The 288,358-nt window shown below is 38.7% G+C and overlaps 3 protein-coding genes and 1 pseudogene across 39 annotated transcripts in view; 1 reads left to right on the top strand and 3 right to left on the bottom strand.

Moving 5' to 3' along the window:
- MON2 (MON2 homolog, regulator of endosome-to-Golgi trafficking) overlaps positions 1-92,487 on the bottom strand; it is a 127,967-nt gene extending 35,480 nt beyond the window's left edge. For 5 of the 21 annotated variants that reach the window (XM_059683458.1, XM_059683459.1, XM_059683468.1 and 2 more), the window contains exons 1-26: positions 91,975-92,487; positions 78,979-79,042; positions 65,338-65,465; positions 63,510-63,641; positions 59,891-60,020; positions 56,760-56,857; positions 55,857-55,982; positions 49,473-49,670; positions 42,364-42,488; positions 41,825-41,961; positions 40,926-41,079; positions 31,691-31,923; positions 29,944-30,025; positions 28,961-29,145; positions 28,084-28,196; positions 27,649-27,753; positions 27,174-27,254; positions 27,023-27,096; positions 26,847-26,937; positions 24,186-24,287; positions 22,999-23,109; positions 19,064-19,239; positions 14,273-14,435; positions 12,393-12,686; positions 5,619-5,817; positions 1,766-2,394 (exon numbers count right to left, since the gene is read on the bottom strand). In XM_059683458.1, coding sequence (XP_059539441.1) covers positions 1,766-2,394; positions 5,619-5,817; positions 12,393-12,686; positions 14,273-14,435; positions 19,064-19,239; positions 22,999-23,109; positions 24,186-24,287; positions 26,847-26,937; positions 27,023-27,096; positions 27,174-27,254; positions 27,649-27,753; positions 28,084-28,196; positions 28,961-29,145; positions 29,944-30,025; positions 31,691-31,923; positions 40,926-41,079; positions 41,825-41,961; positions 42,364-42,488; positions 49,473-49,670; positions 55,857-55,982; positions 56,760-56,857; positions 59,891-60,020; positions 63,510-63,641; positions 65,338-65,465; positions 78,979-79,042; positions 91,975-92,085 — 4,041 coding nt within the window. In that variant the 5' untranslated portion in view covers positions 92,086-92,487. Of the gene's footprint in view, positions 1-1,765; positions 2,395-5,618; positions 5,818-12,392; positions 12,687-14,272; positions 14,436-19,063; positions 19,240-22,998; positions 23,110-24,185; positions 24,288-26,846; positions 26,938-27,022; positions 27,097-27,173; positions 27,255-27,648; positions 27,754-28,083; positions 28,197-28,960; positions 29,146-29,943; positions 30,026-31,690; positions 31,924-40,925; positions 41,080-41,824; positions 41,962-42,363; positions 42,489-49,472; positions 49,671-55,856; positions 55,983-56,759; positions 56,858-59,890; positions 60,021-63,509; positions 63,644-65,337; positions 65,468-73,615; positions 73,697-78,978; positions 79,045-91,974 lie in introns of those variants that run through there. The other 16 variants (XM_059683464.1, XM_059683466.1, XM_059683461.1 and 13 more) reach the window with 16 other exon arrangements.
- LOC132227855 (ubiquitin-conjugating enzyme E2 N-like) lies at positions 58,312-58,957 on the top strand. Its single transcript, XM_059683483.1, has one exon. It carries the CDS (start codon positions 58,378-58,380, stop codon positions 58,834-58,836), a length of 459 nt encoding a protein of 152 aa, XP_059539466.1. The 5' UTR covers positions 58,312-58,377; the 3' UTR covers positions 58,837-58,957.
- Positions 92,488-125,554: 33,067 nt separating the features above from the next.
- On the bottom strand, positions 125,555-256,856 carry USP15 (ubiquitin specific peptidase 15). 17 transcript variants are annotated; one of them, XM_059683446.1, is made up of 22 exons: positions 256,443-256,854; positions 228,955-229,082; positions 224,209-224,339; positions 204,413-204,539; positions 200,640-200,785; positions 198,631-198,692; positions 181,916-182,002; positions 174,145-174,289; positions 148,073-148,246; positions 146,857-147,015; positions 146,553-146,777; positions 142,266-142,349; positions 142,081-142,175; positions 141,795-141,986; positions 140,815-140,930; positions 140,362-140,634; positions 139,101-139,171; positions 138,641-138,756; positions 137,885-138,034; positions 136,010-136,113; positions 132,987-133,075; positions 125,555-127,499 (listed from the first exon to the last, which is right to left on the bottom strand). In XM_059683446.1, exons 1-22 carry the CDS (start codon positions 256,529-256,531, stop codon positions 127,317-127,319), a joined length of 2,946 nt encoding a protein of 981 aa, XP_059539429.1. In that variant the 5' UTR covers positions 256,532-256,854; the 3' UTR covers positions 125,555-127,316. The 17 variants fall into 17 exon arrangements, 12 of the variants coding, with proteins under 12 accessions (XP_059539429.1, XP_059539430.1, XP_059539431.1 ...); XM_059683447.1 differs by lacking the exon at positions 181,916-182,002 and having other exon boundaries at positions 256,443-256,855; XR_009451246.1 differs by lacking the exon at positions 136,010-136,113 and having other exon boundaries at positions 127,360-127,499; positions 256,443-256,856.
- On the bottom strand, positions 235,067-255,536 carry LOC132225782 (large ribosomal subunit protein eL13-like; annotated as a pseudogene).
- Positions 256,857-288,358: the final 31,502 nt, after the last annotated feature.

Here is a 288,358-nt window from a genome sequence, read left to right as displayed (position 1 = left end):
GAGAGTTTTTTGTTTTTTCTTTATTTTTATTCTCTACACATATATATAAGTTTGAATCAAACATCTGAATGAGAGTTGTAGAGTATAGGCATCCCACAAGGCCTGTGGCTTCTCTTTTCTTTTTTGATAAAATTACTTTTCCATTCTCTCTAGGGCAGTCTATGAGTGATTTATGAGCATGATCAAGCAAGGGGGGGAAAGTAATTATTGAGAACATACATTCCCCCCGCCCCACTACAATTAAAAACAGCTATTTTGATTTTAATTGTGGAAAACCGATATTCCTTCAATAAATTTTTTTAATGCCAGATTCTCTTAAATTTTAAGTTTCTACATCATTTATTTCTCTGTATAATAGGGTTAAACAGATAAAGAATTACTGCTCTGCTAGACTTCTTCCAGAAGCAAATAAGAGGTATTGCCATATAGCAGAAACCACCATTCTTCATATGAAAATGTTCATCATTCCAGTTGGATATGTGCAATCAGTTAAATGGAAAACATGATTTACAGTACATAAATGGTTACGGATCACACATGCATAATTGGGTACTAGTTCCATTCTAATCTACATATATAAAAGGCTAAGCAACCATCTGACTGGTAGCTATGATGCGCAATGACCATTAGAGGCAGGCACGCCAACTGGTAGCTATGACGCTCACTGACCACAAGGAGGCAGATGCTCAACGCAGGAGCTGCCAAGCTGTAGTGACTTGGCAGCAGCGGTACTCTGGTGACGCACCCTGGAACCAGAGAGGAGGGAGCCCGATTCCAGGGTATGTCACCTAAGAACTGCCTTCTTGCAATCTGGGACCCCTTGGGGGATGTCAGAGAGCCAGTTTTGGCCCGATCCCCACAGGCCAGGCCAAGGGACCCACCTGCCAAAGGGACCTCGCTCACTCTGCAGATGCCCTTTGAGCTGCAGTGCTGCCCCAGGTGCAGATGGCCCAGGTGTAGCCTGCCAGGGAGGGACTGCAGGAGGGTGGCTCCAGAGCGTGTCCAGACTGTCTCGCCCAGTCCCGCCCCGCTGGCCACCTTCTAATTAATTTCCTTTCAATGTTCATGAAGCCTTGCACCAGGCACTAGTATGTCATAGCTACTGTACTGGAATTGCTGTCTATTCAGTTGGCATTTTGTTCTTCAGCATTTTGGTTGTTGTGAATTGTTTAAAGAATTATTTGATTTTGATCTGGTGTTACTTGCTAATTGGAATTTATTCAATGATATTTAGGTCTGTTTTGATAAATTTTTTGCAGTAACAAAACACACATAGGTAAAAATATAACTTTCTTAAATTTCTGTAAAATACTTTATAAATTTATCCTTACTTCTTTTTTTAAAATAGGCTTCCAAGAATTCCAGAGCTAGATTTAATTGCAGATAAAAACATATATATATATATATATATATATATATATATATATATATATATAATCCCATTGCTTATTAATTTTCTAATTACATAAGTACCAGACAAAAGCTGTTATTCCAAAAAGTATTAGCCTCTTATACAGAGATGTATGAATAAACCAAAAATGCTGGTGAATAGAAACAATATGCAGGCAGTTTCTTAATGACTCTCAAAACAAACCTGAATTACCAGAAAATGACACGTTTTTAAAATAACTAGATCTTTACAATCCTGAACTTATCCCAAGTATGTATACATAACAATCTTAATGATCCAGAATTACCAAAAAAATACATAGCAAAGAAAAAAAAAACATGCATTTTTGCTTAGATAGCCATTAAATTCTATTACCTTTTGGAGAACATCTAAAGCTGTAAGTACAGCTTCCTGTAAACTTGTCAAAACTGCTTCAGTATAAGATGGAAGAATAAAAGGAGATGCATCTGAACTTATTGGGACAGAAACAGCACTGTGCAATATGACCCCCAATTTTTGCAAGTCATCCATGTTGAAACCAGTTTTTATGTGTTGGTAGAGAGCTGGATATATCTGAATTAAAGCTGTAAGAAAAGGCTGGCTGGGAATAAAAGTCAGTTTATCAAAAGTAATAGGAGGCTTAGTGCTTTCAGATCCAATTCTATACCAGGTATTCCATGCAGCCCACCAGAGATTCAAATCTTCAAGCTCATCAGTAACTACGGGTGGCTCAGAGCTACTATATCTTCCAAGTCTTTCTCCAATGGAATCTGTTCTTACAAATGGCCTGCTCAGGCCGGGGCCTGATATTGACCCTAGAAGGACAGACACAGGTACATTAACTGCAGGCGGTGTCTCAGGCTTATCTGAGTCTCTGACAGGGGACACAATCTGTAAAATTTCCTGGAAGCTTTTCAGTGCAGCCAGAGATACTTCATTGTTTTTGCTGAGTGCTGCTGATTGTATATGGTCAAGAAGAACATCCCATGCTCTTGAAAAGTCTCCTATATTAAGAAGAGAAAAAAAATATATATCACCATAAAAATGAACAAATGTTCTCTATTAGACCCTTTAGAATCTATTTGCTTTATTTTTCTGCTTAAATTCCTATGGAACTAGAAAACACTGCATAGGTACAAGGTTACTAACAATGTGAATTAAAACCATTACAACCTGAAAATCCAGTAAATTATTTTTCAGATACAGGAACAAAGGGCACCAAGAAGAGATTAGATAATGGGTATATCAAACAATGTTTTGGTTTTAAAAACAAAACTCTATAAACGTAAGTATACATGTTTATACTCTATCCTAGTACTTTTGCCAAAGGAGAAAGAAAACAATTTAAGAGGGTAAAAACAAAAGCTTTTTAGTAACATCTTCAGTCTATCTATCTGCCTTTATTAATGATTAAGATGTTATCATTCTTAAATATATTGGAAAAGTTACAAGCTATAACAGTATGAAACTTTATTTTATATGTCTAAATGGTTAAACTGACATTCCATTAAACTTTAGTTTTCATATTTAAATAATTTATAGTTATACAACTTTTTTAAAAAAGATTTTTTTCTTGATTTTGAGAGAGAGAGAAAGGGAGAGTGAAAGAGAAACTTTGATGTAATAGTGAAACATCAATCAGCTGCCTCCTGCATGACCTAACCCCCAACAGGGGTCAAGCCCACAACTGGGGTATGTGCCCTGACTGGGAATCAAACCAGCAACCTTTCAGTGCACAAGATGACACCCAACCAACTGAGCCACATTGGCCAGGGCAGTTGTATAACTTTCTTAAACATTTTTCACCCATAATAGTTACCAGGACAAAATAAATAGACTGTCCTTTAATAATGAGTATAAATTTGTTTCCCTCACATGAAAATGAGTCAGCAAGGCATGAGCTGAATGGTAGTTGCTGGTTTCCACTGATCAATTCAATCTCTTGCTCTACTACTATGACCAACTAAACACATAATGAACCCAGGTGTGATTTGTTTCTATGAAGTCCAGCAGAAATGACCTTATTCCTAACAGCAATCTGGCCCAATGGCTTGTTAACAGATAGTTTTACTTTAAGAGCTGCTTTATTACCTACATACTTGCATTTAAATAATGCAAAAATCAGAGGAATTTACATTTTCAAAAGTAGAATAACATAAGTAGGTTATGGGACATATATAAATCAAGGTTTATAGCCTTAGAAAGGCTATAAATGACTTGATTTTATTTATTTAAAGTTATTTTAAAAAATGTTTTTCAATTACAGTTGACATTCAATATTATTTTAGATTAGTTTCAGATGTACAGCATAGTAGTTAGACACACATAATTTACAAAGAGATCCCCCAATAATTCTAGCACCCACTTGGCACCATACTTGATTTTTTTTTTTTTTTTTTTGAGGAAGCACTCAATTAATAGAAAAAGCTAGAAGCAGATCTGGTATGAAACAATAAATACTACTCTGCTTATATAGGACAAACTATAACACCTTCCCAGTTTTGTGCCTCTTTTCTATTCTCCTTTTTTTAATTAAAAATTAAGGTATAATTTTTTACATACAATAAAAAAGATTTTTTCAGTAAACTATTCAAAGAGCTTTGACAAATTATGTTTAAAAACTATCAAAATAGCTAAACAAAAGCAATTCCTCTATTAATATGCTCTATGTCTAGGAAAAAGTCATTTTTCTAAAAGACTAGGATAATTATACATTACACATTTGTTAAAAATATGAACTTCATTCTAAATAAAAAACATTTGTAGCTTCAAATTGTAAAAAATTATCAACGTAAAACAAACTACGTAATGTCTTCATTTCTAAAAATCTAAATCTCTATCTATTAGTTCTTAGCTTTTAAAATAAAGTAACTATTATGGAGGTATTAAAAATGATGCTTATTTTGTCAAAACTCAGCAAATATACAGTTAAAATTGGTATATTTCATTGTACATAAGATTTAAATGTTAATCCTAAAATGAAAAATGAAGCACTATAAGTTATTTTTTAAAAAAATAATGTACATGAAGATCACTCAAAAAAACCTAGAGAAAAAGTAAATATGCTTATGCTTTAACAAAAACAGAAAAAAGTCAAATATAAAATAATAAACTAAAAAATAAAATATGTATAGTATGCTCAATTATGTACAAAAGTATTTCTGTTCACATTTTCTATCACCCCTATCACTCCCACCAGAATTGAAGGTACTATAATCTACACTGGCGTTTCTCAATCTCAGTAATATGGACAGTTTTGGTTAGATATTTCTTTGTAGTGCATCCGCTGTCTCTACTCCCCAGATTCTAGCAGCACTTGTCCCTCATCAGTTGTGACAATCAAAAATGTCTCCAGACATTGCCAAATGTCCTGGAGGGAAAAGGGGAAGGGCAAAATTGGCCCTGGTTAAGAACCACTGATCTGCACCAACAGCTTCCTAACCAGTCTAATAGTGTCCTCCTGCCTGCCTGCCTTCCTTGCTGCCATTTCATACCATCCACAGTGACCTTTCAGAACTGCATATCTGATCATGTCACAATACGAACTAAACCCGTTAGTAGCTTTTCACTGCTGTTGGATGGAGTTCTAACTTATGAACATGACCTCCAGAGTTTTGCATGGTTTGGCCTCTCTCTACCTCTACAACTTCATCTGGAATCACACTTTTATTCCAAACCTTCAAACATGCTAAGGTCCTCAACATCTCCCACCCAATTTTCTTCTATCTCTTCTATATGTTCTCTCTGCCTATAAGGCCCTTCAACTTTCATTTTACCCTCACCTGATGAAATCTCATATCCTTGAAATCTCAGATAAAATAATACTTTCTTAGGGAAGAATATCTGGACCTCACTGGTCTGGTTAAATACCTATTATAAGCTCATGATGCACCACTCCTTTGTAGCATTTATAATTGTAGCAATTTTGCATTTTTAATGTAGTTATACTTCTTTCAAATGCCCATGACAGCAATGATGGTGTATTTTTTGCTCATCATTATATTCCCTTGATGCTAGCCCAGAGCAGGTAATACTTATTTTTTCAATGAAAACTGCTTATGCACATACCACACATTAACACAAAGACTGGCAGTTAAGATTACTCTTGGGAAGTAGCACTGTATATGAATTTCAAAAAAAATCTTTTGTATTTTCCAAATTTTCTTTATCATGAATTATCTGTATCACCAGAAAAAGAAAAAAAAAGCATATATATGTATATATAGACCTAAAGGTTGCAGTAAATATCTTCTAGTGTTGAAGATTCTTGCTACTCCGGCCAATGTTAAAACCCATGTCTCAGCCCACTGCTTCTCTGCTGTGTCCCTTGAATGATGAATGAGAATATTGCCACCTCCGGATTCAATCTTTTCTTTGTCTGCAGTGGTAGAAGACTCTCGAACTCGGTCCAACAGATGAAAGAGAACCTGAATATTTATAAAAATACATATAAAAAGTATTGATAATATAGACTAGGAATTACTACAAAAATTATATCTGACAATCCCCCTATGTTAGAAGAAATTGAACACTAGAAGTCTTCTTATATAAGTCATGGAATATGAAAAATTAAAATAAATTAGAAAGAACATCATCTAAGACTTTTGGGTTGAAGTGTTAGTGGAGCATCTATGGGATAATGTATTAAAAATGAAAAAAACTGACAGAACCTGGCTAGAGAACCCAACTATGCTGATCAACTGAAAGCTGCCTCTGTGTCATTCCTTCTTTGCCGACTCCGTCCACACCTTTGGGAACCCCTGGACCTGCTGGGGTTGGACCCCAACTTCGAACAACCACTTCAAAAATACAACTAAAAGACGGAACGGACATCATCCAGAACCACAGGAAGGCTGGCTGATTGGAAATTCTACAACTATAAGGAAAGAGAAAAGCATACCGAGACTCAGAGGAGGCGCAATGCGGAAGTAAAATACTAAGGTACAGAGGCACACACGGAGTGGGCTGTCGGCTGAGGGCGCGGTTGTCGTTTTCAATTGGGAAGGAGTCTCAGGCTCTGAGCTCCAGTTCCGGGCGAGTCTCTGGGGACCCAGACTCATACGGGAGAAGCGGGACTGTCTGGAATCGGTTGGAACTCGAGGGCAGCTTTCTCTCGGAGGGGCTTGCAGCGATTGCCGAGACACTGAGAAGCAGTGGGGCCTCTGAGAGCAGCCATAACTGCTAGCCCCACCCTGTTGATCCCATGGGACCCGCCCTGCAGGGAGGTTTTTGCTGGATAGCCTAAGGCAGAGGCTAGATTTGCACCTCCCTAGAGATCCAGGTGCCAGTGTACCCAGAGGTCAGAGTGGGACCATCCAGTTTGCAGCTCCGTGGAATCATAAAGGACACACTCAGGGGGCAGACTCAGTGAGCTCCAAAGCCCCATTGAAGCAACTCTTGCCCTGGAGGGGTGTCTCCAGCACAGAAGTTCTCCCACTGCAGACACAGTTGATTCTCACAGCCAATTGGCCTGGAGGTCAGTTCCTCCCAGTGATACCTACAACAATCAAGGCTTAACTACAACAAGACTGTGCACAAAGACCACAAGGGGGTGCACCAAGAGTGTCCTCCTCAGATAATTGGGGAGGCTGAACCACTGGGAACTAGAGGACACTTAGCACAGAAAACCACTTTATCAACACAGGGAAGCATAAAAAATGCCGAGACAAAGAAACAGGACACAAATGACAGAAATGGAGGAAAGCAAACTACTGGCTATAGAGTTCAAAACCACACTTTTAAGGTTTTTCAAGAATTTTCTAGAAACTGCCGATAAACTTAATGAGACCTACAAGAAATCTAATGAAACCCTTGAGGTTATGATAAAGGACCAACTAGAAATTAAGCATACACTGACTGAAATAAAGAATATTACACAGACTCCCAACAGCAGACTAGAGGATCGCAAGAATCAAGTCAACGATTTGAAATACAAAGAAGCAAAAAACACTCAACAAGAAAAGCAAAATGAAAAAAGAATCCAAAAATACGAAGATAGTGTAAGGAGCCTCTGGGACAGCTTCAAGCGTACCAACATCAGAATTATAGGGGTGCCAGAAGATGAGAGAGAGCAAGATTTTGAAAACCTATTTGAAGAAATAATGACAGAAAACTTCCCCTACCTGGTGAAAGAAATAGACTTACAACTCCAGGAAGCACAGAGAACCCCAAACAAAAGGAATCCAAAGAGGACCACACCAAGACACATAATAATTAAAATGCCAAGAGCAAAAGACAAAGAGAGAATCTTAAAAGCAGCAAGAGAAAGAAACTCAGTTACCTACAAGGGAATACCCATACGACTGTCAGCTGATTTCTCAATAGAAACTTTGCAGGCCAGAAGGGAATGGCAAGAAATATTCAAAGTGATGAACAGCAAGAACCTACAACCAAGATTACTTTATCCAGCAAAGCTATCATTCAGAATTGAAGGTCAGATGAAGAGCTTCACAGATAAGAAAAAGCTAAAGGAGTTCACCACCACTAAACCAGTATTATATGAAACTGGGAGCCCGGTGCACGAAATTCGTGCACTGGGTGTGGGGGCGGGGGCAGGGGGGAGTGTCCCTCAGCCCAGCCTGCCCCCTCTCACATACTGGGAAGCCCTCAGGCGTTGACCCCCATCACCCTCCCATCGCAGGATCGGCCCCTTGCCCAGGCCTGACGCCTCTGGCCTAGGCGTCCGGCCTGGGCAGCGGGGACCTGCAGTGGCAGCGGGGGGGGAGGGGGGGGTGCCGCGATCGCGCGGGCTCCGCCCCTGCCCCTGCAGGAAGCCTCTGGCTGAGGCGTCCGGCCCGGGCAGCGGGGACCCGCAGCTGCAGCGGCCCCGCGATCGTGGGCTTCGCTTTAGGCCCAGGCAAGGGACCCCTAGCTCCTGGGACTGCCAGCTTCGACCCTGCCCAGCTCCCATCGCTGGCTCCACCCCTACTTCCTGCTATCACTGGCCAGCGCGGCAAAGGCACCTGATTCTCCGATCATGGCTGGGGGGCAGGGCAAAGGCGGCCCCAGGGCCGCCTTTGCCCTGCCCCCCAGCTCTTAGCTCCCCCCTGGGTTTCCGATCACTGTCAGTGGCAGGGGGCTTCTTCCTGCTTTCCCTTTCGCCTCCCTGCATTGTGCCTACATATGCAAATTAACCGCCATCTTGTTGGCAGTTAACTGCCAATCTTAGTTGGCAGTTAACTGCCAATCTTAGTGGGCAGTTAATTTGCATATAGCCCTGATTAGCCAATGAAAAGGGTATCGTCGTATGCCAATTACCATTTTTCTCTTTTATTAGTATAGATGCTGAAAGGTATCCTTTAAGAAGAGGAAGAAGAAGAAAAAGGTAAAGATACAAATTATAAACAACAAATACGCATCTATCAACAAGTGAATCTGAAAATCAAGTGGATAAATAATCTGATGAACAGAATGAACTTGTGATTATAACAGAATCAGGGGCATAGAAAGGGAATGGACTGACTATTCTTGGGGGGGAAAGGGGTGAGGGGGATGCAGGAAGAGACTGGACAAAAATCGTGCACCTATGGATGAGGACAGTGGGTGGGGAGGGAGGGAGGAAGGTGGGGTTTGAGCTGGGTGGAGGGGAGTTATGGGGGGAAAAAAGAGGAACAAATGTAATAATCTGAACAATAAAGATTTAATTAATCAAAAAAAAAAAAAGAACAAAACTAATGAGAAGGGTCCAGGCAAAAAATATAATTATGGGAGACATTTATATAGAGCTTCTAACTGATGCTTCAGGATTAGATGAAGATACTTGGAAAAATCAAACAGGAAATGGTTTTAGGACTTGGAAAATGTTTATATTTAAAGGGTAGATTCAGAGGAAGGAATAAGAAAATAAATAAAAATAAAAATTGAATAGAGAACCAGAAGCATGCTGTGAAACAAACCAAAAGAAATTTCATGGAGAAACTAATCAACAAGGTTAAATGCTACAAAGAAATGAGTAGGATAAGGAATGAGCATATGGCAAAAAACTTGGCAGTTAGAAGACTACCTGTAGCCTGTGAACAATTTCTGTAGTTCTCAAATATGGTCTCAAAATCATCAGCATTAGCATCACCCAGGAGCGTTATACATATGCAATTCTCAGGCCCCAGGACAAGGGTAAAAAGTCAAACTCTAGAGCAGCGGTAGGGAAAGCCTGGACCATGGGCAGTATAAGGCCTGAGAAATCATTTGATCTGGCCCTGCCAAGGCAACAGAAGGTAGAAGTAGAAATTCAATAAATCTAGGCACTTTTATCGTAACAACATACCTTTACAGTAAGTGAATTCTATTAAGCAAATGATGTTGTAAGTATCCAAATACCCGTTGGCAGAACAAAGGTTCTGCTCTAGAAGACAGAGTGGTGGCTCAGCAATCTGTGCTTTAAGAAGTCCTCTAGGTGATTCTGTTACTGGCTAAGGTTTAAGAGACTCTGAAGTAGAATGATCTGGAAATCAAATTATAAGGGATAAGGGAGTGCAAGGAAGGTGAGGAAGAAATAAATCCCTGAGAATTAAGCAGCAAGATAAACAATGAAGCTGTTGAAAGGAAAACAGCTATAAGAGAAATTATCAGTTTGCTTTTAAAAACGTTAACAAAAAAGTTAAGCATGTTTCTGATCTGAGGAGCCAGGGGATAAAGTTGAAACAGAACACACAAGGGCTTTTAGTTATTTTTATTAGGAAATGTACATTATTAATTTTTTAAGAAGACATTTTGAGGTCTCTTTATTAAATTGAAAACATTGTTAAATACAATTAAGGTTTACTATGCTGCCTATTGTCAAATTTACTGATCTCAAAAATTCACAAAAGCAGTGAAAAGATTATAAGTAGAATTTTATTAAAATGAAACGGAACAAAAAAGAAGAGCCTAGCTGTTGACTTCGTAAGAAAGTTTTTAAAAGGGGATAAAAAAGAAAAACAAAAAAGAAAACTATATTTAATGAACGTAGAATTTACCAATTGAAGGTTACTTTTGTTTGATGATTCTGCAAGTAAATTTCAGTTGTTGATATTCTTTAATTCATAAAATTCTCATTTGATTATATTATACTTGAATTATGTGTAATGGTTTAGCAATTCCTATTTTTACCACTTGGGAAAATGGAGAAAAAGGGAAGGGCAAAGGCAGAAATCAGAGACAGAGATAAGAGATGAAGACAAAAAAAAAATGAGGTTTTAAATATTTAATCTGTTTTACGTAAAGTGCAATTTAAAATATGACAAAGCTAACATTTTCAGTTTTGTCAAATGCACAGATGCATGGAGTCAAGACAGTCGCCTCAATAAGTGGTGTTGAGAAAATTAGACAGATACAAGCAAAAAAATGAAACTAGACCACCACTTACACCATTCACAAAAATAAACTCAAACTGGATAAAGGACTTAAATGTAAGCTGGGAAACCATAAAAATCTCAGAAGAATCCATAGGCAGCAAAATAGCAGACAGCCTGGCTGGTGTGGCTCAGTGGTTGAGCATCGACCTATAAACTAGGAAGTTCCAGGTTCAATTCCCGGTAAGGGCACAAGCCTGGGTTGCAGGCTCAATCCCCAGTGTGGGGTGTGCAGGAGGTAGCTAATCAAGGATTCTCTCTCATCATTGATGTTTCTATCTCCCTCTCCCTTCCTCTCTGAAATCAATAAAAATATTTTTAAAAATAGCAGACATATGTCGTAGCAATACCTTTACAAATACTGCTCCTAGGACAATGGAAACAAATGGGACTATATCAAAATAAAAAGCTTCTGCATAGCAAAAGAAATCATCAACAAAACAAAAAGAGAGCCCACTGCATGGGAGAAAGTATTTGCCAATGTTATATCCTATAAGAGTTTAATCTCCAAAATTTATAGGGAACTCATACAACTTAACAAAAGGAAGATAAAGAATCCAATCAAAAAATGGACAAAGGACCTAAATAGACCCCTTTCGAAAGAGAACATATAGAAGGCCAAGAGACACATGAAAACTTGCTCAAAGTCACTAATCATCCGAGAAATGCAAATATAAACAACAATGCGGTACCATCTTACACCTGTCAGAATGGCTATCATCAACAAATCAACAAACTGACAAGTGCTGGTGAGGATTCGGAGGAAAAGGAACCCTCGTGAACTGTTGGTGGGAATGCAGACTCGTGCAGCCACTGTGGAAAACAGTATGGAGTTTCCTCAAAAAATTAAAAATGGGACTCCCATTTGACCTGTAATCCCACTTCTAGGACTATATCCCAAGAAACTAGAAACACCAATCAGAAAGGATATATGCACCCCTATGTTCATAGCAGCACAACTTGCAATAGCTAAGATTTAGAAACAGCCTAAGTGCCCATCAGCAGATGAGTGGATTAAAAAACTGTGGTACATCTACACAATGGAATACTACGCTGCTGTAAAAAGAAAGAACTCTTACCATTCACAACAGCATGAATGGACCTGGAGAGCATTATGCTGAGCAAAATAAGCCAGTCAGAGAAAGAAAAATATCACATGATCTCAGTCATTTTCAGAATACAATGAACGACATAAACTGATGAACAAAAACAGATCCAGAGACAGAGAAGCATCAAACAGACCGTCAATCCTCAGAAGTCAGAGGGAAGGCAGGGGTGGGGCGTGGGGGGGACATTAAGTGATCAACCAAAGGACTTGTATGCATGCATATAAGCATAACTAATGGACACAGATACTAGGGGGATGAGGGCATGTGCTGGGAGGTGGGGATGGGCCAGGGAGAGGTCAATGGGAAAAAAAAGAGAAAGATATAATCCTTTAAACAATAAAGAATTAAATAAATAAATAAATAAATAAATAAATAAATAAATAAATAAGAGATGGTACCCAAAGTAGATGAAACAAGGAATAGAAGATTAAATTTAAAGTGAAGGGATCTAATACAAGAACCAGTTTTCCCTCCAGAAAGAAAAAGTAAACAGGAAAAAGTTTAATTGAAAAAATATATGTGTGTTCCAATTAAAAGCTGGTAATTCAAGCTAGTTTACAGTACCTTCCAAATAACAGTGTGCCATGTTGAATGCTGTAATAAGGTCCCATGTGCACCAATTGTTGAAAACAGAGTTTGCCCTGCACTCTTCCTGACAGCAGGTCGGGGGTCCACACATAGTTCACCCAATTTTGCATAAAGACACAACCAAAGGCAATCAAATGGTGGTGCAGGGTGGAATGGCCGATTTAAAACAACCCCTTTCTCTTCTGCCTGCTTTTGCTGTGCTGCCTCTTCTTTATTTAATTCTTTTTCAATAATTTCTCCTCTTTGGAAAAAATAATCTGAAATATTCCACTAAAAAGCAAAGTAGAAAAATATCACTTTATCGATAGATTTTATTTTTAAAGACATATATAAATATGCAACCCACAGTTGTTTTACTTTTTAGAATAAAACTTCTAAAAATTACTTCAGAAATCTAGAAGGGATTTAATGAAAACATCTCTTTCTCTGTCAAGTGTTTCTATCTGATTTCAGGAGAATATGGGGGAGAAATATTTTGCTAACATTAATATTTTTTATAAATTTATTATGAAAAATGTTAAGAACACAGAACAATAGGGAGTATGTCAATATGTTGATATACCCACCACCTAGATAAAATTATTAATATTTTATTTTTACTTTATACCTATTTTATTATCTCTACTAAAAGGCTTTAAAAACATAACCCTGAAACCATTATCATACTAACAAAATTATTAACAATTCCTTAATATCATTCCTTAATATAATATGAAGTTAGTATTTTGTAACTTCATACAAGAGCAATTACTATTTCCAAACATATCTTATAACTTCATTCGCAACCACAGCAAGATATGCAAATCAATGAGAATTATATCAATGGTAAAAATGTAGAGTCCAATATCTGTGAACATAAATATAAAATAAAGGAAGTAATATCTAGCAGAAATCAATATTGAATTAATCAACTACTCTTTAGGAGCAATTATATACATACAGAACATGCCTATGTTTTCCCCCATGATTATATTTTTGACGGAAAGTATAGTGTCAGTCATCAGTGACTGACATGGCACTTAACATGTTAATAGCAAAATACTAAGTTATCTAGCTTGTAAAGGGTATTTAAATTTGACTTGTAAAATTCTGAGTTATAATATACATTTAAGACTCTAAAGAACTGCCTTTAAATAAATTTGTATTGGCAACAGCTCTCTACATGTTTACTTTGTGTAATATTTAACAATATCCTAACTTACATTTTATTATTATTTTTATTTTTTTTTTATTTTTTATTTTTTATTGCTTAAAGTATTACAAAGGGTATTACATATGTATCCATTTTTCCCCCCGCCCTAGACAGTCACATTTTATTATTTTTATATTCAAAATAAGTAAAATGAGGCTCAGAAGATCAATAATTTAACAATTAACAAGGAGCAGACAGAATTAAAATACATGTCTAACAGTCTGGGGTCTTGCACTATCATGTGCAGTCTCCTTACAGCTAACAAAGCAGTGTTGACAAGCTATGGAACTCCATAAATGGTGAAGCCTTTTATGGAAGTTTTATTTACTAAATAAGTAGTATATCAAAATGTTGCTTCCAAAATAATATTGATAATCAATTAACCTTTACATGAGAGTCAACTGACTCTTTCTTTTCTATGTAATATTACCAGTTTATTAAATCCTCCCAAGAAAACCATGTAAAAAACAAATTTCAGCTCCATATGTCAAAATTATTCCAAATAGTCTGCTATTAATGAATTATTTCTTAAATTGTGTCACTTAATCCTTTAAGGAAGATATGTTTGGTATCAGAGTCATTTAAATGACTCCTATAGAGCCAATTATTTGCTTACCATTCATTCACTCTCTAGGTTATATTATTAAGAGGCAATGATACATACCAATAAACCTATTGAAGTTAAACTAATATTAAGTTCTTGATTATGAAGTCCAAAGCTACCTGCAACATCTACAACTATCTGCAGGCAAGTACAAGGCATTGTTGGTAGAAAATCTGTCACAACCAACTGAAGACACTGAAATGCAGTTCGTATCAAGGATTCTCTGAAAACACAAAAGATAAGAAGTTTATACTCATGCATTTAAACAAAATGTAAGGGAAATACATTTTTATGGTAATTTGGACCATGCAAAATTTTATTTTAAAGTTTGAACAAGAAAATCTTCTCTAATATAAATAACCTAGTACTTCAACATTTACAGAGATTTTAAAACAACATGCTTATTTAAAATAATTAATAAAAAAATACACAGGTACAGAAATAAAACAGTACACTAGCAAAAGGAAAGGAAAATATGTATTAATGCCATATTATTTTTTATTTGTATTTTGCACCAACTAGTCCAACAAAACTTAAGACATTAAATGAGAAAGGAAATTGCCTAGAGCTAACCTCTTACCACTATATCCCCAATATCTAACATGATGCCTAGCATGTATAAATACACACAATGAAATACTCACTGAATGAAAATTAGTTCTTTATTCTTTTATATCTATACTATATCTTATTTTTAAATTCTACATCTATAAAAGAAAATACTAATTTTGAATTTCATATAAAGAGAATGCGAAGTATTTGATTTTTTTAAGATAAATTCTGGTGGCGAAAAATAATGATGAAAATGAATTATAATAGCTAGTACATTGAGTGTTTACTATGTCAGGAACTTTGTAAGAGTTTTACTTGCATTAATTCACTTCATTCATATAACAACATCGTATTTTATAACTATACTAGAGGCCCGGTGCACAAAAATTTGTGCACTCGGGGGGGTGAGGGGGGGTCCCTCAGCCCGGCCTGTGCCCTCTCGCAGTCTGGGACCCCTCAGGGGATGCCCACCTGCTGGCTTAGGCCCGCTCCCTGGGGCATTGGGCCTAAGATGGCAATCAGACATCCCTCTGGCAGCCCGGCAGCCCTCGGGGGATGTCCACTTGCCAGCGGGGAGCAGGCTTAAACTGCAGTTGGACATCCTTAGCGCTGCTGAGGAGGCAGGAGAGGCTCCCACCACCACCGCTGTACTGGCAGCCATCAGCCTGGCTTGTGGCTGAGCAGAGCTCCTCCCATGTGAGAGCGCCCTGACCACCAGAGGGCAGCTCCTGCATTTGAGCGTCTGCCCCCTGGTGGTCAGTGTGTGTCACAGTGACCAGTCATTCCCAATCCTTCTGCTGTTAGGGTCAGTTTGCATATTACCCTTTTACTATATAGGAGAGAGGCCTGGTGCACAGGTGGGGGCCGGCTGGTTTGCCCTGAAGGGTGTCCCGGATCAGGGTGGGGGTCCCACTTGGGTGCCTGGCCAGCCTGGATGAGGGGATGATGGCTGTTTGCAGCTGGTCACACCCCTTCAGGGTGGGGTCCCCACCTGGGTGCCTGGCCAGCCTGGATGAGGGGATGATAGCTGTTTGCAGCTGGTCACACCCCCTTCAGGGTGGGGGTCCCCACTGGGGTGCCTGGCTAGTCTGGGTGAGGGGCTGAGGGCCATTTTCAGGCTGGTGGGTGACTGAAGCTCCCAACCTCTCCTTTTTTTCTTTTTTTTTTTATTCTGGGATTTATTTACTTTCTATGGCTGTCACTGGAGCTGAGAGCCGGCTTTAGCTCTGAGGCTCAGCTCCAGCTCTGAGACCTCGGCTGCTGAAAGCAGATATCTGGGCTTTGTTTAGCTTCTATAATTGAAACACTATGGCAACTCCAGCTCTGAGACCCGGCTGGCTGAAAGCAGGTTTCTGGGGATTGTTTAGCTTCTATAATTGCACTATAGCTGCTTAGAGTGCAGCTCAGAGCTGGGCAGCGGCAGGCGGGGAACCTTGGCTTCCTCCATCACTGGAGCAAGCAAGCCTCCTGTTCGCTTCAGCTGCCTGGCTGCCAGCCGCCATCTTGGTTGTCAGTTAATTTGCATATCACCCTGATTAGCCAATGGGAAGCATGTCGGAGCTACGGTTAATTACCATGTTTGTCTATTATTAGATAGGATTATAGGTTGGAAGAAGAAACTTCAGCTTCATTTAAGCTATAGCTGATATCATTTCACTTTAATCATCTCAATATTTTGTAGAATTTAAGGAAATTTATTACTACAAATAAATTTTTAAAATTTTTAAATAAGACTTCCATAATAGTCTCAAGCATCTCAATCATGTAAAACTCCTAAATTAGTCATTAATTAAAACAAGGTATTACAAATCCTGCTGCAGAATTATACACAAATACATTCAAATTTCGGTTCTCTCCATTGCACTGTCCTACCTTAAATTAAACAAATCCATACATTTACTCTAAATGTGCTCTTTCTTCTGAATTCCTTATTTATACTAATAAAAGGGTACAATGCTAATTAGACCAGGTCGAGCGGACATCTTCCAGTCATCCGGTCCTCCTCCTGAACAAAGCCACAGTGGTGGGGGCTAAGGCAGAGGCAGTTAAGGATAATCAGGCCAGCAGGGAAGAGCAGTTAGGGGCGATCAGGCCTGCAGGGGAGGGCAGTTAGGGGCGACCAGGCAGGCAAAAAGAGTGGTTAGGGGAGATCAGGCAGGCAGGCAGGTGAGCTGTTAGGAGCCAGCGGTCCTGGATTGTGAGAGGGATGTCTGACTTCCAGGATGTGCCCTGCGGGATCGGGCCTATACCAGCAGTCAGACATCCCCCAAGGGGTCCCGGATTAGAGAGGGTGCAGACTGGGCTGAGGGACACACAGCCCCATGCACAAATTTTGTGCACCAGGCCTCTAGTCTATATATATAAAAGCATAAGTGACCATTCAACCATTCACTGTGATGTGCACTCACCACCAGGGGTCAGACACTCAATGCAGGAGCTGCCCCCTGGTGGTCAGTGCATTCCCACAACTGCTGTGGCAGCACAAGCCTCTCCCGCAGACACTCCTCCTGTGTGACCCTCCCCGATCCAGACTGGGACCGGAATAGGGGCTGACTGGGTGTGAGCCCGCAGCCGCTTCTCCATCATGGGTACACTGGTATTGCCCTAGGAAGGGCGCACTGAGACCGCAACAGAGTGGCAGCGAGCCTACTGAGCGGCAGCAACAGGCGCTGCGGGGCCAAGATGAGCGGGAGCAGCGTGGCGCCTGGCCTGGGCTCTGACTCCTCCCCGGCCACCTCCTGTTTCATGCACTACTACATCCCTCGGTGATGTTGGATTGCCAGTTTCGGCCCAATCCCTGCAGGCCACACTGAGGGACCCCACCAGTGCATGAATCCATGCACCAGGCCTGTAGTTTAGTTATATACCTTATGGTAATTTGGACTACTATCCACTAAGCAAAGCCAGAAATCTGGGAATTATTCCTGATTCTGTTTCCTAAAACCCTTCCCCCCTAAAAGTTAATCTGTTAATAAGTAGCTCAAACCCATCTCCTCTTTATTTCTAGAGAGCACAGCAGGCTTTCCCATCCACTCCTCCAGGCTGCTTGACACAGTGATACATCTCATATGCATATCAGATACATTTACTCCTCTGATTAAAATCCTAAAATACCTCCCTAATGCATTAAGGATAAGTCCAAATAGTTTATGAAAGCATATAATATCCTTCATAATTTTGGTTCTGTCCTTCCCCAGGGGCATAGGCCCCTCCAACTGGATTATTATACTTCTGTAACATAAAAAACTATTCTCTTACTAGGATATGCTACTTATAGGGTTTGTTCCTTTTCCATAGGATTCTACTTTTAGAGCAGGAGCTATTTATCTGTGTAATCAGAATAACTAGAAAGCATAGTATTTGGAATATACTAGGCACAGAACCAATCCCATATAATAAAAAGAGAAAAACGTAATGGCTTAATGACCAGAACGACTGAATGACCAGTCGCTATGAGGTGCACTGACCACCTCTCGGTCCCTCCCCTGAGCCCGCAGGATCTGATCGCTGGATGGCGAACAGAGAACCACGGGGAACTGGAGTGGGTGGCAGTGGGGCAGGACTGGGGAATGGCGAGCTGGCAGAACGCCGACCTCTTGGTCCCTCCCCCATCCCCACAGGCTCAGATTGATCGCCTGGCCAACAGGGAAATGGGGTAGGTGGAGGCGGCGGGCAGGACTGGGGACTGGCTAATGGGCAGAAAGCAGACCTCTTGGTCCCTTCTCCCAGCCTGCAGGCTTCCAAAGCTGGATGGCGAACGGGGAACCACGGGGAACTGGGGTGGGCGGCAGTGGGGCAGGACTGGCGAGCGGGCGGACGACGGCCCTGATCGCAGGCTAGGCCTAGGGACCCTACTCATGCACCATTTCATGTGCTTGGCCTCTAGTGTTTAATAAATGAACAAATCAATGAAAAAGGGTTACTTAAAAGCAATTTCTTAGACTTCCCAATATATGCAGAGAGGTCAAGCCATAAATGTAAATTTACTTTTTACCAAGTATTTAACAAAAGAAAGCCCAATCTTTGGATGTGCTATAAAGTTTGTTAGATTGATACATTTATCTTATCACAAGAACCTGTATCCTTGTATAAATGTCAATAAACAGCGATTTTCCCATCCTTCCAAAACAAAAGTGAGCCCTAATAATTCGCTGTAGCCACTTGAGGGTAGAGTTAAGAAAAACTGTATAACTTGAACTTAAGCAAAAAGAGTATATACAAAAAATTGCCACTATTACAAGATTTTAGGATGGATTCCCTTTTTCTGTTACTTTTTGAAAGTTAATTTGAAATACTTACCCTTGGTCATTTCTGATTGCTCCCATGACTCCAAGCACTAATGGCCATCCAGGTCCAAGACTATCTCCCTGACTCTGCAAAATTTGCAACACACATTCTAGTTGCTTGAGTCGGATATCTGGATGGTTAATATTGGACATCTCCTTTAATGGGTTCAATAAAAGCAACTGCAGTCTCTGAAAACAGGGCAAGAAAGTAATTAGGACAAGAAGCCCAAAAAGACAGAAAGGCTCTGCTGAGACTTTTTAAGTTCAAAATCATCTCCAATCAGACTGCAATGGTAAATAGAAATTTTATAGTAAAATAAACATTGAATATAATTTTCTAACAGTAATCATTAGGGGTTATTTTGTCATCTATATTGTTTTTTAATTTAAGAGAAAATAAAAATCAATCTTTTAAGATGTTAGAATTCAGGGTAAATGGGGAGTGACCTTATGTTAAAAGATATTAATAATAAATACATATAGAAATAAATCTCACTAAAGGAAATATATCTAGGGAGAACCAAGATGGCGGCATAGGTTAACGCCGGAGTTTGCTGCTTTGAACAACTACTTCAAAAGTGAAACTAAAACATGGAACGGACATCACCCAGAACCACAGGAACGCTGGCTGAGTGGAAGTCCTACAACTAGGAGGAAAGAGAAACGCACACGGACACTCAGAGGAGGCGCAGTGCTGAAGTCAAATTCTGAGGTGCGGAGTGCGCGGAGCCGGCTGGCGGCGGAGGGCGCGGTTGTTGTTTTCAATCGGGAGGGAGTCGCAGACTCTGAGCACCAGATCCGGGCGAGTCTTTAGGGACCCAGACTCAAACGGGAGAAGCGGGACTATCTGGCTTCGGTCAGAGCAAGTGCAGCTTTCTCTCCCAGCTTTGCAGCGGGTGCTGGGACTCAGAGAGGCAGAGCCCCTGGGAACAGGACTGAGAGCCGCCATAACTGCTCTCTCCGGCCCACCCTGTTGATCCTGTGCGACCCGCCCCGCCCAAGCCCTGCACAGAGGCATTTGCCGGATAGCCTCAGGCAAAGGCTAGATTAGCACCTCCCTAGAGGACAGAAGTTCTCTCACTGCTGACACAGCTGATTCTCATAGCCACTTGGCCTGGAGGTCAAACCCTCCCTGGAATTAGCTACAACAATCAAGATTTAACTATAAGACTGCGAACAAAGACCACTAGGGGGTGCACCAAGGAAGCATAACAAAATGCGGAGACAAAGAAACAGGACAAAATTGTCAAAGGAAGATATAGAGTTCAGAACCACACTTTTAAGGTCTCTCAAGAACTGTTTAGAAGCTGCTGATAAACTTAATGAGCTCTACACGAAAACTAATAAGACCCTCGATCTTATATTGGGGAACCAACTAGAAATTAAGCATACACGGACTGAAATAACGAATATTATACAGACGCCCGACAGCAGACCAGAGGAGCGCAAGAATCAAGTCAATGATTTGAAATGCGAGGAAGCAAAAAACATCCAACCGGAAAAGCAAAATGAAAAAAGAATCCAAAAATGCGAGGATAGTGTAAGGAGCCTCTGGGACAGCTTCAAGCGTACCAACATCAGAATTATAGGGGTGCCAGAAGATGAGAGAGAGCAAGATATTGAAAACCTATTTGAAGAAATAATGACAGAAAACTTCCCCCACCTGGTGAAAGAAATGGACTTACAGGTCCAAGAAGCGCGGAGAACCCCAAACAAAAGGAATCCAAAGAGGACCACACCAAGACACATCATAATTAAAATGCCAAGAGCAAAAGATAAAGAGAGAATCTTAAAAACAGCAAGAGAAAGAAACTCAGTTACCTACAAGGGAATACCCATACGACTGTCAGCTGATTTCTCAACAGAAACTTTGCAGGCCAGAAGGGAGTGGCAAGAAATATTCAAAGTGATGAATACCAAGAACCTACAACCAAGATTACTTTATCCAGCAAAGCTATCATTCAGAATTGAAGGTCAGATAAAGAGCTTCACAGATAAGGAAAAGCTAAAGGAGTTCATCACCACCAAACCAGGATTATATGAAATCCTGAAAGGTATCCTTTAAGAAGAGGAAGAGGAAGAAAAAGGTAAAGATACAAATTATGAATAACAAATATGCATCTATCAACAAGTGAATCTAAGAATCAAGTGAATAAATAATCTGATGAACAGAATGAACTGTTGATTATAATAGAATCAGGGACATAGAAAGGGAATGGACTGACTATTCTTGGGGGGGAAAGGGGTGTGGGAGATGTGGGAAGAGACTGGACAAAAATCGTGCACCTATGGATGAGGACAGTGGGTGGGGAGTGAGGGCGGAGGGTGGGGCGGGAACTGGGAGGAGGGGAGTTATGGGGGGGAAAAAAAAGAGGAACAAATGTAATAATCTGAACAATAAAGATTTAATTAAAAGATAGAAAAAAATAAAAATACTTAAAATAAAGAAAATAGTATGACAAAAAAAAAAAAAGGAAATATATCTATATAATACCTAGCTGTATTTGTAAAAAGGAAAACAATTTCCAAATTTTACCTTTCATTTACTCGTTTAATGTATAGCATATGTATTTAAATTAAAAATTCTCAATACTTCTAAAAAATGAATAAGTATGGTAAACAAAGATGACATATAAGCACAAAATCTGCTGGAGAGTTTTTTTAAAAAAAGTAGCACTCCTTTCTATTACTTTCAGCAGCTGAAAGCACTTGCTTCATTTTTAACTTTCTTCTCTCCAAAGATTCATTTATTTGGTTCACTGATTGAACACACATTTGTAAGGTCTCACTATGTGCAAGGTATTAAGCTGGAGATTGAAGATACACATAAACAAGGATTTTCTTTTCAAAAAAATTAAGTTGCAGTAGGAAAAAAATATGAAATCACTAAAATAAAAGCTCTATAAAAATGTAGAGCTTTTCTGTTTTTCCCATCATTTTACTCCAAAAGCTAAAACACTGCCTGCCTTACGTACTTAATAAGTATCCTATATAATAAAAGGCTAATATGCAAATCGACCGAACAGCAAAACTCCTGGTTGCCATGATGCACACTGACCACCAGGGGGAAGATGCTCAATGCAGGAGCTGCCCCCTGGTGGTCAGTGCGCTCCCACAGGGGGAGCACCACTCAGCCAGAAACCCTGAGCCTGCTCACGGCTGGCGAGTGCAGCAGCAGTGGCGGGAGCCTCTCCCACCTCCGCAGCAGTTGGATATCCCCCAAGGGCTCCCAGACTGCAAGAGGGCCCAGGCTGGGCTGAGGGACCCCCCCCCCAAGTGCACAAATTTTGTGCACTGGGCCTCTAGTTTGATGAATAAATTTATAGAATACAATTACAATACAGTAAGATAATGAGAGCAATGGGAATAGTTGCTTCATTAAATGCTTCATTCCTACTCAATCTTCAAACAATAAACCTTTGGTGTACTTTTAAAAAACTGTATAAAATACATATGAATGATTAGGTGAGTCAGGACAAAGGACTCAAGACTAATGTAAACTATGAAAACATAAAATAACTTTGTAAATTTCTGAAAAATAAAAATCTATTTTACTGTGTTCATCCCTTCTGCCACTTGTTTTCTTCCCATGTAAGGGTAATGAGAAGAAAAATGTCAGAGACAGGTAAGGACCAAAGAAAGAAAAAGAGACTAATAAAATAGGGCCCCAAAATGAAGCCCCAACACTGAAAGTTCTGGACTGGGAGACAAATTCCAGGTAGTTTATTAACTTAGTTCAATGTCATGCACAAGAAAGTTGCTACAACATTAGATAACGATAATCCTAAATATCCAGGTACATCAACCTGGAGACCCATGGCCTACATATCATTGATTAAGCAACAAAATCCACTTTTAAAATATCAGCCATTTGATAAATTAAGAAAAAATTACATATGGAAGATGATTTTACATTAAATATTCTTTTTTAAAAAGATTTTTTTCTACCTGGTTTTGTGAAAGTGGAGGATCATGGTTAAATGTTAACCCTGCTTTAATAAGTGAAGTTAAAGCTTCTGCTCCCCATTCTCTCATTCGAGAATTTGGATGCTGGCAGACCTGAAGGTAAATACATTGAACAAAAATTAAATATATAACTTATATACTTAAGCTTACATATCAATTTGAGAAAAGAAAAATAAAAACATTACACTTTTTATTCTTAAACATTTAAAAAATTATATCAAATATTCATCAATAAGGGTTGAAGGAAATATTGTATGCAAAATATAGGTAAGCTTACCTTCTGAATAATGGGTAAGAGGAAGCAATAGAGAGACAGAAGATAAAAGATGAAATCAAACAAGTCACAGAAAAGAGAGGATTTCATAAAAGTAAATGATGTCATCAGAATAAACAAAAGAAGCAGATACTAATGTTTCTAATTAGGTCTACCCACATAAATAATGTGCTACAATTTTAAAAATGGCATTTTTTGCCATTTGAGGAGAATATCCATAATAAAGAAATCTGCATATGTCCTTTAATAGCTCATAAAAGTAATCCAAATAAAATGGGGGGCGGGGGGAGAAAAGCACTAGCACTTTTGTTTTTCTTATTAAAAATAATACCTTTGTCAGGTTACTAAATTAGTATCAAATGATCATGGCATCATAAACCAAAACTGCACATACACATGTATACTGATAGAAGCAGCTATTATTAAGCTAATGATTAAGAATCACCCCAACTTGAATACTAGAGAATACAAATCCAGGTAAAATTCCCTGGTACCATCTACAAGTAATGATACTAAACAGGTTTTTCCCCTTGTAAGAGATCTATCTCATAATCATGGGAAAGGCTGTAAAACAGGAGAGTTTACTACTAAATCTGTCCCAATTGCCTTGAACTAGCTAAAAATAAGGTGACTAAAAGATGGTATCATAAAAGAAAGGGAACCCAAACTAACAGCTGAAGGAGACTTTAGAGATTTTATTGATATAGCACCCATTTTCAGCCCAAAACAAAAAGAATTCTTTCAACAAGGCAATTAACTTTAGTCCCTGATAAAAATATATAGATAAAATTAATACTGATTTTGTGTATGGATATCCAGAATCATTAGTTCATTGTGTTAAGTCTTTATTCTTAACAAAAATAAATAAATATAATAATTTTTAAAAAGAGGTTACCTCAAGTAGATGACCAGTTAGAGGTCTCCATAGAATTTCTATTCGGTGCATGTTAACTAGACCAGTTTCTAACAATTTAGCAACAGCAAAAAGAGAGGGTTCCTAGAGAGAAAACATATTACATCTTGATATTTAAAGAAAAATTTGAGTACTTGAACTATAAATGAAACTGAGAACACTCTGAAGAACATGACTATAACTAATATATGACTAGTTAGTACAAAGTTAGCAATAAAGATAATAAAACCTCAGTCCTCATGAAATAAGCCTTTCTGCCCAACCGCAAGTATCCAGAATAGCTCCTAATTTGAAAATTTAATTATAAAGAGAATGCATTAGTGAGGGAAAAGTGAAATTCAAAAATTTCAGACACAGAAAATGACTAGTTTTCTAACCAGAAGGAAAGAATTCTGCTATGGGCTGAACTGTGTCCCTCTAAAACTCACATGTTGAAACCCTAACCCCTAATGTTACAGTACTTGGAGAGAGAGCCCATGAGATAGATCATTGACATTAAATGAGGTCATAGGATTATACAATCCTGATACAACGGGATTAGTGTCCTTATGAGAAAAGATACCAGAGAGCTTGCAAGCACATACTCCCTCTCCCTTGATCTCATTGAAGAAAATGTATAGATATCCAGGCCTCATACCCAAAGATTCTTACTCAGGAAGCCTAGAATGTGGCCCTGACATTTATATTTTCAAAAAAATCTCATAGCTGACTTTGATGCACACAAAAGTCACTAGTGAAGGTGGTTTAAAATGGAGGTCTGGAATGAGACATATATGGGTTTAAATCCAAGCTTCACCAATTACAAAATAGGTGATCCCAGGCAAATTACTTAAGCTATTTCATATTTCATCTGTAAAATGGGGATAGTGCTATTGAACTTTACAGAGTTGTTTTCAATAATTAAATAACATACTATAGTGTCTGACATTCAGTAAACAAACTATTATTTTGCTTTATTATTCATTATTATGCTTTATTCTGTTTTGTTATTTTTGTTATTGATATGACCATGGTACTATGCCTGCACAAGTATCATTAACATCACCTCCTTCTAAAAAAGAATTTGAAGGCTTTACCATCAGCTACTTCCTTAACACATTAGCACAAATTCCTGCAATGAGGACCAAAATGAGATGACTGGTCACTATAAAGCCACAGCTAAAGAACATTAATATATACATCTTTAATACCTAGAATATTTAACTTACACTGATAACTAATAAACTATAAAAATGTAGAAAATAAGATGTTTCTACTCATTTTAGCATCTGCATATTTAGAATTTTTATAGAAAGCACAGGAGTTTTTTTTGTTTTGCTTTCCACCAGTTTTTGTTTTTTCTTTATTGATTAAGGTATTACATGTGTCCTTATCCCCTCATTGTCCCACCACACCCCACCCCCCACTCATGCCCTCACCCCTCTGGTGTCTGTGTCCATTGATTAGGCTAATATGCATGCATACAAGTCCTTTGGTTGATCTCTTAGAAAGCACAGTTTAATAATACTCTCTTATGCTTAAATCAACAAACATTTTTGGCACTAGCCAGTTTGACTCAGTGGATAGAGCTTTGGCCCATGGGCTAAAGGGTCCCAGGTTCGATTCCAGTCAAGGGCATGTATCTCAGTTGCAGTCTTGATCCTCAGCCCTGGTCAGGGTGGGAGGCAACCAGTCAATGTATCTTTCTCACATCGATGTTTCTCTCTCTGTCTCTTCCCTCCCTTCTACTCTCTCTAAAAATCAATGGGAAAATATCCTTGGGTGAGGATTAACAACAACAAAAGCATTTTTGCACAGCCAGTGTGGGTCAGTGGTTAAGCATCAATCCAGGGTGAGGCAAAAGTAGGTTTACATTGTTTGTATGGAAAGTAATACAATAATTAATAAATAATAATACAAGAATAAACTGTTTTGCATACTCACAACCATAAACCTACTTTTGCCCTACCCTGCATTGTTTTAAATTAATAAATAATAATAATAATTTCTCTATAAGTACATTTTTCTTGTGTACTGAATATTTTTCAAAATATTTTTAAAAAGAATAATACAGCACCACATTTAGAAATAAATTCTATAAAATGTCATAATAATACTTACAATTTATGATTGGGACAATACAAGATTTAAATCAAGGAATATAAGTCTCAGTTTCTCTTGCCTTTGTTGGGACAGAAAATAAGGAGCTTATCATTTCTTTCTGAAGGTAATAAATGACTCTCCCTACCTTGAAAATTAATTTTTTGCTTTGTTCATTGACGACATGAATAGAAAATACTTTTGAGATAATGTCTTTCTATATTCAAAATATCATTCCTATTATAACTGGGAAGCACAGGAATATTTTGATTTATTTATACCTTAAAAATTATTTAAAGTAAAATGCTTTCTACATTTTACAACGAATAAATATAGTTGGAGTATTTATACGTAAGACTCCCAGGAAATGACTGAAAAACATAGAATGCATATTTGTTCAAATCAAAATTTGATTTATGATCCATAAACAGTAAAAACTCAACAGAGTAGGATTAGCCTACAAGATATTGGTCCCATTAGTAAGATACTAACATCATGATGAGTACACACCTTATTTAATTAAGTAATGTACTATATTTAAAACAAAGAGGTAGAATACCACACCTTATTATTTCCATAGGCCATATCCATTGCTTCTACGGATAAGGAGCAAAGCGCATTTATTAAATGGTGCAATGATACGTCATCAAGGTACCTGAAATAAAAAATGAATAAGCCATTCTGATCTAAAATAAATAGCTAATAATAATGTTTCTACCAATTTAAAAACCTGATCTTACTGTGAGCTTTCAAACAATCTTGAAAGTATATTGGAAATCACTGGTAAATCTGTCATCACTGCTGTTGTTAGAACCTAAGAGAAGAATAAAATTAATGTAACATATGAACATTGTGGGAAGCACTAATTGAGTAAGAATGACTAGAACTTACTGTACTGGGTCCTTCTACAGCTCTCCCAGGTTTCAAGGCACCACCACTACTAGGCTTTAATCCCAGAATCCATACAAGATGCTGAAAATGTTTTTAAAAATCAAAACAAATAAATTTATAAGCATAAAAATTCTAATAATGAAAATTAAAACTCAGTAGTAATTTTTAATAACTAAAAGTAAAATCAGTAGTAGGCTTCTAACAACCAAATTTAAATCAGCAATTAACAGTCATATAAAATACTTATTACACCAAGCATAAGCAGAACTTAGTCTAGAACTTAGGCCATTATGAGAAGTATTCCATTATTTCACACAACATAAGCAATGTCTTCTTTACCTTCCAACTTCTCCCTTCTCATATTTACTGTTTATTCCTTCAGCCTGTTCAAAGTACCAATCGACATTGCTTAGTTTAATTGTTAGCACTTAGATATAAAACAAAACCGACCTCTGATCCAGAGACTACAACATACCTGTAGAGTTGCCAAGACAAGTTGCCACGATGTTCCAAGAACAGCCCCATGACAATGTGCCAAGTTAAGTAAAGTCCTCATACACTGGATATTTTTGGATGTTAACTATTTAGAAAAGGATATATTTGCAGAACTGTTATGCATTCTTGAAAATTAAAAGCTTGTACAGCAGCATTATCAAATTCAAATAAAAAAAACACCAAAAATATTAAGAAAATAGGTTTGGATGGTTTTACACAGAATACATTCATTTCCTTAAAAGTTGTGTTATCATAGTTGATTATGATAATGTCAACTGCATATTTATCTAATTTCTTCTAAAGATAACACCCAGGTAAAAGAAAGTAAATAAGTATAAAGATACATTTTGGCAAAAAAGATACAAAAGTTTCCTCGAAAGTTAACTGGCAAACAAGAAAAGAACAAGTACTCTACCATTACTGTTCCTTGAGGCTGGACTGCTAGTGGCTGACCCACTGCCACTACTTGCTGGTGAGATTCACTTGATGGACTTATCATCATAACACTTTGGCCCTGAATGGAATATGCTACAATAGAAATGAATACCTAAGTAATTCAAATATAACTTTTATGTTGCATTCAAAGTAATGTTATATTTTAAGACATTAATTTGACGAAACTAAATTCAATGATGACTTAGTTACCTATATGCAAACACTTTTAAAACTCGGGAAGGGCAAAAACAAAGGCAAGTTAAGCAAATATTAAGTAAGTTAATTTTCTATGTAACTTTAACAAATTATGTAACTTTGGTAGATTTCTTTGTAAGAACTTAGAATTAGGACTCTATTGTAAACATGTATTCCCAGTAAACTTTTCAATTAAAGTTAGAGACCAAAATTCACATTTTCAGTTTAAAAACTGAATATCTTATTGAAATGTATTTACATTGCATGGAAGAAACTTGAATGTTTTGAAAGTATTCAACAAGGAAAAAATTTTTGAATATCTATTTAATATAAGTAGTTGAAAACATTACTGTTCTACTAGTTCCACTGGAAAAAACATACAAACCACCACCATTTCGACAATATATTATAGTTTACAAAGGATTTCCAGATTTATCTTCACCATTATTGCTTAAAATTAATGTCATTTTCCGCTACCCTAATTTCCATTATTTTTTAAAAGATGAAAGAAACTGAGGTTCAGGGACATTAACTTCTCACAGAGGTCACAGAGTCAGTGAATAGAAGAGCAGAGGCTTGAACTAAGGAGTTCTATAATATTTTTCTCTATGCCAATGTCAGCCCACTAGATGAAGAGAACTTTGAATAAACTGAAGTCTTACATTTATTGGAAAGGGTGGCTGCAGTGGTGGTATTCAACACAGTAAGAGCATAATGGGGAGGCAGGGAACCTTTGCATATTGCAGTTATAAAGGCATCTCTTGAAGTTACTAGGCCCAGTCTTCCACAAAGAGCAGCCATAGTCAGTTCAGCTTTTAAAATATTCTCAGTGGCAGCTTCATCTGTGCTGAAAAAATAAAGTATTTCATTAATGTGATTAATATGATTAATTTATTTTTAATTACAGTGCAAACTCTGTGGAATTAGGTATTTAAGGAAGTTTTAAGAAAACTTATTAAAAATTGTCAAAATCAATATACTTGAGGAATGTTAACTAACATATACCTGAAAATTAAAAATATCATTTTAAAATCAGTAAATTCTGCAATTCTTAAGAAAAACAGCCAAGAAATTGAATACTATGATTATAATAATTGTAACAGTAAGGTTTGAAATGAAAAAGGCATTCTGTAATTTTAGGACTTTTTTATCCCAAAACACTAACAACAATTCTGGTGGGGAGCAAGGCAAGGATAGAATAAGGGAGGAGAATCAAAACAAAGAATAATGCCCTGGATGGTATGGCTCAGTTGGTTGGGCATCATCCCCTGCACCAGGAGGTAGACAGTTCAATTCCCAATTAGGGCACATGCCTGGTTATAGGCTCAATTCCTGGTAGGGGTTACGCAGGAGGCAGCCAATCAATGTTGTATCTCACATCAATGTTTCTCCCTCTCCCTTCCTCTCCCTCTCCTCTCCCCTCCTCTCCTCCCCCTCCCCCTCCCTGTCCCTCTCCTTCTCCTTTCCTCTCTCTCTAGGAATCAGTAAACCATTCTAAAAAAACAAACAATAAAACAAAGAATAATATTATACACATATAAAAACTAAAATTAGAAAATAATTCTTAGGACAAATTTAAGTAAACTATTTTAGTGTTGTTTTTTTAATTGTCAAATGCAATATAAAACTTACAAAGACTTAATACCTGGCATCAAGAAGGAGTGAGAGAGCAGCAAGTAGACCACACCAGCAGGCATTCACCATTTCTTCCCAAACAGCTCTATTAACTTAAACAAAACAAAACAAAACAAAAAAAATAAACTACTTGATGATAACTATAGATGTCATAGTACTTGACAACATGTCAAATTCTAAAATGTCCCTGGTCATCTTATAATATATCAAATATTCCACCAACAACTCAACTATTCAATATTAAAGCTATTATATTTAAAATATATCTGAATAAATAAAAACTTAAAAACTACATTATAGTTTCAGAATTTAGCAAGCCTTAAAACTAAGTTATTTTAAAATATCAATGGTAAGATATTTCTATATACAAGTTAACTTATATCTTTAAGTATACATATCAGATCAATTCCTACTCCTTTCCCCTTCATTGGGCCAAACTTTCACCCTATGTGACCAGCTGGCAATGAGTCAATGTATTAAGATTGATTATATACATTGGGGATCAAGCAAAAAAGTAAACATGTTGAGTAAAATGGGATCAACTTTCTCTCTATGGAAGAAGGGAATTACAAATATGGAAATCTAAAAATAGACCTTGTCATATTAAACTGGAATTAGAAAAACTGGTGTGACCTCTTGATATTTCACATAGAGAAATATATTTTTAAATGTAGAGAGATGTGTGCTTGTGTGTGTGTATTTCCTATTCAAGTACCAAGAAGTTTACCTAGTGCCCATGTGTTAGTATCTAAATACTATTCTCCACTAAAAGGAACTAGGACTCCTTGGAAAAATAACTGATTGCTGAACTGGGCAAGATAAAAAACAAGATAAACTTGGAACATTTTGTTGTAACAGATAGTAAGAGTGCTCAGAAAATGACAAAAGGACATGAGGCACATGTGCTATCTTGAAAGGGGTCCCCACTGGCACTGTCGAGGATATCTGAGAGTCAAACCAAATAATGATAATCATAGATTATAATCCTTTGAATAAAATAGGAATCCAAGAATTTATAAATAAAGGGAAAAAAATGAGGGAAATATCTTTTAAAGTAAAGGTCTCAAAATATTTCTCCACAAAAAGTTAATAATTAACTTTACACAGAAGAAACATGGTAGACATCATATTAACCAAATGATAAAAGTTAATATCACCAATTATGAAGCATATTGACATTTGCTGAACACAGTAAGTATAGCACAGCAACATTTCTGTGGTAGCTCTGCCAAAAATGATTAAATTGAATTTAATTATGAGGAACCAAAGGACAAACCCAAATGACTAGCCTGTACTCTTAAAAAATATCAAGGTCATATAAAACATGAAAAGAATTAAGGAACTTTCCCAGATTAAAGGACAGTACAGAGTCATAGAACGAAATTTAATAGGTGATCCAGGAACATAAATGGGCAACTGGCAAAATTTAAATGGGGTCTGGAATTCAATGGTAATATTGGATTGCTGCTAAATTTTTAATGGGAACTGTACAGTAGTTCTGTCCTTAATTCTAGAAAATACACATTAAAATATTAAGGGATAATGGGGCCTCATGTCTGCAACTTATTAAAATGGTCCAGAAAAAAAGTATAGTGACATGTATATAAATAGAAGGAATGATAACACAAATAGGGAGTTGTTAACAATTGGGAAATCAGGGTGAAGAATATATGAGAACTCTATTATTTTTGCAACTTTTCTATAAATTTCAAATTATTTCCAAATAAAATTAAAAATATAGAATCACAATAACACACCTATTTCCTTATCCATTTCGTCTGCTGTTGACTGTAATTCTTGCTGTTCTGATGACTGTGTTGTTGAAGAAGCAGCTTCACTGCTAGTCTGACATTCCATTTCAGTCTCTCCCAACTCTCCTTCAATCATACTAGTGATGCCACGGACAAGGTCTAGCAAACAATGGAATGCCACAGACATGGCATAACCTTCTGGTATAGTTGGGGGCTCAACTTTGTCCAACATCTCTAGGCTGAAATTATGAAAAAACCAGAACACTAATGAGAAGCTACAATGACAAAAATACATGAAACTAGTTCTATAATATGTAAATTCTAGAAATTAAATTTCACAGAATAGTAAAAGTAAGTGGACATTACTATTTGTTTTCTCGTCCTACATCTAAGAAACTGATTAGAAAAATTACAACCTGAGCACTGCCATAACTAATTATTTGAATAATTTACTTTTTGCTTCTCCCCCAATTGTGCCAATATTTTCCCTGAATTGTTGATATTAAAAAAATAAAGACTGGGGTGGGGAGTAAGAGATCAACCAAAACACTTGTATGCATGCATATAAGCATAACCAATGGACACAGACACTAAGGGGGTGAGGGCATGTGCTGGGGGGTGGAGGTGGCCAGGGAGAGGTCAATGGGGGGGAAAAGGACACACATGTCTCTGACCTGGTGCTTTTAAAATAAGGTGTTATCGAACCATATCAAAATTACAGCTAAAATACAGAACAACCATCATTCCGAACTGCCTGAAAGCTAGTTGATTGGAAGTTGTTCAACTAGAGAAATAACGAAGAAAGCACACTGAGACTGGTAGGAGGGCTGGAGGCAGGGAATGGGCTGGTCCAACACCTGTGTGTGCTTAATTTGGTGGAAGATTGTCTCTGCGGAGGCAGCCTGTGAGGAGCACGGATCCCAGCCCCAGACCAGACCCCCAGTCCAGGGTCCCAGAGCTGGGAAGAGAAGTCCCCATAACTTTCAGGCTATAAAAACCAGCAGAGATTGTGGCTGAGTGACAGAGGGGCTGCTGGAGACTCAGGTGTTCCTTTTAAAGGGCCTATGCACTAACTTACAAGGTCCCTCTTCCTCTGAGCTCCAGCACTGGGTAGTGGCTCTGGGGGACTCAAACATAGATGGGAGGAACTGGATTATCTGGCATCAAGGCAGGAACTCAAGGGTGGCTTTCTCCCTGATGGGGATGCTCTCAGGGGTCACTGTTCCTGTGCTGGGACCTCTCCATTGGCAGGGCTGACTAGCAGCCATATCTGAGTTTCCATCAGTATGGCCCACACTGTTTCCTCCACCTTGGTGATTCCCTGAGACCTCACCCCATCTAATTTTCAGTCCCACCCAACCTGTTTGCAGTGGCTTTTCCATATGAATGGCCTGACTTTGCTAAAATCTTTCAAACAAGCTGCAGCTGGTATCAGCATGCCCCAAATTGATCAATAAAGAGCCCAAGACCCTGCACTAGCACCAGCCTGCCTTGCTTCACAGCTGGCCTCACCTGGGCATCTCTAAGCACCATGCAAATAGCTCCTGCAGGGTGGCCCCAGGCAGTGGCTACCTTTGCACCTCTCTGGAGGCCCTAGAGCCAGTGCACCCGGTGGACAGCTTCAGACCATATCAGATTACAACACTACACATCCACAAGCAACATACTCAAGAGGCAGACTCAGTGAGCACCAAAGCCCCACTGAAGCAAGTCCTGCTCCATAAGGCTGTTTCCTGCACAGCAGCTCTCCCACTGTACTTGCAGCCGGTCCTCACAGCCAATTAGCCTAGAGATCAATTCCTCCCAGCGATGCCAACAGCAATCAAGGCTCAAATATTAAACTGTGCACACAGCCCACACAGGGGTGCACCTAGAGTGCCCAGCTCAGGTGACTGAGAGGCTGAGCTACAGGGCCCTACAGGACACCTACTACATAAGGCCACTCTACCAAACCCAGGAGACACAGCAGCTCTACCTATACATAGAAACAAACACAGGGAAGCAGCCAAAATGCGGAGACCAAAAAACACAGAAACAAGCAAACTATTGGATACAGAATTCAAAACCATAGTTGTAAGGTTAATCAAGGATCTTTATAAGACTTTCAAGGATCTAAGTGAGAATGTAAGACATGAAAAAGGACCGGTCAGAAATTAAGCATACATTAACTGAAATAATTTACAGGGATTCAACAGTAGAGTAGAGGATTCCAAGAAGCCAATCAACAAATATGAGGAAGCAAAAAACACCCAAGCAGAAGAGCAGCAAAAAAAGAAAAAGAAAAAAAAGAATCCAAAAAAATGAAGCTAGTGTAAGGAGCCTCTGGGATAACTTCAAGCATACCAATTGCATTACGGGGGTGTCAGAAGGAGAAGAGAGATAAAGATATTTAGAACCTATCTGAAGAAATAATGACAGAAAACTTCCCCCACCTGGTGAAAGAAATAGACTTATGTGTCCAGGAAGTACAGAGTCCCAAACAAGAGGAACCCAAAGAGGTCCACACCAAGACACATCATAATTAAAACTAGAGGCCTGGTGCACAAAATTCATGCACTGGGGGGTGGAAGGGTCCCTCAGCCAGGCCTGAGCCCTCTCACAGTCCGGGGCCCCTCTCGCCTTACCACCCACCTGCTCACTGCTCCTTATGCGCTTGGCTTGCTGCTCCTTAGCGCTGCCACGGAGGCGGGAGAGGCTCCTGCCACCACCACTGCGCTTGCCAGCCATGAGCCCGGCATCTGGCTGAGTGGCGCTCCCCCTGTGGACCGCACTGACCACCAGGGGGTAGCTCCTGTATTGAGCATCTACCCTGTGGTGGTCAGTGCACATCATAGTGACTGGTCATTCTGGTCATTTCTCCATAATGATCGTTTAGGCTTTTATTATATAGATGCCAAGGGTTAAAGACAAAGAGAGAATTTTCTCTTAAAATCAGCAAAAAAAGCATTAGTTAGCTACAAGACAGTGCCCATATATATGACTGTTGGCTAACTTCTCAACAGAAACTTTGCAGGCCAGAAGGGAGTGGCAAGAAATATTCAAACTGATGAATAGCAAGGACCTATAAGCAAGATTACTCTACCCAACAAAACTCTCATTTAGAACTAAGTGTCAGATAAAGGCCTTCACAAAGAAAAAAAAAAGCTAAAGGAGTTTATCACTACCAAAGCAGTATTACATGAAATATTGAAGGGTATTCTGAAAGGAAGGATGGGGGGGGGGGGGGGGGGAGGAGGAAGGAGGAGGAGGAGGAAGGAGGAGGAGGAGGAGGAGGAGGAGGAGGAGGAGGAGGAGGAGGAGGAGGAGGAGGAGGAGGAGGAGGAGGAAGAAAGAAGAAAGAAAGAAAGAAAGAAAGAAAGAAAGAAAGAAAGAAAGAAAGAAAGAAAGAAAGAAAGAAAGAAAGAAAGAAAGGAGGAGGAGGAGGAGGAGGAAATAAAAAAATATGAACAAAAAAAGAAAAAATATGAACAATAAAATGGCAACAAAAACATATCTATCAACAATTGAATCTAAAAATCAAAATAAACAAACAAGAAATCTAATGAACAAGACAAACTAGTGAATAAAAAAGAATCAGAGGCATGTAAGCATGAAACAGACTAAGGAATCTCAGAGGGGAAGGGGGAAGGAGGTTGGAAGAGATTAACCAAAGATTTTACCTGTGGACACAGACAGTAGGGTGGTGAAGGCCTGGGGCAGGGCAGGAACTGGGTGGAGGGGGACAATGGGAAGAAAAATGGGGATCTCTATAGTATTCTCAACAATAAAAACTAAAAAATAATAATGAGTAAATAAAATAGGTATTATCAAATCAAATCAATCCTATAAAAAGGAAGATGCTTGCTCACTGGGGAAAAGTATTGTGAGATACTGAGCTCACCTATCATCTCAGATACAATTTGGTAACCCGATGAGAATAACAGAGCATCAGTGCGTCAACTTCAAACTTCAGAGCAATTTTTACCCATGGTTAGGACAAGGCTTTCAAAAGGCAAGAAAACTTTTGTCATATCATGGCAAATAGGGAATTATGGTTTTAACTTCCTTTATTTTAAGATACTAGAGGCCCGGTGCATGAAATTTGTACACGGGAGGGGGGGGGAGCAGGGAGGGTATGTCCCTCAGCCCAGCCTGCACCCTCTCCAATCTGGGACCCCTCGAGGGATGTCCGACTGCCGTTTAGGCCCAATCCTACATTGGGATCAGACCCAAACAGGCAGTCGGACATCCCTCTCACAATCCGAGACTGCTGGCTCCCAACTGCTCGCCTGCCTGCCTGCCTGATTGCCCCTAACCGCTTCTGCCTGCCAGCCTGATCACCCCCTAACCACTCCCCTGCCAGCCTGATACCTAACTGCTCCCCTGCCGGCCCAATTGCCCCCAACTGCCTTCCCATGCCAGCCCGGTCACCCCCAACTGCCCTCCCCTGCTGGCCCGGTCACCCCAACTGCCCTCCCCTGCTGGCCTGGTCCCCCCCAACTGCCCTCCTCTGCTGGCTGGGTCACCCCCAACTGCCCTCCCCCTGCTGGCCATCTTGTGTGTCAGAGTGATGGTCAATTTGCATATTACTCTTTTATTAGATAGGATGTTGAGATAATTCAATGTAGAGAGAATAATTCAAGAGGGAAAGAATTAATGGTGCTGGAAATGGATGTTCACATGTAAAAGAGTGATACTGGAGCCCTATCTTAAACCATTCACAAAAATGAACTCGAAATGAATCAATGACCTAAATATAAGAGCTGAACCTAAAAACTCTTAGAAGAAAACATGGGCAAAGGTCTTTATGACCTCAAATTAGGTAATGAATTGTTGGATATGTTAACAAAGAAAAAAATAGACAAAATGAATTCATTAAAATGAAAAAACTATAGCCCTGGACAGTGGGCTCAGTGGTTAGAGCATTGGCCTGGGCACTGAAGGATCTTGGGTTTGATTCCCAGTCAAGGACTAATAAAAGGGTGAATTTTATGGTATAAGAATTATATCTCAAAAACAAAATCAAAAATCACTAAGTAAAGCTAATAAAAGTTATTTCCTATCCCAAAGTCTAAATATCCCTGAATCATAATCAAGTCTTGATAAGGCAGCAAATTTATTAAAAAATGTAAAACCTAGAATAAAAATACCATGTATAGCAGGGGTCCTCGAACTACGGCCCGCGGGCCACATGCAAATACAAATATTGTATTTGTTCCCGTTTTGTTTTTTTACTTCAAAATAAGATATGTGCAGTGTGCATAGGAATTTGTTCATAGTTAAACTACAGTCTGGCCCTCCAACGGTCTGAGGGACAGTGAACTGGCCCCGTTTAAAAAGTTTGAGGACCCCTGTTGTATAGCTATTATTTATTGAGAAATTACTCTTAACCTGAGACTCCAGTTTTATATATATATACTAGTAGCCTGGTGCTCGAAATTCGTGCACTGGGGGGGGGGGGGGGTGGGCCTCAGTCTGGCCTTCACCCTCTCCAATCTGAGACCCCTCAGGGAATGTCCAACTACCTGTTTGTGCCCACACTTCTAACAGGTAACAGCTCCATTGTTGTTTCTTCCTTATGCTTAAAACCATTGGAATTAGTAGGTATTCAAAGTGTGTATACATTTTGGGGGACACCCTATATATCTCTAGTCAGCGGTGAAAGAAACCAACAGCAGATTTGGAACCCCCAGACAAGGAACCTCGCTCACTCCCCACGTCTCCCCACTTCACTTTCCACCTTCATGGGCAGCAGGAGAATCAACGTTTTCTCTCATTACTTTGGAAAAGCACGTCCTGTCACCCGCTGCCTGGCAGTAGTGCACTAGGCCCCAAGCAAGCGAGGCTCAGTCAGGGCAGCCTTCGCTCATGGGTGCTGGCACCCAAAGTGCATATTCCTCCTCTACAGTCGCCCCGACTATCCCACTGTTTCACTGAGAGGACGGAATTCCTCTCCGCCTCTGGGTTCTTGATCTTGAACACTGACCGAAGGCACCTCAGCGAGGGCCACCCGCACCCACCAGGTGTGTCTGTCTGCATCTGCTCCCACCTCAGCACCTGCATTAACTCCCTAGAGGTGATCTCGAAGCTGCACTGGCCTCCATGGGAACAGGGCATCACCACTCTGCCCTCTCACTGTCATCTCACAGGTGCCCACCCTCAGCACCCAGAACACCCAGACACTCTCCAAAGGATGTGAGCGCATCAGAGGGGATGTGTGCACATCCTGTGGGGGTGTTAGGCATGCCGGGTTGATGGAAGTGCGGTGGAGAGACGGGGGGGGGGGGGGGACTTGTGCACGCCTTGGTTTGCAACTGTTGCAGGCGCGGGAGGGTGACAGTGTGCTGGGGGATGTTTGCATGCCAGGGGGGGATGTGCACACCGGAGGCCTCCGGCTTTGCAGATCCGCAAACCCCCGTGGTGCTGTCCCTGCGATCCTGCACCTTCTGGGCCAGGAGGTGGATCTTGCGCAGCCACTCCTGGGCACTGATGGCCTGCAGGCGCTACTTCAGCTCAGCCTGCAGGCTCCGCTTGGCGCACTCACAGCTGTCACCACCGCCATGTGGGGAGTACAGGCCGTCCTCCGCCAGCCTGCCTCCCCTGTCTAGAGGCTCTCTGCCCTGCTCACCTGCCCGGAGTGACTGGGGCTGGGTGGAAGCCAGGTGTCCTGCCCTGCCCAACCCCGGCCGATCCGCCCCTGTGCGAGCTGCTGCCCCGCTGGGAAGGGTCATGGATCCGGGTCCCGGGACCGCGGACAGCCTCAAGCACTGCCCCCTGGCCTGCAGGGTCACGGATCCGGGTCCTGGGACCACGGACAGCCTCAAGCACTGGCCCCCGCCCGCCAGGGTCACAGATCTGTGTCTTGGTCCCACGGACAGCCTCAAGCACTGCCCCTCACCAGGCAGGGTCACAGATCCGGGTCCCGGGACAGTAGAGAGCCTCAAGCACTGCCCCCTGCCCGCCAGGTCACAGATCTGGGTCCCGGACCGCGGACAGCCTCAAGTGCTGCCCCCTGCCCGGCAGGGTCACAGATCCGGTCCCAGACCGTGGACAGCCTTGTCCGCTGCCGCCTGCCTTCAGTATGCAAATTAGCCGCCATCTTGTTGCTTCAGGGTGGGGTCCCCACTGGGGCGCATGGCCAGTCTGGGTGAGGGGCTGAGGGCCGTTTTTAGGCTGCCCGCACCCCCTTCAGGGTGGGGGTCCCCACTGGGATGCCTGGCCAGCCTGGGTGAGGTGCTGAGGGCCATTTTCAGGCTGGCGGGCGACTAAAGCTCCCAACTTCTCTTTTTTTTCTTTATTCTGGGTTTTATTTACCTTCTATGGCTGTCACTGGAGCTGAGAGCCGGCTTTAGCTCTGAGCCCCAGCTGCAGCTCTGACACCTCGGCTACTGAAAGCAGGGATCTGGGTTTGTTTGGATTCTATAATTGAAACACTGTTGTGATCCTGCTGGCTGAAGCCCAGCTGGCCGAAAGCAGGTTTCTGGGTTTTGTTTAACTTCTATAATTGCAACATTGTTTCTTAGAGTGCAAGCTCAGAGGCCGGCAGGGGCAGGCAGGGAACCTTGGCTTCCTCCATCACTGGAGCAAGCAATCCTCCTTTTCACTTCAGCTGTCTGGCTGCGGGCTGCCATCTTTGTTGGCAGTTGATTTGCATATCACCCTGAATAGCCTATGGGAAGCAGGTCGGAACTACGGTTAATTACCATGTTTGTCTATTATTATATAGGATTATCTCATTTAACTCCTTACAAAAACCCTGGATGCTGGACTAAGGCAATACAGTTATTAATCAGCAGTTTTTAACCCAAGTCTGATTCTAAAGCCTATCAATTTAACCCCTAAGAAGTGGCAACTCTGAGCATTGTAAAATTCAGGTAATCAATAAAAATATATGTATATTATTGAGCAAGAAATTTACTTAAATGGGTAAAGTTTTTGGGTCTAATCCTTATCAGACTAATTAACCTCATAGAGTCACATACTAAATCAGTGATGGCGAACCTATGACACGTGTGTCAGAGGTGACACGCGAACTCATTTTTTTGGTTGATTTTTCTTTGTTAAATGGCATTTAAATATATAAAATAAATATCAAAAATATAAGTCTTTGTTTTACTATGGTTGCAAATATCAAAAAATTTCTATATGTGACACGGCACCAGAGTTAAGTTAGGGTTTTTCAAAATGCTGAGACGCCGAGCTCAAAAGGTTCGCCATCACTGTACTAAACCAATAAATGTTAAGCATCTTGTTTAATAAATCTCTATTTTTAAAGAACATATAACCTACTGGTAAAATGCAATTAAAACAGATAAAAATAGTCCTAAATATAAAAAACTCTAATTCCCAAATTCTATGGTATAGACTTTAAGTTCTAAAATAGGTAAGAGACAAAGGTAATCTATACTTTGTATTTATATCACAAACCTAAAACAAAGCCCACACTTTCTTACCTAACCATTTCAGTGCTATTTTATTAGAATTACTACATCAATTCTACTTTTAAATAAAACGTAACACATTTATTTAAATATTTTAAACTTAAGGTCATATTGCAAAAAGCGTCACAAGCCCAACTTTGAAGAAAGCCATACTGAAATAAATCTAAAAGAATGTTACCAATACTTATGTCGAAACTACTTCTGTGTATACATCAGTTAACTTTTCAAATTATTACACACTTAAAAGTCTAAAAGAACAGAACACACAATTAAGATTTATATCTGTGCCTTGCCTTCAAAGAAAATAGTGAAAATAATTTTAGACGGAACCTCACAATGAATTAATGAAAGACACCAATTCAACAGGGAAACTCCAATGTGAACATACTAATTAATCCATGTGCAAAAGAATACCCAATAATTTCTGGCTGAAAAGTTAATATATCTCTAGTCTCTTTTCACAGATAAGGAAACTAAATTTTCTAAAAGGTGAACTAATTTGCTAGTATTACAAAACCTAAGTTCACAGGGTATGAAATCAAGCCATATACTTAAAACTCCATACAGATAGCTGAATAGGTCCTTAGGTAAAGAAATCACGTTTTGTTTTATAATGCTGCTAACAACCTACAAATAGTACAAAAAAAAAAAAAAGTCCAGTCTTAAATAATTTCTCAAAATACGGCAAAAAATAATTAGTTCTAAAATGTGTTTAAAATACTAGGTCTGAATTTAAAATATAATGCAGAGAGAAACATTTTAGGATAAAATATCATTCCCAACAATATATTTCCTTACAAAATAATGCTACTACTACTTACTATGTTGCTTTAGCACTGCCTTGTACTGTTATAGTCAGAATAGGTATCCAAGTTCCTCTATATTCAAAAGCTGGTAGTAAAGTAACACCTCCACCAATCCCCAACATTCCCGGGTTAGCTGGTGCTGAGACAGTGGCACCTGCATTATTGTTTCCTTTTGGATTAGGGATGAAAACAAAGATACCATGTTACTACTTAATTACAAATCAATAATATTAAATACCTGATCAATTTTTTAAAATTATGTTAAATAAATGGATATTATACAAATAAATGAAATTTATCAATCCTACTTTGGCTATTAGAGAGTATCCCTTTTTCATCAAAGCACCATTTCCTTTTTTCTAATAAGTAAAAATATAGACAAACTTTATAATATACCTTTCATTAATCACTTTTTATCAGAGGTGAGAATAAAAAATAAAAAGCCACTGATCAGACAGTAAAAAGTGGAAAAGAAGGGAAACAAGAAGACATTGTTTGCCAAACTTAAATCAAGTTCACCTGTTTTGTTAAAAGAGAGATTAAAAGATCTCCTAACATAATAACCAGTCTCTTTAAAGAGAGACACCAAATGAGGTAACTTCTAAAATGAAGATTAGCATCTAAACTTTTGTTATGTGATTAGAGTAACTACACATATATATCAGAAAACATATTCTGGAGAGAAATAAACACAGTTGCCTCTGTGAGCTCAACTTATTCTTTACGTGTCTTTACACTCATATATAAAATATAAAATATTATAAATGAATATAACAAAATGTTATAAAATAGATATAATACATTTAAGTAATTACATTTCTCTAGTCAAGGATATCTATAAAACATCTTCTCAGATTAGTGATAACTGTAAACTGTGACAGAACATAAAAATGAAAATATGAATGAGCCTTTACCAGCTTGGTTTGCGGTAGCAGGATTTCCAGTAGGAGGGACAAGAAACAATGATTGGATAAAAGAGCCCAGTGCATTCACAATATCACGAAAAACCTTGGTAGAATGTTGTTTCATATCATAGGACTGACAAAATGACCTGTAAAATAATTTTAAATGTTTCTGGAGAAAATGTTTGGACATATTAAAATATTTAGACTTTTTTTATACTAAGTAACATTGATAAATCAGTTTCAATACTATACTTAAAACTTCATATTTAAGTGTTTTTACGAACTTGGAATGATGGTTCAGATTGAGGTTAATGTTCTTAAAAAATCACCTTGGCCATGTTAACTCAGTAAATTCGGCTGGTGGCAATTACTAACACACTTTTTGCCACCTCCCAGTTATTTTCCACACCAACACCCCAACTTCTTCATATGCACACAATCCACTTTTTGTGTTTAGAAATCACTAATATTTGGAAATAAATACTTAAACTCTTCCTACTGGCATAAAAACAAGCCTACACATTTAACAAAATACTGCTGAGGTTTACCTTAATAGCTGAGGCTGCACACAGAGTCTGTGTATTGATTCTACTGCAACAGCTCGTAGCCACTGTGGTTTATCTGCATCCAGAAATTTCACCAGAAGTGACAGAAATATCTCACATTCAGTTACCTAAAAAGTGTAAGATTTTTAAATAATATTTCTTTAAATCTAAGAATTATAAATTGCAGTCTTGTTCTTATCTTATTCCTATGGACAAACCAATAAAATCTTTTAATTTTAAATAAATTAAAACTCTTAATCGGGAGTGGAGAAAAGTAGTTATATAAGGAAAAGCTAACAGGAAAAAAATCAGTGTCTAAGTACATCCCTGAAAACTCACAACAGTGATCTGCTAATGTGGTTAATCGTTTATCCTCATTTTTTAGAAAGTACTATGTAGGTATCAAGATTAGTATCTATGGCTTAAGTCCAATTGTTGCTCAAAGATACTTCATTAATTCCATTATACTAGCATGAAGGGTGATGAATGTTTCTGAATTCCTATAGTCCTTTCCTAAGGATAACAGTCAAGAGATAAGTGATACTTAAGATGAAAGCATCCTGGTGGAAATACTAATACATGGATTAGAATATTTAAATGCAAGCATGGGATTATTAGTGATAAGATCCTCTGTTAGAGAAATGTATGTGAAGTAGAAAATTAGGTTAGACAAGCCAATTTATCCCCGTTTATTACTTTTTAAAAGTGGAAAGTCAAAGGCAGGAGAGAGAATTAGCCATTTATAATTAAGTTTCATAAATTCCTTAAAGTTACCTTCCTTAAAAATATATCTGAGCATGGAGCCTAAGTGATTCAAAGGGCAGAGAGGCACCTAGCTCAGATGTTAGAACAGGGGTTCTCAAACTTTTTAAACAGGGGGCCAGTTCACTGTCCCTCAGACCGTTGGAGGGCCGGACTATAGTTTAAAAAAAAAAAAACTATGAACAAATTCCTATGCACACTGCACATATCTTATTTTGAAGTAAAAAAACAAAACGGGAACAAATACAATAATTGTATTTGCATGTGGCCCGCGGGCCGTAGTTTGAGGACCCCTTTGTTAGAAAGTGGAAAAAATATAGTATACTTGACATGTTGTATCTGTCCCAACAAGACTGGGGCATTCTAATTTCCTCTAGTCAGTATAGATACATTAACAGAACTAGCCTTTGAAGATCAGTTACCTTCACCCCTACTTTTCAGAACAAGATACACTGGTGAATTTCGGGGAAGAACACCGAGTCTCTAGTGTAGTGGTTCCCAAACTGTGGTCCCTGGGACTATTTCAGGGGTTCTGCGAGGTGATATTTATTTTCCTAACAATATTAAGGTATTACTTGCCATTTTCAATGTGCTGACATTTGTACTGATGACCAGATAATGAAAACAGAAAAATAAGAGGGTAGCATTCCACATCAATCACATACCTCACCCCACAACAACCATACCTCTAACTTTTGCCCTTGGAGAAACTAGAATGTCTGAATTTTCCCATATGTTAAGTCTAATGTAAAAAATTATAACACCAAGGAAATAATATCTTATATACTTCTGAAGCTTCATCTTTGCAAACACAGTCCTAGAGCTGTCTTATTGTTGTGAAAGGAAGTTTTACCAGTTGGTTATCACCCCCAATTAATGAGGAAAGTACAGAAATAGGCCTTTCTCTTCCTTGAGGCAGTAACATTCAATCTTTCCTGTAGCTGGCTGTAATGTTATTTCCCCATTCTTTTAGCGCCGCCTCCCCCCCGCCCCCACCCCACCCCCCCACCCCCCCCCCCACCCCCACCAAATCAAGGAGACCAAAGTCAAAACATGAAGAATATAGGAGCAGAATAAGAAACTTGCACTGGCAGACTTGGAGCGGGGAAATAATGAGAACTAAGAAACAGTGTAGTAATAAAATGTAGTGGGGTTAAGAGCATGAGTTTGGCGGCTTAAAAGAATTGCTTAATATCCCAGCACTGCAGCTTATAAATGATATAATCTCTGCCCCTAGTTCCTGACACAATTTCCTAAAATCCTTGTATTTAGGAGTGCTAGGAGCATCTTTTGTTCTAAAATCTGGCCTTTGGTCACCCCACCTCAACCCCCAGTTCCTGATACAGATCTCCTAAAACCCTTATGATGTCCTAAGTGATAGGAACATCTGACAGAGCTCCTAAATCCATTGGAATTTTCTGGGTGATAGTAGCATCTTTTGCTCTAATGAGGAAACTTTTAGTGGATGCCAGAAAGGAGATGGTTGCCAGAAAGACCAAACCATAATTAGAAGTGTGGTACTTTCAGACCTACCCCCAATTATCTGGAGAGGGGTGGAAAGTGATTTAATAATCGATGCCTCCATGATAAAACCTGCATAAAAATCCTAAAAGCATGAAGTTGAGGAGTTTCCAGGTTGGCGAACACATCTACATGCCAGGAGGGTGGCACACCCCAACGTCACGGGGACAGAAGCTCCTGCTCTCAGGACCCTTCCAGATTACACCCTATGTATCTCTTCATCTGCCTGGTCATCAGTCTCCTTTAAAATATCCTTTGTAATACATCAGGAATACAGGTTTTCCCTACTATCCCAATAAAGAGTTCCTATGAAATCTTTTGTAAGCCAAAATGGCTTAAAACAAAGGGTACCCCCACTTATCAACAGTTCACATTACGCCACTTTGCTTTTACAAAAGACCGACATTAGTGGGAAAAATCCTTTACAAATGTCTTTTAGTTAATGAAAACAGGTACTAATGTAAGTGAAGAAAAGTGAAGTGGCCTAATGCAAACTTTTAGAAAGCAGGGGATACCTCTAGTAAGTAAAATGTTTTCCTGGGTTTTGTGAGCCACTCTAGCAAATTATTTTTACTAAGTAGGATATTTTTACTTCATGAGAACCTCCAACTTATAGCTAAGTATGACAGAAGTTGTGGGTTACCTTGTGACCCACTACTTACGGATAAAATGTAAGCTACTGGCTGTCAGACAATTGATCAGTGTGGGGGGAAAAGTCCCCACTTGTGGTGTCAGAGGTATTTTGAGTATGAGGTAAAACACAGTTCTTCATTCCTAGACGTCTGTACGTTGGTCAGTTTGACAGTGTCCCATAAGTCCCTTAGGGTCTCTTAATTCTTTTTTCTTTTGTTCCTCTGACTTGACAATTTCAAATAGCTTGTCTTTAAGTCTGCCAGTTCTTTCTTCTGCGTGATCCAGCCTGCTGTTGATCCCTTCTAGTGAATTTTTCACGACTATTATTATATTCTTCAGCTTCTGAATTTCTGTTGGGTTCTTTTATAGTTTCTTTGACTTTGTTCATACATTATTTTCCTGATTTCATTTAATTGTCTGTATTCTCTTTTAGCTCACTGAGCATCTATAGGATCGTTATTTTAAATTCTTTGACAAATAACTAATCATCTCCCTTTCTTTAGGGTCAGTTTCTGGAGATTTATTTTGTTCCTTTGATCAGGGCAATGTCTTCCCATTTATTTGTACGCCTTATTATTTTCTGTTTAAATTTGGGCTTTTGAAAATATAGCTAACACTGTTACTCTTTATAAATTAGTTTTGTACAGAAAAGATCTTCAGCCCTAACCAGTTTGGCTGTGGACAGAGCGTCGGCCTGCGGACTGAAAGGTCCCAGGTTCGATTGTGGTCAAGGGCATGTACCTGGGTTGCGGGCACATCCCCAGTAGGGGGTGTGCAGGAGGCAGCTGACCGACGTTTCTCTCTCATCAATGTTTCTAGCTCTCTATCCCTCTCCCTTCCTCTCTGTAAAAAGTCAATAAAATGTATTTTAAAAAAGAAAAGATATTCACCAATCAATCTAGCTAGAAATTTTGGGGTCCCCCAAACCTTTTTTGTTGATGTGTCTCTTCTGGGTTTGTATGTGTAAACAGTAATTTCAGAGCTGAAGAGGTTTGCCTGTTTTGATTCAGGAGTCCCCCTGGTGTATGCCTGGAGTACTGCAGTCTCTGGTGCTGCAGCAAGCCACAGCCCTTGCCTTTGTTTTCAGCAGGGCCACAGGCATCCATGGGTGCTATCAGTGCTTCAAGAATTAGGTGAGACAAAAAAACAGTCCCTTGGGCAGAATGCTGGTTACACATTTTATCCTACTTTCCCACCTGAAGGAGAAGCCATAAGTTGGAAATTTTCTCTTGATCAGGCCTTTGCTGTGCTGTGTCAGGAATGGGATGAGGTATAGCAGGTAAGTCAATGAGCTTTCCTACCCACTATAATGAAACTCTTCTTGGCCTTGCACTTGCCTGGAGTGCTGTAATCTCTCAAATGGTTTCTGAAGTTCTCAGAAATGCAATCTGGTCTATATATTGTTGTTCAGTCAGTGTTCTCCAGGGGGATGTCATTCTGGCTTACATTTTTTCAAAGTTTCTTTGTGGATTGAAATAGACTATAAATATTAATACAGAAAATAGCTGACATGTAAAAACTTTCCATCTTTGGAGAAACTAAGCTACATTTCACTTATTTTCAGCAAATTCCAACTGAACTTACAAAATTTCTGAATTAATGTAAAGCCTCACAGAATTTCCCCTCAATTAAATTTTTACTTTTCAACTGCAGTTTATATTCATTATCATTTTATATTAGTTTCAGGTATATAGCATAGTGGTTAGATAATCATATACTTTATAAAGAGGTCCCCTGGCATTTTAAGTACCCACTTGTCACCGTACAGCAGCGGTTCTCAACCTGTGGGTCGCGACCCTTTGGGGGTCGAACGACCCTTTCACAGGGGTCGCCTAAATACATCCTGCATATCAGATATTTACATTACAATTCATAACAGTAGCAAAATTACAGTTATGAAGTAGTAATGAAAATAATTTTATGGTTGGGGGTCACCACAACATGGGGAACTGTATTAAAGGGTCGCAGCATTAGGAAGGTTGAGAACCACTGCCATACAGTTATTACAATGTTACTGACTATACTCCCTATGCTGTACTTTTACATCCCTGTCACTATTTCGTGACTACCAATTTGTAGGGTTTTTTTTTTAATTTTAAAAAAGTTATTGATTTTAGAGAGAAAGAGAAATTGAAAGAGGAAGAGTGAGAGAAGGAGAAACATCAATTTGTTGTTCCACTTATATACGCATTCATTGGTTGATTCTTGCATGTGCCCTGACTGGGAATCAAACCCGTAATACTGCTGTATTGTGACAACAGTCTAACCAACTGAGCTACTTGGCTAGGGCCAATCTGTAGTTCTTAGTCTCTGCACCTTTTTCATCTAGCCCTTCCAATACCTCCTTCCCTCTGGCAACCATCAGTCTGTTCCCTATATCTATGAGTCTGTTTCTATTTTGTTTGTTCATTTATTTTACTCTCTTTAGATTGCATGTATAAGTAAAATCATATGTCTTATTCACTTAGGTCCATCCATGCTGTCACAAATGGTAAGCTTTGATTCTTTTTTATGGCCGAATAATATTCCATTGTATATATGTACCACCGCTTTTTTATCCACTTGTCTATTCATGGGCATTTGGGTTGCTTCCGGATTTTAGCTAGTGTAAATAACACTGCAATGAACAATGTGCATATATTCTTTCTAATTAGTGTTTTGGGTTTCTTGTCCCCCTCCATTTTAATTGAATATAATTAGACAACAAAGTTTTGGCTTTACAATTTAATATTATTATAGGAGATTACATCAAATACCTTACATGTTGCAGGAAATACTGACTGTAATTTTTAAAAAGTTAATCCTTACAGAGAAAAAGGGACTATGGAATAATTAAGTTCATAAACTTAGGTACCCAAAGTATAATAATTTATATATTAGTTTTTGTAACCAACCCAACAATTATGAATATACCAAAGGAGTCTTAAACTCTTGGACCCAAACTCTGATAAATTATAGCATCCCTAAATAGCAACACATTCTTAAATGATATGATTTTCAATAGATAGTTCTAAACAATGCATTACATATATCAGTGTGCATTATAGATGTATCCTCTGTCACCAGAAATATTAAATAACTACAAATGCTTATAAAGATTATTTCTGAATTTATTTTGCATAAATGGATTTGGAATATGAAAAGAAAACCTATAATGAGTATATCATAAATACAGGAAAAAAAACTTTATTTAAAAAGCTTTCCTTAGAATTTAATATAAAAACTATCTATACTATCCATTAGCTTGTAATGTGGTTGCTAACATTTGGTACATTGACTGCTCACTGTAGGTGATAAACCAATCATTTTTGTTAATTAAGACTAAGATTATAAATGCTAAAAAATTATACAATGCTGAATTTGACTTAATCTAAAATTTACAAGAAATATAATACACCATTTTCTCTGACAAATATTTGAATGTTTAAGAGTAAGCCACCACATTGATAAAATTATGATCAGAACTATCACCCATAAATTTATGCAAAATAGATACAATATTAAACTGGAAGTTGAAATTGATTTCTAATCATAAGAGTTCACTAAATTTTTAACTTCTTAATTTGTATGTGTGTGTATATATATATATATATATATATATATATATATATATATATATAATAGTAAAAATGAAAACAATAAATTGAAGATACTATAATTTTAATTTTCATCAAGCTATAGATAATTAGCTAAGAAACTAAATTCCAAAGTCACAAATCCTATATTGCCTTCAGATAATACACCATGACTCTCCTTAACATTCATTAAAAATACTATTTAAACATGGAAAGATTCAAGAAAGAATGGAATGAGCCTTATAGTATCTAGGAGAATATTTATAGGTACTCATAAGAAAAAGTCTGCTTAGCTGAAGTGAAAAAGCTAAATACACTGTAACAGATCATCTTCTAAAAAGAGCACCGCCGCCCCGCCAGGATGGCTCAGTGGTTGAGCATCGACCTATGAACCAGGAGTCGCAGTTCGATTCCAGTTCAGGGCACATGCCTGGGTTGTGGGCTTAATCCCCAGTGTAGGGCATGCAGGAGGCCCTGAACAATGATTCTCTCTCATCAATGATATTTCTATCTCTCCCTCTTTCTTCCTCTCTAAAATCAATAAACATATATTTTAAAAAATAAATAAAAAGAGCACTGCCTATAAAACACACAAAAATATATATGAAAATTAGTACTTACCAAAAGACTATAAAATTGCTTAATCAGAACAGATACAACTCTCAGCAAACGCATGCAGATAGGAAAATATGGTTTTTCAACTGGTGCTGGCGAAGAAGATGAAGTATTGGAACCTTGTCTGAACTTTATATTTGGAGAAAAGAGCTTTATCACAAGAGGACATACTCTTTCTTTTAGGAGGAAACTAAATTCCTGGTGCTAGTTGCAAAAAAAAAAAAAAAAATGGAAAAGAAAAGAAAAGCAATTAACTTAGTTTGTACTAAACAGTCTCAGTAGTAAATAAAGTTCTTAATAATCTCTATGAATAAATTAGCTTTATTATAAGTTTATGTAGTTTATTATTTTGTTTACAAACAATTCTGAAATTAGCACTGCTGACAATGTGAAATTAAAATGATAATATGTAAGTTTTTTTAAAAGACTCTAAATATAAAGAAGAAAGAAAATAGATTGCACAAATTCAAATGGATAAAGTATTTAAAATAGGCAGCTGAGGAGAGAAACCTTGATTAATAAAGAAAGTATAGTAAGTTACACAATTTATTGATTCTTCTGTGTAAAGATAATTCCATTCATGTGCTGATGTATTAATGAACACAATATTCTGTTATACGTAGATTGCTTAAACAAAACACAAGCTGATGAAAAAATACAATGACAAATAAGCACTTTTTTAAATCTAGAAAATCTTGCAAAGAATTCTTAAATTTACTTACAGGCATAGTATATTATGCAGAAAACATTCCCATATCTGTTAATTCCTTGTGAAACTAGTCCCATTTTACTGAAAATGTAAGGCCCAGTCAACATTTAATATCTAACCTCAAATATACATTATTTTGTTGTTTTAATTATTCAAATATCATTTAGGCTAAGAATAATGACACAAACATAAATTTCATCCTCTAACCCTTTAATCTTACCAAAAAAGAAAGAAAGAAAGAAAGAAAGAAAGAAAGAAAGAAAGAAAGAAAGAAAGAAAGAAAGAAAGAAAGAAAGAAGGAAATAAAGAAGGAAAGAAAGAAAGAAGAAAGAAAGGAAGAATAAGGCACAGTGTAATTCATTTGTTCAGAATCACAAGTTTTTTAAATGTATTTTTAAAACTCAGGTTCATTCAAGAAAAACAATTAGAGGGAAATATCAGATTCATTAGAGAGAAAAATATAGATAAAAAGATAAAAATAAATGCTCAACTGGTATGGCACAGTGGTTGAGTATCAACTCATACACCAAGAGATCACTGGTTCGATTCCTGGTCAGGGCATATGTCCTCGTTGCTGGCTTGATCCCCAGTAGGGGGAGTGCAAGAGGCAACCAAATAATGTCAATGTTTCTCTCTCACCGATGTTTCTATCTCTCCCTCCCTCTTCCTCTAAAATCAATAAAAAACGTATTTTTAAAAGCCTCTTATAATCTCAACTCCTAGAGATAAGTCACTGTTAGTTCCAAATTAATTCCTTCCAAATTTTTATATTCATTTCAATGTACTTTTAAAAACTTTATTGAGAGTATTACAGATGTTCCCCTATTTTTCCCCCACTGCCCCTCTCCCCTAGGTTCCCACCCTGTCCCAGGCCTTCACCACCCTATTGTCTGTGTCTAGGGGCAATGCACATATGCATATAATTCTTTGGTTAATGTCTTCCTGCCCCACCCCCCTCTTCCCTCCAAGATTTCTCAGTCTTCCATGTTTCCATGCCTCTGGTTCTATTTTATTCATCAGTTTATTTTGTTCATTAGATTCCACATATAAGTGAGATCATGTGATATTTGTATTTTGCTGATTGGCTTATTTCACTTAGCATAATAATCTCCAGGTCACTCCATATTATCTCAAAGGGTCATAGATCTTTCTTAAAAAAAAAAATCTTTATTGTTAAAAGTATTACATATGCTCCCTTTTTCCCCCAATTAACCCCATCTAGCCCACTCCAGCCCCTTGCCCCAGGCTTTATCACCCTATTGTCTGTGTCCATTGGTTATGCATAAATGCAAACAAGTTCTTTGGTTGATCTCTTCCCACACACACCCTCCCCTGCCTTCCCTCTGAGATTCCACAGTCTGTTCTATGCTTCTGTCTCTGGATCTATTTTGTTCATCTATTTACTTTGTTCATTAGATTCAACATATGAGTGAGATCATGTGACACTTGTCTTTCTCTGACTTATTTTGCTTAGCATAATAGTCTCCAGGTCCCTCCATGCTGTCTTAAAGGTTACGAGATCCTTCCTTTTTATTGCTGCACAGTATTTCATGGTGTATATGTACCATAACTTTGTTATCCACTCATTTACTCATGGACACTTGGGATGTTTCCAGATGTTAGCTATTGTAAATAACACTGCTATGAATATAAGGGTACATATATTCTTTCTGGTGGGTGCTTTGGGATTCTTAGGATATATTCCTAGAAGTGGGATCACTGGGTCAAATGGCAGTTCCATTTTCTTCCCTCCCAAAATGGGATCTTAACAGTTTAGTGATTTGAAAGTCTACTCTCATGTCTACAGTTAGTTTCTTTGACTGACAAAATTAAAGACATAATTAAGGTTATTGTCATACTTTACTAAATAATTTTCTATATTGGTTAATTTATGACTATAACAGACAAGACTTAAAAGTTATATCTATTTATTTCCCCCCTCACTACTCAACTGATTACAACTGCATTTCTTCCGAAATCACCATGAAATACCCTAACTCTATAGAAAGTAATCTTATTATATTCATCATGATCTCTGTGGACAAAGCGAACACTGCCTTTTCAGTCTTCATCTTACCATATCTTTCTGAAGCACTTGACTTAACTGATTACTTGGTTCATCTTGAAGCTTTCTTTGCTTTTGTCCTTTATATGTCTCACTCTATCACATTTGCTTTTGTCTTCTATATGTCTCACTGTATCACATGCACTCCTGCCTTTCTGGCCTCTTTTATATTCTTACCCTTTTATGCTTAACCATTTAATGTTGAGATTCCTCAGAGCTCCATAGTACCAGGACCTGGCTTCCTCGTCTGTGCTATCACCAGAGGTGATCTTTTTCACTCCCAATTACAAGCCAGTGATGTTTACATTTATAACCTCAGCCCAAAACCTTACTTCCAAGCTCAAAATGCATAAATTCAACTAATATTTTGCAGTATCTCATTTTGAGGTACTTGAGTGTGTTTAAAACTGAATAATCTATCCCTTGTAATAAAAAGTTTACCATAGAGTATATTCCATCTTAGCAAGCAGTTCACTGTTCAAGCCTTTTCCCTTACGTACAACATTTCATTGATTTATTTAGCAATTACTGGCTTACTGCTTAATATGTGCTAGGAACTGTGGTATGGAAAGGGGTTCAGGGTTAAGTTCAATTTTGTCCGCCCTTATAGAGCTTATTTTCTAGATACAGATCCCTTTTCAGGTTCACTGTTCTGGAGTATCCTTTTCTTATTCTGCCTGTTTCTCCCAACTCACTACTTTCCCCCCTTCAGGTAAAAGCTTCATGTGTTTGATTCATCACCAACTCTCCACCAGTTTGGTGCCTATGTTATTCACTCCCACATACTTTTTACACTTTTCCTTCACAGCATTCATCAAATCCATTATTCAGTTAATATTTTTCTCCAAATTAGACTTGTAAGTGCCACAGGGCCAGACTTCTATCTGTCTCATTTCACATCTGCATCCTTGGCACAAAACACATAGACGAGCACATTCTAAATGACTGGTAATTTTGGTTAAATTAGGTAAATAATTAGTGAAAGAAAACAAATATTTATCTCTTAATGAAAACTTTACAGGAGCAAATTCTAGTATATTACAAAGAATAATTCTTCCCCCCCCCCCCCCGCATTATAGCAGGAAGAATAAAGTAGAATAAGTCATTTGTATACACAATAAATCTGAAATTAGAAACATTTTTTTTCAAGTATTTTCCTACAAAATCAGAAAACACAATCCAAAGTACAGAAATTTCTAATTAAATTCATGTACCAATTCATTCATTCATTCACACATTTATCAAACACCTGCCATATGTCAGGCACTATTATAGACTCAACAGTGAACTAAGTCCCTGCCTCATAGAGCTTACTCTCCTATAAGAAAAGATAGAAAATAAACTAATATACAAATACACATATGTCAGGAGGTAATAAGATAAGGGTATTAGCATGAAAAGTTGCCATTTTATATAAAGTGTTAAGGAAGGTTTGTCTGAAAAGTTGACCATTGAGCAAAGACCTCAAAAGAGTAAGAGACAAGCTATTTGAGAGAAAAGCATTCCAGACCCAGAAAACAGTTAAGTTACAGAGGCCTGAAGCAGGAGTCCACTTGGGTCATTTAAGGAACAGCAAGAATCACAGCCTGGCTAAAAAGTAATGGTAAAGGGAAGAGTGAAAAGAGGTAAGGTAAAGGAATCCCGGGGACTAGATCATGAAAAGTTCCATAGATCATAATTAGGACTTCTTCTTTTATTCTGGGCAAAAAGGACATCTACAGGAACACTTTTACAAAAGACTGAAAAAATCTGACCTGTTTTAAAGACTATTTTGGATGTGGTGTAATAAGCAACTATAATAGAATGAGGTAAGTATGGATGCAAAGATACCAATTAGGAAGCTAATGCAATAATTTAGGTAAGAGGTGATGGTGGCTTGGAGTAGGATGATTGTGATAAAAGTCGTATGAAGTGACTAGATCCTGTACGCATTTTGAAGGTAATGGTTTGGATGTGAAGTGTGACTGAAAAGAGAGGCTAAGAAGAAAAACTAATTTGGAATCTGGATCAACATGGGTTCAAATCCTAACTCTGTCACTTACAAACCATTAAACCTTAGACAGATTACTTAACCCTCTGAAAGTCTTAGTTTCCTCCTGTGAAAAGTAGGAATAACTGTTACTTCTCAGGCATTTGTGAAGATTACGGTGAATGTAATATGTAAGGAATTTGGCATAGTTATAGCATGTAAGCAGTCAAAAAATGGTAGCTGTTGTAACTATCATTTTATATAAGACTGTTAGACAAGTTATATCTAAACACTATTTATTCTATAATAACACAAAAAAGGGAATCATCAGTGAATATTGTTCATTATTCCCCAAAGCACTGAACACTTGACTAATATATACTAAAAACTGTGAACCATGTAATAAAAATTTCAGTCCCAACTCCAGGCCTAAAGAATCATCTACTATTGTGGCACTGATTCACACATTTTGTAGGTAAGAGCAAAGGATAAAATAGATGACTTAGGCAGACAGAATGGTAGGAAAACAAGGTAGATAAGTAGTTAAAAGATCTAAATTTTAGTTCAAGATCTGCTATTAACTAAGGAACCCTATGTAAATCACTGAATCAATTTTGGGCTTTAATTTTTAACGAGTAAAATAAAAAGTCTGAATTCTTTCTTACTGTTTCCCCTATTATCTTTTTGTATTAAAATACTTTTATTACACAACAAATTTATTAAGCATTGACTACCTTATTCTGTTAAAAAATATTTTTTTATTGACTTTAGAGAAAGAGAGGAAGGGAGAGGGAGAGAAACTTCAATCAGTTGCCTCCCGCACACACCCTGACCAGGGATGAACTAGCAACCTGGGTCTGTACCATGACCAGGAATCAAATCGACAACCTTTTGGTACATAGGACAATGCTCAACCAACTGAGCCACACCAGCCAGGGCAACTACCTCTTTTTTTCCATTTAAATTATCGAAAAGTAGCCCTCGCCAGGTTGCTCAGTTGGTCAGAGCATCATCCCTTACATCAAAAGGTTATGGGTTCAAGTCCCAGTAGGGACACATATAGAAGGCAACCAATCGATATTTCTCTCTCACAACAATGTTCTCTTTTTCTTTTTCTTCCTCCCTCCCTCCCTCCCTCCCTCCCTTTCTTCCTTCCTCCCTCCCTGCCTCTCCTTTCCCTTTCTCTCCTTTCTTTCCTTCCCCTCTCTTGCTTCCTCCCTTCCTTCCTTTCTCTCTCTGTCTCTGTCTCCCTTCCTCTTTCTGAAATCAATAAAAACATATCCTTGTGTGTGTATTTTTTAAAAATTATCTAAAAGCATATAGCTACATAAAAATGAATAAAAATCAGTAACAATTTCTTTCTATTTTACATATTATAAATATAGCTCACATACCACCTTCCCTCATATATTCACTGACTGAGAATGCCTGAATAGACAGTATTCTGGGATTCCTTCTAATGTTAAAATTTCAAGGTGCTAGGGCATTTCAAGAATGTAAGATAACATTCAATTGTTATAAGTCTAAAGTCTAAGGCTATAATTCTTCACATCTTTTAATGTGGGAAAAAATACATGTTGCTTTCTTGAAAAATATCTGTAAAAATTTTAAGAATAATTTTGTTTCAAGATACTACAAATGGCTTACTTGTAAAAAGACTTGTGGAAAATCATTCAGGACTGACTCAAGTAATTCAAGGCCAAATGTTCGAGTCATTTCTGTCATGCCTACTAGCCAGTAAGGAGCATCAGCATTAACCAATTGACAAAGATCCTAGAAAAATAAGTCAAACAATAAATAAAAAATAAATAAAACAATCATATGCTAGAATAAAAGGTGTGGTTTTTTTTTCAAAACTCAGTGTTCATAAAATTTTTAAGAATTTCTTCTTATAGTGTAGTTGTTTTCACTCCTTAGAAACCAAACATTGGTAATTCAAATTTTGACAAATTGTATACGATTATATAGGTAAACTTTTAAAGAATCATATAACTATTGACAATAAAATACACAGATAAATGAGTCATACAACTATCGACTATATAGAGTATACAGATTAATGAATCATAACTATTAACACTATACAGAGTACACAGATAAATTATTAATCTAACATTCTTTTAACGAAAATCCACCTAAAATAACCATTTGATCACAAACTTAATAAAATTTTCAGTACAAATAAATTGTATTTTACTTAAAAGATTTAGTCACAACAAATAATGTAAAAATCAGGTATTTTTATACAAATTATAGTAAGTATACCAATTATTATTTAAATTTTCCTGTTAAAGAAATTATTTTATATGACTAGTCATCCTTAAGTTGCCTCTTTTATAGTTGTGCATTTAACTCATTTTATTTCCTTAAAACATAACATTTTATCATATTAATTAGCTTCATAATGTTTTAGAACTTTTTTGAAACACTATAAAATTTGACAATCTTAAAAATGGACACTTAAAAAAATAAATCACATAAAATTCAAAACTATATATGATAATAAAAATTATTTTTATAAAAAAAAATTATTTTTATAAACTGAAATACCTGGAAAAGCATATATGCATCTTTAGCACAAGGCTTGAGAGTACTGACAGATCTTCTGTTACTATTGGCTTGAACCAGTGCTGGTTGTTCTATAATATCTGCAATCAAAATAAGGTAAGTTTTAGGAGTTCATAATGACCTTTATATAAATCAAACACTGCATACCATTTAAAAGGCATGCTTAAAATAAATGCTTGTTTATAGAATTATAAATTTTAATTATAAGTTCAGAATATGCCTCAAAAATGAAAAAAAAATGGTAATCTATTTTATACAAAATGTCATATCACTGTTCACTGACTTATATTCATTTTAACAAGTTTAGTATCTTTACCCACACATTTGATTTTCCACGTCTCCCATTATCTAGCCCTTTTATTTCATGAATCTGAAATCCACATGATCTTTAAATGTGCCTTTAAATATTAAATAAACATATAAAAGTTTACCACCATAGTTAATGCCTTTATCATCTTAGCATCTTTAAGAGAAGTAACTGCTTGATCTGCCACAATTACTATGTCAGTTGTAGGTACAGTATCAACTTGCTAAGAGTCAGCTAGATTGGTGCTTCCCAACTCAGCACTTCTTTGAATACTAATAAAACATTATTCACTGTAAATTGACAGTCTGTTTTGAATAAATGTTGACTTAATGGCTACTTGAAAAGAAAGAGGTTCTAAGTATGTTCTACCTTATTAGAAAAGTATTAAATGAGAGAGCAGTCTTTAGTGATGCACAGCAAAAATTCCCAATCTAGGAATTATATTGAGGTTATGAATATATAAAACATTCAAACTGGAGAACTGCCCTGTTTTATCCTCTAAGTTTAATGTCCTAATATTTCAAACTGCTAGAATTCCAACTGCATTTCCCATAGGAAAAATGCAGAAAAATCAATACTAAAGTCAGTGGAAGTATTCTAATAAAACAACAGATTCAGAATGCCTAAAACTAAATGTGAAAAATCTGACCAATGGTTAATTTCAGGTTAAGTGAAATAATTATTGGAGTAGGCAGTACTCCAATAATTTTTACCAGTATTAACAAAAGAATATCAAATAAAATGAAAGATGCATATCAAAAGTTTAAGAAAAAAACTATATAAAGGAAAAAGTAGTTTAATCTTTTGCTTCCTGACTATATAAAGCAAAAAGATTGCTCATGATGGTAGCACCTTATAATCTTTTCAGCTCACCATGAAAAAAAATTTGTTTTATATCTACTAAGGATAATAAATGGGGAAAAAAACATAATTTCTACAGTTAAAAGTTTTCAAATTATAAAACTGTAAACAAACAGATTATCTGCCAGCTCTCTGAAAAGACATGTTTTTAAGTTTTTAGGAAACTTTTTAAATTAAAAAAAAAAGAAGTCAAAAATTACAATATATTTGATAAAAATAGAGGAAGATTCATCTTTACATTATATAAATATTCCTTATCTTTACATTATATAAATATTCCTTAACACATATTAATAGGCAAGGGCAAAAATTCACATGAGGGAAGCACACTCTTGGGAACTGACACTAAAGAAATAATTCAGGACTTCCACTCGTGCGTGAGGCGAGCGGAGCCGGAGACTAGACCGGAGGCCGAACTTGGGATCTGACAAGATGGCCGGGCTGCCCCGCAGGATTATCAAGGAAACCCAGCGTTTGCTGGCAGAACCAGTACCCGGCATTAAAGCAGAACCAGATGAGAGCAACGCCCGTTATTTTCATGTGGTCACTGCTGGCCCCCAGGATTCCCCCTTTGAGGGAGGGGCTTTTAAACTTGAACTATTCCTTCCAGAAGAATACCCAATGGCAGCACCTAAAGTACGTTTCATGACCAAAATTTATGATCCTAATGTAGACAAGTTGGGAAGAATATGTTTAGATATTTTGAAAGATAAGTGGTCCCCAACACTGCAGATTCGCACAGTTCTGCTATCGATCCAGGCTTTGTTAAGTGCTCCTAATCCAGATGACCCATTAGCAAATGATGTAGCGGAGCAATGGAAGACCAACGAAGCCCAAGCCATAAAAACAGCTAGAGCATGGACTAGGCTATATGTCATGAATAATATTTAAATCGATCTCATCATCAGGTGTGGATCACTTCTCCTGTTCTGCCAAGACTTCTTCCTTTTTTGTTTGCATTTAATGGACACAGTCTTAGAAACATTACAGAATAAAAGCCCAGACATCTTCAGTCCTTCGGTGATTAAATGCACATTAGCAAATCTATGTCTTGTCCTGATTCACTGTTATAAAGCATGAGCAGAGGCTAGAAGTACCATCTGGACTGTTGTGAAACGTTTAAAAGCAGTGACCCCTCTCTGCTTTTACTCATTTCTCCCCATCATGGTTTAAGTATAAAGCACTGTGAATGAAGGTAGTTGTCAGGGTTAGCTGCCGGGGTGTGGGTGTTTTCTTTTTTTTGAGGGGGTAAGTAGTTTAATTTTAATTTTATGGGCTCCTTTCCCCCTTTTTATGGTGATCTAATTGCATTGGTTAAATGCAGCTAACCAGTTCTTTAGAATATGCTCTCTAGCCAAGTCTAACTTCATTTAGACGCTGTAGGTGGACAAGCTTGATTGTTTGAACCAAAATGGAAACATTAAACAAACACCATGGCCCTCACAAATAACATTGTGACTTTGTTGTCAGATATAGAATTCCCCCTTCAAGAAAAGCTTGTGACCATTTGTATGGCTTGTCTGGAAACTTCTGTAAATCTTATGTTTTAGTAAAATATTTTTTGTTATTCTAAAAAAAAAAAAAGAAAAAGAAATAATTCAAATGGAAAAAATTTATGTATAAAGACACTCAAAACAATACCAACATTTAGAACACAATGTTAAGTGTATAATAGGAGACTAGTTCATTAAATTATAAAATAACAACAAAGTATAATTACAAATATAAATGAAAATAGTTGACTTCTAGGATGATAAAATTATGGGAGATTTATTTTTTGAATTTCTATTATCAATATAATAATATTGCTAAGATAAATATATTTTTTAAAGTATTCTCGTTTTTAGGTAGCCTACATTTACAGGAAAAAGGCTGAAAATCAATAAATGAGAAATCATGGATTTAAGCATCATCCACTGTCAAAAGTAAACTTTTGTCACTTTACCTCTGTGTCGTTCATCTTCAGCAACCATCCTCTCAAAAACAACAGTAACAACTTGTCGCACTGTAGCAGCAGCTGTATTATTGGTAATATTATCTTTTGTGAAATGTAGTCGAAAACAAAGAACAATTGCCTAAAAAAAAACAATTTTCATTTAGTGTGAAATAAGACTGAAAAACGTGACTACTATACTTTATCTGATGTAACCCAAAATTAAATAATTTATGTCTGGCTGTCTCAATCACAGATACTAAAAGCTCTACCCTTTCATACAATAAATCTACAGAAATCCTTATATTTTGAAAAAAATTCAGTCTCTTAGTAAATATATAGTCACATAAACTTAGCTTAAGGCTATGTGAAATACATCTTTTACAATTTGGTTCTTTTAACATGTACATAATAAGGTGCTGTGCTTTATTACCCCAGAATGACTTGTTTTACAAATAACATGTACTCAAAGTTTGTTATATCATTAAATCATCTGTAGAAATGTTAAATAAACTTGTTAATCATATAAAAAAATAAAATTATAATTTTTAAAAGTAGTCCTTTAAAATCAACTTCATTAAATTGTAATTTATATGTAAAAAACTGTATCCCTTCTAAAACTTATATTTGATGAGTTCTGAATCTTTGTTCACTCATGAAACTACTGTCACCATTGAGATACAAGAAATTTCCATCACCCTAAAAGTTTCCTTGTGCTCTTTTACAATCCATTTTTCCCTCTGCCCTTGGCCCCAGGCAACTCCCCATCTGCTTTTTTAGTTACTGATCAGCTGGCATTTTTTACAAATATACTTATTTATGTCTGGTTTCTTTCACTTGTAATACTTCAAGTGATATTCATTCATGTTGTTTTTTGTATCAATAGTTTATACTTTTTTTATTCTTTTTTTTATCCTCACCCTAGGACATTTCTCACTGATTTTTAGTGAGAGCAGAAGAAAGGCAGAAGGAGAGGGGGAAGGGAAGGGGAGAGAAGAGATCAATCAGTTGCCTTCCGCAAACTCCACTACTGAGGATCGAACCTGTAACCAAGGTATGTGGTATATGCCCTGCAACCTTTCAGTGTACAAGACAACGTTCCTACCAACTGAGCCACATGGGCTAGAGATTTACTTTTTTATTCTTGAGTAGCATTCCATGGCATGGGTTTATCCATTCTTTTTTATTTTTTCTTTTAGTATGTTTCTACTGATTTTTTAGAGAGAGAAAAAGAGGGGGATAGAGAGAGAGAAGCACTGATTGGCTGTCTCCTGCACGACCCCAATGGGGCTTGACCCCACAACCCAGACCTGGAATTGAACCAGCGACCTCCTGGTTGATAGGCTGATGCTCAGCCACTGAGCCACACTAGCCTGGCTGGGTTTATCCATTCATATTTATCCATTCACCTGCTGATGGACACTTGAGATGTTTTCAGTTTTTTGGCTATGTGAATAAAGCTGCTATGAAAATTCATATATGAGGACACATGTTTATATTTACCTTGGTTAAATAAATACCTAGAAGTGAAATGGCTGGATCATATGGTAAGTATAGGTTAAACCTTTTAAGAAACTGCTAGTTTTCCAAAGTAGTTTTATAATTTCTTATTCCCTTCAGCAGTATATGTGAGTTCAGAACTATTCCACATCCTCAACACCTGATCTGGTCAGTTTTTTTAAACTTTAGCTATTCTAATGGGTGTGTAATGATATCTATCCTTATAGTTTTAATTTGCTTTCCCTGATACCTGTTGAGGCTGAGCCAATTTCCATGTACTCAATAGCCATTTGAATATCTTATACTGTGAAGTTTCTGCTGAAATCATCTGTCCATTTTGGGCAGTAGTCTTTCAAATGAGTTGTAAGAATTTTTCATAAATTCTAAATAAAACTCCTATCAGATATTTTTTAAATATTTTCCCCATTCTGTGGCCCTTTTTATGATTTATGGATTTTTTGCCCTACCTAAGAAATGTCTGTCTACCCATGGTAGATTTTCTCCTATGTGTTCTTTTATAAGTTTCAGTTTTAAAAGACACATTTTTGGCCCTGGTTGGTGTGGCTCAGTTGGTTGAGCATCATCCCATGCACAGAAAGGTTGCCAGTTCAATTCCTGATCAGGGCACATGCCCAGGTTGTGGGTGCAGTCCCAGTTAGGGGTGCATGCAGAAGGCAACCAATGTTTCTCTCATCAATGTCTCTCTCTCTCTCTGCCCCCCCTTCCTCTCTCTCTAAAATCAATAAAAACATATTTAGAGAGACAAGCAAAAAAAGAAACATTTTTGAAGACATGATCATTTAAATTCTATATATTATCATATTAATTATATTAAATGTTTTAAGGAAATAATTAAGCCTTTATACCACTATTACTCTTTACATTTCAAATGTATAGAATTTTTTTCACTTCATTTTTATCACAAAGTATTACATTCCCAAAGTAACCATATTAAAATTAATCTAATATTTATTTATAAAACTATAATCAGTTCTTATTGTTTTGGTAGGTCAAATAATCTTTTATAAAATTTTTAAAATTATATATATATATATACACATACACACACAATAATTTGATAGCTAGAAACCAAGAAGAATTACATACAACAAAAGTACATACAAGATGGGGTAAAAGTAGGTTTATAGTTGTTCATGTGGACAATGACACAATAATTAATAAATGACAATATAAGAATGAACTCTGTTTTGCATTCTCACAACTATAAACCTACTTTTGCCCATCCCTTTATAAAAATACATAAAATATTTTATAAAGCAGGTATGAGACTAAAAGAATAAGCTATTTGCAATTAAGTAAAATTTCATTATAACCTAAGAACATCGAAAGTAACGAGAAAAGATACTCTCAATAGACAGTATACTTTTCTACTTTATAAGCTGTCCATGCTTAAAGGCATGCTAATTATAATAGAACTATTAATAAAAGTCCAACAAATTTCTTAAACAATAAGCCATTAATTAATGACTGTTCTTTATATTACTCTCTGTTCTTAAGAAATATTTCATAATTTCTTTTAATATTTCATAATTAAAAGGAAACTTTTTGGAGAGTGAAATAAATAATAGAGTAACTATTATATATTCCAAAGAGGGTGGGAGTTGTAAGAAATGAGAAATACTTATCGTACATGCAACCTTATCTAATTTAAATGCCAAAAGGACGCCTTTTCAGCTATTTAATGGACAGGCTTAAACTATCTGGCTTACATATCACATACAGGTGAAATTATTTTTAAAAGGGGATAAGGGAGAGCTATCAGAGGAATACTCAAGGAAGTTGTGGAGGAACACTGATACCTCAAAATACATTTTTTTTCTCTTACTTTCCTCTTCCTCTATTAGTATTCCTCTGCTACTTTTCTTTTTCCATTTCCTATTCATAACTAACCCTGTCACCTATACCCAAAGGGATTTGCTTCATAACCCTAAACTGATTTCAATTTAACTCTGAGGAAAATATGGCACCAGTGGTTTTTAACCTACAATATCCATTATCACAATATCTATAGGGAAGTCACCTTTGGTTCAAATCAGGCTTTTCTCTTTCCAACAGCTTATTCAAATACTGTCTCAAGCACTTATGAACTTTGTCAAAACAGGTTTCCTACCTTAGAGAGTGCCTCGTCATGAACTACTGTATTTGTTGTTAAAAGAACAAGAACTGTTTGAAGTAGCTTAAGTTCTTCAAGACTATTTTCCATTAGCTGCCAAAGCATGTTAATTATATTTCCAGCTGCAGTCTGTAAAATAATTATTTTAATTATTGTCAACAATAAAATATAAGTGCTTAAGTCCCTAAATAAAAAAGGTATATAAATATTACCTCACTTGGAGAAAATTCCTTGATCACAATAACAAAACCTGTGTTTTAGATATATAGATACAAACACGTCTCTCAACTAATTTGAGACTTACATCCAATTAAATTTCTTCTAAAAAATGAATTTTTTTAAAATATAGTGGGGCCTTGACTTACGAGTTTAATTCATTTCGAGACCGAGCTTGTTAAGGAGCTCATTAACTCAAATTACTCTATCAACTCAATGCAAAAAATCAGCCGAGAGACAGCTGGTATCTCAAAAAACTCGTTAGTCGAGACACTCCTAAGTCAAGGCCCCAATGTACCCCATTTCAATATTTGCAACTAACAACATGCAGTTCTGAAATACGTAGTCAAAATCAAAGCTTATGTCTACAATAATATTTCATTTGGACATTGATGAATATGGACATATGCAAATCCCTTACGTGTCTGTTGTCTCTTATCTATATATGTAAAAGCCTAAGCAACCATTCGACCAGTAGCTGACGTGCACTGACCACCAGGGGGCAGATGCTCAACGCACAGGCATGGAAACATGGAACAGACTGATGAACCTCAGAGGAAAGGGGGGAGGGGGGAGGGTGGGAGGAGATTAACCAAAGATCTTATATGCATACTAGAGGCCCGGTGCATGGATTCTTGCACCAATGGGGTCCCTCGGCCTGGCCTACTGGGATCAGGCCAAAACCAGCAGTCCGACATCCCCCGAGGGGTCCCAGATTGTGAGAGGGTGCAGGCCAGGCCGAGGGACTCCACTGGTGCATGAATCTGTGCACTGGGCCTCTAGTGTTACCTATAGTATGTTATAGAAAAAATTAAAATTCAACTTCAATTAACATCTTTATAATCTCAATTTTTTTTATTCTGACAGTTTGAATGCTATACTAAAGGCAAAAGAATTTACCACTTCTATTAAAATGCTTTAAATAGTACAAAGTTAAGGTTAATAGCATTATATTTAAACGAGGATGTAGATTCATAATGATGAAATGTTGTTCCTTATTTTACCATCATAAGATTAGATACAGACATTTAATTAATGAACAACAAATTTCACTTCAGATAATTTAGGAAACAGTCATGATTCTCCTTCCTACCTTAAAAAAATTTTTATGACTTACTAGAGGCCCAGTGCATGAAATTCACTCATGGGCAGGGTCCCTAGGCCTGGCTGGTGGTCAGGGCTGATCAGGGCCTTCCTTCCCCCAGCTGGCAGCTGCAGGCTGGGGCCTTCCTTCATCCCACGCCACCCCCTGGTGGTCACCGCACGTCATAGTGAACAGTCAAACTCCCAGTCAATCGAACTCCCAAGGGACAATTTGCATATTAGCATTTTATTATACAGGATATTCTCTTCAGTAATATGAAAATATGTGTGGTTCTCTGGGGCTACTTACACTATAAATGACTTGAGAAATGCACTTACATTTTTATTATTTATGAGTACTTAATAATAAAATAATTTGCTAATCTTTTAAAATTTAGCCATGTCCTTCAAGCACATTGGTAGTCATAAAACTGTTTTGCATTAAATATCAGGTATGTTTCATTCTCCCCTTGTGAAAACTGCTTTGATTCTTAGGTGCATAGTTCAGATAAAATCTTCACATTACCTCAGATACAACTTCATGTGACATGAGTCTCTGAATGGCGGCCAAACATAGCTGAGTGATCTTCGGTTCCTTGGTTCCACAACCCATTAGAAAAGGTTGAACAACCTCTGAGCTGTTCTCTTTTAATGCTTTATTTAGAACACATATAAAATAAATTATTAAGTCTAATTCATAAATAGCAATACATTTTACATAATTACAACCAGTAATGACAATTTAAAAACTATGTAAAATTAACACCAAAATAAAAACCAAGTATAAGAGTTAAAACACTTCAAATAGATGTTATAAATTCATATCTAAACTACACCCCTTAACTATAGCTTTGCCATGCCTTTATCCTGACACTCTATCGCTAGTCCTTCTTATGGTACTATACTCTTTAAGGTCAACTTCTCAGAAGTTTATCCTGCCTAAGAGAAGCATACCATTTCTTCAATAGTGCAGAAGGGAAAACATGAATAAAAATTCATATCACAGAGCAGAAAAAGTAATTTAAAATAGTATATATATCATTCTACCATACTTCTCAATGTTCAGAAACTCTCTGTAATTATATTATACTAGAGGCCCAGTGCACAAAATTCATGCATGGGGAGGGGGGAGTTCCTCAGCCTGGCCTGCACCATCTCACAATCCAGGACCCCTTGGGGGAGTCAGACATCCCTTTAGCAATCTGGAACCGCTGGCTCCTAACCACTCACCTGCCTGCCTGCCTGCCTGATCACTCTTAACTACTCGCCTGCCTGCCTGCCTGATTGCCCCTAACCACTCTGCCTGCCTGTCTGATCCTCCCTAACCACTCGCCTGCCTGCCTGATCGCCCCTAACTACCCGTCTGCTTGCCTGATCACCCCTAACCACCTCTGCCTACCTGACTGCCCCAACCTCTCACCTGCTTACCTGATTGCCCCTAACCGCTCACCTGCCTGCCTCATCACCCCTACCACTCTGCCTGCCTGCCTGTCTGATTGCCCCTAACTGCTTGCCCGCCTGCTTGATCACCCCTAACTGCTCACCTGCCTGCCTGATAGCCCCTAACCACTCACCTGCCTGCCTGATCGTCCCTAACCCCTCTGCCTGCCTGCCTGATCCTCCCTAACTGCTCGCCTGCCTGCCTGACCGCCCCTATCCGCCTCTGCCTCGGCCATGGCTTTGTCTGGAAAGATGTCCAGAATGATGTCCAGAAGGTTGTTCAGCTGTCTGGTCTAATTAGCATATTACACTTTTCTTATTATAGGTGCCTTGCATTTACATAGCCTAATTTTTCTTTAATAAGCTCATTAAAAACAATAACATTACTCCTCTTATTAATGAAACATTACTTTAAATTGGATGCACATGCTATAATTCCAAATCTTAATTTAAGTCTTTCTACCAAGCCAATTCCTTCAGAAATTTTAAAGTGGCAGCAAAAATGTAAAAGGTTAGAATATGTGTAAACTGAATTATATATAATTAAATTTATAAAATGAAATTAAATCAATACACATTGAATGGCTACACAAATATAAGACAGGTTTGTCATCCTCCAGGAATTTGAATAAATAACATGGAATTATGAATCAAGAACATATTAAACTTATGTGTTTGGTATATGCTTTCAAAGGTACTATACACATCAATTATGTTAGACGTTAAAACATAATAAAGACATACCAATCTGAATTTTAACAAGTTTTGCCAAAGAAATTATGGGAAAGTCACCCAGAAAAACCACTATAAGAATAAAACCAATGTTAACATGAATTTTATTTAAATCTCTACCTTTATGCTCCCAAAACTCACTTTATGGTATGGTAAATAAAGACTACAATTTCTTACACCATGATCTGTAAAGCCCCTCCGTATGCCAGATTAAATTGGCGAGTTAGAACAGCTAAGAGATGGCAAAAATGACTTGCGAAGAACAGTTTCCAAAAGGGTTCCCTTGCCTTATTTCCTTGCTTTCTTGTGCATAAAGATTTTGATTCAAATCCAGAGACATAAATTTTCCATAACAATGTCTAAAAACATTTATATGAATTCTTAAAAGATGACAATAAAGCACTCATGCAGTAAATATTCTGCCATATAAGAGGCTATCCCGAACTCATATGAACATTTCTAATTATTAAATACTAGAGGCCTGTTGCACGAAAAGATTCGTGCAATAGGCCTTCCCCTACCCTGGCTGCCGGCACCAGTTTTCCTCCGGCAACCGGGACCCAGGCCTTCACTCCAGCCAAAGCCACCTTCAGTCTTCACTCTGCCACTTCGCGCCTATGTATGCAAATTAACCGCCATATTTGTTTGGTGGTTAATTTGCATATCTCACTGATTAGCCAATGGGAGGCGTAACAGAGGTATGGTCAATTACCATGTTTGTCTATTATTAGATAGGATTGTTCCAGCAAATAAGTTTCAATAGTAACAAGCTGCATTTATAATTTTTAGAATGTTAGCATGTGTTTCTCATTTGGTATCACAATAATCAAATAGAGTTTATATGGCATGACTTGGCCCAAGCAACAAATATGTGCTACAGCCAGAATTGGAAAATGTCTTCTAACTCCTGGTTCCACTATTTTTTCCACATTATGTTGCCCGTATTTATTTATTTATTTATTTAATAATAATTTTTATTTCTTAAAGTATTACAAAGAGTATTACATATGTCTCCTTCCCCCCACCTTGACATTCCCCCAGCTCCTACCCCCCACCCCCGTGTCTGGTGTCCATTGGTTAATCTTATTTGCATGAATATAAGTCCTTCGGTTGATCTAATTCCCCCCCCCCCCAAACCCTCCCCAGGCTTCCCACTGTAGTTTGACAGTCTGTACAATGTTGCTCTGCCTCTGCAAAGACCCCTGTTAATCAGTCTATACTGGTCCCCATTATCTGTCCCAACCTCACTGGAGCAGTCCCAACCTCACCGGGGCCGTCTCAGCCTCACCCGGGCCGTTTCAACCTCACCGGGTCCATCCCTACCTCACCGGGTGTTGCCCGTATTTAAAGTAAACAGGACTTGATACAAATAGAAGGAAGAGAGTTAAAAGTATCTAAGAAGAACCAATGATCTGCACTTTAAAGTTGTCTGCCTTAAGCCTTCAGATAAATGTAGGAAAGGAATCCTGTCTTCATAGAAGGAAAAACAATGTATTTTTATAGAATGGCTAATGACAATGGTTTCAAGACATATCCATAATCTCTCAAGAGTGTAAATCAATTATAAACTACTAGAGGCCCGGTGCACAAAAATTTGTGCACCCAGGGGGTCGAGGGGGGCTGGTCCCTAAGCCCCGCCTGTGCCCTCTCCCAGTTTGGGACCCTCGGGAGATAACGACCTGCTGGCTTAGGCCCACTCCCGGGTGGCAGAGAGCAAGCCCAATCCCTAGGTGCCTGCCCTGCAGATCCTGGTCAGGCTCAGAGCAGGGCCGATTGGGGAGTTGGGGCGTCGCCCCATCATGCACAGAGCAGGGCGGATCAGGAGGTTGCGATGCCACCCTCAGTCACGCTCAGGATAGGGCCGATTGGGGGGTTGGGGCGCCGCCCCCTGTCACACTCAAGCCAGGGTTGATGGGGAGGTTGCGGCGCCACCCCTTGTCATGCACAGAGCAGGGCGGATCAGGGGGTTGTGGTGCCAACCCTGTCACATACAGAGCCGGCTGATCAGGGGGTTGGAGCACTACCCCCTGTCACGCACAGAGCAGGGCCCAAAAGGGGGGTTGGGGCTCCGCACCCTGTCACACACAGAGCAGGGCCCATGGGGAGGTTGGGGGGCCGCACCCTGTCACACACAGAGCAGGGCCGATCAGGGGGTTGGGGAGCTCCCCCCAATCAGGCACAGAGCAGGGCCGATCAGGGGGTTTGGGCGCTGCCCCCTGTCACGCTGATCCCGGTGCCGGGAGGCCTCACGGCTCCGCTGATCCCGGTGCTGGGAAGCATATTACCCTTTACTATATAGAATAGAGGCCTGGTGCACGGGTGGGGGCCAGCTGGTTTGCCCTGAAGGGTGTCCTGGATCAGGGTGGGGGTCCCGTTTGGGTGCCTGGCCAGCCTGGGTGAGGGGATGATGGCTATTTGCAGCTGGTCACACACCCTTCAGGGTGGGGGTCCCCACTGGGGTGCCTGGCCAGTCTGGGTGAGGGGCTGAGGGCCGTTTTCAGGCTGGCGGGTGACTGAAGCTCCCAACCGCTCCTTTTTTTCTTTTTTTTTTTTTTTACTCTTGGATTTATGGCTGTCACTGGAGCTGAGAGCCGGCTTTAGCTGTGAGACCTCGCTGCTGAAAGCAGGTTTCTGGCTTTGTTTACTTTCTGTATTTGAAACTTTGTTGCGACTCCAGCTCTGAGATCCCGGCTGACTGAAAACAGGTTTCTGGGGTTTTGTTTAGCTCTATATTTGTAACAATGTTTCTTAGCAGCTCAGAGCCCAGGAGCGGCAGGCGGGGAATGTTGGTTTCCTCCATCACTGAAGCAAGCAAGCCTCATGTTAGTTTCAAGCTGCCTGGCTGCCGGCTGCCATCTTGGCTGGCAGTTAATTTGCATATCTCGTCTCATCATTCAAGAAGGAATCATGGAGAAAAACCAAGATGGCGGCATAGGTTAACGCCGGAGATTGCTGCCTGGAACAACCACTTCAAAAAACAACTAAAAGACGGAACGGACATCATCCAGAACCACAGGAAGGCTGGCTGAGTGGAAATTCTACAACTAGGAGGAAAGAGAATATCATACCCAGACTCAGAGGAGGCACAGTGCTGAAGTGAAATACTCAGGTGCGGAGTGCGCGCGGAGCGGGCTGGCGGCGGAGGGCGCGGTTGTTGTTTTCAATCGGGAGGGAGTTTCAGACTCTGAGCTCCAGATCCGGGCGAGTCTCTAGGGACCCAGACTCAAACGGGAGAAGCAGGACTGTCTGGCTTCGGTCATAAATCTAAGGCAGCTTTCTCTCCGAGGTTTGCAGCGGTTGCTGGGACTCTGTGAGGCAGAGACCCTAGGGACGGAACTGAGAGCAGCCATAACTGCTCGCTCTGGCCCGCCCTGTAGATCCCCGGGGACCCGCCCCGCCCAAGCCCTGCCCAGAGCCATTTGCCGGATAGCCTCAGGCAAATGCTAGATTAGCACCGCCCTAGAGATCCAGCACAGAAGCTCTCCCACTGCAGACACGGCTGACTCTCATAGCCAGTTAGCCTGGAGGTCAAATCACCCCCAGTATTGCCGACAACAATCAAGGCTTAACTACAACAAGACTGCGCACAAAGACCACTAGGGGGGTGCACCAAGAAAGCATAAAAAATGCGGAGACAAAGAAACAGGACAAAATTGTCCATGGAGGATATAGAGTTCAGAACCACACTTTTAAGGTCTCTCAAGAACTGTCTAGAAGCCGCCGATAAATGTAGTGAGATCCTCAAGAAATCTAATCAGACCCTCGATGTTATGATAAAGAACCAACTAGAAATTAAGCATACACTGACTGAAATAAAGAATATTATACAGACACCCAACAGCAGACCAGAGGAGTGCAAGAATCAAGTCAAAGATTTGAAATGCGAAGAAGCAAAAAACACCCAACAGGAAAAGCAAAATGAAAAAAGAATCCGAAAATAAGAAGATAGTGTAAGGAGCCTCTGGGACAGCTTCAAGCGTACCAACATCAGAATTATAGGGGTGCCAGAAGAAGAGAGAGAGCAAGATATTGAAAACCTATTTGAAGAAATAATGACAGAAAACTTCCCCCACCTGGTGAGAGAAATAGACTTACAGGTCCAGGAAGCGCAGAGAACCCCATACAAAAGGAATCCAAAGAGGACCACACCAAGATACATCATAATTAAAATGCCAAGAGCAAAAGACAAAGAGAGAATCTTAAAAGCAGCAAGAGAAAGAAACCGAGTTACCTACAAGGGAATACCCATACGACTGTCAGCTGATTTCTCAACAGAAACTTTGCAGGCCAGAAGGGAATGGCAAGAAATATTCAAAGTGATGAATACCAAGAACCTACAACCAAGATTACTTTATCCAGCAAAGCTATCATTCAGAACTGAAGGTCAGATAAAGAGCTTCACAGATAAGGAAAAGCTAAAGGAGTTCATCACCACCAAACCAGGATTATATGAAATGCTGAAAGGTATCCTTTAAGAAGAGGAAGAAGAAAAAGGTAAAGATACAAATTATGAACAACAAACAGGCATCTATCAACAAGTGAATCTAAGAATCAAGTGAATAAATAATCTGGTGATCATAATAGAATCAGGGACATAGAAAGGGAATGGACTGACTATTCTTGGGGGGGAAAGGGGTGTGGGAGATGTGGGAAGAGACTGGACAAAATGGTGCACCTATGGATGAGGACAGTGGGTGGGGAGTGAGGGCGGAGGGTGGGGGGGGGAACTGGGAGGAGGGGAAATATGGGGGGGGAAAAAGAGGAACAAATGTAATAATCTGAACAATAAAGATTTAATTTTAAAAAAAAAATTTGCATATCTCGCTGATTAGCCAATGGGAAGGGTAGCGGTTGTACGCTAATTACCATGTTTCTCTTTTATTAGATAGGATGATACAGTGCTAACTAATCACTTAAATTTTTCCTTACAATTTCATCCTCTAGCGCAGTGGTACTCAACCTTCTTAATGCCGAGACCCTTTAATACAGTTCCTCATGTTGTGGTGATCCCCAATTTCATTTTTACAAATTGAACATAATTAAAGCATAGTGATTAATCACAAAAACAATATGTAATTATATATGTGTTTTCCAATGGTCTTAGGCGACCCCTGTGAAAGGGTCATTTGACCCCCAAAGGGGTTGCAACCCACAGGTTGAGAATCACTGCTCTAGTGTCTAGGCCCGTGGTCGGCAAACCGCGGCTCACGAGCCACATGCGGCTCTTTGGCCCCTTCAATGTGGCTCTTCCACAAAATACCACTGGCGGGCACGCACGTACAGTGTGACTCAAACTTCATGGCCCATGCGGAGAAGTCGGTCTAGGCCAGTGGTCGGCAAACTGCGGCCCCTTGAGTATGGCTCTTCCACAAAATACCACGTGCGGGCATGCACGTACAGTGCGATTGAAACTTCGTGGCCACACTGAAGGGGCCAAAGAGCCGCATGTGGCTCACGAGCCATGGTTTGCCGACCACGGGTCTAGGCCATCAAGAGTATTGGAGATGCCTCAGAGTACTTCACTATTGTCAGATCTTAATCACACCCATGTTTTGATGCTAGCGCTTACTTACCATAAGACATTAACAGAAAGTTTTTGTACAATAACTAAGGTGACATTTTACAAGGCAATTAAACTTAATGTGATAACAATGCACATAACAGATGTGCTAATAAGAACAATTACAAATATGTTCACATAGGCACTGAAAATAAACAACTATAATACCACCTGGCCTACAGTGATTCTTAGATGCCATCAATTGTATGATGCATACCAATTTGGGGAATATTAAACTGTGAAAAAACTGCATCTTCGAATGAATAAGGTGAATTATAATGAAATGGTGTATCCATGTCAGTCACAGTTATCCAGGTCTATCAAACTGAGATAAACTTAAGATAGTAATAAAAATAATTTTTAAAAACTTCCTTTTAATATAACTCAAAGTAATCAAATATCTCGTCTCCTTCCCACTTTTTTTCCCCTCCCACTTTATATGACAATATAATGGTCAAAAGGGAAGTCTCTGTAATATACAGAACAGATGATCAACAAAAAAATAAATAAATCTATTGATCTTTTCTATCTCTTGAAGCATAATGTGAAAAACAAAAACATATTCCTCATATGCAGATCGCAATGCAGTAAGATACTGATCAGGGGGGAAAAAGCTACTGGTGTTTTTCTTTTCAAAGGGATAGCTGACCTAAGAAGCAGAAATTAATCTTACTCTTCTATATGAGAGAATAGTTGCTCTCCTTTTGTATTTAATAATTTTAATGACATACTATTTAAGCATAGTTTTATATAAAAACCTTATGGGTATAAACTCTGAAAATCACATGGAAAAAAACACTGCCCAGCAATTTAAAGAACATCTAACTTGATTTAACCATTTTTTTTATCAGCCCAGGAAAAAAGGAAAAGGTCAACTCTTTTTAATCAAAATTCTCTATTTCAATTTCCATTAAAATTTAAAGATAGCTTTTGGGGGCTAAAAAAAGATTATTTTCTACCTAAGTCCATTAATAGGCATAACTCCTCTGATTGAATAACACTGTGTGTTTAATAAATATATTTTATGTCCAAATTTTATAACTATGAGTTCAAATTATGTACTTTCACACACCTGAAAGAGGTCCAGCAGGTCCCCATATCCTAGGGGTTTCCTTGCTCTGAGGAGTCTCACTGCATAATTGCAGTTTTTATCCTGGAAAAAAAGAATTAAACTAGGATACCCCACTATGAATAACACTAATAGGGACTAATAAAAGTTTTATTATGATGAATTTTAATGGCCATTAAATAACAAATTGTAATTCTTATGAAAGAAATAAAATGTGATGTGAAAACAATTGCTATCCTCAAAACCCTTAAAATCTACTTAGGGAAAAGACTGATATTACTAACATTTAAAAAAAAATTTAATGGTTCAAAAGGTCTGAAAATGTTTTAAATAACTCAAGAATTGGAAGACAAATAAAAGCATGGAGAGTCTCATATTAAAAGTACATTATTAAAAAAAGGAAGGATTATTCAACAAATGATGTAGATACAATTAGTAATTTTGCAAAAGAAAATAAAATCTAGGTCCTTATGTCATCCCGTATATTATTAAGAAAAAAATCAAACTGCAGAAAAACTAGAAAAAAATAAAAACTATGTGGTAGGAGAAGAGCTTCCTAAGCAGAGAGCAACAAATCAGAAAATTAGATTATGTAAAAATAAAAAGGATCTAATTAAAAAAATTAAAAGGTAAATGACTTGCAGAAAATATACACATGATGGGAATTTAATATTTTTGCTATATAAATACCTCAAAAATTTGATAAGGAAGATACAAAAACTCAAAATAAATGTAAAATAAAATAGAATATATTCAGAGAATAATGTGTAATATTAAAGAGAAATGTCATTTAAATTAGAAGTTATCTGCCTATTCAATTACCAAAAAGATTTTTTAAAAATAATAATCTGGCAAGGATGTTTTAAAGATACTCACATATATTTGGTAAATGCACCAAGTTTTATCTTTGTAGAAAGCAGTGTAGTAACAAATTCCAAGAACATGTTCATACCCTTTAGTTTATTAATTTCATTTCTAGAAATTAATCTTTAGAAAGTTCTAAATACTAAAACATGCCTACCATAGAGGAATGGTTAAATATGCTATAATTACTAAATTATAGAGCAACTTAAAAAAAATGACAAAAGATGGCATCAAAGAAAAGTATTTATAATATAATAAAAAGCAGGATAAAAATTAAAATTTTTCAAAGAAAAAAAAACCCAAACCCAAGGAAATATAATAAATAAGAACACATTGTATTGTAAAGAAACTCTGGCCCATTAGCTCAAATTGTGAGCATGACATTAGTTCCAGCCCCCTGTGTCTTCTAGCCTGGATTATAGGAATAGCCTACCAACAGACCTCTGCCTTACTGATGGTACAATGAAGTATATCTTCCGAATTGCTGTCAGAGTAATTTACATAAAAATATTAATGTGTCACTTCCCTGATTCAAACTCTTTCCATCAATCTGCTCAGGATATCACACACAATGGTAATACCTGAATAGTGTAACTAAATAGACCAAGATGTTTTATACCTCATGTATACAAGTAATCTCCTTTACTTTCCTCTTCTATAACTTATTTGCCTAGCTATCTCTTTTTCAGGCTTCAAGACTCACCTTCAGATTCCCAAGATGGATTAGGTGCCTTCCCTATGTTTCCATAACAAGCCTATCTATACTTCCATCTTGGCATTTACCACATAGTATTAGAATTCTCTACTTAGGGTCGGACTCCTTCATTACTCTGTTATCTGGCTGACATGAATTAAATAAGACAAAATGTACTCAAATCATCATAATGGAAAATTAAAGAAAAGTAGAAAAACATACTAGACACATATCTGCATTTAATGAGGGCTTACTACTTCACAAATAATGTACTACCTACTAGCAATATAAGGAAGAGTAAGATATTGATCCTGACCTCACAGGAAGTATGTCATCTAGAAGGGAAAATTTCTGGCAAAGGACTTCAAAAGGCAAGTAAGCTAAACAGTATGGCTCAAATATATTCAAATATATTTCTTATATTTCCATATAGATTATAGGCAAATTATATTAACTGTCTTTGTATCACACCTGGTGCTTCTTACATAATTATTCCTACTAATAATATGTTGTCTGATACAGTCTATAAATGTTTATGAAATATCACAAGTATATGTATTGATAAGACAATATACTAAATAAAATCAGAAGATAATTTACTTTTTAATGTTGGGGAAAAATTATAAAGTATATTTACTCAAATTACTTAAATTAGAGACCTTTTAGTAATAAGATCATGTAGAAATGAAAAAGGTGAGGGAATCTATGTGAGGAAAAGAACACAAATCATACATAATAATTATCTGTGTAAAATTCTACATGTATCTGACAGTAGCTGAAAGCAGCTATGGGTAGATGTAATTGTCTAGTTTTGGGTAGGCGTTAAATATACAGTTTTAAAAGACATCACAACTTCATTGATTTCTTGTTAAAATATTTATTCAAAAAGTAGATTCTCTGTTATGTACTTTTTGAATAGCATAAGCTTTCTCATTCAATTTCAAGTATATTTTAAGATGGTATAATAAAAACAATTTGTAACATATGGTAATCAAATATAAGATTAAGGCATTTGGCCTTGTAAATGAAAAATTTTATGTTGCTATCTCTCATTAACAGTTTTGTTTTTAAAAGAAAAAGGAAATTTTGAGAAAATGATCTGTATATCTGAATCAATGCTGACATTACCTGGCAAAGCATTCCCACTTATGTCAGCATTCATGACAGCAGTGAAAACAAAGAAAAATAAACATTAAAGGAGGATGCTTAAAAGAAGGGGAGATGTAAAACAAAGATTTATTCTGCAATGTAAATAACCTTCCCTTGGAAAATAAATCTAAGAAAACTAAATTTGGCTAGAAATTTATGCTGGATATCATTAATCAGACTGATCCTAAGTCAAGGTTCTGATTTTTATAGCAACCCATTATGTTTTCTGAATATGCAAAGATCTCTGAGAATTCAGTATCTCACCTCATTTAAGATGCCTCCATTATGTATCTTTAACATCCGTTACAGCACAAACATAGTAACCTATAGTCCCTAGCACTGTAGAGAAGCAAACATTCCTCAGGAAATTAAAAAAATATATCAACTAAATTTTTTTCTCAGTATTAACTGTACTCTGAACTAAGTAGTTTAGAAACTACATATTGACGAATTTAAACTCTTTTGTTCTTAAGAGCCTTTGATTTTTTTCAAGATGACAGTGATCTAAAAAATCTATAAAATTTAAAGTATCAATTGTTATAAATACTTGGTAAAAAACAAACAAAATAAAACAAAACACCAGGAAAAATTTTAAATAGCTCCTCAGGTACGTGGCTTTAGATACTATGAAATTAAAGCATGACTGATTAGTTGTATGTGCATAAAGATTTGTTCTACCTTGATTTAGATAAAGCTAAGTGCTTTAGAATGAAATTAATAGCTTACCTATATACTAAACTCATACTGACTGAGAAAATTTTTATTGCTCATCCTTAAGGATTAACTAATTAGATATTTTACTTGGTATACAACTCTATAACAGGTAATGATCCTCTAAAGAAATCAGTCTTTTTAAAATATCTTCCATCAACTACAGACCCAATGTAAACTTTTATTATTGGAGAATAATTAAGAACTTACCATAATATCAGCAATGACAGTAGCAAAAGTAAATATGTATAATGATATTCTAATATGATTGGTCTATCATGTCTCCAACTTAAAAATATCCAGATTATAATTTATCTTTAATCATTACTTTTCTCACAACATGCATCTCCTAAAATCCACTTGCCCACCCTCTGAATCCAACAATACATACCTTTGCCTTTTCCCTTCACTTCACCCCTTCTCAACATGCACACTGAGCATTATTCAATGCTGTGAATAATGTAAAACTATTTGATGTTTTGACAGAATGTTCAAAATCAGAGAAGAGGCTGTGAGAAACACATGTAACTTAGGAGAGCTAACCCTAAGGGCAAATTTGCAGCAAAGCTGGCAAGCCTATGTGAAACCCACTCTCACTTCCCATTCTTAAACTGCCCCCAAAAGTCTTCATTTCATTTTGTAATACTCTGAAATTCCACCAATTAGAGCTGTATTTGGTATCCTTTTTTAAAAAATGTAGAGATTTGGCCCTGACCGGTTTGGCTCAGTGGATAGAGCGTCGGCCTGTAGACTGAAGGGTTCCAGGTTCGATTCCAGTCAAGGGCATGTACCTTGGCTGCGGGCACATCCCCAGTAGGGGGTCTGCAGGAGGCAGCTGATAGATGTTTCTCTCTCATCGATGTTTCTAACTCACTCTCCTGCTCCCTCCTCTCTGTAAAAAATCAATAAAATATATTTTTAAAAAAAGTAGAGATTTATGAGAGTTAGAGACTCTTACTAGTATTTAGACTTTGTGTAAATTAACTTAATAGGACTGCTTTTCTCCTATAACTAGCTGAGACCAAAAGCATTATTGAACTGGAAAAGCAGATTGAAGGAAGGGTCACTGAAGTAAGCAATGATTAAGTAGAAACATGGGGGAGGAGTAGCTGGTATGGAAACCTCGCAACACCATGGCACTGCAGCAGAAAGAATGTGGTGGCTCTAAATAACCCTGGGTTTGAATCTGTTTCCATCACTTATCATGTGATCATAGGCAAGTAACTTACTCTCTTTACATCTCAACTTGCTCTACTATAAAATAAAAATATTTCCCCATAAGACTGTCTTGTATAAGACAGAGTGGCACAAAAAGTTGACATGTAACAAATTTTCAAAAATACCAGTTTCCTTCCTTTTCCATGTTCATTACTGATGTAAGAATAGAAAGGCACCAAAGAAAAAGAAGTAGACTATATCAAAATGGTGCCCCCCCAAAAACCTCTTCAAAGCTCTTCTTGAACACCAGGTTCAATCATGAGAATGTAAGCAAATACTTGTTTTCTTTCCTCCACCCCACTCCCATTCTTTCTTCATGACTATAATGCCTTAGTCGCAGGACTGAGAACTCATTTAGTATTACTAGGTTTATAATAACACTACATTATGACTTGTTTATATTAAAGATAAAATAGACTTTAGAAGGTGGACTGAGAGCCAATCTAAATTCAATTCAATACAACAAATAATAATTGGATAGGTAAAGTGTGTCTTAGGTTATTGACAAAAGGTAGAGGAGAATGAAAAGATGAGTAAGAAAAATTTTGCCTTTAAGGAGTTAATAATTTTATATATTTTACTTCAGAGGATTTTATAGCATTCATCTCTGAGAAACCCAGTTAGTTAATAAGTTAGGAACTTTGTGTTACAAAAACTGTTGTTTTTTTAAGATTCTACTTCTATTAGTCAATTTTTCATTGATTATTGAATTTTTAATACAAAAAATTACCTGCCAAAATTTCGGTGTTTCGTGCAGCTATTGTTTTAACTTTTATTATTCCTGATTCAGCAGCCTGCAAGAATAAAAATAATTAGAACACAAGACTTACTTTTAACATAAATTATCTAGGGGAAAAAATCATATATGATAAACTTTTGAGTACAGACTCAGTCACTATTATATTTTTATTTTTAAAACTTCGATAAAATGTAATAAAATATGATTAATTTAATTATTCACATGCAAGCTCTGCACTACAGCATGTTGCTTTCTCTGCCTTAAGGCACATCTGGAATACCCTAAATACTTACAAATTTCAATGTTCAGAAAATAAAAAATAATAAAAACAAAATTAGGTTTCTTTTCCCCATTTCACACTTCCCTCCCCACCATAAAAATAGCAAAACACTGCAATATCAAGTAAAACTGTTTTGAATTAGAAGAGAATGGATAACCAAGCACTTATTACTTTTAGGTTACATTTTTTTAAACACCCATTCAGTTTTCACAAAATGTCTAAAACACTACATCATAAGTATGTTTAGTACTTGAAGATCAGATGGCATTTTATGCAATGCCACAGAACTGTGATGTCCAATATGGTAGCCATTGATTACATGTGACTATTAAGCACATTGTATGTGGCTAGTCTGAAATAAGCTGTGCTCTAAGTTTAAAACACACTAGGTTTCTGAAGACTTAGCGTGATAAAAAATGTAAACTATCCCTTAAATATTTATATTGAACGTTGAAGTGAAATTATTTTGAACACACTGGGTTAAATAATATATATTATTAAAATGAATGGTGTTTTTACTTTTTAAGTTCAATTTAAAATTGTATCTATGGATTATACTTGTGGTCCACATTATATTTCTATTGGACAATGTTAACATAAATATTGATATACAGCTTCCATCATAGAAACTCAGGATATTTTAACTACCAAGAAACATGCCATGCGGGAAAAAGGAGGACCTATGTTCTACTTTCAACAATAAAGATTAAAAGAAAAAATGAAATAAAATAAAACAAAAAGAAGCATGTCTATTTTCTACTTATTCTGGTCTCCACACCTCTAAAAATAATACACAAATACTTATATGTCCAAGTTTCCCTATTAATTTGCTTGCTACTTGCTCATCTATTTTGTTACCTCTTACTACTTGCTAAAGAACAAGTGGGACCATGCTCTAAATGTATAAAAACAATTATGGGAGAACACCATGTCTTATGGGTTCTTAGTTTGAGAACCAGTGAATTAATGCATAAAATAAATAACACATTGTTGACTACACTATGTGTAGACCTTTGCTATTTGTTGGCTTCCAACCACGTAAAACCCTTGCTTTTATTTGAAAAATTCACAACTTCACAAGTTTTGATGCAAGATAGAGGCTATGTTCCACTATTAAAAAAGGAAAATGCCAGATATGTGCTTGCTTTTCCACATGTCCTGGCAGTCCACAATTATCTCACTCACACACTATCATACGGGAACTAGTGGCAGAGAAAAGCAAAGAGACAAGAGACAATTCTTTCTGACAATGGCCACAGTGGAGATGACATGTACTTTCCAAGAGCAGTGATGGCAGCAGAACCAGTGGTTGCATGAAGGGGCCAGTGCAACCAGGAGTGCAATCTGAGGCACCCAGTCACTGTTCAGCAGAGACAGCAGTAATGATCTCGCTGGCATGTTGTGCTGTGACTCTAGCTGCTTAGCCTCTCTTTGTTCCTGTACTTTTTCTAAGGCTGGCTCCATCCAGCCTTCTACAAATGCTGTGAACCGCTCGATTTCATTTCTATTTATATCTGCCAGAGTCAGATTGCATTGCTCACAACTAAGAGCCCTAATGGTTACACTTAGGACTTAATAATTTTAAGAAGTAGAAATGTCCCAAATTAAAAGACCATCGCTACTTGCAGAAAAATATAGTAAAAATAAAGGGACTATTTAAAATAAATAAAAATAAAGGGACTACTTCAGGAAAAGAGTATTGATTTTCTGATTATTTGGAGCCGTGCATATTAGAAGCTTAAAAAAATCCTGATGCCCATTCCTTAAATCAGAATGAATGCCAGTAAGATCCAGGCATAAGAAGTTTTAAAATCTTCAGGTGATTTCAACAGGCAGCAATATTTAGGAGGCTATTGCAATAACATAAGCAAGATATGTGGTGGATACGCGAGAGGTGACACTGATTAAGATAGTAAAAAGTGGTCAAATTCTGGATATACTTTAAAGATGTACAAAACAGCAAATTTACTACTGTAAAAATTAAAGAACACTAAAATTATTATTCATACTTTGTTATACCCACACACCTCAACTCAAACTATCTTGGGTACATTTCTTATTGGGCCAACTGAAATTAATCTGTGGTCACTGAGATTTCTTCTACCATAATTTTCGAATATTCAACCTCTCCCCCTTCTCACTATGGCCCTATGTACCCTGCATATGCTTAAATTCAACATTTTATTCTGCTTCAGTCAAAAGAGCTTGATCAAAGTAATCCTATATAAGAGAGGAATATGCTAATTAGCCTAGATACGCTAATTAGCCATGACTAGTATGCAAATTGACCATCACTCCAACACACAAGATGGCCGCCCCCATGTGGCCACAAGATGGCCACCACAAGATGGCCTGCAGGGGAGGCCAGTTGTGGGCAACCAGGCCTGAAGGGGAGGATAGTTAGGGGTGACTGGGCCGGAAGGGGAGGGCAGTTGGGGGCGACCCTCAGTTGGGGGCAACCAGGCCTGCAGGGGAGGGAAGTTGGGGGCGACCAGGCCTGCAGGGCAGGGCAGCTGGGGGTGATCAGGCCGGCAGGGGAGGGCTGTTGGGGGAGATCGGGCTGGCAGGGGAGCAGTTAGGCGTCAATTAGGCTGGCAGGGGAGTGGTTAGGTGGTAATCAGGCTGGCAGGCAGAAGCAGTTAGGGGCAATCAGGCAAGCAGGCAGGCGAGCAATTGGGAGCCAGCAGTTCGGGATTGCGAGAGGGATCCCAGATTGGAGAGGGTGCAGGCTAAGCTGAGGTGCGCGTGCACACACACACACACACACACACAGTGCACGAATTTCATGCACTGGGCCTCTAGTCCATCATAAAAGCCAATGTAATTTTTCCTGGCTTTCTGAATTCTAGTCAGTATGACCTTTCCCAAATCCTGTTTCTAAAAATCAGTCCTGTAGCATGTGAGGTATCAGTAAACGATGTCAAATTTGCCATATACTATTTTAATTTCCTAAGATAAATAAGAGTGGACTCATGTATATATCATACATAAGTATAAATAAATCAACTTATAAATAAGTATACAATACGTTAAAAAAATATTTTTACACATAAGGAAGAAGACAATGGGGTGTTGTCATTTTTTTAAGTAGTTCCAAAGAAGTGTTTTAAAATATATATAACTGATATTTTCATTCCTAAACTCAAGAAATCACCCAAGAACTATTTGCAGCCTTAGATATAATTAGACCTATTTCATGGCTCCTCATTTGAAACTGTAACATCTTATTCTCATAGGCACCCTGTGTTGCTGGGAAGTTTCACTATCAATGTTTATTGACAACACATATATCAGGGTCCCCCTAACCACTGCAGCCTTACTTCATACATAGACCTCGCCCACATCTTCAATAGTAACCTGTATAAATGGAAGTATTCAGACTCAGATTTCCTTCTATTTGTCAAGAATTATCTGTGTGAAGAAGAGTCTTTATCTTCTTGCTTTAAAAATATCCCCTACTCTGATCAGATACCTTGATACCTACATGGGAACTACACAATTGTAAACATAGTTATTTTTTCTGAATTGACCCCATGGGGGGAAAAAGTGTTAGATTGTGCGGACTTGGATAGAGATGATATAAGTTAAGATGGACAATTTAATATCTCTATTCCTGAAGGCAATCTGTGAGTTGGGTAAGAGAGCCAAAAGTCTTCAATACACTGAATACACTGCAGCACTTAATACTTGTTACTTTTAAAATTAATCTCTCGACAAATATTTTTTTCCCTTTCTCAATAGCCTTTACTTACCAAAATAAACACCAGTCCTTGAATACAAAGCCTAGCAGTGATGGCGAACCTTTTGAGCTCGGCGTGTCAGCATTTTAAAAACCCTAACTTAACTCTGGTGCCGTGTCACATATAGAAATTTTTTGATATTTGCAACCATAGTAAAACAAAGACTTATATTTTTGATATTTATTTTATATATTTCAATGCCATTTAACGAAGAAAAATCAACCAAAAAAATGAGTTCGTGTGTCACCTCTGACACGCGTGTCATAGGTTCGCCATCACTGGCCTAGTGCATAGAAAAGCAGAGACAGGAGAGAATGCTGATTCTTCTTCCAAGACCTCCTAGAATATCCCTTGACCTCACTTCTCAATAAAATCTTCCTGGGCAGTCTCTCAATTCCATGGTTTCAACTTTCTAAACTATGAAGACTCCTAAATTATATTCCTGCTCTTTACCTATATCCTAAACTATAGAACTTTTTAACCTAGATATTCAAAAGACACCTTAAATTCAAGACATTAAAAATAGATGTCTCTCTCTCTTTTTTTGAAAATATATTTTATTGATTTTTTACAGAGAGAAAGGAGAGGGATAGAGAGTTAGAAACATCGATGAGAGAAAAACATCGATCAGCTGCCTCCTGCACACCTCCTACTGGGGATGTGCCCGCAACCAAGGTACATGCCCTTGACCGGAATCGAACCTGGGACCCTTCAGTCCACAGGCCGACACTCTATCCACTGAGCCAAACTGGTTAGGGCTAGATGTCTCTCTTAAAGCCCCTGCTCCAACTTCCACCTCAGCACCTGAAAAAAACTGTTTCTTCTTCCCATAAATTCTATCTTTCTGAGCAGCAACAGCATCCATCCAGATGTCACCGACCAGATATCTGGTGTTTCTCCCTCATCCCACAAATCTAACCAGTTACAAAGATTATGTAGTGAACTTATCTTATATTCATTTTCGTCTCAGATTCCACTTCTAAACCTTCAACCTTCTCATTATCAACCTAAACTAAGAGACTTCTCTATTTACAGTCTTGTCCTCCATCCATCCACTGTCTCAATTCAATGGTTCCCAACACCCACCCCTACTAGTGAATCTCAAAATTGAGTAGTATAAGGACATCTTTTAAAAATAAAAATTCTTATGGACCTACCAAGTCATTGACAAATTTAAGTTAGTATAAATAAAATTTAAAATAAACTCATTTTTATAGCTATTAAATTACAAAGCCAACAAGTCCACAAATTAAATACGAACCCAAAATAACACTAATTTAATGTGGAAAATAATGTTTTACTGAAATTAAACCACTGCTAAAAGCATGAGGATACCTGTAAATTTATGGTTCAAGTTCTTCTGATTTTGGTACTCTTACAGAACCATAAGCAGTGACAGAAACCACTTCTTCCATCACTTTTTTTAGTGGCAACTTTTTAATAGTGGGCTCTCTATAGTTTGTACCTGTACATTTTATCCCATTCATTTCATTATATAACTCCTTCTCCATTCCAGCTGCAAGCCCCATGAGGATAAAAAACAAATGTCTTTCATCTCTCACTATTACTAATGCCTATCACAGTGCCTAGCATATGGTAGCTATATAATTGTTTCTAAACAAACAAATGAAAATTTCTAAATAGAGGGAGAGACTTTAGTGCCCACTAATAGAAAAATCCAGAGAAAATGTTATCCAGAGATTCACAATGCCATCAGAGCTACAGTTTCACTTCTCTGCCATTCTCTTGGTTCTCTGCTCTTCCTGGGTAGGTTCATCCTTAGGCTGCTTCCAATCTTGACAATAAAAATATTTGTAGCCACCATTTTATTCTACACCTCACCATTTTATATGACACTAGCAGCCCGGTGCACGAATTTCATGCACTCGGGGGCAGGGGGTGTCCCTCAGCCCAGCCTGCGCCCTCTCGCAGTCTGGGAGCCCTCGGGGGATGTCCGACTGATGGCTTAGGCCTGCACCCCACAGGAAGCGGGCCTAAGCCAGCAGTCAGACATCCTTAGCTGCGCTTGCCAGCTGGGAGTCCGGCTTCTGGCTGAGTGGTGCTCCCTCTGTGGGAGCACCTGACCACCAGGGGGCAGCTCCTGGTTGAGCATCTGCCTCCTGGTGGTCAGTGCACATCATAGCGACTGGTCATTCCACCGTTCAATTTGCATAGTAGCTTTTTATTATATAGGACTATAGGGTCTCTTGCTTTAGCTCTTGAGAAGAAAAAAGAAACTCTCCTTTTCCAAAAGCACTCACTGGCACTATGTGACCTGGGCAGAAATGAAGATAAGAAATGAAGGACAAAAATGAAGGGTTTAAACTAGATCAAACCAATTGAGGGACCCTGGAGCAAAAAAATTAGATTAACTTAAATCCAAATGGGTTGAAAATGAAGAAAGAGTACAGCCTACCATGGAAGGTAATAAGAGGGAATGAAGGCTATGAAGGGACTTAACAAATGTCCACTACTAGAACTATGTACAAACTTACGTAGATATAAAAATTAACTGCTACTTCCCTTGGCCTGGCCTGCGGGATTGGGCTGAAACTGGCTCTCTGACATCCCGAGGGGTCCCGGATTGCGAAAGGGCACAGGCCAGGCCAAGGGACCCCACCGGTGCACGATCAGAGCTGGGGAGGGACGCAGGAAGGTGGCCAGCCGGGGAGGGACCACAGAAGGGCTCCAGGGTGTGTCCGGCCTGTCTTGCCCATCATGATTGGCTGGACCCCAGCAGCAAGCTAACCTACCAGTCAACTGCCTGCCTCCTGGTGGTCAGTGCACATCATAGCGAGCAGCTGAGTGGCCTTAGCATCTCATTAGCATATTACACTTTGACTAGTTGAACGGATAACTGGACGACTGGACATTTAGCATATTAAGCTTTTATTATATAAGGTAGAACACAATTGGTTTTAACATGAGCAAATTTCTCTGACCAAAGTCAACAAAAAAAGCCATAGTGCATTACAAAATACTAAGCCAAAATAGCTCCCAATTACCGTATTTTTCCATGTATAAGACACCCCCATGTATAAGACACCCCACACTTTTCCAACCCAAAATTAAAAAATCAATATTTTAAACATTTTGCTGACTTTCCTCTTAAGGCCTTCTTTTTTGGCATCTTAAGGTGTTGTTCTTCCTGTTTCTCCACTGTCTGATCATACTTAGTGGGGAGAGGTCCAAATTGTCTCTGCAGCTCTATTTCCACGCTCTTTTGCATAGCTGATTACATTCAGTTTGAATTTTGCAAAGTAAGATAATCGCTTACCGGTATTTATCTTTTTATTTTTTGACAACTTTATGGGCTCATAACACTCAAGTCTCTGTTGCACCTGCACACTCTCCGCCTCCAATTACGGGATCAACTGAGGTCAATAACATTAAGGCTCATAATTGGAGAAAGCCTGTTTGACAAGGTATGGGCAGCTATGCACTCTCACAACTCCCTCCTTGGCTGACTTCCGTGTATAAGATGCCCCTCGATTTTCAGTCTAACGATTTTAGAAAAAAAAATAGCATCTTACATATGGAAAAATATGGTAAGCACTATATGTAATATAGTGTAAACACTATCTAGCCCTCACTTGAAACCTGTATGGTTTTGTTAACCAATGCCTCCCCAATAAATTCAATTAAAAAAAAATGTTTCTAAGTGTGGTTGAAATTATTCATAGCCCTTTCTGTTTTGGAGTGTCATATTTGCTGTGTCTGATATACTGCACTTAAACAGAAATGGCTCTCTCTTTGCTTTGGGATTGCATTTTAAATTGAATGGGTAGCCGGAGCTCCAGTGGCGCAATCGGTTAGCGCGCGGTACTTATAAATTGAATGGGTAGTTATTCAAACGGTACTGTTATATATGAAAACACTGACTTTTAAGAGACTGATGTGGGGTGGGAGGAGGGTCACTCTGTCTTGCCTCCTGGATTTCGCATTAAGGAGCCCTAATTATCTACGTAATAGTGAACCACTTTGCTTTCTAGCTCCTATAACATAATATTTAAAAGAAGAAAAGAAAAAAGAGGAACAATAAATTAAATGGACTTGACAGTCCAAATGCCACTGAACAGTTTTCACAGGTCTCTACAAAAGAGAGCGGTGATAAAATCTGTGTCTCAAACCTTCCTCTCTTGCTGGCAACAAGGGGGAATTTTGCAGCTTATCCACAGCCATTTTTCAAAGATGTAAATACTGCTTCACGGATTTCAGTAGTTACTTTCAAAATACACAAGGGATTTTATTCCCTTTATGAGTCAGTAACCCATAAGGAAAAAAAAAAAGCTGTGCGTGAAGATGTTAATTACCAACATTACCAATACCAGCAGAGAGAAACTGAAAGCAAGTATCCTGAAGTTGTTAAGTGAATTATGGTGAATGGACTATGGTGAAAGATAATGCGTTCATTGAAATAACAATAAGAAAGACTTGTACATATAGAAAATGTTTAGCCCTAACCGGTTTGGCTCAGTGGATTGAGCACTGGTCTGCAGGCTGAAGGGTCCCAGGTTTGATTCCCGTCAAGGGCATGTACCTTGGTTGCGGGCACATCTCCAGTAGGGGGAGTGCAGGAGGCAGCTGATCGATGTTTCTCTCTCATCAATATTTCTAACTCTTTATCCCTCTCCCTTCTTCGCTTAAAAAAATCAATAAAATATATTTAAAAAAGAAAAGAAAATGTTTATGCTAAAATATCAAGTGAGAGAAAAATTACCAATGTATGGACACAGTGATAGCAGGTCTATCAGTATAACTGTATGGATGGATGCCAACTGCAAGAGGCGGCAAAAATGAAGTTGTGAAGATATCAACTGGATTAAAGCAGGACCCATGAGAAGACCATCTTGGAATACACCTCATGGGAACAGATCAGAGAGTCTTTTTGAACTGATAGCCTGGGAGCAAGCAGGACATCAAAAGTTGGCTAAAATGAACCAATAACTCGTAACTGGAACCACATAATTTGACTATGAGACTTTTTTTCCCCTTTGCTCAACATAATTTCAACCTGAAGAGGCAGCATGGAGGAACAGAAATTGGGCAAGGAGTCTGGGTTGAATCTCTGGGTTTAAACTCTGGTTTAATCCCTGCTCTGTCATTTATAAACTGAGCGAACTTCATCAGAGGTAAAACGGGTTTATCTTGGGATTTGAACAGTTCAATAACTAATGCTTTTCTTCCTCCAATAAGAATCTGAATAAAATTAAAACCTACGTGGGGAAAAAACAACATTATCCAACCCTCATTCTTCACTGTCATAAGGTCCTGAAAATGAGATCTCCCTACCAGAAGAGCAAACTGACTTGGGCCTCAGTACCCAAAAAGTTGGCTAAGGGGAGAATCCTGTTATGGTAAGTTGCAACTTTTATCAGGCCTGAATGGGCAAGAGGAAAAAAAGACCAGCCAAGGAAGACTATTTGTACTTTATTATTTATACCCTTACCAAATCCACTTCAATAAAAAAGAAAAAAAACCCACTAAAAAACATAATTCTGACCACCTCAACTCAAATGACCTTCATTCCCTTTGCTCTTCTACCACCCACTCCCTGAACCTCATCATCCTCTACCGTAACAATACTTGGTATTCTAAAATCCAATGTCCCACTATTGTCCCAACTCCTATCCTTCTAACTCTCTCACTCCCCAAATCCTTTGCTCTTTGATTAAATTGCTACCGCTATACCCTTAACCCATCCATCTTCTTCCAATCAATCAAAGTTTTATTGAATTTCCTTCTTTGGGAATACAATCTAGATCTTATGATCTATCATCATTCAACCATTCTCCCTGCCAAGACATATTCCAATGAATTTCTCCTCCACTTTGCCAATGTGATCCAAAGCTCCTCTCAAACTTCCTACCAGTCACTTCTTTCATCACTAATTAATCACAGCAACAAGCTTGTTTCCCTATCTTACCAATAAAATAGAGGTCATAGGTCAAACTGTCCACAACTTCCTCTCTCTACTATGCCCCTCATACAAATTTATCAGATTTGAACCCATGTTTTCCTTTTCCCTTCCTCTGGCAGAAGAGAATGTTCTATCTCAGACTGAAAGCTAGTAAATGCCGGGGTCCAACCGCAGCAGGTCCAGGGGTTCCCAAAGGCGAAGACGGAGTCAGCGAAGAAGGAAGGACACAGAGACAGTGTTCAGTTGATCAGCAGCCTAGCCAGGATCTCTAGCCAGGATCTCCAGCCAAGTTCTGGTCTGGATCTCCAGAGAAGTTCTGCTCAGGTTCTCCAGTCAGGTTCAGTCACCAGGTTCTAGTCAGGCTCTCCTGCCAATTTCCACAGTTAGGTTCAGTCCAGGATCTATTGCCATGTTCTCTCCAGCGAAGTTCTTCTGTCTCCAGGCTCCGTGTAGGTTCTGTCTTCTCAATTCTGTCTCATGAGTTCTGTGTTCTAAGTTCTGTCTCCTAAGTTCTGTGTCTTGCTGTCTTCTGAATTCTGTCTCTTGCTCTCTTGTTACAACTGTATTTATACCAGTTCATTTTAATCCTGTCAATCTCTATTACAAAGGTTAGGGCGTTTCTTATCTCCATTCCAGGGAGTAAAGATTATGTAGCTTAAGCATGATTGTTTGTAGTTAAATTGATTAACTACCCGCCTGGCACTTAGTTAAGGAGTTTCATCCCCTCCCTAACTTCAGGGGAAAATCCCTACCTGGGGATTCAACCTTTCTCGGAGAGGTGACCTTGGTTAAAACACAGCACCAAGAAGGTGAGCAAACATATTAAGAACCGTATGCTATATATGCCAGGTCCCTTGAAACAGCAAGGATGGACCGGCTCCCGGCAAGTAAATACACTTATGGCCCTAAAACTCCAGCTATCTAAGGGACCTTGCTCTAGCAAGTATTCCCTTTCTCTCCCAAATCCTTAACCTTAGTCTGCCCAGATGCCTCTTTCCCTTTAATGCTTTTGTTTCCCAAAGTTCCTTCTTTACTCTTAATGCTCTCACTTACACACTCTTCCTGGCCCATCTTATCTACTCTTATGGCTTCTACTATCATGTATAAACTGATACTCCTAAATCTGAAATTCTAGGCCTCCTTCTTAAGTACCAAACCATCATTTTCAAATACCTACTGGTCAGTTCCACATGAATGTCACACATAAATCTTAAACTTAATTAATATATTCGTGACTACTCATTTTCCACCAAAACATTTCCTCCTATATTCCTTCTTTTAGTTACTCACTCTGTTTCCCAAGCTAGAAATCTGAGAGGCATCATAGATTTCTCTCTCCACATAAGCAAAGGTCACTATGCCCTGGTAATTATATCTGTTAAATCTCTTTTTAATCCATACTCTCTCATGTACCCATGTTTACCACAATGCAAGCAACTTCCTGTCTACCTCCACTGTTACCTCAGTGCAAGCAATCATCACTTTTTAAAATCTGCTCTCTGCCTCACTCTCAATCCTCTCTAATTCTTCCCACTAATACTGTTACAGTAATGTTACTAAATGAATTTGATCATACACTCCCTCTATTTTAATAGCTTTAAAAGTTTTAATGGCTCCCATGAAATTTATTTTACATGGAACACAAACATTTTCTGTTTCCTCTTCCCAGAATGACCCCCACAATCACCACCACCTTCTTCTGCTGACTACCTTTTCATCATATAAAGAAGCATTCAACTCAAGAATTACAAACTCTATGCCCTAGCTGGTTTGACTCAGTGAATAGAACATCAACATGAGGACTGAAGGGTCCCGAGTTCGATACTGTGGTTAAGGGCACATGCCCAGGTTACGGGCTTCATCCCCAGTAGGGGGCGTGCAGGTGGCAGCCAACCAATGATTCTCATCATTGATGTTTTAGTCTCTCCCTCTCTCCCTTCCTCTCTGAAATCAATAAAAATATGTTAAAAAAAAGAATTACAAACTTTGATCACATTTCCATGTCCAGTTAGATCCCCTCATCTGTGTCTACAGAGTGGTGCCTGCAAATAGGAAATGACTAAAAAGGTTTTAGTCATTAAATATATAAACAAAGTTTCTGAGGTTACTGACTCTGAAGGTCACTAAATATCAATTACATGGTAGTAATTTTATAAAGCTTTAAATGTTTTAAACAAAAAAATTTTTTCGTACAAATATTCCAAATCAATAAAGATATATTTAAAAAACAACAAAATAAAATAATTGCTTTGACAAAAATAGCACTGAAATATCTTATTCCAGAAATGAGGAAATAAATTAAGCAGCGTTTTAAAAAGGTTTAAGAGAAATTAAATGGCACCTTAAGAGAAAGAGCCAATAATGAATAAATGTTAAAAATTTCAATTAAGTATTTAGAGAATTTAATTTGCACAGACGTATTTAATTATATGAGCCTCTTTAATAATACCCTTTTCTGCTCTGACAACTTTCCCATCGTAATCTAATAAATGCACCCTTTAACCCTTCCTTACATCTGAAGTAAAACAGAAGTTCAGAGAGGTCAGGCTGTACTCCTAGCACAAACTTCCCACTTTCCTCTTGCTCATAACAAGGTTGAACATGGTTACTGTGTGTCGTCAATACACGTCCTAAGTTAGGTGGATCTGGGCAGCTTCATAATACTTCACGGGTTGACAGAGTTCAGCGGCATGACAACATGACAAGAAAAGCTACTTCCAACGGAGTGACCTATACTATAAAGGTGAGGAGCACGGATTTCACCACACGATGAATGCGAGCTTTTAGAAGCAACACACAAAAATTTTTTTCAACCCTGGCTTGGCTTTTCCGAGCGTGGAAAAGGCCAGAAACGGCGAGGCCAGAAAGGGCTGACTCGGCTCACACGGCGAACTTCATTCCTCGCTCCCGAGCACAGGAGCGCAGAGGAAATCAGAGCGCCGCAGACCTCTCCCCGGGAAACGATCAGACGCGTCAGTGGAACCGGACGGGGCAAGGCCAAGGGAAAACTGGACCGGGTCTGAGAGGACGGCGCCGCCGAGGCTTACCTCCTTGACAGGTGGGAATTTCTTCTTGCACTCCAGGGACAGGGCCCTCAGGTCGCCCTGCATGTTCTCCAGCAGCTTCTTGACCGCTTCGGGGCTGTTGGTGCTGGACATGATCCACCAAGTTCCGAGCCAATTTCCGAGCGGCGCAAACGAACTCCGGCACTGTCAGCTCCCGGGGGCGACAGGCAACTGCCCCCAGCCACCTCCGGCCCCCCCGCAGCCCGCCTCTGGGGCTCCGCGGGGACTCCACGGGGCCTGGACTGCCCACCGGAGCGAGCCCGAGTGCCTCCGGCAGCCTCCTCGCAACTCCCCCGGCTCCTCTCCGCGTTGCCCCTGCAGTCGCCCTCCCCGCTAGGCCCCGCCGGCTCCGGCCGAGGAGCCCACTGAGCGGGCAGGTCCCTCCCGCTGCCGCGGGGCCCAGACACACCGGTCGTCACAAGCCTCAGCGCCGGCTCCCCGAACCCCACAGATTCGCCGACGCCATTAGCCAAGTGGCCCACAATTCCGAGCGCGGCGGGGACACGTCAGCGGCACTTCCGGGCACCGTGGCCACCGCCCCCGCCGTAGCCAACCCGGGCGGGGAGCAGCGGGCAGGGCGTGGTCAGGGGCGTGGCCAGGGGCGTGGCCACGCTAAGGGCCGACTCGGTTCCGGGCAGGGGCGCCAGCATCCGAGTAGGTTTAGCGCTCCCCTTGCCTCACCTACATTTGCTTCCTTTTCGGTTACAAGAGTCTGAACGGAGCACCAGCTATTCCTTGGCGTATCTTTTTGCGTATTGCGTTGTAAACAAATTTGCTTCCTTTTGGATTCATCTTCATTTGTCTTCATTTCTGCTCTCTCGAATCTCTGGGCTAGTGTCCCCAAATCAACGCCTACCTCCTTTTAGTTTTCTACCCCCTTGAGCACCTAAATTGCAGTTCCTCCATAGGGGTGCACTTACTGCGAAGTAGCCACTACTTCTGCCATTTGTAAAATGAAAGATAAAACTGCCAGACCCTCCGCCGTCTTTCCATTGCAACCCAAGTAAAAGCCAAAATCCCTGGGTTCACCGACCTGGCGCTACACGACCTCCCCTCCCCTTTCACCTCATGTCCATCTCCCCTATAAAATGAAAGTTTCAGAAGCGCTGGAATGCCCTCTCCCCCTCCGTTTTGTTCCCTGCTGTATTTCGAGTGCCTAGGACAGTGCTTGGCACAAAGCAGATGATCCATAAATAGTTGTTGAATGAATGAGTATTCTACTAAAAGCAGAGTTCTGACGCTCAGATAAGGAACCGATGTAAAAGCCTTCATTAGGTCTGCAGTGCCAAATACACGTGAGGCAAAATAAAGATAAAAATCATCTGAGCTTCTCCGAAGATTCAGGTCAGCATGCTTTTGCCCCAGACACTTTACAGCTACTGAGTAGGAAGCAGAGAGAGGTAGAGTGAAAACCTGAACCAAGGTAGAGGTAGGAGATGAAGAAATAGACACCTTCAGACAACTGAAGGTTTACAGAACTATGATATTGTCAGTGGGTGGCAGGTGGCAATGCTTGACTGTAAAATAAAGACTTGTACCACAATTACTTTGTAAACTAAATAATTTCTTCTTTTATTCTGAGAAGCAAACAAGGATGCATGAAGGTGGCAGATGAGGATGAGTAAGATGAGGTACTGTTCTAACTTCTAGAACTGTAATTTGGATCATTTATGGGTATTACACAACTTTTGGGAACTTTGACAGCTCCTATGGTATAAGGTTTATGTATTAAAAGCTGTGAACTTAACAAAAAAAAATTAGCGTAGGTGAAATATGTGGCAGACATTATTCTTTTTTTTATTATTGTTTACAGTTTTACATATGTCTCCTTTTCCTCAATTGATTCCACCCCCCTGCCGCCCCGCAAACATTATTCTTAAGGCCCCAAGGAGCTTTTAAAAATGATCTTCTAATAATTGGCCCAGTATTCTAGGATCAAGTTCCTGCCCTAATTTTCCTTTTGAAATTTAGTTTTTTTAAAATATATATGTATTGATCTCAGAGAGGAAGGGAGACAGAGAGAGAGGTAGAAACATCAATGTTGACAGAGAATCATTGATCAGCTACCTCCTGCAGGGACTGGGGATGGAGCCTGCAACCCAGGCATGTGCCCTGATAGGGAATCGAACCGCGACCTCCTGGTTCACAGGTCAACACTCAATTGGGCTATTTTTTTTATTATTAATAACTTGGGTATGATTGACTCAAAATCAACTTTCTTTTTTTTTTAATTAAATCTTTATTGTTCAGATTATTACATTTGTACCTCTTTTTTCCCCCCCCCCCATAACTCCCCTCCTCCCAGTTCCCGCCCCACCCTCCGCCCTCACTCCCCACCCACTGTCCTCATCCATAGGTGCATGATTTTTGTCCAGTCTCTTCCCACATCTCCCACACCCCTTTCCCCCCCAAGAATAGTCAGTCCATTTCCTTTCTATGTCCCTGATTCTATTATAATCAACAGTTCATTCTGTTCATCAGATTATTTATTCACTTGATTCTTAGATTCACTTGTTGATAGATGCATATTTGTTGTTCATAATTTGTATCTTTACCTTTTTCTTCCTCTTCCTCTTCCTCTTCTTAAAGGATACCTTTCAGGATTTCATATAATCCTGGTTTGGTGGTGATGAACTCCTTTAGCTTTTCCTTATCTGTGAAGCTCTTTATCTGACCTTCAATTCTGAATGATAGCTTTGCTGGATAAAGTAATCTTGGTTGTAGGTTCTTGGTATTCATCACTTTGAATATTTCTTGCCACTCCCTTCTGGCCTGCAAAGTTTCTGTTGAGAAATCAGCTGACAGTTGTATGGGTATTCCCTTGTAGGTAACTGAGTTTCTTTCTCTTGCTGTTTTTAAGATTCTCTCTTTATCTTTTGCTCTTGGCATTTTAATTATGATGTGTCTTGGTGTGGTCCTCTTTGGATTCCTTTTGTTTGGGGTTCTCCGCGCTTCTTGGACCTGTAAGTCCATTTCTTTCACCAGGTGGGGGAAGTTTTCTGTCATTATTTCTTCAAATAGGTTTTCAATATCTTGCTCTCTCTCATCTTCTGGCACCCCTATAATTCTGATGTTGGTACGCTTGAAGCTGTCCCAGAGGCTCCTTACACTATCCTCGCATTTTTGGATTCTTTTTTCATTTTGCTTTTCCGGTTGGATGTTTTTTGCTTCCTCGCATTTCAAATCATTGACTTGATTCTTGCGCTCCTCTGGTCTGCTGTCGGGCGTCTATATAATATTCGTTATTTCAGTCCGTGTATGCTTAATTTCTAGTTGGTTCCCCAATATAAGATCGAGGGTCTTATTAGTTTTCGTGTAGATCTCATTAAGTTTATCGGCAGCTTCTAAACAGTTCTTGAGAGACCTTAAAAGTGTGGTTCTGAACTCTATATCTTCCTTTGACAATTTTGTCCTGTTTCTTTGTCTCCGCATTTTGTTATGCTTCCTTGGTGCACCCCCTAGTGGTCTTTGTTCGCAGTCTTATAGTTAAATCTTGATTGTTGTAGCTAATTCCAGGGAGGGTTTGACCTCCAGGCCAAGTGGCTATGAGAATCAGCTGTGTCAGCAGTGAGAGAACTTCTGTCCTCTAGGGAGGTGCTAATCCAGCCTTTGCCTGAGGCTACCCGGCAAATGCCTCTGTGCAGGGCTTGGGCGGGGCGGGTCGAACAGGATCAACAGGGTGGGCCGGAGAGAGCAGTTATGGCGGCTCTCAGTCCTGTCCCCAGGGGCTCTGCCTGTCTGAGTCCCAGCACCCGCTGCAAAGCTCGGAGAGAAAGCTGCACTCGCTCTGACCGAAGCCAGACAGTCCCGCTTCTTCCGTTTGAGCCTGGGTCCCTAAAGACTCACCCGGATCTGGAGCTCAGAGTCTGCGACTCCCTCCCGATTGAAAACGCCAACCACGCACTCCGCACCTCAGAATTTGACTTCAGCACTGCACCTCCTCTGAGTGTCCGTGTGCGTTTCTCATTCCTCCTAGTTGTAGGACTTCCACTCAGCCAGCGTTCCTGTGGTTCTGCGTGATGTCCCTTCCGTTTTTTGGTTTCACTTTTGAAGTAGTTGTTCAAAGCAGCAAACTCCGGCGTTAACCTATGCCGCCATCTTGGTTCCCAAAATCAAGTTTCTTAGAGTCTTTTATATCTCTGTTATATAAAGTTGAGGAAATGCAATTGGAATTCATTAATTAAAAACAATACTTATAAGGATTTGAAAAGACAATCTTTTCTTAAGGTGCAACTATTACCCATGCCTAGTATTCTACAAATTTCTTTTAAAAAACCCAAATAGTTTTCTACATACCTATGCCTAGAGAGATGGTCTTGCCCCAATATATAATTTTATGCCAAAATCTAGCAAGTTAGCAGAGGTAAAACAATTTTTGGTTCTATAAGCTAAGATATAAACTAAATTCAGGAGCTAGCATTCTGAAAAACAGAATCATTTCTCTTTTAATGGAAAAACCACAATTCAAATACATATTGTTCTTAAGTACTTCAAGATGTACTTTCAAAATCCTAGCACACCTGTAAGTGTTGGTATGAGTGTGAAATGGTTTTCTGTGACTACAAAATCTATCTTCATTGAAAATTACATTAAAAATGCCTGATAAACTTAATCTTTTATTATCATAAGTAATGCTTTCATAGTATTATCAAGCAGTAGTCAACCCTTCGACTCTGAAGTAAAAAACCCTCAGTTTGCATCTTAGTCTTCACAGGACTTAGTCCCTTCCTCTCTCTAATCTTCAGTTGTTTTTACATCAGGAAAAGAAGAAAATACAAGTGCTTTCCTCATGAGGTCTTTCTAATATCTAAAGGAGATATTGCTGATAAAGCACAATGCCTGGCAAATAGTAAGTCTAGAGTAAGTGTTTTAAATAGGCAGTAGAAAAAGACAACTCTTTGCAATCATTACTCACTCTGCTTTTTATTACTTTCTAGGTAGACTTAATTATCAGCAAATTTTAGTTGAAAATTAGGAAACCCATCTTTTTCTGAACCTTTGTTATAAATCTTGTAGAAAATTCACCTATTTAACCATGAGCATATATTCATGTGTAACAAGAAAACTTATATCATTGTGAAATATCTATCTCAGTTTAATGATGAAATACAAATACTAGTATTGTGCAATCTACCTTTCTAGTTATTCAATCCCCCAGTTTTTACCATCATTCATTTATTCTCTTGGACTTTTCTCTTGTCCACCTACTCCTTAAATCAGGGGTGGGAAATATCTGGCCCTGCCAAGGCATTAGGGGTGAGTTAATTAAATGTTTGACCAAATGTAGCAGGCTAATTTTTAAGTTGATAATTTTGTATGGCTGAGAATGATGTTATGAATAGCCACATGGCCCATGGCAGAAAACAGGTTCCCCACCCCTGTCTTGGATATTAGTATTTCCTAGAATTCTATAGTTTCTTCTCTTAATTTATTCTCCCAGAGTGATTTTATGCACACCAGTGGCTCGATTACTACCAATCTATTGATACCACCCTGTATAACCTCCAGATTGACAAATGCCAATAGAATGTTCAGATTAACCAAAATACAACAGAGACACCACTTAGATGCAATATCAGCCAAGAGGCAAGGTACCTCATTAATCTCATGTCATACGATGCACAACATGGAATCTAAGTTGCAGTACAGAGGATATTCAGATATGAATAAATTATTTATTCTCAGCTTCCCTATGCTAACATAGCCTAGTTCAAGTATGTTCCTGAATTTAGGGCTGTGGGAATAAAACAAGAAACTGCTGCCCAGATATCTCTGAAAATCATGATATCAAGTCCTTATACACAGTTATAGCTCCAGCGCTCTTATGTGAGATCCAGACATTGCCTACTGTACATCTTTACCTGGAAGTCTCATTGGTACCTAACACTCTTCCTCAAAAAGGAGTTGGTCCTCTTTATACATCATCTTTCCCAATGAAAGGCACCACCATCCACTGGTTGCCCAGACCAGGAAACTAAGAATCAAAGTTGACTTTTCCGGCTCCCTCATCCACTGCATCTGAGGGAAATAAAATTCTTTTCATTCATCCACTTTTCTCCATTCTCACTAGCATGGTTCAAGCCATCATCATCATCTCTCACTGGTTTCAAAAAACAGTTTTCAAAGTATAATCCCTACCTCTAAGTCCATTTTCAATTTATTTTCCACAGTTATTTTTCACACTGGTCCCAGAGTCCTCTTTCTAAAATGAAAATATGAATGTCTTTCATGATTTTCTATTATTTTCATATTCAAGTTCAAACTCCTTAATGGTACGAGAGTCTCTTAGTAATAGGGGTTCAAAGAAATAATCTATGAGAAAATAGAGGGAAAGGAATTTCACAAAGCCACACCCTATGGGACTATAGGAAAAGCTTAGCTTCACAGAGCCTAGACTCGAGTGTAGTCTGGGAACTAAAAAGCCCTTTGGCATTCGTAACTGCTCAAATATTCTCAGCAACAGATGTATTTGCTTGTTTCCTTCTCCCTTCTCTAGTACTTAAGTATTACCAAGACACCTCTGCTCTTTGTCTCTGCTAAATTTTCTCCTGCTTCTGCTAACCAATCGCCTCACCCCTAATTCTATATGTATAGAGATTCTGCTTTCTCATAGCTTCTGCTTCCTCATATCTTCGGCTACCTCATGGTCTCGGCTGTTTTTCTTCTTTCTCTGTGTCTATTTAGCTTCTATCTCACTACCCTACCAACTACATACTTTCTCATTATGTATCACATTCAACTTTCTAAAGAAAATGAATCTAAGTAATTCAGGAAATCGAATATAGATGGTGTACTTTGTTTTGCTATGCTTTTTGCCAGACCACTTCCTAAGTCACTTAAAAGAATACAGATCAACTTGGAGGATGGAACACCCTGGTTCAAACAGCTGTGGTGAAGGGTAATTGATTCATGTGGCCAGGGTAAGGGGTTCACATAGAACAGAACAGAAGCACCTGTAGTGAAGAAAATGTATCAGAGATGTTAGTTGAATGAATTAATAAAGAAATTGCAAATGTGTTTGTAAATGCTTTCCTACCCACTTTTTATGAGTAATTTTAAGTGTTTAGAATTTAAAGTTTTTGTGATTGGAGATTAAAACTGTTAAACTCATAATTAATAGTTACTATGAATTTAATTTTAGATTTAATTTAGTCTCACTCTATTATTTTTTCCTTTGTCACCCTTAATTCTTTCTCTGAATTAGCTTTCCTAAAATCAATTCATTTTTACAGTTTTCTTTGTCAAAGATTTCCACTTAGTCTAGAAATTATTAGTCTTTAATGCCTCTTGGTATATGCTGTCTATATATTTCTTAAACCATGTTCTCCAAGAATCTCTAAAGCTTTGCTATTCAGAATTAAAACTTATAACTTACTGACTGGTCTAAATTACATACTGACTGAATATTTCTTCATGAAATAAAGAAATAATTACACAGATAAATTAGGAGTAGAGAACCTATAATTTACTATTTCAAACACTATGTTCCTAGATGTAATAATAGGTTGGTTATAAGTTTCACATAGCTATTCTCCAAAATTATCTTGTAAACCTTTTATTCTCTGCCTTTATTGTAACTGCTTTGAGAACAGTTTTGATTCTTGTGTGTGGTACATCAAAGTTTGGTTTGTGTTGTGTGAAATTGCAGTAACAGTGAAGTAACAAAGAAGGAACAGGTTTTTCTCAAGATCTTTACTACAAAGCTTCTGGTCCTTCCCGAACTCATTGTTTCAATCAGCTACTGGAATACAAATGGTACAGAAATAGTTCTGCTATGAAGCCTGGCTGGTGTGGTTCAGTGGTTGAGCGTCAACTCATGCACCAAAAGGTCACAGGTTTGATTCCCAGTGAGGGCACATGCCTGGGTTTCCACCTTTATCCCCAGCAGGGGACGTGCAGGCAGCAGCCAATCAATGTTGGTGTTTCTCTCTCATTGATGTTTCTCTCTTCTCTCCCTTCCCCTTCCTCTCTCTCTGAAATCAATAAAAACCTATTGGAAAAAGAAAGAAAGAAACAAGCAACAGTCACCCCTGACAGATGTCCTCCACTCCCAGCAGCTCACAGAGTGTTCGAACCAGCAAAGGGAGGAGGGGGCAGTGTACAGATCTGCCAGGTTCCTTCCACATTACAGAGGTAGAGATTGAAATTCTGCAACCAGAGGATTATAGACGGCTTCATTCTGTGGTTGTGATGAATTCATTGGACATTTTTAATATTAACAACAAATTATTTTAGAGGTGTTTCTTCTAATAGTTGTGCTATTTTTATGCTACCTTAAGACTTTGTGCCTTATTCTTCCAACCTTGGTTCCTGAGCCCAAGATCACACCAGGTGACTACACAGCTAAAATCAGGAACAGCTGCGATGACTAATGACCCCCTACTTTAGCAGAGACCAGTAGGTGGAGACCATGACCCTGTGCCTAGTCATCCCAGCTCCTTGAAATGACCTCTCTCATTGCCATGTCTCACAGTGGAAACCACACTGATGGGGTCTTCGGGGCAGACTTATCATTCATAGTCTTCATTCTGAACTGTTCTCCTGGACTTGCTTCTTTGTCCTTTGACTCCAGCCTTAGTGGCGGTATAAATTGGCTTCCCTGGGAGCAGGCTCTAAGGCAGTGGTTCTCAACCTTCCTAATGCCATGACCCTTTAATACAGTTCCTCATGCTGTGGTGACCCCCAATTTCATTGTTACAAATTGAACATAATTAAAGCATAGTGATTACTCACAAAAACAATATGTAATTATATATGTGTTTTCTGATGGTCTTAGGCGACCCCTTTGAAAGGGTCGTTTGACCCCCAAAGGGGTCGCGACCCACAGGTTGAGAACTGCTGCTTTAAGGAGAGATTTGCTTGCAAGTAATTTATTTATTTATTTATTTTAATTAAATCTTTATTGTTCAGATTATTACATTTGTTCCTCTTTTTTCCCCCCCCATAACTCCCCTGCTCCCAGTTCCCGCCCCACCCTCCGCCCTCACTCCCCACCCACTGTCCTCATCCATAGGTGCACGATTTTTGTCCAGTCTCTTCCCACATCTCCCACACCCCTTTTCCCCCCAAGAATAGTCAGTCCATTCCCTTTCTATGTCCCTGATTCTATTATGATCACCAGATTAGTTATTCACTTGATTCTTAGATTCACTTGTTGATAGATGCATGTTTGGTGTTCATAATTTGTATCTTTACCTTTTTCTTCTTCTTCCTCTTCTTAAAGGATACCTTTCAGCATTTCATATAATACTTGTTTGGTGGTGATGAACTCCTTTAGCTTTTCCTGATCTGTGAAGCTCTTTATCTGACCTTCAGTTCTGAATGATAGCTTTGCTGGATAAAATAATCTTGGTTGTAGGTTCTTGGCATTCATCACTTTGAATATTTCTTGCCATTCCCTTCAGGCCTGCAAAGTTTCTGTTGAGAAATCAGCTGACAGTCGTATGGGTATTCCCTTGTAGGTAACTGAGTTTCTCTCTCTTGCTGCTTTTAAGATTCTCTCTTTGTATTTTGCTCTTAGCATTTTAATTATGATGTGTCTTGGTGTGGTCCTCTTTGGATTCCTTTTGTTTGGGGTTCTCTGCGCTTCCTGGACCTGTAAGTCTATTTCTTTCACCAGGTGGGGGAAGTTTTCTGTCATTATTTCTTCAAATAGGTTCTCAATATCTTGCTCTCTCTCATCTTCTGGCACCCCTATAATTCTGATGTTGGTACGCTTGAAGCTGTCCCAGAGGCTCCTTACACTATCTTCTTATTATCGGATTCTTTTTTCATTTTGCTTTTCTGGTTGGGTGTTTTTTGCTTCTTCGCATTTCAAATCTTTGCCTTGATTCTTGCACTCCTCTGGTCTGCTGTTGGGTGTCTGTATAATATTCTTTATTTCAGTCAGTGTATGCTTAATTTCTAGTTGGTTCTTTATCATAACATCGAGGGTCTGATTAGATTTCTTGAGGATCTCACTACATTTATCGGTGGCTTCTAGACAGTTCTTAAGAGACCTTAAAAGTGTGGTTCTGAACTCAATATCCTCCATTGACAGTTTTGTCCTGTTTCTTTGTCTCCGCATTTTTTATGCTTTCTTGGTGCACCCCCTAGTGGTCTTTGTGCGCAGTCTTGTTGTAGTTAATCCTTGATTGTTGTCGGCAATACCGGGGGTGATTTGACCTCCAGGCTAACTGGCTATGAGAGTCTTCTGTGTCTGCAGTGGGAGAGCTTCTGTGCTGGATGTCTCTAGGGCGGTGCTAATCTAGCCTTTGCCTGAGGCTATCCGGCAAATGGCTCTGCGCAGGGCTTGGGCGGGGCGGGTCCCCGGGGATCTACAGGGCGGGCCAGAGCGAGCAGTTATGGCTGCTCTCAGTTCCGTCCCTAGGGGCTCTGCCTCACAGAGTCCCAGCAACTGCTGCAAACCTCAGAGAGAAAGCTGCCTTCGAGTTCCGACCGAAGCCAGACAGTCCCGCTTCTCCCATTTGAGTCTGGGTCCCTAGAGACTCGCCCGGATCTGGAGCTCAGAATCTGAAACTCCCTCCCGATTGAAAACAACAACCGTGCCCTCCGCTGCCAGCCCGCTCCGCGCGCACTCTGCACCTTAGTATTTGACTTCAGCACTGCGCCTCCTCTGAGTCTGGGTATGATATCCTCTTTCCTCCTAGTTGTAGAATTTCCACTCAGCCAGGCTTCCTGTGGTTCTGGATGATGTCCGTTCCGTCTTTTAGTTGTTTTTTGAAGTGGTTGTTCGAGGCAGCAATCTCCGGCGTTAACCTATGCCGCCATCTTGGTTTTCGCAAGTAATTTATTAAGAATGAGTTTCCAGGAGAAGCCAGCTTTCAGGAAGCAGGGAAAAACCCAATCAGGCAAAGCCCCAGGGAGGTCAGGGGAACATTAGGCAATGGACTATCTCACACATCAGCCATTGGCTAAGGTCCTTTTGGCTCTCTGGGTATGTAGGACAAAGAAAGCACAGAACCCAAAGGCGGTCCTTTGGAGGAAGAAGCACGCTGAAAGAAGGGGAGCAGAGAAGGCAGGACAGGCTCCACAGAAGTGATGAAAGGGATACTGATCTGTACAGAATGCTCACTGCCCTGTGTTCCTGGGCCACTGTCGTTCATTACCTCCTCTAGATCAGCTCATTCCTGAGACCCTTTATCCCGGCCTCCACTTTGAAACAGTGCTCTCTCGCCAGGGCATACTCTAGCCCAGTAATTTTAAACTGGGGCAATGTTCCTCTCCTATCTTCCCTAATCTTCCTGTACTGGGACATTTGACAATGTCTGAAGATATTTTAGATTGTAACAACTTGGGGAGGGGATACTAATGGCATTTAGTGGGTAGCGGCCAGGGCTAAAGCTAAACAGTTTACAATCCACAAGGCAGCCCCCCTAAAAAAGAAATATCCAATCCAATCCAAAATGTCAATAGTGCTGAGGTTGAGAAACCCTGCATCTAGCTTTAGTTTCAGTATTTTACTGCTTTGATCTGTGTTTGAAACCCTGGCTCACAACCCGAGTGGTACCCCAATTCTCTAGGATTATTCTTATGAATCCCCAGACCCTACCTCAGACTGAATTAGTCCCTGCAGCCCAGTCTCATGTCATGCCCACCTGCCTGGATCTCAGAATATTGCCTGCTCCTAAGTCCCTGTATCTAGGAGCTTTCTCTGCCCAGGTGGCTGAACAACCAGTTCCTCTGACTGGCTCTTGTTGAAGTCAGTGACATCATCTGTTGTTCATCTGTTCTTAGATAGCAAATGCCACCGCCTGGTCTAAACTTCTTCTGATAGCCTCCATTTAATCTGTTCTCCTCTGGACGGTTCTTCCCACTTCTCAACCGATTGCTCTTTCACCAAATGGGCACCTTCAGTTCCATATTCCCGTCCTTCCATGTTAGCTCCATCTTCATGCAGTGAACACTCCTATGTCTAGCTGCTTTACTAGACACCTCAAAATGTGCTTTAGAGTTAAAAGACATGCCCCATAAAGCCAGTTATAGAGGTGGGCAGTCATGTTGTTTTAGCTCAATATTTCCTAACTGGAAAAAATCAGGAGAGAGGTGGTCCATGCAAAGCAGCCTAAGTTCTCCTCTAAGTCTCAGGAGAGGTAATCATTGCTCTTTATGGAGCTACTGTGTAAGAAGTTCTCTACTAAATGCATTTACTATGTCATTTAACCTTTGCAAAAAGTCCCGTGAGTGGAGAATCACTGTTTCTAGTTTACAGATGAGGAAACTCAGACTCAAAGAGATTAATGCCCTTACTAAAGGTGCTAGAGCTAGGAAGTGTGAGTCAGAATTCCATCTCAGGCTTTTTGTCTCTGAAACTTGTGCTACTACTTCTTTTGTATTTCAGAAGTGACAAGTTGTCCCATGAAACATCTGGTGAAGTTTGAGGCCTGCCTCCTCCCTTAATCTATTTCCCAAACATCTTACTGATTGGAACTTATCTTTTAGATGACTTATTTAAGAAGGAAGAATTTTAGGTTTGTCATAACATTCAATATATTTTCCTATGCGGAATAACATATATCCCATTTAACTGTAAGCTTATTTTTCTGTCTCCGTGCTATACTATAAGTTCTTCAGTCGAAAGGCCCCTGTTATTTATAGCTATATTCTTGGCAACATCCAGTAAACATCTGTTTTAACTACACTGAGTGGCCAGATTATTATGACCACCTGATGTTTGTAGGCAAATTAGCCATACACTGCATCGTATGGGATATGGAAGCGGAAGACCTGTTCGAACACCTTTGCTGTCTGCAGTTACCAAGGTAAAACGTCTCCAATTCGCACAGGAACACAAGGATTGGACAGTCAAGCATTGGAAAAAAGTCATGTGGTCCAATGAATCACGTTTCCAGTTGCATCATGCAGATGGCAGAGTGAGAATTTGGCGGAAACAGCATGAAAGCATGCACCCCACATGCATGAGTACAACCCTTCAAGCTGGTGGGGGCAGTGTTATGGTTTGGGGCATGTTTTCCTGGCATGATTTGGGCCCTTTAATTCGTGTGGAACAATGTCTGAATAGCACAACATACCTAAGTATCATTGCTGATCAAGTTCATCCTATCATGTTGATGGCGTATCCCAATGGAGATGGCTTCTTCCAATAAGACAATGCGCCATGACACGGTGCTTATATTGTGCAGGAGTGGTTTCAAGAACATGAGGGAGACTTTACCTTGCTTAGGTGGCCCCCACAATCACAGATCTCAATCCATTTGAGCATTTGTGGGACGAAGTTAAAAGAGCCATCAAGCAGCTGGTTCCACAACCATCAAATCTCACAGAACTGGACAGTGCTATTCATCAGGCATGATGTCAGATTCCTCGCATCACCTTTCAACATCTTGTGGAGTCAATGCCAAGAAGAATCACCGCAGTATTGAAGGCAAAAGGTGGCCCAACAAGGTACTGATGGGGTGGTCATAATAATCTGGCCACTCATAATAATATATCTCCCACGTTCAAAGGCTGTTAAATTGCATTGTTTACCCATATCTTCGGAAAAAATCACTTCTACTGTTGTGGTAAACAGCCTGCTTCCCTATTTATAATGGTCTGGCCCTCTAGCAACTTCAGCGTGAAATTATAGCTAATTTGCCTACAAACGTCAGGTGGTCATAATCATCTGGCCACTCAGTGTATATACTAGTAGATTCTTGTCTTAAAGAGGAACAAAGGTACTGAGAAAGTTATCAAGACAAGAATTCATGTAAAGGAAAGCAAAATAAGGGACTGGATTATACACATTGGGCAACCTACTCCCACAAAGAGGACTGGGATAAATCTGGTAGGTCCTGTATCTGCCACCATACATCTTTTCCAAAATAGCTGCTTCCTCCCCTCAAAAAACATTTGGTGAGTGAGTGAATGAGTAAATGAATACTACTACTATGATGAGATTTCTTTATTTAAATTTTCAGACCTCAACTGTATAAATACCTGGCCATTGTAAAAACAACTGTATGTAATAGTATATGGTGTGTGCCAGAAATAAATGTCTTCTGTCTTTGAAATAAAACCTGAGTAACAACCTATAATTCTTCTCGAGATCAATGAAAGCAATGTAGATTCTTAATAGGTGACTTTGGTATCTAAATCCCCTCTCCCTCCAACTTCTCCCCATTCTGCCACCTCCAGTCCTCAATACCCCAGGACATGTTATCTGTTCTGCAAAGCAAAAGGAAAAAAAAAGGTTTTAAAAGCAGAAATTTAACAGTTGTTTTTTCTTTTTTGCTCCCTCCTCCCCAGTCCCATTTCCCAGTTGCCTGCGTTGTAAGCCTACCTCGACCACTAAGCAGATCTACATCTTCAGATTCATCAGTATTGCAACAGGTACAGCGCTGCATGTATTTCTCAGCAACTGATCTTTCTGTTTGTTTGTTTGTTAATCCTCACCCAAGGATATTTTTTCCCCATTACTTTTTAGAAAGAGTAGAAGGGAGGGAGGAAGGAGGGGAAAGGGAGAGAGAAAAATCGATATGAGAGAGACACATTGACTGGTTGCCTCCCTGAACTCTCCTGGACCGGGTCTGAATGAACCCACAACCCAGGCATGTTCCCTTGACCGCAATCAAACCTGAAATCCCTACCCACGCAGGCTGATGCTCTAATCATTTAGCAACACCGGCCAGGACTCAGGGATTGATCTTCTCTTTTTTCCTTTTTAATGGTAAGTGTACTTTGGTTCTTTAAAAGACACAAGGCAGGATCTTTTTTGAGTTACAGGGGATTAGAGGTAGAAAGAATGTTAGAGATGATTTAACCTGTTTATTTTACAGACATGCCCAAGGTGGCAGATGACCCAAGCTAGTCAATGATGATGCAATAAATGTAAAATTCCTAGCACACTGCTTACAATATGACTGGTGTTCAAAAAGCCCGAGCTCCGTGTCCTTTTAACACAGAGCCAAGAATAGCCAGTGACTATATTTCCTCATGATGACTATGCACTGACTGAGTTTTGCACATTTTTATGATAAGACGTTTGTGGGCAGCTGATTTTATGTTAAAAATTATTGGCAAGGCCAGCCTTTAGTCAAAATGGTGGAATGTGGAGCTTCCAGGGCCCATGCCTTCACAAAAACACCAACCAACCAACCAATTAATTCATTTAAAAAAACTTTCAGAATCAACTTTGCCAGACTCTGGCAAATAGTCAAAGGTTTGTAGCAATCAAAAGAACACCGAATCAAGAAAAAAAGTGACTTAAACCAGTAGGAGAGGTTTGTGGTCTTTTACCTTGGCCTGCCCCACCCACTTCCCCGGCATAGCTGTGGGGCTCTTCTAGACCATAGTTAATGTGTCTGGTCTGAGTACCTGGTACCAGAAAGAACAGGGTGTACTTTGTACCCAAGGAATTGTGTTTGTCTGGGAGCCTGGGTTGCCCGGGGCATGGCCAGCCGGCAAACAGCCATCAGCCCCTCACCCAGGCTTGCCAAGCACCCTAGTGGGACATCCCATCCTGAATGGGGTGTGGCCAGCCTGAACACGGCACTCAGCCCCTCACCCAGGCTGGCCACGCCCCCCCCAGTGGGGACCCTCACACCGTGGGTGCATGGCCAGCCTGCAAACCACCAAGGCCCCTTGCCTAGGCTGCCCATGCCCCAAGGGAACCCCCACCCTGATCCGGGATACCCTTGAGGGCAAACCAGCCAGCCCCCACCCATGCACCAGGCCTCTATACTAATAAAAGGGTAATATGCTAATTAGACTGGGAGACCTTCCAGGAGACCTTCTGGATGTTCTTCTGGACAAAGCCATGGTGGTGGGGCCGTGGTAGAGGCGGTTAGAGGCCAAGAGGGGAGGGCTGTTGTGGGTGATCAGGCTGGTGGGGGGGTGGGGCCGTTGGGGGTAAGCAGACCAGCGGGGGGGGCAGTTAGGGGGGTAAGCAGGCTATCAGTGGGGGGTCAGTTGGAGGTGATCAGAACAGCAGGGGGGGCAGTTTGGAGTGAGCAGGCTAGCAGGGGGGCAGTAGGGGGCAAGCAGGCCAGTGGGGAAGGGAGGGAAGGTAGGGGTGAGCAGGCCAGCAGGGGGTGCAGTTGGGGGTGAGCAGGCTGGCAGGCAGAGTGGTTAGAGGCAATCAGGCAGGCAGGCAGGCAGGTGAGCAGTTAGGAGCCAGCAGTCCTGGATTGTGAGAGGGATGTCCAACTGCTGGTTTAGGCCCGATCCCTGTAAACCAGCAGTAGGACATCCTTCGAGGTGTCCCAGATTGGAAAGGGTGCAGGCCGGGCTGAGTAACAACCCCTCCCCTGTGCACAAATTTCATGCACTGGGCCACTAGTATTTTTATATTCATGCTAGAAGCCCAGCTAGCGAAATTGCACGGCCCCACCCTCCTGCCTGCTGCCATGCCGTGCTCGAAGCACCGCCCACAGTGCAGGCTTCACGGTGCCCACCTGCCACTGCCCAGCCCGCCTGCCGACTGCCAGCCTTGCTGGGATTGGAGACTGTGGGCTGCACCGTGTGAGCTGTGAGCCCAACCCTGCCGCCACGAGTGGCTCTCGGGCCTGGGGAGGGACTGAGAGGTGCTCCATGCACCTCTTGGTGAGTCCAGTTTTGGGTCATTACAGTGTGATGGCATTACAGCCGCAGGCCTTTTATAATTATACTAGAGGCCCGGTGCACAAAAATTTGTGCACTCGGGGGGGGGAGGGGGGGTCCCTCAGCCTGGCCTGTGCCCTCTAGCAGTCTGGGACCCCTCGGGAGATAACGACCTGCTGGCTTAGGCCTGCTCCCGGGTGGCAGAGGGCAGGCCCAATCCCTAGGTGCAGCCCCTGGTCGGGCTCAGAGCAGGGCTGATTGGGGAGTTGGGGCGCCGGCCCCTGTCACACTCAAGGCAGGGTCGATGGGGAGGTTGTGGAGCAACCCCCTGTCACACACAGAGCAGGGCCAATCAGGGGGGTTGGGGCTCTGTACCCTGTCACGCACAGAGCAGGGCCCATCAGGGGGTTGGGGTGCTGCCCTCTATCACCCACAGAGCAGGGCGGATCAGGGGGTTGGGGCGCCGCCACTCTCACACTCAGGGCAGGGCCGAGGGGGAGGTTATGGCTCTACCCCGTCACACACAGAGCAGGGCCCGTGGCGGGGGGGGAGCTCCCCCCTATCAGGCACAGAGCAGGGTGGATAGGGAGGTTGTGGCCCCGCCCCCTGTCACACACAGAGCCGCAGGGCGATCAGGGGGTTTGGGTGCTGCCCCCGTCACGCTGATTCCAGTGCCGGGAGGCCTCACGGCTCCGCTGATCCCGGTGCCGGGAGGCATATTACCCTTTTACTATATAGGGAAGAGGCCTGGTGCACGGGTGGGGCCAGCTGGTTTGCCCTGAAGGGTGTCCTGGATCAGGGTGGGGGTCCCCACTGGGGTGCCTGGCCAGTCTGGGTGAGGGGCTGAGGGCTGTTTTCAGGCTGGGGGTGAGTGAACTCCCAAACGCTCCTTTTTCCTTTTTTTTTTTTTTTTTTTTTTTTTATTCTGGGCCAGCTTTAGCTTGAGGCTTGGCTCCAGCTCTTAGGCCTAGGCTGAAAGTAGGTTTCTGGCCTTTGCTTACAATGTTGTGAATCTGCTGGCTGAAGTTGGGCATATTTGTTACAGAGTTTCTTAAACTGCCAGCTCAGAGGCAGCGGCAGGCGGGGAACGTTGGTTTCCTCCGTCACTGAGGCAACCAAGCCTCATGTTAGTTTCAAGCTGCCTGGCTGCCGGCAGCCATCTTGGCTGACAGTTAATTTGCATATCTCGCTGATTAGCCAATGAAAAGGGTAGCGGTCGTACGCCAATTACCATGTTTCTCTTTTATTAGATAGGATATATATATATATCAGGAAATGTCAGATTGCCTTACAGAATGGGTGAATGAATCTGATCTTTCACCAGCAGCACATGAGGGTTCCTGTATCTCTACCTTCCCACTAACACTTCACATTATTAAACTTTTTACTTTTTGGCAGACTGATGGATTAAAGTCTTGTCTCACTGTTTTAATTTGTATTTATCTACTTTGTAATAATTTTGTACATCTCTTTGTGCACTTATTGAATTTTTCCATCTTTCTATTGGTTTCCTCATTGTTGGCTTGGAGACATTTCTCATATATTTTAGATACCAGCATCTCATCAGTATTAGACAGGCTCTCAGCTCACAGGCTCACCCTAGAGTGCTATGGTTAAATAGTCGTGGGTTGATTGATTACTCGCGGGGTGTGATTAAGTAATTAAGCTGAGGAGCCACTCGGAGCTGCCAGGTGCCCACCCTTGAGGTTTTCGGAGAACCAGCTGGGCCAGAGCCTCCGCTCCTCCCCAGGGATGAAGCTGGCAGCCTGTGCTCCTCACAGGCCCCCCACGGCCAGCCCCCAGCCGTCACCCCCCCCCCCCCCCCCCCCCCCCCCGCTTCCGCCAGGCCTCTGTGGCTTCCATGACCCGGGCACAACACTCGCCCTGCCTCACCTGAGCTCCATCCCTGATGGCCGTGACTCCGTTGCCCCATTTAAAATGTCTGTGCATTTCCAACCCTCAGCCACTGGCTTCCGCCAGCGGAGGCAGTCTGCGCCCTGGGCGAGGTCACCCCGAGGAGACCAGGGGCCTGTGGCTGCGACAAAGGTGGTTGTGAGCACAGGGGCTGAGGTTGGGGCCACACGAAGGCTCCAGGGTCCTCACAGCCTGGCAGGCCGCCCACGGGACCCCGCTCAGAGGAGAGGGACGCCGGCCAGGCGGGGAGGGGCCGGTGCTGAGACGGTGCCCCTAGGATCGCCCTGGCTCAGCCTGCCTCACTCACGCTGGCATCGGTCAAGCCCCCTGGGCCACCGCTCAGCCCCCGAACAGGAGCAGATGAGCCGCCCCAGCGGGTCTCCCCGTGCCCTGCGCTTCCTGCTCCTCCCGAGGGAGCCACCCAGGCGGCGGGGAGAGGAGGGCGGTGCGCGAGGCGGTCTCGGTAGGCGCCTCCCAAAGCCGGTGATGGGTGTTCGGGTGGATGTTGGACGAGAGGTCCTGCTCGTTCTTCCAAGAACACACAGTCCAGTGGCTCTTCGTTCCCAACAACAGCAATGCAACTGAGACGAACAGACTCCATTTCTCACCCCGCAGATGGGCGCACCGTCCGCAGGCCAGAGGCACTGTGCCGGGCCTGGGAGCAGGTGCCGCACCTCCAGGTGGGTGTGGAAGAGGCAGCATCGGGGAGGGGTCTGTCTTGTCCCCACAGGTGGGGAGACACAGGGATCTGGCCCGCAGCCCCAGCTCGGTAACTCGGTCACACCAGCCACCTGCACAGCGACCTACATATATATAGGGTGTCCCAAAATTCACGCAAGATTTGCAATTGAATTGAATTGCAAATCTTGCGTGAATTTTGGGACACCCTATACCAGTGATGGCGAACCTATGACACGCGTGTCAGAGGTGACACGCGAACTCATTTTTGTTGGTTGATTTTTCTTTGTTAAATGGCATTTAAATATATAAAATAAATATCAAAAATATGTCTTTGTTTTACTATGGTTGCAAATATCGAAAAATTTCTGTATGTGACACAGCACCAGAGTTAAGTTAGGGTTTTTCAAAATGCTGACATGCTGAGCTCAAAAGGTTCGCCATCACTGCCCTATACCATGGCCCCCGGGCAGAGCCCGCAGGGCAGAGGGTGGGAGGGCCTGGGTTATTGCGGCTGGGCTGCTGTGGTCTTCAGAGCATGAGGCCAAGTGAGAAGCAAAATACAGACCTGCAGGGGTTGGGGGAGGAATGTGTCAGCATGTGCTGTTATTTACATAAACAAACAAAAAATGATACAGCTGATGAGGGAACTGGGTGTGGCAGACATCTTTAAGATCATGCTGAGCTTTGAACTTCAAGCTATCACCTGGCCAGCTGGTGTCGCTCAGTGGATTGAGCATGGATCTGTGAACCAAGAGGTCCCGGGTTTGATTCCCAGTCAGAGCACATGCCTGGGTTGTGGGCTCGATCCCCAGTAGGGGGCGTGCAGGAGGCAGCCAATCAATGAGTCTCTCTCATCATTGCTCTTTCTTTCTCTCTCTCCCTCTCCCTTCCTCTCTGAAGTCAATAATATATATATTTATATATATTTAATTTTTATATATATTTATATATATAAATTAAAAAAAGGAAGAAAGTACTGACACATGCTACAACATAGATGAACCTCGTAAACAATGCGTAGGCATTTAAGCAAGGGGGGGTAATTGTCCATACAGAGACTTGCATATGAATGTTCACAGCTGCTATATTGTAAATGCAAATATCTGTCAAGAGGTGAGTGAATAAACAAATTGTGGGATAAAAATGAAAAAAAAATTGAATTACCATATAACCCAGCAATTTCACTCCTGGGCATATATCCAAAAGAACTGAAAGCATGTTTTCAAAGAGATATTTGTACATCCAAATTCATAGCAACTTTATTTATAGTAGCCCAAAAGGTGAAAGAAACCCAAATATTTATTTACAAATAAACAAAATGTGGTATGCACACACAATGGAAGCTTATTAGCCTTAAGAAGGAAATTCTGACACAACATGGATGAACCTTGAGGACATTATGCTAAGTAAAATAAGCCAGTCATAAAAGACGAATACCACAATACTCCACTTACATGAGGTATCTAGAGTAGTCAAAGTCATAGAAACATAAGTAGAATGGTAGTTGCCAGAGGCTGGCTGGGGAGAGAGTATGGGGAGTTATTGTTTAATTGGTACTAAGCTTCAGTTTTTCAAGATTGAAAAGTTCTGAAGATTGGATGTACAAAAATGTAAATATAATTAATACTACTGAACTATACACTTACAATGGTTAAATGGTAAATTTTATGTGATGTATATTTTACTACAATTATATTTCTTTTTAAATTTTTAAAAGGAGCCAACATAACTTATGTCCAGGAAGATTCTTAACACGTTAAGCGCCAAGCCTGTTTTGTCTTCCTTTCTGTTTAGCCCAAGATATCCGGTTTCACCGATATGCTGGCGGTCAGAGACTGATGAGGTCCAAACAGAAAGTATAGTGTCAGTCACCGGTGACTGACATGGTGCTTAATCAAACAAAAAAGAGTCAGAAGAGCCCCATTCAGTAGAATCAAAGTAATTCATTACTGTGTTACAAGAGACAAATATCTGGGTGACCAAATTAGTTGTGACTTATCCTGTGTGTCATTGGGCTGAATAGGGACCCCTCAGAATTCATATGTTGAAATCCTAACCCTTAGTATCTCAGAATGTAATGATATGAAGATAGGGCCTTTTATAAGAGGTAATTAAGGTAAAATAAAGTCACATTGGTGTGCCATAATCCAATATGACAGGCATCCTTATAAAAAGAGGAGATTAAGACACTAACACAACAGAGGGACAACCATTTCAGGACACAGTGAGGAGGCAACCATCTGTAGGCCTAGGATAGAGACCTCAGAAGACACCAAACCTGTGGATACCTTGATCTTGACCTTCCCAGCCTCCAGAACTGTGAGAAAAGAAATTTCTCTTGTGTTAGCACCCAGTTTGTGTTATTTTGTATGGCAGCCCTAGCTGACTGTGGATCTCAAGTTCCCCAACCAGAAAGGACACAAGGATTTGAGAAGCCAGCATGAATACCTGGCAAGAATAATTCTTCAGAGTCTTTCATTCATAGTATCATACTTTTTTTTTTTTTTTTTTTTTTTACTTGTTGATCCATCTTCTCGTTTGGCATTGCACTTTTTTTCTTGTTTGCTATAATTCCTTTTTTCATTAAGAGAGGCAACAGTTTCCAACTAAAATAACCTATAATTCATGTTCTGGATGAATGTTGCAAGTTAGTAGCTGCCTCTTTTATATTTCCCATAACTTGGTGACCTTTTGGTTTTGAGGGGTTGGAGGGATGACTATGCTCCCTGAAGAATTTGCAAACTGACATGACATGTGATACTTTTCTAGTATAGAATGCAATCTGGCTTTACATGTAGTTTTGCAAACTGGGTTTATATGTAGTTGTTACCATTCATTACTTTAAAACCACCATGTCTACTTGTAACTGGACAAACCCTTCTGAAGTCTAAGGTTTATATAATATAAAATTAGGAGTACTGCGAGAGCTTTGTCAGTGGAGAAATAAAACTAAACTGACAAAATACATCATCTGCCAGATGTAAATCAGTTATTTTATCTTTCATGCATAATTTGCCTTACAGCCAATTTTGTGCAGCAAAGATGTTTAATGTGAAATTATCTAGAAACCAGTCAACAACTCCTTTGTGTGTGCCCCCTAACACTATTCTATTTGACAATCTCTTGACAAGAGGTGTCATCATCACCCATTGCTCTGTCCTTTTCTTCCTCATTTTATTCTGTTCTCGTTCCACCCTTATTTCACAGTGTCCTCTGCCCTTACATCTTGGTTTTCATATTCAGCCTTAATCCTACCACCCCTCTGACCCTGGCCCCACATTCATACTCCCATTCTTCCTACTCACATCCATAGTCTTTTAAAATGTACATATATATTTTATTGATTTTTTTTAGAGAGGAAGGGAGAGGGATAGAGAGTTAGAAACATCAATGAGAGAGAAACATCGATCAGCTGCCTCTTGCACACCCCCTACTGGGGACATGCCCACAACCAAGGCACATGCCCTTGACCTGAATCGAACCTGGGACCCTTCAGTCCACAGGCTGATATTTTATCCACTGAGCCAAACCAGTTAGGGCTCACATCCATAGTCTTATCTTCTCTTTTTCAGAGGTATCCCTTGCCTTGTAGCTCTGTTCATTTTCTACTTTTAAAAAAATATTAATTTCAGGGAGAAACGGAGAGGGAGAGAGAGATAGAAACATCAATGATGAGAGAGAATCACTGATCGGCTGCCTCCTGCACGCCCCACAGGGGATGGAGCCCACACCCATGCATGTGCCCTGACCGGGAATTGAACCGTGACCTAGTTCATAGGTCCACACTCAACCACTGAACCAAGCCTGCTGGGCTCTACTTTTTATTATCTTCTCTATCAGTTGTCTGATCTTTGCCACCAGAGTCCTTTCTGTCATTAGAGCCTGACTTTCCCCATCTCTCTTTCTCTTTCTCAAACCTATGCTCCTCTCCATTGCCAGAGCATTTGTTGCCTCTGGGCGTGACCATGCCCTCACTTTCCTTGTTTTTGTTCTTACTTCTGAGAACCTCTCTTACAGCAAAGTGCTTTCTCCACTGATTCCACTTTTTTAATGGACTTTCACTTACTTTCACAGCCTGCCTCTTCTCCTCTCCCATGAAGGCACACAGATTCTTGGCCCCTTCCCTTACTAAACCTGTTTGTCTGTGAACTACATCTCACCTGATGACATCCTCTCTCAGAACATAAACACCTACCAATCATGGCCCAACCTGCGAATCCCATTGATTCATTGGTCTTTTCTTTCCCAATTACTGATCCACTCTACACCATCACAAGCAGCCTCTACTTCTTTACCGTGACTCAATCTGAGTTAATCCTCCATGTTAAATGGAGGTCAGTTACACGCAACTTTCCTGACTGGCCTCTTCTCTCCCAGCCATCTCAGACATTGAGGGCTCAAGCCTGCCCATTTCAGTCCCATGAACAAGGGAAGCATTTCTGTTGAGCTCAGTTTTCATGTCTGGAAGAAGTTGGTGGAGATGGTCAAAGCATCCAGGAAAATGGCTTCTTAGCCACAATCATAAGGCATCCAAGTAACAACATAGACGGATGAAAAGGGACAGATCCAAAGACTGAGAAAGAGCAATCAGGCTATCAATCCCCAGAAGGAAAGTAGGGGAGGGAGGGGGTAAGGGGAAGAGATCAACCAAAGGACTTGTATACACACATATAAGCCAAACCAATGGACATGGACAACAGGGGGATGGGAGCATGAGTGTGCGGGGGTAGGGGGGAGGAGGGGAGCTAATGGGGGGGGGGATGAGGACACATTTGTAATACCTTAGCTAATAAAAAAAAATAAGGCATCCAAGAGTTAATGAATGGGAAAACTCAGAGGAGGAGGAGGAGGAGGAGGAGGAGAAGAGAAAGAAGGAGACGAGACGTGTTCTGAGTATATATATAGGGTGCAGGAAGCTAAACTTAACCTCAAAGACTGTGGGCTTACTTCCATCCAAGAGAGCTATTTCCATAAACATCTGAGTGTTTTCTTTAGAAAAAAATATGTTAGCAAGAAATTGAGGGATTTCAGGGGTCAAAGAGACCCAAGAAATAGTCAGGTCCAAATAGACCCTTGCTTCTCAACAACTCTCAGGAGACTTTGTAAGAACTAGTGACCTGGAAAATTATTGAATGGCAGATAGGCATCTATGTGGTTTAGGGGCTTCAGTAAGCAAGGAATTCCCCACACCACTAAGCAGGTTGATTGTCCAAGATCTAGATTCAGGATAGGCATGCTTTAAAGAGCAGCTTCCTGGCAACACTGGACACTCAGCCCAAGAACCAACCCAGGCCTATTTGATTGCATTGTCCATAGTTTCAGACAGTTTGATTTCTGGGTCTCTGACGGTCATTGTAAAGTGGGGCCAGTAGAGACCCAGCAGCTTCCCAGGTACTTGCCATTGATGAGGAGGCCAGAGAGAGCAATCTGTGCCTGTGGGAGCATGCTCAACTTTCGGCTACAAGAAAGAGCCAGAAAAAGAATGCAACCCCAATGACGGAGGGGAAACTAGGTGTCCCAAAGCAGGAGAGCATTTTGGGGCGTGGGATGAGACAGAAAGAAATGAAGGATTCCCAAAGTCAGAGAGAACCAACCTGCCCAAGCCAGTGAATTACCTGAGATTTGGTGAGTAAGACTCAGCCAGTTCTGCCACAGAACACACAGGGTTCTTCCAAAGGAAAATGGGGAAAAAAACATAAGGAGCTATTTTCAGTGACATTGGTTCCAGAAAACAGGCAAGGGGCAGGAAGTCACAGTGCCAATAGCCAAGTCAGTACCAGCTTCTGTGCGAAGCCCCAGTTCAGATCAAAATAGAGCTGACCTTCTGGGCTTTCAAGATCCTGAAGCTCAAGAGGCACATGCAAGTCTTGGGGTTAAGTCATGGAAAGAAACAGAGTATTAGGCAGAGCTTTCCAGCATTTGAGAAACGTCAGAACAAGGAGGAACTCCAGGTCTAGGCTTAGTTTTTTCATGGGAAATCGCGTGTCTACAAGGCCCTTATCTGTCCAGGTAAAAGGAAAGAGACAAGGCCTGTATCATGCAACCGTCAAGCAGGCCCTGAGGAGGGGAGTAGTCCTAGCAGACACAGGGGTGATGAGAACCCTGAGTCATTGACAAAAATGTCAGATTTCAATGATAAAAGAGATAAAAATTTCCCTGGAAACAATCAAGAAACACAACTTTTTATCACAGTTGAGTTGGGTCTGTCTTCTGGGAATGCATGGCCTGTTATAACAGTTGTGAATGCAGGAAGCCAAGAAATCAGAGAGCAAGGTTATAGATACCCTTTGCTTAGGCCTTCAGTATCAACTGGACATGTTCCCATAATGTCCACAGCCCCTGAGGGTGTGGTTCCCTTGGTAGCCCAGTATGACCTTTCCTAGTCTTTTCAAACTTAAGCAAAAAATCAGGGATGTTAAATAATAAGCCCAAGGTTGCCCATTGGTGAGGCCTGATGTCCTGAGAGTATATGGCTTTCATTCCTATTCCTAGTTGTGATTGTATGCTGAATGTAATGCTAGACAATTTTGTTATTTGCAGTTCCAGGAAGCCAAATCTTTGTGGGAAAACAAAATGGAGTCATATCAGTAGAAACTTATTCCAATTTACCTGTTGTTTTTATTTTAAATATTTTTCTTTATTGATTTTTAGAGAGGGGAATGAAGAGGGAGAAAGAGAAACACTGATTGGCTGCCTCTTGCATATCCCCTACCAGGGATCAAGCCTGCAACCTGGGCATATGCTCTCACCTGGAATCATCAACCTTTTGGTGCAGAGGATGACGCCCAACCAACTGAGCCACACCAGCTAGGGCCCAATCTACCTGTTTTAACCTGGCAGTATAAATATTCATTTTTATTGTGTATCAGTTATGCAGCTTAAAAATTAAAAAGACTTCACACATCAAAATAGAAGCACTTCTTTAATGTAGGTCTTGGGAAAATCAAAAGAAATGCAGCATACAGTTGGGCAATCCTGTCCCCTGCTGGCGAGAACTGACAGCAACCAGACTGTCTCAGATTAACTGTACTAACAAAATAATTCTTAAAGCAATTTTTTTAAAAAAATTTATTTCAGAGTGGAAGGGCGAGAAATAGAAACATCAATGATGAGAATCATTGATTGGCAGCCTCCTGCACAACCCCCACTGGGAACCAAGCCCACAACCCGGGCATATGCCCTGACCAGGAATCAATCAAACCATGACCTCCTGGTTCATAGGTCAAGGCTCAACCACTGAGCCACACCAATCGGGCAGACTCAGGTAATTTTAGATAATGATTTATGAAATTGGAGAAAAAAAAGACAACATAATCCATATCTGCTGAAGACAGAGAAAAGGCTTTAAGTGTAAGGCTGTGAAGTTATGCTCATAAATACCTGTAAAAATCCAATTTGTTAGTATATAACTGGGTTCTAGTATCCAGTATGAAATTTTAATTTTCAAGCTTACCATCACACCAAGACTTCTGCTCCAAGTCTTTCATAAGAGCTAGGGGGAAAATGTACACAAATCAGCAAGTATTAATTTGACTTGTACTACTCATTATTCTTTTACTAAAAATACGTAAATATATACTTTACATTAACTTCAAAAGCTGAATTTGAGCCTTTCATTGAAGAAACCTTTCATGGGCTTATAGAGGACTCTAGTTGTCCATACTAGAAAACACTGCCTTATTTTGCAAAACCTGAAAGTTTATACCTCCACATCCATTAACTCACTGAATCCTTGCAAGAAAATATCATTTTATGGTTGAGAAAACTGAAATTCAGAAGCAAATGTCTTGTTTAGAGCTAAATGTGGTGACATGGTTGTAAATATGCTTCCTACCATATTTCATTGTCTCCCAACATACTACCCAAATATCTATGATTATTGATGTTCACTGTTTGAATCTGCAGTTATTACTTCAACTTATACAATAGATACTTGGCACATAATTGAAGGTAAATCTGAGTTTTATAAACAGAAGTTTTATCTTATTAAAGCTGCTTAATATTTAGAAGTCCTATGAGAATTCCATTTCAAATTAAAGAGAATTGTAATTTCTCCATATTTACAAAAAAAATTTTCTCCCCCTAAATGAGAGCAATTCTAAACTAATTCATATTGGCAGGTGGCTTCGTCTTAAGTAATTTTCAGGACATGGATAATTCACCACAGGAATGAAGGAATTTAGGGGATGAACAAAATACCTGGTACCTTGAGCTTCCTGTGGGAAATGAGTTAAAAGGACATGATGGGATTAATGCTGATGAACTCAGAAAATTAAAAAAATACCCACTTGATATAATAGGAAGATGGTTCTCACTATAAAGAATTAAATACTTTCACTACTTATAGGGAGAACTCAAGGTCCGAAGAAAGCAGGCCCAGGTGAAAGAGTGAAGGCACACAAGCAGAACACAATACATGTCTAAATTATTTAAAACCTAGTGTACCTAAGAATCAATACACAGAGGAGGAATAATTACAATGTCTGTTAATTTATAATGTTCCTTTATGTCTTAAAAACAAATAAATATTATAAAAAAGTTTTAAGGAGAAACCAAGATGGTGGCATAGGTAAACACCGGAGATTGCTGCCTCACACAACCACTTCAAAAATACAACTAAAAGACGGAACGGACATCATCCAGAACCACAGGAAGGCTGGCTGAGTGGGAATTCTACAACTAGAAGGAAAGAGAAAAGCATACTGAGACTCAGAGGAGGTGTGGTGCAGAAGTAAAATACAAAGGTGCGGAGGTGCATGCGGAGCGGGCTGGCAGCTGAGGACACGATTGTCTTTTTCAATCGGGAGGGAGTCTCAGGCTCTGAGCTCCAGTTCCGGGCGAGTCTCTGGGGACCCAGACTCATACAGGAGAAACGGGACTGTCTGGCATGGGTCGGAACTCGAGGGCAGCTTTCTCTCACTCGCAGCCATTGCCAGGACCTCTGAAGGCAGGACTGAGAGCAGCCATACTGCTTGCTCTGCCTGCCTGTTGATCCCCTGGTACCCCGCCCCGCCCAAGCCCTGCATGGAGACTTTTGCATCGTTTTATAGCTGGCTTCTGCTCCGTAGCCTCAAGCAGAGGCTAGATTAGCACCTCCTTAGATCCAAGAGCCAGTGTACCCAGTGGTCAGAGTGGGACCATCTAATTACAACTCCACAGATCTATAAGGGACACACTCAGGGGGCAGACTCAGTGAGCACCAAAGCCCCACTGAAGCAAGTCTTGCCCCATAAGGGTGTCTTCAGCACAGAAGTTCTCCCACCATAGACACAGCTGATTCTCAGCCAATTGGCCTGGAGGTCAAATCCTCCCAGTGTTACCTGCAACAATCAAGGCTTAACTACAACAAGACTGTGCACAAAGCCCACAAGGGGGTGCACCAAGAGTGTCTACCTCAGGTAATTGGGGAGGCTGAGCCACTGGGCCCTATAGGACACTTAGCACTGAAAGCCACTCTATTGACACAGCGAAGCATAAAAAATGCCAAGACAAAGAAACAGGACAAAAATGACAGAAATGGAGGAAAGCAAACTACTGGATATAGAGTTCCAAGCCATACTTTTAAGGTTTTTCAAGAATTTTCTAGAAACTGCCGATAAACTTTATGAGACCCTCAAGAAATCTAATGAGACCCTTGATGTTGTGATAAAGGACCAACTAGAAATTAAGCATACACTGACTGAAATAAAGAATATTATACAGACTCCCAACAGCAGACCAGATGATCGCAAGAATCAAGTCAAAGATTTGAAATACGAAGAAGCAAAAAACACCCAATCGGAATAGCAAAATGAAAAAAGAATCCAAAAATATGAAGATAGTGTAAGGAGCCTCTGGGACAGCTTCAAGCATACCAACATCCGAATTATAGGGGTGCCAGAAGAAGAGAGAGAGGAAGATATTGAAAACCTATTTGAAGAAATAATGACAGAAAACTTCCCCTACCTGGTGAAAGAAATAGACTTACAAGTCCAGGAAGTGCAGAGAACCCCAAACAAAAGGAATCCAAAGAGGATCACACCAAGACACATCATAATTAAAATGCCAAGAGCAAAAGACAAAGAGAGAATCCTAAAAGCAGCAAGAGAAAGAAACTCAGTTACCTACAAGGGAGTACCCATACGACTGTCAGCTGATTTCTCAACAGAAACTTTGCAGGTCAGAAGGGAGTGGCAAGAAATATTCAAAGTGATGAATACCAAGAACCTACAACCAAGATTACTTTATCCAGCAAAGCTATCATTCAGAATAGAAGGTCAGATAAAGAGCTTCACAGATAAGAAAAAGCTAAAGGAGTTCATCACCACCAAACCAGTATTATATGAAATGCTGAAAGGTATCCTTTAAAAGGAAGAAAAAGGTAAAGATACAAATTATGAACACCAAATACGCATCTATCAACAAGCGAATCTAAAAATCAAGTGAATAAATAATCTGATGAACAGAATGAACTATTGATTATAATAGAATCAGGGACACAGAAAGGGAGTGGACTGATTATTCTTGGGGGAGAAAGGGGTGTGGGGGGTGCGGGAAGAGATTGGACAATAATCGTGCACCTATGGATGAGGACAGTGGGTGGGGAGTGAGGGCGGAGGGTGGGGTGGGAACTGGGTGGAGGGGAGTTATGGGGGGAAAAAAGAGGAACCAATGTAATAATCTGAACAATAAAGATTTAATTTAAAAAAAAAAGAAATTGAGAACACCAAAAAAAAAAAAAAAAGTTTTAAGGAGAGACTTCTGTTCTGTTACAAAGTTTAAGAATCCTGAAAGATTTTAACTAAGAATTAAAAAGCAAGAAATATACAAGGTTTAAAACAACAGTTTGGGAAATGTTAAGTATTTTCATTATTTAGAAAAATGTAAGCATAAACATGATGGGAAAAGGCTGATGGGATGTGTCCATATTTATTATTTTCTTTTATTTGTGTAGACTTAATTCCATTGCTTCACCAAACTATATAGAACAAGCCAAAAGTTCCTGATACGAAGGAAAATTCTGAGCAAAATGAGCACCAACTTCAACCATGATTTTCTACAGTAAACATACTTAGCAATACAATTTAAACATTCAAAATATTTGATTTTGTGCATGTTAAAAATATGCAGTCTTATATTTGACAGCATTTCCATTTAAAAGAACAATTTCCAGAGATAACTGTATTCTTAGCTGCTTGTATGATCACCATTTAATAGACATTTCTAGAAAAAAATGACATTAAAACCCACTTGACTGATTTTCCCCTTTGACAGTCTAGTCCGAAATATGTCGTTTTACTTTTAACAACTTATACATTTTCTGGATTCCCTTTAATAACCTTTTTTTTTTTTTTCTCACAACACTGGCAATTTCAAGGCTCCCAAAGGCAGAGCTGGGATATAATTATACCATGGTAGAATGTGGGATGAGAATGCATACATTTGTTAAAAATAATTTTTGTACTGTCTGTTTTAAAATTCGTTACCCCATCATTAGTGCAAATAAAGCTTGATCAATATTTTAATTTTGCCATGTACATTTTATCTTCTCAATTCTGATATTTAAAAACCTATTCTATGTAACTTATAAAATTTGAATATTCTAATTCAGTTTTAAAGTTTTGTTGCCTGAGCTTTTTGGAAATTCCTTTCTTAATACATAGTAAATATTAAGCACATGAAAAATATACAGATTGAATTGAAATCCCACCCCCAACCTAGAATAATGCTCATAAAAAATCCTATGTATTTCTCATTAGAAAAGCCTGATGAAACAATCTAGTATAGTTCTGCAACTTAATATACGTCAGTATGATGCAAACAAACTCTTTTTACTTTATCCTCTGGTATCTACACTAATAAAAGAGAAAAATGGTAATTGGTGTACGACGATACCCTTTTCATTGGCTAATCAGGGCTATATGCAAATTAACTGCCAACTAAGATTGGCAGTTAACTGCCAACAAGATGGCGGTTAATTTGCATATGTAGGCACAATGCAGGGAGGCGAAAGGGAAAGCAGGAAGAAGCCCCCTGCCACTGACAGTGTTCGGAAACCCAGGGGGGAGCTAAGAGCTGGGGGGCAGGGAAAAGGCGGCCCCAGGCCATGATCGGAGAATCAGGTGCCTTTTCCGCCCTGGCCAGTGATAGCAGGAAGTAGGGGTGGAGCCAGCGATGGGAGTTGGGCACGGTCGAAGCTGACAGTCCCAGGAGCTAGGGGCCCCTTGCCTGGGCCTAAAGTGAAGCCCACGATCGCGGGGCTGCTGCAGCTGTGGGTCCCCTCTGCCCAGGCCGGACGCCTAGGCCAGAGGCGTCAGGCCTGGGCAAGGGGCCGATCCTGCGATTGGAGGGTGATGGGGGTCAACGCCTGAGGGCTCCCAGTATGTGAGAGGGGGCAGGCTGGGCTGAGGGACACTCCCCCCCGCCCCACACCCAGTGCACGAATTTCGTGCACCGGGCCCCTAGTTTGAAATAATTCGGGAATTACCAACAAAATTACATTTTGAAGACAAGCTGTTTAAAAAAAACAATTTTATTGTAGAGTAAAAAAATATTTTAAAAAAATTTCCAGTTCACTTCTTTGGCTCCAAAAATGGAATTTTCCTTTCCTCCTCACTCTTCTGAGATTTTAGCAAACTTATTATTCCTTCCCCTAACGTACAAGAATTCTTCACATTTCTACCTTAAAAAATAAATTGGGAGACATGTATTCATCTACACTATACAAGTAGGGAGGGTGGGAAACATGCAGTAATGAAACGCACTGTCTGTGAAGGACTTTATAAAACAGACTCAAAGTTAGCCTGTTTTTGATTATCACGATGCACTAGTGACAGTACATTCCTCCTCTCTCGGTAGAAGGCTCCTACTGGTATGCTTCCCTCACCCTCTTTGGTAAGCCACTGAACGAGACACCTCCCAATTTCTCTTCTGGCTTCTTATGTCTTCATCTCAATGAAATTACATACTTGATGAAAAAGCACTATCTTCATACTGTATCAATGGCATTAGTGCTTACTGATTTTCTTTATGCCCAAATCAAGGGTTTTCATATCTAGTTGCTAGGAAAGCAAGAATAAAAGTAGGACTACTGAAACCACACAGATTATAAGAGAAAGTGAGACATTTAAATAAAAGACCAGGCGACTGCTTTTTCATAGTTTAATTAAAGCTTAAGTATAGGTGAAGGAAAAGTCCTGAAAATAAGGGTTGCATTTGGGAAAATATAAAGGGTACACTTAAGTTAGATGAACAAGATAAGGGAAAAACTGCTATATAACATTTAAATTTAGTAAAAATGGTAATAAATGTACATAAACTGAATTTCAAAAGGGAAAGGTTAATCAATATTCCAGCTGGTATCTTTCTTATTCAAAACTCAAATGCTGAGCTGTAGGTACTTTGGAAGCAGTTATTAGACTCAAGTTATTGAGACTGAAGAAATCAGTAATGAGTATACCACATAGTTCACAAAGTACCGTCCCAACAAATACATGAGCTCATGTGAGCGCTCAACAATCCTGTGAGGCTCTAACAGTGGGAGGTAGTACCTACATCTGAGGATAAATTACTGACTGCACCACATCATAATCAGGTGATCTTGGGAGTATTATTTAACTGCTTTGTACCTTGGTTTCTCCATATGAAAAATGGGATGACTGTCCCTACCTCATTGCTGTTGTGGTAAATGAGAAAATAGATATAACACTTTAATATAACAGCCAGTCCTTGGTGAGTGCTCAATAAATGCTGCTGTTATTGTTATCATTATTTTTACGGGTAAAGAAACATACTTGGAGAGATCTAAGTCATATGAATAGTAAATAGCAAAGCTAGAAGTAGAATTCTAGAATGGACATATCCCTACTACCCTATATTACCAATGAAGATATACTTTTAGAGTATAGATGAGCCTTTTGCACAATTTTTACAGTTTATTTTTTGCAGTTGATAATGTCATTTGAATTTGACAAATTCCACTGAATTAACATCATCATTTCCAATGAAAAAACATACTGCTTTTAGTGGTAACAGAAGTTAATTACAGGCATTAAAAAGAAATGGTCCCTATGGACAATTAGGGTAGAAACTGGAATCTAGGGTTAGAAAAAGTTAATTTTAGTTTTTTTTCAACCTCAGAAAAATGGAAATATAGTCTATTAGTAGAGAGCAGAAAGACTGCAAGCTTTGTAACTGCAGGAATATTTGTTTACACTCAAGACTCTTGAAATGATTAGTAGGTACACAAACACTGGTTTAATGAATGTTTAAATTTAAAAAATCAACTTAAAACATGCCCTTAAACAGTAGGATTCACTTTACTCTGACATGCTTTCCTTTCCAGTTTTAACTATATGGTAACTATAAAGTTTGGCATATAATCAGTCAACTACCCATAAAATAGGGAACTTTTTATCAAAAGATTCAAAGTAAGAAATAAAAGACTAAATAAGGCCTTGAATAGCTTTATTGAAATCTGTATAAATAAACATGCACATTTCAAATGTAAACTCAAGTGAACTCAAGTGCAGATAAAATTTTAACCTCTGTCATGCAGGAGGTTAGTTTACATTTTAAAAAAGTAAAGAAAAAAGAAAAAAAAGAAAACAACAACCCCCCCTCCCAAAACAAACAAACAAACAAAAAAAACAAAGCAGCTTTTAAAATACCAGGATGTAAAACCAGCTTTAATATCGACGTATAAAGCAAAGCCATGATCAACATACCTCATTTATTTATCCTGGTCAAATGCATTTCTTAAAACTTTTAAATGCTAACATAAATAAATAATTTACCAAAATGTGCACTCACAGAGTGAACTTTTATTTACAATACACAATTTATAATCTATTGTATTTGATTAGTTCAAGTGAAGAACATTATACTTTTTGCTTTAATAACAGTAGGACACAAAGCAATTTCTCAGGTAGTCGATATGTGAAATGTGCCCCAGCATTTAGATTTTCTATTAAAGGCAGTATTGTATGCCAATTTACAATACATTCTTTTCAACTAGATCAAAGGGAAAGCAGCAAATGAAAAATGTTTCAAATGTTCACATATATTTTTGGCATCCTGGATCCTTAAATGTGGTGAACTAAAATCAAATTCAAGGTTTGTATGCTTTATATACTGTACAGGTTCTCACGCTGGAACATGCAAATGCCAATTCTCTTATACCAAGTTACCTTCTGAGAAAAGCTGTAAGGCTATGGTGAATTCCATCAGGAACACACAAAGAAAGTTAACAGACCTACCTTTAAAGCCAATTGTCCAATAATGATTTAAAGGCCAGTATATGAAAAAAATTTCTCATCCTAAGCTTGATGTAATTATTACTATGGATACAGAATACTATCAAGTCTGTTCTTATATTACAATAATTGGGAGAGCTAAAAGTTGACAAATTACCAAAAAATGGGGTAGAGAAAAACAGACAGCAAAAATTTTAATTTGGGACCAACACCAGATTAAAAATATGCATTTTAATACGAAGAAAGTAAAAAAGAATTTGAATGTCTAAGGAATAGATCCCAATAGCTGTAAAAAACACATTTAACTGAACAATGACTTCAGATGGAGGATGAAATTTAGAACCTGTTTCCACAGTAGCAATAAGATGATTTTAATGACACTACAAAAGGAAGTAACTTTTTCAAGTTTGTTTCTTTTATCATGATTTGGTTTTTTAATAGGCCCACACTGATTACCAGGGATAGTTTGAAAATTTGGTTTTCCAAGGATACTACTGCAGTATTTATGCCACATTGATACTGCAGCTAAATGACTAATGCACATGAACTAGATTATTCAAAAACTAAGTTCAGCCATAGTTTTCTCGCAGTATTATTAGAGCAAAAAATGACCAACATCCACAAATTTAACATTTGTCATCAATTAACTCACATCCAAAAAAATTAAAGAAAACATATTCATCAAAACAGCAGCAAACTTAAAAGGGATTTATTTGTGATTTCCTATATATATTTAGCTTGTAAATACAAGACTGTAAATGTATTAAGAGACAATTTCTGTTAAAGTTTTCATTGTGTTTCACTTCAAGTACTGCACAAGTTAAAATCTGATAAAGGATTTACATTCAGTTATCTGAAACTCCCCATCTCAGACGTTTGTTTAATGTGGTGGATAACTTCATTTCAATCGCTACCACCAGCAGGAAAGTCTCTCTTTTATGGCTTCTAGGACTTTCATTAGTTAGTATGCATACAATTTTCGTTTTCTATATCATTGTCATTATCATTGCTATCTTCATCACTTTCTAATGGGATGCCTGCGGCAGCTGAAGCACCTTTAGTTTCTCGGTCAAGAGGGAAAAAGCCAGTTCCACTGAAAGTGTCTTGTCTCTGGTAGAAGAGTACATATGCTGCTTTGGACTGTTAAAACAAGCAGAGGATGTTAAAAAGGTCATGATTCTCAAAGGTCACATTAAATATAGTATGAATTTTTACCTGGCAACCAATTTTGGTGATAGGGCACACATCAAATATAAAAAATCCACACAGTCAGATGGAAGTTACAAAAATTGATTAAATATAAGATTACGTCTACTTATAAAAGTGGAATGGTCACTGGAATTTTAACCTTTTTATTCTTTTCTAAGTTAGTTGGACAGGTGAATAAATGCAACAATATAACAGATTAACCTAGGTACTCTAACATGAGCTAGAGTTCTATGCCTTCTTCCCTCTTGTCTCTAAGAACCTTCTTTGTAATTCTAATCACATCATTCATTGTTTGCTGTAGAGTCCAACCTCTGTCTTAAGGTTATTGTTCCATCAACCAACACTGTGTATCTTGAAGGAGTCCTTATTTATTGGACTTCTTGACATCAAAAGTCTTCCTCAGCCAGAATGGTAATCTAATATTTATCATTTACTCTCCTGCACACTCCTCAATTCACTATGACCTAATTGCTGCCCCAACCATTTTAATGAAATAGTTTTCACTAGGGTCAATAGCCTCCTATAAACAAATTAAATAAATGCTTTTTTTAGTTCTTTCAGTCAATCTCTCTGTAGCAATTTATGCTCTACTACTCTTCCCTGAATCCAACCATTTTTAGCTTCTGTGATACAACTTAGATTTTCTATCTCTATGGTTTCTTTTGGCTCATTAAATTCTATCCTTTAAAAGAAATCACGTTCTGTCTGAAGCCCATAACTCTTTCTCAATCTGTATCTTCTCAGTAGGTGACTCATTCAACCTAAGGCTTCAACTCCTACCTAGGACCCACAACTCAAGCCAATTCTTACCCCTGAACTCTAATCCTATTAGTCCAAATACATAAAGAGACTTTCCACTTAGCTATCATACAGGCACTGCAAACTTCAATGCAAATTTTCTTTCTTTAGTTCCTATTTTAGTAAATTGTAATTTTTTCCTCTTTGCATGTCTATTCTATATCTGTATCTTCATTTATATCTAATCTTAATCAAGTTCTTTTAATTCTATCTAGTATATCTCATAAATCCATTCTCCCCTTGTCTATACACTTACTACCACTAAAGTTGACATCCTATCTAATAAAAGAGAAACATGGTAATTGGCGTACGACCGCTACCCTTCCCATTGGCTAATCAGCAAGATATGCAAATTAACTGCCAGCCAAGATGGCGGCCAGCAGCCAGGCAGCTTGACACTAACATGAGGCTTGCTTGCTTCAGTGACGGAGGAAACCAACACTCCCCGCCTGCTTTGCCGGCCTCTGAGCCTGCAGTTTAAGAAACATTGTAACGAATATAGAAGCTAAACAAAACCCCAAAAACCTGTTTTCAGCGAGGCCGGATCTTAGAGCTGGAGTTATACATTGTTTCGATTATAGAACCGAAACAAACGAGATACCTTCTTTCAGCAGAAGCCTCAGAGCTGGAGCCAGAGCTAAAGCTGGCCCAGAATAAAAAAAAAAAGAAAAAAAGGAGAAGTTGGGAGCTTCAGTCCCAGCCTGAAAACAGCCCTCAGCCCCTCACCCAGACTGGCCAGGCACCCCAATGGGGACCCCCACCCTGAAGGGTGTGTGACCAGCTGCAAACAGCCATCATCCCCTCACCCAGGCTAGCCAGGCACCCCAGTGGGGACCCCCACCCTGATCCAGGACACCATTCAGGGCAAACCAGCCAGCCCCCACCCATGCACCAGGCCCCTATCCTATATAGTAAAAGGGTAATATGACTCCCAGCACTGGGATCAGCGGAGCCGAGAGGCCTCCCGGCACCGGGATCAGCGTGACAGGGAGCGGGGCCACAACCTCCCTATCCACATTGCTCTGTTCGTGACAGGGGAAGGCGCCCCAACCCCCTGATCGGCCCTGCTCTGTGCCTAATAGGGGGGGGCTCCCCAACCCCCTGATGGCCTTGCGGCTCTGTGTGTGACAGGGTGTGGCGCCCCACCCCCCCCACCCCCCCACGGGCCCTGCTCTGTGTGTGACAGGGTAGAGCCATAACCTCCCCCCCTGAGTGTGAGAGTGGCGGCACCCCAACCACCTGATCGGCCCTGCTCTGTGGGTGATAGAGGGCGGCGCCCCAACCCCACCCCCCCATGGGCCCTGCTCTGTGTGTGATGGGGTAGAGCCATAACCCCCCCATCGGCCCTGCCCTGAGTGTGAGAGTGGCGGCGCCTCAACCACCTGATTGGCCCTGCTCTGTGGGTGATAGAGGGTGGCGCCGCCCCCCCCCACGGGCCCTGCTCTGTGTGTGATGGGGTAGAGCCATAACCCCCCCATCGGCCCTGCCCTGAGTGTGAGAGTGGCGGCGCCCCAACCACCTGATCGGCCCTGCTCTGTGGGTGATAGAGGGTGGCGCCCTAACCCCCCCCCCCACACACGGGCCCTGCTCTGTGTGTGATGGGGTAGAGCCATAACCCCCCCATCGGCCCTGCCCTGAGTGTGAGAGTGGCGGCGCCCCAACCACCTGATCGGCCCTGCTCTGTGGGTGATAGAGGGTGGCGCCCTAACCCCCCCCCCCACACACGGGCCCTGCTCTGTGTGTGATGGGGTAGAGCCATAACCCCCCCATCGGCCCTGCCCTGAGTGTGAGAGTGGCGGCGCCCCAACCACCTGATCGGCCCTGCTCTGTGGGTGATAGAGGGTGGCCCCCCCCCCCCACAGGCCCTGCTCTGTGTGTGATGGGTTAGAGCCATAACCTCCCCATAGGCCCTGCCCTGAGTGTGATAGTGGCGGTACCCCAACCCCCTGATTGACCCTGCTCTGTGGATGATAGAGGGCGGCGCCCCAACCCCCTGATCCGCCCTGCCCTGAGTGTGACAGGGGGTGGTGCCCCAACTCCCCTATCGGCCCTACTCTGTGAGTGACAGGGGGGAGCTCCTCAACCCCCTGATCGGCCCTGCTCTGTGCATGACAGGGGGGAGCTCCCCAACCCCTTGATTGACCCCGCTCTGTGCATGACAGGGTACGGAGCCCCAACCCCCCTGATGGGCCCTGCTCTGTGCGTGACAGGGGGGGTTGCTGCAACCTCCCCATCGACCCTGCCTTGAGTGTGACAGGGGGCGGTGCCCTAACACCCCAATCGGCCCTACCCTGAGTGTGACTGAGGGTGGCATCGCAACCTCCCAATCCGCCCTGCTCTGTGCATGACAGGGGAAGGCGCCCCAACTCCCCAATCGGCCCTGCTGTGAGCCCGACCAGGGCCTGCACCTAGGGATTGGGCCTGCCCTCTGCCACCCAGGAGCAGGCCTAAGCCAGCAGGTCGTTATCTCCCGAGGGGTCCCAGACTGCGAGAGGGCACAGGCCGGGCTGAGGGACCCCGCCTCTCCCCCGAGTGCACAAATTTTTATGCACCGGGCCTCTAGTACAATATTATATTAGTTTCAGGTGGACAATATAGTAGATTTAGAAGCTTTTACTGCTTAAATTACGTGACAGCCTCCCTTCTGCTGGTGGCAGAACATGGCCTTTCTGCTTTTCTCAGTGCCCTTCAATCTATCTTCTATAGTGTTCTCAGGCAGATGTTAAGATGCAGATTTAATAATGTCCTATTACTTAACAATCACCCAATGCTTATCACAGCCTTTAAAAAAAAAAAGATCTAAATAAAGAAGTCACTTGTCTTAATCTGAGTCCCAAATTTAGCTAATTTCTGCCCCATATCCTTAGCAAGAATCTTTCTTTCAGTAATACTGAATTATTTGCTGTTTCCCTAAATGTCATGTTCTGTCATGCTTCCTTACTTTTGTAGGTACTGTTCTTTTTGCATAGAATATTTTGTTTCTTTTGTCTAATTTACTCTTATTTGTACTTGCAGACTTAGGTTAAACACTACGTTCTTTATGAAAACTTCCCTGCAGTGGTCCTGTCTCCTTTAACCCCAAATCACATAAGACAGCTGCCTCCTTTCAATGTAGCCAAAATATTTAATAGCACTTATCATATATAATCGTTAATTTGCTTATCTGTCATCTTTAGATTGTAAACCTCTTGAAATGATATTTGTCTTTTAACCTAGCTTACAATAGTTTTAAATATAGACTCAAGTACTTGTTGACTAAATGAAGAACCATTATTAAGATGCAAGGAAACATCTAATTCATATATTATATATAAACAAGATATTTATTTGAAGGCAAGATTAGAGTAGTGTTGTCAAAAAGACTTTGAAAAAGGATGTAAGCTATTTCAGGATTGAAAAGTGAGAGATATGACTTGACATTAGAAGTCTAAATATGAACCGGAAGTGTAGTCAATTTAGGCCTATACACATTTTAAAAAATATTAAAGTTCAAGTCTGTTCTCTGTTATAGCTATAAGGAGATAAGCAACAGTACAAAATTTATATGTATATACATATACTACATATACATAAAGAATAAAATATTTGTAGGGAAACAACTCAAAATTATGTTTCACCTGTTCATCCAATGACAGGTCAAAACCATGTCAAATAAATGGGCCTAGAAGTTTATTAATTTACAAAGTTGAACAATTTAGGTTGAAGAATTTTAAAGTATTATAAACTAGAGCAAATGCTAGACTCTGCCCTCAGGAATACATAATTTAAACTTAGAAAAATGGTAAAGCAGTCAGCACTTTACACATCAACAGAAAACTTCTGTATAGAAAATATCACATGAGTAAATACTATATTTCTTAATCTTTATAATTCTTAATATTTATAATATGATCAATAAATAAAACTTATAGAAAGGCAAAATTCATAGAAATATAAGCTTTTATCAGGCAAATCTTAACTTTCTTTTTAGAATATACAAGTCATCTTTTTGTCAATCAATATCTTATAATAAAAATCTGCTCTGATGGGAAGCAAAACAAATGCCAATATTTTGGCTCTGGCTGTAACTGATAAACTGATGCAAGTGTGACTAGATGTAGCTTCCTAATTTTTCTGCTATTTAGAAAATATTAAAGTAACAATACAAAGGGTTAATTAAAAAAAATATATATATGATTTCTTTTACCTAATTATGTAATTTTGAGTTTAACTGTCATAAAGGATAAGACTTTACTTTTAAAATCATATGTATAGTAAGGCCCTTAAAGGACTTCTTTTTCTACTTTAACATTCTGACTTTAAGTAGTCTAGAAATGACTGAGCCTATTTTCTAGAGAAAAAATTTTTTTATAAAAAGAAGTTATTATTTTCCTTAGAAAACTCCAATTTTCATGTTGAAAACTACCAGGAAAATTTTCACGTTGCAATTTGTACTTTTAAATTTGTTAGTGGGCAAATTTAGAAAACAAATTTTCACTTAGGGGACAATTTTACATTTCTTTAAATCAGAGCAAGTTTCTCTTAGCTATTAGAATTGCTAGAGGACAGACTACAGTATACTATGGTCCTTTTTTAAAACAGTGGTTTTCTTGATTTTCAGAAAATAAAAGACACACTTACCACAATCTGGTCTTCAGATGCAGTTGAGACACTACTGTCATCAAAGTAGTACCATTTTCCATCATCTTTATTTTTTGCAAAAGCAGTATCTAATGAAAAAATATAACCACCTCTATAACTGAAATAATTTATGGTTTCCATTAAAACCTTAAAATCATATGTGTGAGGAACACCTATTAAAATTATATGATAATCATCTATATAAGGCCTATCTGTTATACATTCAACTGATTCATTGATTAAAAGTTTTTAGAATAATTTCCTAAAATCTACATGCCTATGATACTTTTCATAAGATGAATTTGTAACTTTTTTTCATCTCAGGGACAAACAGAACAGATTTGTTATTTATTTATTTTAGATTTGTTATTATTTTTTTAATTCACAGAGTAACAATACTAATGACAACAAATGGTAATTAACATTTATCATGTACCAGGCACAGTGGTATGCACTTTCTGTGCATTATTCATAAAGAAAGTATCATTATTATCCTTCCAATTTCAGAGATGGAGAAAGTGAGGCATCTTGCCCAACAGTGTAGCTGTTAGGTAGCAGAGTTAGGATTCAAAGCCAGGTCTGCCTCTGACTCAAAGTTTGAAACTTTACCTATAATTTAATTTTTCTATGACAAAATTTTCCAACAATACTAGCCCACTAATTTATCGTGGTTTTCACACTATAATAATTTTCATTCTTTAATAAAAGTACAAAGCAAGAGAAAGGTAAAAAGTGATTAATTTGCACAAGTTTTAAAGTTTTGCTTCATCTTGAAGTTAAAAAAAATTGCCCCCTTTCCCATCCCATGTTTTGTATAAACTACTTAATAACTGAGGAAACAAAGTTGCAAAATGTCCTGAAAACAGTTATCTGCTGTCATAGCTTCTAAAAAGTGACACTTTATAGGCCACGACTTCTAAATAATTCTACCCATCACAAAACAAATGCATTGTTCTTCTGAGTGGAGCCTATTGTGGGCCATAAATTTGTCAATATGGCCTATTGTGGGCCATAAAGTTGTCAACTCACAACTGCTACCCTCAGAAATGAAGAGAAACATTGTTAGGCTGAATAAAAAGACAAAAATCTAACAATATGGTTTATAAGAGAGACAAATCCTATAAAAAGGCATACAGAGTTTGCAAATTAAATGTTATTAAAAGAAAGCTAGATTAACATTTATAATTCTGAGAAAAATAAAAGAACATCAAATCCTGGTAAAAGAAACAAAAGAGAAAGAAGAGCTACCCATTATAAACATAAATACAATTAATAATGTAAAACAAGATCAGTAGAAGTCCTGACAAATTCCTCTCAAAAAAAGAATAAACATAAAAAATGACCAGAAATAGTAATAATTTGAATACATTTGGTAAGCAGAAATTATTAGAGAACTCTATGTTTGAATAGAAAAATACCTATTTTTCAAGCACACAAACATTAAGGAACAGACCATTTATTAAGCCACATGGAAGCCTGAATAAACCCTCCTATGGATTAATATAATACAGACAGTGCCTGTAACAAAATAAAATTCAGAATAAAAGAAGAGTTTTATAAAAACCATGTATTTAGAAAAGTATATAGCTGAAAATATGACATTCCAAACTTGATGGGATACAGATAAAAGCAGTAAAGGAAATTTTAGAACTTTTATTATAGCCTTCAACTTGGGATGAGGGTGAGGAAGTCGGGGGGGGGGGGGGGGGTGAGGGGGGGTTGGAAAGCCAAAAGCATTCAACTCAAAAAGCTGGGAAAGAACAACAGAGCAAACCCAAAGTAACAAGAAGAAAAATATACCAAAGGGAAGAGAAGAAATCAATAAGATAGAACACATACATGTAATAGATAAGAAAATTTAATAAAATGTAAAGCTAATTCTTTGGACAGAGTAGTAAGACAGATTTGAGAAGACCAATTAAAAAAAGAGAGAAAAGACAAAGGAAAAAATAGCATAAGAGTATTATAAACAATTCTTCTCAAATAAATTGGAAAACAGATATATTTTTTGAAAAATAGAAAATGCCACAATGTGCACATTTTGGAAAAAGAAAACTGAATAGACTTCACAAAGCATGACATAAATAAAAAGTTTAAGGCTGTAAAGCCCAGGTAAGAGAATTTTTACAGGTTAATTCTACTAGACTTCATGAATAGTTAATTCCTATACAATGCTAGCTGCTTCAGGAAACAGATAAAGTATCCCAGCCTGTTTTATTAGAGTAGACATTTCATTTACACATTAATTGTTACAGCATGCAGTTCCACAGTGTAGCGGTTAGCACAAATTAAATGTAACAATCCTAAATAAAATTAGTTAACCAAATCCAACAGGGTATATAAAAAATACTAAAAGATAAGTTGGATTTTCCAGGAATGCAAAGATGGTTCAATGAAAAATCTATCAACTAAAGTGTGTAGACTGGTATAACCATCCTGGAGAACCATCTGGAAGTACCTGAACACTCATGACCCAACAATCTCACTTCTGGGTATGCAGCTCAAAAAAATTCTCACAAAGGGGAACATAAACAATAATGTTTATCAGTCTTACGGTGGTAGAATGTTAAAGGCAATTTGGATATCCATCATGAAATAAGTAGAGATAAAATATGGTACCTGTAAGTTATGAGTGTTTAGAAGCAATGGACTACATGGACATTTCTTATGCTAAGAGAAAAAGATGAGATTTATAGCACAGTACCAATCATGTAATTTAACAATGATGCATGACCTATAAGAGCACATACATTAAACACATTAGAAGGGAAAGGGAAGGAGAATGGAGAAGGACAGTAGCCCTGAATAGACAAGTATGAACTGAGTATGAATAATTCAATCCTCTATGCCTTTTTGAAAACATTCAAAAGCACATTTGTTCATTAATCAATATTTATTGAACAACTACCACATGTAAGACACACCTCATATTTTCCCCTTAAGGAATAATAAATATCTTAAGGAAAAAAGTCTGGAGTTATCAAACATCATGATTTTAGCAGAAAAGTAAACTGTCAACTTACAGTGTCCTCCTCCCATCCCTCCATAGTGGTTGGAAACAGCAATCAAATTATAGCGGCAAGGACCTGCATTTGGATTAATTAGGAATTCCGACATATCCAAGTCACTGTTTTAAAGACAGATCAAATTAGTCTTATGTTCTACCTACATGTAATGAATTCTATTCCCCTCTATCAGTGCTGTTTGACATTAATATCTCTAAAGAAATTACTAAGCGACAAATAACTCTATAAAGCAAATCATGTATATACTCCTGAGATTTGAATGTTTTGTCAAAAATTTTCTTAGGGGTGGAGAATTTAAAAATTATCCAGTGATTGTTGTTATTTAGATTAATGTTTTGATGCTAATACATTTAATTTTCGGCACTAGGAAAAGTATTCATCACTATTTACCTAACATCTAGGTCCTTTTTGTTTTTGTATTTTTAAAGTCATTTTAAGAAATGAATTATTTAAAGAAAAATAAAGGGATAACGAAAAACAACTTTCTTGGAAATATTATAATAATTTAAATATATCTAACCCCCAAAATTTTTTCTAAATTTCCTGATTCTGATAATCTGTATATCCCAAATGGTCAACATTCTGTGACATGTAATCAGCTGTTTATAATCTGCCTCTCATGAAACTGGAACATGACCATGTTATAGCTTACCATTACTTCTGGTTACACTTTTTGTACTTGCCTCACTGAAAAACAATAATGATTCTAAACTACTTTCTCTAATAGGTTCCAGAGATTATCATTACTTCTGGTTATCCTTGTACTTATATAGTCAAAATGTCATATTCTTTAAACTCTGATGGCTCATAATTTTGTAAAAGAGAAAATTACCATTTTTTGGTTCCATAATTGCAAAACATTTTCAATTTTATTTATTGTTATTATTTTTAATCGTCACCCGAGAATATGTATCCATTGATTTTTGAGAAAGAGGAAGAGAGAAGGGGAAGGAGGGAGGGAGGGAGAGATGAGAGGGGAAGGGAGAGAAGGAGAGAGGGAAAGAGGGTGAGAGGGAGAGAAAGAGAGAAAGAGAAAAACATCGATGTGAGAAACATTGATTGGTTGCTTCCCGTGCACCCCGACTGTGTTTGAACCTGCAAACTGGGTATGTGCCTTGACAAGGAATCAAACCTGAGACCTTTCAGTGTATGGAATGATGCTCCAACCAACTGAACCACATCAGCTAGGGCAACATTTTAAATTTATAATCACCAATTAGAATAAGCAATCCACAGAATGTTTTTAATACTATATCATTTATTTCCTTCCAATCACCTTTATATACCTGCCTTAAGCATTTGTCTAGTTATTAACTATAGCAAGTAGATTTGGTGCAGAAATATCATGAAATGTATAAAAATGCTATCAATGTTCTTTAGCAAAATTGGAAAGTATGAAGTTCTTGTTGCATAATTTTGTTCCATAAAGTCCTTCCTGGACTACATGAATGAGATACAATATTCCCTTTTTGTCCTTCTGAATTCTCAATTATATTCAGTGAAAGCTTAAAAAGAGAGGAATACAAAGATGCTACATCTCCAGACCACTTCATACCTTTCTACGAATATGATATCATACTCTGGACAATGCAATAAGAAAACTGAAGGAGTCCTAACCAGTTTGGCTCAGTGGATAGAGCGTCGGCCTGCGGACTGAAGGGTCCCAGGTTCGATTCTGGTCAAGGGCATGTACCTTGGTTGCGGGCACATCCCCAGTGGGGGGTGTGCAGGAGGCAGCTGATCGATGTTTCTCTCTCATTGATGTTTCTGGCTCTCTATCTCTCTCCCTTCCTCTCTGTAAAAAATCAATAAAATATATTAAAAAAAAAAGTTAGAGCTGTCTGATGTTTATGAAGCATAATTAAAACTTACATGATAGGAAAATCAACTAAAGTATCCAACTTGTCTCTCATGTATCGACTATAGGAAAATCGCTTGAGATGTACCACAAGTACTGGAGGCAGGGACCATAAATCCAATTTCTTTGTGGCTTGCTGATGTTCTTTACAATTTGGGCAATACCTAAAAATGAAGGGAAACACTTAAAGCTTGATAGAGGCAATTAAAACAATGTGTATTTAAAAAGTTTGAAAAGTTCTACATTATTTTAGTGAGCAGTTATTGTATGTCAAATATACACCAAATAGATTTAATAGGAATTCCCATTATTTTTATATTCAATACATATTCCAAATAGTTTAACTATTATGAATATGTAAATAAATATTCAAATAAATGACAAAGGCTAGATTATTTACATTTCAGTATGCTAATTCTGCCAAGATGCAGGTATTAGAAAAATCTCAAAATTTCTGGGCTCTAATGAAATTAATAATACCACAAAACATATTACAATTTCCCTAAAACAGTTTCTCTCAAAATGGCAGCACTGCTAAAAATTCTCAAGAAAAAGTAATTATTATGAAAAATATAATAGTGGAATTAAAGCTTAACATTTTAATACTTTTAAAGACATTTTCATCCCTCTTAATAAAATAATATAAATAAATGTTTATTATTTAAAATATCAAAGGGAATTTAGCTATCACCTTTCTAACTTGATGGACCACATACCTCCGTATAAACCTTAAAAAAAATTAGAAACAACTATTTAACTTTGTTTCTTACCAGGGATCTTCAGCACCTAGCTTTTCTTTTGTTGTAAAAAGCTCAATACAATCTTTTAATTTCACAAAGGGTTTTTTAGGCGGTTTATATTCCACACTTTCATGTTTTTCAAAATCCTAAAGAGAAGTATTTCTTGAGTTAAGAGAACAAATGAGACAAAACTCATTTTAGTGATACCATATTACTATGAATAGTAATGAAAAACTCGCAAACTTCCTCAAAAGAATCACAAAGCTTATTTCAGCTGAGATTTACACCACACTTCTAAATAAGTTCTATATACACACTTAAAAACAACTAAAAAGTATAAACAGAAAGCATGTTTAAAACAAATAAATATTTTCTAGTACATAATCAACCAATTTTTTACTGGCAAAATAAATACATTTGGTAGGAGCAAAAGAATGCAACAAAACAGTGTGATCAAGATGGAAAATATAAAAAAAGAGTGATGACTTACCTCAGCAGCATTTTCATCAAAATATCTTTTTTTCAAATCAGGATCCCAATCCAAAGCAAGAAAAGATCTTTCTAAGGTGGAAAACATATTTTTCTTTAAAATTTAATATGCCTTAGTGTTAAGATCAGTGTATTTTAATGTTAAGACATATGTAAGAATAAACATACAACAATCTCTTTTACTTTGATTAGGTCTGTGGTCGGCAAACTGCGGCTCTTTGGCCCCTTGAGTGTGGCTCTTCCTAAGTCTTAGGAGTACCCTAATTAAGTTAATAACAATGTACCTACCTATATAGTGTAAGTTTTAAAAATTTGGCTCTCAAAAGAAATTTCAATCGTTGTACTGTTGATATTTGGCTCTGCTAATGAGTTTGCCGACCACTGTATTAGGTGATCAGGGCAAATCATTGTTTCTAAACCATTATAGTATTTTAGGAATTAAAAAACCAAAACAAAACTTAAGCATAAGTCCAACCTCTATTTAATAAACATTAACATTTATTTTAGTACTAGAAGCCTGGTGCACGAAATTTGAGTAGGATGGGGGGGCCTTCAGCCCAGCCTGCGCCCTCGGACATCCCTCTTGCAATCTGGGAGGCTGCACGCACCAGTGACCATACTTTTCATACAGGTGAAAGACATCTTGCTGTTGTATAGCAGCTACATTTTTTTGCCCTGATTATAAAAAGTAGTACATAACATGATCCTTCTGAGGAGGTAGTACCATTTTCCCCATCTTACAGGTGGAAAAACTGAAGCAGAGAGAAGTTAAGTAATAGGCTTTGTCACACAGTATTAAGTGTCAGAATCAGGGCTGACCACAAAATGTGCAAGCCTGAGTCCATGCATGTCATTGTTGTAACATCCGTTTTTTCAGTGTTAGTGTAGCCTTGCCAGGTTTTAATTTTGAAATCTAAGAGACTGTTCCCCATATATAGGGTAGGGTCCCTAGGTCTGGCCGGCGATCAGGACCAATCTGTGGGGCAACCGGCAGGGCGATTGTGGGGGGGCCCTAGCTGGCACCTGCTTTGGCTGGTGGCTTGGCTCCACCCACTCACCCTGCCTGCCATCACCTCCCTCTGCGGCCAATTTGCATATTAGGATTTTATTATATAGGATATTTAGAAATTAAGGCTTTTAACTTAAGATTTTAGATAGATAAGTACTAAAATTAATGTGTTGAATTTTATAGTTTCCATCTAAAAAAATAACATGCTTTTTGCTAAAGTTTAGTGTTCAAGCCATTTTTCACAAATACTTACCATCTAGCCTAAGCTGCCTATCATCAAATCTTATATGCCTGGTATCGTCTTTGATGTAGTTGGTATCAGTATTGCCTAAGTTGTTAAACTGGAATGTAAACAATCGTTTTTTGTGTCCCGTGAGTTGACCTTTGCAAGTTTCTTCGGTACATAATCCATTTTCAGAATCATTATCTCCTCCAACTGAATCTTCCGACTGACTATTTTCATTCTCAGAGGGAAGTTCTTGATCTTGGCTTGATTCATCATCTGGCTCATCCGTTTCCATTTCACCTAATTTTAGATATTAGAAATCTTTAAGTAAACTCAATGTTGCATTTAAAAATTATTAATATTAACATTACGTTTCCTAAGCTTGCTGATATCTTTTAGTTCCTTAATCCCCATCCTCTTGACTTTTCTGAGGCAAAAATGCAAGTGAAGAGTTTTCACAATTTAGTAGGAAAGTCTTACTTGGTGAGCCTTCTTCATGTATGCCATTTGGGCCATTCCCATTAATATTTTGGTCCTTACAGCAATGTAGGGATCCTTCAGTGTCTTCAGTTTCAGTAGATATTTTGACATATCGGCTTAAATAAAATCAGAAATCAAACAAGTTCAGTGCTATAAAGGTAAAAACTTAAAGTTTTCTATTCTTTCAATAAAATAAAACTTTTAAAGGCAATAACTGGTCATTTGCTAGATTCAAGGATAAATTCAACTCAAGATAAAGTTCCTTATGTGGAACTGACTAATCATTTGTTTTGGTTGTCTTCATAAAAAGTTGATTTGTTGTTCTTGAGTTTTAACATATTTTTATATGTTAAAAGTGTGTGGTAAATAATTTCACCACTTAAAAATTCTCAGGTTAAATATATGTTATTGCTAAGATCATTTATAGGTGTGTAACATGATCTTTATGTATGGGTTATGAGACTACAGTAATTAAAATAAGTAAGAATACAAATATGTCAGTGATAAAGAACAAAAGAAAGGGATCAAATGACATTCTTGATTACTTTAAAATTCAATTCAAGGTTTCGGGAAGACAAAGAGCGTTTGCCTTACAATACTACCAACCATGAAAGTTTATCCTTTTAAATAAAACTGTTTATTTGTATGAGTTCTTGAAGTAGCAGTGTGTACAAAGAGATAAAACATCTGACATTGTTATGATTTTAGAGTGTATATGCATGATACATTTTTATTATTTTCTTCCAACTATTAACATTTGGTGAAAATGGCTAAAAGGATTCATGCTTCCTGGGTGTGAAATTAACTCACTAATGTTTTACATGATCAAGAAACTGGATTAGACTATACTTTGATTTTTAAATTGCTACCTATCTAAACAAACTAGAGATAATACAGACTTATCTAATGTACGATGCACCTTTACTTTCTCTAGCTATTTTATATTTTATCTTGCTAATGCAGAATTATCTGACACTTACCACATTCTCAAAAGTAGGAGATTATAGAGTTTATCTTCAGTATTGTTTCGTGGTACAGCCATAAGAAAAGGCTGACCAAAAAGTGAAGAACCAGTATGGTGGGTATAACTTGAGTGTCTAAACTTTTCTCGTAGGCAAACAGGAATAATCACATGCTCTGTATCTTCTGTCCTATTGATGTTAATTTCAAACCTATAAAGACAAAGCTGAAAATAAATTCTGAAAACTTTTGTTATTCTTTTGAATATTTTCTCGTGATATTTTTCAAAATGAATTTTGTACTTACACATAAATATCATCCCGCTCCATAATACTACTAAGATTTTCATCCATTGTGAATATTCTGTGAAATCTATGATTGTATATATCAGTAACTATCATCTAAAAAAAAATAAATTTCTATTGAGCTGGTTTTACAACACTGCAAAAATAAACTCCAACTTACATTCTTCTAACCCAGAACCATCTTACCTTATCTGCAGGTACTCCTGATAAAGCAGACAATGCTGTGCAAAGATCAAGTATGTTTCCAATTTTGGGGACAATCACTTTGTACTAAGAAACAAAAATTTTTTTAATGAATTTATTACTTTGCAAAAAATATTCAATAGATGAGACCAATGTCATGTTTGCTTCCTCAAAGTCACTTGGCATTTGGCTCACAGTGTCTCCAATCTTAACATCATCCCGGTGACAATGTCCATATGGATAATTTATCTGTACCTTATTGTCCTTTGGCTACTCAATTCAAAGACTCACATTTGCATTCAACTGTAGTTAACTTCTTAGAATTTGTTATAACCTGTTCTACCCCTGATATCTTAAAACTCTTTAACAGGATACTGTCTAACTATACTTACTGGTCAAACTGGAAACTCATTATTATTTCCTATTCTTGGCCTATTCTGAATTTTTCCCCAGTTTACTAGCTCCCTGTCTTCATACCCTTCCATTCAGATTGCACATGATTCCTCACTTCAACTACTCCATTGCAAAACCTTTAGTTATTTGTTATTCAGTTTTATTCTTGCTACACTTTCTTAGAGAGCTGTTCACATAGACTGGAGAAAACTGCCCAACTTTAAAGATTAGTGCACTACAAATTCAATGCCCTATCTCAACTGGTTCCTTAGCGCTAGCCAGAAGTCTGTGTATCCCTTATTTACTTATTCTCTCAGTAACTACTTAAAATCTTCAGCATTCCTTTGGCTTCCTATTTCACCACTTCTCCCTTCATTATCTGGAGAAAATTAGATGCTACTGGAGAAGAAATCTCCAACTTGCTTTCCCCCTACAAACTTGAGTCCTTTTCTGTGCAAAGAGAATCAGGTGTCCTTCCAACTCAAGGCTAACCCTAGCATCTATGCTCTGAATCCCATGCCCTGCTGCTTCCTCTGGAACCTAAGCTCAGTAATTTCCTTTATTTCATTTTATTTTGAGTAGTACATGAACACTGGAATATATACACATTTCTAAAAAAATCAGAACGAAATAGTCCCTCATTGTTTTCCCTGATTAAAACCCCCCCCCCCACAAAACCTTGTTAAAAGCAGTGTCTACACTGACTATCATAACATCCTCACCTCCCATTCACTTATCAACGAATCCACTGTGGCTTCTGTCTTCACTTTTTATCCTGTTACAAATGTTGTCAATACTATCATACAACCAAGTCTTTTTCAGTCCATATATTACTGACCTCCCTAGCATGACGGCTGAACATGCCCTCCTTTAAAATTTTCCTTTCCCTACACTACTACTTTTTAAAAAAATTATTATTGTTGAGATTGTTATAGATGTCCCTCTTTTTTTCTCCCACTGCCCCCTCCACTCGGTTCCAGCCCCGTCTCAGGCCTTTGCCACTCTATTGTCTGTGTCCACAGGTAATGCATACATGCATAAAAGATGTTTAATCTCTTCCCGCCCCCACACCCCCTTTCCTCTGAGAATCGTCAGTCGGTTTCATTTTCATGCCTCTGTTTCTGTTTTATTCACCAGTTTATTCTGTTCATCAGATTTCTTATTCATTTATTTTGATTTTTAGATTCAATTGTAATTGTTAATAGGTATGTATTTGTTGCCATTTTGTTGTTCAACTTTTTGATCTTTTTCTTTTTCTTCCTCTTCTTACAGAATATCCTTCAGCATTTCATATACTACTGGTTTGGTAGTAATGAACTCCTTTAGCTTTTTCTTGTCTGTGAAGCGCTCTATCTGACCTTCTGTTTTAAATGATAGCTTTGCTGGATAGAGTAATCTTGGTTGTAGGTCCTTGCTATTCATCACTTTGAATATTTCTTGCCACTCCCTTCTGGCCTGCATAGTTTCTAGTTAAGAAATCAGCTGACAGTTATATGGGTATTCCCTTGTAGGTAATTAATTGCTTTTCTCTTGCTGTTTTTAAGATTCTCTCTTTGTCTTGAGCCCTTGGCATTTTAATTATGATGTTTTTGGTGTGGTCCTCTTTGGGTTCCCCTTGTTCGGGACTCTGTGCTTCCTGAACTTATAAGTCTATTTCTTTCACCAGGTAGGGGAAATTTTCTGTCATTATTTCTTCAAATAGGTTTTCAGTATCTTGCTCTCTCTCTTCTTCTGGCACCCCCGAAATGCAGATGTTGGTACGCTTGAAGTTGCTCCAGAGGCTCCTTACCCTATCTTCATATCTTTGGATATTTTTTTCTTTTTGCTCTTCTGGTTGGGTTTTTTTGCTTCCTCATATTTTAAATCGTTTACTTGATTATCAGAATCCTCTACTGTTGAATCCCTGTATATTATTCTTTATTTCAGTCAGTGTATGCTTAATTTCTGACTGGTTCTTTTCCTTTTTTTTTTTTTTTTTTGGAGGTTTCTAGAAGATTTTTGAGTAATCTTATAACCGTGGTTTTGAACTCTATATTCAGTAGTTTGCTTTCTTCCATTTGTGACGTTTGTCTCCGCATTTTGGCTGCTTCCCTGTGTTTGTTTCTATGTACTGGATATAGCTGCTATGTTTCCTAGAATTGGTAGAGTGGCCTTGTGTATGTGTTCTATAGCTCCCAGCTCCCCCTTTGTGGGCTGTGAGCAAAGTCTTATTGTAGTTGAGACTTCATTGCTGTTGGTGTCACTGGGAGGAATTAACCTCCAGGCCAATTGGCTATGAGGACCAGCTGCAACTACAATGGGAGAGCTGCTGTACAGGAGACACCCATATAGAGCGGGACTTGCTTCAGTGGGGCTTTGGTGCTCACTTGAGTGTGTCACTTATGGATGTGTAGAGTTGTAATCTGGTATAGACTGACACTGAACACTGGCTCTTGGGTCTCCAGGAAGGTATAAAGTCAGCCATTGTCTGGGTCCACCCAGCAGGAGTTACAGAGAGATCTGTAGATTCCTCCTCTTTGTATTGGGTTTGGAAGTACACAGATGAGGCCCAGATATGAAGCAAGGCAGGCTGGTGTTGGTGCTGGATCTTGGGCATTTTATTGATAGGTTTGGGGCTGCTGGACCCAGCTGCAGCTTGTTTGAGAGATTTTATTTTAATTTTTTAAAAAATATATATTTTATTGATTTTTTACAGAGAGGGATAGAGTTAGAAACATCGATGGGAGAGGAACATCGATCAGCCGCCTCCTGCACACCTCCCATTGGGGATGTGCCCGCAACCAAGGTACATGCCCTTGACCGGAATCGAACCTGGGACCTTCTAGTCTGCAGGCCGATGCTCTATCCACTGAGCCAAACCAGCCAGGGCTGTTTGAGAGATTTTAGCTTTAGTAAGGACAGGCCATTCATATGCAAAAGCTTCTGCACACAGCTTGGGTGGGGTTGTAAATTGGATGAGGCGGGTCTTAGAGAAACACCAGGGTGGAGCAAACAGAAATGGCTGCGACCAGGGAGGTCCCAGCATAGGAACAATGAACCCTGGGAGCACCTCCGTCTGGAAGAAAGCTGCCCTCGAGTGCCTGCCCCATTGCTGGATAATCCAGTTCCTCCTCGTCCTGGTACTGGAGCTCAGGGGAAGTGGGACCTTGTAAGTTCAGTTCATGCTGCCAGCCTTTTAAGAGGAACAGCTGAGTCAGTAGCCTCTGTGTCACTGAGCCCCAATCTGCAATGGTTTTTACAGTCCGTAGTTCTTATTGCCCGTAGGAACTTCTTTTCCCAGCTCTGGGTCCCTGGGGTAGGGGTCAGGTGTGGGGCTGGGATCCCTTGCTCCTTCAGGCAGCATCCTCAGAGATGATCTCCCTTCTGATTAAAAAAGCAGCACATGTGGGTGCTGGACCAGCCCGTTCCTCGCTTCTGCACCTCCTATCAGTCTCAGTGTACTTTCTTTTTTACTTCTCTAGTTATAGGTCTTCCATTCAGCCAACTTTCCAGCAGTTCTGAACAATGGTTGTTCTGTATTTTAGTTGGAATTTTGATGTGGGGGGTGGCGAGTACAGAAGTTTACCTATGCCGCCATCTTCCCCCTCTCCTATACTACTACTTCTTTATTCTTTTGTATTTCCCTGGTTACACCTTCTTTTGAGGCTCTCCTCTAATGTCCTTTGGCAAGAAAAAGCCTTTTGAGAATTATTTTACTCAAAATAATGATACTTTGCACATCCCTCATGCTTTCAAGTTTCTAAAAAGTTGTACTAACTTTTAAAGTATTTAGTTTATAAAAATCTTACATAAACAAACATATATTATTATTAGATTGTTCTTGAGCCATAAGGACTCAATACTAATTTTTAATAAAAATAGCAAATGCAAAAAAAAACCCACAAAAACATTACTTACCTGCATAGGTTTGGTAAGTGGATCCATTCTAACTAAATAAACTTCCAAGGTACGTTCTTTTTTCATGGGCAATGGAAGTGTCAAGTAACAAAAAGGATCAAATGTTACTGAAATCTTATCACATTTAGGACAAACTAGAGTTGATTTGAAAAGGCCATGAAATATATCTACTATGATAGAATCATTTCTTTTTAAATGGTTTTCCCAGGCTTCTTCAGCAACTACCTATAAGGAAAACAGACACATATTACACAGTGATATTACATTATTAAAACAATGGTGACATTAACATAATTAAATTTACCTTATCTGCCCTTCCATCAGCATCTTTTAATTGTATATATGGTTTTTTCCTAATTCTATTCAAATCCTCATGTAGTCCATCTAACAGGAAAGCTAATAGTTCTTGACAGTCCTGCTGCTGGTATCCAGAGAACTGTGGTGCAAAACGTCCTACCTGTGTCTGTAAGAAAAGCAAAACTATAAAATCAGTTCTAGGGACAGGTTGATTAAAAAATTACATAGTTAATTCTCATTATTCATGGATTTCTATTTGTGAATTCATCTACTTGCAAAAATTTATTTAAACCCCAAATCACCTATGGACACTTTTATAGTCATTTGCAAATATGATAATTACACATATAAATACATATAATTACACATTTAAAAATGTTTTAAAATAACTAGTCTGTAAAACAGAAATGTTGACCTGAAGAAAGAACAAGGAGAAAATATCGTAAAGTTTTATAAAAAGAATTATTAAAATTTAGGATTTCTGGGTCACTAGAAAAAATTACATAGTTCTCATTTTGTTTTTTTGTGTAAAAAGGATGAATCTCATAGAGATAACAGGAATATGCATGCTCACATATAATGTCCCTAGTCTTTGCAGTACTAAGTATCTCTTTGATGAGACTAAAAAGAAATGTGAAAAAAGAGTCAGATATCAAAAGCATATTTACACAGCAATATTTAATAAAATGAAACTCATGAAACTAAACATGGGGAAGGATTGAGAACTGGTTTTTCCAAGGTTTAGAAAGTTAAATGCCAGAGACTTTGTTGGTTTTTAGTTTTAAAGAACTATTATACAGATAATAAAATGTTGCCTACATGTCCTATATATTTAAATGTCATTTAAAATGTTTGTATAAAAATGGCTGAAAACTGCTTAATTAAAAAAAATTCAATAACAAACTAAACTACTTTAGATTTTATTGATTCTAAGAAGTCACTACTTTATAAATTAAACTTTAAAAAGTTTAAGAATTACACATAAAATTTCATTCTATCATTACTTTCCTACCCACCCCTCAGAGCCTTTAAAGACATTTTTAAATTAATCATTTGTCTCATCCCCCAGCTGGAAAATTTAAGACCAGAAATAATACTCTTTATCTATTTATGGTGCTGTGTCCCTTTGCAAGGCTACAAACCATAGTAATAGCTATGAGAACCAATTTTTGTCCTCTAGGAGTGGAGATAGCCCTCATTAAAAATATATCTACTATACTAACCTTAAAAGCTCTTGGTGTGACATAGCTAAATTTTCCAGACCACATTTGCTTGATCAATTCAGCATAAGATTTAGCTATTTCACCTCTCATTCCTAAGGGATTGTCAAAATTCAGTTCTTCTTGATACTTGTCATTGAGGAAATATTCAGTAAGCGGTGGTGTGTTGCTCAAACACTGCAAAGAATAAAATATATTTTCAAGTCAAAGTAACCACACATGTTAAGCATGTTAAATATGAAGAAAGAAACAAATTGATTTGCCACAACATATAGAGAAAAATTTAAATGATGGCCTCTTGCACCGATAAATAACTGGTTAAATAAACACTCAAAATATGCACTCAAATATTCATTTCCCAAATTTTAAATCGATTACGTATAATAAATGATAATGCTAATATTTGTTGCTGTAAAATCTGCATTAATTTTAACCACAGCAAACTACCTTGTTAACTGGGAGGGTAGCTCAGAGTTTTCTTTCCTTCTTTTACTTGATTGGTAGATATTATGGCTTGTCTACTCATCCCAGGCACCTGCAAATTAGCCTGAGTAGGTAAAAACTGAGATAGAGTGCAAGCACAAAATTAACTTAAAAGAGTATTTACTGCTTTCACTGTCAATTCCTTATCATGAAAGAGCAGGCTTTAAATTTTTCATTTGGTCAGACATTTTTAGCTGGAATAGTACTGATTAAATGAGTCTGAAAAAACAAGCTTTAGTTATGTGAACTCTGGCTAAGTATGTTTTTACTTCTTCAAGCTCTTCTTCAATATCATAACAATCAAATTTTCCTTTATGGCAAGATTAAAATAAAAGTATGAATAAGTTATTTCTCCAACTATTTTCTGATTTGAATTAAATAATTCAGGATTTAAAATAAAAAGCAGAAGTACATTTTTTCCACAATATTTTATCTCAAGATGGAATAATTTTAAGCTGATAATACCATATAATATGAATCCACTATAACTTTATTGATTAGAGGCCTAGAGTCATTAAGAATATATAATGAATGATATAGACATATAGTCATATAGGTAACTCTTTAAATTTTTTCTGAAGGAAGATATTTGTCTTGGAGGAAAGTGGCTAAGTGCTTTAAGTGAAGCTGTAAAGAAGTGCAAGTCCACTCTTATGAGAACTTAGATTTATATGAATAGAAATCAGAGTTTTTCAAAGCTTGCTCACCACTCATTTGGGTTAACTTAAATAGTCTTGATAGCTATGAAAGGTCCAGACTACTGGATGTTATAATCTATGATTATATACATGTACTGTTCGGCTAAAACCCCCAAATTAGGCATATTCAATTAAAAAAAATAAGTTATGGTATTCTACTTCTTGGTTTCAATTATAAATCAAATTATGTTTACTTAAGTAGCCATAATATCTATTTGGGAAGTTTTTTATATAATAAAGATAATACTGTCCAAATTGGTAGTCTAGCCCCCAAGTCAAGGCAAAAGGAGTGATTGCCTATACCATCATGGAATTTGTTATATTAATTCTTAGGCAATGAAAACCATATAAACAGTTAAAAATATTTGGGGTTGGCTATATAAGCTTTGGAATCATTAATACGCCATTTTCAGCAGAAATTCTTTTTTATCTGAGCAAAAAGATAGAGGTAGGTTAAAATACAAGAGGCAATTAGGGAAAGGATCCCTTTCTATCTTTCTGCTTAACTCCTTTTAAATCTCAACCTTTCATAATGTTACACGCCTTCTGAGTTTCATATTCTCTTTTCCTTTTGATTGTTCTCTTAATTATAAACCAAGCACTGAAGTTAGGGCCAGGCAACCAAGACTATACCATGGCTATACAGAGCAAAGCCATCAATCACTTAGTTGTATCATCTGAGTTAGTATAAATAGAACCAACACTAGTCATTGAGGCAAAGGGGAAGTCAGACAACATTTCTAGCCATTATCAATTCCTTATATCTAATCACAACTAAGGGTTGTAATAAGAATATTCCACTACTGTCTGTAGTACAGTTATACAAAGAACCTAATTTATGGCTTTATGAAACACCTCAAACATAAATTTTTGAATATTGTTTGTACTTAATTATTCACATATATCCTTATCTTCCAAATATAACCGAAAATTTCTGTTTACTAATTGTATCAGAGTGATCTTCTATAAATGTTCCTTGCTATAAATTCTTTAATAGCAATTTCAGATTAAAATCTTAGATCTCTAAAAGAGTTTATCTTTTGCCCACCCATGTAGCCTCATCCCTTGCCAATACCCTTTTTAAAAAAACTCCATCCCAGCCTTACTTGATTACTTGTGGTTCCTCGACTTCCTTTCATTCTCTCTCTGTAAGTTTGCAGCATTACTCCAGCTATGTAAAATGTTCCTTTTTTGCCTTACTTCTACTAAACCATTAAGATGAAAAAATCCTGCCTAACTGGGTGGCTCAATGATTGAGCATCGACCTATGAACCAGGAGGTAACGGTTCAATTCCCAGTCAGGGCACATGTCTGGGTTGTGGGCTCGATGCCCAGTGTGAGGCATGCAGGAGGCAAGCAATCAATGATTGTCTCTCATCATTAATGTTTCTATCTATCTCCCTCTCCTTTCCTCTCTGAAATCAATAAAAGTATATTAAAAAAAAAAAAGATTCAGGATTCCTGTCTGGGAAGCCTTCCCTGACTCCCTTACATTGTTTCCTCATACATGTTTCCACAGTGCTTAGCGCTCACTTTTATTACTTCACTATGTATTTTATAACATATTGTAACTTTAATTTTTAGTTTGTCTGTCTTGCCAAATGGAATGAGACCTCCATGATAGGAGGAATCATGATACATTTGGTATCTCCAGCACTGAGCACCCATTTCACTTGGCACTTAGCACGGATACAATAAACGTATGCTTAATAAAAATGCTTTTGCCTACCCCAGTCAGAGTGGCTCAATGGTTGAACTTTGACCCATGAACCAGGAGGTCACAGTTTGATTCCCAGTCAGGGTACAGGCCCAGGCTGCAGGCTTGATCCCCAGTAGGGGGTGTTCAGGAGGCAGCCGATCAATGATTCTCTCTCATCACTGATGTCTCTATCTCTCTCTCCCTCTCTTCTCCTTTCTCTGAAATCAATAAAAACACTTAAAAAAAAGTTTTTGCCTATGTTTACTAATGTATTTATGCCTTTTTTTTTTTTTAAAGCTCTTTTCTTTCACTGTTTGGCACAGTACTCAAATTTTTGTTGAAAAAAATTACTAAGTGAGGCAAAAAAATATTTGCTTATAATAAATAATACTAAATTTCTCCAAGCACTTGTACTTGAATACTAAAATCAAAAGAAGAACCACCATCTATTACATCCCTTTGTCTGACTTTCATTCAGTCCACTATCTGCAGTGTCTCTGAATGGATTTTTAAAAAGTCCCTGACACAGAGATCAGTGCTCATTTTCATAGTGACACATGCCAGTTTGTAACTGAATATAATTCAATGTCAACAAACAAAACAAACATAAACAGTTTTAAAGATAAATAACTGCCTGTCAAGATATCATAACCAATATATTTTGAGATAAACTTTATATTTAAACCACTAAGTCCTAAATGGCCCCCCAAAACATACTATTCGTTGAACATGTTTTAAGAAACTAACAAGCTATATTTTCTAAATTTGTATAAACACATAAATACAGAAATTCAATAGCCAGTTTAATTGTTCTACGAATGCACATATCATAATAGTTTAAAAAACTAAACTGACGTCAGACTTTTCTATCTCATCCTGAAAATACCATGCTTTTCTACTAGAAAATAACATTATTCTAGGAGTCACTATATTCTTGACATAGTATAAAAACCAATCAAAATATTAAAAGTTCTTATAACTTCTGATATAAATTTCAAGGAATAACTGGAATAGAGGTAAAACTACTAAAATATTTTCACGCTCCAGGTGATATCAGTATGAAATGCCATCACTCTGATTGAAGAAAAAAGAGTTACTTAAAGTTGGTCAGGCAGCTTGATTTATGATGTATGCAACTCATTATTCAATATTTTAACATGAGGCTATTTTAGAAAAATAAAAATCTTTGACAAATATAAGAAAATTTGATACATGGACTGGCACCAGTAAATATATTTTAAAAATAATTTTCATTAGTTCAATAATAAAAATCAAAACCAGAGTTCTGAAGTATCTCTCTCAAAAGTTCTACTACAAAAATGATAACTTCCCTATCTGGTTAGGACTGTACCTAAAACAATTCCTTTCTTAAGACACACATGTATTAAAAGTCATACAAGTGTTGACATAGGAAATTTCCTTCTTAACTTGTAAGATACTTTACTGAGTAATATAATATGGACTAGAAGTCACACACAACATATGTTGTGCCTATGTAGATATATATCTTACTTTTAAGGATTCTTAAACTGTAAAAGAGAACAAACTCATCCTTCCATAATATACATGGTTTTTCTTAGCAAAAACAGTATATGAATGTTTCATAAGAACAAAATAAAATATATAGACAGTATTAATATGCTATTTTTATGGTTACTCAGGAGTTTTATGACACTCTACCAGTCACTTGCCATTTTGAACTTTACCTCTCTTAATTTGATTTCAACTGTCTGACATTGACATATGCTAACACTTCAGTATTTCAGGGAGAACTATCTCTTACAATTAATCACCAAAAAATGAGGTCCATATATGAGGTAATGTGCCTGATTATTCAATTCATTACCTTAAGTCACATTTTGTTTACATTGTAAGTGTGCCTAGAGTTGGTCCTAAAATTGGAACTTTTGTCAAATACCATGTTAAAAAATAAAGCAATAATGAGAATAAAGAAAAGTATTATGTACCAGTGGTTACAATTCTTAATGCAAAAGAAAAAAAGTGAAAGATTCACATTAACGAAGAGTCAAATGCACTCATCAACTAGGCTAAATATTTCTATATTTAAATATATTTTATGATCCTTGGGCAAGTTAAAGTGTGTAAAATTGACAAGAGCATTTAAAGACCTAAGGATTAAAAAACTACATTTCATATTATTTGGTAGGCTTTGGGCATTCATTAATTTAGCCTTTGTGATATAATGACTAGCTGCCTAAATGGAAAGTTTTCAGACATAAGCTGTTACGAAATGTTGATGCATAAGGGATGATGAAAATGGCTGGTGTATGTGCAAGCCAATCATTTTGTGAGGAGACAGGACTGCTAAGTATTTATTCCTCAAAGTGGCTTTGTGGTTCTCTATTTATGTTTACATATGCATTTAAAATGGAAACCATGCGTAATAAGAGTATTCTTGAATGTAAATCTGAATTAGGATCTTAAGACATATTCTTAGGTTTAATGATTTAAATTGAGCCTTAGCATGTACTACTTCTTAGAATATTCTTCCCCTGTAAGATTACTACTTATTCTTTAACACTCAGCACCTCTTACAAATGATACATCTTCCTTAGCACCTCAATGAAGAACTAATAATACTCTTTCCTCTGGGCTAACTCTATACCTTGAACTCACTTATATTAAACTTGAGAGCAGAGTCCATGTCTTATTCTCCTTTGTACCTCAGGGTCTACCACAATGCCTGGCACATACCTCAATAAAGTGTATTGAATGAATGAAAACCTGTATGGTAGAAAGATTAGAAGCAGTCCCTACAGAGATTGAGAGAAGGAAAACACTTGACTAAAGAAATTGAATTGCACCCTGTTATATAATATAACCTGTCTAAAAGTCCTACAACTCAAAAATAAAGTCCAAATCCTGTAATGCCTAAAGAGGCTTGCCTAATAAAGAAAGTAACTATTTTGAATGCCCCCAATAACTATCAAGCTAAATACATATAAGTAAAAGATAAATGAAGGAAAAATAGTTAGATATATATTTTTATGAAGACTCTTTCTCCCAAATCTTCAACCTGTAACAAGATATAAAAATTCTAGAGAATTCTTCTAAATAATCAAATGTCTCATCACATAGACATTCTGCTATATGGTTCAATGTATATAGACCTTAACCATTGCCACAATGAAAAACTATTTTAAAAAAGAATGCATAAAGTTTTAATTCTCTATGAGAAACTCTCATAAATTTTCATCCTTAACCCAAATTCTTAAAAATGGAATACTATATAAAATACTTTATTTTTTTATTATTTGGAAAGACTACAATGCTTTGCAAATAACTTTTTCTTATATCCACATGCACAAATTCTATTGCTTACATTATTTTCAAAAAGTGCTCCTATTAAATATGTTTTCATTAATAAGGCTGATGTTTCTAGAGCTCTCTGAAAAAATGACTCATAGGAGTCTAAATTTGTATTTCACTATGAAGTTCTACAGTTTAAAAAAAATTGATGAAGTGAAATAAAGTTCTACTATATTACCAAATCTCAAGTCGGTAATCAACATGTTTTAGGAAATGAATAATTAGCAGCAATCCCAATAATTTGTAATGAATCTGGAATTTCCCCAGTACCTGGAAAATAGCCAAAGTAATCCCCTTCAAAAAGAGAAAGTTGTCTTTTGTAATGCTGATTATGAACCACTCCCTTTCTGTTCAGGTGCTCCAGAAGCCCAATTTTCAAGTGATCATGTATGCTCACTATTTTAGTAAACCGGTAACTAGAACAGGAAAGAAAACAAACTTAATTTTTGATTACCTAAAGCCTCTGAGTTGTATAACTCATTCTGTAACTGATTGAAATGTAAAGCCTCTCATAGTCCTTTAATAAAAAGTAGCTACACCTTCAAACCAATAAATACTAAAAAAAACAAACAAAAAAAACCCTCAACCTAAAACGAGAAAACCATTTTATTATGATTTAAAAAATATGAAGTAATCCATGGTTAAAATAACCTTAGAATACCTCCCCCCAATTTTTTTTTGACTTTAAGATTAGATGGATAAAGAATTTTCTTATTTGCCATGTTACTGTTTTTCAATTAGTCATGAAAATAGTGAAAATATTCTAAAAAGGTACTGTAAAAATCCTGAAGCATTCTGTTAATACTGGAATATTGACTATAGTTCAGTAATTAAATAGATGAGACAGGAAACTGTAATAAGTACTTTTATAATGAAGAACTACAAATATAAGCCTGCCCCTTCATCAAGGTTTTAAAAATGAGGTATTTTTAAGAAACCTGATATCTTATCTTTTGTGACTTTCTTCCCTCGGAAAGGCAAATCTCATTACATTTGAGAGATCAATTCTGAAGCTTTGCCACCCATTTTGGGAAAGCAAATACAACTATATAGCTTTTCCATTTGTATTGCCATTCTCTCTTCAAGCTTTCTTTAAAAAACACATTTAAGTAAATGAGATGTAAGGGGATGTAACTTCCCTTTTATTTTTTTTAGTTTAAGAAACTTATTGAACTAGGTTTCCCCCCATTCCCAACTAGTCAGTTAAGAGAACTAGCATATACTCTACTTAAAATATTGAAATTTTACGGCAGCATTTTTGAACTGGACAGTAATGTTCTAGTATTTTAATATATATCATTATTATGTTATATATTAATAATATTATTATTAATATGGTCAATATTTTTAAAGCATGAATAAAATTAAACTTTACTTAAAGTCCGTGCTGTCACCCTTTCCTTCAAAATCTATGGAATTTCTTCTTTACACACAACCCGAATTCAAAAAAATGTCCCAATAAGTATGAGAACTAATGGAAAACATTTTGTTGGCTAGCAAAGAAATGTTAATGATTCCCTCCCCTCCTCATCTACAGAATTGTGTAAAAAGAATTCTAAGATTGTCAAAAAGACTGTTACTTGCCACGAGTAAATCTGTAACTAGAGCTATGGGTGCTAAAAAAGCCTTAATTATGTAAACACCATCGATTTTTATCTTAAAAGCTAAACGTAGAAATTGGATAGAATCACTTGCAATATAAATTTGAAAGCTTCTAGGATATTGACAATGATCACACAAAGAAAAATGCTATAACGTTTCTGGTATGTGTATTTAAATGAGGTTTTAAAACCACTAGACTATAATAGCAAATGTCTAATTTTTTAAAGTAACAGGGTATTTAGTGAGGGATTTTATGTTTACACTAGAGGCCTGGTGCATGAAATTTGTGCGGGGGGGGGGGGGGGGAGGAAGGTCCCTCAGCCTGGCCTGTGCCCTCTTGTAGTCTGGGAGCCATGGAGGCAGGAGAGGCTCCCACCACCAACGTTGCACTCGCCAGCTGTAAACCTGGCTCAGGGCTTCTGGCTGTGTGGCGCTCCCCCTTTGGGAGCGCACTGACCACTAGGGGGCAGCTCCTGTGTTGAGTATCTGCCCCCTGGTGGTCAGTGTGTATCATAGCGACCAGTCGCTCTGCCGTTTGGTCGATTTGCATACTAGCCTTTTATTATATAGGATATTCACTTTATGGGAAGAATGCTAAAACCAGATAGTTCTAATAACATTAATAAACAGTATGTTATTTTTATTTTTTAAAAAATATATATTTTATTGATTTTTTTTACAGAGAGGAAGGGAGAGGGGTAGAGAGAAACATTGATGAGAAACATCGATCAGCTGCCTCCTGCACACCCCCTACCGGGGATATGCCTACAACCAAGGTACATGCCCTTGACCACAATCAATCAAACCCGGGACCTTTTAGTCCGCAGGCCGACATTCTATCCACTGAACCAAACTGGTTAGGGCAGTTATATTTATTTTTAAAAACTAAAGCTTATGAATTGAATTTTAATATTTAGTGTCTCATCTACTACCCAATTAATAATTCAAAACTGGCCCTAACCGGTTTGGCTCAATGGATAGAGCGTTGGCCTGCGGACTGAAGGGTCCTGGGTTCGAATCCGGTCAAGGGCATGTACCTTGGTTGAGGGCACATCCCCAGCGGGGGGTGTGCAGGAGGCAGCTGATCGATGTTTCTTTCTCATCAATGTTTCTGACTCTCTATCCCTCTCCCTTCCTCTCTGCAAAAAATCAATAAAATATATTTTAAAAAAATAATTCAAAATTGGTTCACATAGTGAAATAAATGCCAACATTTTAGCCAAGCAAGATAGTTAAAGGTGAACTTCAGAAAAACAATAATTCCTTATAATTTTGTATGTGATCAATCCCTTGCACTTAATATTCAGTAAAGAAACAATTTTTAGTAAATAAGTATTAAGAACTGTGTGGTTTGTTGATCTTTTAGTTCTTCTGCAAAGGCATACAGAAAAAAACAACAGAAAAAAATTATTTAAAAATTAACTGGTTTAACTACCAAGTCACATACTACTCTGTATCATTTCATTATCATAGGCCCATATCCATTAAATACTTAAGGTGAGTTGAAACAGAAATTTAAAGACTGTATGTGATAGTATGAACCATGAAAGTTTCTGATTATCTCTATCTCTATATATAAAAGCCTAAGCGACCATTACGACAGAACTACTGGTCGACTAGTCACTATGATGTGCACTGACCACCAGAGGATAGACCAGGGGTGGGCAAACTTTTTGACTCGAGGGCCACAATGGGTCCTTAAACTGGACCGGAGGGCCGGAACAAAAGCATGGATGGAGTGTTTGTGTGAACTAATACATGTTAACACTGCTGCTGGTGAAGGAGCGGAGGGGAGAGCAAGAGAACCCTCCGCTCTTTCGGCTCCGCGGGCCGGATAGAACAGCCGAATGGGCCGGATCCGGCCCGCGGGCCGTAGTTTGCCCACAGCTGGGGTAGGCACTCAACACAGGAGTTGTCCCCTGGTGGTCAGTGCGCTCCCACAGGGGGAGTACTGATGAGCCAGAAGCTGGGTTCAGGGCTGGCGAATGCAGCTGTGGCAGCGGAAGCCTCACCTGACTCCACGGCAGCACTACCGAGCAGTGGCAGCAGGCACAGTGGGCCAGGATGAGTGCGAGTGGCATGGCGCCCGGCCCTGGTTCTGGCTCCGTCCTGGCCACTTGCCGCACTGCTACATCCCTTGGGGGATGTCAGACTGCTGGTTTAGGCCTGCTCCTGGCAGTCGGATATCCCCTTAGGGGTCCCAGATTGTGAGAGGGTGCAGGCCAGGCTGAGGGACATCCCCCTAGTGCATGAATTTCTGCATCGGGCCTCTAGCCTTCATAATAAAAATTTTAAATTTACCTAATAATCATTCAACAAGTATTTATTAAGAACAGATTATTTTAAGAGTCTCCAGAAGTATAGAAATAATGTTCTTAAAAAATTTTTTTTTCATATCATTCACAGAAGTCATTCAAGGAACTATTTGCATAGTGGTGGGGGTATACTCTGCCAAGCTGTGATTAACATGGCAGCCTAATCTAAATGCTACAGATCAGTTACATTGGAGGGACATAAACTGTAGTATTTTTTGGACTTTATATATATACTAGAGGCCTGTGCACAAAAATTTGTGCACTCGGGGGGGAGGGGGGGATCCCTCAGCCCAGCCTGTGCCCTCTTGCAGTCTGGGGCCCCTTGGGAGATAACGACCTGCTGGCTTAGGCCTGCTCCCGGGTGGCAGAGGGCAGGCCCAATCCCTAGGTGCAGCCCCTGGTCGGGCTCAGAGCAGGGCTGATTGGGGAGTTGGGGCACCGCCCCCTGTCATGTACAGAGCAGGGAGGATCGGGAGGTTGCCATGCCACCCTCAGTCACGCTCAGAGTAGGGCCGATTGGGGGGTTGGGGCACCGCCCCGTCACACTCAACGCAGGGTCGATGGGGAGGTTGCGGTGCCACCCCGTCACGCACAGAGCAGGGACAATCAGGGGATTGGGGCCCGGCCCCCTGTCACTCACAGAGCAGGGCCCATCAGGGGGGTTGGGGCTCCGTACCCTGTCACACACAGAGCAGGGCGGATCAGGGGGTTGAGGAGCTCCCCCCTGTCACTCACAGAGTAGGGCCGATAGGGGAGTTGGGGCACTGCCCCCTGTCACACACAGAGCAGGGCCTGTGGGGGGTGGTTGGGGCGCCGCCCTCTATCACCCACAGAGCAGGACCAATCAGGGGGTTGGGGCACTGCACCCTGTCACACACAGAGCCACAGGGCGATCAGGGGGGTTGGGGAGCTCCCCCCTATCGGGCACAGAGCAGGGATGATCAGGGGGTTGTGGCCCCACCCCCTGTCACACACAGAGCCGCAGGGTGATCAGGGGGTTTGGGCGCTGCCCCCTGTCATGCTGATCCCAGTGTTGGGAGGCATATTACCCTTTTACTATATAGGATAGAGACCTGGTGCATGGGTGGGGGCCAGCTGGTTTGCCCTGAAGGGTGTCCTGGATCAGGGTAGGGGTCCCCACTGGGGTGCTTGGCCAGCCTGGATGAGGGGATGATGGCTGTTTGCAGCTGGTCACACACCCTTCAGGGTTGGGGTCCCCACTGGGGTGTCTGGCCAGTCTGGGTGAGGGGCTGAGGGCTGTTTTCAGGCTGGCGGGTGACTGAAGCTCCCAAGTGCTCCATTTTTTCTTTTATATTCTGGGCCAGCTTTAGCTCTGAGGCTTGGCTCCAGCTCTGAGGCCTCCGCTGCTGAAAGCAGGTATCTGGTTTGTTTGGGTTCTATAATCGAAACACTGTTTCAACTCCAGCTCTGAGATCCCGGCTGGCTGAAAGCAGGTTTCTGGGGTTTTGTTTAGCTTCTATATTTGTAACAATGTTTCAAACTGCAAGCTCAGAGGCCGGCAGCGGCAGGCGGGGAACGTTGGAGTCCTCCGTCACTGAAGCAAGCAAGCCTCATGTTCGCTTCCAGCTGCCTGGCTGCCGGCCGCCATCTTGGCTGGCAGTTAATTTGCATATCGCCCTGATTAGCCAATGGGAAGGGTAGCGGATGTACGGCTAATTACCATATTTCTCTTTTATTAGATAGGAGGATTGTTAGGTCTCTGATCCTTTGGTTGCAAGGAATAAATCCTATATAATAAGAGCCTAATATGCTAAGTGGTTGGCCATTCAACCAATCAAAGTGTAATATGCTAATGATATAAGGCCGCTCAACCGCTCGCTATGACGAGCACTGACCACCAGGGGGCAGACGCTCCAACCAGTATGTTAGCTTGCTGCTGGGGTCCAGCCGATCGGGACTGAATGAGACAGGCTGGACATGCCCTGGAGCCCTCTTGCATCCCTCCCCAGCCACAATCGTGCACGGGTGGGTTCCCTCGACCTGGTCTGCGCCCTCTTGCAATCTGAGACCCCTCAGGGGATGTCGGAGAGTTGGTTTTGGCCCGATCCCACAGGCCAGGCCAAGGGACCCCCACTGGAGCATAAATTCATGCACCAGGCCTCTACTATATATATAATTCTTTTTAAAACTATTATGCTTCTTTGGAGTTTAGAAAGCTCCAGAAATATCATTAATCTGGTATAGGTCAAGTTCTAACATGTCTGGTAGGTTTTCCTTTTTTTAATTGAATTTATTAGAGTGCCACTGGTTAATCAAATTATATAGGTTTTACGTGTACAATTCTATAATACATAATCTGTATATTGTAGTGTGTGTTTACCATCCCAAATCAAGTCTCCTCCCATGGTAAGTTTTCTAATGTAGTACATTCTCAAACCATCTATGTGAAGAAGTACTTTAAAAAATGTTTCCCAAATCGTCACAGACAGATGAATCACTAGGAAAATGAAAAAAAAAACCATTGCTCCATTTTTATTAGATTTAGTAGACGTAAACTTTTCCTGTAAAAGTTTTGGACCACTTACTTATTTTATTGCCGACCAGTACTGTCTCATTCATTGACACATTGTGAGAAACACTGTTCTAATGTACTTACTGAGAGTGTGCCAAGCATTGGGGATATAAAAGAAACATTGGGGATATAAAAGAAAACCAAAGATATCTCTATTTTCATGATTCTCACTATATAATAAGTATTTGCCAGCATAAAACAAGAGGGATCAGGAGATGTAGGAAAGACAACTAGTGAAAAGGTGACAGTGTACACAAAGAGGTTTGAAAAGTAAGAAATTTCAAGGACCTTCAGTTTTGGCTAAAGAGGTAGGTAGGATTGAGTTTGGATTTTATCCTTTAGATGATGGGACATGGGTTTTAAGCAAGGAGGTAACATAATCATACTTGCATTTTAAAACAATGACTCAAAGCAGTCTACTTAAATGGACTGGAAGAGGATAAACCATGGAACAAAGAGGAGAGTTCTAGGTATAGTAGTATTTTAACACATTGTGGACAGATCACGAGAATTCTTGCTTCATATTACACAGTGTTTTACAAAGTATCATATTTTAAAAAGATATTAGCTTGTAAGAATATGTAATAAATAACTTCAAAATGCAATGGGTATTTAATTTTAAAGCATGCCTTTAACATTTACGTAAATTTTTTTAATACTCATTCAATAGAGACTTATCTGGCCACTGGGTAAAGCTAGCAATAAAACTACTGGTCCACAATGTGTTAGTAGTTCACATAAAAGATGTTCAAGTACTGAGACAGTGTACTGACAGGGGAGTGATATTTAAGAGGCAGTAGAATGATCAGGACTTGGGCTAATAAGTCTCAGGTTTTTTACTTGAGTTACTAGATGGATGGTTTACTTACAGGAGAATGTAAGAAAAGGATGAGGAATCTGGGAATATACTTTTAGTCTTGTTGAGTTTGAGTTATCTATAATATATAAGCTAGGCACAATGTCTATCTAATCTATAGATATAAAAGCCTAAGTGACCATTATGATGTGCACTGACCACCAGGGGGCAGACGCTCAATGCAGGAGCTGCCTCCTGGTGGTCAGTGCACTCCCATAGTCAACCTCCTGCAGCTGGCCAACCTCCCGCAGTCCCTCCTCCTGGCTGGCCGACCCTGATCGGGACTGGGTAAGACGACCCCAATTGGCCCCCATCACCAGCCAGCCCAAGGGACGCCACCACTGCATGAATTCATGCACTGGGCCCCTAGTAGTTATATTTTGGAGGGACAGTCAAGAGAGAAAATTATGGTTGAGACAGATTTGAGATTTGTCAGTGATAAGAAGATGTTAACTTCTCAAAGATAAAGAATGCAGCAAAGAGGAGGTCAAGAGTAACCTTATAAAAAGCAATTTCTATGGTATGGTATGATAGTGAAGATAACAACATAACAGCAGTTGATACTTAAATGCTGCTTATTATGTGCCAAACACTTTGTAAGAACTTTACTTTCATTTAACAGATGAAAAAATTAAAAAGTTCTTTAAAAAAATGTTTAAAAAGTATTTTCATTACTGATATCAGAGAGGAAGGAAGATGGAGAGAGAGACAGAAACATCAATGATGAGAGAGAATCACTGATCAGCTGCCTCCTGCACACCCCCTACTGGGGATCAAGCCCACAACCAAAGCATGGGCCCTGACCAGAATCAAACCGTGACCTCCAGGATCATCGGTAGACATTCAACCACTGAGCCACACTGACCCAGCAAGAAGCTTCTTATTCTTATCCAAGGTCACATAATTTATAAGTGGCAGAACTAGAATTTGAATACAAGTTGTCAGTCTCCAAAAATTCAAGCTTTTTAAAGAAGATTATCTTTACTGTTTAAAGTATTATAGACTAGAGGCCCAGTGCACAAAAATTGGTGCATTGGGGGGTGGGAATCCCTCAGCCTGGCTAGAGCCCTCTTGCAGTCCAGGACCCCTCGGGGGATGTCCACCTGTCAGCGTAGGCCCCCTCCCTGGGGAATCGGGCCTAAGCTGGCAGTCAGACATCCCTTTGGCAGCCGGGGAGCCACAGTCGAACATCCTTAATGCTGCCAAGGAGGCTGGAGAGGCTCCCGCCACTGTTGCTGTGCTTACAGCCATCAGCCTGTCAGCCCGGCTTGTGACTGAGTAGAGATCCCCTGTGGGAGCACACTGACCACCAGGGGGCAGCTCCTGCATTGAGCATCTGCCCCCTGGTGGTTAGCACATGTCATAGCCACCTATTGTTCCCATTTGTTCTGCCTTTAGGGTCAATTTGCATATTACCCTTTTATTATATAGGATATTCCCACTCACCCCCTCGCCCCCCATTGACCCATTCTTGCTCACACTGTCCCTCTTCCCCACCCCAGGCCTTCAACACACTACTAGGTATACTGGTTAACAAAGTGGATTTTGTAATCAAAGAAAACATGATAATTTCAAGAGAAACATCAAAAGTGCTTTATTCAAAGTAATGTCCATCGCTAGCTACACATTTCCCCCATCTTTCAGATAATTAGTGGATACCGTCCCAATAGAACTTTTCTTGTTTTGAGGCAAACCATTCAGAGACCCAATTTTCCACTTCTTCGTATGTTTTGAAGTGCTGCTCATCAATCAGAAAAAGTGATAATCTGAAGGAGCAAGGTCTGGTGAATATACTGGGTAGGTTAATAGTTCCCAGGCAAGATCTTTTAATGTGTCTTTAACTGGTTTTGAAGTGTGTGATGGTGTTCTACATGAAGCAAAATTACTTTGCTGTGTCTTCTGGCACATTCTGGTTATTTCACAATCAAAGTGTGGTTCAAATTGATTATTTGTTGTTGGTAGTGATCAGTATTAATGGTTTCACCTGGTTTTAGAAGCTCATAATACACCGCACCTTCCTGATCCCACCGAATGCAGAGCACTGTCTTCTTTCTGAAGCGATTTGGCCTTGCAGTCAATGTTGATGGTTGACCTGGGTCAACCTATGATTTTGTTTGTTTGGGATTCTCAAAATAAATCCACTTTTCATCACCAGTCACCAATCGATGCAAAAAAGACTTTCTTTTGTGCCGTTGAAGCAACACTTTACTGATGACTTTTCGGTTTTCCATTTGTCTTTCGTTCAGTTGATGTGGCACCTATTTTCCTTCCTTTAAAATCTTTCCCATTGCTTGTAAATGATCGGAAATTGTTTGCTGAGCAATGTTTAATCTTTCTGCAAGTTGTTTTTGAGATTGACATGCATCTTCATCCAATAATGCTTGTAATTGTTGGTCTTCAACAAACTTTTTCGATTGACCTGGATGTTCTTTGTCTTTCACATTGAAATCATTACTTTTAAAGCGTTTAAACCAGCGTTCACAAGTGTCTTGAGATGGAGCATGTTCACCATAAGCTTCCCTAAGTATTCAGCAGCACTTCAAAATAATGAATTAAAACGTCCTGCAAATGCTATTTTTTGGGCACGAAATTCAACATTTTTAAGTGTAAAAATATCTATGATGTTAACACCTTCAGAAAATTTGACATATGAAATTTTGAAGCTTGTTGTCAATACAAAAAAATAGCATACATATCAAATCGCATATATATCAACGTATGTGTAACTCCATCTATTGAAAAAAATCCGCATTATTAACTGGTACACCTAGTACAGTGTGTGTCTATTGGTTATGTAGTATATATGCATGTAAGTTCTGTGGTTAATCTCTTCCCACCCATCCACAACTATGCTGCAGAGATAAGAACTACTGAATGAGAGATGAGAAAGACCACCCTTTTCAAGGTCAATGCTCCTCTTCACTCCACCCCTCCTATCCAGTTTAAAAAGGCCTTAACCGCCCAGCTGGTGTGGCTAACTAGTTGAATGCTGACCCATGAACCAAGACGTCACCAGTTGTATTGCCACTCAGAGCAAATGCCTGGGTTATGGGTTCAATCCCAGTTAGGGGACATGCAGAAGGCAGCCAATCAATGATATTTCTCTCTCATCGATGTTTCTATCTCTCTATCCCTCTCCCTATCTCTATAAAAACCAATAAAAACATATTAAAAAATAGAAAAATAAAAAAGACTTAATCATGTATGTATGCTGAAAGAAAGACAGTGATCAGGTGAGGCTAAAGGTATAGAAAAAGAAGAGTTGATTAATGGAACAAGTCTTAGGAAGATGACAGAGATACTTTTGGTATGGTAGTTAATGAGTTTAAGAGGAATCTTAAAGTATACCTATCTTAGTATCAATAATTTTCTTATAAATAACTAGAGGCCCGGTGCACAAAACTTTGTGCACTCGGGGTAGGGGAATCCCTCAGCCCGGCCTATGCCCTCTAGCACTCTGTGACCCCTAGGGGGTGACCACCTGCTGGCTTAGGCCTGCTCCCCAGGGGATTGGGCCTAAGATGGCAATCAGACATCCCTCTTGCAGCCTGGCAGCCCTCGGGAGATGTCCACTTGCCAGCGCGGAGCAGGCCTAAACTGCAGTCGGACATCCTTAGCACTGCTGAGGAGGCAGGAGAGGCTCCACCACCACTGCTGTACTGGCAGCCATCAGCCTGGCTTGTGGCTGAGCAGAGCTCCCCCATGTGAGAGCGCACTGACCACCAGAGGGCAGCTCCTGCATTGAGCGTCTGCCCCCTGGTGGTCAGTGTGTGTCATAGTGACCACTCATTCCCAGTCTTTCTACTGTTAGGGTCAGTTTGCATATTACCCTGTTACTATATAGGATAGAGGCCTGGTGCACGGGTGGGGGCTGGCTGGTTTGCCCTGAAGGGTGTCCCGGATCAGGGTGGGGGTCCCGCTTGGGTGCCTGGCCAGCCTGGATGAGGCGCTGAGGGCCGTTTTCAGGCTGGTGAGTGACTGCAGCTCCCAACCTCTCCTTTTTTTCTTTTTAATTCTGGGATTTATTTATCTTCTATGGCTGTCACTGGAGCCGAGAGCCGGCTTTAGCTCTGAGGCTCGGCTCCAGGTCTGAGACCTCGGCTGCTGAAAGCAGGTATCTGGGTTTGTTTAGCTTCTATAATTGAAACACTGTTGCAATTCCAGCTCTGAGGCCCGGCTGGCTGAAAGCAGGTTTCTGGGGATTGTTTAGCTTCTATAATTGAACATAGTTGCTTAGTGTGCAGCTCAGAGCTGGTCGGCAGCAGGCGGGGAACCTTGGCTTCCTCCTTCACTGGAGCAAGCAAGCCTCCTGTTCGCTTCAGCTGCCTGGCTGCCGGCTGCCATCTTGGTTGTCAGTTAATTTGCATATCACCATGATTAGCCGATGGGAAGCGTGTCGGAGGTACGGTTAATTACCATGTTTGTCTATTATTAGATAGGATATATACTAATCTGCCTATGATATATCTGTGTCAGGAGTGGGGAACGTCTGGCCCATGAAATCATTTGGTCTGGCCCTGCCAAGGCATTAGCGGTGAGTTAAATGTTTGACCAAATATAGCAGTCTAATTTTTAAGTTGATAATTTTGTATGGCCCTTGAATGATGGTATAAATATGCAAATGGCCCTTGGCAGAAAATAGTTTCCCCACCCTGATCTATGTGGATGTTTCACGGGTGTCACAAATTGTATAATCCTAAAATTAAATTATCTTCTCCCCACTACGAACCTACTCTTCTAATTTTGTCCCTCCTCCTACCACTCCAATTTCATTAAATGGTTATCATTTTGATGTATAACTCAGAAACTAGAGACACACTTGTGATTTCCTTTGCTTTTCATTAATTTGAGTGCCTTCTACATAATGGGGACACTGTTCTAGATAATGGGGCTATAGTAATGACTAAAACAAAGCCCTTGAGTTCATGGAGAGTGCGTGTGCATTGGAAGTAGCGGGTAAGCAGACAGGCAAACAAAACCCAAATACATATAGGTCATGATTGATGTACATAATGTAGGGAGGGTAGTTACTATTGCATAGAGTGAGCTGGGAAGAATCTGATAATAGAGACCTGAAGGAAGTGAGAGAGCAAGGATATAAATATTTGGAGAAAAAACATTCCAGGTATAGGAAATTTAAAGTTCGGAGACACTCAGTCTGGAATATTCTTGGCTAGTGAAGATGGAGAAAAGTGAACACAGAGAAAAGTGGGAGAAAATAAGATAGTAGGGGGCCAGATTGTATACAGCTTTATGGTCTCTTTTAAGGACTTTAGCTTTTGTTGAGTGAAATGAAAAGGCATTTAGTGTTATAGACAAAGAGTAACAGGAAATGCCTTTGGTTGGAAAGAATCACTCCGACTACTCTTTTTAAAACAGACCATAGGGATTATGGGTATAAGCAGAGAAATCAGCGAGGAGAGAATTACAATAAACCAAATGAAATGATGATAACCTGGAACCTTCAATGCTTTTGTAATACATTAAAATTCAAATTCCCCTTATATGACCTGGCTTTTGTCTACTTTTTCTAATTCATTTTATATCACTCCCCTTCAAATATTATTCCATAGGTCACTCTCCTTTTTGTCCTCAAACTTGCCCATGTTAGGGTCTTTGCACAGTTTGTTGCTCTAGCTAACATCACCTCTCCCCTGTCTAACTCATACCTATTCTTTGGTCATAGTTTAGGATGATAACAATTCTAAAAGGAGATCTTGAATTATTTTGAACTTCTTACCATCAAATGAACAAAGGTGTATATAATTCCTAGGTAAACTGTTTTGAACTATACAACAATTATATTACTTTATGGAAGCATCTTGCATTATGGGGGCCATATATTTGGCATACACTTAAAAAAATATTTTAAAAGTTTGCAAAACATGTTATACTTAATCCCACTAAACTGTAGACTTAAAAAATGGTTAAAATGGTAAATTTTGTTATGTCCATTTGACCAAAATAAAACATTTTAAAGGGATTTCTTCTAAGTTGTTTAGTATAATTTTGAAGATAGATGACCTCAGAATATTCTGAATAACCACCCAGTTTTAATTTATTAACTTGTTTAAGTAGGTAACATGTTACTTAAACTTCTCTTGCCTCAATTTCATTACCAGTAAAATAAAGACACCTTATTCAAACACCTCTGTGAAGAGAAATTAAGAGAGAGACAATGATGAAAAACAACCCACACTATGCAAAGAAGGGTACTATTATTATCAGAGGCTGTGGGTTTGTTACTGGGCTGTTAATATATTAATGAGTTTATGAGAATTACTAACTTATTTTAAATATTATTAATTAAAGCAATGATTTAATTAATTGCTTGATCACTGACCTGCCTGGTATAGTTTACAATTTATTGTAAAGAGATTATTGATAACACTGAGCAATTGATTTCCATACATATAGTACTAAAATAATATTGAACTAAGCATCCATTATTGGCAAAGTAACAATACTAATAAAGTTAGTCATGGATAATGAGCATCACCATAAGTATTTCTACTCACAAACTAAAATAGAAAGAAGATAATCTGAAGATTAAAAAAAATCCACTAAGTGAGGGCCTTTTGGTAATATATACAGCTTGGCTTCAACAGATTGGAATTTAAATGTATACATTGAATACAACAAAACAAGTCCTTAGTAGGGATTTAACCTGGCTTTCTACTTTTAAAGGCTCTATTAGTACAATATATTGTATTTTCTAGTGACACTATTTAATAATACCAATTTATAATTTAGAGGATAAGCCTGACACACTTTAGAAATGTTCATCCATAAAATATTAATGATGTAAGTATACATTTTAATAAAGGAGAAAAATATGTGTTAGAAAGATTTCGACATCAAGAAAATAAACTGTTTGATTTTTAGGTAATAAAAGTAAATCTAGAACCATTTTTTCTTTCACTTTGGTTTTCTGGAGGGGGGCATATTTGTAGTTACCATTATAAATTACAGATTTTCCTTTCAATTACAAATAAAAAATCAACACAAGATACTTCAGTCTAATCATATTAAGATGTGATCTCTGTAAGTAATCCTAATGAACATATTTATATTAAATTGGTGTTATCTTTTATAGCCAGAGTAATGTAAAACCATTCTTTATTAGAACCAGATGTACTTATTTACAACTCCTTCAAATAACCTCTCTATTTCCCTATATTCTATATTCATCCTATTATAGAACTAGGGACAAACAATATTTAAGTCATTAAGCAAATTATTTAAGTTATCAGAAATAGAAGTATTAATCCTAAAGAAACTTGTATATATTGATTTGGAAGAATGTGAAAGCAGAAAAATAAGATCGTCCCACCCTGTATCTGAGGTTAAGAAAGGATGTTTTCATGACGAAAAAATCATTATTAACCAAGTTACACAGGTACAAGGCATTCTTTTAGAGATACCATTTCTCCCCCAGCTATAAAAACTAAATTCTTACAGAACTATGTTATATATACTCTTCCCCAAAATAATTTGTCTGAGAATTCAAGGTCTCTTTTCCCAGTCCTCCCTCTCTTTTAAAAGGAATACTTCTCCCGTACCCTAGTTTTAACAATGAGAAAAGTAAAAACACTAGTATCTGTGTTGAGAAAGTGAATGGATCTAATACAAGTAAGGGAGTTTCCATTTCTTTATTGTTATCAAAACAGAACACCTGACGGAGTTGTCATTTGATAGATGATTTAACACATTTTTGATGATAGCATGCCATGAAATTTTCGGCACATAATATGGAAGGAACTCAAATGATTGAGTTTAATTTCCTGAATTAGATAAAAATTTGCCCTAGGAAGAACTCTGAATTTTTAGTCAGTCACATTCTCAGTTTATCAGAAGAAGTAATTTTCTTTAACATCATAAGTATTTTTAAAAATTCTTATGTCTCGGGGTTTAAGTGTTTCTTTTTTTGATGGAAACCACACTCATTTATTTAACTATAACTTTGGTTAATTTGAATAAAATTAGAAAGCTTCATGTTAAACTGTGCTTCCAAGAATTTGTGTTTTAATAAAAGGAAAAAGAATGTCTAAGGTGAGAGAATAGCATTATATTAAATAATACCAATTATATTTTCTAGTGACACTATTTGAATCATATTCAAAGCTATGAAGTACAGGAACATAGAAGTAATAGCTTCAGTAATCATTTTCCTCTGTTTTTGTAATATAATGAGAATCTAATTTCCTAAAAGAATGTTATCTCTGTATAGTACTGCTCATTCTCTTTAAGTCTTAAAAAACACACAACACCAAATCCTAAACTTTCTATTAAACATTCTTTTGAATTTACTGAATAACTTTTTTTCCCAACCCGAGATCACAAAGTGACCTTAAAAAGGTTGGAATTCACAACTGATTTTACATTGTATGACAGGAATAATGGACAGGTCCTTGATTACTATAAAAATTTTCAATGACTTCCCAGAGTCTATTTAAAGAGCCCTACTACTTCCAAGTAAAAAGTTTGAAAACAACCATCTTACGCCATGCTGCTTTCCAGTGGAAAAGACCATATCACTCCCCTGCTTCAAATCCATCTGAAGAGTTGCTTCTTCCAGGAAGCCAATCATGAGCCTCCTAGGCCTTGACAATGAAAAAGACAAGGTTGGAGTGCTCCTGAATCTACTCAACTAATGCTAATTAAAATAACCTCCAATAAAAAAACTAGACATTCTCTCACCGGAGTAATATACATTTAAGGCACTAGAAAGGTATTTTGTTAACTTAGTTATACACTACCAGGACATGGTAGTATATGCCTATGATCATAACTACTCAGGGATAAACTGAACTCAAGAATTTTTAGTTCCCTGTAGACTGAATACTCATACATAGTTCCACGTTATTATACCCGTTGGTTATCAATTTGCTTAAGGAGAACTAAACTGACACAGTTCAGAAAAGGGAGATGATAAATTCCATTATTGAATAATACAGTGAAAAATAAAAGTACATTCAATTCTTTCTTCATTCACTAAGTCCAGCCAAAGTGGAATAAGACTTGTAGGAAAGAACAAAAATATAGGCTATGGAATTTGGAGTTTTTCTAAAGTCACTATGCTTGACTCCTTGAATTTAAAAACAGACAAAATAATATCGACCTAATACGTACCTAATTCTTTTATGATGTGCCAGTCACTGTCCTAAGACCTTTATATTCATCAACTCACTTATCCCCACAAAACTCCTATGACATAGGTATTACTTTCCTCATCTGATAAAAAATGCTAATTGGAAATTACTTGTATAGGATAACACAGCTAATAAGTAGCAGAGATGTGTTTAATCCAGGCAGTGTAACTTCATAGTGTGCTCCTAACCTATATTATTAATTTTTGATGTGTTCTTTTCTTTTCTTTCTGGCCACAATGTGGTTTTTAAACTATTCTTGGTATCCCATAAGAATGCTTCTGGGGCCATTAAGTAAAGTAAAAGAAAGCAGATGGGACTCTGGACACTTCACCCAGTCAAAGCAATTTCACTACATCTGTTTAAATACTGATTTAAACAGTATTTTTACAGTAATAATACAATTAAAATTTTCACAGTAATAATTTACAATCTTTTCATGCTAAAAAGCAAAAGAGTTTGCAAATCACAATATCTAGTTTATAATCTCCATAAGGTCAAGATTTATGACCAAAAGTATCTCACATTAAATAAAAATGACTTAATAAATTGAAACTATATGACAGTACTATACTCATCAGAAAAATCTAATGCTCACAAATACTGTCACATCAGAGAAAACATTAAACACCAATATAATTAAATTGAATAACAATAATGTTAAATCACACAGACTGGTGTTTAATCTTTAATAATGAGCGACCAAAAAGATTTCACTATTTCAGGGCTACTGATGGGTTAAGCATAAATCATGATCACATACTGTAAAATGCCCACTCATATTTTTAGGATTACTGAATATAAGAAACTGTATTAAAACTTAAATGATCAGTTTAAGTGTTATTTCATAATATTTTCTGATGTTCATGAATTGTCTTCTATTTCACAGAAGTTATAAGGAAATTTGAAAACAAAAAAACAAAAACTACTCTATTAGTTATCTTTTATCATTTCCATCTGTGGACCTAAGAACTTATATGTGTGTTTATAAAACAGAGGAAAAAGGTTACTGCTACCATTTTGTATTCCCTATTAGTGTGACTATTGCGACTTTAGGTTGAGGGTTTACATCTAAATCAATTGAAAACCACTGAAGATTTAAGAAAATAAAACTGAAGTACCAGTTTTTCTAATTCTGTATTTGGATTAAAAGTCAAAAGTAGCAAAAATATAAACTCATATTTTCTACTCTACAATTTGCTTGGAGAGTTTTATTTTGGAGAAAATACAGTTTCCAACCATGAAATGTATCTACTGCTTAAAATACTTTATTGAAATTTACGTCAGCAATTTTTCATACTTTATGATTACCAGAAAATAACATACTATCACCCTAACAAACCTCACCCTCATGACTGTATCTCAGTTGAAATAGAATATGTGAAGGTGAAACATATTAAGAACGAGTGTCAGCATTACATCTACCAAATTTTTTTTGTAATAAAATTGTTTAAACAGTAGTAAAAACTAATAAAATGAAATTTCTGACACCTTAAAACATATACAAGAAAGTTAAACAAATGCCAAACCTAGCTCAATATAGCTGATTAGAAGATTAAATTTTAATACTCATTTTTGAGAAATTACATTTAACCATGTGGAGACAAACAGTAAATAGACTACATCAAAGGCACAGGAAACTAGAATATAATATTGCCTTAAAAGGAATGCAAGACAGAGCCTCCCATGAATGACAGCATGAATAATCTTGCTTTCTTCTGAAAGACCCAAATATTTATTGCCTACGCTGTTAAAATATCTTCATAATCTTTATGAAAAAGCACCAACATTGTTTTTCTATACTAGAATATTTAAAAAAACCTCAAACTATATCAAACTTTGACTGTTTATATAAAACATTTTTCAGAGATGGTATTAAGGATAATTTTCAGTGATCAGTAGGGTAGTCCAACATAATACAAACAAAATTGCAACTTGTCTGCCCAATCCCTATCTCTGAATGCTCACAACGAACGCACTGTACTTTGTTACCTAAGTAAAGATAAGGGCAATATGTTTATTGTCCTTCTCAGACGAGTTTTATTTTTCCTTTCCCAGAAATAAAAATGTAATTGTTTAATTAGTGCTAACATCCTAGAAAAGCAATTTTGAATAAAGTAATTCACATTAAAATTGAATAAATATTATTCATCAAATAAGGTTTAGTGGAAGAGTTTATTAATCGACATAGTATCTGCAACAGACACTGAGTGGCTCAACTCTAAACCAAGAAATCAGAAACTAACCAATTATGACCCCTTGTACATTTTTAAAAGATTGCCAACTCCTGATCTACAGAGTGATGACAGTTTAAATCTAATTTTTCCAAGAATGCTATAAAGACAATTACAAAAGGATTTATTTATAATTTTGGATGGTGAACAGTCCTACACTTTTCTCAGATAGTAAAAAAAGACATGCAATAATGTCCTTATCAAGCCATATTCTGTATTTAATCTTTATCTTTGGAGGCTGCCTCCTAGGCAAAGGAGATTCAGCATTAAATATGAATCGAGAACAGAAAATTGCAAATTTAAAAGTAAAATTCAGAATTTGCACACACAAAAAAATAAATTAAAATTTAAGTATAAAAAATAGTATGTGCCATTATTTCAGGTATTTGAAAAAAATTCTTATTTGTGAAAGGGGTAGTAAATAACCAGTTCTAATTTTATACACAGTGACAGTGATATTAAGATATATATAGATCTTGTTACTTCAAAATCAAGAAAAGACATAAATATTTAACAAGTTAAGTTGGAAGAGGGTATAGAAAGAGTAGGACAAAAAGGGAAGCTCCATGGAGAGACAGGGGAAAAAGGCAGTGATCTCTTATATCCCCAAATTAAAGATCTTTAATGAAAAGTGATGTGTTAGAATATGTATACAAAAGGAGGTTCATAAAATTTTTTTTAATCTTAACTTCACATTAAGGTAAAAAAAAAAAAGATTTAAATATAATTTTATTTAGAGTTAGAAGATTGGTGACCATAAAATATTTATTCTCTAACATTCCCATCAATGTCAAAACAAAACAAAACAAAACAAAACAGAAACAACCAACCAAGAGACTTCTATTGAATATTGTAGAGATCTCACTAGCTTTTTCTTCTTCTCAGAGAGCCTAGGTTTTCTGTTTGGAATTATATTTTTGCATGAAGTGATATTTAATCTTCCACTATGTGGTAATCAATTATATGCCACCCAATTGAGGAACATTGATAAAGATATTCTATTACCAGCACTAGAATGAATGAGTCAAATGCGTATGTGTAAATATTCCACAAAAATAGAAAATTCTCAAAACATATATAATACTCATGTTCTGACATACAAAACCCAAGTCTACTCTTCTTGTATTACTGACTCTCACAAAACACATGAGTTTCACATTGTTTGGAAATACCTACCTGAATAGCTGAATTCATGAAACACGTATTTCCCAAGTTACTTAGGCCACAGAGGCCTGGCTGTTCATTGTTTCTTCCAGGTTCTGAATAATCATAGTTCTTATAAGCAGTATATGATGGGAGACAATAATTTGAGTTTTTCACACTGGAAGAAAACAAAATATATTTTTCACAATGCAATCAATGATCACAATGTAGTTATAATGAACAGAGTACTTTCAACTTATTTGAATTAGGTGGTCAGTCATTGACTTTTTTATAAAGCACTTAATTCAGGATCTTTTTAATATTCCCTTAATTAAGACACTCCTCATCCAATCAACAAATCACTGCATCTTATATCACACCAACAAAAACAAACCATTGTATCTTTCTACCCTTGATTAACTGGAGCAGCTTCACAGCTTGCTCCATCCTCCATTGCTCCATCAAATTTAAAACATTTAGATTTTAAACACCACCCGCAGCAATAAATCATCTCATTTATGTCCCTTTTACATCCTGCTACTGTAAGAGAATAGTAGAAACATGAACGGTTGTACCTTAGTTACAAATCAGACCAGAATTTAGAAGGCCTCTGTGACATCACTGTACTGATGCACTGAAAGTTCTATTTATAGTTTCTAGGCTAGACCAGCAAAATCTGGTATTCAAATGTGAAAAAAGCCAGGGGTGATCAGGAATGCAAAAATGAAATGATTCTAACCAAGTACATTCCAGAATTATTTGGCTTTTCTTTCTTCTAGGTTGTTAGAATAATGCAGTTTATTTAACTAGATGAATATAACCTCAGGAAAATTTGTACTACCATAATAAATACTAAACTTGAAAAGATATCAATCTTTGAGAATATCAAGGTAATTTTAGAAAGAACTAAGAAAAGTCAATCAATAAATTAGTGCCTTTCTTTTTATATGAAATAATTTTTTTTTGAAAAAATATGGATTCTCCCTTAAATTGTAATTGGTTACTTTATAATTATATCCAAAGTATCCAATATAATGGATACTTTGGACATAATTTAAAAGCATTTTTTCAATCGTTAAAAAAATTCATTAGTACAAACCTGAACAAGAATCAAATTTTTTAAATGTAATAATGTAATTTTTTTAAAAAAAAAAACCTGCTACAAATAAACATGACAACTTCAACGGACTTACAATTTGTTGTTGATATTTTTTAAAAGTAGATTTTACTTATAATTTCAAATACATTATATTGCAGCTTCTATACTTCCACTTTATTATTTTAACAGTTTAAGTGGTTTTTTTGCCACAGCCTGTTCTAATAAAGCCTTTAGTAAACACACACACACACACACACACACACCCCAACAAGCTAAATAGGTAAAACACACAAACCCACATCAACCAAAATTATATACACAACACTAGCCTAATATTTTTGCATTTTAAGAAATGCAATATTTTTGCATTTTTAAGAAAACACCCACCTTCATCACAAAAAGACCAACTCCCAGACTAAAAAAAAACAACCTAACAACAACCCACCCCAAGACTGAACAAAAACAGCAGTGCCCAAAGAAATACAATCTAGATCAATTCAAATTCAGAATTGCTAGTCTTGTAGCTGTATGCTTATTTTAAACTTTTTTAAAAGTATGAAACAATAGAATTCAAGCATTTTGTTTTTTGCAAATCAATAGCTTTATACTTCATATTTTATTTTATACTAGAGGCCCAGTGCACGAAATTTGTGCACGGCAGGGAGGTGGGGAATCCCTCAGCGCCGCTCTCCAATCCGGGACCACTCAGGGGATGTCCGACCTCCCTGCAGGATCAGGCCTAAACCGGCAGTTGGACATCCCTTTTGTAATCTGGGACCACTGGCTCCTAACTGCTCACCTGCCTGCCTGTCATCCCTAACCACTCTGCCTGCCTGCCTGATCACCCCTAATTGCTCTCCCCTGCCGGCCTGATCCCCCTAACTGCTCTCCCGTGCCGGCCTGATCCCCCTGACTGCTCTCCCCTGCCGGCCTGATCCCCCTAACTGCTCTCTCCTGCCAGCTTGATTCCCTTAACTGCTCTCCACTGCTGCCCTGACCTCCCCTAACCGCCTCTGCCTCGACCCCGCCACCACAGCTTTTTCCAGAAGGACGTCTGGAAGATGTCCGATCTAATTAGTATATTACCCTTTTATTGTATAGATTCCTGGTAACTAATAAAGTACTACGCACCTATAAGCAATTCAATATAGGTTCACTCAATGACTGATGACTAGATTCTTGAATCTAATTTGAAGACATGCAACAAAAAACTTAATCCCGTGTTTATTATTTCTATTAAGAAGTGCTATATATGAAAAAAAGCAAGGTCTATATTTTCCACACATTCTACACATTAAAAAAATCATAATTCTGGCTATAAAGACATAAAATTTTAAGCAATCTATGAGTGCACAGGGAAGGTATGCCCAAATGCAAGCTCATGCCTATACTTACACACACACACACACACAAACACAGGCATAAGCTAAAAGACTAAAAGCATATTTACATACTTATTCCATAAGTATATATTCAGATATATTGGTCTCCCCTACACATAACACAAATGGATGTTGGAAGCTCTATTCTTCTCTGTGGCAATAGGACACGATTTGCTGAAATAATTTTTCTTATTTACTGAGAAATGAGTAAAAACTTATTTGGAAATTCAGTTTTATATTTTGTCTTTATTTAAAATTTTGTTTTAAAATATATTTTTATTGAGTTCAGAGGGGAAGGGAGAAGGACAGAGAGATAGAAATATCAATGATGAGAGAGAATCATCAATCAGCTAGCTGCCTCCTGCAGGCCCCATACTGGGAATTGAACCGTGACTCCTGGTTCATAGGTTGATGCTCAACCACTGAGCCATGCAAGAAGGGCTATTTTGTCTTTTAAAATCTGAATCCTTAGGCTGGGCTATTCTGTCTTTTAAAGTCTGAATCCTTAAAGGACTTCTACATTTTAAGTGTCAGGGTAAATATAAGCCTTTCCCCAAAGATTGAGGTAGTCTAGATGCACAATGACAATCGAAAGTGATCAATTTAAGAAATACTTTAAAACTATCATGATTAGTCACTTATAATCCACATTTTATGTGCTTTCTAAATCAAGTATTAAAGTCTGCAATGGGAAATACTAAAACCAGCAGTTCTTTAAATGCTTTGACAAAGTACATGGAAACCTATTTTCTCATGACTATTTCTGCTTTTTTTATTCTAAAGAGAGTAAGCTAGCCTGCCATTAATCTTAATGGGAATTTAAGTACTTCACTAGGTTAATTCTGTATTATAATTCTATCTCCTTAAATATACATTAAAAATCTAACATTTTTTGTAAAATTGAGCCCTTATCTTTTTATAAAAACTTCAGTCTTTTTAATTAGTACTTACATTTGACATTATAAAATTTATACATCTATTATTTAATCCTCATAACTATAATTATGCTCACTTTGCAGTTAATGAAATGATGCTTTCAGCAAGTAACTTGTTAAGAAGCAGTGGCTAGCTAGCTCTGGCAGTCTCCAAAACCCAGGTCCTTTTCCTAGCTTAATGTTTTACAGGGAGTCATTTACATTTCAAATAAGAGCTTTAAATGAATCAACAGAAAAACAGAAATATATTCTGAGGTGGAATGGCAAGAGTTGAGACAATAAATACATTAAAAAATTGTTTTAAGGCAGTATTTTATCAAGACAAATGTAGTGAGAGAAAAATGCAGAAAATAAAAAGAGAATAAATTTGGTTCATATTAAAAACGTACTTAAATTATAATTAGGGCAAGAACAAATGCTGTATGGACTAATAGGTATAATAATTACATATGGTAAAGAAACAATATTCCAGCTTCAGGTTCTTCATAATATTAGTCCTCAATAAAAACTTTATTAAACTTAAATAATTGAAAGTATACTTTGTATTACCTTATAACTATTATTTTTTATTCCTGAAGATAAATAAAAATGGTCTATCTTAGTAATGTAACAGTTTAATTCAAGTCTTGAATTTGTAATAAATTTCATATAAACCTGTGGTTCATAACTACTGATTTTAATATATACTTTATACTTATAAAGTATCTCCACATATATCAAGTTTCAAAAATGCACATTAATTCAAAAAGGTCATTACTCATCCTATAATAAAAGGGTGATATGCAAATTGACCAAACGGCGGAACAACCCGGTAGCTATGACCCGCACTGACCACCAGGGGGCAGACACTCAATGCAGGAGCTACCCCCTGGTGGTCAGTGGGCTCCCACAAGCCGGGCTCACAGCTGACAAGCGCAGCGGCAGTGGCAGGAGCCTCTCTTGCCTCTGCAGCAGCGCTAAGGATGTCCGACTGCTGGACATTCCCTGAGGGCTCCCGGAATGTGAGAGGGGGCAGGCCATGCTGAGGGACCCCCACAAGTGCACAAATTTTATGCACTAGGCCTCTAGTTTTATATAAAATGGGTAATGATGCTATTTCCATCTGGTCTGAAGCTGCTACTTATTTCCACAAGTTGAAGGGAAAATTAAGAAATAAATTTTATGTAAAATAATCCTATATAATAAAGAGGTAATATGCAAATTGACCATCATGCCCTTGCACAAGATGGCCACCCCCATGTGGTCAAAGATGGCCACCACAAGATGGCCGCCAGGGGAGGGCAGTTGTGGGCAACCAGGCCAGCAGGGGAGGGCAGTTAGGGGTGACCGGGCCGCAAGGGAGGACGGTTGGGGGCGACTGGGCCGGCAGGGGAGCAGTTAGGTGTCGATCAGGCTGGCAGGGGAGCAGTTAGAGGGTGATCTGACTGGCAGGCAGAAGTGGTTAGGGGCAACAGGCAGGCAGGCGAGAGGTTGGGAGCCAGCAGCCCCGGGTTGTGAGAGGGATGTCCAACTGCTGTTTTAGGCCTGATTCCACAGGGTCGGGGTCACAGATTGGAGGGGGTGCAGGTTGGGCTTAGGGAGCCCCCTTCAGTGTATGAATTTTGTGCACCGGGCCTCTAGTTGTTTAGATAACTATGATCATATTAAAGTTTTTAAAAATGAAAAAAAAAACAACTTTCTGTTGTTTAAATTTGTTGTTTACTAAGAAAGGTAAGCTTTACTAATCGCGGTGATAACCTCCATAGCTATTTGCTTAAAGTTTCCTAATATGAAAGGACTATTTTAGTGCCTAAAAAAGATAAATATAAATAGTTAAATATATAATCTAGTATAGGAGTAAAGTCATTAGTTAATCATGTTTTAAAAATAAAACACACCAGTTTCTCCCAATATTTTCTGCAGTCAGAGGTTTTGAGATCAGATTTTACTGTCATATTTTTACCGTAACAGGGAAATAAGACAAAAAGAGAAACATGACAGATCACATACACTAACATAGTGACTCTAGTCAAAATATAGTCCATATTTAACACATTCTATATACAATGTTAAAAATATCTTCAAAGAATAACTATAAATACATGTTACACCTGGAACTGAATTATTTTATAGTAAATAGGGGAGCCATCTGCAATTGCAGAAACACAAGTAATATTTTATCTCCTATGAAAAAATTACTTTTGATGAATTTAATAATAAAAAACAAAACATAAACCAGATTAAAGGGGAGTATTTCCTTTTACTCTTTTACCAATGGACATTTTAAAACAGAAAAGTACATAAAACACTGCCATTTTGGATACTCATAGTGCCTTTGATATTTCACTGTTTCACTATAATGTGATGCTATTAGACTATGGTGCACATATTTTTATTAATACTGAAGTAAGGGAATGAGTGTTTTAAATCTTTTTAATACACACAACAAACTATTTTCTAGAAAAGTTGTACTAATACTTCAATCACTCAAACAGAATCCTCATAAGAATAGATATTCATCACTTAATTTTTCCCATTGATATTGAGGTGAGAGAAAGTAGGTGGAGATTTTTATGGTTTTAAATTTACACATCTCTAGTTAGTGGTGAATTTGAACATTTAAAATATTAATATATTTTAATCCTTTTATTTTTATTTCCCATCTACATCATTTGCACATTTTCATAATAGAATATTTCTCACATATTTTTATGAACGTTATATATTAAGAATATTAACCCTTAATTTGCCATTTATAGCAAGTCATTTTTCCATTTATTTACCTTTTAATTCTTATGTACCTAACAAAAAGTAATTAATTTAAAGTTTTAAAGAAAAATTCTCAATAGCTATCCAATTTTCCCTACATTTCCTGGATAACCTGCTCCATTCTCCATTGGTCTAGCATTCTTTGTGTTCACATTAAACTCTTTTATACATAAATTTCTATTTCTGGGCTGCCTTACCCAGTCTGCTGATCTGTAGGTATATTTCTGGGTCAGCACTATGCTGTACGAATTCTTGTATCTTTATAAGAGGTTGTGATAGTTGATTAATACTTTCTCATGATTTTTTCTTTCCAAATTATTTTGGCTATTCTTATACATTTATAATTCAGATGCATGTTAAACAAATTTTGTCAATTAACCCAAATATGAATTTTAAGGGAAAACTAATTAAACCTATATATTCAATTAATGGTATTATTTTAAAGATTATTTCATACACAGCTTTAGTCTTTTTGAATCTATTCTTTGGGATAATCAGATGCCATTTATGAACTGGACAAGTAGTACAAATATTTAACTACATAAAAACTGTTAACCTAATATATAAACCATAATGTATATAGCCAAGAAATAAAAAAGGATAATCATGTCTGGATTAAAGTTCTTCCTATAATTTGACTGGACTAATTAAAATAAAAGCCTTCTTTTTATCCTTTTCTATAAAATAAAAACCATGCTAATTTCCAGGTAATACACCCATGTCAGATGATCTGGTGAAGTCCAAGTTATTTTTGATAAAGCACACAATTTCACTAACTTTTACAAATTCCAAGATTCTAAATATGATTCAGGATGGGGCAAGGGAACTGTTTCTCTGAACTTTTTAAAGAAACACTGATTGCCGTTTTATAATAAACATAAAAATGTGTAAGCTTTACAGTTGAGAATCACTGGTATACACTTTTCAAAAATACTATCTATATACTAGAGGCCCAGTGCACAAAAGTTGTGCATTCGCGGGGGCGGGGAGGCGGGTCCCTCAGCCTGGACTGTGTCCTCTTGCAGTCCGGGAGCCCTCGGGGGATCCTTAGTGCTGCTGTGGAGGTGGGAGAGGCTCCCACCACCGCCACTGCACTCGCCAGCTGTGAGCCCGGCTTCTGGCTTGGCAGCACTCCCCCCGTGGGAGTGCACTGACCACCAGGGGGCAGCTCCTGCATTAAGCGTCTGCCTCCTGGTGGTCAGCGAGCGTCACAGCAACCGGTTGTTCTGCCGTTTGGTCGATTTGCATATTAGCCTTTTATTATATAAAAGAATTGTAGGTGATTACATATCTAGTTCTAAAATGACATCTGAAATTTATGTTCTTTCTAAAAATTTGAATTCTAACAGATTTCTATGTATTGGAATGTAAATCTAACAGATTTGTGTTTAGAATGTAAAATTCTAAAAGTACTGTATTTTATTTTAAGTAAAGTACTGTAGTATATGTATTATATCAAGGGAAAGTTTGTAACTGTGTGTTCTTTCCTGTGAAGTTACTCCTAGAAAATCCGACCATTAATTTTTAAAAATTCAATTAGTGCATTAAGACTTTTATCCTAAATTTTGGATACAAGAGATTTTTTGCAACCATAATAGGGCGATCAATTAGACAAAGAGTTTTTAAGATTCAGTGCTTACTTTCTGTTGTTGATGTTGTTATAATTATTTGATAGAGATGAAGGAGAGATCTTTGGTAAAGTTGAAAAATTGGATGCACCTGGGGACCTTTAAAAATATGAAAATGTTAAATTAGATAAAAAATGCTGAATTTTGAAATTAATTATGAAATAAAGAAAAGAACCAACAGATGACAATGTATGTAGTAAATGAATGCTGGAAAACAAATTCATGAGCAAAATCACTATAGATGTTTTTGGCTTTCAATTTCCAATGTATTCTTTTATATAAAAAATAATGGTACAAAGGAAACTACTTTCAAAAGAAATTTATGAAATAAATATGCAACTTGCTATTACTCTTACAGATATACTAACCCAATAACACTAATTTCTACTTCAGGTAATCACTATGAATCTTTTATAATCAACAATTTGCTTAAATCCATGTAACTAAAGTATTATTTTTTAAGGAAGTATGTAAATAAAACCAGTTGTGTCTCAAGTTAGAATGCCACCATGGATTGGATAGCATGAAAATTCAAAACATAATCCCCAAAAGTAATTTTTGGGCAGCTTTCTCTGCAAAAACAGAAAAGACATAAATCTGACTGTATGTTACATACCTCACTAATTCAGAATCTTTTTGGAGAAGTCTCAGTTATTAGCTTTTAATTAATTACTAGCTCTTAATCAAATAAAATGCTTTAAAAGCATGATTTATAATCAACAAATCCATTATAAAGTACTTAAAGGTCTATGAAAGATTTAATTTGTTTTAATTTTATAAACAATTTTAATTTACTAGGCATCATCTAGCCTATAGTCTGTAAAAAGATAACTTTCAGTCTAGTATCTCAATCATAAATTCTAAATTAGTGAGGCACACGTGATTATTTTTAAAAATTATTTTATTTCCTCTACTCAGGTGCTAATGAACAATGAAATGGTCAATATGCAGGAAAGTGAAAGTACAATCTATAAACTACATAACTGCAGAATAAATGGTGGATAATAAAATTTCTTTCATACAGACATTTTAATTTAACTTTTGAAGTTTCATATATTATAAAATTTTGGTAAATTTTTTTCTTCATTTTAAAGGAGGTTCTTTTTGTTTAAACAGGCTGTTCATAGGTAGGTTACATTAAGTGAGACTTAATTAGGTACCTTTCTAACAGAAGATTCTTACAAGATTTTATTTTACTATATTAAGCTCAAGATACAAAATATGACGAACCAAATTCTAATATAAAACACAGTAGAGAACCTACTTAAAAGGTGCTTTTGTAGTTCTAGTATTCTAAGGCAAATAAAATACATTTTATTTGACCCTTACTAGTTTTAAAATATTAATAAAAATATAGGAATATCATGGCATTCCCCCCTTCATGTTAAGAATGCTAAATTAGAAAATAACTAAATTAGACATTGAGGCATAATAAATTAAAGGAGGTTAATTTTTGAAAATGACACCCATTTGGCCATAATTTAATTCATTACAACTTTTCAGAGATATAAACTGCAATGTTCCCTTGAATTTAACTTATAGCAAAAATTATGGAAATAAAGATATATTATGTCATCCAATAAAGTGGCTGAGACACATACATAGGGCAGGGAAAAGCAGTAAAAAGGCCCCAGGTGGGCAGAAAAAGAAAATAATATACAGAGTGGGGCAAAAGTAGGCTTACAGTTGTATGAAAAATAATATAATAATTAATGAATAAAAATATAAGAATAAACTGTTTTGTGTATTCACAACTATAAAATAATATATGGAGACTGCCCCACTCCGTACATTATTTTCTTTTTCTGCCCATCTGGGGACTTTTTACTGTTCATCAGCAACTCTACCTAAGGACAGTATTGTAAGTTTTTATGAAATTCATTAAAACATTCAAGTATTGATTAAATGATTACTAAAACTTCACCCCTGGCAAGTATTAGGAGTTTAAAGACAGAACTCTTCCTGACCTCAAACAGCTCACAAATTAATGGGAGAAAATGATACATAAGCAAAATAAATTCTGTGACAAAATTTAAAATTGTAACAAACTATAAAATTTTTGTGGATCGTAATATGCAGCAATTTTTAAATGATGCACACAGATGGAGGTGTAGGTAGGAACTGAAAGTGAGAATATTCCAGGTAAAAGAACAGCACATGCAAATGCATGAACTGTAGATATTATGATGTTTATAGGGAATAAATTCAGATTGGATGAAAGAGTAAGAAGTATGTAGTGATAGGAGTAGAAGTTAGTAACGTAGGTATGATAACATAGGACCTTTTATGTTCTATAAAGGAATTTGGATTTTATCCAGTTGTGCTAGTATAGTCCATGGTCCCTTAGGGGACTCTAAGAACCTTTCAGGGTGCCCATCTATGAGGTCAAAACTATTTCTGTAATAAGACCAAAGTGTTATTCAAGTGTTATTTGATCCCTTTCACTGGGTGGATATTTGCACTGACAGCTTAAAAACAATGATGGGTAAAACTGCTAATACATTAGCATGAATTAAAGCAGTAGCACCAAACCATGTACTAGAATCATTGTATTCTTCACCACACCCCCAAACCTACACTAGAAAATACAGTTTCACTTAAGAATATCTATGTTGAAAAATAAAAATTACTGATTTGATTAAACCATGACCCTTAATTAAACTTCTTTTAATATTGAGTAATAAATCAGAAAGTTATCATAAAGCACACCTGCTACATACTGAACATGGTTGTCATGAGAAAAAAGACATTTATCTGAATTTCAAGTGAACTATCCTCTTTTCACTCTTTTACATAAAAGGCTATCTGGCAGACATTTTCTCAAAAATACATGAAGGGAGCCTGTTACTTTAGGAAAATAAAACTTGAGCTTGATAGCTTCCCACTACTTAAAGTTTTCTCATTAAAACTGGTGATGTTTTAACAAGAGTAATTTAAAAAAATTATATAATGATTTATGTCAACATTTGGAATACCTGTAAAATTCAGTGAATCAAAATTTTCCACTGCATGAAGTTACACATGACAGATTTCAATGTAATAAAATAAAAAGTTCATCAACATGATATCAGATTCCACATCGCAATTAACCTTTCATCATTAAACCACCATGGGCTGAGTTCTGTCTGACGTGGTATCAACTATCAAAAACAAAACAAAACTCCTCCCTGTTCTAACTATATATTTGTGCAATGCTGAATTTATAACCCAAATATATCACAAAAAATTCAATGCAGAAGCACCTAAGAGAATTTAGCAAAAATTTAGAAATGTATTCTCAGTACATTTTTTGTTTTAGAAAGTAGTTATTTTCACATATATGTAGTTATGTCAATATGTAATATAGTGTAGTATTACTTATAAATAAATAAACATTTATTTTTAATTTCTAAAATACAGGCATCAATAGATATAACACATATGACAAAAGTTCTTTGGATCCTTAATAACTTTTGAAAACTTTGGATTAGGAGGTAGAATCTGTAAGACAAGTTGACTAATTAAATAAAAGAAATAAGATTAAAGGAAGAACTTAAGATGGCTCTCAGATGGTACCTGAAATAAAGAATAATAGGATATGGATATAGTTTAGGTTGAAAGGATGGAAGAACATGGATTAAAAAGATTTTAAGTTCAATCTGACATTGTGAACTCTACCTGACATTTAGGAAAAAATATGAAATTCAGCAGAGAGCTCTAGGTTAAAAATATGGAAAGGAATATTGGTGTCAGTTTGAGCTAAAAAACAGGATTAGCATAGAGTCCATCCACTGATTTTGAGAGCCTATTATTATGGTATGAAAAGAGAGGTGCTCAGATGGAAATTTGTGGAATATTAACGCATTTAAAGTGTGAGAAGTGCTACTGCATATATTCAGTGAAGTTGTATAATGCACAGTGCCAAGGAGGGCCTTTTACATATATTACAATGTGAACAACATCCTCAAGAACTGTGTAGTATACAACCTGCACAACCAAACATAGCAGCCCAGGAGAGGAAGAGAGCCAGCCAACCAGAGGATTGGTCAGAGAGGTAAAAATAGTGCTTGAAAAACTGGGGTGTAATAGTTTCAAATTAAGATAAATTTTTTAGAAGATAGTTACCAAAATTAAGTCTTAAAGAGAGGTAAAATAAACTAAGTTACAAAAAAAGTCAAATAAAGAGACTTTAAATTCTGAATGGGTAGTAAGAAATTTTACTGTTTAAATAAATTAGCTGTAAAATAAAAAAAGTAAAAAATCATATTTGGGGGAAGTTTATGTCTTTATAAAAAAGATGGGAGAGGTTTATTTACATTTATAGGCTTGGGGAAGATGATTCCGGACAAGAAACAAAGAATGGATGAGTATTATTTGAGTGCCTACTGTATTGTGGCAGTATGCTAGGCATTTGTATAGTTAGGAGAGAAAAGACAACAGAAGAAAAAACAAAGTCTAGGAAGCACTGGAATAAACAACTTTACTGAAGAGATTGCCCTTAAATAGCACGGAGATTAGAGAGGGAAGAATGGATGTGGTCCACAGGTAATTTTAAAATATGATAACACTTCTTAAATGCTGTTACAGACATTATTGATCACTTATCGATTCTGATTTCCAACTTCTGACCTAGATTGCACATAGCCCAATCTAGCTAACATTGTGGAGTGTGTTTTTTTTTTTTTAAGGGTTGGCTAGTCAGTCTGTGCATTATAACCTGAGCCCTTTAGCTTTCTTCCATTGATGTAATTTGGATATTACACTGTCCATTAGCAACTTTGCTCTAGTGGCTTTCTAAAAAGAGAAGAGAGAAAAACGTTTAGAATATTACATGTAGATATTAAGCCATAGATACTAAATTTAACTAACCTAGGGTTAAACTAATTTTTGCTAGATTGAGGTAGATGTAACATAAGGCAGTGACTTATCTCTTAAACAAGACAGAAAAAGGTAAAACATCAACGTAACATAATTTTATAAAGAGAGAAAATTAAACTTTATCCCTTACAAGTGAATGCAATATTTGAATTTCCCTATTCTAATGTTATAATGAAAATCATGCAATTAAGACTAAGTTAAACTTGACTTTAACAGAAAAACACAGCTCATTCTTGATAAATCAACTAGAAAATCTAATACCATACTGAGCAACCAAAATATAGAAAAGTCAACCCTGAAAGTTGACATTGCGAAACAAAGATTTTAATAGTTACTTTCAAATCTGACATAAACAACCCAACTTTGTAAAATCTAACATTATAAAATAAAAATTACCTTTAAAAAAAAACAAGAGCAACCTTAAACTTTGCCCAACTGAGGATATTTTTTCCATTGACTCTTTAGAGTAGAGGGGCAGAGGGAGAGAGGGAGGGAGGGAGGGAAGGAGGGAAGGAGAAAGAGAGGGAGGGAGGGAGAAATGGGGGAGGGAGGGAGAGGATGAGGGAGAGGGAGGGAGGGGGGGGGAGAGAGAGAGAGAGAGAGAGAGAGAGGTGAGAGAACATCAATTCGTTTCCTTCTGTATGCTCCAACCAGGGTTCAAATCGCAACTTAGGTATGTGCCATGACAGGGAACTGAACAAACAACCTTTTGGTATACAGGATGACGCTTCAAACAACTCTAACTGAACCACACTGGCAAGAGCATAACTTTATTTCTTGTTCCTTAGTTTGACTGCTAATTATGGCATTTATAACATAAAATATTCTACCATAAAAATTAAAATTACTTTTCTTTAGCCATTATGAATCTCAGAACCAAAACTACCATCCACTTTTATTTTCAACTTCAATTTCCAATCGTACACAAGCTCTCATGTACTTAGTCACTCAGCTTCAAGAATTAACATTCTGTCATTCTTGTTTTATCTATCATCTCCTCAGCGCCCCTTTCCCCATGTTTTTGCTGGACTATTTTAAAGCAAATCTCAGACATTCATGATTTCACCTGTGAATACTACAGTACGCATCCCTAATAGATATGAGATTAAAAAAAAATTTTATATTGATTTCAGACAGGAAGGGAGAGAGAGAAATGCCGGGAGCTGGTCCATCCTTACGGTTTCAAGGGACCTGGCATATATGGCATACTGTTCTCAATATGTTTGCTCACCTTCTTGGCACTATGTGTTTTAACCAAGGTCTCCTCTGAGAAAGGTTGTTTCCCCAGGCAGGGATTTTCCCCTGAAGTTAGGGAGGGAATAAAACCCCTTAACTAAGTGCCAGGCAGGTAATTAATCACTTTAACTACAAACAATCATGCTTAAGCTACATAATCTTTACTCCCTGGAATGGAGATAAGAAACGCCCTAACCTTTGGAATAGAGATTGATAGGATTCAATCAACTGGTATAAATACAGATGTAACAAGACAACAGGACACAGAACCTAGACACAGAACCTAGAGACAGAAGAACTTCGCTGGAGAGAACATGGCAAAAGATCCTGGACAGAAACTGGCCACACAACCTAGAGACAGAACCTGGCTGAAGAACCTAGAGACAGAACATGGCTACAGAACCTGGATAGAACATAGCAAGAGAACCTAACTAGAACCTGGTGACTGAACCTGGCTGGAGAACCTAGCAAGAGAACATGGACACAGAACCTGGCTGGAGATCCTAAGCAGAACCTCTCTGGAGATCCAGACCAGAACTTGGCTGGAGATCCTGGCTAGGCTGCTGATCAACTGAACACTGTCTCCGTGTCATTCCTTCTTCGCCGACTCCGTCCACACCTTTGGGGACCCCTGGACCTGCTGGGGTTGGATCCCAGCAGAGAAAGAGTTAGAAACATTAATGATGAGAATCAATGATTGGCTGCCTCCTGCATGGCCCCCCACCAGGGACCAAGCCCACAACCGAGAATTGATCAGTGAACTCCTGGTTCATGGGTCGACACTTAACCATGGAACCACACTGGCTGGGTGGTAAGATATTTTTTATTTTATACTACCGTTGGTCCCAATCTAATACTCAGTTCATGTTCAATTTTATACCAATTTTCTCAAAAGTATCTTTTCTCCTCCAATTGGTTTGAATCAGGATCTAACAAAAAAGCCCATACATTTGCAGATTAATTTTAATAGCTTCAAAAGCCCTTACTGTTCTTATTAACTAACTTCTTCTCTGGCTTCAATATGTAAATATGCTTATTTTCCACTTAACCTGATTTCTTTATCTATTCCTATAGTTAACTTTGACTTACATGTGTTACTGTAACTTGCTCAATTCCTTTTTGGAACAAACCAGAAGAGAAAGGAAGAAATAAAATACTCAATAATTATTTATGAGAACCTGTGAATATCAAGGATTTATCTGAGAACTACACACTTAAATTACATTCATTTATGATGAAATAGACTGTCTAAATTTTCTAACTTCAATTAAATTTGGAAATGGCCTTTATATATTTTAAGCAAATAGTTAATGAACTTGACTGTTACCATGCTCTCTTTGGTAAAACTTGGAGACATGGTACTGTATTATACATTATCTTTCCACAACAGAAAGTAGGTACAATGTTTAGATGAAGGAAAGATATACTCAATCAATGTGCACTTTCAGCATTTCAAAGGAAAATATGCGTATCCACTCAAGATCTAGATGAATGTTAAATTGAGAAATCTCAAAGTATAGAGTTATAGGGAGTTTATTTATGTACAAACACAAGCATTTCCAAAAATGATATGGAGTTTGGACAACTAAAAATAACCGGAAAAAAGCAGTTTATGGTAAATAGCAGTATATAGGAACTTCATTCTAACATTATGATGATGCCTTTATGTTTACATATCAAATACCTAGGAAAGGATGTGTATATTTAATTAACAAAATAATTTATATGTACTTTCCCTCTCCAGGAATCCTGCCTTTTCAACCAAGTACCACCTTGATTATCTTTCTTCTTTCAGTACCTTTCATGATGAATGATTTATGCGAGTTGTTCCATTCTCTGACTACAGTACTCATCCCCTCCTTCGCAATAATCTACTTCTCATTCCCATTATGCTGTCTCCACTTGTCAAATACATTGCATCTCTTCTGTTCTTCCCCCAATCTCTGCAACATGCAGTATTGCTGACCATTCCCTTTCTTAAGCTCTTTTTCCCTTGGCCTCTGTGACAAAATAAAACCCAAATTTTCCTTAACCTTCAAGATTATCCAACTTGATCTTTTTGTCTTATATCATTATTTAGAGACATCCTTTAAGGTTTAACATATACTTTATTACATGGTTTTTTTTTTAATATTTTATTGATTTATTTACAGAGATGACAGGAGAGGTATAGAGAGTTAGAAACATCAATGAGAGAGAAACATCCATCAGCTGCCTCCTGCACACTCCCTGCAACCTAGGTACATGCCCTTAACCGGAATTGAACCTGGGACCCTTCAGTCTGCAGGCTGACGCTCTATCCACTGAGTTAAACCAGGTAGGGCTTTATTACATGTTTTATCAGGTAATTCATACATGCTTATGTTTCTCACTTCTTAGAATATAACTCCATGCCTACAGTTCTCACTACTCTCCTAGTTTTGGTTCCTTATCTTTAACTGCATCCAAGGCAGTTTTGTTGGACTGTACCATTACTTCAAACTTTACATTCTCAGAAAAAGTCACAAATGTCTTTTTCTTAATGAGAATAATAATGACAAGATTAAAGGAGATAATGTGTGGGAAAATTTATAAAAATTCAAAATGTCTTTAAAAATGACAAAACATTGAAGGTTTGGGGATATTACCCTAGATTTATAGGGTAATAGGTTATATTTCAAATTAAAGATATTAATTAAAAATATGTAAGTATAAATGGATGAAAATGAGTGAAAAGCTGGCTCTAGAGCCATCCTCTCAACAACCACAAATCAAAATCATTCAATTCCCTCCCTCCAGTATTTGAACAAGGTTAAAATTGGTAACAAATTTGTATACTTTCATAGAAAATTTTAAGAGTGCATTTTCTGTGATCTATACCTCTTCAGTACCAAAACAAAACTGTTATAACTAAACCTACTAATGTTTAAGTAAGCAGAGACTATTATGTTTATAAATACTTAAAAAGTTTCAGTCTAATTTTTGTTAAAATGAAATACATGATGTTTCCTAATATATATTTTAATAATTTTCAATTAAATACTTTTATTTACCATTTCTAAATCTGCTTATATGGTTAATTTACAGCAATTATATATACAAACTAGAGGCCCAATGCATGAAATTCGTGGACTGTTAGGGTCCCTAGCACCTGCCAGCTGGGGCCTCCCTCCTTTCCCCTGGCCGGCCCCACCTCCTGCTCAAACTCCCAGTCAAGAGGACAATTTGCATGCTACGCTTTTATTATATAGGATTGTACATAATTATTCTCTAAAAATTTAAATAAGTATATGGTAAGTTTTTCTACTTGCATTTAAATAGGTACAATATTGAAACAGATAGTGTAAAAACACAGAAACAGAATATTTCAGTAACCTAGATGTATATTATTTATCCCAACCAAAAGTAGTATGCAATGGTTTAATTTATAAAGTGCTCCCTCTCTCTAGGCAGAGCACTCAGGGATAGAGTCCTGCAAAAATATTAATGTGGCACTAGATTAAGTTTATACTTAGTGTTTCAGTCACCAAATAGGAATTCTGTTAATCAGAACACAGGTGATAGAGGGACAATGAAAGAACTACTGGCTTAGTTTTCCATTTGATTTTTTTCAGTCTCTCATGCCTTATCTGGTTAATTTTGGTTTCTTCTCGGGTTGTTTTCTAGCCCATGAAAACTACCAAGACACAATCATCAATGACCCTTGCCTTTCTTACCACCAAATACTTAAGTGCATGCCTTTTGTGAATATTTTTAATCGATTAGTGAAAATGTTTGAATTAAATCAAGTTTTCATGCTATTCTCACAAGAGGAATTTTTACTTATTGCAGCAAAATTTAGAACTTATTTCTAGGTTAGTAATGCCAAAGGCATTCTTTGAAATAACTATACCTAAATGAAACCATAAAGAAAAAAATTAATAATGCAATTTAATCAAAATTTAATAAAGTTGTACCGTAGAAGCTATAGCAAAGGAAAGTGTTAACATTAAATATGTTTACTATAGACTTTGAGCATTTAGGCTTTATCAAATTAGCAAAATTTCCCTTTATTCTTAGTTTCTGAGAGTCTTTTTATATGCAGGTGATAATTTTAAAAATGTTGTATTCCAATAAACTCTCAATTGATAATTCATGACATATTGTTATATGTAATTTGTCATATTGTATAATGAATACATACTTACTTCTTCAGGCTTTAATATATGGGTTCCCTATTAAACTGTTTGATTCAGTGAAAAATGAGACTTGTACTTCCATGCATCTCTAGTGCAGTTCCTTTTTTCACCAATATTTATTGCATGTGTATTGTGTTAGATATTATGTAAGAAATTGTGTTTTTTTCTTACAAGCAATTACTACAATTGTTTAAGTAAATAAAAATGGTATTGTATTAGCACATAGAGATGATAAAAGAAAAGTATGTAATTAGTTCAATCTTTCAGGTGAAATTTCGTAATTTTAAGTTGAAAAGCTCTCTCAAATCTTTGGAACTCATGGTACTTTTATATTAACCAACAAGCAATTTTGTAATATCAAGAATTATTTAAAACTATCTATCTATCTATCTATCTATCTATCTATCTATCTATCTATCTATCTATCTATCTATCTATCTATCTATCTATCTAAAAGCCTAAGCGACCATTCGCTGTGACACGCACTGACCATCAGGGGGCACAGGCATGAAAACATGGACCAGACTGATGAATCTCAGAGGGAAAGGGGAGGGGCACGAAGAGACTAACCAAAGATCTTATATGCATAGTAGAAGCCCGGTGCACAGATTTGTGCACTGGTGGGGTCCCTTGGCCTGGCCTGCGGGAAGCAAGCTGAAACCGGCAGTCTGACATCCCCTGAGGGGTTCCGGAATGCGAGAGGGCACAGGCCAGGCTAAGAGGCCCCACCGGCATGAATCCGTGCACCAGGCCTCTAGTAATCCTATTTAAAAATAGACAAACATGGTAATTAACCGCACCTCCGACACGCTTCCCATTGGCTAATCAGGGCGATATGCAAATTAACTGACAACCAAGATGGCGGCCGGCAGCCAGGCAGCTGAAGCGAACAGGAGGCTTGCTTGCTCCAGTGAAGGAGGAAGCCAAGGTTCCCCGCCTGCTGCTGCTGGGCTCTGAGCCTGCACTCTAAGAAACAATGTTGCAATTATAGAAGCTAAACAAACCCCATGCTTTCAGCCAGCCGGCTGAGCTGGAGTTGCAACAGTGTTTCCATTACAGAAACCAAACAAACCAGATCCCTGCTTTCAGCAGCCGAGGTCTCAGAGTTGGAGCCGAGTCTCACAGCTAAAGCCAGCTCTCAGTTCCAGTGACAGCCATAGAAGGTAAATAAATCCCAGAATAAAAAAGAAAAAAAAAAAAAGGAGAGGTTGGGAGCTTAAGTCACCGGGCAGCCTGAAAACAGCCCTCAGCCCCTCACCCAGACTGGCCGGCACCCCAGTGGGCACCCCCACCTTGAAGGGGGTGTGACCAGCTACAAACAGCCATCATCCCCTCACCCAGGCAGGCCAGGCACCCAAGCGGGACCCCAACCCTGATCCGGGACACCGTTCAGGGCAAACCAGCCGGCCCCCACCCGTGCATCAGGCCTCTATCCTATATAGTAAAAGGGTAATATGCCTCCCAGCACCGGGATCAGCAGAGCCGCGAGGCCTCCTGAACCCGGGATCAGCGGAGCCGTGAGGCCTACTGGCACTAGGATCAGTGGAGCAGCGAGGCCTCCCAGCACCGGGATCAGCAGAGCAGTGAGGCCTCCCAGCACCGGGATCAGCAGAGCAGCGAGGCCTCACTGCCCCTGTGTCAAGCAGAGCCCATGCTGGGAGGCCCCCTAGCACCGGGATCAGCTGAGCAGTGAGGCCTCCCTGCCCCGTTGTCAAGCGGAGCCGTGAGGCCTCCCAGCACTGGGATCAGCGGAGCCTCAAGGCCTCCTGGCCCCTGGAGCAGTGTGACAGGGGGCAGTGCCCAAACCCCCTGATCGCCCTGCAGCTCTGTGTATGACAGAGGGCGGGGCCACAACCTCCCTATCCACCCTGCTCTTTTCGTGACAGGGGAAGGCGCCCCAACTCCCTGATCGGCTCTGCTCTGTGCCTGATAGGGGGGAGCTCCCCAACCCCCTGATCGGCCCTGCTCTGTGTGTGACAGGGTGCGGCGTCCCAACCCCCCCATGGGCCCTGCTCTGTGTGTGACGGGTTGGAGCTGCAACCTCCCCATTGGCCCTGCCCTGAGTGTGACAGGGGGGAGTGCCCCAACCCCCTGATCCACCCTGCTCTGTGCAATGACAGGGGGTAGCGCCCCAACCCCCTGATCGGCCCTGCTCTGTGCATGACAGGGGGTGGCGCTGCAACCTCCCCATCGACCCTGCCTTGAGTGTGACAGGGGGCAGCGCCCCAACCCCTCAATCGGCCCTACACTGAGCGTGACTGGGGATGGCATCACAACCTCCGGATCCGCCCTGCTCTGTGCATGACAGGGGGCGGCACCCCAACTCTCCAATCGGCCCTGCTCTGAGCCCGACCAGGGGCTGCACCTAGGGATTGGGCCTGCCCTCTGCCACCTGAGAGCGGGCCTAAGCCAGCAGGTCGTTATCTCCCGAGGGGTCCCAGTTTGTGAGAGGGCACAAGTGGGGCTGAGGGACACCCCGCCCCCCCCCGCCAATGCACAAATTTTTGTGTGCCGGGCCTCTAGTACATATATAACAATCTAAAGATAAACTAGCAAAGAACAGTACTAGTTCTAATCTAGAGACTAAATGTGAAAATTCACAAAGAAATTATTCCTAACTTCTAAAACTTCATCAATCAAGAAATCTACACAATTCTACTATGTACTTTTATAATTTTACTAGGGGCCCGGTGCACGAAATTCATGCACTGGGTGGCGGGGGGGGGGGGAGTGTCCCTCAGCCCAGCCTGCCCCCTCTCACATACTGGGAGCCCTCAGGCGTTGACCCCCATCACCCTCCAATCGCAGGATTGGCCCCTTGCCCAGGCCTGATACCTCGGCCAGAGGCGTAGACCCCCATCACCCTCCGATCGCCTGATCGGCCCCTTGCCCAGGCCTGACGCCTCCGCCAGAGGTGTCAGGCTTGGACAGGGGACCCCCATCTCCCCCTGATCACTGGCTCTGGCCCCCGCCCAGGCCTGAGGCCTCTGACCCAGGAATCATGCCTGGGCAGGGGACCCCCATCTCCCTCTGATCACTTGCTCCACACCCGCCCAAGCCTGACCCCTCTACCCAGGCTTCAGGCCTGGGCAAGGGGACCATCATATCCCCCCAATCCCCGGCTCCACCCCCCACCCAGGCCTGATGCCTCAGCCAGAGGAGTTGACCCTCATCACCCTCTGATCACCAATCACCGGATCGGCCCCTTGACCAGGCCTGAGGCCTCTGGCAGAGGTGTCAGGCCTGGGCAGGGGACCCCCAGCTCCCCGTGGTTGCAGGCTCCGCCCCTGCCCAGGCCTAACGCCTCTGGCTGAGGCATCCGGCTCCGGCAGCGGGGACCCGCAGCTGCAGCGGCCCCACGATCGTGGGCTCCGCTTTAGGCCCAGGCAAGGGACCCCTAGCTCCCGGGACTGCCAGCTTTGACCGTGCCCAGCTCCCATCGCTGGCTCCACCCCTACTTCCTGCTATCACTGGCCAGGGCGGAAAAGGCACCTGATTCTCCGATCATGGCTGGGGGGCAGGGCCAAGGCGGCCCCAGGGCCGCCTTGGCCCTGCCCCCCAGCTCTTAGCTCCCCCCTGGGTTTCCAATCACTGTCAGTGGCAGGGGGCTTCTTCCTGCTTTCCCTTTCGTCTCCCTGCATTGTGCCTACATATGCAAATTAACTGCCATCTTGTTGGCAGTTAACTGCCAATCATAGTTGGCAGTTAATTTGCATATAGCCCTGATTAGCCAATGAAAAGGGTATCGTCGTACGCCAATTACCATTTTTCTCTTTTATTAGATAAGATATTAAGTTCTACCCTTGTATTATAAGCAATTAAGTGTAGTAAAAATAAACTGTAATATACTTAGGCACATTCTCATGAAATTTAAATAGAACTTTACACAAGATAAAAAAGGTAGAGAACCATTCATTAAAGGTGCATTTTATTAAGTATCAGGTCATTCTTCTCTTTTATTTACTAGGTTAACAAATAGAATCATTATTGTAAGCATTTTAAAATATAGGTCCACAATCCCTTATTAAAAAACCTGGAATTCCTACATCTCTGAAAACTTAAACAAATTTTTTTTCACAATTCATTTGAGGGTACTCTAACCAATATGAGGATATTTATAGTCCTTATTTATCCTATCCAGTGTAAATATTTGCTGAAATTTAATGTGTTTGATTATGACAGATATCCCTGGACTCTACTGAAATGTAAAATAATAGGGGCATATGCGACATATTTTCTTCTCAAAGGCATAAGAAATATGAATATTAAAATACAACTAGCCCTGAGCTGGCTGGTATAGCTCAGTTGGTTGAGCCTCCTCCCATGTATCAATTCCTGGTCAGGGCACATGTTTGAGTTGCAGGCTCCATCCCCAATAGGGGGCATGCAGGAGGCACCAATAGACATTTTTCTCATATCAGTGTTTCTCTCAAATAAATAAAAACCTTGACAAAAATATAACTAGCCCTAAGTGTGTGTGTGTGTGTGTGTGTGTGTGTGTGTGTGTGTGTGTTTTAATATATCTTTACTGATTTCAGAGAGGAAGGGAGAGAGAGAGACAGAAACACCAATGTGTTTCGAACTACAACCGCTTGGTTCATAGGTTGATGCGTAACCACTGAGCCACATCAGCCATGTCCTAAGTGTTTTTGATAATGGAGTGAGGAACTGATGATTCTAAAACCATTCAAAATATTTTTCCTATTCTATATGTTACCTTTTCACTATGTTGTTTCTTTCTTTAAATTTTTTTTTTTTAATTTTAGAGAGAGAGGAATGGAAAGGGAAAAACATCAATATGAGAGAGAAACATCAATTGGATGCCACTTGTACGTGCCCCGATTAGGGATTGAATCTGCAACCTTGGCATTGTGCCCTGATTGGGAATGGAACCAGCGACCCTTTGGTGCACCCAATGATGCTCCAACCAACTGAGCCACATCATCCAGGGCACTTGGATTGTTTCTTTTACTGTTTCTTTTCAGTTTGATATAGTCCCATCTATTATTGCTTTTGTGCCTGTGCTTTTGGTGTCATAACCAAGAAATCACCTCTTAGACTAATGTCATGAAGCATTTGCCTTAAGGTTTCTTCTAGAAGTTTTATGGATTCAGGCTTTATTTTTAAATCTTTACACCACATATCTGATAAAGAGATAATGTACAAAAAAATAAGGAACCCCTACAATTCAATAGCTAAAAACCAAATAACAGATCAAAAAATGGGCCTATGACTCAAGTAGACATTTCTCCAAAGAAGGCATACAATGAAAATGCTCAATATCTGTAATCATAGTAGAAATGCAAATCAAAACCACAAGATTATCTCCTCATACCATTATCAAGAGACCAAAGGTAAGTGCTAACAAGAATGTGGAGAAATTAGAATCCTTGCATGCTATTGGTGAAAATGTAAAATAATGCAGCTGCTATAGAAAACTGTATGAAGGTTCCTTAAGAAATTAAAAACAGAAATACAATATGATCCAGAAATCTCACTTCTGAGTATATATCCAGAAGAACCAAAATAAGTATATTGAAGAAATATCTGCACTCCCTTGTTCATTGCAGTATAATTCACAGTAGCTAAAATATGGAAACAACCTAAATTTCCATTAGCAAATGAATGGATAAAGAAAATGTGATAAACACAGAGAATGAAATATTATTCAATCTTAAAAAGGAAAGAAAATCCTGCCCTGTGAGATAACATGGATAAGCCTGGGGGATATTATGCTAGGTAAAATTAACTTCACAGAAGGACAAATACTGCATAATTCTAATTATATGATGTATCTAAACTAGTATAACCCATGGGAACAAAGTAAAATGGTAGTTGCTGGGGAAAGGAAGAAATGGAAAGTTAGTGTTCAACAGGAATAAAGTTTCAGTTGTACAAAATGAATAAATTCTAAAGATCTGCTGTACAACAATGTGCCTATAGTTAACACTGTATTGTGAACTTAAAAAATTGTTTAGAGGATAGATCTTACCACAGTTTAAAAAATGTTTAAAAATATTTCTAATATTTTTCAGTCCTCATTTACTATTAAAAGCAATTCTTATACTCATGTATCTCTACTTGTGCTTTCATATTCTAACACGTTTTAATAAACAAAAATATTATTTTCACATCAAAATCATTGTGATAAAGAACATTTTTAAACAGACACTTGAGAAATATCAAAAGCCTGAAACAAAATATTAAAGAAAATGTTTAATAGTGATTTAACTGTATTAGACAATATAACATAACATTAATACTACACCTTATTCTATAAGAGATTTGAATTGGAAGCCTTTTTAGTAATAGCACATTACATGCAAATTTACATAATTTCTATACTGAGGAAAAATATTAAATATAAAGAAGGTACGTACAACACACAATGAGATTCTTCTATCATTCTGGATTTCATTATCTCAAATCAAAGGCTTCTAAATCATGTAATATACCATAAAAAGTGGGAGCACTTACTTAGGAGTAGAAGGACCCCTTGGCCATGTTCCGTCTTCATTTTTCTGTTCTATCACTAACACCTACAAATATGACACAGTAAGAGTGTTTGTCTTAACCCCAATGTTAAAAATAGTTTTAAAAGATTAGCTGAACTCACTAAGAAACTAAAGTAACCCTGTGATTAATTAAAGCACACAGTATATAAGGTAAAAAGATATTTGTATTTTGATTCCAAAGCTAGGTAAAGGAGACAAAAATTTAAGAAGCAAAATATAAAAACTAAGCAACTGAACACACACACAAACACACACACACATACACACACACACACATACACACACACGAGAAAGATAAGGACCACTCATTTTGGAGAGCAAACTCTTCAAATATATATTTGTTTCACTTCCTAACAAGGGTACTTTCAATTTTAGTAAAAAAAATTAATTAATTAAAAGTTCAGGATAGTGTTTAGTTTATCAGTAGTCAGAAAAGAACTTATAAAATCTGGAAAACATTTAAAAAAAAAATATTTTTATTGCCCTAACCGGTTTGGCTCAGTGGATAGAGCGTCGGCCTGTGGACTGCAGGGTCCCTGGTTTGATTCCGGTCAAGGGCATGTACCTTGGTTGCGGGCATATCCCCAGTAGGGGGTGTACAGGAGGCAGCTGATGGATGTTTCTCTCTCATCGATGTTTTTAACTCTCTACCCCCTCTCCCCTCCTCTCTGGAAGGGAGAGAGAGAGAGAGAGAGATACAAACATCAATGATGAGAGGGAATCACTGATTGGCTGCCTCCAGAACATTCCCTACTGGGGATTGAGCCTGCATCCTGGGCATGTGCCCTTGACCAGAACTGAACCTGTGAACCTTCAGTCCACAGGCCAACACTCTACCCACTGAGCCAAACCGGCTAGGGCTAAAATCTGGAAAATTTAATGCACATTTTGGGAAACATTCCTATTTCAAAATCTGATAAATGCATTCCTAGCAGTAAGATCAAATTATTTAAATTCTTGAAGCCTCAGTTTTTTCTAACGTACATAATTAAAAAAATAATAGTCATTACACAGGACCAATCACTGAAAAGAGTTAACGAAATAAAACTATATATTTAAAATTGTCCCCCAGAGCTACCACAAGGCCTGCTGAATGGTAACTAAGGAGAGAGGTGGAGGTCTATTGGTAGACAAGAAAGAGAGTTGGCTGGTTCGGGAGGGGAATATTGACGAACTAGTAGAGTTCCAAGTTCCTTACTCCAGCTTCAATCAGGTAACTCTACCTTTAATTGCAATACATATTAAAAATTTAAGATTTCACTAAGAACACAATGGCTAAAGTATCAAATAACTGTTTTTATAGTCTATTTACAGAAATATGCAAGATTGAAAGTGGACATGCCAAATACTGGAGGCAGAGAGATCTGTTAAATAAGGGCTGGGAAGGACACAGAGATTAATGAAATATTTAGAAGGCAGAATCAGTAGGACTTGCTGATTGCGTTTAAATGTCTTCATTTTTCAACATATTCATTCCTCTGGATTATATCATAAAGAAAGAACAAATTGGAGCTTGATACCTTCTAGCAGGAGCTGGCAAATTATAGTTCACTTAGTTTACTGACTGCTTTTGTAAATAGCTTGTTGGAACATAGCCATTTCCATTTGTTTACATATCCTCTCTATGGTTACTTTCATTATACTAACAACGGCAGAGTTGTAGTTGTGACAGAGACCATAGAGATGGCTGAACCAAAAATATTCACTATTTAATCCTTTATAGAAGTTGGCTGACCCACCTTATTTACCTGTTATTTTTTAATGGAAACTTATTTCTTTTTATATTCAAGTTCAAAGAGGGAAACAGAAAGTTATAGTTAAGTGTCCAGCAAGGATAAGGAAGAAATGAGTTAGAAAAAGGAAGTGAGAGCCAACAGGACCCACTATAGATGTCAGATGTCCAAAAAGTTTGTGACTTAAGAAAGCTCCGTGTATGGTATGCTTAAAATAAACAGTACTACTAAACAATACCTGTCCTTGGTATAAACCAGCATCCTGAATGGTGCTGTCTGGTTTATTCAGTGGTTCAAATGTATTGCTCATGTATTTGTTCCACAATCTCGTCTCCTTTTCATCTGGAATATTGAAGATTTTTCTTATTTCCTTTTCAATTGTATCTAAATTTAAGGAGAAAAGATATGTAAATATAGCATTTAAATATATACCACGTAGACCTAAGTGCTCACCAGCATAAAAGTCCCAAATTTAAAATACTGATATGATAGTAAGAATAGGTGAATGAGTATGTAAAAAAATATGTAAAAAAACAACAATAAACAAGATTTTTAAGACCAGGTGTGCTTTTTAAGAAAATGGTAATTATAACTCTGACAGATGATTACTTAGGGAAATTGAGATCTCAAAAGGTAAAGGAGTTCAATCATATTAACACCAAGTATAATTTATGTCATATAGCTTTAATTTATTTTTATATATAAAATCAACATAATTTTTTGATGATATATAGGAGTTAGAAAATAAAGTATGACTCAGAGATATTACAAATGGAAATTTTTAATTATGACATAACTAATTTCAGAACGATTAATATTAAATTAAGTATAATTTACAATTTAAATAGTTTGTTTTAAAATATATTTTTATTGATTTCAGAGAGGTAGAGATAGAAACATCAATGATGAGAATCATCAATCAGCTGCCTTCTGCACACCCCCTACTGGGGATCGAGCCCGCAAATGAGGCATGTGCCTTTGACTGGAATCAAACCCAGGACCCTTCAGTCTGCAGGCTGACACTCTACCCACTAAGCCAAACCAGCTAAGGCTGAATTAATTTTAATAGACTATACTCTTTGGATAGATTTATAGATTCTTATTGTACAGATTTTAATGTCATGATTAATGTAATATTATAGACAGTAATCTCCCTCACCCCCGTATCTGCGGTTTTGCTTCCTGAAGTTTAAGTTACCTGTGGTCAACTGCGGTCTAATAGTATTAAATGGAAAATTCCAGAAAAATGCAATTCATAAATTTTAAATTGCATGTGTTCTGAGGAGCAGGATGAAATCACAGCTCTCTGCTCTGTCCTACCATTGACGTGAGTCATTCCTTTGTATGGCACATCCATGCTGTATATGCTACCTGCTGCCAGTCACTCATAATGGCCCCATAGTGCAAGAATAATGATGCTGGCAATTTGGATACGTCAGAGATGTAAAAAGCTTCTTTTAAGTAAAAAGGTGACTATCTATCTATATATATATGAAAGGCTCATATGCAAAGTGTCCCCTCGGGAGTTCAGCCAGGAGTTCGACCACTGGCTGACCACTAGGGCATGGTGTGGAACATGGTGGGCAACCAGGGGCGGCAGTGAGATGCTAAGGGAGCAAGGAATAGAGGAGGCGGGGAACCTGCTCGACCCTGATCGCTGGCCAAGCCGAGGGACCCTACCCATGCACGAATTTCATGTACCGGGCCTCTAGTAGTACAATAAAATATTGAGACAACATTCACATAACTTTTATTACAGTATATTCTTATATCTGTTCTATTAGTTATCAGTAGTTACTGTTGTTAACTAGAGGTCCGGTGCACAAAATTTTGCACGGGTAGGGTCCCTAGGCCTGGCAGGCGATCAGGGCAGATTAGGACCTTCCTTCGTTCTGCGCCACCCTCTGGTGGTCAGCGAGCAGTCGAACTCCTGGTTGGTAGAACTCCTGAGGGGAAAATTTGCATATTAGCCTTTTATTATATAGGATAATCTCTGTGCCTAATTTATAAATTAAACTTTATCATAGGTATGTTTGTATATGAAGAAACAGAGTACAGATATATATCGAGTTTGTTACTATCCCTGGTTTTAGGCATCTACTAGGGGTCTTGGAACATAAGCTCCATTAATAAGGGCACACTACTGTATTATATTGAAAACTTTCAGTATTTAGTATGTAGCATTGTTTTCTTTTCCTAATGATATTCCACAAATCTTGAAATTCAAAAGTTAAGTAATTTTTTCATAATATGATAGTTATATCTGGAATTCCTAATATTTTAAGCATTCATTTTAGAAAGGTGACTGTGAGTTTATTGAAGTGTCCTGGCAAAATAAAGAGGGCGAGAAAAAAAAAATCACACACAATATTTTATTGGTGAAAACATTAGTATTAAAAAGCACAGGATACTGAAAGATATCCTGTGAAAAATATAGATTTAAAGTATTTTCCTGCTGTGAAATGGGTGACTGGTAAAAGTCAAATGACATATAAAATTCAGAAATACTTTTATTTACTTGTAAGCTAAGTGTACTTAATGATTGCTTCCAACAAGGAAAACTATACAGTGCCATAATTTATAACCTCTCTTCCTCGTTGAGGAGTTCTGCATTAAGTGTTATCTCCAATGTCTATTTACATTTTCCAAAAAGATCAAATTATTATGATTAAGCTTGTTTTCTAGTAACTTTATTTGAAAATAACTACTGTTTCTGATTTTTATTTTAAGCTGTTTTTATCAAAAGTACTAAAATTTGTGATTCAATTACTAATCGTTGATTTAAAAAAACTTTTCACTCAATATATTCTTGATATTATATTACAACTAGAGGCCTGGTGCATGAAATTCATGCACAGGGGAGTGTCCCTCAGCTGGGCCTGCACCCTTTCCAATCTGGGACCCCTCAGGGGATGTCTGACTGCTGGTTTAGGCCCGATCCCTCTCGCAATCCAGGACCACTGGCTCCTAACCACTCACCTGCCTGCCTGTCTAATGCCTCCAACTGCCCTCCCCTGCTGGCCTGGTCGCGCCCCCAACTGCCCTCCCCTGCCGGCCTACTCACCCCCATCTGCCCTCCCCTGCTGGCCTGGTTGCACCCCCAACAGCCTTCCCCTGCAGGACTGGTTGCCCCAACTGTCCTCCCCTGCAGGCCAGTTCACCCCCAACTGCTCTCCCGTGCCAGCTTGGGCTCTCCCCCAACTGTCCTCCCCTGCCGGCCTGATCTTGCCACCAACTGCCCTCCCCTGCTGGCCTGATCGCCCCAAATTGCCCTCCCCTGCCAGCCTGATCGCCCTGAATTGCCCTCCCCAGCCGGCCTGATCGCCCCTAGCCCCCTGCCAGCCTGAACTCGCCCCTAACTGCCTCTGCCTTGGCCCCCACCACCATGGCTTTGTGTGGAAGGAAGTCAAATGTCTGGAAGATGGCCGGTTGACCTGGTCTAATTAGCATATTACCCTTTTATTAGTATAGATAGATATGGCCTTCAAATAGAATGAAAAATTTTACATAAATTTCAATGTACATTTATATATATATATATATATATATATATACACACACACACACACACACACACACACACACACACACATACACACACACACATACATACACACACATACATACAGATATGTAGGCATATAAATATATAAAGGGAGTTAGGTACACTTTTATTTGAAACTTTAATTCCCTAATCTACTCATCATAAAAGTTCTTTAATTTATAATCCTGTTATAAACAAAATACACATTTTCAAATGCTAAAGTAAAACATAAATAATTTGATGCTTTTAAAAAAGTAAAATGGCACAAATATTAACTTCATTTAATAATGTAAAGTGAATTTAGAAACCATAAATAATTCAACATTAAGCTAAGACATAGTGCATCAAGCTTGGGAATCTATAATGTTAAATACAGACCCTTAACATCGTTATCATCCTAGTAACATTTAACAAATAGAATTATAGTTAAATTTCTAATAGCAATGATTTAACAGATCTTGCATTACCTATTGTGTCAGCCTTGCTAAATCTTCTAGTTACAACATTGTTCATGTTTCCATTTTCACAGAGCTTCAATTCTGTGAGGTATACTTCTACTTTGCAGTGCTTTACAAACATACCCTGTTCAACCACCTGAAAAAGCAAAACAAAACAGTGTCAGCTATGGCTCAATATATTTCACTGTCTCTAACAGAATACATTTTCTAAAGAGGCTTAGAAAAAGCCACAGATCTTCAATGGAAAACAATAACTAGTAGAATCTATCAATATAAAAAATATTAACTATTTGAAAAGGCAAGAAACATTTTTAGAAAATTTAATATTTAACAGAATATAAATAATCATATTAAACACTAATAGTATGGAAAGGTATTCTACTGATCTATGAAGATACTTAAATACACAATGAATACATTCAGTACTTATAACAAAAAAGTTTACTCAAAATGTAAATACAACTCTGACTAAAGATACAGACATACTTATAGTTTTTAGTACTGATCTCAAGCTGAAAACTTTTTAAAATAAGTTTTATACAATTTCAGCTAGCAATAGCTGTCTCACTCTGTACGTTAAAACAAATATTTTAAAATTACTGCTGCCAAATTATTTAGCTATGCGCTATACCTGATATGTTAGTTTACCATCCTCAGATGACTTTGATCTTTAAAACGCACACTTAGTAATTCTACGCAACAAATGAAAATTAAAAAAGCTGCTTAAACATGCAAGCAATAAAGCAAAAAGATAGAAAATGTGTGTACATTAGGGTCACCTTTTTAATAAGTATATTTCCTTTTGCTCTTCTAAAGGTTAACTGTAGGGTTTCAGTCATGAATACTGTTTCTGAAAATAGTAATCAGCCTGATATGTGATACATTAGACAAATATGGAGAAAGGGAGGCTCCAAATGACTCTTGCACTCACACGCTTAGCATCACTTTAGTAAGGGATTTAAAAATTTCTCTTTCACTTGTAGGGAAACAGTTTTAGCTCAAAAACTTCAAATGTAGTTTATCTAGCACTTAATGTCCAACCCAACATAATTTTTATGATACTTTGTCATATATATTCTCCTACTACATTTATTTATTATTTTATGGGGGTGGGCACTGGTTAACAAAATTATACAGGTTTCAGGTGCACAATTCTACAGGACATCATCTGTACACTGCTTTGTGTGTTCACCACACCAACTCAGGTCCCCGTCCATCCCCATGTATGTCCTCTATACCCTCCTCCAGCCTCTAAACCCACTATCACCTCACTGTAGTCCTCCTATTGCATTTCTAAAACAGGTTAACAGCCTATGCCTCTCCTTCTATTAATTAACTTAATTCATTTTACAAACCAATATGTAAATTGTCTAACTCTTAAGTTAGACAATGTTTTATCTCTTTATGCTTATTTTGAGGTAAAGAATGTAGCAAAAGATACCACATCATTTTATTTTATAAGATTGCTTATAGCAATATTTAAGTAGAAAAACTAGGAATCAAATATCACTATCAATAAAAAATTTGTTCTAGGACTCAATATCAGAAAAGAATCTAAAATATATTAAGGTAGCTACTAATCATTGATAAGTTGCTATAAAAACTACAGGCCTCATTCTTATGGGGGAGAAAATGGAATGACCAACAACAGATCAGGTAATGGAATACAGAAACAGGATAAAATAATAAAAAATATGAACATTCCTCATGATTTACATGGAAGTATATATATTTTAAATAATCATAGTTCTTTTTTTAAAAGCAATTAATTTTAATAACACTAACATATTTTTCTGAAAAAACCCCTGGTGATTTAACTGTTAGAAAGTTATTATAAACAGTGAAAAAAATACCATCAGGATAATTTCAAAATCCACACTTCACTGGGATTCAGAATTTTTCTCATTTTTTTCTTCTCTCTGACAATATCATACATTACTAAAACACTCTATCACTACTTGGAATACTATGAATATATTTATAAGATATTACAGTACTTCTAAAAGTAGTGTATTAAAAAGCTATTCTTGTTTGGGATGATGAAAAATTTTGGAAATAGTGGTGATGGTTGCACAACATCCTGATTGTAATTACTGCCACTGACTTTTGCACTTAAAATGGCAAGTTTTAGATTTTACATACTTTATAATAAAAAAAAACTTAAAGGAAACAAAAAAAGCTGTTCTTTTAAAAAAATATTTCTGTCTTACAACTATTTCTGATTTCAAAGAACCATACTATATGAATGATTATAGCACTTCAGCACAGAAAATTAATTATCATATTTATGTATTCATGTTATGATCATATGTAAATTATTTGTTTATATAACATAGCTTTCATTTTTATTTATATAAAGTTTCCTACGTTCATTAAGAATGTCTGCACTGAAAATAATCATTTAAAATGGTGGCTATGAAGACTAACAGAAAGAAACAGGCTTACAAAAACAGGTTATAAAGTTATATTTATCTATTATTATAACCATTAAAACATACATTTGAAATTCAAGCCTGGAAGGTTACTATTCAAAAATAATAGTTATGTTTCAGAATTAGAGGTGACAATTAAAATAGTTTGTTTTCTAAGTAAATTATCCTATATAATAAAAGGCTAATATGCAAATTGACTGAAAGGTGGAATGACCGGTTGCTATGATGTGCACTGACCACCAAGGGGCATAAGCTCAATGTAGGAGCTGACCCATGGTGGTCAGTGCGCTCCCACAAGGGGAATGCCACTCAGCTAGAAGCCCTGAGCCAGGCTCATGGCTGGTGAAAGCAGCAGCGGTGGCGGGAACCTCTCCCACCTCCACGGCAGCACTACGGATGCCTGACTGCCAGCTTAAGCCATCAGTTGGACATACCCCGAGGGTTCCCAGACTGCAAAAGGGTGCAGATCGGGCTGAGGGAGCCCCCGCCCCCCCCCCCCGAGTGCACAAATTTCATGCACCGGACCTCTAGTGCTGTTATAAATAAGGAGCAAGCACAAGGTAAAATCTGGCTCCTTGTCCAAAATATAAGACTTATGATGGCTATATAAAAGTATTTCTGCCCTGGCCAGGTGCTCAGTTGTTGGTGTATCATCCCATACACTAAAAGTTTGCAGGTTCCTTCCCCAGTAGCAGTGAGTACATGAGGCAACTGATTAATGTTTCTCTTTCACATCAATGTTTCTTTTTCCTCCTCTTTTCCTCCCCCGTGCTTCCTCTCGCTTTAAAATCAATCAAAACATCTTTGGGTGAGGATTAAAAACTACATATTTCCATTAATTCAAGGCCACATAGAAGGTAAAGCCTCTTTACTGAGTTTGTGAAGGAAATACAAGTTTATGCTGAATTAAATAAATATAAATTCCATTTGTTCATCTTGCTGTGAATATTAGAAAACATTTTGTATAAAGCCATGAAATATATTTAATAAACTTAATGTATGAAAGTTTACAGAAACTTTATTTCATTCCAAATAATGCCTTCTTACCCCCTCTGGAAACAGAAAGTAATTTCTAAAGAAATCCATTACTCAACAACAATTTGGTAACACTAGGCCTAATGGACACATTTACTATTTTTGAGGAGTGAGCTACCTTCATTTTTGTAGCATCCTATCTAATAAAAGAGAAACATGGTAATTGGCGTACGACCGATACCCTTTTCATTGGCTAATCAGCGAGTTATGCAAATTAACTGTCAGCCAAGATGGCGGCCAGCAGCCAGGCAGCTTGAAACTAACATGAGGCTTGGTTGCCTCAGTGACGGAGGAAACCAACATTCCCCGCCTGCCTCTGCCTCTGAGCTGGCAGTTTAAGAAACATTGTAACAAATACGCCCAACTTCAGCCAGCAGATTTGCAACATTGTAAGCAAAGGCCAGAAACCTACTTTCAGCCGGAGGCCTAAGAGCTGGAGCCAAGCCTCAAGGTAAAGCTGGCCCAGAATAAAAAAAAAAAAAAAAAAAAAAAAAAGGAAAAAAGGAGCGTTTGGGAGTTCACTCACCCCCAGCCTGAAAACAGCCCTCAGCCCCTCACCCAGACTGGCCAGGCACCCCAGTGGGGACCCCCACCCTGATCCAGAACACCCTTCAGGGCAAACCAGCCGGCCCCACCCATGCACCAGGCCTCTACCCTATATAGTAAAAGGGTAATATGCCTCCCAGAACCGGGATCAGCGGAGCCGTGAGGCCTCCCGGCACTGGAATCAGCATGACAGGGGGCAGCACCCAAACCCCCTGATCGCCCTGCGGCTCTGTGTGTGACAAGGGGGCGGGGCCACAACCTCCCTATCCACCCTGCTCTGTGCCTGATATGGGGGAGCTCCCCCCCCCCACGGGCCCTGCTCTGTGTGTGACGGGGTAGAGCCATAACCTCCCCATCAGCCCTGCCCTGAGTGTGAGAGTGGCGGCGCCCCAACCCCCTGATCCGCCCTGCTTTGTGGGTGATAGAGGGCAGCACCCCAACCCCCTGATGGACCCTGCTCTGTGCGTGACAGGGTACAGAGCCCCAACCCCCCTGATGGGCCCTGCTCTGTGTGTGACAGGGGGTTGCTCCAGAACCTCCCCATCGACCCTGCCTTGAGTGTGACAGGGGGCGGCGCCCCAACTCCCCAATTGGCCCTGCTCTGAGCCCGACCAGGGGCTGCACCTAGGGATTGGGCCTGCCCTCTGCCACCCGGGAGCAGGCCTAAGCCAGCAGGTCGTTATCTCCCAAGGGGTCCCAGACTGCTAGAGGGCACAGGCCAGGCTGAGGGACCCCCCCTCCCCCCCCCCGAGTGCACAAATTTTTGTGCACCGGGCCTCTAGTTTACTAATAAGCACCTATACTTAGTGCTAGGTGTCACAGGTGAATTAGACTTAGGCTCTGGAGTCAGAGTGAGAATACCTAGTGGTAAAGACAGACAAGTAGAGCAGTATAACACAAAGATGAAATCATCCTAGTAGTTGTTAATACTAACAAATGCTACATGTTACTTTCTATCTACAAATATTTAAGGATGCGTCTTTTCAAAAATGTAATACCATTATCACAACTAACATAATTTAAATGAATCCCTTAATACCAATTATCTAGTCAATGTTCAAATTGTCTCAAAATTTCTTATTTTTAATACATTGTTTGAATCAGATCCCAAATAAAATTGACATATTACAATTAATAAAGTCTCTTCAATATATTTTAACTGAAACTTTGTCTATTTTTTCATTTTTGCAATATTTATTGACTACTTCATAAATGTTGAGATGTATTCTAAATAAGATGCAAATAATATTTAACTACCCCCTTTCTTGGGATGTTGGTAAGCATAAATTAATCAGTGCCTCGATTGAAGTGGGAAAACTATGGCCTACAAGCTAAATCTGACTCACCATCTATTTTTAACATTTTACTGGAACACAGCCATACTCATTCATTCATGTATCATCTATGGCTGTTTTTGCACCCAAAACAGCAGAGATGAGTAGGTTCCACAGAGACCATTTTGGCTCGCAAAGCTAAAAATATTTACTATCTAGCCCTTTACAGAAAATGGTGACTCCTATGGCCATTAATTCATTAGGTCTTTTAAAAATTTGCTCAGTAATGTTTTGTATTTTTCAGTAGAAAATCAGTTTTTGTTGGTTTATTTCTATGAAGTCTGATGCTACAAGCATTATTTTAAAATTCAACTTTATTTGCTACTGATATGTAACTGACTTTTACATATTGACCTTATATCCAGCTATCTTGCTAAACTTAATTAATTCTAATTATCAGTATAATTTTTTTGAAATTTTCAACATATAAAATGTCTTACATTTTTATTTTTTTATGTTTTAACCTTTATTCTTTCAGTTCTTTTCCTTTGATCACCAAACTGGCTAAAACCTCTAATATAGTTATCCTTGTCTTGTCCCTGATCTGAGAGAGCTTTGAATATTTTACCAATAGGTATATTTGCATATAGCTTCTGCTCCTAGCTTTCTATTTCTATGAGCTAAAAAAAAATCATACATGAATATTGAATTTTATCAAATGCTTTTTCTGTATCTATTGAGATTATTTTTCTTCTTTATTCAGCTGATACCAAAATTGTAAGTGATTTTCAAAGTTAAATCAAAATTGCATTTAAAAATCCAGCTTATCCATTTTTATTTGCCCTTTTTACTAATTGCTGGATTTGCTTTGCTAATATAGTGTTTAGAAATTATCCATGTACATGAGTAAGACTAGCCTGTAATTATTTTTTTATAATGCCCTTCAAGGTTTTGTGTCAAATTTATGCTAGCCACAAAATAAGTTAGGAAGTATGCCTTCTATTTTTGGAAAAGTTTGAATTAGATTGGTATATTTCTTCCTTAAATATTTGATAGAATATATTGATAAAACCTTCTAGACCTGCATTTTACTTTGTGGAAAGGTTTTCATTTAATGATTCTATTTCTTTAATCACAAAGTGCAATGCAGACTTTTTATTTCTCACTGTTTCAACATTAAGTTGTACTTTTGTAAAAATTTGTCCATTTCAGCTAAATTTTCAAGTTATTGCATGAAGCTGTTCAGAAACATAATCTTTTTAAAAAGTCTTTAGGCTCTGCTATGATGTCCCCTTTTCATTCCTAAAAAGGTTATTTTTGCCTATTCTCTTTTTATTCTTAACCAGTCTTGCCAGGACTCATCTTTATTTTACTGGCCTAAGTTTACTGTTTTTGCAATGAGTAAACTTTGTTCATTTAGTGTTTTTTTTTTTTTCCTTTTTTATTAATGTCTGCTATACATTATTATTTCTTGATTAGGCTTAATTTCCTTTTCTTCTCTTAACTTCTTGAGACAACAGATTTTCAGTATTTCTTCTTTCCAATATATGCATTTAACTATAAAATTCCTTCTAAGGATGGCTTTAGTCACCCTTTTATGTTGTATTATTTTATTATTCAGTTGAAAATATTAGACAGTTTTAGAATACAAAATAAACTTGTCTTCTGCACTAAGTGCTATGCATGTTATTAGGTGGTTAATCACGTTGCTCAAATCTGCTTCCAAGCTCACTCATGTGATTGTTGGCAGGCCTCAGTTCCTCTACAGCTGTTGACAGAGACTTCAGTTCCTCATCATGTGAGTCTCTGTAGGCTGCCTGCATGGCATGCTGTTTCACTCAGAGTGACTGATCCAAGAGAAAGAGAGCACCCCAAGTTAAACCTACCCGTATATTTGTTTTGTTTGTTTTTTTTTCTACCCGTGTATTTGTAAACTAACTCTGAATTGACATACTACCACTTCTGCCATATTTTAACAGTCACATAAACCAACCGTGATCCAATGTGGGAGGTTACACACCCATGTGAATACCCTGTGGTGGTGATCACTGGGAAGCATCTTTGGAGCTGGCTACCACAGTCCGTTCTCTAGCCCCCAATGTCATAGTCTCTCCCTGCAAAATGCAAAATACACCCAACCCCTGCAAAGGCTCCCACTAGTCTCATTCCATTATAACATCAACTCAAAGTTCAGAAACCTGTCATCTATATCTAATCCAGGTATAGATGAGGACCCTTGGATATAGCTCCTTAAGCATCTTGAGTATAGTTCCCCTTGATCTATAGGCCTGTGAACAAAGTTGTAAGTCATCTGTCCCACATACACCCAGAATAAAATAATGGGGCATGCAGAAGGTAATGTTTTAGATATTCCTGTAAAAAAGGGGGGGAAAGAGGAGGCCCATAGAAATTCTGAAATCCACCTAGGCAAATACTGGACAATCTTTGAATAGGACTCATTTCTGCCCTTTCCTGAAAATGACTCTTCATAACATTTGGTTGTGTTTTCTGAGTCATGCTTTTTTCGTGAAAGTTAGCATGTGTTTACTGTTGAGTAAACTCTTTGTCTGATTCCTGCTTGTCTGGGAAGTAAAAGGCCTTTCGTTTTATACCGTCTTTTCAGTTCAAGATGGCAGTGGTTCTTGAAAACACTGTAGGTCTCAAGTGGATTTCACTGGAGTTCATTCCATTAGACAAGTCACACACACAAATGTCCCCTAGGTAAGTCCTCTCTACCTTGGGTTTAAGCTGAGGGGCAATGACCTTAAGCTTCTCTTAAGCCTTATTTTTCTTAGAAGCCCAAATGTTAAAAGGAGGTATGACGTATATTCCAAAATTTGTTTTCCTGCATATCAAGCAACCCAATTTATTCAATAAATAAAAATACCAGGTGAGAGAAGAGGTGGGGAACTATAGATTAAAACAGACTTAAAAGATATAAATATATTTACCAATACTTAGTACCTTTATTATTAGCAATTGTTTTCAAATTAAATGTATTGGGGTGACATGGCTAATAACACTATGTAAGTTTCAAGTCAACAATTCTTTATTATATAATTGGTATACTGCATAGTGTGCTTATCACTCATAGTCTAGTCTCCCTCTGTCACTATATATTTCACCTCCTTTACCCTCCTCATCCTTCCTCTCTGGTAATCTCATATTGTTGTATGTGTCTATAAGTTTGTTTTGTTCATTTGTTGCTTTCTTTTTTTAAAACAAGTAATAAAGATTTGTTCAAGGGTCTTAAGAGTTTACAAACTGGGAAAACAGCTAGGCAAAAACCCAGAAGTGTTCTAAAGAAGAAAAAAAGTTAAGAGTTCTTATAGTAAAAAAGTACACTCTAAAGAAATATTAGACTTGCAGTCTTAGCCCTAAGATTGGTCCAGGCTGGTTATCAGTCAGATGACAGGTAGTTTCAGCGGTTACCAAACGGTGGTCCGCGGATCACTAGTGGTCTGTGAGGTCTGAAAGGTTGGCAACCGCTGGTCTAAATGATGGATGTCAGGAGGTCTGGTTATGTCCAGTGATCTGGATAACAATGCCAGGTGGGTGTCAGGTGGCATAGATACCTGAGTCCTTCAGGGGATAATCAGAAGGTTATTTGGAGGTTTGATGCACCCAGATGTATAGCTATCTAGGCCAGTGGTTCTCAACCTGTGGGTCGCGAACCCTTTGGCGGTCGAACGACCCTTTCACAGGGGTCGCCTAAGACCATCCTGCATATCAGATATTTACATGACGATTCATAACAGTAGCAACATTACAGTTATGAAGTAGCAACGAAAATAATTCTATGGTTGGGTCACAACATGAGGGACTGTATTTAAAGGGCGAGAAGGTTGAGAACCACTGACTAGGCAGTGGCGCAGGACAGCTGTGCGCACTGGGACAGATGAGGCATTGTCTCTGTTGCTTTCAGTTTTATATTTATTCCACATGAATGAAATCATATGGCTCTTATCCTTTTCCGTTTGACTTACTTCATTTAGCATGATATTCTCAAGATCCATCCATATCGTCACAAATGGCAATATTTCACCCTTTCTTATGGCTAAGGAGTAATTCCAATTGTATATCTTTACCACGACTTCTTTATCCAATCATCTATCAATGATTTAGGTTGTTTCCATGTCTTAGCTACTGTGAATAATATATATTTACAGTATATGTTTTCAAATATTTCAGATACCCTGAAGAATTGCTGGGTCATATGGGAGCTCTATTCTTAAATTTTTGAGGAATTGCCATACTGTTTTCCATAGTGGCTATTATCAGTTTACATTCCAACCAGCAGTGTCTGAGAGTTCCTTTTTCTCTACATTCTCTCCACCTCTTGTTATTTCTTGTCTTATTGATAACAGCTGTGAGGTGTTATCATATTGTGGTTTTGATTTGCATTTCCCTTATACTAGTAGCTAATGAAGGTGAGCATCTTTTCATAAATTCTTTAAAGACCTTTTGTGTGAACAGAGCTGTGAGGTACCACCATTAACTTTTCTGAGGTCTTAATAATGAATTTTATAATCACATCCTAGGCTTCAACTTCAGATCATACTTTATTGAGAGTGCCCTAAGTTTGATCTTTGCTCAACCATTTAAGTTTTAGCACTGTCATCTGGAGAATCTAGAAATCTTCAAAACTAGGAAGTCTTGCCTCCTTTTTATGTAACACTAGTGGCCCGGTGCATGAAATTTGTGCAGGGGGGAGGGGGGGAGGGAGTGTCCCTCAGCCTGGCCTGCACCCTCTCCAATCTGGGACCCCTCAGGGGATGTCAGACTGTCGGTTTAGGCCCGATCCCACAGAAGTGAGGAAACTGGCAGTCTGACATCCCTCTTGCAATCCAGGACTGCTGGCTCCTAATCACTCACCTGCCTGACTGCCTGATCACCCCTAACCACTCTGCCTGCCAGCCTGATCATCCCCAACTGCCCTCCCTGCCAGCCTGCTTGCCCCCAACTGCCCTACCCACCGGCATGATCACCCCCAACTGCCCTCCCCTCCTGGCCTGATCGCCCCTAATTGCCTCTGCCTTGGCCCCACCACCATGGCTTTGTCCAGAAGGACGTCCAGAAGGTCTCCTGGTCTAATTAGCATATTACCCTTTTATTAGTATAGATAGAGGCCTGGTGCATGGGTGGGGGCCGTTTGGTCTGCCCTGAAGGGGGTCCCAGATCAGGGTCGGGGTCCCCTTGGGGGGAGGGACTGGCCTGGGGTGGTTTGCAGGCTGGCCATGCCCCCATCGGGGTTAGGGTCCCCACTGAGGGATGTGGCTGGCCTGGGCAAGGGGCTGATGGTTTGTAGGCTGGCCACACCCCCATCGGGGTGGGGGTCCCTGAGGGGGGCGTGGCCAGCCTGGCCACACCCCCATTGGGGTGACAGTCCCCGCTGGGGGAGGGGTGGGCCTGAGCAAGGGGCTGAGGGCCGTTTGCAGGCTGGCCACACCACCATCAGGGTGAGGGTCCCTGCGGGGGGCGTGGCCAGCCTGGGAGAGGGACTGAGGGCTGTTTGCATGCTGCCACGACCCCATTGGGGTGAGGGTCCCCGCTGGGGGTGTGGCTGGCCTGGGCGAGGGGCTGAGGGCCTTTTGGGGGTGGTATGTAGGCTGGCCAAGCCCCCAGCTTTTGTCCAGAAGGACATCCAGAAGGTCTCCCGGTCTAATTAGCATATTACTCTTTTATTAGTATAGATTCCTTTCTTTACCTTCCCTTTCTCTTCTCGCATCTGACTATATAGTCCTTTCAACATTTTGGCTTATTGTTCAGTTCATTAGATAGATATATATTTTTTAACCTTTCAATTTACTGCAATTGATGTATTGCTAACCTTTCCAGCACCTTACAACAAAGACCACTTTCTTCAAGGTTTCCTCACTTTCTTTTAGGTCCTCACTGGCAGCATACTCAATTTCTGAAATCCTACTACCAATTTATTCAAGGCTCTTTAGACTTTCATTAATATTCTTAAAAGACCTTACAGCTTTTACCCACTGCCCAGTTCCAAAAACACTATCACATTCCACGTTTTTTTAGGCAGCACACTCCTTCAGATATCAAAGTCAGTATTAGCTATCTACTGCTGCATAATAAATTACCCCCAAACTTAGCAGCTTCACAAAGTTTCTTGGGTTAAGAATCTGGAGCAGCTTAGCTGGGTTGTTCTGGCTTGGGGTTTATATGAGATTGTTGTCAAGCTGGGGTTTCAACTATTTGGAAGCTCAAATGAGACTGGAGGATTCACTTCCAAGCTTATTCATGATTGTTGTTAGGCCTCTGTTCCTCTCTTGTCCAGTGATCTCAGTTTCTTACTGTATGAGGCCCTCCAAAGGCTGTCTGAGTATGCAGTTGAATTTCCCAGACTAAGAAATGAGAAAGCACAAGGGCATGCACACCCAGGGTGTAAGCCAAGGTGTCTTTTACAACCCAAGCTTTTCTTTTTAAATAAGGTATGACTGACATAAAAGACTGTTTCAAGTGTACAACATAATGATTCGATATATGTATATATTGCAAAATGAGTGCCACAATAAGTCTAGTTAACATCTGTCACCATGCATAGTTACAAAATTTTTCTTGTGATGAGAACTTTTAAGATCGCTCTTAGCGGCTTTCAAATAGGCAATACAATGTTATTAAGTATAATCCCCACACATTATATCCCCATGACTTATTTTGTAACTGGAAGTTTGTTCCTTTTTACTCATTCACCTAATTTTGAAAGTGGCATGCCACTATACATTATATTCCCATGACTTAATTTTTTTTTAAATATATTTTATTGATTTTTTACAGAGAGGAAAGGAGAGAGATAGAGAGTTAGAAACATCGATGAGAGAGAAACATCGATCAGCTGCCTCTTGCACACCTCCTACTGGGGATGTGCCCGCAACCCAGGTACATGCCCTTGACCGGAATCGAACCCGGGACCCTTCAGTCCGCAAGCTGACGCTCTATCCACTGAGCCAAACTGGTTTCGGCTGACTTAATTTTATAACTAGAAATTTGTTCCCTTTTACCCCCTTCACCTAATCTTGAAAGTGGCATGTCATGACATCCTACATAATAAAAGGGTAATATGCAAATCAACTGAACAGCAGAATGACCAGTCACTATGACGAGCACTGACCACCAGGGGGCAAATGCTCAATGCAGGAGCTGCCCCCTGGTGGTCAGTGCGCTACCAAAGGGGAGCGCTGCTCAGCCAGAAGCCCTGAGTTGTGCTCATGGCTGGCAAGCGCAGTGGCAGTGATGGTAGCCTTTCCCACCTCTGTGGCAGCGCTAAGGATGTCCTACTGCCGGCTTGGAATGGCAGCACTAAGAATGTCCTAAGCCCAGCAATTGGAAAGGACATCCCTCGAGGGCTCCTGGACTGCGAGAGGAAGCAGGCTGGGCTGAGGGACCCCTTTTCCCCCAGTGCACGAATGTTGTGCACCAGCTTCTAGTCTGCTATATGTTACTAGCTACCCAGACTAATACAATAACAAGACTTTGGTACAGTATGGATGGGGACTACCCAAGGATGTGGGTATGAGGAGGAGGAGATCCTTGGGGGTCATCTTGGAGGCTACTATCTTAATTTATATGTTAATATTGTTATGCACTAAAAATTTAATACATATTTTCATCCCTGTAAGAAACTGTTGCTATTTTAAACAGTGTGTCTTAAGATTTATCCACAATATTTACTTTTGTCAGTCTACATTTTTTTCTGTGTCTCCAAGTTTCCATATGGAGTAATTTTCCTTCCATTCTGCAGACTGTTTTGCATTTCCTTTAATTCAGATCTTCTGGTAAAATTCTATCAACTTATTTATCTAAAAATAGCATTTTCTGAAAGATTTTTTCTTTGGTCATAGAATTCTAGGGTAGCAGTTATTTTTTCTCAGCACATTAAAAGTATTTTCTTCCATTTTCTTTTGAGAAAGCATTTCTTTGTTATAGCCTTACTTTGAAGGTATCATATCTTTTTTTTTTCTGGCTACAATAAGGAATATCTTTTTACCTTTGCTTTTCAACAGATTTACCGAGTATGGTTTTGTTTATATATTTTTTTCAGCATGGGATTCACAAAATTTCTTGAGTCTGTAGCATGATACCTTTCACTGGTTTTAGGAAATTCTCAGCTATTATTACCTCCAGAATTACTTTCACCCCATTCTTTATTCTCTTTTTAAGAGTTCATGTATATGTATGATAAACTTATTCACTGTATTCCATGTGTCCCTTTGCTTTTTTCTATATTTTCCATTCTTTAATATGTATATTTTACACATATTATCACTTACTTTACAAATTGTCTTTTTCTGGAGTGGAAGTCCTACAACTAGGAGGAAAGAGAAACGCATACGGACACTCAGAGGAGGCGCAGTGCTGAAGTCAAATTCTGAGGTGCGGAGTGCGCGGAGCGGGCTGGCGGCGGAGGGCGCGGTTGGCGTTTTCAATCGGGAGGGAGTCGCAGACTCTGAGCACCAGATCCGGGCGAGTCTTTAGGGACCCAGACTCAAACGGGAGAAGCAGGACTGTCTGGCTTCGGTCAGAGCGAGTGCAGCTTTCTCTCCCAGCTTTGCAGCAGGTGCTGGGACTCAGAGAGGCAGAGCCCCTGGGGACAGGACTGAGAGCCGCCATAACTGCTCTCTCCGGCCCACCCTGTTGATCCTGTTCTACCCGCCCTGCCCAAGCCCTGCACAGAGGCATTTGCCAGATAGCCTCAGGCTAAGGCTAGATTGGCACCTCCCTAGAGGACAGAAGTTCTCTCACTGCTGACACAGCTGATTCTCATAGCCACTTGGCCTGGAGGTCAAACCCTCCCTGGTACAATCAAGGTTTAACTATAAGACTGCGAACAAAGAGCACTAGGGGGTGCACCAAGGAAGCATAACAAAATGCGGAGACAAAGAAACAGGACAAAATTGTCAATGGAAGATATAGAGTTCAGAACCACACTTTTAAGGTCTCTCAAGAACTGTTTAGAAGCCGCCGATAAACTTAATGAGATCTACAAGAAAACTAATGAGACCCTCGATGTTATATTGGGGAACCAACTAGAAATTAAGCATACACGGACTGAAATAACGAATATTATACAGATGCCCGACAGCAGACCAGAGGAGTGCAAGAATCAAGTCAATGATTTGAAATGCGAGGAAGCAAAAAACACCCAACCGGAAAAGCAAAATGAAAAAAGAATCTAAAAATGCGAGGATAGTGTAAGGAGCCTCTGGGACAGCTTCAAGCGTACCAACATCAGAATTATAGGGGTGCCAGAAGATGAGAGAGACCAAGATATTGAAAACCTATTTGAAGAAATCATGACAGAAAACTTCCCCCACCTGGTGAAAGAAATGGACTTACAGGTCCAAGAAGCGCGGAGAACCCCAAACAAAAGGAATCCAAAGAGGACCACACCAAGACACATCATAATTAAAATGCCAAGAGCAAAAGATAAAGAGAGAATCTTAAAAACAGCAAGAGAAAGAAACTCAGTTACCTACAAGGGAATACCCATACGACTGTCAGCTGATTTCTCAACAGAAACTCTGCAGGCCAGAAGGGAATGGCAAGAAATATTCAAAGTGATGAATACCAAGAACCTACAACCAAGATTACTTTATCCAGCAAAGCTATCATTCAGAATTGAAGGTCAGATAAAGAGCTTCACAGATAAGGAAAAGCTAAAGGAGTTCATCACCACCAAACCAGGATTATATGAAATGCTGAAAGGTATCCTTTAAGAAGAGGAAGAGGAAGAAAAAGGTAAAGATACAAATTATGAACAACAAATATGCATCTATCAACAAGTGAATCTAAGAATCAAGTGAATAAATAATCTGATGAACAGAATGAACTGTTGATTATAATAGAATCAGGGACATAGAAAGGGAATGGACTGACTATTCTTGGGGGGGAAAGGGGTGTGGGAGATTCGGGAAGAGACTGGACAAAAATCGTGCACCTATGGATGAGGACAGTGGGTGGGGAGTGAGGGCGGAGGGTGGGGCGGGAACTGGGAGGAGGGGAGTTATGGGGGGGAAAAAAGAGGAACAAATGTAATAATCTGAACAATAAAGATTTAATTAAAAAATAAATAAATAAATTAAAAACAAACAAACAAAAAACAAATTGTCTTTTTCTTTTTTTAATCTAGTATTTTATCTAAACATTAAGTCCTTAATTGTTAATTTTTTCATATTATTCAGTTTTAGAATTTAATTTGGTTCTTAACAGTTCTGTCCTCCTTTTCAACTCTGTCTTTTATATTTTTTAAAAAATAATATGAACAATATTTTAAAGTTTATGTCTGATAACTCCATTATCTGGACTCCTCATGGGTCTGTCTGTTTACGTTGTCTACTAGAGGCCCGGGGCACGAAATTCGTACACTGGGGGAGGAGGGAAAGGAGGGTGTCCCTCAGCCCAGCCTGCACCCTCTCTAATCTGGGACTCCTTGGGTGATGATGTCTGACAGCCAGTTTAGGGATCGGGCCTAAACCGGCAGTTGGACATTCCTCTGGCTGTCAACCACTTGCCTGCCTGCCTGCCTGCCTGCCTGCCCTTAACCGCTTCTACCTGCCAGCCTGACCACCCCCTAACCACTCCCCTGCCAGCCCAATCAAGACCTAACTGCTGTCCTGCTGGCCCAATCGCCCCCAACTGCCTACCCCGCCGGCCTGATCACTCCCAAATGCCCTGCCTTGCTGGCTTGGTCCCTCCTCAACTGCCCTCCCCTGATGGCCTGATCACCCACAACTGCCCTCCCCTGCCGGCCATCTTGTGGTGGCCATCTAGTGACCACATGAAGGCGGCTATCTTGTGCGAGGGTGTGACAGTCGATTTGCTTATTATCTCTTTATTATATAGGATAGTTTCTCTTGGATTTTGGTTTCATTGTATTTCCTGCTCAATTGTCTGGTTGTTTTGTTGTTTTTAATTGAATGTCTAGAAATAAAACATTTTAGAGATAATCTGTGGTCCAGGAAGATGATTAACTTGTTTCTGGATAACAGCTAGGGGTATTACCAACCCTAGATTTCAATCAGAGACTAGTAAAAGTCAAAGATGGGCTTCAGACCCTAAAAGACCAGTCAATTCCTCAACTGAGATCCACTAGCATCAGAGTCATGTGGGGCATAGCATAATTGGAAATTCCCAGGCTTATTGATTTAATTTTGGAAGAAGACACATTTTAATAAAAACTCCAGGTAATTTTATGCATACTAAAGTTTAAAAATTACTTCATAAATAAATTCCAACTACCTTAATAAAAAAATAAATGTGTGATCTCCTAGCAGACTTGTTAAGCTTGTTTTCTTTCTACTTGTGTAAAGTTTGTGATTTTCTTTTTTGTTTTACTTTGCTTATCACACACCAATTTCAAAAAACTCCAACAAAACCTCTTTGAAAAAGTAATGACATGAAGTTGTTGGCTGATCCATTTATCATTAATAATAACATTTTGTCTGTATAATATGCCACATTTATTAAGGAAGAAAAGTGTACCATAAAGGTTAAAGTAATACTACAATTTTAACACATTTTAATATATTTCAGACACAGATTTTCCTTTACACCAGAAATAAAGTTCTTCTTCAGGACAGTTTTATAGCTAGTCTATCCTTTAAATGGTCAAAATACTCAATTCTCCAGCAATATAAGTAACACGATAGACCTTTTTATACATATAAGGCTAACATTCCTAAAAGAGAAGAATCCTAATTTTGAAATGACTATAAGAAAAAGCTGTGTGAAATTAAGGAACTATACTTAAAGTAAATTAAACCAAAGGTACATTCACATTCTATTTAGGAAAGAAGATTCAATTCTAACCTAAGCCATAAATATACAAATACAAATAAAAATAGTGAATACAGCAATTTCGTAGCATCTGTTCCAAATAAATTCAAATATGGTTTGGTTACTAGAGGTTTATACCCTGTGTTACATAAGTCACCTTTTTAATTCTTTCCATGTAGGAAAAAGAATCCCCAAATAATTATGTTCAGAGATCCTGGTTCTCCCCACAACTTTTCCCCCATGCTCCTCTTTATCCAAATACACCATCAAAAAATTGTGCAATTTTGCGAGATCTACTTTAAGTATTGGATATTCTTCTACTATGGGATGACTTTTTAGTTCCATAAAGTAAAGAAAATTGGTCATTTTTAATTCTTCTAGATTATAATTGTAAAATTTAAAAATGAGGAATAAGAAAGATATCTGCTTATCATCAAGAAGTCAACAAACAACAAGTGCTGACGAGGATGTGAAAAAAAAGGAACCCTTCATGCACTGCTGGTGGGAATGCTGACTCGTGTAGCCACTGTGGAAAACAGTATGGAGTTTCCTCAAAAAATTAAAAATGAAACTCCCATTTGATCCAGTAATCCCACTTCTAGGAATATATCCTAAGAAATCAGAAACACCATTCAGAAAGGATATATGCACCCCTATGTTCACAGCAGCACAATTTACAACACCTAAGATTTAGAAACAGCCTAAGTGCCCATCAGCAGATGAGTGAATTAAAAAACTGTGATACATCTACACAATGGAATACTATGCTGCTGTAAAAAAGCAAGAACTCTTAACATTTGCAACAGCACAGATGGACTTGGAGAGCATTATGCTAAGCGAAATAAGCCAGTCAGAGAAAGATAAATATCACATGATCTCACTCATTTGTGGAATATAATGAACAAAAATAAGTAGATCCAGAGACAGAGAAGCATCAAACAGACCATCAAACCTCAGAGGGAAGGCAAGGAAGGATTGGGGGGGGGCTGGGGGGGGGGGAGGAGGTGACAAGAGATCAACCAAAAAACTTGTATGTATGCATATAAGCATAACCAATGGACACAGACAGTAGGGGAGTGAGGGCATGTGCTGGGGGATGGGAGTGGCTGGGGAGAGGTCAATGGGGAAAGAAGGAGACATATATAATACTTTAAACAAGAAAAAATTTAAATTAAAAAAAATTTCTTAATTGGAATGGACTCTAAAGACATGCCACTCTCAATTTGGGGGCTGGATAAGCCATTAGTGGTGGTGGTCTGTCTGTCTGTTTTTATTTTCTCTCTCTGTATAGTTAAGAAGCTTTTTGAATGGTTCCTAGAAATCAGAGTCTTCATTCAGATGGAACTTGCCAGAAGGCTCCAAAGTACAAAGATCCTTACCCATATGATCTAATGTTTTGGGCCTTTGAATTTGTTTGGGATGAAACTGGTTCGGTCGGAAATGTAAAATGTGATGAAAATGTAAAAAAATGATTTTGCTTATTCGTAAAAAGCTCTATGCATATACTAAAAACAACTGAATTTTTTACTTTAAAGGGGTGATTTTTATAGTAAAAAAAGATGTGCATTTTCAGGTTTAAAAAAAATTAGATTGCAATGTATTTTTTCAAGTTTTATTTTCTTTCTTATTTTCTAATTGTTTTGCCAAAAAAGCAGTGCTGCACATTAAGAAAATAGGCTGCCTTAGTTTGTAAACTGATGTATCTCTAAAAGGCCCTGAATCTTTCTTACTTCTGTTCTCATTTCCTCATTTAAAAAATGGAGATAATATTCCTCATAAGGTTTTCTGTGAAGATTAATTTAGTTAATAATGTATAGTAACACCCTCTTATCCATGGTGGATACATTCCAGGACCCTCAGTGTATGCCTGAAACCATGAATACAGTGGGGCCTTAACTTACGAGTTTAATTCATTCTGAGACGGAGCTCGTTAACTCAAATTACTCTATCAATTCAATGCAAAAAATCGGCTGAGAGACAGCTGGTATCTCAAAAAACTCGTTAGTCAGGACACTCGTAAGTCAAGGCCCCACTGTAGTACTGAACCGATATATACTATGTTTTTTCCTTTACATACATACCTATAATAAAATTTATTTGTAAATCAGGCATAGTAAGAGATTAACAATAACCAATATAACCTGGGTAAGTGCCAGCAAAATGGAGCAAGAAGGTATGAGCCCTAGCTGGTTTGGTTCAGTGGATAGAGTGCCGGCCCGTGGACTGAAGAGTTCCGGGTTTGATTCTAGCCAAGGGCACGTGCCCAGGTTTCCCTGTGGGGGGTGTGCAGGAGGCAGATGATTGGTGATTCTCTCTAATCATTGATGTTTCTCTCTCTCTCTCCCTTCCTCTCTGAAATCAATAAAAATAAAATTACAAAAAAGGTGTGAGATTTCAACATGCTACGTAGAATGGCATGCAACTGAAAACTTATGAATTGTTTAATTCTTGAATTTTTCTATTTAATATTTTTCGATTATGGTTAACTATGGGTAACTGAAACCATGTAAAGCAAAACTGTGAGTAAAGAGGGATTACTTTTATGTGCTTGTAACAGTGGCTGGTATATAGTATATGATAGTTGTTGTTGTTGCACAGTATTCAGTAACATTTTGCTGGTCTTTATCTCAAAGATAATTGACAAGGCTTCACAAGTCACTGAATTAACAATAAAATGTGAATTGTTCAAGAAAAACATTTCTAATCAGTTATTTTTAATATGTACCTTTCGTGCTATTGGTTCCTGACCTTCCATCAATGTATACCAGCTGACAAGTTTATTCCAGCCCTCAGTTGGCAACAGTATGTAATCCAATTCATCAATAAGATGCTCCTTAAGTGATTGGGCATCACCATCTGTAAAAGGAAAAACAAATTCAATACATAAAAAGAAACAACAGTACATACCTCTAAACACTCTGGTTGTATACATCACAAATTACTTAAACTCATAAAAACTAATTAAAATATTTAAATAAGTTCTAAAGGAAGCTCTGAAGAGGCTCACATCTAAATCTATATATTTCAAAATAAACTGTTGCTTTAAAAAGTTCCAATGTTTAACATTAGTCAAGCAACAATGTTTGAAAACATAATTTTTTTTATTAGTCTCTAAAAAATATAGTAAGGTATAATTGTTAGCCAAGGGGCCTCAAAAAAAGTGTTTTCCAAATATTTTCAGTATCAGAAATCTGTCACACGGTAATAGTTGTCATTCTAGCATTAGCTGATAAAGGAAACTCAAAAAACAAATCAATAACCTTTCACAATGACTCCAAAGTACATGGGGCTGGAAACCATGATGGAAATCACAAGAGGACATCCTGTGAATCAGATCATTATTCCAAAGGGCCCATAATCTAGAGTCTTTCCTAGAGAAGAGTGGAAGCAGTTTTTCAGATGTGATTCTAATTCTATGATCCACTTTCAAAATTCTGTTTAAACTAAAAATTTATTATAGAGCAGGCCAGAAATCTTGAATTATACCTATATCACACAGTCCTACTTAGAGATTAACTTATTATTATCTGGTCCTTTACATCAATTTTCAAAGTACAGACACAGAAATAGTTTATTAAGTTACAACATAAAGGGGATTCTCTCATTCTGAGCCAGTCTTACATGATCAAGCATGGAAAACCAAATTGCTCTTGGTAGAATTTCAATAATAAGAACATACTAACTATTCTTATCCTATCTAATAAAAGAGAAAAATGGTAATTGGCGTACGACGATACCCTTTTCATTGGCTAATCAGGGCTATATGCAAATTAACTGCCAACTATGATTGGCAGTTAACTGCCAACAAGATGGCAGTTAATTTGCATATGTAGGAACAATGCAGGGAGGCGAAAGGGAAAGCAGGAAGAAGCCCCCTGCCACTGACAGTGATTGGAAACCCAGGGGGGAGCTAAGAGCTGGGGGGGCCCCCAGGCATGATCGGAGAATCAGGTGCCTTTGCCGCCCTGGCCAGTGATAGCAGGAAGTAGGGGTGGAGCCAGTGATGGGAGCTGGGCACGGTCGAAGCTGGCAGTCCCGGGAGCTAGGGGCCCCTTGCCTGGGCCTAAAGCGGAGCCCACAATCGCGGGGCCGCTGCAGCTGCGGCTCCCCGCTGCCCGGGCCGGACGCCTAGGCCAGAGGCGTTAGGCCTGGGCAGGGGCAGAGCCTGCGACCGCAGGGAGCTGCGGGTCCCCTGCCCAGGCCTGACACCTCTGCCAGAGGCCTCAGGCCTGGTCAAGGGGCCGATCCGGTGATTGGTGATCGGAGGGTGATGAGGGTCAACTCCTCTGGCCGAGGCATCAGGCCTGGGTGGGGGGTGGAGCCGGGGATTGGGGGGATATGATGGTCCCCTTGCCCAGGCCTGAAGCCTGGGTCAGCGGCGTCAGGCTTGGGCGGGGGGTGGAGCCAGCGATCAGAGGGAGATGGGGGTCCCCTGCCCAGGCATGATTCCTGGGCCAGAGGCCTCAGGCCTGGGCGGGGGCCAGAGCCAGTGATCAGGGGGAGATGGGGGTCCCCTGTCCAAGCCTGACACCTCTGGCGGAGGCATCAGGCCTGGGCAAGGGGCCGATCAGGCAATCGGAGGGTGATGGGCCTCTATGCCTCTGGCGTTGGCGTCAGGCCTGGGCAAGGGGCCAATCAGGCGATCGGAGGGTGATGGGGGTCTACGCCTCTGGCCGAGGCATCAGGCCTGGGCAAGGGGCCGATCCTGCGATTGGAGGGTGATGGGGGTCAACGCCTGAGGGCTCCCAGTATGTGAGAGGGGGCAGGCTGGGCTGAGGGACACTGCCCTCCCCACACACACCCAGTGCACGAATTTCGTGCACCGGGCCCCTAGTTAGATATAAAAATATAAATTAAGCAAGAAGCAGGAAAAATGCTGAAGGGAATAAGAGAAGGTTATTTATTCTATCTAGGATCACCTCATGGTCGCCACAGAATCATACCAAATTTGAGAAAATATGTTTCATATAGAGCAGAAATGGAAAATCTCTGGTTTTTATAATATGAACCTGAACAGCAGATGTAAATGAAGTATTACTTTTTAAACTCAGTTTTTTTACACCTTACTTGTCATTTTTAAATTCTTGATGAAAATTGAAATTTGCAACACATTTTCGGAACATTCTGAAGATGATGGGTAATCATCTATGGGTAATGTACTATGATATATAACGCAGCAGATAACCATGTTATCTCAGTCATTCGTCAAAGCAATCCTATAAAATAGGTATTTTCCTTTTAGATTCGAAAATATATTCAGGGAAATTGAGTAACTTGCCCAAGATCATATATCCAGAAAATTGCAGGTATAGTAAAAAATGTTATTATAGAAAGTCCTTTTATTTCAATTAATTGTCCACTATTATGAAATATCTCCATTTTTATTAGTAAACAGATTTAGGTATTTTTAATTTGCCCAAGGTCACACAGACAGAAAATTAGTGAGACTGGATTCAAATCCTTTTACTCTATCATCCATTTTCTTTCACTATAACAAAATGTTTCAAAGAAAACTTAGGAAAAAATAATTTAAAATTAAGACTTCAATGCTGTTTTCCAATTTGAGAGTTGGAGTAAATGATTTTATTATATACCAGAATGTAAACAGTTATTTGTATCTAGTAGTCAAAATGAAATAATCATTTTTAAAGGGAGAAAACACCCCTAAAAACAGAATAGCTGATATCTGTTACTTCTGTGTTTACTGGTATATAATGGATATACAATAAACTGCATATATTTAAAATGTACAGTTTGGTAAGTTTTGACATATCAATAACAGTGTGAAACCATCACCACTACCAAAATGAACATATCCATCACCTGCAAAGTTTTCCTTGTAGCCTTTTGTAATCTCTCTTTTCTGGCCATCCAAGTCAACCTTCCTATTGTCAGAAAACCACTTGTTTGTGCTTTGTATATGAAAATTGTGTCTGCGTTCTGCTAACATAGGTAAGTCTGCATATTCTAGAAACTTAGCTAAAAATACTATGTACTGTTTTATACAGCTTCGTTTATGCTGCATAATTATCTTGAGATCCATTCATGATTTTATGTATCAACAAGAGGCCCAGTGCACAGATTTGTGCACCAATGGGGTTCCTCAGCTTGGCCTGCGCCCTCTTGCAATGTGGGACCCCTTGGGGGATGTTGGACTGCCAGTTTCCACCTGATCCCTACAGGCCAGGACGAGGGACCCCACAGGTGCATGAATCCGTGCACCGGGCCTCTAGTATGCATATAAGATCTTTGGTGAATCTCTTCCCACCCTCCCCTCTCTCCTTCCCTTGGAAATTCATCAGAATGTTCCATGTTTCCATGCCTGTGCGTTGAGCGCCTGCCCCCTGGTGGTCAGTGTGAGTCATAGCGACCAGTCATATATATATTTTTCATTCCTTTTAATTGCTCAATAGGATTTCATTATTTATATATATAAAAGCCTGATATGCAAACTGTCCCCACGGGAGTTCTACCGGGAGACCAGGAATTTGATCACTCGCTATGGCGTGCGCTGAACACCAGGGGGTGGCGCAGAACAAAGGAAGCCCCTGGCCGGCAGCTGAGGAAGGAAAGCCTTGGTCAGCAGCTGGAAGGCCCCAATAGGCCCTGATGGCCAGCGAAGCCTAGGGACCCTACCCGTGCACGAATTTTGTGCACTGGGCCTCTAGTATAGATATATTTGTTTATCCATTCAGCTGTTGATGGGCATTTTGGGTTGTTTCCAGTTTTTTCTATTACAAATAACACTGCTATAAACATTTGTGTACAAGTTTCCATATAAATAAATACTTTCACTTTTCTTGGGTGAATGCCTAAGAATGGAACGGTTGGTTCCTATGGTAAATATACTTAGTGTTTTAGAAAATTGCCAGACTATATCACTCCCAGAAAGTGTATTAAAGTTCTACTTGCTCCACATCCATGTCAACACTTGGTATGGGGTCAGTCTTTTAAATTTTAATGATTTTAATACATGTATTGTGGTTTTACTCTTCATTTCTTTAATAACTAATAATGTTGAATATCTTTGCATATGCTTTTTGAAAACTTCTCTGGTGAAGCATCTGTTGAAATCTTTGCCCATATTTTCCACTGGGCTTTATTAATGCAAAGATCCAAGAATGTAAACATATGTCAGTGCTCCCCAACTTAAAAATGTCTGTGTCCATTAGGAAAAACAATATACAACACAACATTCCTCCCCAAATAATAAGGTAGCACTTTCTAACTTACATTCTTCATTTAAAGGTTTAAATAATAAACCTATATTACATCATAAATGAAAAACAAAATTTGTCACGATACAAACTAATTTTAACAGAATAGTCTGAGTTCATTATATCAAATCTACAATACAAAGAAAGTTCTAGTTTATCAATATATGTACATTAACATTTTTTGTGTTCCCTACATTGACTATAACATATTTGAAAGAAACATTTACAATTTGACTGAAAGAAGAAAATAATACCTTTGAGAAGTCCAGAGTTATCAATGGGTCCAGGATATACATTTTGATCTCCCATCTGGTATTTGTCCCAACTGTCAAAGCCAACATATTTTTTCCACTGTTTGAACCAGCGACTATCAACTAGGTACCTAAAAAAGAAAAATTGGTAAAGGAAAACCTGGAACTATAGGAACAGCACGGAAGCTATTTTTGATACAGTAAACCTTCATTTTGCGGACCTCAATTTAACGAACTTTGGATTTTAATGGACAAAATTTCTGATGTATATGTCATATGTGAAAATTAACACTTTGTTAATTTTAAAATGCTTTTAACCAAGATTTGCTTATAATTAAATTAACAGGTTATTTTTATTATTAATTCGCTGTTCTTTTTAATAAATTTTAGCGAACAGGCCATATGTTGGAAAAAAAACACTGTAGCAATTTCGCTGACATAAATATTACATACCTACAACTATAGTCTACATATTTAAATCCAAAAGTCACCGCTTATAAATAATGTTCGGTTAATTACTAGCACATAATCACATTGCATTGCCCTCAGTAACTGGTTCTGTTGTCACCTAGCCTGACTTTCTGCAGCACTTTGAACACATGCTGGGTGCGCTAGCCCCAGCCCTGTGCATTTGTTTACTGGGGTGACTGGTGAAAGCATGTACTTACTAGATCTATTTATAGAAATTTAAAATTACTGTAATACATATAGAAAAGTTTTCTGTGAAATTAAGCTTTTCTTACATACTTAATTTTAATTACACACAAGTCTACATAAGCAAAAATAGATAAACTAACTGGTAAATTTTTTAGCATACACATTCGGAAAACCTACTTTATTATATAATGGATTTTTGGCTTTTACAAACCCTTACCTGCATTAGTTCGCTATATAGAGGTTTTACTGCATTTTATTATATACATATTAAAGTACGTACCTACTTCAAAGATTATTGAGAATAATTTTAATGTCACAGTATTTTAAAGAAAAATATTTCACTTGTATAAAGTATTATTTCTATTATTCTATATATCTACTATTAGATAAGTGTTAACTATACATTTTAAAAATTCCTTATAGCACTTATTGAAAAATGCAAGTAATATCTCTTCATTAAAATATTTGCCAGCTGAAAATTCTAATGGTAATCATAAAAATCAAAACAAATTTTAAAATGTAATATGATAAAATACAACAAGAAAAATGGTTCTTTTGCAAAAAACTTACAAATACCATCTGCTAATTACATACATTTTAGTGTATCTTTTTGGGAGTAAGAACAGCAAGTATTAAAGGTTTGCAAGATTGCTTATAATCATTATTATACAAGTTTTTTTATTTTTTTTAAATTATTTTATTGACTTTTTACAGAGAGGAAGGGAGAGGGATAGAGAGTTAGAAACATCGATGAGAGAGAAACATCGATCAGCTGCCTCCTGCACACCCCCTGGGGATGTGCCTGCAACCCAGGTACATGCCCTTGCCTTCAGTCCGCAGGCCGACGCTCTATCCACTGAGCCAAACTGGTCAGGGCCCAAGTTTTTTTTTTTAAAAAGCCCACAAATAATTATTTTTATAAATGTGACACACTAACTATTTAACTATATTCATCTTATTTTCAAAAATTAAAAAAATTAATCCTCATTAGATAACCAGTGACAGAAAAAAGTAAAATAATGGTTCTCTAGTAAAGAGAGCATAAAAAAATCATAAGCCTTAAGAACTTTACAAATTTATTCTGAGTATATTATACCTACTATGAAATATTGCTTTTGTCACTGGTTCATAATTATTTTAATTCTCTTCCAAAAACATTTTCCCCACATTTAACCAGATTCAATCACAAACAAAATCAAAAGTAAAGGTTAACAAGACATGTAAACAAGTTTTTAGATCATCATTCTGATGTTTTTGTGCTTACTATATATAGCACTATCAGAATGTCTGAAAATCTCTCAAGCAAATACATCATCCTAACAAAACACCACTATTCTTAATTACTTAAAAGTAAATATGGAAAAAAAAAGTGGATATGGCAGAATTTCTATACATCAATACCCCAAACCCACTATTAGGGCTATGCAAGTAAGAGCCTCCAAATCATAAAATTTGAGATTTATGAGGAAAACATATTATAAGACTAACTCATAAAAGAATACTATTTCTAAAATAAAATAGTTTAGATTAGCAATGAGTTTATATGTTAAATTGATAGTAAAATTACACTATATTTTATTTCACCCATCAAAAAATTTTTACTTTCTCCTTTGCAATTTAAACAAGTGTTTCAGACATTTTATTTGCTTTCTTTGCAAAAAAGTCACACTAAATGATCTTTCCTTTATTCCATTCATCTTCATTTCTATCATTTCAATTTCACAGTGTCTTAATTATTTTAATCCTGATATATTTGAAGGCAAGTTCCCCCAACTTGTTTGAGTTGCAAATTGTCTTAACTATCTTTGGCCATCTGCTCTTCCATATGAATTCTAGAAACAGCTTATCAGGTTACACACACACATACACACACACACACACACACACACACACAAAACCACCATCAAAAAACAGTTTAAGATTTTTATTGGAATTGTATTAAAATTTATAGATTAACAATCTATCTATCTATATAAAAGCCTAAGCGACCGAATGACCAGTTGCTATGACATGCACTGACCACCAGGGGGCAGACGCTCAATGCAGGAGCTCCCACAGACAACTTCCTGTGGCTGGCAAACCTCCCGCGGTCCTTCCCTGGCCAGCTTCCCACAGCCGCTTTTCTCAGTCAGCCACCCCCGGCCACCCGATTGGCCCTGATCACCTGTGAGGCCAAGGGACCCACCTGTGCATGAATTCATGCACTGGGCCTCTAGTAATATAATTTAAAATGCAATTTATAAAACTTACTTTAAAAATTATTAGTGGAATAGTATCAAAATTATATTTATTTAAAAGGTATTTCTAAAGGGGCTTTATCTCCCCAAGTATCAACACTAATAAAAGAGAAAAATGGTAATTGGCGTACGACGATACCCTTTTCATTGGCTAATCAGGGCTATATGCAAATTAACTGCCAAGATTGGCAGCTAACTGCCAACAAGATGGCGGTTAATTTGCATATGTAGGCACAATGCAGGGAGGCGAAAGGGAAGGCAGGAAGAAGCCCCCTGCCACTGACAGTGATCGGAAACCCTTGCCCTGCCCCCCCAGCCATGATGGGAGAATCAGGCGCCTTTGCCGCCCTGGCCAGTGATAGCAGGAAGTAGGGGTGGAGCCAGCGATGGGAGCTGGGCACGGTCGAAGCTGGCAGTCCCAGGAGCTAGGGGCCCCTTGCCTGGGCCTAAAGCGAAGCCCACGATCGCGGGGCCGCTGCAGCTGCGGGTCCCCGCTGCCCGGGCCGGACGCCTCAGCCAGAGGCATCCTGCAGGGGCAGGGGCGAGCCCACACGATCGCGGCGCCCCCCGCTGCCACTGCAGGTCCCCGCTGCCCGGGCCAGACGCCTAGGCCAGAGGCGTCAGGCCTGGGCAAGGGGCCGATGATCCTGCGATTGGAGGTTGATGGGGGTCAACGCCTGAGGGCTCCCAGTATGTGAGAGGGGGCAGGCTGGGCTGAGGGACACTCCCCCCCCCCCACCCAGTGCACGAATTTCGTGCACCGGGCCCCTAGTCTATATAATAAAAGCCTAAGTGACTGTTATGGTGGAACAACCAGAACAACCAGTTGCTATGGTGGTGCACTGACCACCAGGGGGCAGACACTCAACACAGGAGCTGCTCCCTGGTGGTCAGTGAGCTCACACAGGGGGAGTACCACTCAGCCAGAAGCCAGGCTCACAGCTAGCAAGCGCAGCGGCAGTGGTGGGAGCCTCCCCCACCTCCGTGGCAGCGCTAAGGAGCAGCAAGCCAAGCAGCAAGCAGGCGGGCGGTAAGGAGTGAGGGGTCCTGGACTGAGAGAGGGCACAAGCCGGGCGGAGGGACCCCCCCCACTCCCACACGAATTTCGTGCACTGGGCCTCTAGTTTAATATATTCTTCACAGTTATAGTGGAGTTTTGCACTGAGCAGTGTTCATCTGCTGCCATAACATGGTATTATTATGAGAGGAGACTCTCCCATTTGATGACTATTTGGCTGCTTTCAACACTATCTTCAATTGCAAAGGGGCATCATACTTGTATTACAGACCATCTATATCTTACTTACTGTAGTAAAGAAATACAAGAAGTAAAAAAATGGGGAGCATCTGTTACAGAAACAATGTGTAGTCTTCCTAGGTTTACTCACCAAAGACAATATTAGATAAGTAATCAAATCAAAATTTATTTTAAGACATTTACATAGATTTGTTGTACTGTAAAACTCTACTCGTAATCTATGAATCTGCCAAAATCCCAATTCCTCAACTTGACCTGACAAAAGCCTAGAACAGAACCAATAGCTCACCAACATTACAAATGAACGAACAAAGACCTGAATTTATACATTCTAAACAGCACTTTAATCCTTGGTATACTCTTAGGGTCCAGATAAGCCCAATTTTAGCTTCTGAGTTTCTTTTTTGAATAGTTATAACTATTTGCAAAGATTGCTATTTCGTGACTTTTATTCTTCACAAATAGTCATAACTATTATTTTAGGATGAAAGCTAAATTCTTAACATTGCCTAACAGGTCTTTTTTTAAATAATAATTTAATAAAGCCATAATAATTAAAATTATGCTATTTTAATAAAATAATCAACATATAAACGAAGAAGACAAAACCGAGTCCATTAGCAGGGCCAAAGGACACATAAGAATTGAGTATATGATAAAGGAGGTATTATAAATTAAGGTGTTGGAGAAACTGGCTATAAGAGTTAATTTCAGTTGGATAAACTAGTTTATTAAAGTTAATATGTTAATAATCATATTTCTATGAATAACCATTAAGCACTTAAGCTGTGTGTCAGCACTGAGCCAAAGAATTTACTTTCATTACCTCATTTAATTCTGATAATTTTCTACAAAGTACTACTACTTTTTTTAAATATATGTGAGTATTTTTTATTTGATCTGCTCCTCCCTACCTTTCTTTTTTAAAAAATATATTTTATTGATTTTTTACAGAGAGGAAGGGAGAGGGATAGAGAGTTAGAAACATGGATGAGAGAGAAACATCGATCAGCTGCCACCTGCACACTCCTTACTGGGGATGTGCCCGCAACCAAGGTACATGCCCTTGGCCGGAATCAAACCTGGGACCATTCAGTCCGCAGGCCGACATTCTATCCACTGAATCAAACCGGTTAGGGCCCTTATTTATCTCTGTGCTGAGATCTAGCTACAAGAGCCTTCTTTCTGTTTCTGGACACACAATTTTCTGCTTCATGGCTCCTTCTGCCTAGAATATTCTATCGCTCTCAACACCTAGTCTACTATCACCTTACTGAGAGCCTAAACGTCACTTTTTTTGTAGAATCTTTCCATAAGCTTCTATTTCCTCTCAATTTGGGAAAATCTCAGATTATTATATATTGAAACTCTTTCTTAATTATAGAAATTACTTAATAATAAAATACCTAACATTTGATCTTACTCTTGTGCCAGGCACATACTTTAATACAGTGGTCGGCAAACCGCAGCTCGCGAGCCACATGCGGCTCTTTGGCCCCTTGAGTGTGGCTCTTACACAAAATACCATGTGCGGGTGCACACGTACAGTGCGATTGAAACTTTGTGGCCCATGCGCAGAAGTCGGTTTTCGGAAAGGAGATAGAAGAAACAAGTATACAAGACGAGTGTGGACGGGAGAGTTGGAAGGGGTCGACCTCAGTGAACGTACCTCAATCAGACTGAGGATGTTTTTAGCAAAGGTCAGCTTAGGAGCACCCTAATTAAGTTAATAACAATGTACCTACCTATATAGTTTAAGTTTAAAAAATGTGGCTCTCAAAAGAAATTTCAATCATTGTACTGTTGATATTTGGCTTTGTTGACTAATGAGTTTGCTGACCACTGCTGTAATATATTGGCTCATTTACTCTATCGAAGGAGGTAGGTGTTATTAAAATTTCATAGGCACATAGAAATTAACACCCAAGGTTACAAAGCAAGTGCCAGGCCTGTGATTAAGAAAATGTGATATTGCCACTGGGAGAAGCAAGAAAGACCAATGAAAACAGCACAAAGAAACAAAAATCAGAATCATATATGTGAAACTATGACGTATGCCAAAAGCATCATTACTAACTAGTGGGGAAAGATCTGGCTATGTATTTGAGAAAAAATTAGAGCTCTACCTCCCAGAATCTTTTCTTTTTTTTTGTTTCTCACCAGCATATAAAAGGACCATTTATTTCCTCCTTTCTTCCCAAAACACTTCCCATCTCCCATACTTATTTCTTTATCTACTCCCATTTTCTGACTTATCCTTGCAGTCAAGCTTATCCTTCTCCAACCTTCACTTTTTATTTCTTTAAAAATATTTTTTGAGATTATAGATGCCTCCTCTTTAACCCCCTCATTGCCTCCCTCTTCCTCCCCCACTGACCTGGATTTTGCCTACCCCAGGCCTTCACCACCTTATTGTTTTTGTCCATGGGTCATGCATACTAGTATATGCATATAAGTTCTTTGGTTAACTCTTCCTGTCCCCACTCTCTTCCCTCTGTGATTCTTCGGTCTGTTCCATGTTTCTTGCCTCTGGTTCTATTTTATTCATCAGTTTATTTTGTTCATTAGGTTCCTTGTTCATTTATTTTAATTTTTAGATTCAACTGTTGATATGTGTTTACTGCCATTTTATTATTCATATTTTTACCTTTCTCCTCCTCCTCCTCCTCCTTCTTAAAGAAGACCCTACAACATTTTATGTAATATTGGTTTGGTGAATCCTTTTAGTTTTTTCTTGTCTGGGAAGCTCTTTACATGTCCTTCAATTCTAAATGATAGCTTTGCTCGGCAGAGTAACCTTGGTGTAGGTCCTTGCTTTTAATCACTTTGAATATTTCTTGCCAATCCCTTCTGGCCTGAAAAGTTTCTGTTGAGAAATCAGCTGACAATCTTATGGGTCCTCCCTTGCAGGTAACTAACTGCTTTTCTCTTGCTGCTTTCAAGATTAGCTCTGGCTTTAACCTTTGGCATTTTAATTATGATGTGTCTTGGTGTAGGCCTCTTTGGGTTCATCTTGTCTGACCACTCAGGGAAGCTGACCACTTTCTGGACCTGTATGTCTATTTCTTTCACGTGGTTGGGGAAGTGTTCTGTCATTTTTTTCAAATAGGTTTTCAATTTCTTGCTCCCTTTCTTCTTCTTCCAGCACCCCTATCATGTGAATGTTGGTATGCTTAAAGTTGTCCCATAGGCTCCTTATACTATCTTCATATTTTTTGCATTATTTTTTCTTTTTGCTATTCTGATTGGGTATTTTTTACTTCCTCATGTTCCAAATTGCTGATTTGATTATCAGTATCGTCTATTTGATTCCCTGTAAATTATTCTTCATTTCAGTTAGTGTAGGCTTCATTTGTGAGTGTTCCTTTTTTATGTCATTGATATTCTAAGTTCCTTGAAAATTCTTATAACCATTGTTTTGAACTTTGTATATGGTAGTTGCTTGATTTCATTTCATTTAGTTCTTCTGGAGATTTCTTCTGTTCTTTCATTTGTGACATTTTTTTGTCTCTGCATTTTGGCTGTTACCTGCGTTTGTTTCTATGTATTAAGTAGAGCTGATTATGTTACCTCGAATTGGCAGAGTGGCCTTGTGTATTAGGTGTCCTGTAGAGCCCAGTGACTCAGCCTCCCCAATCACCTGTGTGTGCACTGTCCTGTTGTAGTTGACTCTGCTTACTGTTGGCATCACCAGGAGGGACTGGCCCCCAGGCCAACTGGCTGTGAGGACCAGCTGCAACTACACAGAAGAGCTGCTATGCAGGAGCCACCCCTATGGAGCAGGACTTGCTTCAGTGGGGTTTTGGAGCTGTCTGAGTCTGACCCTTTAGTGTGTTACTCATGGATGTGGTAGGGTTGTGATCTGATGTGGTCTGAAGCTGACCACTGGGTACACTGGCTCTGGGGTCTCCTGGGAGATGCAAAGTCAGCTACTTCCTTGCCGTGCCTGGGGCCACCCAGCATGAGCTACAGAATGATCTGCAGCTGACTGCGACTTAGGTTTGACTTGGAGTGCCCAGAAGAGGCCAAGCCGTGAACCAAGGCAGGCTGCTGCCAGTGCTGGGCCTGAGGTCTCTTACTGAGAGGTTTGAGGCATTCTGAGGCCAGCTGCTGCTTGTTGGAGAGATTTTTAAAATGTCTGAAGCCTGAGCCAGGGCAAGCTATTCATATGGGAAGACCACTGCAGACAGCTTGGGTGGGGCAGCAAATTAGGTGGGGTGGGATCTCAGGGAGTCACCAGCAACAGGGGAACAGTGTGATGGAAGGTCAGAAATGGTGCCTGCCAGTCGTCTCTGTGACAGGGGAGGTCTCAGCATAGGGACAATGGTCTCTGCCAGCACTTTTGTCTGGGAGAAAGCTGCCTCCCAGTTCTTGTCTTGATGCCAAACAATTTAGTTCCTACTCGTATGGATCCTTTCTAGCTGTTGCCCCAGTGCTGGAGCTCAGAGGAAGTGAATCTGAGTAAATCTGTGCACTGGCCCTTTAAGAGAAACACCTGGAATTCCAGTATTCTCCAAGTCACTCAACCACAATTACCCCTGGTTTTTAGAGCCCAAAGTTACAGGGACTTCTCTTCCTAGCACTGGAACCCTGGGCTGAGGGGTCTGGTGTGGGACTGGGACTCCTTACTCCTCACATAGACTTTCCACAGGCAAGATAGCCTTCCCAATTAATAAAACACCACATGTGGGTATCTGACCAGCTGGTTCCATGATTCTGCAAACAGCCTCTGCCCTACCAGTCTCAATGTGGTTTCTTCTTTAATTCTCTAGCTGTGGTACTTCCATTCAGCCAGATTTCAGATGGTTCTGAATGATGGTTTTTCTCTGGCTTAGTTGTAATTTTGATGTGATCTTGGAGGATGTGAGTGCAGAGTTTACCTACGCTGCCATCTTGACTGGAAGAGCCCTCATTTTACTCTGCAACTGGGCACCGTAGGTCTTCCTACTCCAATAGGCCCTCAAAAAGGTTCTCACAAAGTCACCAGCACTCACCCTAACAAATCCAAAGGATCCATAATTTTATGTACCTTATCAATATTTTTTAGAAAATATTTAGATTCCACTTTTGAGGGAAGGGATACTCCTTTCTTTAAAAAACAAAAACAAAAACATTCTTTTGCTCTGTTTAAATGTTAGTATTCCAGAGCTGTTCTCTACTTTCTTCTTCTCTTACTATTTACATACTCTCATACCAATTATTCCAAAATCTGTATTCCCGGGCCAGTCCCCAAGGTCTTGAACCATATTTCCAATTCCTACTAGTCCATGTCAACTTTGATTTTTCAAACATTTAAACCTTGAGTTGTCAATCATCTCCATAACACCAAATGTATTATTCTCTGATATTTCTTTCCTATGTGATGTCATCAGTATTTAACTTCCCAAGTCAGAAACCAGAATTATCCTATATTCCTCCATAATCCCGTAACATCTAATAATCAAATATCTCTCCTCTTCATTTTCAGAAAAGTATCTTAGTTTTGTATATCTTCTTGCCCATCATTTTTAGTGACAGAGATTACTGTAACAGCTGCCTAACTTGTACCTCTGTTTTAAGTTAGCATACTTTTAATTTGTTCTCCATTCTGCTGCCAAATTTTATTTTTATTTTTATCACAAGTTGCCAATAGCACTTTATTTCTTCTTTTAAACATCCTAATCTGCAAATTTCTTGGCTTTTTGCCCAGACGCAAAGAGAAGGGCAGTAGCACAGGCCATGGGAAGACTGGCAAATGCCTTAAAGTTCTCTGCCTCTGTGATGGCCCTGTCAGTTGGGTGGCCAACTTAAGTTCTTCAGCTGAACTGTCTCCCTTCTTGGGGGCCGAGGGCTTCCTTGAGAAGAGTGTGAGCTTGAAGATTTATTCCTTCAGCCATTCATATTGGCCTGAAGAGACTTGGTGGCCTTGTTCTGCCTCCTCAGATCCACTGACATCCCAATGGTTTGTGGCACCTTTCTATGGATACCATCCACCCTTAAGCCCTGCTGCTAGCAGTTGGTGTGGTACCTCACCCTGGGGCATCTCACTGTGGACTGGATGGGTTAGGGTTAGGGGTCAGGGCACAGAGTGATGCACTGCATTTTGGCTTGCTGGGCCTTATTCCACGCAGGATGGTTAAACCATGAGTAAATATGCCACTGCCAGTCCTTATGGAGGTGGGACTTTAGGATCATGCCATTTCAGCTGGGTACCAAGGGTTGTTGCCAATGGGGCCTTCTCTAAAGGAGAATGGCCACTGGAAAGGCCATAGACATTTTAAAAACAAACAGAATTATCACTGCTCTGTTTAAATTAAAATTCTAATATTGCAAAACAGAATATAAATGCATTATATATATATATATATATATATATATATATATATATATATATATATATATATATAAAAGGCTAAGCAACCATCCAACTGTCTGGTAGGTATGATGCACACTGACCACCAGGGGGCTAACGCTTAATGCAGGAGCTGCCGAGCTGCAATGACTTGGCAGCAGTGGTTCTCAAGTGACACACCCTGGAACCAGAGAGGAGAGAGCCCGATTCCTCGTAGGGCCACGCGATTCCACATTCAGCCATGGTTTGTTCCTGGGGCACTGTCGGCCCTGAAGCTGGTTTACGGCACACTTGCATTTGCATTCCACACCCTGTACAACAGCAACGTTGCAGAGTGTCCTCTTGCACTCTGGGTCCCCTTGGGGGATGTTGGCAGAGCTGGTTTTGGCCTGATCCCCACTGGCCAGCCCGAGGGACCCCACCTGCTGGACGGACCCTGCTCACTCTATAGATGCCCTTCGAGCTGCAGCGTTGCCCCAGGTGCGGCCAGCCAGGGAGGGACCGCGGGAGGTTGGCTCCATGGCGTGTCCAGCCCGTCTCTCCTAGTCCTGCCTCACCGGCTACCCTCTAATTAATTTCCTTTCAATGTGCACGAATCCGTGCACCGGTCACTAGTATTTATAAAAAGTTTTTTTGTACGGAGTGTTTTAACATTAATTAGTTTGTCATTAAAGTTACTTTTTTCCTCTTTAACTGATGGGGAAAACAAAACTTAGAGAGGCTACATGACTTACCAAGGTCACACAACACTACTGAGTATGCAGGGCCAGCTTTCAGATTGTACTGTAATTTTCATATTCTCAAGTTCAATGCTCTATTGTATTAAACTTAATTTTAAATCCTAATTATTTAACCAAGACCTAAAGATGTAACAGATACTTCATAAAATCATACACCTTTATTACCCTGTTTATGAAATGGTAAGGGTTCTCTTTTTTAAAATATATATTTTTATTGATTTCAGAGAGGAAGGGAGAGGAAGAGATAGAAACATCAATGATGAGAGAGAATCACTGATCGGCTGCCTTCTGCATGCCCCACATTAGGGATAGAGCCTGCAACCTGGGAATGTGCCCCTGACCAGAATCGAACCCAGGACCCTTCAGTCCTCAGGCCAACACTCTATCCACAAAGCTAAACTGGTTAAGGCGGTAAGGATTCTCTTTATAAAGTGTGGCAGAAAAATATCATGTTACCACCAAGTTATAAGAATGAAAATACTTATCTAAAAGGCAAAGTCTAGCAATTTATATCCATTTTACATATGAACAAAACAAGTACTTTCAAAGTGGGCAATCTTTGGTAAATGCTAGACCTTTGCCTATCAGGAACAAAGCCTGAGCATTTGTTCACATTAATTAGAATCATGTATTAGAATCATGTTTTCACGTCAGTTAAGACTACATGAAAATAAACACTATCTTTCTTTTAAAAGGTTTTCTCAAGTTGTGATAAACACTAAATTGTGGATGAATTTTTCCACACCCAGATTGTTTTTATGATTATTTTTGCTTAAAATTATTTTTATTTTTTTATTTTTATTTTTTTAAAAATATATTTTATTGATTTTTTACAGAGAGGAAGGGAGAGGGATAGAGAGTCAGAAATATCGATGAGAGAAAAACATCAATCAGCTGCCTCCTGCACAATCCCCACTGGGGATATGCCCGCAACCAAGGTACATGCCCTTGACTGGAATCGAACCTGACACTCTTCAGTCCGCAGGCCGACGCTCTATCCACTGAGCCAAACCGGTCAGGGCTATTTTTGCTTAAAATTCTTGACTCATGATTAAATTTCTTACCTGTTGAAATGAGACTTGAATAGATATGAATTCTAATTATTCTGTAGAATACTAGACCAAAATTCTTTTCCTGATATTACTTGCTGTGAGGTCTTAAATTACTCAGCACTAAAACCTTCAGGTTGTGTATCTTAGAAATGGAAATTCATCTTCAAAAATATTCATTGGAAGTCTAATATGCTATTTCATATGAATAGGTTATCAAAATAGCCAAGGTCCCTCTGTTCATGGAATTCAGGGTCTGGTGAAGAGAGACAGTATGTAATGAAGATATGTAGTAAAATATCACGGTAAGTGCTGTGAGGGAAAAGTACAAGGAGCTATGCTTTGAACGCATAAAAAAAAAAGTCCCTATTTAGAATAAAGGAAAGTCTCTTTGAGGAAATACCATTTTAGCATATGAATAGGAGTTATTTCAGGGAGAGTAAGAAAAACCTGCTATCTACATTGAAGGAATAGCATGTGTTAGGACAAGAACAACTTTGTTAGTTTGGTATGTAAGAGCAACTTACTAAATGAGGTTGGAGTTTATGACAAGGAGAGAAATGCTGGATAAGTCTAGAGAAATGGTCTGAGGCCAGACTATATAGTGCCTTTAAGATAATGATAAGGATTTTATCCTAAATGCAATGAAAGGCCATTGAAAGATTTTTAGAAGGAAAGAGCTATGATCTGATTTACATTTCATGAAGACTACTGGGAATATTCCACAGGACTGTTGGGAAGATCAAATACATGTGAAATGATTAATAAAAGCTTACATAAAGTTATGTTATGACTACTTTAAAATGTATGGTGCTAAATATTCTGAAGGCATCAAGAAAGACAATTTGTATTATGGTCTGTACAGAATGATTTTCAATGGCTCCAGAGAGGCTAGGCCCGTGGTTGGCAAACTGTGGCTCGTGAGCCACATGCGGCTCTTTGGCCCCTTAAGTGTCTCTCTTCCTAAGCCTTAGGAGCACCCTAATTAAGTTCATAACAATGTACCTACCTATATAGATTAAGTTTAAAAAATTTGGCTCTCAAAAGAAATTTCAATCGTTGTACTGTTGATATTTGGCTCTGTTAACTAATGAGTTTGCTGACAACTGGGCTAGGCCAACTTTAGTAATCCAAATAAATCTAGTTAATTTTAAAACAGTCTTCAAATGCAGAACTAAAAAGTCCAGATTATGGTGGTGTGTGTTTGTTTTTTGGTGAGGGACAGTAGTGGTGGGAGAAAGAAAGGAGTTTCAAAAGTTGCTTAGTGTTTTTATATATAGTAGAAGCAAATTAAGAAAAGATATATAGGAACCAATAAATGAGTCAGAAATAGTCCTAGATATAAAGAAATTTAATAGTACTACAGGGAAATGAATAATTCCAAAAGCAGGATTTAGGAAACCGCAGCACTGGTGAATGTGAATGTATAGCTCCCTTTTTTTTTATTAGTTTACTAGAGGCCCAGTGACAAAATTCATGCATTGGGGGGGTGGAGAGTGGGAGGGTCCCTCAGCACAGCCTGCACCCCCTCCAATCTGGGATCCCTCTCACAATCTGGGACTGCCGGCTCCCAACAGCTCGCCTGCCTGCCTGCCTGATTGCCCCTAACCAATTCTGCCTGTCAGCCTGATCATCCCCTAACCACTCCCCTGCCAGCCTGATCGACAACTAACTGCTCCCCTGCAGGCCTGATTGCCCCTAACAGCCCTCCCCTGCTGGCCTGGTCACCCCTAAGTGCCCTCCCCTGCAGGCTTGGTTGCTCCCAACTGCCCTCCCCTGCAGGCCATCTTGTGGCGGCCACCTTGTGTGTTGGAGTGAAGGTCAATTTGCATATCACCTCTTTATTACATAGGATGCTCATGCTGACAACTTTCAGATACGACGTAATTGCCTACTATTGACATAACAGTTTTTTAAATTTATTTTTTATTGTTAACAAGTGTTATAGATGCCCCTGACTTCCCCCTTTGACCCCCTCCCCCAAATCCCACCCCACCCAGGTCTTCACCACACTATTTTCTGTGTCCATAGGTCACGCATATATGCATACAAGTTCTTTGGTTAATCTCTTTCCATTTCCCTCACCTCCATCCCCATTGAGATCTGTCAGTCTGTTTCATGCACCCATGCCTCTGGATCTATTTTGTTCATTAGATTCCACATGTAAGTGGGATCATGTGATATTTGTCTTTCTCTGATTGGTTTACTTCGCTTAGCATCATAATCACCAGATCTATCCATGCTGCTGCAGAGGGTAAGAGATCCTTCATTTTTACAGCCACATAGTATTCCACTGTGTATTTAAATGTACCACAGATTTTTTATCCAGACATTTACTGATGGGCACTTGGGCTGTTTCCAGACCTTGGCTATTGTACATAACTCTACTATGCACATAGGGGTGCATATATTCTTTCTAATTGGTGTTTTGGGATTCTTAGCATATATTCTCAGAAGTGGAATCAATCACTGGGTCAAATGGCAGTTCCATTTTTAATTTTTTTGTTTGTTTGTTTTTTACTTTTTTTTTTAAATTAAATCTTTATTGTTCAAATTACATTTGTTCCTCTTTTTCCCCACCATAACTCCCCTCCACCCAGTTCCCACCCCACCCTCCACCCTCCTCCCCACCTACTGTCCTCATCGATAGGTGCACGATTTTTGTCCTGTCTCTTCCCGCATCCCCCTCACCCCTTTCCCTCCAAGAATAGTCAGTCCACTCCTTTCTATGCCCCTGATTCTACTATAATCACCAGTTCATTCTGTCCATCAGATTATTCACCTGATTTTTAGATTCACTTGTTGATAAATGTGTATTTGTTGTTCATAATTTCCTCCTCCCCCTACCCCTCCCCCTCCTCCTTCTTCTTCCTCTTCTTAAAGGATACCTTTCAGCATTTCATATAATACTGGTTTGGTGGTGATGAACTCTTTTAGCTTTTTCTTATCTGTGAAGCTCGTTATCTGACCTTCAATTCTGAATGATAACTTTGCTGGATAAAGTATTCTTGGTTGTAGGTTCTTGGCATTCATCACTTTGAATATTTCTTGCCACTCCCTTCTGGCCTGCAAAGTTTCTGTTGAGAAATCAGCTGACAGTCATATGGGTACTCCCTTGTAGGTAACTGAGTTTCTTTCTCTTGCTGCTTTTAGAATTCTCTGTCTTTTGCTCTTGGAATTTTAATTATGATGTGTCTTGGTGTGGTCCTCTTTGGATTCCTTTTGTTTGGAGTTCTCTGCGCTTCCTGGACTTCTAAGTCTATTTCTTTCACCAGGTAGGGGAAGTTTTCTGTCATTATTTCTTCAAATAGGTTTTCAATATCTTGCTCTCTCTCTTCTTCTGGCACCCCTATAATTCTGATGTTGGTACGCTTGAAGCTGTCCCAGAGGCTCCTTACACTATCTTCGTATTTTTGGATTCTTTTTTCATTTTGCTTTTCTGGTTGGGTGTTTTTTGCTTCTTCATATTTCAAATCTTTGACTTGATTCTTGCGATCATCTGGTCTGCTGTTGGGTGTCTGTATAATATTCTTTATTTCAGTCAGTGTATGCTTAATTTCTAGTTGGTCCTTTATCACAACATCGAGGGTCTCATTAGATTTCTTGAGGGTCTCACTACATTTATCGGCAGTCTCACCGTCTTTTCGAGGGTCTTACTAAATTTATCGGCGGCTTCTAGACAGTTCTTGAAAAACCTTAAAAGTGTGGTTATGAACTCTATATTCAGTCGTTTGCTTTCCTCCATTTCTGATATTTGTGTCCTATTTGTCTCCGCATTTTTTGTGCTTCCCTGTGTTGATGGAGTGGCTTTCTGTGCTAGGTGTCTTATAGGGCCCAGTGGCTCAGCCTCCCCAATTACCTGAGGTGGACTCTCTTGATGCACCCCCTTGTGGGCTGTGTGCACAGTCCTGTTGTAGTTAAGCCTTGATTGTTGTAGGTATCACTGGGAGGAATTGACCAATTGGCTGTGAGAATCAGCTGTGTCTTCAGTGGGAGAACTTCTGTGCTGGAGACACCCCTCTGGGGCAAGACTTGCTTCAGTGGTGCTTTGGTACTCACTGAGTCACTCTGACCCCCGGGTATACTGGCTCCTGGATCTTTCAGGAGATGCTAATCTAGCCTTTGCCTGAGGCTAGCTCAGCTGTGAAGGAATGCAAGTTGCCCTGGGGCCTTGGGCCAGCTGCAAGTTTGTTAGGTAATTTTCAGCTTGCAAAAGCCTCCATGCACAGCTTGGGCGGGGCGGTGTCCCAGGGGATCAATAGGGTGGAGCAAACAGCTATGGCTGATCGTCAGTCCTTCCCTAAGAGGCCCCGAGTCTCAGTGTCCGGGTAATCCCTGCAAGTACCTCTGAGAGATAGCTGCCCTCGAGGTGCAAATGATGCCAGACAGTCTAGCCCAGCTGTGGGCAAACTACGGCCCGCGGGCCAGATCCGGCCCGTTTGAAATGAATAAAACTAAAAAAGACCGTACCCTTTTATGTTATGATGTTTACTTTGAATTTATATTAGTTCACACAAACACTCCATCCATGCTTTTGTTCCGGCCCTCCGGTCCAGTTTAAGAACCCATTGTGGCCCTCGAGTCAAAAAGTTTGCCCACCCCTGGTCTAGCCTCTCCCCGTATTAGTCAGGGTCCCCAGAGATTCGCCTGGAACTGGAGTTCAGAGCAGCAGGGAATTTGAGACTCCCTCTTGATTGAAAAAGCCAACCGTGTCCTCAGCCGCCAGCCCTTTCCTAGTCCGCCTCCGTACCTGTGCACATAACTTCTGCACCGCAGCTCCTCTGAGTCTTGGTATGCTTTTCTCTTTCCTTCTAGTTGTAGTATTTCCACTCAGCCAGCCTTCCTGTGGTCCTGGATGATAACCGTTCTGTCTTTTAGTTGTATTCTTGAAGTGGTTGTGCGAGGCAGCAATCTCCGGTGTTTACCTATGCCACCATCTTGGTTTCTTCCCATTTTTAATTTTTTGAGGAAACTCCATACTGTGTTCCATAGTGGCTGCAACAGTCTATATTCCCACTAGCAATATACTAGGGCTCCCTTTTCTCCACATTTGCACCAGCACTCGTTGTTTATTGATTTAATGATAGCAGCCATTCTGGCAGGTGTGGGATAATACCTCATTGTAGCTTTAATTTGCATCTCTCTGATGACCAGTGACATTGAGCATTTTTTAATGTATCTATTGGCCACTGTATGTCCTCTCTGGAGGAGTGTTTATTCAGGTCCTTTGCCCATTTTTAATTGGGTTATCTGTCTTCCTTTTGTTGAGTTGTATGAGTTCTTTATATATTTTGGAAATTAGTCCCTTAACAGATGTATCATTGGAAAATATGTTCTTCCATACCGTGGGTTCCCTTTTTATTTTCATGATGGTGTCTTTTGCTGTGCAGAAGATTTTTAGTTTGATGTAGTCCCATTTTTTTTTTCTTCTTTTATTTCTCTTGCCCTAGGAGATGTATCAGCAAAAATTCTGCTACATAAGACATCTGAGAACATTGTTATTTTTTAAAAAACCCAACCTTTCTCTCTGCAAAGTAGGCATAAAGCAGTCATTCTTTTTACAACAAAAAAGATACCCAAAAATATCACCCTAAAACAATGTATTACACTTAATCTCATAACAGTATGTATAACTATCTTGTGCAAAACTAATGGCATAACCAATTTTGGATGTTAATTTGTTTATTCACTCTATGATTACTCTCAAATACTGAGTAAATTACATTTGAGTAGCAAAAGCATAAAACCATTTTTTGATAAAGGATATATTGCTAGTAGCTACTATTTTACCAAATATTTCACTGAAAATTTATTAAGTACCACTGACTAAAACTCAGAATTTCATTGTTTCAGTAAAACTTAACCAAAAAAAAAAAAAAAAAATCTATGAAGTTCTTTTAAATAAACAAATTGCTTGGTCAATCATTCCTTTATATCTTAATTTTTAGATTTCAAGCATGTCCAACCTATTTTCTGCTTTGTACCTTAATCAGTTAGCAAGAACTCATTTTTACGACCTCTTTTTACATCTGAAGTAAGGTACAAATAAGGAACTTAAGAAGGAAGCCAAGTGAGATTGTGAAAGTGAAAAAAAAGAAACCTCACAGAAAGGAAGGAAATCTTACAAATCATCTGTTAGATAACAAATTTGTATCTAGAATACATAAAGAACTCTTAAAACTCAATACTACAAAGATAACCAAATTTCAAAATGGGCAAAGGATCCAGACATTTTGCCAAAGATATACAAATGGGATATATGAAAAGATGTGCAACATCTTTAGCCATTAGGGAAATGCAATTCAAAACAGCAATGAGATACTATTATACACCCACTAAGATGGCTACAATAAAAAAAGATAGACAATAACATGCTGACAAGAATGTACAGAAATCAGAACGCTCATATACTGCCAGTGGCAGCGAAAAAAGTGTAGCCACTTTGGAAAAGAGTCTATCAGCTCCTCAAAAAATTAAACATAGGGACCCAACAATTCCACTTCTAAATATATAACCAAGAGAAATGAAAATTGTGGCCACATAAAAACTTGTACACAAATGTTCACAGCCAAAAAAGGTAAACAACCTAAGGTCCATTAACTGATGAAGGGATAAATTCAATGTGGTCTGTCTGGACAATGAAATGTTTGGCAATAAAAAGAAATGAAGTATTGATATATACTACAACATGGATGAACCTAAAAAACATTATGTTATGTGAATGAAGCCAAACACAACAATCACACATATTATATGTTCCATTTATATGAAATACGAGAACAGGCACACTTATAGGATAGAACGTAGATTAGTAGCTGCTTAGACTAGAGCAGGGGGAAGTTGGGGAGAAATTGGGGGACTGCTAATAGGTAGTATATCTTAGGGATGATAAAAATTGATTGTGGTGATAACTGCATGACTCTGCGAACATACCCAAACCCTGTGAACTGTACATGTTAAGTGGGTGAATTGTACAATATGAGAATTATATCACAATAAAGTTGTTATATATTTTAAAGGGTGGAATTATTAGGGATGATTTTACAGAGATTGATTTTGAGTTAGGTTTTGAAGTGAAAGTCAGGAATTAGTAAAATGTATTTGAAATATTATGAATGATGTATAAAGCCTTATAAGGCTGGAATAAGTAAATAATTTGCAGAAAATGGGGCCACTATTTGTATGAAAAGTAGAGACACATTAGTTAGAAGTGAAACTACTAAGACTAGAATGTTAAACCAAGGAGACCCAGAAAATTCTATGGTTTCCTCATATGAATAATAGCTGAAACATGGTGTTTTACTAATGTGACAAAGCTGTCACTTCTTGATTTTAATACTTCCAAGTATTCATCCCTCAAAAAGTTGCTTCCATAATATGGATATGGCTTTATCACTCATAGGCAGGCAGTACAGTTAAAAACGCAGTCTGTTAGAGTTGACTGTCTAGGTTAGAATCTCTATTCTACCACTGACTAAGTATGTGTACTAAACTCTGTACCCCAATTTATGTAAGTGTAAAATGAGAATACTCACTTATTTTATACATGTAAAAAGCTCCTAACATGATAAACAAGTAGTAATCATAGCCAAAACTATATGGTATTTATAACTACCTAGCTATACCTCTCCTGAGAATCAAAGGTTCTTCAGCTTCAAAGCCATTCAAATTTATGAATATAAATTTTCCACCTATATCAAAGATAAATATCTTGATTAAATTGTTAAACTGTCAAGTTGGTAAAACATATTATTAAATAATATAAAGCAATCTGAATTATCAGGTCTTTTTTACCACAATCACTTTACCCTTATCATTTCTAACTTTTTGTTTTTACTAAAGGAACTTGATGCTCTTTTCAAATAATTAATTTTATCTCTAATACTCCCAGGTTTTGATTTAACTGACTCTCTAAAACTTAGAATAGCCTCGCCTCAGAGCCACTCTTGGATTTGCTTGTAAGAGCCTTTGACTTCTTTCACAAAGGAAGTCCTATCTATAATACTTCTGATAAACAATTTCCCTAACAGTAAGGAATTATCCACTCAAAGCTAAAAGGAGAATGGAAGGGAATGTTTGCATTCTTAGCTCCCTTCATAGAGAAGAAAAAAATTGTCATTATCATCCTTTTCTTATTGGAGAGCTATAAGGAAACCATGCAGAATCTCACCAATGGAAGCAGTAAAAGTGTTCTAAGCATAATGAAACACAGGTTAATCCTCCAGAGGTTTTCTGCTTTATATTACAAACTGACCTCTTTAGACAGGGGTCCTCAAACTACGGCCCGCGGGCCACATGCAAATACAAATATTGTATTTGTTCCTGTTTTGTTTTTTTACTTCAAAATAAGATATGTGCAGTGTGCATAGGAATTTGTTCATAGTTTTTTTTTTTAAACTATAGTCCGGCCCTCCAACGGTCTGAGGGACAGTGAACTGGCCCCGTTTAAAAAGTTTGAGTACCCCTGTCTTTACCTCTTTCTGATAAGCCATTTTTTACATTCTCAGATATGTCATTTTAATATGTATCCAAAACTGAGGTCATTTACTACTAGTCTTATTCTTGGTTTCTTTAGTAGTGACTTCTGTGTAAACTGGATTATAAACTAAAAGGAACTACAATCTTCTGTTTAAAGAACAGATGGAGAAAGAATCTGTTGAAATGACTTCAAAGTAATAAATATAAGATGGAGTATGAATTATATCGGTAATAGGAAATAAAAATAAAAGGCACAAACTGAAATGCCATTACTCAAGGAAGAAAAAAAACAAACCCAGTCATTGATGAAAAATTCTACATGGGAACTAAGAAGGAATAGTTTAATAGTTTGTGACAATGAAATACTCTTTGAGTTACATTTGAGTAGTGACAAGCATGAAACATTTTTAATCCTAAGGAGATATTAAAATATCCAGTATTTAAAATCATTAGAAACCATGTACTTAAACCTAAACCAGCTCTGAAATTATCTATAATAAAATGAGGTAAATAAGAGCACATACTTGAAAGGCTACATAGGATAAAGCATTTAGAATAGTGGCTGGCACAGAGTAAGCACTCAATAAATGTTCACTAGTAGTGATATTATCACCTGCAAATCACATGCAAATCTACTGATTTCTCTGAGTTCAGATTCCTTATCTAAAAAAAAATATACATACTTGATCCTTATTTTGAAGATCAAATTAGATAATACATGTAAACATACTTCTCAACCTTCCCCTTATCTCCCTGCCAATATACCTGATGGTTTCAATTCACTTAAAAAAAAAATGTTCTTACTGATTTCAGAGAGAGAGGAAAGGAGGACAGAGAGATGAAAACATCAATGAGAGAAACATTGACTGGCTGCCTTCTATACTCCTCCTGCTGGGGATCAAGCCTGCAACCCGGACATGTGCTTTGATTCATGGGTCAAAGCTCAACCACTGAGCAACACTGGCTGGCTCACTTGACTTTTATAAAAATCATGCTTATTAATGTGATTCTCAAAATGAAAAATCAGTAAATTCATATAACAAAATGAATATTTTTAAAGACTAAGATGGGCCGAAACCGGTTTGGCTCAGTGGATAGAGCGTCGGCCTGCGGACTGAAGGGTCCCAGGTTCGATTCCGGTCAAGGGCATGTACCTGGGTTGTGGCACATCCCCAGTAGGAGATGTGCAGGAGGCAGCTGATCGATGTTTCTCTCTCATCGATGTTTCTAACTCTCTATCTCTCTCCCTTTCTCTCTGTGAAAAATCAATAAAATATATATATATAAAAAAAATAAAGACTAAGATGGAAAAACTGTTCTATTAGCAGCAATGCTACTCGGAATGTCAGTTTTCAGGAGTTTTAAAGAGATAACAGTACAGTCATGTACTTTCTACAGTCTTAATTCAAATGTCTTTTACTTTGAAAATTTACTAAAAGAGTTATTTCTGAAAAAAATCAGTTGGTAAACATGGAACATAAAATGTCATTCACTCACATTTACATTGTCTGGTCTGTCCAAAAAAAGAGCCTATGATTTGTGGCTCACTATAAACTAGCACTTTTAAAATACAGGTGAAGTACTAAAACAAACTATCCTACAGTTCCTTACTATCTGCCTGATATGTTATTTCTGTAAAACTATTAAGACAAGGAACCACATGTCCCCTAATAAAAGTTTATAATTACTGACAATTAAAATCCAAAATCTCATCAATAAATGATTCCAGTTTCTTTAATTTAAATGCACTTTTGGATCAAAATAACATTTATTCTATATATTCACTTAATCATCTATTAATCTTTAAACATATTTTAATTTCCAAAAACAAGATATTAAGATTGTCTACATATTATATTGTCATATCTAAACTGAAGATTCACAAGAGATGAGTGGGGAAATAAAATGTTATACTGAGCCACTAAAATAAAATAGATCCATTTAAAGAGGAAAAAAAGTCAATTTTTTTCCTTTTTAAAGTGAAACTACATTTTAAATGTATTTTTAAAATAAGAGGCAGTGTAGTGCAGTGATTTTAGGGCCTGAATTAAAGTCCCAAACTACTTGAGTCCAAATCTTAGATATATCACTGTGTGAACACTTCTTTGAGCCTAGGATTCCCATTCAGTCAATGTGAAGTGTGGCATATTCACATTCTAGTGCCCTTGAATTGTGGTTCTAAGTAAACAAGTTAACATGTGTAAGTACTTAAAACAGTACATAGCATGTGTTTTTTAGGTCAGGGTCAGACAGACTAACTTTTTCTTACTATTCTTATATGCAAGCAAGATTAACAGTTGTCACACGACTATTTTGTAAAAATGACCATTTATTTAATATCCTGCATGTGCTAATGGGAAATGGTATGATTTAGAAAAAAATAAAGTCAGAATGTCAATAAAAATAAATGGAAGGAAGGAAGGAAGGAAGGAAGGAAGGAAGGAAGGAAGGAAGGAAGGAAGGAAGGAAGGAAGGATATCACTGATTAAAGCTCTGCATCATCTTGGCCAAGTAGTGTACATTAATCTTGGGTTCACTAACAATGTATAAGTGATTATAAACACTTATGAAAAGGCTTAAATTAGGAAAAAATGCTTATCTAGATTGTAAGCAACTAAAATGTGAAAAACACGCTTTAATGCCACTATTTCTGTCCTTATTTTCATCAATTTACCAACACTAAAAAAGTTTTGCTTTCTGGTTTTATTTCCTGAAAATGATGATGTAATCATACCTTATTTTAATGATAAACACTTTGGCACAACTAAAATTAATATTAAAACAGTAATGTAAAAATTTCTTTAGAAAATATATACTAAACAATTTGGAGTTCATACTGATTAACAGTGCCCATTTACATTACCTGATGTAATTATAAGGTTGTTTTCTGTTAGTATAAGCATAAGGAACCATATTAAATAAAACTTCAAAGATTTCTAAGAGTAGGAATGGAAGGGAAGCTCTACAACTAAAATCAATGTCTCCTATCTAAAAACCTCACTGAGCTGATGGGCTATTCCTTGCCAATTTATTGAAACAAAAATATCATACACATCTTAAATGACTCTAAATACAAACTAAAGTTACACTCTGAAGTTACCTTAAACGTACTGAGTTACTAGAATTTATACAAAAATAACATGCAAAGTTTAATTTGTAAAGCTAGCTATGTCTTGCCATTGAACATACTCACACATGAAACTAGTGGAAATAATTGGAAAAATTAATGACATTTAATAAAAATGGGGAAATAAAGCAGAGACTTTGATGATTTACAGTTATCTGTTTATTTACTCATAATAGGTCTATTTTCAATATCTCTAAAGAAAGTATTCCATAACCCACAACTTCTCTTTATAACTCCAAATTTTCCTTTTGTCTTATCAGAAAAAAACACCATATATCAGAAGATTAAGTTATCTTTCATTCATCCTAAACTAAACAATCCTAGTTCATTTATTCTTTTTCTACAGTTCCTAAATTCTTACAATCTTGTTCATCTTCATTCTACATGGGAACTAAGAAGGGATAGTTTAATAGTTTGTGACAATGAAATACTCTTTTGAGTTATATTTGAGTAGTGACAAGCATAAGACATTTTTAATACTAATGAGATATTAAAATATCCAGTATTTAAAATCATTATAAACCATGTACTGATTAATAGTGTCCATTTCTGAATCTTCTTGGAGCTGAAACACAGATCAAGAAACAGCATTAAGAGACTACCGCTTTACTCCTAATGTAAATCAGTGTTACTTTCATACCTCAACTTTCTAAGAAATACCAATTTTGAATTTTTTTCCACTAGAAAGTCTCGTACCAAGCATATCATAAAATTTGTTCCTCCTCATCTCAGACCATTGTAACATATTTCCATCTCTAGAAAGTCAGTTTGCAGTTTAAAAGCATTCACTATTTATAAATAAACAGAAACTCTAGTATCCATACAGAATCAAATCTTTATTCTAGCCCCGGTATTAGTTTCCAGAGTACTACAAGACAGTCCTTATCTGCAAAGTGCTCACAACCTAATTAATAAAATATATTCATTTTAATACATTTGACTATAACATCAAACATCAGCATTAAACTTTCAAGAATAAACTTATGGCCCTGGCTAGTGTAGCTCGCGCAGTGGTTAGCAGCACCAAAGGGTGGTGGGTTCGATTCCTAGACTAGGGCACATATGTGGGCTTGTAAGTTCATCCCGGCCATGGTTGGGCAAGTTCGGGAGGCAACCAATCTATGTGTCTCTCTCACATCAATGTTTCTCTCTAGCTCTCCGTCCTTCCCTCCCTTCCACCCTCTCTCTAAAAAAGGGGGAAAAGACAATGGGAAAAAATCCCTGGGTTAAGATTAACAACAACAAAAAAGAATATACTACCATTTTTTCCAAGATGGTTATATACATATACCAAGACAATGTTTCATTTGCATATGATCCATTTCAGCAACACACACACACACACACACACACACACACACACACACACGATTTGCCCAAATACCCATAAATGGCTAATTAAAAAAAAAAATTTAAAACGTTAAAAAGAGAAATAACTGTTTAATGAGAGTTAAAAACTCATTTCAATGCGTCCCAAAAACATGAGCCTAAGTAACAACTAAATTATTAAATATCTTTACTAGTTTTATATTCATGAATAATTATCAACTTTGTATTTATCAAATTATTCACCCTAAAACTCTGACTCAAAGTTCTGTTCTAGTTCCTTTTTCGATAGATTTTGCCTGCTAATTGCAAGTAAACTGGCTCATTATAATCAAATTGGTCTCTGCAACTCCCCAGTACCATTTTGCTCCTGCATTTCCGCCCCCCCCCCTTAAAATATATGTGGGGAAATCAGTGAGGATAAACATTTTGTGCCTTCAGTTTGCTTTGTCTTTAAAATGAAAGCACTGAAATGACTCAAATTTATTGGTTCCTTGTATTTACTCTTTAAAATAATGTACAATAACTTTGTCAAAAAGCAAAAACACTTTCATTTTAAAAATACCAAACTTTAAAAAGTTTAATGCCCACAATACACGTATTGCTCCTATCATCCTGTAGTGTCAACAACACCAATTATTACTCAGTATAACAAAAACATATCATTAAAGAGACTAGCTATATAAATGATGTCCATACTTTAACTTATAGAATTATATTTTATGGAAATCCACATTTATCTCTTTATGCCGTGGTTAAAGGCTAGGCGAATTAAGAATTTTTAAGCGATCTTTAACAAACACTAGGAAGCAAGGATTGATTTAATCTTTAACAATCCACAAGCCGAGGTGTTTCGTTGGTGTTCTAGGAAATGTCTAATTTCCCCATACTAATAAACATCAAGGAACAGTCCGATATAAATAACAATTCTTAAATTCTATTGTTTTTGCTGTAATGCAACAAGTATATGTTCACACCCTTACTGCATAAATATAGACTTTTATTGTATAAATATAGTATGGAGCCTAACAAAGTAGGAAAAAAGCACTTTACAAAGTAGGAAAAAAGTGCTTTACAAAGCACTAAAATGTGATGTTATCTCTCAAACAGAGAATCGTCTTTTAGAATACGGCACTGAATCAAGGCAAAGCCCACGGAATGAAATTATTACTGTCCCCTTCCACAGATGAAGATACTTCAGTACCAAGATTTAAGTTAACTTTCCTCAAGTCACAGGGCAAGTTAGGTGGTGTCACGATGGCTTCATTCGGGTCTAAATCACCTGCAAAAAACCACTGGACACTGCATGCCGCTGTGACGGCGACGACGACAGCCCGAAAACCATTTTCATGATCCTCGAGAGGCGCTTTCCCCTTCCTCATCAACGCACCACTTTCTGTTTCTGTTTCACAGTCGCACGTACTGAAGCGATGCTGGCTCTCACTGGATCCGGCCCACAAGTTCGACAATCTCCACACCCGCCCCGCAGCGTGTGAAGGACTCCCCTCGGCACTTTACAAGTTTGCGTGCTTGCCGGCGACTTCAGCCTCCAGCGGACTTATCTGCGGCTCGCAGGCCCACGCGGCGCTTCCCACCGGGAGGGCAGGGCTGCCCTTCTAAGAAACGCCGCCGGCTTCCCCCAGCCGCTCCTAGAGCGCCAGACCACGTGGTACCGCGCCCAAGCCCAAGGTCTCCCCCGGCTCCCTCGCCCTCTTCCCGAGCAAACTGCAAACGAGGGTTCCCTTCCCTCGAGCGGCGCCCCGACACATGCCACCTGTGCCGCGCTCACCGCACACATCCTGCGGCCCGCCTCCCGGAAGAAGGCAAGAAGCCGAATAATGGGGAACTCGGATGCCGACCACGCCGGGGAAGGAAAGGACGGGAGAAGCGAAAGGGGGCGAGACGGTGAGCAGCCGCGGGACCGGGACCTGCCAGACATGAAGGGACCCGCGCCGAACGACGGTCACCCCGGGTGCGGGAAGGCCTGGAGTGGGAGCGGCACGACGCGGGGAAGGAGGCAAGAGAACTACCCGCGCTGCCTCCGCCGCTCCGGCTCCCCCGCTCAGCCTCTCGGCCTGTCCCGACCAGCCACGAGCCCCGGCTCTCTCCTCTCGGGTCCAATCTTTGACCCCACCTTTCCCGAGCGGCCAAAACCCTGCAGCCCAGGGCGGCCGCCGCCGGACCTGCCCGCCCGCACCTGTCACCAGCGAAGAGACCAGCCCGCCGTTCCCGCCCAGTTCCCCGCCGTCCTCGGGCCCCCGCGGCCGCCTCCCACCCCTTTCCCTCACCAGGTGTCCCCTTTCCGGAGCGAGGTCTTGAGCAGCGTCGCGATGTCAGACCGCTGGATGTCCAGATCCGCCGCTCCGCCTTCCGCCATCTTCTCCCACTAGCGGCAGCGGAGGCGGTGGCGGCGACGGCGGCGGCACGCCCCAGAGCATTGTGGGAATGGCGTCCCGCGGCCCCGCCCAGGCTGCAGGTCGAAACCAAAAGGGATGTCAGGTGGGGGGGTGCGCCTTGGCCCCGGGGGCGGAGGAAGTGCTCCGCCGAGGTCGGCTGCCCTCCCCCGGTCCCCGCTCGTCCAGCATCGCTCCTGGGCCTCTTCCCTCCCGGCACCACCTGAGGATCATTCCTCGCGGCGGGGCCGGGGTCCCCTCTGCCTGGCGCGGCGCCACTGCCCCGTCCGTCCCCGACTTCGGCCTCCTCCTGCCTCTTTCCCAGGGACGCCTGAAACCCCTTGTTTGCGCAACCGCTCCCGCCCGAGGCAAGGGGAAGGGAGGGGAAGGTAGGCGTGGGCCCGGCTGAGATATGGCAGGAATTTTAACAGCTCCGCCACCAGCCTTTTTGTTGCCCGTCGCGGAACCCAGGCTCGTTTTGGCCCAAACAAAAGAACAATCCGCAAGCGAACGCTGGGCCGCAGTGCCCTTCCCGGGCACCTTCCTGCGCTCCTGCTCCCGTTGCAGGTGGAGAGCTTTTGCAGCGCTTGGTGCCGCCTCCCCGGGCACACCCAGCCAGCCAGGCTGCAGGGAGAACAGGTGCCAGGTCCTCGATGACATCGGTGCAAAATATGTACCGAGGAAGGCCAGGTGCTAACGGGGGAGAACACGGGCGGAATCCCCGCTCCCCTGGATGGCACAGGAACGTTTTCTTGGCCGCATCTCCCCAGGGTGTGTACGCCTGAAAAGAGAATGCCAACTTTTCTTTGAAGTCAGTTGTCACAAATGGGGAAATCAAGTCTCTCAGAAATCAAATGCCAGGGTCACCAAGTAGAGAGGCAAGCTTTTAACCCAAATGACAAACCCCACGTGCTTGTTGATCAACTATCGCACACTCACTCACTGTTTCTTGTGGAAGCCTGAACTAAAGATAGAACCTGGGCTACACTGAGTACTGGGTCCGTTTTTTTAAATTTATTTATTCATTCATTCCTTTAGTTATTTTTTTAACCTCTGTACATTCGGTGGCTAGCATAGTGCTGCCTAACGTATAAGTACCACCTGACATAAGTACCACCTAAATATTCGTTTAATAAATGAATTGTGGCAAAAATGTGTGTTTCCAAACATGGAGATATACACAGAGATTTTACTTTAAGATAATATAAAGGATGTGAAAAATCTAAAAGGTGGATAAGAATTCTGGTATGATTTCTCTTGTTTTCCTATTTTTAATGTCTACCCTAACTCATTTGGTGGGAATACAGTAAAGGTGGGTGTAATTATGCTAGTAAGAAGTACTGAACCATTTTAAATTATTAGTATATATTGGCATTATGATTTGTGTATACCAGCATGATTGCTTATTTTTTTCATAATAATACTATTTTACATTATCATGTCACCCTTGCTTTGAGATTCTGAAAACAGCTTCCAGTTACTGTTATTTCTTATATTATTTGACTTTTCTTTAGCCAGGTTAAAGAAATTAGACTTTCTCTAACCGTGAGTCCCATCAAAGGGTCACATTCTCCTGCCCCCACCCCTACCCCCATTTCCCAGCCACCCTCTGAAAGAAAGGCAAGTAAATTTCCAGAGAGACAACATGATATGAGAAGAATATTGGAGTTATGAACACGAGTTCAAACCTCACCTTAGCCTTTAGCTGCAAAGTACTTAACTTTAAAACATTTTTTTAAATTTATTGATTTGAGAGAGAGAGAGAAGGGGAGAGAAACATTGATTTGTTGTTCCACTTATTCATGCATTTATTGAATAAGTGTATGTGCCCTGACCAGGGATCGTTTTAGGGCGATGCTCTAACCGAGTTACCGGGCCAGAGCCAAAGTACTTAACTTTTATTTTAATTATAAAATTGGGGATAATAATATGAAGATTACTAGTAAATGAAATATTAGTGTTTATTGCCTGGAACATAATAGCCAATCAATAAACACTAATATTGTTTACTGGTGACAGGATGAATCATATTGGATATAAATTATCTCTCAATAACGTTGTTAAAAAATTATTACAACTATGAAGGCAAAACCATGTTTTCTGTTGTTATGTAAACATAATTGAGAAATGATGCTTCATGTACACTCTGCTGTCTAGTTTCCTTTCAAAGAAAATGCATGTTTGAAATATTAAAGCCTGTATCCATGCAATAAAGTAAAATGACTTTTTCTTCATTTGTACCATGTTCAAGGCACTGAATTAAGAGGATATAAATATGCAAGTTTGATTTCAATTTGAGTTGCACATAAGATTTCTGAGGTTGTTTTGTAGACCTAACTAGTTGCCTTCAGAGTCAGGAAAGAAATAATAGTTACAGTATTTAAGAAGCACTTAAAAAGCACCAGGTGTGATTCTAAACAGTTTATTAACTCAATCCTCATAGCAACTCTATGAAGTATTATTGTTATTATTGCCATTCTGTAGGTGAAAAATTGAGGCAAGTAGCAGAACCCAAATTTGAAACCAAGCAGTCTAGCTCCAGAATCTAGAAGTTTTAATTTTTTTACTGATCCTTATGATATGATTATAGCAATCAACTTTCAAGTGATCTCAGTTTTACTAATTTTTGGCAATTCTTATTTATGCGTCTACTGTCATTTATGAAGAGTAACAAGATATTGTTCACAAATACTAAATTGATTTATGCCCACATCTCTAAGTTGATAATTGATGAGAAATGTTACTCTCTAGTATTCCTGTTTCTTAATTATTGAGTACAAGAACCTCTATCAAAGAATCATTTAAGCATCGGTGAGCAGAGAAGGGAATTATTGGGAAGAATTAACATCGTTAAAATGTCCATACTACCCAAAGCAATATATAGAATCAATGTAATCCCTATTAAAATAGCAACAGCATATTTCACAGATCTAGAACAAATATTCCAAAAAGGTTTTTGGACCCCAAATAGACACAGCAATCTTGATAAAGAATAACAAAGTTGGAGGAATCACAATACGGGATGTCAAACTATACTACAAAGCCATTGTAATTAAAACAGCCTGGAACAGAACAGGGAGCCCAAAAATCAACCCATGCCTTTATGGTCAATTAATAATTGACAAAGGAGGCAAGAGCATACATTCGAGTAAAGACAGTCTCTTCAATAAATGGTGTTGGGAAAATTGGACAGGTTCATGAAAAAAAATGAAACTAGACTACCAACTTACACCATACATAAGAATAAACTCAAAATGTATAAAAGACTTAAATGTAAGTCATGAAACCATAAAAATCCTAGAAGAAAACATAGTAAAATCTCAGACATCTCACATAGCAGAGTTTTTGCCGATATATCTCCTAGGGCAATTGAAACAAAGGAAAACGTAAATAAATTGGACTACATCAAACTAAAAAACTTCTGCACAGCAAAAGAAACCATCATCAAAATGAAAAGGGAGCCCACTGTATGGGAGATCATATTTGCCAATGATACATCTGATAGGGGGCTAATTTTCAAAGTATATGAAGAACTCATACAACTCAACAAAAGGAAGACACTCCAAAAAGGGCATGGGACCTGAATAGACACTTCTCCAAAGTAGACCTACAGATGGCCAATGGACATGAAAAAGTACTCAGCATCACTAATCCTCAGAGAGATGCAAATTAAAACGACAATGAGGTATCACCTCACACCTGCCAGAATGGCTACCATCAATAAATCAACAAGTGCTGGTGAGGATGTGGAGAAAGGGAACCCTAGTAGATTGCTCATGGGAATGCAGAATGTTGCAGCCACTATGAAAAACAGTATGGAATTTTCTCAAAAAATTAAAAATGGCCCTAGCTGGTTTGGCTCACTGGGTAGAGCATCAGCCTGCTGACTAAGGGTCCCAGGTTCAATTCTGGTCAAGGGCACATGCCGGGGGTTTCGGGCTCAATCCCCAGTGGGGGGCTTGCAGGAGGCATCCAATTAATGATTCTCTCTCATCATTGATGTTTCTCTATCCTCTCTGAAATAAATAAAAAATATTTTTAAAATATTATATTTAAAAAATAAAAATGGAACTGCCATTTGACCTAGTGATCAATCCCACTTCTGGGAAGATATCCTAAGAATCCTAAAACACCAATCAGAAATAATATATGCACCACTATGTTCATAGCAGAGTTATTTCCAGTAGCTAAAATCTGAAAACAGCTCAAGTGCCTATTAGTAGATAAGTGGATAAAAAAGCTGAGATATTGCCTGGCCAGTTTGGCTCAGTGATTGAACATTGACCTATGAACCAATAGGTCACAGTTCAATTCCTGGTCAGGGCACATGTCTGGGTTGCAGGCTTGATCCCCAGTCTGGGGTGTGCAGGAGGCAGCTGATAAATGATTCTCTCTCATCATTGATGTTTCTATCTCTCTCCATTCTCCCTTCCTCTCTGAATTCAGTAAAAAAAAAAAAAAAAAAAAAAAAAATTATATATATATATATATATATATATATATATATATATATATATATGCTGTGGTACATTTACAAATGGAATAATATGCAGCCATAAAATAGAAGGATCTCTTACCTTTTGAGACAGCATGGATAGACCTGGCGATTATTATGCTAAGTGAAATAAGCCAGTCAGAGAAAAACAAATATCACATTATCTCACTCATCTGTGGAATCTAATGAAAAAAATAAACTAACAAAATGGGTCCAGAGGCATGGATGTGTGGAACAGACTGCTAGATCTCAGAGGGGAGGAGAGTTAGGAAGAATGGGAAGAGATTAACCAAAGAATTTATATGCATAGCCCATGGACAAAGACAATAGTTTGGTGAAAGCCTGGGGTAAGGCAAGGGCTGGGTGGAGGGAGGCAAAGGGCAGGGGGGAATGGGGGACTTCCGTAATACTGTCAGCAATAAAATATGGGAGAGAGAGAGAGAGAGAGAGACACAACTTGAATCTGAACACTCCAGGAGATAGTAAGGCTTAAAATGAAGGTGTCAAATGATAGTCCTTTTCAGCCTGGGATGGACAAGCGAAAGAAGAAAAAGCACTTCATCTATAACAGTGGTTCTCAACCTTGGCTGCACATTAGAATCACCTGGGAATCTTTTTAAAATCCTGATTTCTGGGCCTCATCCTCCGGAAATTCTGTTTCTTTGTTACTAATGTTGTGGCCCCACCCCATAACAAAGAAACAGAATTTCTGGAGGGTGAGGCCCAGAAATTAGGATTTTAAAAAGATTCCCAGGTGATTCTAATGTGCAGCTAAGATTGAGAACCACTGAATCTATAATAATAAAAGCGTAATATGCTAATTAGACCGAACGACCTTCCAGATGAAGCTGGGGCTGTGAGGGAAGCCCGGGTCCCAGGTGCCTGCCAGCGGCAGGAGGGAAGCCCGGGTCCCGGGGATGCCAGAGGGAAGCTGGTGCCAGCAGCCGGGGGAAGGAAGGCCTACTCTCGCACAAATTTTGTGCATCGGGCCTCTAGTTTTTAAATAAAGCTGAATGGAAGAAAGTACAAAAAATTCCAAGACAAGCTTCGCCTACTTCACAATTTTGTTTGGTGTTAGTTACATGAGCCTAAGGAAGAATCTGCCAGAATAAGCACATCCCTGAAAGAACAATGATTGATGGCCTAGCTATCTATTTCTCAACTCTTCCTAACTTTGGTCTTCACTGTTTCACCTTTTCATTCTATCTTGTGCTTCCTCTACTGTCACTTCCTCTGATAACTCCCGCAACCCACCCCCCATTTATTTACCACTCTAAATCCTTCATTCTTTTCTTGTTTTGTAATTTTATAACCCCCTTCTCTGTTTACAAGCTCTCTTAACAACAAAAAGCAGTGGGGAAGTGGGGGAGCAGTGCAGACACTAAACAGCATTCTGTTAATGATATTTTGAAACTTGAGATATGAATAAAAAATTGCAAGTGCCACGATGCAGTTTTTAAAACTTAAAAAACAAACAAAAAAAGAAGCTCCTTATTTTAGACAAATGTTAGTTCCTAATAAGAGAAAGAAAAAGTCGTGAAATGAATACGATATCTGTACAAAGGACCAGTATACTTGGATGTGACTCTGGCTCTGTGCCACTAACTAACTGGGTAACCTTGGCCAAGTTATTTAATCTCTGTGAACATTAGTTTTCTCATTATAAATAAGACTCTTCCAGGGCTGAAACTTAAATGCCTGCAAGGGTTAGATATAGTTATACATAAATGGGTGAAGCAAATCCGTTGTAAGATGATAATGAGTTCTGGGGACTCTGATGAACTGTCTTCCCCAACTAAAGTTATTTAAATTAAAAAATTAGAACATAAAACTATATCCTTTATCTTAAAGTACCTGGAAAATTTCATTTTAACATGGGCATGAATTTTGCAAATTGATTAATGTGAGTCACTATATTCTTTTTTTTGGAAGCACATGCAAAATGCTATGGAAGCTAACACTACTCTGAAGGTTCATGTCAGTCTACTCTACAATAGATATTTACTAAATGATAGAACTAAACTGAATTTAATTAATAAATAAATAAATTAGTCTTATAGCTTGAGAATTATAGCAAAAAAATCCTTGATAGACAATATATTTGTGGGTCCTAGATATTTAAAATGAAATATATTTGTACGGTGGGAAACTTTTCCAAGAAAGAGTTTGAATATCTTTTCCAAGCAAGAGAGGTATAGATCAAACCAAGGATGATAGCAGGGAAAACATACATGTTTTATATTTTCTTTATTTGTTTTTTATATTTATTGACAGAATTCAAGGTTAAATATGTTATTTATATTTATTGACAGACTGCAAGGTTGATAAAGAAAAGTTCATGAAAAAAGTAAAAATATTAAGCAGCCTTTGGGTCCTTTCCCAGCTTCCTAATCATGGATGGGCTTTAGAAAGCTAAGTCATTTCAAACATGCTGCTCTTTTAAAGGACAAATTAAATTTTAAAAATATGCATCCTAACTTTATATTTTGATCATTTTTACTTATATCAGTTTCATTCAAGAGTTTTAAAATGTTTTCTTTATGTTCATGGATCTTGGAAATCTACAGATCAAAGTGAAGTAGAGAGTTGTGTAATGATCCAGTGATTCTGCAACTATATAGATTCCAGAGAGATTAACTTTGTTTTCTCCCAAGAGAGGTCTGAATTATTCAGGTTTTCTTTTCAGACAATCCCTCTTTTCATGATGGCTTAAACAGCAAAAAAAGATTTAAACTGCTTACAAAGAGTTTTAGAACAATATAATAGCAGAGCTTAAAGAACACCTCTTTATTCCAGGAGTGATGGAAACATTGAATGAGACATTTTTCATGATGTTGTTTTTCCAGGTATCTCTAAGCAATAGGACACTACAGACCCTATTAAAAGTCTGTTAGAAGACATCAGCAATGAAGATAAAACAAGTCTAGTGATTTTATAAAAACATTTACCATTGCTTTTTTTGTTGTTAGCTGGTACAGCATGCTTTTTTCAGGCCCCTTTGAACTATGTCAGTTATAGATTTGTGAAATTATTAGTGGCCCAATGCTACTATGTACTGTATGGGACCTGATTTCTATAGTATAAGGGATTCGTGAGATATGTAGGAAGTAATAATAATACACCTCTACCTATAATTTAAATTCCTTATGTTTATGAAAATGTAATAAAATATAGTGGAAGGATTATACATTCTAGAATCAGACCTATATTTGAATGAATTACTCTGTCTTTTGCTAGTTCTGTGATACTGGAAACCTTGGTTTCTTCAACTTTAAAATGGGAATAATAGACTAATTTTATAAGGTTCAGTCAAAAGAGAAGGAAATCCTGAATGTGAAACTCATAATAGAGTTCAACATACAGTAGCAATTCTCAGTTCTTAATAGAGCAATTTCTTCTATCCCCAGCCCTCTAGGATTTTTTAATCTCAGTAAATTAAATGAACAAGCTCTCATATAGCTCTCACATACTGTAGTTGGCATCACTTCATCTAGGATTTTTCTTCTTAAAAATTACGATAATTTCTTCAATAAAGATGCTGGCTTGTATCAGTGGATTGATTATATATTTAACAATTTCTTCTATTTGAAGTCTCCACATTAATCATTTATAGTCCATTGGGATCCTTTTTTTTAAAGTAGATAAATTATATTTCAGTTAAAATACACACACAAAGCCCCCTAAGAACTGTGTATCCAATGAGTGACAAATATTTTTAGTAAAAGTACTTAATTTTTCTGTTAAAAGAGGTGTACTGCCTATATCAAAACACCTAATTTAAGATTTGTTAAGCTGTAAATGTTCAAATATAAGTATAATACAAATATATACTATAACATATAGATTTTTTAATTAGAGGTAATGTTTAAGCAGAGGGAATCAAATAATTGTATAAATAGTGTACCACACATATTTATGACAATTTTATGAGACTGACGCGCTACCTACTGCGCTAACGAGGCACCTATTTATGACAATTTTAATGTGTAATAATTGGCAGACTATCAAAACCTATTTGCTTTATATTTTAAAGGATCACAGTCTTTATTCCTGTATTTAAGGCTCACCATAATAAAAAATATTAGTATTAAAATTTGATTTCATTTTGAAAACAGTGAAAAGAGAAAAAGAGGGTTTTATTTTTTGTTTGTTGTTGTTTTTTTGTTGATTGCTGTTATCCTCCAACTTTAGTTATATAAGCATCGCATAGGGAATATGTAACATTCTTGGGTGATATATCAGAAAATCAGGAGGTCAGAACTAGGAATCTTCAATGTTGGAAGCCCCCTAAATTATTTTATGCAGTTAAGTAGTCCTCAGAAATCTTGACTTTTAGAGAGCAAGACTACAACATATATTTAAATGTAAGCATAGGTATATTATTCTTTTTGTGATGGTGGATACCACCTCTATTCTACCATTTAAGCTCATTTGGGGGTAGAATGTCTCTCTTCTGTGAGCACAACATGCCTAAGGAGCATCTTGGGGACCCGGGACTCATGGAATTGAAAACATGGCTTCCCTAAAAAGTACTGAAGTTTCCTCTGTATTGGTTATAAAACTAACTCTTTGGACTCTCAAATTTTGACAGGTAAGAAAGAATATAACATGAAAATAAAAGGAGCCTTGAATAAATAAACTATGAGATAACACAGAGACTATGGCAATATGAAGATGGTTTTTAAACTAAGAATGATAAACTAGAATTAAATTTAAGAGCAAAACATCTAGAAAAATGTAGTTCCCTTAATTGGAGACAGAAGGAATTGAAGGACTTTGGTTAGCCATAACTATGATTTCTTTTTTGGAAATTACTGCAAAATAATTTGGGGAATCGCTTTACTGATTTATTTACAATTGTAGTTGAATGTTTTCCTGTTTACCAATAAAGTCAGGGTTTTGTATTTGTTTCCCTGTTATCTAATCCAGCCCTAATAGTCTATATTGAGAAAAAAGCTCTCATTCACTTTCAGTACCTCAAATGGTAAAAGACAAACTTTTAAGAGGATAAAAATTAAAAATCAACTATTTGAGCCCTAGCTGGTTTGGCTCAGTGGATAGAGCATCAGCCTGTGGACTGAAGGGTTCCTGGTTCCCAATCCCCAGTAGGGGGCGTGCAGGAGGCAGTCCACTGATGATTCTCTCATTGATGTTTCTATCCCTCTCTCTCCCTTCCTCTCTGAAATCAATAACTTTTTTTTTTTAAATCAACTATTTGAGAATGAAAAGTGAATATTATTTAAACAATATTTTAAGTGGTTGATATACACAAAGGAGGCTCAAGGGAATAATCCAAACAAGTGCTTGATTATTGAAATGACAAATGGGGAGGTGTAGTAGAGCTCAGGAAGTATGTCTCAGCACTCTGGCTGTTGCAATGGTGTGAGCACACTCCACCATGACATGCTTCCTCCGCACACCAGGAAGTAGCAATGCCCTCCTGAACTAACTCCTAGAGCCACGTGCATAGTACCCCAGCCTTTCAGCCATTGGTCGCCTATAGCAATGTGTCTCCCTCTGATTGGTCGCCTATAGCAACGTGTCTCCCTCTGATTGGTCGCCTATAGCAACGTGTCTCCCTCTGATTGGTCGCCTATAGCAACGTGTCTCCCTCTGATTGGTCCCCTCATGCTATATATACCCCTGTAGTTCCTCAATTAAACGGGATCTGCGTCAATGAACCTGGTCCCCGGTCGTGCATGCAGACGCCCTAGCGGGTTGTCCTCACCCCTGAGGGATCCCCTGCTTCAGGGAGGGAAAAAAAAAATCCACGAAAAGATAAATTTGTAGAGTCAGAGTCAAATGATTTTAGAACTCAGTGAACCTATAGCAATCATTTTGTTTAATCTTTAACTTTTGGGTGAGCAATTTAATATTTAGCGAGGTTGTGACTCACCAAGGTCAGAAAGATAGTAACATGTAGAGTGCACTATAGGGTTCAAATAACCTGACTCTTATGTCATTGCGGTTACTGTAATATTACACTGATTCAATAAGTCACCATATTAATGATATTGAACATTGTTAATGTAATATGATTACTTACTAAATTAGAAACTACTAACAATGCCATCAGTCATAGCACTCCCTATAGCAGAGGTGTATTTCTGTCTCCAAATGTATATTCCCCCTATTTTCCATAGCAATAAAAGTTTCAGCTAAACACATAGTTACACAACCAAACACTATGGACTTAAACTACTTTGAGATATAATTTACATACCATACATTTGACTTGTTTAAAGTATACAAACTAATGTCCTTTAGCATATTCACAGAGTCGCACATCCATCACAATAATGAGTTTTAGAATATTGTCATTGCCTTCCCCCGCAAACCTTATATTCCTCAGCTGTCACCCCAACCCACTTATCCCCTAGTCCCAAATAACCATGTATACATTTTCTGTCTCTATAGATTTGCCTATTCTGGACACTTCATGTAAATAGAATCATCCAATATGTGTTACTTTTGACTGGCCTTCTTGATTTAGCATAATGTTTTCAATGTTCATCCATGTTGTAGTGTGTATCAGTACTTCATTCTTTTAATTACTGAATAATGATAATTAATAATAATCCCATTGTATGGGTACATCACCTTTAATTTATTCAAAATTGATGGACATTTCTTTCTGCTTTTGGTCTACTATGAATAATGTTGCTATGAACATTTATGTACAAGTGTTTGTATTGATGTATATTTTCATTTCTCTCAGGTATGTACCTAATAGTGGAATTACTGGGTCAAATGGTCCCTCTATGTTTAATTGTTTGAAGAACTGTCAGACTGTTTTCCAAAGTGGCCACATCATTTTACATTGCCACTAGTAGTCTATAAGGGTTTCGAATTATATACATCCTCAGCAACTCTTGTTATTTTCTGTCTTTTTGATTATAAGAATCCTACTGTGTGTGAAAGGTATCTCATTTTATTTTTGATTTGCATTTCCCTGATGGTTAATGATGTTGAGCATCTTTTTATTTGCTTATTGTTCATTTGTATATCTTCTTTGGAGAAATGTCTATCCAGATCCTTTGCTCATTTTATTACTGGGTTATTTATCTTTTTGTTATTGAGTAGTAAGTGTTGTTTTTATATTTTAGATACTAGACTGTGATGGTGAACCTTTTGAGCTCGGCGTGTCAGCATTTTGAAAAACCCTAACTTAACTCTGGTGCCGTGTCATATATAGAAATTTTTAATATTTATTTTATATATTTAAATGCCATTTAACAAAGAAAAATCAACCAAAAAAATGAGTTCGCGTGTCACCCCTGACATGCGTGTCATAGGTTCGCCATCACTGTACTAGACCCTTATCAGATAGATGATTTCCAAAAATTTTCTTCCATTCCATGAGTTATCTGTTCACTTTTTTGTTGGTATCCAGTTTTATCTATTTTTTTTTCTTTTGTGCTTGTTCTGATGTAATGTCTCAGACACAGTTGTTTAATTTGAGGTCATAAAGTCTTATAGTTGTTTTCTTTTCAGAGTTTTATAGATTTTGATCTTACATTTAATCTTTGCTCCATTTTTTAAAAATATTTTGATTCTTTTACAGAGAGGGAGGGAGAGAGATAGAGAGTTAGAAACATTAATCAGCTGCCTCCTGCACATGTCCCACTGGGGATGTGCCCGCAACCAAGGTACATGCCCTTGACCGGAATCGAACCTGGGACCTTTCAGTCCACAGGCTGACGCTCTATCCACTGAGCCAAACCAGTGCTGGCAAATCTTTGCTCCGTTTTGAGTTTATTTCTTTATGTGGTGTGAGGGAAAAGCCCAATTTAATTCTTTTGTATATGGGAATCCATTTTTTTTCAGCACTATTTGTTAAAGATATTATTCTTTCCCCAATTTAATTGTCTTGGCACCCCTTTTGAAAATTGATTAACTATAACTGTGAAGACTTTCAATTATATTTCATTCATCGCTAGGTCTCTCTTTATGGGCTGTATCACATTGCCATGATTTCCCTATCTTTGTGACAGCATGGATGAACCTGAAGAGCTTATGCTAAATGAAATAAGCTAGTCAGAGAAAGACAAATAGTGCATGATTTTATTTATATGTGGTATCTAATGAACAAAATAAACTAATAAACAAAACAGAAACAGACTCATAGATAAAGAAAACAGACTGACAGCTGTCAGAGGTGAGAGGATTTGGGGGGTTAAGTGAAAAAGGTGAAGGGATTAAGCAAAAAGAAAACACAAAAAACCTCATAGACACAGACAACAGTATGATGATAACCAGAGGGAAAGGAGGGTTAGGGGAGGTGGAAGAGGATAAATGGTGACAGAAGGAAACTTGACTTTGGGTAGTGAACACACAATACAATATACAGATGATATATTATATAATTGTACACATGCAACCTATATAATTTTATTTAATCAATGTCACCCCAATAAATTCAATAAATATTTTTTTAAAAAGAAAGGAAAGAAAAGGAGAATGAGATGCATTTAGCAGTCAGTGGTCCACAGCAATTCTGAAATCTTGCTAGACAAGTATTTCCAAGTTCTTCCACTTTTCACTGTGGAATGTCCTTGATGAAGTCTTAGTTCTGTTTCTTGGAAAACACTTCATCTATGCTTCCTCATGACTCTTTGCTCTACCCTCTAATGGGGAGAAAGCATCTATTTATTTATTTATTTATTTATTTATTTATTTATTTATTTATTTATTCAATCACTCACCTTAACCTCTTCTGAAAAGAGCTTTTCTAAGTGGCTAAGATGCTTCCATTGTCTGGCTCCTGCCTGTAGAAAGTTGGGGTCCGAGGTTCTTATTATATCTTGAAGAGTCTCAGTTTTATTGTTTGTTTGTCTGTCTTTAATCCTTCACCGCCGCCCCTCAGGTTCACTCCTGGCAGTGCTGAGCGCAACATAGTATCTTTTATATATGCCAAACAGAGGGCCACCATGCCTAGGTCATACTCCCTTCCAATTGGCAGTTAGTATGTAATGACTGATTGATGTGGGGTTACCTGAAACCATTGCCTTGATTTGGATTGACTCCGAGGAACCATCTAGTTTCAGTGGGTTGGTTGAAGTCTTTTTGTAAATGCATTATAGCCCACCTTCTTTCTCTGCTTGTTCTTGCTCACTACCTTTCTTCCACAGGTGTTGATCCTGAGAACGCTCCTTTGCAGGCTAATCTCCATATCAGAGTCACTTTCATAGCACTCTGACCTGCAATACCACTTTTATCAAAGGGTGTTGCAGTTACAGCCTTGATTTGGTCCTTACCCTGAAGTCATGTGTTACTGGCAGTAGCCTAAATTTGCTTTTTCTTTGATGTTGGGATTTGGTAATAAGCAAATATTTTTTTCCTTTGCTTTATCCAAAGGTTCATTTTTAACCCTGCTAGTTTCAGAATTTCTGGACTCTTTTTTCCTTCTCAACTCTATTTGTAATCTAGAGGCAGTTCTTTTTGTGTTCACCTCTTTCTTATGCCTTTTCAAGTGCAGCTTTTCAACATTCTGCTTTGAAATCACCTCATTGAACTTCACAAAATTTTCAAGTATACGTTCTGCCTTCCATATTATTGCAGATGACAATTTTCTCAAATGTTTTGCCTCTACATAACTGCTGCCATTTTTCTACTGTCCCGAGACAATTACATCATTGCCTGCTGCCCATTCCCAAGGCCAATGCAATATGTTTTAGGGTTTTGTTACTACAACTATCCATTTTAAATACTAAATTTTGTGTCAGTAAAAGTTTTCTGTGTTTCAAAACACCCCAAGAAAAAATAAGCCCCAAAATACTCTGTTTGGAAACTACATAGTACATGGCTAAAATGTACTATTTATAAATAAATAAATCATAGTTGGAAATTATTTATTAGTTATAAAGGAATAACAATGAAAATAATTTGGTGCTAAAACAGAACCTAAAATGGCATGTAAGGTCTCAAATGCATATTTAAAAAAATGAAAATCAATGAGCCAAAGTTTCATTTTAAGATGTTGATAAAGTATAACAGAATAAGCCACAGAAATTAGTAAATTAGAAAACAAAAACAAAAAGAAGGATTTTTAAAAAGCCAATATCTGGTCTGTTGCAAAGGATAAAAAAGGACGGTATCTGCACTATAGATCCATTACTCATTTATAAAATGAGTAGAATACTGCCAATGTGCAATGAATACTAAATAATAGCTGTAATGATTAAGAGAAGGTTGCTACTGAGCCACCATCTCAGTTTTTGGATTTAAATAGGGTTGTTTGTTTTTGCTGGTTCAAGTCACCGGCGTTTAGCCACACAATAAAACAGATAATCAGTCCATAAACGGTAGCCTTTACAAATGATCATGGATCTATATTGTTGCTTGGTTTAATCAACTGAATGATATTTTTTAAAAATTTACTTCATTTATTTGATAAACTGAAATGGCTAGAGGGCTTCATTCCAGCCTAAAGATACATGGTATGCATTTGTAAATATGGAATTATGCAGTTCTTCATGTCAAATTTGCTAGTGCTACATTGCAGGTCTGGCATCATAAGTAATAAAAGCCTATTCTTGTTATGCTTCCTTTATCAGTGATATTTCTAAGCTGCTGACATTCAAATATAGCCTCTATATGAAAATATGTAATGAAAAACTGATACCCTGATAGTCTTTCTTATTATGTAAATTTTTCACAACTTTGGGCATTTTTATTTTCTAATATCTTAAGTATTTAAAAATCTTAATAACTTATTTAAAATATTAATAGTTTATGTTTTCCAAAATAATTTTATGTAAAACACATATTTGTTATCTACTTTTCAGGTCAGTGACTCATTTAAAAGGACTTTTAAGTGAAAATGGCTTTTTATTTTTAAACAAAAAAGTTTTTGACGAGAGTTTTACTTATAGATTATGTTCACATAGGGTATATAAATTTTAATTTATGTGAACTTTACTCCAATCAAAGTACTATATTTTCTCAGACTAAGAAGACTTTGCTTTATAGATTTGCAGTCCCAGACCAGGTGTGTGAAATTAAGTTTTTTTTTTAAAAATATATTTTATTGATTTTTTACAGAGAAGAAGGGAGAGGGATAGAGAGCCAGAAACATCGATGAGAGATCGATCAGCTGCCTCCTGCATGCCCCCCAGTGGGGATATGCCCGCAACCCAGGTACATGCCCTTGCCCAGAATCGAACCTGGGACCCCTGAGTCCACAGGCCAACGTTCTATCCACTGAGCCAAACCGGTTCGGCGAAATTAAGTTTTAAATTTTTAAATAATTTAAAAAATATAGGAAAGTACACAAAGTAATAAAACATACTGGTACACCTTTGAACAGACCACAAAGAATCCTCAATAGTTAACATTTTGTCATATTTGCTTAATATTTTTGTAATATGGTGACTAAAACATTGAGAATAGTTGGAGTCTTTGTCCCCCAAACCATTTCTGTCCCCATTCCCCATAAATTTAATGTATCTTTTCATTCAGATTTTATGGTTTTACACATATGAAAAGATATTCAGACAAAATATATAGTATTGTTTTATGTTTGAAATGTTACTTAAATGATTTTTCCTGCATATCATTTTGCACTTGCTTGTATTAACCAGCATTGTTTTTGTGATATTTTCATGTGAATATATATATGTATGTATATATATATATATATATATATATACATATATACACATACATATGTCTATAAAATGGCTTGTTATTATTTGCTTTATGATATTCTGTCATTTAAACATACCATGTTTTATTTACTTATTTTTCTTCTGATGGATATTTCCGTTTTGGCCGATATATTGCTTTTACTAGTACAAACAATGAACATCCTTACATACATTTATCCCCTTGTAAACATGTGTGAGACTTTCTCTAGAGTATATGTATAGAAATAGAAATGTTGAATTATATAGCATGTTCATGTTAATCTCTCTGTCCTTTATTTACTTATTGCAAAGGAATTATACTCAAATAGTTAAAAATTCAATGGACATTGTCATAAAAATTATAGTCTCTTTTTCTACTTTCTTCTGTTTCTCCCTAGAAGCTACCACTTTTGACTGTTTTGAAACTTGATTCTGATATTTATTTCCATTAAATATAATATGCACATACTAGCATTGCTTGGTTATGAATCCTAGAGATCTACTGTTTTCCTGTTTTGGGACATAAAAACTTTAGCTCATTTATAGCTTCTCATTTCTTCCTTCTACTCTTCTATATAATTTTGTATCTCAATTTTAATTATTACTGTCTGCATCTTTTGACTATGTGAATATTGATCACTGCTGAGCCAAGTGTTAAACAATGCTTTTATTTCATATCTTGTCCCCCCCTGCCGGGAGCCGGTCCATCCTTGCTGTTTCAAGGGACCTGGCATATATGGCATACTTTTCTTAATATGTTTGCTCACCTTCTTGGCGCTGTGTTTTAACCAAAGTCACCTCTCCGAGAAAGGTTGAATCCCCAGGTAGGGATTTTCCCCTGAAGTTAGGGAGGGAATAAAACCCCTCAACTAAGTGCCAGGCGGGTAATTAATCCCTTTAACTACGAACAATCATGCTTAAACTACATAATCTTTTCTCCCTGGAATGGAGATAAGAAACGCCCTAACCTTTGTAATAGAGATTGATAGGATTGAATCAACTGGTATAAATACAGTTGTAACAAGACAGAAAGACTCAGAACTCAGGAGACAGAATTCAGAAGACAGAACCTACACGGAGCCTAGAGACAGAAGAACTTCGCTGGCGAGAGCATGCCAGAGGATCCTGGACCGGGACTGGCCTCGGAGCCTAGAGACAGAGCCTAGCGGGAGAACATGGCAAGGGATCCTGGACTGAACCTGACTACAGAGATTGGCAGGAGAACCTGACTGGAACCTGGACACTGAACCTGACTGGAGAGCCTGGACAGAACCTGGCTGGAGAACCTAGCGAGGGAACATGGCTACAGAACCTCGCTGGAGATCCGAAGCAGAACCTCTCTGGAGATCCAGACAAGAACTTGGCTGGAGATCCGGGCTAGAGATCCTGGCTAGGCTGCTGATCAACTGAACGCTGTCTCCGTGTCCTTCCTTCTTCGCCGACTCCGTCCACACCTTTGGGGACCCCTGGACCCGCTGGGGTTGGACCCCGGCACCCCCCCCCCTTTTTTCTGAAGTTAATAATTGCTTGATTTCTCATTTTGCCAAAATTTTCCCCATAATTCCAAAATCTCCATAAAATAGACCTCAAAATCATTTTCATCAGGCCTACACTTTAAGACAATTTATTAGTTCTACTTTTCCCCTTGGAAACATCAACAATGAACACATCTGATGTCCCGCCAATCTGAATTGGTTGCATTCTCTGCTTTGATGTTCGCTGTTTTCTTGAAACTTCCTTTGTCACCATTTTTAGAATCCTCTTTGCTTTCCTTCCATCTGCTTTCTGGAGTTCGACAGAGGAAAGAGGAGGAAAATGATCCCACTGCTCAGTATGAACTATTTTCACCACTGCCTATGCCTGATAACCTTCTAATTGGTACCTCTCTGTTTTTCCAGAAAACAAACACATTTCCCTTTAGGGAAAGGGGAAGGACAGTTGCCTTGGCTTCCTTAAGGAAAGAACTTGGGGGTCTAATTATTAGCTATATGGTCTTACTAACAATCCCTGTGTTACCGCCCCTTCTCTGCATCACTGCCTCCAATTCTTGAGCATTTCTAGGGTTCTGAGGGCTAAGGCAGCCTGCTTCTCTTTGTGTCTCCCACTATAGGCAAAGATGTACTTTGTGTTTCTGTTTCTTATTCTCCTTGTTGCTTGAGGTAATTTCAAATGGGGAAGCAGAAACATCTGCCTTCCTTCTGCCAGAAGTTAGACTTCCGTATTTCCAATAATTAGTTTGGCAGCAGTTGATGGAACCAAATTAGGGACTTGACAGAGACATCACTAAATTAGACTTGAAATTACCTGAAAAATAAAAACACAAACTAAATACAATTTCTGTAATGGGAAGGTTAAGAATTTAATGTTGGAAAATAAAATGAGTGTAAAAAATAAATAAAAGGGTAGTTAGTCTCTTTTCAAGATGGAAAAGCTATTTCTGCCTTCTCCTTTTGAAAAAATCACCTCAAAACAATAAAGAGAAAAAAAATAAAACCAAATCTTTATCTTTGAAATAAAGAGACATTTGTATTTCCTAGCGACAGTAGATGAAGACAGGAAGTAGGTCAAATCTAAGTGCTTACAGTGCAAGTACCAACCTGAGGCAAGTTTGCTGGATGATATGACCTCAATTTAACTTTACAAGTTTATATTTCATTACTTTCTTACATGTCCTTCCTGTTTAAGTCAAAACTGATCTTTCACTTTTCCCAGAATATATTTTTATTTCATATCTTTTTGCTGTGCAAAAACACATGCTGTTCTCTCTGCATAGAAAAAATGATTACCAACCTTGGCTTGTGTGTGTGTCGGATGTGGGTGTTGAGAATTAAATATTCTCCTAGTGATCTAGTATACACTGAGGATTAAAAAGCACTGGTCTGAGATGTCCTCACCAGTTTTTTTCTCTTCTGCCCCCAGACTTCTCTGTAGCCAAATTCTACTCATTGTTTCTGGTCATCTCAAGGACAACCTTAAGCTCTCCTTGCCCCTTCAGCCTCCATTGCCCTCTTCAGGTATTATTTCTTCCTCCACTGATCCTCGATAGCTCTTCATTTGTAACTTTTCATGGCACACAGTATATTCTTCCACATGGAGGAGTTATACTTATTCATTTCTGTCATCCCTAGACTATAAATCCCTGAAAGGACTGAGCCTTTATTTATTTATTCATTTTACATCTCAAAGCATCTAGCCTAGGGACTTATGTATAAGTAGATATTCATTAAACATGTGACGTTGAATGATTCAAAACCTTTCAATGAGGTGCTTATTTTTAACTGAGAAAACTGAGATTTGAAGTCTATGGGATGTGCTAATAAGGGGGTAGTCAATAACAGGTCAGATTAATGATTCTTCCATGTTTGAGGGTACAGGTTAAATTTGAAAATTCTGCCTAGCTATAATGTTTCTAATACAAAGATAAGTAATATATAAATCTTCAAGAATTTACCAAAGTCTACAATTTCTAATTTTCTGTGTCAGAAAACAACACTCAAATTAGAGCCACCTTTAATTACTATAGATCTCCACACTCAATAATTAGAGAACCTATTAAGTAGTATTTGCTGACTAAAATATTACACAACATTGGAAACAGGAAATAATGGTGTAATATATCAAAGCAATAGTTTTATTGTTCATTATTCACCAGATCTTTGCCTGGTGAGTCCACTCAGGCTGAGGTAAGTGAAAAACTTCCTGAATCTGCCCTGGCTGGTTTGGCTCAGTGGATAAGAGCGTTGGTCTGCCCACTGAAGGGTCCCAGATTCAATTCTTGTCAAGGGCACATGCCAGGTTGTGGGCTTGATCCCTGGTGGGGGGGTGTGCAGGAGGCAGCCAATCAATGATTCTCCCTTATCATTGATATTTTTCTCTCTCTCCCTCTCCCTTCCTCTCTGAAATCAATAAAAATATATTTTAAAAAACACAAAAACCAAAAACAAACAAAAATTTCATTAATCTGAGAATTATGTCTGGCCTCTACTGGAGGAATGCTTGGCACTATAATGGTCATACTTTTCTGTGATTAGCAGCCAGGAAAAATTAGTCTTATAGGCCAAATAACAATGATCAACATTCTCCATCTTTACTGCTGCTTTAACCTCTTTTGCTTCTGGACCCCTTAGCTCTTCATCAACATTGTGTGCTGCATAGGAAGCAGCAGAGCCCAGAGATGAGTCAGTTCTACTATACTTTGGTGCTGAGGAAGACCAAAACCAAAATCAGACATTCCTCCTCAAGGAGTTTATCCAATATGTGACATAGGTGGACAGAATAAATCTTTATATGTCACATTCTGTAATGGATGCTGCTCCTCTGGTCACTCACTCTAGAGGCCAAAATCTGAATAGAATGATCAAATGAGATCTATCCAATTCACATATCTATTCATCATAATTCCCAAGGGCATAAGATATATATATATATATATATATATATATATATATATATATATAACTGGAAACATTTTTATAATCCTTTGTCTTCTATGGAGAGTAGATCTTTAGTGTTGTTGAGACAGCATTAGGTAATTGTTTTGGTTATTTTTCTCTGTATATTGTATCTGTACAGTCCATTGGTTATGCAGACAAGTTCCTTAATTGATCTCTTCCTATCCACCCATCCTCTCCATAGAAGACAGGATGGTGAAGGCCTGGGGTGGGGGGAGAAAGGGTAGGGGCAGGCTAGAAGAGGTCCAAGCGGGGAGAAGGGGGATATATATAATACTTTCTTTTTTTTGTATGTAATACTTTCAACAATAAAGATTAATATACAATATACAGATACAATTAATTAATACATATACAAATTAATATACAATAAAGATTATATATATATATATATATATATATATATATATATATATATATATATATATATGACTGGAAACATTTTTATAATCCTTTGTCTTCTATGGAGAGTAGATCTTCAGTGTTGTTGAGACAGCATTAGGTAATTGTTTTGGTTATTTTTCTCTGTGTAACAAAGCACCCAAAATTTAGTGGCTTAAAATAATAACATTTATTTTACTCATGAATATGAAATTTGGGCAGGATGCAGTGGGGTAAGCTCATTTCTACTTCATGAGGTAGCATCTGGGGTGGCTTGAGTAACGCAATGATGGGATTAGAATCATCTGAAGATGCACTCACTCTTGTATCTAACAAGTGACACTGGCTGTTGTCTGGGTCTTCAGTTAGGGCTCTTGGTCAGATGGTCCATTTACATATAGCCTCTCAATGGGACTGCTTATCCTCCTCATAGCATGGTGGCTGAATTCAAAGAGAGGATTTCAAGAGAGCAATGTGGGAATACGTATCATTTTTATGACCTAGTTTTGGAATTCACATAACATTACTTATACCATACACTATTGGTTGAAGTAGCCACAACTTACCACTCAGAATTCAGGTGAAGGGTTACTCCTCGATGAGAGGAATATCAATGTTATTCCATAATAAGATTTGTGTAAAAGTTTGAAGATGAGAATCAGTGCTGCAGACTATGGGTGATTAACAAACATACTGATGAGGCTCAGAGAGTACATGGGATTGCTTGATAAAAGCATATCAAGAAAAAGATGTGTATCAACAATGGATGCTAAAGCACAGCAACACTTAAGGGGTCTGCTTCTGAGATGGGATACACAGGGGTGGGAAAAAGTAGGCTAATAATAAATAACACAATACTTAACAATAGATAATAATACAAGAATAAACTGTTTCATGTGCTTACAACTGTAAACCTACTTTTGCCCACCCCTGTATTGTGGCAATCTTTGGAAAATACAAGCTCCTCAGTCCGGATGGAAAATGAGGAAGGCTAAAGACCTAAATTTCTCTCCACATTTGATTTAACAGCCAGGGAGAAGGAGAGCTGGCTGACATTGGTACAGAGAGAGAAAAAGAAAAGACAGGTCCGCTGCTGTGGAAATAAAAGGTCTGAGAAAATTTCTGAAGTTTTCAAAGAGGATTCAAAAGAAGTTTTACTCTTCTGCTTCATAAAAATTTATATGTTGTCCACTGGAATTGGATTTTTTTTGGAGGTGGGGGTGGGGATAGCCAAGACTTATTGTATTTGGCTTAGAGGAAGCTACAGGGACAGGGCAAGAATGGTCCAAGTGTACCCAGTCATATTCAGGATACCCAGTACATATATATGCTATGTACTGTACTTCTGCTGTAAACTTCCAAATACAATGCTTTGTAGTTTGGACTTAGATCAACAAACATTTAACAGGTACTTAGGATCTTCAGATAATGCTACTTGCCAGGGCTATAAAGATGAATAAAACCAGTATGGATGGACCTAGAGAGTATTATGCTAAAAAAAAAAAAAATAAGCCAGTCAGAGAAAGGTAAGTATCACATGATCTCACTCGCATGTGGAATCTAATGAATAAAATAAACTGATGAAAAGAATAGATCCAGAGACATAGAAGCATGGAACAGACTGTCGAACCTCAGAGGGAAGGCAGGGGAGGATGGGTGGATAGGAAGAGATCAATTAAGGAACTTGTCTGCATAACCAGTGGACACAGACAATAGGATGGTGAAGGCCTGGGGTGGGGGGAGAAAGGGTAGGGGCAGGCTAGAAGAGGTCCAAGCGGGGAGAAGGGGGACATATATAATACTTTCTTTTTTTTGTATGTAATACTTTCAACAATAAAGATTAAACAAAATGATGAATAAAACATAATCCCTGTTCTAAATCTAGTGGGAAGATCAGATTTATAAATTAGAAGTTTCAATTAAAATCCTTGGGGATTAAAGGTTTAATTGGACTTTAGAGTCTAACTCTGGGTAAGTTACTTATCTCTCTTAAGCCTCGGGTTTCCCATCAAAATGGCAAAGCAATAGTTACTACCTCAGGGAGCGGTTGGGATGATTAAATGAGATAGTGCAGGAAAAATACTTAGCACAGTGCCCAGCACATGAAAATTGCTCACAAAATAAGTGATTATTATGTAATATGGTAAAAATGATAAAAGTTAAGATATGCACAGATTCCATAAGGATGGGGCACTTAAAGGGCTGAGCTAGTCCATATTCAGGACAAATGCAAGACAAAAATGTGGGGCCTATGTTGAAAATTATTATGAAATAAAGAAGGTGACATCAGAGCATTAACCAAGCATGGGACCCTTCTAAGTCTGGGGACTTGTGCAACTATGTAGGCTACATGCCTATGAAGCCTGCTATGCTCCTATGATACATTTGTGAAAATTAGGAAAAGGTACCCTTTTGGCCAGGTAGTTGTCTGCTCCTCTTGTCCCCTCAGCCAGGCACTTTAGTGTAGTGTATAAACTGCATAAGTGTACACAGTAGGGCTGGACACTTATCCTCACCAGGAGTTTCAGAACAGGCTTCTTGGAGGATATAAGGAATGATGCCTGTCTTGAAAGATCAATAAGGCTTATAAAGAAGAAATGTGGGCCCTAGCCAGTTTAGCTCAGTGGATAGAGTTTCAGCCTGTGGACCAAAGGGTCTCGGGTTTGATTCCAGTAAAGGGCACATACCTTGGTCGGGGCTTGTGCAGGAGGCAACCAATCGACGTGTTTCTCTCACATTGAAATTTCTCTCTGCCTTTCCCTCTCCCTTCCACTCTTTCTAAAAATCAATGGTAAAATATCCTCAGGTGAGTATTAAAAAAAATCAATAAACTATTAAAAAAAAAGAAATGTGGGATGATAAGCAGAGAAGAGAGAGGTCAGAAACAGTGTGATATGAGGGGGAAACACCAGAAATTCTGCACTATGGAATAATAAAAAAATGAGGTGAGGGCAATGGGTCATGAAAGCCTTAATATATGCCATATAGTCCGCTTTAACCTGAAGGCAATGGGGATCCACTGGTGGATTGTAAGCAGAGGGTTGACATGCTCAGTCCTAAATTTTAGATGGATTGCCAAGGCTTTGATTACCTTGGTGGGGGAAAGGCAGGACACAGGAAGGGAAGTTATTTAGCTGTTGCAATATTTCATGTTTAAAAAGATAATGGCTTGAACCAAGCATCAGTAACAAGGATGCAGTGAAAAAGTCAGATATTGGAAATGCTCAGGAAGTAAGACTTGTATCATTTTATGATTGTATGTGAAAAATGAAAAAGAGGAAATTACTAAAAATGATTCCTATATATTTTTTGCCTTGGGTAACTTGGTGATTTTGGAAATAAGAGAGGAGGAATACGTTTTTAGGGAAAGTGGAATAAACTTAGTTTTAGATATTCACTGTTTGAAGGATTTAGGTAACATACAGGTGAATTGATGTAAAAATTTCAAGATGAGGGTGAATGCTAAAGATTTAGGGGGTTGTTAACATATTGATGATAGTTAAGGTCTGGTGAGGGGATGGGATTGCTTCAGGAGAGTATATAAAAAGAAAAATGTGAAGTTCTAAAATGCAATAGCATTTAAGGGATGGAAGGCTTTATGAAGGCAAATGATAATTATAGGTCAGACAGGAAAAGGAGATGCATTAAGGATTGAAATATCAGAAGCTAAGGCATTAGAGAATTCAAGGAATCAGGAGAACTTTTGGTAAGTAGTCAGCATTTTCCTTTTCTATTCCTAAAAGCCATCTGACAGCAACAAAGATATTGATAAAATAAAAGAACACAAACCAGGAGATAGCTAAAATGGCAATCCACAAAATAGGTGAAAATGATGACAAAGGCTTTAGAAATTAAGCAAAGTTATTTGCAGGAGGAATCAGAGAGATCATGCCCCTGTGAACATCTTGGAAAGAGACAGAGAAGTAAATTTCTCAAAGGCAATAGTCATCGTCTGGGGAGCAAAATCTAAACAATTTGTTTGGGAATGAAGGGCATATAGGCTTTGTGAAACCATCTGTGTTACAAGTGGGATTGCTGAATCAAAATGCATGAACCTGGGAAATTGTCCTCTACAGATTTTCAATTCATTTACACATCAACCATGAATGCAGAAATACAGTTGGTTCTCCATATACAGCCAAGAATGTATTGTTAAACTTCTCTGACCTTTGCCAAACTTAAAGGTGAAATTGATATTTTAGTGTATCTGTATTTAGTGTATTTAGTGTATCTTTATCTTCTTGTGAGAAAGTCTGTGCATCTTTTCATATTACCCATTTTCTATATTATTTCTATAATTCAGATTTGGAGAAACTTTTACTAATATAAGGAAATTAATCACTTGTCCATAAATAAGTTGCAATTGTGTTCTTGTTTTGTTCTTTTAAAAAAAACTTCGGTGGGACTTTCTATGTATTTAAAAAATAATAATTGTAGTCAAATTAATCAGTTTTTTCAATTTGATAGCACACTTAGAATTTTCTTATTTCAAGATCATAAAATTGTTTCCATATTTTTTTCTAGTTTCTTTATGATTTTTATGTATGATTTCTTTGATCAATTTGAAATTTTTCTTGTTATAAGATGGTAAATATGAACCCAATTTTATTATTTTCCAAAAGGCTACTCATTGTTCCAAAACAATTTATTTATTATTTTTAATCCTTACTGAGGATTTTTTTCCCATTGATTTTAAGCATGTATCAGAATTTCCTTTATAAGAGTGAATAATTTTCTATTATATATGCTTTCAACTTTTGGTTATCCTATCTAATAAAAGAGAAAAATGGTAATTGGCGTACGACGATACCCTTTTCATTGGCTAATCAGGGCTATATGCAAATTAACTGCCAACTAAGATTGGCAGTTAACTGCCAACTAAGATTGGCAGTTAACTGCCAACAAGATGGCGGTTAATTTGCATATGTAGGCACAATGCAGGGAGGCGAAAGGGAAAGCAGGAAGAAGCCCCCTGCCACTGACAGTGATTGGAAACCCAGGGGGGAGCTAAGAGCTGGGGGGCAGGGCAAAGGCGGCCCTGGGGCCGCCTTTGCCCTGCCCCCCAGCCATGATTGGAGAATCAGGTGCCTTTGCTGCCCTGGCCAGTGATAGCAGGAAGTAGGGGTGGAGCCAGCGATGGGAGCTGGGCACGGTCGAAGCTGGCAGTCCCGGGAGCTAGGGGTCCCTTGCCTGGGCCTAAAGAGGAGCCCACGATCACGGAGCAGCTGCAGCTGCAGGTCCCCGCTGCCCGGGCCGGACGCCTCAGCCAGAGGCCTCAGGCCTGGTCAAGGGGCCGATCCGGTGATTGGTGATCAGAGGGTGATGAGGGTCAACTCCTCTGGCCGAGGCATCAGGCCTGGGTGGGGGGTGGAGCCGGGGATTGGGGGGATATGATGGTCCCCTTGCCCAGGCCTGAAGCCTGGGTCAGAGGCGTCAGGCTTGGGCGGGGGGTGGAGCAAGCGATCAGAGGGAGATGGGGGTCCCCTGCCCAGGCTTGATTCCTGGGCCAGAGGCCTCAGGCCTGGGCGTAGGCCAGAGCCAGTGATCAGGGGGAGATGGGGGTCCCCTTTCCAAGCCTGACACCTCTGGCGGAGGCGTCAGGCCTGGGCAAGGGGCCGATCCTGCGATTGGAGGGTGATGGGGGTCAACGCCTGAGGGCTCCCAGTATGTGAGAGGGGGCAGGCTGGGCTGAGGGACACTCCCCTCCCCACACACACCCAGTGCACGAATTTCGTGCACCGGGCCCCTAGTTGTAAATAATGCTACTGTGAACATGAGTGTACAAATATCTGTTCCAGTCCTGCTTTCATATCTTTTGAATATATATATATATATATTCAACAGGAGTGGAATTGCTTGATCATACTATATATATTTCATTTTTTTGAGGCATCATCATAATGTTTTCCACAATGGTAGCACCACTTTACATTCTTTTTCCACTCTGTTGATAGTGTCCTTTGATGTATAAAATTAAAAAAAAATTTTTTTAATGTTAGTAAATGTATCAGGGTGACATTGATTAATATTATATAAGTTTCAAGTATACAATTCTATAATACATCATATTGCATTGTGTGTTCACCACCCAAAGTCAAGTCTCCTTTCATTATCATATATTTAAAAGTTTTAAATTTTGATCAAGTCCAATTTATTTGTTTTTTTCTTTTGTTGTCTTATCTTTTGGATCACATCCAAGAAATCATTGCAAAATTCAATGTCATGAAGCATTTTTCCTATGTTTTCTTCTAAAAGATTTAGTTTTACCTCTTGTTTAGGTCAAAGACCAGTTAAATGATATTAAGAAAAGGTCTCACTTATAATAACAAAATATAAAGAACATCTGAGAATATTTATATAATAAAAACCTAGTGGTCATAACGCCGTAACGACCAAAGACTGGTCACCAGGAGGTGCATTGATGGGTCCCACGGTGCCGGCGGGACTTGACGCTGTGTCCCACAGTGTGCTGGGTCTGGGTCTCATGCAATTTCACGTGCTGGGCCCCTAGTATTAAATAAAAAGTATGTGATATCTATTTAAAGACTATTTTTAAATACAATTAAAGGACACAAAGAAGGGTTTAAATGAAGCACCCAAGAAAGATGGTATAGGAGAGGAACTCAGCACAGAGATTTTGGTAGTGGTCCCTTGAGTTCTCTCCTTAGAGCCACAAACCCCAATCTCTCCTCACATGACTCTAATCTATTCTGCCTTCCAGCTGCCAAATCCCAGGTGTGAAGATGATGCCAGCCTGTTCTTGGATGAGGCCTGCACCTTGAGGGACCCCCAGACAGGCATAATACAGAAGCATCCAGTAGTGTCCATGGTACCAGCCTTCCCATGTAGAAACACCACCTACATGACTACCTACATCCTCATTTATCCAGCATTCAACACCACCCAACATATCCTGGACCACTATTTTCTAGGAGCTGTTTATGAAGGTGGTTCTCTTGTTCTGCCTGGGCTCCAACTGCTCCCAATGGAACAACAGGACCAAGGAGCACTTGGCATCCACTGCCTTTGCCATCTTCACCTAATTTAACAATGTAGTCAACTGAGTCATCAGCACCTACCTTGGGGACCCGATTTGCTTGCCCATGACAGGGCCAGGCTGGTGGGGCTCTGGATCGAAGTAACCAAGGAATGCTGAGTCCTCTGAAACTTCTCCTCACTCTACTCCATCCTCTGTGCTCTGAAGTGCTCCTTGATTTATCATCTGAAAGGGACATGGGGACAACTACTCTGGTGGGTAGGTCTCTACCCATCAGAGCACCATGGTGACCACAGACAACTCTCACAATGTGGCTGGCAGTGTCCCCTCAGTGAGCTGGGACCTTCTGGGAAGCCCTAGATTGAGGACAAGGACTGACCTAATTTTGGGGTCTCTGATTTTCCTTGGGACCTTAGGTCAGTAGTTATGCTTCAGGCATCCATTTTATTAAATGCTTGAACCCAAGTTGATCCAAATTGGAGATTTTCAAGTGTTTCCTTTGCAGCAAGAAAACTCTATATTAAACTGAAACTGACATTGGTCAAAATAGATCTGCTGAGTAGAAATGGCAGTGGAGGTTCCAGGTAACACCAAAAGAGTCCCCTCCGAGTCTCATGAGACCTCAGGGCTAGAAGACCAACTGAAAACACTCATGCAGGCCCTTTGGATCTTCAAGGTTCTCAAATAAAAGGGATCATTATCCCTCAACTATCCCCCTGACAAAGATTTAAATGAAGAAGGCTGGTATACTCTTGATTAGAAAGACTCAACATCATTAAGATATCAATTTAATGTGATCCCAATCAGAATACTAACAAAATTTTTTAAATTAGCCAAGCTGATTCTAAACTTATGTATTAGCAAATTACCAAGTACTATATGATAAAATGATTTATTATTTTTAAAAATATTTGCTTCCCTAATCCTCTTGGAATTGATTTTCATGAATGGTGTGAGATTGGGACCCAATGTCAATTTGCCCAATTATCCCAAATCCATTTACTAAAAATTCATCTTTTATCTGCCAAACCCTCATGCGACTCCTGTTAGATATCAAGTGCTCACATATAAACAGATTTCTCTCTGTTATTTATCTATTCTGAGTCATTGATTTAAAAGTGCTCCATACTTTTGTTCTAGATTTTTCTACTTTCTAAAACTTAATAAGAATATTTAGTTTGCATCTCACATTCTTTCTGATCTGATCACTCAGTTAAAAAAAATTTCAAGTCTGTAGGTTAGCTTTTCAAAGTTAATATGTAGAAGTCACGAGGATGTAAAGTATAGCAAAAGAAATATAGTTAATAATATTGTAATAACTATATTTGGTGCCAAGTGGGCACTATACTTATTGGGGGAAACAATCCCATTTAAAATGGTTTAAAAAATACCTAGAAATAAATTTAACCTAGGAGGTAACAGACCTGTGCTTTATTTTGGTATGTTTTATGTTAATCCCCACCCAAGGATATCTTTCCATTGATTTTTAGAGAGAGTGAAAGGGAGGGGGAGAGACAGAGAGAGAGAGAGAGAGAGAAACATTGATGTGAGAGATACACATTGATCAGTTGCCTCCACAGGCGAATCCAGGGATGGATCCTGCAACCGAGTTATCATTTACCTGTGCCTTTGACCAGAATCGAACCTGGACTCTTTAGTCTGAGGGCAGGTGCTCTATTTACTGAGCCAAACTGGTTAGGGCAACAGACCTGTACTTTTAAAATTATAACACATTGAAGAAAGAAATTGAAGAAGATACCAATAAATCGAAGCATATTCTGTGCTCATGGATAGGAAGAATTAACACTATCAAAATGTCCATACTTCCCAAAGCAATCTATAGATTCATTGAAATTCCTATCAAAGTATCAATGATTTTTTTATAGAACTAGAGCAAATAATCCAAAAATTTTTATGAAACCACAAAAGACCCCAAATAGCCACAGCAATCTTGAGAAAGAAGAGCCAAGTTGGAAGTATCAGGCTACCTGATATCAAATTATACTGCAAAGGCTATAGTAATCAAACTAGCATGGTATGGGTATGAAAACAGACACACAGATCAATGGAATAGAAGAGAGGGCCCAGAAATAAACCCATGCCGATATGAACAATTAATATATGACAAAGGGGGCAAGAACAGACTATTCAGTAAATCGTGGAGTAAAGACAGATTATTCAATAAATGGTGTTGGAAAAATTGGATATATATAAGAAACTAGACCACCTTCTTACACCATATACAGTAATAAACTCAAAATGGATTGAAGACTTAAATGTAAGACTCTAAACCATAAAACTCTATTGGACGGCCAATAGGCATTTGAAAAGATACTCAATGTCACTAAGCTTCAGGGAAATGCAAAGTAATACCACAACGAGATATCATCTTACACCTGTAAGAATGGTTATCATCAATAAATCAACAAGTAACTAGTATTGGTGAGGATGTGGAGAAAAGGAAACCCTCTCACACTGTTGGTGGGAATGCAGATTGGTGCAGCCACTATAGAAAAAAGTATAGACCTTCCTCAAAAAATTAAAAATAGAACTGCCTTATGACCCAGTGATTCCACTTCTGGGTATATGTGCAAAGAAACACAAAACACTAATTCAAAATAATGTATGCACCCCTATGTTCATTGCAGGGTTATTTACAATAGTCAAGATATGAAAGCAACCCAAGTGCCCATCAGCAAATGAAGTGGATAAAAAGGTAGTAGTACATATTGTATATATACAAGGGAATATTACTGTGCCATAAAAAATGAAATGTTACCATTTGAGACAACATGGATAGACCTAGAGGGTATTTTGCTAAGTGAAGTAAGTCAGACAGAGAAAGACAAATACCATATGATTTCACTGATATCTAGAATCTAAAGAACAAAATAAATAAACAAATAGAAGAGAAACACTGTTAGTTGCAGAAAACAAACTGTTCGTTGTCAGAGGGGATGGGGATTGGAAGTCTGTGTGAAAAAAATTGAAAGGATTAAGAGGTACAATTTAATAGTTAGAAAATAGTCAGGGATTTAAAGTTCAGCAGAGGGAATATAGTCAATCATATAATAACTATGTATGGTGCCAGGTATGTACTTGAATTATTGGGGGAATCATTTTATCAACACTAATAAAAGAGAAAAATGGTAATTGGCGTACGAGCCACCCTTTTCATTGGCTAATCAGGGCTATATGCAAATTAACTGCCAACTAAGATTGGCAGTTAACTGCCAACAAGATGGCGGTTAATTTGCATATGTAGGCACAATGCAGGGAGGCGAAAGGGAAAGCAGGAAGAAGCCCCCTGCCACTGACAGTGATTGGAAACCCAGGGGGGAGCTAAGAGCTGGGGGGCAGGGCAAAGGCGGCCCTGGGGCCGCCTTTGCCCTGCCCCCCAGCCATGATCGGAGAATCAGGTGCCTTTGCTGCCCTGGCCAGTGATAGCAGGAAGTAGGGGTGGAGCCAGTGATGGGAGCTGGGCACGGTCGAAGCTGGCAGTCCCGGGAGCTAGGGGTCCCTTGCCTGGGCCTAAAGCGAAGCCCACAATCGTGGGGCTGCTGCAGCTGCGGGTCCCTGCTGCCTGGGCCGGACGCCTCACCCAGAGGCGTCCTGCAGGGGCAGGGGCGGAGCCCGCCGATCGTGGCACTCCCCCGCTGCCACTGCAGGTCCCCGCTGCCTGGGCCGGACACCTAGGCCAGAGGCGTCAGGCCTGGGCAAGGGGCTGATCCTGCGATTGGAGGGTGATGGGGGTCAACGCCTGAGGGCTCCCAGTATGTGAGGGGGGCAGGCTGGGCTGAGGGACACTCCCCCCCGCCACCCAGTGCACGAATTTCGTGCACCGGGCCCCTAGTAAATTA

The sequence above is a fragment of the Myotis daubentonii genome, chromosome 2 (assembly GCF_963259705.1).
Source record: "Myotis daubentonii chromosome 2, mMyoDau2.1, whole genome shotgun sequence".
Classification (NCBI taxonomy): domain Eukaryota; kingdom Metazoa; phylum Chordata; class Mammalia; order Chiroptera; family Vespertilionidae; genus Myotis; species Myotis daubentonii.
Note: the sequence above shows the minus strand (reverse complement) of the source record. Positions and strands in the feature narration are given on the sequence as shown.

Coding starts and splice junctions, on each gene's coding strand:
- LOC132227855 (XM_059683483.1), top strand. CDS start 58,378: ATGGCCGGGCTGCCCCGCAGGATTATCAAGGAAACCCAGCGTTTGCTG.
- USP15 (XM_059683446.1), bottom strand. CDS start 256,531: ATGGCGGAAGGCGGAGCGGCGGATCTGGACATCCAGCGGTCTGACATC. Junction 148,247..174,144: donor TCATGAATTCAGCTATTCAG/GTAGGTATTTCC, acceptor TATTCTTTGCAG/TGTTTGAGCAACACACCACC. Junction 146,778..146,856: donor CTGATGGAAGGGCAGATAAG/GTAAATTTAATT, acceptor TTTTCCTTATAG/GTAGTTGCTGAAGAAGCCTG.